The sequence below is a fragment of the Passer montanus genome, unplaced genomic scaffold, assembly GCF_014805655.1.
Source record: "Passer montanus isolate IOZ18808 unplaced genomic scaffold, ASM1480565v1 scaffold32, whole genome shotgun sequence".
In the NCBI taxonomy this organism is placed as follows: domain Eukaryota; kingdom Metazoa; phylum Chordata; class Aves; order Passeriformes; family Passeridae; genus Passer; species Passer montanus.
The window spans coordinates 6,842,400-7,106,681 of record NW_024367930.1 but is presented as its reverse complement, the minus strand read 5'-3'; the positions used below and the strand labels follow the sequence as shown (position 1 = coordinate 7,106,681).

Here is a 264,282-nt window from a genome sequence, read left to right as displayed (position 1 = left end):
TGACATTCTTATTTTGGGACATTAACAAAATCAGTGTGTTTCTCACTTTGAAGTTAGTTACATTTTAGTGCTTACGGTCAATTTTAGTCAAGAAATCTCTAAACAGTATGACATTCTTATTTTGGGACATTAACAAAATCAGTGTGTTTCTCACTTTGTAGTTACATTTTAGTGCTTACACTTCTTGCAAACTCACATCTCTTTTCCCACCACCCTTTACTTCCTAACATCAGTGAAGTCCACTTCCGAACAGTGTTTGCAGCCTTCACTTGCATTTATTTCAGTAGGAATTGAGCATTTACATACCTGATGTATCTGAGCTACACTTGACCTGTTTATTTTGCCAGCAGTTCTGTCTCAAGAGCAAGGGCAGTGCGAGTCATATGTGAGCAACATACACTAAACTACATGTGGTTGTTCAACAGAGAGACCAGAGTTGCCTCATGTGCAATTGCTGCTGTCCCAAAATACCAGTTGATGAGAGGTGTTGGCATGTCTGTTGTATCACATCCTGCATCTTCTGCATCCTTGGTCACAAACTGATGCTGGAGGCAAACTGCATCATGTTCCCACATGACAGAAAGGCAGGTCACAGGATCATCAGTAGCTTACTCCTTAACTATAAGGAATAAAGATTTCAAAAGATCACCCAACGCAAATAGACAGAGATCCCTGACTATGAAGATCTGGAGATTACAGTCTTTCCAGGAGGCTGCATGTATGGCATGGACTCAGGCACTCAGAGATTTAGTCTTCACATCTGCACTTTGGCATAGGAACAGATGAAGCAAGCTTGGAAAACTTTTTAAACGATCCTGAGCAGTTACTGCTTTATAAGGGGAGAGGGAAAAAACTTATGTTCCAATCAGTAGCCCCAGAAAACTGTCAGAAATGTAGAACAAGATGCTGCTCTGAAGATGGTAGTGGAAATTTGCAAACTGCTTTGATTCAACATACTCCAGGGTAAAGATCCATGTCGTTTGGTATGGCTATTTCAGCACAGAGCCCAAAACTGCATCCTGAATGAAGTGATGCACATAGTTGCAGTATGATATTTTGTTTGAAACAAAGACAAATAGACCAGTACTATGCATTTTGCAGGCCTGAGTGCATGACTAATGACCTGCATGTCTCTCTACAAGAATGTGTGTGCCTTTAAAAGAGTGCTGCCTGCTGCCTTTGAAGACTGAAGAATTAATCTTCTCACCACTACATCTGTAGAAATCTACTTCAGACTCCTTTCTTTCCCACCCTGGAAGGTGGGAATGGTAGTTCTGCTTTCCACCTGCTCTTGCCTTCCTGATTGTGGTAGCTCTGAGCCAACATCACTGCCTCCACCACTGGGGCCCTCAGAGGCCTGGAGCCTTTGGGGCAGTAGCACCAATGTCATGGAGGGTTCCCAGCCCCTGCCTTACCACGTGGACCAAAATTACGTGTGTGTGTTACCCGTCTGGGCTTACCCTTTGTGCCCTGCACGCTCACTCCATGCACGGGGGTGTTGCTCACGCCCTCAGCGCCCGGCCGTCACCATTAATTGGGCTCAGCTCAGGCTTCCATGACGCCAGGCAAAGGGGCTCATGAGCAAAAGGGAAGGAGCAGAAATGAAAGGAAAACCTGCTGGGCTCACCCTGCTCCCCGCCAAGGTTTTTCCCACGCTTGCCCAGGCCTGATAAACAGCTTTGACGTTCCTGAAACAGCAGCAGCTGAGTTGCCAGCTCTACGTCACAGCCCATGTCACGCTGAAGGAGAGGGTTGGGTTTCACCCTCTGCACTAAAATTATCCTTCAGGCTGGGCCAGTGACTCAGTTTTGTTTTCCATGGAAAATGCATGCCCGCTCCCATCACCTCTGCCACTGCCATGGCAGCCTGTCTGGCAGGACTCCTGCCCCAGTCCAGCAGTCTATGACAGCCCCTGTGTGGCCAGACAGTGCCCTTCAACCTGTCCCCACTGTCCCATCTTCATTCTTCAGATCTGTCAGGGACCTCGCTGTCCCCACACACGGGCCAGGCAGGTCTTCTCCACTTTCCTACAGGGCTTTTAAAGTTTTGGGAAAAGTCCTTCCTATCTTTCCATTGCTGTGCCATTTTGAAATTAATTTTTTGTGTGGTTTCTTATTCTTCTCCTTTTTTTTGTGTGTATGAGCTGCTTCTGTTAATTTGATATGCCGATTTTTCATAAATTAATTTTTTGTGTGGTTTCTTATTCTTCTCCTTTTTTTTTTTTTTTTGTGTATGAGCTGTTTCTGTTAATTTGATATGCCAATTTTTCATTTGAATGTTGTGTTTGGGGTTTTTTTACCACAGACTTGTGCCATATAACAACCTTTGTTTATTGCTGCAATACCTGTAATCAGTGACTTGTGTAAAGAAGGACATTCTTGGTGTTGGCAGCAGTTTGCACTGGCAAGAGCACAGGAGGTGGAAATGCTGACAGTAATGACAAGTGACAGCAGGGATACCCTTACTGGTGGCCCAAGTGACTGACTACCAACTATGATGACTGTTAAAACTTTTGGCTCTGCAGAGTCTGTAGACACTTAACCCCAGGAAATACACCAGATCTCTCCAAAGGAGATGGGGAACTATGCTGGGCAGCCCACATTGCTTTTGCCTTATTAAAGTAAGATGCTGTACTAAATGCTGTATGCATGACCATAATTCATTGTTGAGAAGTTGCTTATAGAGAGACAGAAAACAAGATGTTTTCTCCTAGCATCTTTCTACAGAAATGATGTAAAAGTTATTTTCAGAAAATGTTGACTTTTGAATTAAAGAAATAGTAGAAAGCTCCAAAAACTTGTCATGGAACAAACACTATATCTATAAAGCAATATACATATTTTAGCCTTAGAACTTCTACTTTAAATAAATAACACAGCTTGTCAGAAGGACTAAACTCTGAATCATCCCTCTCAGCTGGCTTTCAGCTTTGAAAGAAGCTGCTTCTGTTGTAGGCTTGAAGAGGAGCTCTTTCCTAAGGCTGGCTACTTTAGCAATCATACAAATTCAGCTAAAGACATTGCCTCTTCCTGCAGACCCAGTCCTGTCAAAGGAATCGGGTTTCTTTACTTGTGTGTTGTCTCAGTACTCTGCAGATTTCCAAAGAAATATGATGTTTTATGCCAGCACAGGACCTGTTCTGAATCTTTTGTCAAATTTTCTTGCTTGAACACAAGGGAGACTATGAGCAACAGGCAGTGTCCCTTACCATGAGAGAAAGCTTACCCAAACTGAAGACATTTTTCCCTGTTTCCAGCCTGGTGGGACATCCTAGATGGGGAATCTTGTTCAGAAGTCTGTAAAGTTCATGTTTCATGTAGGTGAGAAGGGAAGAAAAATAGCAATAATAAAAGCAGGTGAAAAAAGAAATTATAAAAATTAAAGTATACCAAGAGAGTGGTAGCCCAAAAAAACTAGTCAACCGCACCCCTAAGAAAAGGGGTTGTGGGGGGAGAGGGGGAAGAAAGGAAGATGGAGAACCATGTTTGGCTGCTCCTTCTCAGCCTGTTTTATGAATTTATAGAAAGTATGTTAATTATGGGGGACCACATCTGTATTCAAAGGTTTGTAAACATCAGCATTTCTTTTTGAGTAATACAGATCCCTGATAGACCTCACCAATCTAACAGGGCACTTTTGGGTGCCCTGCAAAAGGAAGGAGGCCTTGGATGGATTTAACCTTTCACACTTGCTTCAGGGAAGTACCAAACATTTGCAGCTCCCACTGAAGTGAATAGATTAGGCGTGAAATAATCTCTAGCCGGTGGAAATAAACAGTCGGCACTTATGATTCTGTTCTTTCAATTCCAAGAAAAGTTTTCTTAACAGAGCTGCTGAATTTGGACATTGAAAGTGCCCAACTCCCTTCCATTTAATTTCCACCTTGTGCTAGCTCACACTGCCAAAATGATATTGCCCTTATTTGTTCCAACAGTCTCACTCTTACAGATGTGGATGAAAAGCTCTGATGATCCCCATGGGAAACATTAGGAGTAATAATCAGAGGATGAAGTGATGTGGGACAAATTCCCATACACCTGCTGCCCCTTCCATCACTGAGCCACCTGAGCTGGATTCGTGAAACAGGCAATGGCAAAAGCTAAGCCACAGGAAGCAAAGCATTACTGTGCTTCAAAGGCTGGGGCTCAATGTTGCCTATGTTAGAGCAGCTCTAGCATGATGTCAGATGTGTCGCTCACTAACAAAATCTCTCCCTCCAGAAGATCTTTTTAAACAGCAGAAGAAAACGCTGGATATTGCCTCAACAGGGAAACATGTCCCTGCCAGCCAAAAGCACCAGGCAAGGGCAGCCAAGCACAATACATCATTAAAACTTCCTCCTTTATTTCTACAGCAGCTGCCCGAAACATGGCTGGCAAAGGGCTGTAGAGGAGGGAGACATAAGTGGTGTGTGTTTGGTCAGGTGCCTTGAGCACTGCAGTGAACTTTGGGCACCTGAACCCAAGGGTGTGAGCAGAATCACGGCACTCCAGTGCTGTAAACAGCTTTGTACTGAAAACCCTCACACTAACATGCTCTGCTATGTAACAGCAGCCCACAGGAAAATGTTTGGGATGAGACACAAGCCTCACATCAGGCCAGCAATGGCCATAGTTAAAAAATAAAGTAAAAGAAAAAAGCCAAGTCTCACTTGCACTTCCAAAAAAAATTCCACCTACAGCAGCCAAAGATGTGACTATTTTTGTACTTTGGTGTGGCACTCAGTGCCAATTATATAGGAAGTTGTTACTTCCAGTCTGGATTATTGCTAGATGCAGCACAGGATGGCAAGGCAATTAGTACAGCCAGAGCTAGTTGGGTCAGGATGTGCTTCTTCAGCATCCATTTGAGTGTGGCCACTTTCACAACACCCCGAGACAGCTCCAGGCTGAGGGATAATAGCTTTTACACATCTTCTGGGAGGTGTTGACCAACCTGTGAGATAACAATACAGATCTTAGACAGATACCTGTATGCCTAGAGAATAGCCTGTACTGTTGCTGAGATCAGGAAGGAATTTTCCTGTGGGACAGGTTGGCACAGTTTTCCATGGCTTTTTGGCCTTCCTCTGCAGCATCAAGCATGACCATCGGTCAGGGCTTTTAGGGTCCCTCTTGGCCAGGTTGCTGCCTGCTGCTCATGCCCCACAAAGGTGACCCTCTTGCCCCACATCTGGGGAAAAGCAACTTTCTAGGATCTGAGGGTGTCTCCCGGGGGTTGCTTCTTGTCCTGTGTGTAATTGAGCAAAGCCCCTTGTCAGGGCTCCTCTGCACCTTTCCAGCTCTGTTCCTGCCTGCTGCACTTGTGCTTCCAAGGCACCACACGTGCCCTGGCTCTCTCTTGCCCATTGTAAACCTGGAGCGGGAGTGAGCTCTGCTCTTCCCTTGGCTCCATTTCTCCAGGGGTTCTTGCTTGTGCAGAGCAGCCTGTGCTTGGAAGAGTGCCAGGCTTGCAGCCCCATGAGGAGCTGCCACTTTTCAGCACTCCGTGTGGGCAACACAAGCACCAGGCAGGCACAGGAGTGCTTTGCAGGAATCACTACTCAACAACCACAGCAGAGAAAGTTTTGAAAGGCAAAAAGTGTGGCTCATGTGTTATCAAGATGTGTCATAATTTGGAAAATACCAAGTATTACTCCTTTTCTGTGTGACTGTAACCAATCCTTATTCTCCCTGTTCAGGAAAAAGGGACTGCTTGACCTGTATTCATAAACCCAAATTGTTTCAATTTTTACATCCAAAGTAATACATGACACTGTTATTGTTCTTCCTCCTCAAAGGCTAAAAATCAAAATAATTTTAAAACAGAGAAAAAAATAAAGTAGGAATGCTTGGGGGTTGGATTTTTCAAATGCCAAAGTACAAATTGATACAGAAAAAACACCTTACCAAACAGAAAATTACATTCTTAAAACTTCTGAGGTTTTTGGTTTTTTTCCCTAGAAAGAGTCTTCTTTGTGCATCAGTCAGTTATCTACTTTCCTGTGTTTGGTAAAGGTTCATACTTTTTAGATAATTTTCAGCAGGTTTTTTTCAATATCAATTACACATTTTCAAGACTGTTGTGTTATCTGTGGCTTGACCCAGTGTCTGGGTCTCTGACTTGAAGGAAACTGCGTTCACCTGGCACCACTTCTTTTGGCTCCAGGCAGTTCTATTGTTTGGGTTATTCTATATGGCAGGCTCCAGGAAGGATGTGTGGTCAAATGAAATATGTCCCGTGACGGAAATATGCCCTGTGATGTTTATGACCATCTTGTTCACTCTCTCCAGAGAGAGCCTGGGTGAAGGACACTCACCAGGAAGATAAACAGCCCATAATTCCGAATATTCCAAGAAACTCTATGGGTAAACTTGCCTGGAGAGGTGGAGCTCATAGCAACTGTGTTGGATACAAATTGTGCCATTAACTCCTTGCCACAAAGGGTGCATGGGTGAGAGACAAATCTGTTTTCCTCACACAGTGCCACCAGCAAATGGCTGTCCACAAGATGTAGGGGATTTGCAAAATTCTGTCTTTGACTTTGCCAGACTTCAAGTGATGGTTTTCAAGCTAAACTGAGGATTGCATTAACTTGCTCCTGGCTACACCTGCACATTGAGGTAATGCTTGTGAACATCTGACCTGGAAGAGAGACAGAAACATAAATTAAAAATTCTGTTTCCAGTTATATCCTTTCTGTTGGAAGCAGCTTTTTAGCCATTCCCACACATAACCTTCACATCCTTGTTAATTTTGGGACACACAATAGTCAAGATGACCCTGCACCAGTGCTGAATACAGCAGGGCAATCACCCCTTTTGACCAGCTGGTGCGTGTGTATTTGGTGCATCCTGAGATGGGTTTACCACTGCTGACTTGTACTGAGCCTGCTGTTAGCCTGCAGCCCCAGACCCTTTCCTGTGGGGCTGCTCTCCAGCCCAATTCATACTTGTGGAAAGTATTTCTTTATGCCAGCATTTGTTCTTGTTGTTTCGTGCCACTGACGATGGCTCAGTGCTCCAGTCTATCCAGATCCCGCTGCAAGGCCTCTTATCCCTTAAGAGTCAACAGCACATTCCAGTTTAGCATCATCAGCAAACTTCCAACTTCTGTCTACAGATAACTGGTAAATATATTTAACAGAACTGTCCCTAGAACTGAGCCCTGAGGAACAATGCTAGTGACTGACCTCCAGCAGGATTACCTACAACCTTTTGAGCCCTGCTCTTTACTCAGTTCTTCACCCACTGAACCACGTACCTGCTCACTTTGCAGTCAGATGGCTTGTCTAGAAAAATGTTGTGAGGGACAGAATCAAAAGCCTTAATAAAATTAAATCCAGAAAATCTTCCTCCACTGCCTTTCTTCATCCTATAGGTGGGTGACCTTATGCTAGAAAAATATTTAATAAGTTATACAGGACTTTCCTTTGTGAACCCATGTTATCTGTGCCTGATGATTGCCTTGGCCTCTAAAGGCCTATCAGTAGCACGCAGTATTATGTTCTCTGCAATTTTCCCAGGCGCTGAGGCTGGGCTAACAGGTCTGTAGCATCCAAGGTTTCCCTCATGCCCTTGTAAACTGGAATAACACTGTCTTCCTTCCAGTCAGCATGAACCTCTACTGCATAAAACCACCAGGTTCCAGCAACATACTTGATGAAGTGGCATAAGTAGCCAACTGCACTACAAAAAGGGTGCTTGAGAATGCTTAAAAATTGTTGTTCAGTTGTTGTAATGGCACTATCCTTGTAATACAGCCTTCTGTGAAGAACATCAGGACAACTGCATCATCTAATCTTTTAGAAAGCTGAAAGCTTAAACTTTTGAAAGTTTAAGCAAGTATGGTGTCAAGGTCAGTGGGAGATATACTCAGAGAGTCCACTTTTTATTTTGCTGACAGACAGTGAAAGATTAGTCTCGCCCTTTGCACAGCGTCAGATAACAGAAATAAGGTATTCAGCTGCAGATCAGACTTTCAGCCACATTATTCTAGCAAGTATGACAGGAAAGCAGACATCCCAGTAAACAATTCAAGGTTGATATTGCAATGTTCAGTAGCAGGGGCTTTAACAGCTCTGTAATCTGCATGAAGGAGCATTGTGACAGAGTCTATCAATTATCTCTGGTTCCAGGTCCAGTATGACAATTATTTGGGCTCCATATTTGTTTATTGTTCATTGCATTTTTTTAATATCTCTTGTGAAACTTCTTAATGAAAGTCTGGAAAACTCTAAGAAGGAAAATTAGTGTCTGTAATTTTTTCATCTCTTGGAAGAACACAGGCCAGTTCACTCTATTGCTCCTAGTATTTTATTTCAAGTTATCTGCAGTAGCTGCAGGGCTCAGCTGCCACTTATTGAAGTTTAAGCTTATACTTTTCTGCCAAAAGTCTTTCCTCCTCTATCCGCCCTATGGCTGGCCTCTGCTGAAAGGTCTCTCACACCACTTTGTTTTTCCAGTTACTCCTCCATCCTGATGCTTCCATTTTTTGAACTTACTGACATTGTAAATATTTCCTCTTTGGTACTAAGATACTTGATCCCTTTTCAGATGGCAATTGAGAACACTTCAACCCTCAATCTTAATGGCATATTATATTCAGTTGTATGTCATGCATTTATGTATAATAGAAGGATAACATATATAATTGCCAAGTCATAAAAACACTGGTTACTATTGCTGTGATTATTTACTCTTAATTTTACATGCAATGGTTAGAACACCATCTTTGAAAGTCTCCATCGCTTCTATAATCATTATATTAAGCTTTTTCAGTCTTATTCATCTTCTCCTGTTCCTATACCTCAAACTCTTTGTTTCAGTCTAACATTGGAAAGGGTTGATGTCTGCTCATGAAAGTCATTGCTATTTTGATGTTCCTTTGTGGCAAACCCTGACAAGGTTATCTGAGAGTGTGATGCTCTTTACATTGTATAAACCCTTAAAATACATTTATTACAAAAAGCTTTTCATTTGAACTCCAGCTATCCTGGTAGGGGTCTTCCTAAGTTAAACATGGCCTCTCCAAGAAAGAAGCTTTTCCAGATGGTGTGAGCTCATTTTTGTTCTGCATTTAGCTTTAGTGTTGTTTCCACAGGATCTAAAGATGGGCTGAAGTTAAAAAGCAAGTGGAAGGCTAAATCTCCAGGGAGATGGAAAAGAGTGTTTTCATGAGCTCTATAAATCTTCTCGATGTATTCTAAAATTACAGATAGCTGCCTTGGCCAGATTTGATGCTAGCAGTCAAGAAACTAAGCATTAATTTTACATTTTTAAACTGTCTTAGAATGGGTTTACATTTCAGTTGGAATCTAGGTGACTCATAGCAACCAGGAGGCTCAAAAGAACTTGCTTCAGATCTTTGTGCAGTGCAAAACTGTGTCAGTCCACAGCATCCAGCGTAGCTACTCTGGCTGGGATCGAGCAAGTCACTGACTCTTGCATACTGCTTTCTGTCTCTGAAATCCAGGAAAGCAGCCCTCCTGGAGCTAGGCAGCTCCAAGGGCCGTATCAGAGAGCTCCATGGCTCTGCCTGGCTCAGTCTTGTCTCCATTTCCACTGACCTCAGCAGCAGAGTGATGGTGAACTGCCTCTGAAACAAAACGTGAATCTGTCAGCTTTGCTGGTCTGTCTGTGCAAGTACCCCAGGAGACATGTGACATGATATGGGGGAGGTGACCTCACAGTTCTGAGCGCTGACACTCTCTGGCATGATGAAGGCAGGATATCTTCACGTAAGCGAGGAACGAGCACGCCCTTGAATTTACTGTCATTTCCTTGTCACCCTGCAAGGCGCAGCCGACGCCAGGGCTGTCTGCAGTTGCATAAACACACACCGTCAAAGACCTGGAAGTCACACGCTGGCACAGCGCACAGGCAGCGCTCCTGCTCTTGTAATTAATGAACTCCTGGCAGGAGGCTGCTGGGATCTCAGCAGCCCCCAAAGAGCACATGCCAGACTGCTCAGGAGTGGCACTCACTGAGATTAAAGACTTGGCTGCAGCAAAAAAGAAAGCGGAAGCAAACAGCAGCCTTCTGCCAGTAAGTGCATTTCTTAAGGCCAAGGCTCTGTGTTGGTGCTCAGCACAAATTGGATTTTCTTTATTCATGCTCTGCTCAGTGCTTTTCAGCATCACTCATGGGCTCTGTGATGTTGCCTGGGTGTCCCGTTTGGGGCACAGGGCCCATGGCCAAACCTCAGTGCACCTGGAGCACCACAAAAGGTCATCCTGACATGATGAACAGAAAAGCTTTGGCCTCCCAAGCTGTACTGTATGTACAGGCATGTATGCAACTCCAAGAGGTCCCTGTTGCTTGAGGTTTCCATACAGTGTAGGTGGTGGCATCCTCTGCTAACAATGTGGATAGCCAGTTCCATTTGGATGAAATTCCTTGAGAGGACTCGAATTCAGGCCACACAGAGTTTTGCAAGGATCCCAAGAGGGAAATGTGAACACGGCTGCGCAAAACTGAGATAATCTACTCCAAAATATGGAGTGTAATGCTGTGCTAACTCTAGGACATTATGACACCAAGTTCCTCATCTGTTCAAGGCAAATGAACTCAAAACAAGACCCAAACCCTCACTGGAGGACTGCAAAAGGGCATTTTCAAAGTCAAGCCCAAAGGTCTACCCAAGGCCATCAAGGTAACTCCTTATCAAGTTTTACCTTTCCAGGCAACGACTGTCCATTTTTTTGCCATTGTAGCACCCAGCATCCAGCATCTCAGTCTGACATGCTCAGCACCAGACTGCATGGGGTGAGCAGGAAAATGTCCCACTGTGATGCCTTGCCTTTGTGAAAGCTGCTGGAACACAGACAAGGTACAGTGGATTTTGTGGAATGTTTTGTTCAAATGAGAATTTCTTTGGCATAAACTCAATGAGTCTTGCTCCTAACCCTTACTTCTTCAGAGCCAGCACAGCTTTGGCCTGCTTTATGCCCCAATTTCTAACATGTAAGTTCTGGTTAATACTCATTACCCCTAATAATCTTCAATTTTACAGCACTGGAGATTCCTTACTACTCACTTTAAAGTCACAGTAAACATTAAGAAACCAAATCACCTTGCTATTTATGCTTGAATGGATTTATAGTGTTAGAAGTTATGGTTAATCTCTTATTTTCTGACCTTTTCTTACATTTTGAATTTAGGAAGAAACTTTGGACAGTAGTGAATCCTATTTTGAAGTGAAAAATTGACATATGAAAGAGGGCAAAGTGGCACTAGATAATGAACATATATAACCAAGTAGAATTTTTTTAAATTTAATTTTGAAAGTAACGCACACATTGAAAAATAACCTATAGCCCAATAACATTTTGTTCTGCCTTTTGGAGATAACATACGCAAGCAAACAGGCATTTAGGTCAAAGACTTAGTGACTCATTTCATATCTCTCTAATGGAAATAAACAAAATATTTCATCTTATCAGGAATTTTTATGCTCAGTATCTGTAAAACAAAAAAAAACCCTGAAGTCATAGATTCAGGGGTTTTTTTGTTATTATTGCAAGTATGTTGTTATACTTGTTGTTATTGCAAGTATGATTGCCTTATACTGCAAATTTTAACAAAAGTTGCTATGAATTTTCCTGTAGATAGAAATGTCCTGAAGTGATTAATTTCCTAGATTTTTTTTTTATCCTCCTTTATCACATAACTGATTTCTTGGAGTATTATTATTGTTATCAACTGATCTGAAATTCAGACCTGTAGGTCTGTAGCCATGCTTTTCATTTACTTAAATATAGATCAAATACTCCTACAGCAGATGATAAAATGGAACATCTATTACTTTGATGAGAAAACAAATATTTCCTCTTCTACCAAAATCTGAGGAAGCAAATAACATGTTTTGCTAATCTCTGCAGTGTATTGTCTTTAAATAAGAGCGGAAAAATATTTCTGTTTGTTCAAACCACTTTATGAAATTGAATCTTGTCAATGTACAAGTATGGATCTTAATTTACAGGAAACAATTCTTTTTAAAAACTGTTAATGAAACAAATTCAGCTTTCACAATTCAGTTTCTTAAATTCACTTTTAAGCACTTTAAAGAGATTATCAAAGACTGGTTTATTAAATGTTCAATCCCAGAAAAAAACCCCAAAAAATTCATATTTAAATTGCCTGTAAATTCTCTTGAAACATAACTTCTGGCATTCACTTTCAAAAATTAGAGTCAAGACTTTGATAACATTAATCAAAGGAAATAAAGTGCTTTCTACAGACAATCTGGGGAGATCCAGCTTCAATGCTATGTATGCATTTTGTATGTGAAATTACTTTAGAGTATGTTTTGGACCCTTTAAACTTCAGTTTTGTTATTCTTCAGAAATGTATACAGATAATACTGAGAAAAAAATCTGTGAGTTCTAATTGCAGATATAAACAATTACAAAATCATGTTAAATGATACACTTACTAAACTTATTAATAGAATCAGAGAATTGTTTAGGCTGGAAAAACCTTTCAGATTATTTCATCCAGCCATTAGCATACCAGTCAGTGGTTCTGTCTTCTATAATACACAAATTTTTATTGTGTCTTATAAATCTTTATTTCACACTACAGTGCTGTATATTTTAATTTACAAGATGCTGTAAAGAGCTGCAAAGCTAAAAAAAATGGAGAAAGATCAAATTAGATTTGCCTTAAAACAAAGAAACTCAACTTGGAGTTCTTGTTCTGTACACTGAGCATTGCCTCACTGAAGTGAAGACTGTAGGATAAATCAAAGAAAGGGGAAGCTGAAGCTAAGGAAATGAGGAGCAAAAAAAGAAAAAGAAGAAAACGGGCTTCTGAAATCAACAGCTTATGCACTGCAGATTCCAGTTTATATCTCCTTGAAATGTTCATTTCCAAAAGCACGTTATCTCCCAGTGTTGTTAGAGAGTTAGCAAGCGATGTTTTGACTCCCAAATACAAGTTATGTCTCTTTCACACTGAAACTTTCTGCTAGTTAAAGGTGATGGAAGGTTTATCTGCCTAAATAATGATCCCCATTTGTTCTACTGCAGCTAGGGTATGTGCTGAAACCTAATGAAAGCATTGGAAAGGTTCCCATTGATTTTGAGAGATTTGGATCTGGTCCTGAAGTGCTAAAGAGAAAAAAGCTATTCCTCCTCTCCTTTCCCAATTCTAAAATAAATTGTGATTGCATGGTCATGCTGGAACACAGATATTGTGGTTACAGAATAACAGATAACAGGCATCTTTATGCATCAGTGCTTTTGGAGTGTGTATCATACCCTAACAAACACAGACACCGAGCACAGTTCTTGCTCACTTGAATGATTTAATTATTCCTGTGTCTCTCATAGCTGACTCATGGTCCTCCTGAATTAGGGTAAAGGTAGATTTAGATCACATATTAGGAAGAAATTCTTTACGGTAAGGGTGGTGGGACACTGGAACCTGTTGCCAGAGAACCTGAGTGTTCAAGGCCAGGTTGGATGGGACTTTGAGTGCCCTGGTCTAATGGAAGGTGTTCCTGCCCAAGGTAGGGGGGTTGGAATGAGATGATCTTTAATGTCCCGTCCAACCTGAAATTGTTCTATGATTCTGTGATTGCTTGGCATCAGCATCCTACTGCATCTCTCTCTGAGAGTTTGATCTCCTGAGGGTGGCCTGTGGGGTGAAGAGAGTCTGTGGCAGCCCTGTTTAACAACATCCCACTGACAACATGGCAGAAATAGTCTTTACCACAGATGGATCTGTGTTGCTGTTTGCAATTTGCCTGAAACAAATGACTTCATAGAGGTAAAACTCTTGAACCTCTTTTCCATCCCCTGGTCAGTGCAGGTCACAGACTGGGTTACACGCACACTGCACAGAGACAAAGGAAAATTTTGTCTGGGTGCTCAGAACCTTTTTTAATCTCACCCACACTATAATAACTTGTCCCTGTCAGACAGCAGTGCAGGGGCTGGACAGGCTTCCTGCATTGTGCTCCCAATGTCTCCTGGCTCGGGAAGTGACAACATCTTGAACTAATTTTTTTAAAATTTTTTTTAAGCAACATATTTTCCAAACTTTTTTTTAAGTGTAAGTCTAATTTTTTTTTTCTTTTTTCCCTTTTTTTTTTTTTGTAACTACTTGGCAGGGAAAGGAATTCCATGCAGGACCTTGAATGAGGGACACTCAGGGCAGCCAAAGACATCAGCAACTTCTGCCAGCCACCTCTGGAAGGCAGGAGCATCGCAAAAGGCTGGATGTAGGCTCCTCCATCAGCGAGCCCTCAGCCGCAGACAGGGTCAGTAACCACAACCCAATCTGCTGCTCTTTCCGCAGCAGACAGTTGTCCTTTTCCACATGGCCAGGTGCGACACTTCTGGGACAAATTTGGAGGTATTCATCACCAGCGGTGAGGGCGTGGGAGACAAGTTTCATCCAAATAAAGGACCACCATGTGTTGGGGCTTCAGTAGAAAGGTCTTGTGTTTACTGTCCTGCACATGCAGGGAGAGATTTTCACTGTATTTTCTCCTCCTGGATGTTAAGAGTCATTTGAAATTATGTGAAATAATGGGTAGCCAAAGTTTCATCTCCCCCCACTGCCTTCTCACCTTTGAGTCTCCGCTTGTGGAGCTTCCTTGGCACATCATGAATCTGCACAACAGGGAAGAGGACTTGGCCTGCCCCAGCTGCTTCAGGCTTGTTGGCTTACCTTGCGTGGAAAATCCAGGAAGTGCCAAATATCATCCACTGAGGCTGTTTCACCAGCCCCAAACATCCAAATGTCAAGAAAAATACTCCCAAATATAATAAGAGTGGGTTAAAGTCCCTAAAATTACAGTGCTTTAGATTGTCAGTGAATGTACAATTGTTTCCTTGCAACTCATGTTCAAACACTCCTGCATGCCAAAGAAGACAAGTTTCCCAAAGGGATTTTCCTTTCCTTAGGCTTGCCTAGGGAAGTGGGATGGTGAAGGTCCTCCAAGACACCCCATGGTCCACACCAGTGGGACAAGACAAAGTCCCATGATAGCTCTGGGCTATCACCTACTGCAGCGTTTGCGAGGGTGATCCCAGATTCTTCACAAAGGTTCAAGTTATCACTTTGTGAAATTTTCCACCTCCTTCACAGACAGGGTTCTCTGGCTTTAGGCTGCTTTCCATGAGGCTGGATAGGAAAGCTTCACAGCAGCAGGACATTTTATTGTTGCCTTTTGTATTTTGCCCAGACAGCATTCCTCTGACTGTGTGCCCACTGTCAATGAGTGTAGATTTCTCTTTGGTGCTTTCGGTGCTTTTATCTTCCTGAAAAGCCAGCTCTTAAGAGTATGACTGGCAGGTAGCTAATATTTAATCCAGGACTCGGTGCCAAGGACTGATCTCTACACAGAGAGATCAGATCTGGATCTTGCCCTGCAGCAGAAGAGCCTTCGCCACGTGGCTCCCTTGAGCAAAGTGAGCAGCTGGGCGTAGGTCCTGACACCCAGCCTAATCTCTCTGGCTGTCTTCCTCAAGCAATGGGGAGCTTTTAACCTAGATTTGGTGTTTTGTCCAAGAAGTAGGAAACTCATAAGAGGTATAGCCCAGAGAGCATCTTGACTGTGGCCAGCTTTCTAGTTCCAGTAAAGTTACAGCCCCACTTTTCCACATTAGTCTTGTGTCTGTCTCATGTCTTGACCTCTTACAATGGGTAAAACTAGGCTGTAGTTAGTTTTAGCACCTCCACCTCTCTAACAGCTAAGCTAGAAAATGGTTGTTTTAAGCAACATAAATTTAGTTTCAGGCTGTAAATTACGTATTTTTCATCATATAGGTTGCTTTACAACTGAGAGTTTTCATGCAGGTCTGCACAAAATAATTAGTCTGTAAAGGTCTGGGCTTTTTAGGAGTGGGTAAATTAGGAAACTAGGGAAGGGAAGGTTACCATAAACATCCTTTCATTGCAGCTGAGGTCCCAGGCTCAGGTTTCCTACAGTAAAATGTTAACTATGATAACAAAACAATAAACCTTAGATTGAGCTAAGAATTGTATTTAATGTTTAGAGATCATGCATAATAATTAAGTGGTACTATACCAAAATTTTGTCTGAGGGACCCTTGTGCCATTGCATCCCAACCCTTGGTTTAAACTTCAGAACAAAGTGGACAAAAGAGGCAAACCAGAAATTTTGTATTAAGAAAGAGAGAAGAAGTTTTTCGGAGGGGCCAAGAAGCAGCTAGTTCAGCAGCAGGTGGCAGAGCCTTGCTGCATGAGTGTTTCTTATGAAAGAAGCAGGATCAGGAATGTGTTGCAGTGCCTTAGCTGGTCATTTCACAGCAGAGGTTTTAAAAAAATCATTGAACTACATTAGACCATCTATTACCAAGGCTGCCACTGAATTTGATCAAAATCCCCAGAATTCTCATTGTTACAGAAGCAGACAGGAGCACAGTCTTAAACTTGCAATTTTGCCATTAGGAAAATCCATTAAAGGATTCAGATGCCTGGCATGGGGTCTGGTAGCCTCCAGTACTGCAAAAATATTTAACAATTTAATGCACTTTTCAACATTATGAAGTTGTAGTGATTAGCAAATACATAAGTTTTGGCAGGACTTGATTCTTCACCAAGTTCTGACCCTGCCACACAAAGTACCCTCAACCCTGCTCCACAGTGATGTAAGATGCTATGGAAATGCAAAGTGCTGACCAGGAGGTGAAGGCTGCAATGGCTGGGCTGTGAATGGAGAGGACACGTCCCAAGAGCAATAAACCCCACTCTTGCCTGTCTTTCCTGCTCCCAGCAGCAGCACTTGGCTTTATGCTTTGGGATTTTGCCTGTGAAAAATTGATCTGTGTTGATGCAAAAAGAAAATAATTGAAAATCTAGCTCATAGTCATATGACACCGGTACCTACAAGACAGTAAAGCATCAAAAAAATCTCAATTTCAGGTAGCCTTTTGACTTCAAAGCACATTGCAAATGGCTGGATGAGATGGAGCTAAGACTGTTATCCTCTATGGCAAGATGCTGGACTATACTCTAATGACTTGGAAATATTTGGATCAGGCTTAGCAGTGTAAATATGCCAAGCAAAGAGGTGAAACTCAGCACACAGATACCTAGAGGTACCAGTAAGGGAAAGTTAACCCTGGGTGCATCGCAGGTATCTCCTACAGATGTGTTAATTGTGGGAGTGAGGGGGCTGCTGGGGGCTTGAGGCAGACCCAGGGAAGGACTTTGCCCTTGCAAATGATGACCCAATGCCGCTGTAAGGTCTCCAGCCTCAAAGGGTGGACTGTGCATAGGGCAGCAGAGGTGGCTGTCCATGCTTGTCTGGAGATTTTGTGAACTTTAGTTTGCCAGAGCCCTGAAATGGAATATTTACCACGTGTCACTACTGCCTCTCAAACACAACACTCAGAAGCTTTTATCCAATTCTTAGTTTCCCCTGTGTTTGCATATCCTGCATGGGAGTAGAAGGTGATTATAAAGGCAAAAGTGTTTACATAATGTTTCTCTTCCAAGGCCCAAAGTGAATTCACTTGAAAGATTCTAGTTAACTTCAACAAGCTTTGGACCAGTATCTCAAGGAAAAGATGCAAACTTTGATTTGCAATCTCCTGTACCATACAATTGATTTAGTTTGGAAAGCTAACTTGTAATTTAGCACTTAAAACATTTTAACCACTGTTTCTGAGGAATTTTAAACCTAAGCAGTATTAAAAATCATTACTCATGGACACTTTCATAGAGTCAAGTTTTTGCTTTTAAGTCATGATTTTACCAAACATTGTCTTTCTTACTAGGTGGGACTTTAAATTCAGAAAACTGATAATTTATGTTTCCATATCTAGCAGAGGACTAGAAAGCTTTCACTGATGTTCATAAAGCCTAGCCTTATGTTAGATTTGAAGACTATGGCAGCTTTGTTTATACTATAGTTTGGGAGAGGATTGCCAGTCTTTTAAAAATATTTTCAGGCTTAAAATGTTAATCACTGGACTCAAAAATAGATTTATGTCTTCCTATTTCACTACAATGACTTTTATTTTTTTCTCTGTGAGAAAACATGCAAAGTAAAAGTAACGACAAACCTACTTTTGGAAAAAATTTTCTTAGGAAAAAAAGGTAGTACATTTTTGAGGATTTAAAAAAAAAAGGCACTCATTTAAACTTATTATAGTATCATTGTTACAGACACAGTGAATGTTTTTTAACAAGAGCTTTCTCTTAAGTGAAAATGAAACCCACAATATAATAATGAACTGGAAGAGGATTACCTTCCAGAATATCCAACAGTTTTCAGCTGCACAGTACTAACTATTGTCAGTGTGCTGCTGACTTAAGGATTTTAACTAAATCCTTTCAGAAGATAACTGATTTTTCATTGTATGTTGCTGAAAGTGCATCCTTGAGAGAACTTTGCAGACTGTTTTATATAACTGGAGTATCTGAACAAGATTTCTATTCTAAACCCTTCTTCTGAAGCCATTTCTCTTCTTTCACCTTATCTCTCTGAAGCGTGAGAATGTTTTTTTCCATCTTTGCATATCTACCCAGCCTGGGTGCCTTACGTGAAAGTGATTTTCCCATGGGATAGCTGAGGCTAGAAGTGACTGGTGGTGGCCCCCACATCAAGCTTTGCTCAGTTTGGGGCTAACTCCAAAAGGAATTTCAAGTTGCTCAGGGCATGTCCAGCTGTGTCTTGAGCTTCTCCAAACAATGCATCTCCAAGGATGAAGCTATCTCTCTCCCAGGGCTGCGCCACTCACACAGTGGATCATTTCCCCCCTTACGTCCAGCATCTGCCTTGCTGCAAATCTCAGCTGATGCTTTCTGACTTTTCCCTGATCACTTTGGAGATCCTGGCTGAATCTAACCTATAACCAGACTTCAGGGAGTGAAGGACAGCAACCATTGTTCTTTGCCTGCTGTATGTGTCAGCTCAGACAGGATGTCACCACTTTGGTGGGTCAGTGATGCCAGCTGCCCACACAGGTACTTCTCAGACACTCAGACACTCAAGACACTGTCTCAGACACTCAAGGAGACTGCTGGTTCTGGTATGCACCAAAAGCTCCCACAGCTCAAAATCCTGGGAAGCACCTTCCTCTTCCTGACTCCAAGGGTATTTGGGTGTAGAAATGTTAGTCTCTGCCACCCTTGCTGTCTCACCTGCAGATGTTTACAAAGTCTGGGCTATTGACTCCTACACCTTAGTGCCTTTCTAAGTATCCCTCAAGTGTGTTCAAAGAGGTAGTAAAAAGAATGGACAATATGGCAAATTATTTACCAAATAACCTGAAGGTTTGAAGACTTTTTCCTATTTTCATCAATATTTTACAACATTTGCCATTTTCCCTTTGAAACAAAGCTGTCTAATTTTCGAGCAAATTTGGGAATGAAATGTTGATCTATTGCAGAAGGGAACCTTATTTTGTCACATAAGAGTATGAAGAGGCATCTGCAATAGATGAAGTCCCCAGACATAGTGTGGTAAACCAGTAGACAGACTTTGTAAAATGAGGAGTAGTTTATGGTCTCTTATTGGAGGATCTTTATGAATAATACTATCCTGGAAACAACTTAAACAGCACCAGCTACATTTTTAGAAACATTGGTAAAAAAAGTCAGGTCTTCTAAACTCTAATGACATTTTCAAAACATCACAAAACACAAATGCAGTCATCAGAGTTACCACCTTCAGAAAACAGAGGAAATAATTTCAATTTACTTCACTTGTTTTCACTGTCATTTAGGCTGAGCAACACCCTCTGGAACTGAATTTTCAAATTTCTGCAGCAAATACTCCAATTCTGGATGCAGTAAGGCAGAAAAGATTATGGTTTAGACTGGGGAAATCCTTTTACTTCTATAGTGAGAGACACAGAAACACAACACCAGGGTTGATATACAGGTGTGAACGGCTTCACTTCTCAATGTCTCTACAGATTTTCCTCAATCACCTGAGAGCACTGGCTAAATCAAAGCAGTAAAAGCTACAATTAGTTTTTTTTTTTAAATATTCAAAATTGATGGATAACTTTAAAAAGAAAAAAAACCCATGGTATAAGTCTTGGGAGTATAGAGAACAGAGACTTGGAAAAATCAGGCAAATTTTAGTTTTAAACCTAAAGCTTTTAAACCTAAAGTTTTAAATCTTGGTTTTGGCTTCTCCAAACATAACCTCAGTGACTGATTTAAATTCACATTCTGAATTCATAACCAGAAATTTAATATGGAAATATTTTCCTCTAGCTGAAGTAAAGCATTCACTTACCTCAGAACTAAATAAAGCACCAGGATATATAATTAGGGAAATCAAGAATTCTCTTTAGATTTAATTTTCACTTCCTCCAACAACCTAAGAAGTTTCCATGTGCAAGTTGCCATACTGTACAGTACAAGGCAATAAACTCTAGCCCTAACCTTTCTGGCCAGGGTAGATCAATTATCCTCAGGCAGGCAAGAAACCAAGAGCAACTTTATTCTCATGTTTGTAAATTCTTTTTCCTGTGTACAAAACAGACATTTTCTAACCCACATTTCTAACATTTTCTTTTTAAACTCTTCAGTGCAGCAACAATATTTTTGCAGCTTTGTGCTAGGGTTGCAGATAGCAATAAAAGAATTGCAATGAAGCCTTTGGGTATTTATCATCCCAGATTCAGAAAGCCTATATCAGATGGGAAGAATGATACAGGTCCTTGCAGGAAGTGTCTCCAGTGTCAGCACCACCACTAATACACCTTTAAAATAAAATGGAAGTGCTGAGCATCCCTGACAACAGGCACTTTCTAGTGACCCTGTGAAGGGCTGCTTTTTTCTCTCCTTTGATGGTCTGTAACCTGGCCACAAAGGGCTGGCAATGACATGCATATCCCCAGGCCGCTGGGGATGCCTTCAAGGACTGCACCTGTCAGCAGGATTATAACGAGATTTGTGGACTGATAAAATACTGAATTAGAAGTTCTTTTAATGGCCCACTTGGATGGAAAAATAGTTGCAGGTCAGCTGACAGCAAAAGTTAGATATAGCTGAATGTCTTTTCTTAAAATCCATTTCCTTCTGCATTAAAAAGAGATCATTTGTTGCAATATTATTGTTGCCCCAGAAGGAACCCTAGATGAGACTGCATCTGAAGGAATAATTGGACAAGAACTAAAAGAACTTATTATTTACCAAAGGGCCTCTAACCTAAACCACGACAGAGACAAAGCCACTACATTTCACAAGACCAGTCTGAAAGGAAATTCTTGTGCGTCATTTAAAAAGCCATTTATTTTTATAATATACAACCCTCTAAAGAAATAAGTGTTTCACCTTCATCACTCTTATTTAATTTTTGTCATATTAAAATATTGCCTTCCTTCACGAAGGCTTATGATCATTCTTAAGAATTACAAGAGAGAAAATCCAACAGGACAGTCCAAGGGGATGGCTAATTAGAGGGTATCTTTGTTTGTACTGAAAAGACTCTGCTAAGAAAGTTAGAGAATAAGAACTTTAAATATTGACCTTGCCATCAGCTTCTAAATGTATTTTTTTTGGCAGGAGTATTTTTAAATTCCTCTCAAATAACCTTTTGATAATATTTAAACTTTATTTTTACATGCTCTTTGAAAACAAGCCAGTTTGTTGAATCTTTTTGTTCTGCAAATTTAGCAATCATATGAGATCTCCTGCTTTAACAAAACCAATATTTTAACACTGAGATATCCAACATTTCCTGCAAATTAATTATCACATAGTAAAACCTGAGAGAACAGCAATTACAATGTTTACAAAGTTACCTTAAAGGTTAAAATAACTTTTCCCAAAGTTATAGCTTGTTATGCTCCAATCTTTTTCTCTCAAAGCTCTAGAAGAGTAGAGAAATGAGAGGGTGGGCTTGAAGAAATACAAGAATCCCAGACTGCAGTACAGGAATTTTTTTTTTTCATTTGACCTCATTTTTTCTTGTAAGACCATGCTTTGGTAAAGATTTAACATTTTACAGTTAGAATTCCAGGAGATTATAAAGAGAATTTAACGTAAGAATGTTAAATCTACAGGTAGTGAGCAAACAACACGGAATTCATTCTTATACCTATTTTTTAAATAACAAGACACTGTTTTTGTTCAATCAATAAGAAATCCAAAAAACAGCAGCTAAAGCATTTCTGTATAGCCTGAAGTCAGATGCAACAGTTACTCTGTACCTTCATGAAAGCCAGAAAGCCAAATGCCAGTGGATTTTTTCCCTGCCTCCACAAGAAAACTGTATCCTCTATCAGTGAACAGGAACGCAGTTCTGACCATGACTGTAAAACGTGTGCCACAGGAAGAGCCAGAGACCAAGATAAATAATTACAACCCTGCTGCAGGCTTCACAAACAAAACCCAATAGGACAAAACTGTACAGAACTTTCAGCAGATGAGTGTTTTGGTTCCAGCAGATGGGCCTGATGTGATGGAAAGATGTTGCCTTCCATGCCCAGCTATGACCTGAATCCTGTGCTGTCTTCCACTTCAGGAAAGGCATCAGGTGGAGATGAAGTGCATCATGGTAAATCAGTCCAAAGTAAACAGCTGAGAAACAAAACCATTCTTCTGCACTAGAAACTTGTTATCACCAACAGCAGTGGTTTTATGTGATTGACATGGATGTTAACTAATCCCTTAGTCATTGCTTTTCCAGGTGATATGACTGCCAGGTAGTGCTTACTCAGACCAAATGGCATGGAAAACTACTCACAAGATTTTGCAAAGTGAAAACTTTAGCAGATAATCTTTCCTCTGAAGAGTTTTGCTGAGCTCTTTAAGCATCTGCCAAATGTCTCCTAAACACCTTACTCTGTATTTCCCAAAGCTGATCTTACTTTAAGTGTCAACTTCTTACAATCAATACCTACAGACAAGCACTACAGACATGAGGATTTATTTGAAAACTTTCTTATCTGGACTATTCATTAACACTGTCCATCAGTTCACATTAAATTTAGTACTTTGAAGTGAAATCTGGAAGATGAATCCATGCTTGCTTTCTCATAAAAACCACATCCTCTGTTCCAGATCTGTTGCTGACTTGCTGTTCCTATTGGCAAATCTTGCTTGTACATATATTGAATTATTTGGTAATATTGTTGTCTAACATCTCTCTTCCAAGAAGAAAACCATGTGCCATATATAAAAACTTTTGATTGTAGGTGGTGGCTGCTACTTAAACCTGGAGAAAAATGGCTCTGAATTTTATTTTTTTAATTATTTTTTTTGCAGAGCAGCTACCAGTACATTCTCTGCAGTACAGATAAGACTGGTAAGATAGGTAATAGGTTCATTGACAGCTCTGTCTCACCACCAAAAAAACCCCAAAATTAACAAGCAGCTATGTGTAGGTATACAACTGAAGGGAGTCACGAGAACTGCTGTAAAATATTCCAATTCTGTATAAATGTAGCCAGCACAACAATCCAATGTACTTCCAAGTATTCCCATTACCGTTTGCTCATGACATTTTTTGGAAAATGGCTCCAGAAGATAGATGCCTGTCCATTAGCCAAAAATTTAAATGTGGTAACAGTTGTCTAAGGAGTTGTAGGCCAAGTCCAGATACCAAGCTGAAGCAGCTCAGAGATTGAGCAATCTTGGAACCAAACAAGACAGAAACATATAAGATGTGGTTGTAACATGGTATCATAATGGAAGTGCTCCCTTTCTACTTTGAGCTCTATTTTCTACTTTGTCAAATCTCCAAATTACATCATATAATTTTAGAAGCAGAATAGTTTTTTAAACTTAAGCACAGAGCACATGAATAATTAAGGAAAATAAAGGAGCCTCCAAGCATGGCACACAAAACCTTCACATGGCATGACTGCTAGTTATGATAGCTGTCCTTTTTTCAGCTATGTTGACCACTCCAGATGTTCATCTTCAACATTGTGCCCCAACATCCCTATGGGAACATCTGTTATCTTGGCTACAGAGGAATGATAAACAGTATTGAGGTCCTGGACATAGACAGTAAAGTATAGACTAGTACAGCTGTAGTGCAGCTGATCATGGGATGTAGTAATAGATCCCTTCTCTTGGTGGAGGCTGGTGGTATTTGATAGTGGGTAGGAAAAACTGACACAGGCAGTGCTGGGAGCCAGTTTCCAGCCTTGGGTAAAGATCCTACTGCAACAGTCTCAAAACAGGGCAGGCAAAGCACATCCCAAAGAGCCTCCGCTGACTCATAGGTGTTAGTGGTGTCAAACTTAACTGGGATCAAGGAACAGTTGCAGACATGCGGTGAATCATTCTTCCAGTTTTATTCTAGGCAAAAACTCCCCACTCCCCCAGCCATATTATTAAAGCATAAAACGTTTTCAAAAACTGCTTCAGACCAGCTTTAAGACAAAAAAATATTTCCTCCTGCACCCTTTGCTTCCCAGCTGCTTAGAGAAGTTTGTCTCTTTCTGTCGTTCTGTTCGTTGTGTCTGTTTCCATCCATTACAAGGAAGGGCTTCACCTTCTGATTCCAATTCCGATTGAGAAATGTAGCATATCCAAGCATTAAAACTCTCCCTCAGAGGTCTATTTATTTTTAAAATTCCATTTGCATTTGTTAGGAGCACGGGATTATTTTAACTGAAATTGCGACAAAGGATTTATTGTCTGATAGTGTTGCCGCTATCCAAAAAATTACTAGCATGTTATCTGTAGATGGGTTTATGTGCTAATATAAAAATATGGGCTTATAGTTCTTCTAATATCTGCAACACAAGTTTTAAACAGTCTGGAGGTTTTACCAATAAAACGAAGAAAAAATATTTAGGCAGCTAAACTCCTTTTGAGCTCAGCATGACTTTAGGAAAATAAATGCAATTTGGGACCTCAGAGACCTGGCTGACTCAGACTCTTTTCTGGCTTCCCAAATCTACAGTGGCAGATTACGTGAATGATTGCTGGTTTAGCATCCCATTTGTAAACCAGACAACACTCTCTGCAAATTTTTTATTGTTATTATTCCAAAATAAAAGAAAAGAAAGAGAAAATAATCCTTTCGTACATAAGGAGCTCCCCAAAGGAACTGCATTGCAGCAAGTTCAAAAAGTTACATGAAATAGAAGTGTGCCAGATGTGCCTGGAAGACCATGCACTTCTGATCATCACTTTTCCAGTTTTTGTTGGTCTGAAACTCAGACTAATGACTGTCAGGTTTCAAGCTGATGAAACAATTTTCATCATGCCTTGATGTTTGGAGAATAAAGTCAACAGAAATTGTCATATAATACATGAAAATGTTCTCAAGTTCCAGACATTGAGTGAGGGCAGTCAAGGGATTATTACTGTTAGCAGCAATGTAAAGTGGCATAAATGCCCAAGTAAAATGACTCACATCACCTCAAACTTCTTCTTACAGAACCCTGTGAAATAAGGTTTATTTCCATTAATAGCTTTAACTCGGTGCTGACATGACAGTGAACATTATTTTATGGTTTCACTGTTCTGAAAGATTTGAGGGAAAAAGAGGCCACCATGCAGATGCTTAGGAGACAGAGTGCATTATGGAGCTGAAAGACAGATTTATCAGCCTCATTCTGTTAATCATCAAAGAAATGGAAAATTTCAACACTCAAATATAGAGTGCTATTCATTAAAGAAACTTGTTTAGAAAACAAAAAAACTTGCTTGATTTTGCTAGTGCAAGAAGTGAATGGGTTTTTTCCATCATCAATAAACTTCTTTAAACTGAAAATTAAATACTGCCTCAAACAGACTTCTGAATTTCTTCCCACAGAGGCTTACTGAACATCCAGATGTTACCACCTCGATGGCTGATATTTGACCTCTTTCTCTTAATGGTTTCACACTTGATATTTCCCGTCTTGTGTACCATCTGGTTGCAATGAAAGCATTCCAGGGATTTGCACATCTCAGTCTAGAAATCTTATGTAAAAACCTGCTTATGCAGCTCTGTAAATCTGTTAGATCTCTAATATCTTGACCACTTCAGCAGTACCTTCCCCTGCGGGATGTAATTTGATGGTTTTGCTGACACTGAAGCTAATACCACTCAGGAAATCTCTTTCATCTGTGTTGTAGCAGCCTGCTCTGGTATAATGGATGAGGAAGACCACAAGGCTATGTAATTCTGTGATTAACCAAATCCTTCCATGTTGCTGTATCTTTGTGCAACTTTTGTTGTTTTGTTGTTTTGTTGCTCCTTGTAAAACCTTAATGAGTAAATATTCATCATAAATTTTCAACAAAGGCACAATTCCAGTCCTCAGAAAAACATCTACTGTGTAAAACCATCTAAATAGAATAAAAGAATAGTGGGTATATGTAGCATCAGAGTATTTTTAACCAAAAGCTATGGATGTGTTATTTTTCACAACTCCCCACAGATTTTTGACACTGTTTCTTGTCCCAAGTCATTACCAAAAGCTATTTGATAGAAAGAACTTGCAGTTACATCATTGTGCACATTTGTTCTTTTGGGACACTGTTTCCCTACATGTCACATATAATTTTTCACATAAACACAGGCCAAAAGATGTGTTTCTGTGACATGAAAACACCGCCCTCTTGGTCCTTTCACAATATGACAGAGCCCTGTCTAACAAAACCTTTGGGAACAGTAGCTCACAAAGAGTTGTTGTGAGCAGCTCTAACTTTGATTACCTGGCTCAGTGGACCACAGGATTTTGATCCTGAACCTTTTTTCCCTGTAACCCCCAAAGTCTTGCAATTTTTATGTGAAACCGGAATGGTACCTGAAAGGAACTCAAGCATACTGAACATACCCAAAGTGGTGGTAATACTTGATGGCAGCCTCTGAAGTTACTTAAGAAGCATATTTCTGTGCAGTTCAGTGTTCTTTTTTTGCATATGTACCTTAATTTGCATGTACTTTACAATGTATACCAATCCAATGTAAATCCATATCTCTTTTTCACTGCTTCTCTTTATCTTAAGGTGAAATACTGCAAGTTAAGACTTGTGAAATTAATGCTGTCCTGGTGATGTTGCAATGGTGAGAAGAGAGTGACTAAACCAGACAATAAAACTTTTTATTGCCAAGAATTAAAACATGTTTTCTGTCAATTGCTCTCAAGTGGCATCATACAGCCCATCTCCCCAGAGTATAACTGCCCAGAATTTCCAGGCAGCCATGAAAAAGAGCTGTGAAGCTGTAGTTTCTTTGAAGTGGCATGAGCTCATTTTTAAAATAGCTTTGAGCTATAACCCATGTTTCCAACTGTTGTTTTACCAGGTCAGTGATTTCCACCTCAGCGAGCTGTTTAACTCATCTCTGCTGTCCCATGACTGGGTCAGCTCTAGCTGCATCATTCCTGATCAGCATTTAACCAGACTGCTCCTAGAAGTCTCCAAAATATTTTTCCTCTGGCCATTTACCTCATTCTTTGCTTCCCTTGCTCCTAGAAGTGTCCTACCTGATGTTCAACCCATAGACATTGTTCTTACACTATGAGTATGAAAAATAATTGTTCTCGTCACCTTATCAGCAGTTTTTCTTGGTATGGAAACCTGTGATCCTCCTGATTAGCCATTCCTTCTTCAGGAAAAACACAACTAAACCCAATCTTTCTTCCAAAACTATTTTCTAGGCTCATGCTCTTTGTCATTACTCTTCTCTCTACTCTTTCCAAGTCCTTATGTCCTTCTTAGTGTGCAAGCCTCCCAGCTAGACACAGTTTCAGCTGTGGTTGTGCTGTAGCACAATGCTTGGGCTTTTCCATCCATGTGTCTTATTGGCCCTCCTCAATGGAGGCCAGTTTTTGTTTTTCTTGCAGCTTTACAGTTCTGTTTACTCATGTTCAGCTTGTAGGCCATTTCCTTTTGGTGTGCTGCCTGGTTTCCACTCAGTGTCTGCACCCCCCACAATTATCCCTGTTAAAAAATGCTTTGTTTCATTTTGTTTCCATTATGTGTTTCCAATATGGCAAGATTTCTTTGAAGTCTAACCTTGTACTTCTCCCCAGCCTGGTGTTATTTGCACATTTAGTACAATACCTTATTCTATCTTTGGGTCAGACCTGGAAATACTGCATTGTATCAGACTCAGATTAAATCCCTGTGAAACTCTGCTCACTGCATCCCTTTGACTCCACAGATTATGTGGTTTTCTTGAAGCTTTTCCCCGCTCCAGAATCCTCAGTTTGTCTTGACCACGCTTCTCCAACTTATTTATGAGTGTTATATTTAAGATGTATGACACCGACTGCTTTTGCTTTGCCCACAAAATCTACAACTACGGGAAATTAAATTTCAGAGAAAGATCATTAATAGCTGTGGTGAACAGCAGCCAGTTAGACCTTCTGTAAAAAGACCATCTTGACTGGTATTTCATATTGGAAATTAACTGAATTTCCAAAAATGCAACATGACAATAAGTAGCATATCACCAATTTTCAGCCCAGCAGCTGCAGACCACCCTCAGGAGAAGGTCCACCAGACATGAAAGCAGTTTGGTTGGACACTCACACAGAAATGTGGTTGTTGCCACCCTTCTTAAATAAGGCTGGGGCTGGCAATATAAGAGACAAGGGTAAATGCTCTGGCAGTCACATTTTTAACATTTGTGGATTTTAAATGTGTGAATGAGCCAAACTGAAACCTCATGACATGTCTTAGACACTGGTAGCAGATCACGAAATCACAAACCCCCTAATCCACAACTTGTTTACTCAGTAGCAGATAAGTGTAACACATCTGCTTTTGAAAGGTTTTGTTGATGAGATTTTTTGTAAAAAACAAAGAGCCAAGAAACATGACACTTCTCATCAAACATGTGGTTATAAAGGATGCCTAATTAGGCAAAAAAATATTCCCAAGGCTTCACTAAACACAAGTCGAATTTTAAAAATTGAGCAGTTGCATTCCTTGTTTTGGAGGAGTACTCCACATTTGAAGCTACCAGTGTTTCGTCACTCACTCATATTACATGAATCCATTATAATCATCTACAAAATAAAGGGAAAATAATTTGTTTTTCTCTGTATGAATAAGCAGCTTTCTTAAATTCACCTTTCCTACCAATCAAGAGAGCACTAGGATTTCTTGGACCACAATCCCTTTCACAAGAAGAGGGTTGCTCCATCTTAAAAATAATCATGTTGTTTTGCCTCCTGCTGCTCCTATGAATAGGGTGTTGCAAGATCCCCTTACTCTAACAGTTAGACAGCTCCTATTTTCCAGCTTGAATTTATTCATGCCTAGTTTATAAATTTTTTCTGTTACTTTATCAAGGAGCACAAGCTCAGTTGTGGGGGTCCATATTACTTGCATCTGATGGTGCAAGCCTCTCTTCTGTTTCCATTTCAGCCCTACCAGGAATGGAGATTCAGTGAAGAAAACCAGTGGGGAAAGCCACAAGGGTTGTGCTGGAATCTTGCAAGTACTGAATGTAACATTAACTGAGCAATGTCTGAGTCAGTGAAGCAAAGCATTCACCCTAGCATTGATTATCTTTCCCATCACTGTCAGCCACTTCAGCTCTCTCACAGAAATCCATTCAGCTTGGTTAAAATTTCTGGGAAGGGAAGGTTTCCTCTGTTGTCTGTCCAATTCCACAGCTCTAAGAGTGGAAAACAAGGACGAGTCACTTCTAGCAAATGGCTAATGGAACTTGCCTTTATTTCTAGCTCCTTGAAATCTTTTCTTCTCACACACAGGGTTCACATGTGCTGTGCTACTATTATGATCCTGATGTGAGAGCACTCCCCAGAGACATTCCAATCTTAAATATAATTCTCTAGGTAAACAGGAAGACTCCATAGATCTCTGCTAGCCCTCCCTGAGATGCCCTTCCCCAGGGCATTGAGTACTAACAATGATATGAGACATGGGGAAGGCATGACCCAAAAGGAGAGGAAGTCTTTGCATGTCTGTGTTGTAAAGCTGCCTGAGCATTCAGCTGTACAGCACTGCTCAGCCAGGCTCCTCAGGCCAAAACAACCTGGCAGGGTGATCTGGGGTGAGACCTCAGTGTAGCATCTTGGGGTGCAGGAGGATGATACCAAGAGGGCATTGCCCTGGTGGCTTTCAAGGCCCAAAAGGACACAGGCTTGTGCAATGTGGTCTGAACTAATTTCTGACCCTTCTTTGAGCAGAGACTTCCTGGGATCCCTCCCTGCCTGAGAGACTCTGGGAGCCTGTGCACACAGAAGATGCAGATGGGTAATCTAATCCATGACCAGCTCATGGCCAACGTCCTTCACACATATAAATTCCCAAGTGTCAGCCACTAACAAGATCTTCAATTGACAGCTGGAAATGAAGAAAGGTAAATATTCCAACACTGCAAATTCAGAAACAGTAATGTTCAAGATGAAACAATCATGGTTACTTCAGATACTGGGTATTGGAAAACTGAATCATGCTGAAGAACTGTGTAAAATCAGTTTGCCTCTGCTTTCAGTTAGAGAGACTTCATTGCCTCACACTGAGATTCTGGCAAGCATATTTCCTGGATATCTGTTGGAAAAGGATTGATTCCTCTTTGACACAGCATCAGATCATCTTTGGAATTTAAGTTTCCTTATGTTTGGCAAGAAATTTGAGTTATTAAGAAATGGAAACATCAGAATACAAGTGTTGAGTAATAAACTTTTTGCCTACATTGTCTAAGTGACAGACCTGTGCAATATCACCTGTTTAATGATGGCTATTTTTAAGCCTAGAAAAGCATTTTATTTCCATGCATACTATTGTTTTCTGTCAAATTGCCCAACAGAATGTTTCTAGATTTTACAACTTCTCCAGAAAGTTCTTTGCACCCATAATATTGCAGGCAGGAGAATTACTAAAACCAGTGTTGTCATTGCTGACCCCACTCGTTATATGGTCAGTTCAGAAGCTGATAAATTCTTTAACCATTTCGACATGATGGCAATTAAAATAAATTTATTCAGAATTATTCCTTCATTGTATTCAGTCTTGCAGTCAGAAAGCAAAACCTAAGAGTTTGTGAAAATTTTCCATTGCTTAAATACACAGCTAGTAAAATGACAAAGCATGTTGCTGCAGCACAGTACATTTGCCACACTCCTTCTGTTTGTTCCAGAACTCTCATGCCAATGCCTGTTCCAAGCAGAATGGATGATCCCATCTTTTGTATTGGTTTCATACAATTCTCTTGAGTAAATTCACAAGGCATAAATGTTTAATGTAACTAGACTATTTCTCCCAAACAAAACCTAAGTTAAAAAGTACAAAAGAACCAAAAAATGTGTTCCCTTCTCAAATTAAATGTCATACCATTGCATGCCTTGTCTGCCTCCAATAAAGGCCGTACACTATAATATTACAGCACTTTTAAGCCTTTCACATTCCTATGAATGCATAAAGATTGCATATCCGTTTCTGACTGCAATGGTACCTCAATTTATTGCATAGCCTGTATTGAAATATTCAGTACAAATTTCATGTTTTGAGGGAAACTTTTTTTATATTTCAATGCTCTTTCTGTTTTCATTTAATAAGCCTCAGTTCCTGCTCTTCCACTTTCAAACACCATTTGCATCCCTCTGTTCTGCTCAGTTGCTCCAAGTTGCCATGCTAAAGCATCATGCATCACACAGGGGATGAGGAGTCTATTGTATGTGGGATCTGGGACCACATGGTTGCAGACATGGAAGGATATTTTTTGGGTTGAGTTATTGCTTAAGAAGGCCCAATATTGGCAGCCCTTTCCTGGGTATCCATGACGCACTAAACACCTCAAGGCTGTTACTAGCTCAGACTCAGCTTTCACACATTATTGTGTACTGGTGGGGAAAGGATTGAGCATGAAAACCAAAGGCAGGGCACAACTGGTGGCATTGTGGGTCTTTTGCAAGCCTTGCTGAAGCTTTTTGAGTGTTCCATCTGGGAAAATGTAAACGCTAAAAAAGGTGTTATCCTGTGACAAGCAATGGTTTTGTTGCAGTTTCCTTCACCAGCCTTTAGTCCTTAAACTCGCTTTGTTGCCAATCTGTTGCAAATCAGGCTTCTTCAACCATTACTCCATCAAAAACCTGCCAGAACTATCCCTATTCTTCTTACTGAGGCCAAACACTTTATTTCCTCAGTCTCAATTTCATCAGCCGCTGCTGAACTTTACCCCAGGCCTTTTCCAGGGTAAGTCCCAAGCCCCACTCCCGGGCCAGCACTTGGAGACCTCTCAAAATGTCTGAGTTGTTTCCCACAAGCAACATTCTGGCTTCACTGGATGCTGGAGTGGACACCTCTGTCTCAGAGCAAGCTTCTGCTGCCTCAGCCTCACAGAGCCACCATTGCAGAGAGGACATGGAGATACTCAAGCACAAAGGGTAAATCCTGGGACAATTTGGTTCTGCCACAGCTCAGTTCAGCTCAGTTGACTTCTCTGATGTACACATACCACAGTGTCTGAGCAAACTTCTGGTGCCAATAGCAACAGATGTTTCTGGAGCCTAATTTAGGAAGGCACCTATTGACCCTGGTTGTATCTTCTTTGGGTACACTGCTCAGTTCTGATCTGTAGCAAGCCAATGGTAATTGGCTCTTTGCCCAATTGCACTTGCCATGTGGCCATTGCCATCACGTTCTTTTCACTCCATCTGGGTTCATATTTTGAAAGCTATGCTTTTCATTCTTCAGGAATTTATCATACAATCAAATTAATCTCTGGTACCTCGTTTTTATCTACAAAAGTCATGTCTACAAATTTTAGAAGTATAATTGGAAATGGAGTGCATTTTCCCACTGGGGAAATTCCCACAAGGGTTTACTTATATACCCAAAGTAGCTTCAGAGATTTTTAGAGAACTTTATTATATTGGTAGAAAATTCATCCAAAACTTGGCACGACATGTATCTAAATGAAATGAAAAGTTTCAAGGGGGATGACAGTGCCGCTGTGTATTGGCTGTTTTCACCTACAGAATGAAGAAAGATTCACCCACAAATAACTTCCAGGCTATGTGTTCTAGTAGAAATATTACCATTTTTTCAAGTAAAACCAGATTCAATGTAAAAATCATACCTTATAATTTATTTAGACAATCTGATTTATAGGCACTGCTGTACTAGCTGCTAGTCATTCTGACCGCAACCTTGTACTTCTCTGTGTCTTCCTAACACTATCTCACTTTGTGCCAATAAAATCTTGTGTGTAGCATGTTTATTGGGCTTTCCCTGATTTTTTGGATAGAAGTTGATTATAGCTAGTCACTCAAAACCACATCCTCTACTTAACAGAAATTTGTTTAAATAAATTAGCCATTAATTTTGACAGTACAGCACATATACCTTTCATTTTTCCATATCTGCTTGATGAGAAATATATCAAATAGCAACAGAATTGGTATCATTTTGTCATCATCCTTTTATGTTGGGTAAAAACTTTCAGGGGTGATACAATGTCAGATACACTGACACAGAAAGGCTTGATCCTGTCTCAGTATGAGATTTTATGTACAGTACTGTCATCATCCTTTTATGTTGGGTAAAAACTTTCAGGGGTGATACAATGTTAGATACACTGATACAGAAAGGCTGTATCTCAGTATGAGATTTTATGTACAGTATGTCTTGCCAGACTATATAAGTATATAAATATATGTAGTATAAAAGTGTACAGAATACCAGACTGTAATCAATTTATGGAAATATTATTTTTTCCCATCTCTTTTTCCAAGAAGATACAGTACCCCTCTGTACACAACAAGAATTTCCACTGAGTTGTATTTCCAGTAGTCTGTCATTCTTGTCATGTGCTGCTGAAGAAATTATCATGTATTTAGTTTGTTTGGGAAGGCAAAGGCTACTAAGCACAGGGCCTGGAAGAGATAGGATGTTTTGGAATTTCTGGAAAAGGATAGTGGTTTGATTTGCATAGTTTTGCTGCAGACTGGTGGCATGAAATTCGGACAGCATCTGTTTTATTGCATCACCATTACTGGACATCACGTGATATGATAAGACTGACCCACCCTGGAATGACTAACCGAGTGGGATGCTTTAAAAGGTTTTTTTCTTTTTTACAACCCTCAATTACAGAAACCACATTTTCCAGGGTAAAAAACAGTAACTTTTAAGCATGTGTGAATGTGTATGTGTGTTGTGCTTTTTGCCTTTTGGATTTTTTTTCTGTTTCTAACAAAAAAGGCTCTCCTGCCCACTAAAGAATTTGGTCAGAGAGCCTTTTTGTTTTTATACCTGTAGTGAATCAACATGAATCATCTAATTTTAGCCATCATCTTTATAGTTTGAAGCAGAAAGTAAGACTTACTCCCTAGGCAAGGCAAAAATTTATTTCCTGGCTTATGCAGCTTGTCGCCCCATTTGTTTGAGATACACAGCCACGTTACTTTTCCCGCTTTCAGCTATGCCTATTGGAACTGCAGCTACACCATTTCCCAAGAATATGCTTGGTGCGTCAGCTAACCTTTAAATATTAAAAATGGAGAGTGGCTTTGCAAACTTATGCCAAAATGGAAAGGTGTAAGGAAACCGCAGTCTGGAACAAGGGAACTTGACGTTCCTAATGCTGAGGCCTCTCTGCATCTTTCAGCACTGAGGCCATGGGTGGTTTCTAGAAATAATATTGTGTTTGTAGCTGTGCACTGCTAGAAAATGGTTTTCAGGCGTACCTGTTTATAACAAAGCCCCAGGCAATAAGCAACCGTCTTTTTTCTCTTTTCCTGCTGAAATCGGCATGCTTAACCCCTCAGCGAGGCCTAGGTCCCATCCCTGCAGGATGCAGGTTCTACTGACCTTGGCAGGACTTAACTTTAGCACGCAGCAGCAGACTGAGCATGGGACAGCCACCATTTATTTAAGATATTCGGGTCCATCTAGATCTCTTCAGTAGTTTTGTAAGAGCTTGAGAGTGAAAGTTGACGTTTGGCACAACTGAGGTCCTCTATGTGAATTTATCACGGGGCAGATTGAAAAGACTTCCTACTAGACACCACAGGACAATAATAACTATCCTTCCAGCCTGGTTGTTTAGGCTAAGTAGAGCAGGCAAACAGCTGCTGAGCCAGGTTTTGGAGTGCTGAATTTGGAGATTACTGCCTAACAGGCAGCCTATGGAAAACCCCCAATCTTCACAGCGTGAGAGGCCAGACATCAGATGTGGCAGGATCCATGATGTCTGACCATACCCGTAAATAAGTTTGGGGCTTTACAGACCATCTTCATATGTGACGCATATGGTTGGGGTTTTTGGTTACTGTTTCTTTGTCTTCAATAAGGTTTGAATCTACTCAAAACTGGGGAATGAGAAGAGGGATTTCTTTGTTTACAGCATCTGTCCAAGGACATATCTCCACAGCAGTTATCCGCCTCTTCTAGGAGCTTCAAGACTTTTCCTGCTTGTTTTGGAAAAGTAAGATTTTGGCAGTGGTGTGGTGATGAACTCTGTGTTAGCAACCTGATCCCTCTTTCTCTGCCTGAAGGTACAGATGACAGAACGGACATTGGGGTCTAATTTTACATAGAAAAAAGTGAAGAAATGTCCTTCTTCCACCTCAGTTTTATATAAAATTCCTTCTAGCCATACTTTTTGAGAAGTGCTTTTGGATATGAAAACAGGACCCTCATAGACAGCTTTAGGGATGAGGCATCCTTTCTGTGATTTCCTAACCTGGTTCATGCACACTTTGTTGACAGTTGTAGAGAGGGACAACATATTTTCTGCAGACCGCTTATGCTACCAAGTTACTTTAAACAATTACAAAAGACCTCCCACCCCTCTGAAAACCTCACCCTTTAAGTATCCCCATGGGGGAAGTCTGCAGCTGGAGCTCTAGGGATGCCAAAATACAAGCAAACTCCTTCAGGAAAATCCTGGGTAAATAAAAAGCCAGTGAAATGCTAGAGAACAGTTGGAAAAGCACAGCTAGACCCTCCAGGGCTTATATTGCTGTCAGGTATGTGCTCTAAAACAGTGGAGAGGGGTTGTGGTTTGCAGCTTGTAGTCAGCTGGTGGATTTGAGCTGCCTTCAGGGCCTCCACAGGCTGTAAAAAGAAAACAAATGGTGGCTGCTGTGGCTGCAGCCCAGGGAATCCCTTGAGCCACTGGTCACAGTCTTCACACCCCAAGCTTCAAACTCACAGTAACAAAACAACTTCCAGTTCAAAGAGCTGAAGGGAGACAGGTCCTATAAAAGCATCCTAATATGTTATGGGAAGGATCCCAGCCTGCCGTAAAGGTAACAGTCTGTCCACAAAAACCACTGGTATTTTAGGGAGTTTTCCTTCTCACTACAACAACTCCTTTGGATCCATAAAGACAGGGCTGACAGGGAGCAGAGCAAATGCCGGACAACCTTCACCACCTCCCACTCTTGCTGCACCATTTTCCCAAGGGACATCTGAAACAACAGAGCCCTCATCAAGTTGGGAATCTCAAGAAAAGTTATAAATATGTCCCAAGCCTTGCCTGATTTGTTGGAAAGGACTGTTCTCTAGGCAAATGGCCAATGACTACCCCTAAAATAAGCTGCAGACAAAGCCCAGGATATGTAGCAAAATCTACGCACTCTCTTCTTCTGTTTCTTCCTTAGAAACCATCATGTAGCTGAGAGTATATCTGGAAAGTTATCAAGAAGCAGTATGTAGCCCTTCTTCTTGCTGCCTAATCCTGCAAGATAGACTGACTTCAGAAATTTTGGAGGATTAGTCAAGTTTTCAGGACAACACAAAATACTGGGCCATGCCTTAGCACTCTGCGTTGATGGGCTGAGCAGGTGAGCTCCTGCTTCCAGGGCTGCCTCCAGGACATGCATCTGCTGCCCTCTCCTTCTGCTCCTGGTGAAGTATCCTGGGACACTGTTGCTCTTCAAGTCTCAGCAGGGGTTGAAGAAGGTGCCCCTGGCTTCACTTTCAGGGACCATTTGGTCCCTATTAGCAGCTCTGACAGCAGAGTCTGCCCCATCTCCTCTTAGGGCAGGACAATAGGGATTGCATGTTAAGGACTGCTCACAGACTTATCAGCCACAGCTTTTGAGCTTCTTATTCTTTAGGACAGCAAATTGTATTGGGGAAAAAAAGGATTTTGAAAAATGAGTTATTTATGGTTTTGTAAAAATCCAACACACATTTGGAGATAGTGATGTTGTTTTTGTGCTGGCTTTTCAGTTTGTGCTTTACCACAAATTTCCTATGGCTGTAAAGGCAAATACAAGCATGTAATTAGCATGGTTTTCATCATCCAGTGGCATTAACTGGCTGGTTATGGTGGCTTTTGTACTCCAGTTCCTAGCCAAATTCTAACATTCACTCATAAGTTTGGTCCCTGAGTCAGATCCATAGTTCATGTCTTATCATGGCAGAGTAATGTTTCCTTTAGCTCTTCTGTACCTTGCCAACCCTGTGTCTGCTTGCAGTTACTGTATACATACCGCCCCCAAAAAATACTCTAAAGCACAACTTAGGGTAAGCACAGAGAAAACTCAGAATGACTACTGGTGAATGATTGATTTAGAAGAAATATGTTCTTTGATTAAGACTGTTATTAGATGAGCTTTTAAGGTGTTGGGTAGAGTACAACCAAGCAACCATTTTGCAGGGAAATCACAGGAGGTTAAGTGGAGAGATTGTTAAATATCCACATTCACTGACTGGGAGGGAGTCCAACAGACAATGACCTGGGGTTGCTGGTCAATGACTGAACATGAATCAGGTTTTTCCCATCTGGTCAAGAAGGCCAGCAACATCCTGACCTGTATAAAAAACAGTGTGGCCAGTGGGACCAGGGCAGTGATTGTCCCACTGTGCTTGGGACTGGTGAGGCAGTGCCTCAAACTCTGTGTTCAGTTCTGGGTCCCTCACTACAAGATATTGAGGTGCTGGAGCATGTCCAGAGAAGGGCAAAAAGACTTGGGAAGGGTCTAGAGAGTAAGTCTCATCAGGAGAAGAGGAGGCTCAGGAGAGACCTTATCACTCTACAACTGCCTGAAAGGGGGTTGTGGCACAATGAGGATCAGCCTCTTCTCCCAGGCAACCAGTGAAAGGATAAAGGGACAGCCTGAAGTCTCATCAGGGCAAGTTCAGGTTGGACATCAGAAGGAATTCACAGAAAGGATGGTCAAGCATTGGAACAGGTTACTCAGGGCGATGGTGGAGTCATTACCCTTGGAAGTGTTCAAGAAATGACTGGACATGGCTAAATGCTTTGGTTTAGCTGGAGTGGTGGTGTTCAGGTTAGGCTCAATTATCTTGGAAGTCTTGTCCAAGCTTAATAATTCTATGATTTTTTTCCTAGCAGAAATGGTCTGGCCATGGAGATAGTAGTGGAGCTCCATAGCTGTGCCTCTTCTCTGGGAATAGAAGATAGTGACACACAAAGAGGAAAGCAAAACCTTCCTTGCACTCTTAAGCACTTACACATAAATCTGTGCTTTACTACATTCAAAGGAGATAGAGATTGGGTCACTTTTTCTATCATTCATTTGATATAATCACCATTGTCATTTAAGGAGTAATGACTTGAGATTTTTTATGGGGATAATTAAGTTTTGATCAATGGACCATCTCATGGTAAAAAAACATTTTAAATCATTCACCAACCCATACACAAATGAAATATTAATTTTTATTTCTTAAATAATACTTACTAAAAATTATTAAATTAGTAATAGTTTTTAAATGAGCTAATAAAATCAGTGGAGCACGATTTAAAATGCCCCTTGAAAAGACCTGAGCTCTTCCAGCTGTAGGTGTAAAACGTGAAAGGAACTTTATATCAGAGCAAGCAAATCTAGCATAGTTGAACCAACCATAATAAAAGTCTTGCTGTCTTTTCATTTGGAGCATAATGGAAGACTGTAAGTGCATGAATCTTGACACAATGCTTTAACTGTGTGAGTCACAGGCTTTTAAGAGTGCCAGACAGCAGCAGACCCTTTTTTGGGGGTTTGGGAAGTTTTACTGTGATCTAGATGGGGAAGGAAGGTTCAGCAACTGAAAGCAGAAAGTTTCTCTCATCTTCATAAATGGCTCCTGCTTAGAAAGTCTGTGGATCCAAATTATCTATAATATAGAAAGACAATGCAGCTGAAGAGATGAGTTTTTGTTAATATATCATTATCTGCAAGAGATAACTTTTCTACAGTGCCCTGACACACTAAGTGAGCTGAGTAACGCAACTGGCTCTGTCACACTGCCCACTTTCCTTCCTGAACTGAAATCTGCTCCTTGAGCAAGTCTGGAAGCCAGAATTTTACAGACTAAAACATGAAGCACTGTCTGGCTTGATCAAAAGAAACATGAACCAGTAGCTTAGCATAAAGGTCTTCACATATTCCGGGGTAAGACAGAAGCAGACTTATCCTCCAGACTTTGACGTAGTACTACAGGATGATTCACACTAAACAGAATAAAAATGCCAGGTAATTTATGACTACTGGGTGAGTGATCTTTCCTCTTTCCTTCCCATCCTTGCCTTTCTTCCTTCCCAGGTGCTAGAGGTTGGCTGATTTAGGGACCTGTAGCATCAATTATATAATTTCTACTACTGCTGCAATATGTTTAAAAGGTTTTCCAGTAAACAGTGTAAGCAAGCAATTACAGTTCAGTTTCTCAGGATCATTATTTGCAGTGAATTCTAACTCAACACCAAGGTCACATGGCTCCTTTTGTCCATAAACCTGTTTAAACAGATATTGGGAGCCTTGTTCCCCACCTGAATGTCTTTTAATTATTTGTTTTTAATATGAGAAGGTAATGTCTCTGAGGTTCAGTGTGAGTAGTCTTGGAATATTAGTAAAAAACAGAATTACAAAGGTTATGGCAAGTACCCAATGCACATGTGAACAGTCCCAGTTATTTTTAAACTCTGCTTTCTGCCCAAGCACTATACAACACTAGAAAGCTGTATAGTCTAACTTTGACTCAGGTCTGGCAGGTGGAACAGTTATTAAAAGAAAGCCTGCAGTGCCTGGAGGTTTCATTTCCTTGTACAAACATGAGGGTACATTGGAGCATGTGGTGTTGATGATACTGTGGGGACAAAGCACAAACTACTCAGCCCATTAAAAAGCCACATCCCAGACTACGCCACATGGCAGCACAGAAGAAAACCCAAGCATTTCTTGCTAACACAAACCAGTTAAATTATTTTTAGCTTCTACAAAAACAAAAAACACAGCAAAAAAGCAGCCACACTGGTCACTAAGACAATAAGCATTTCTAAGATTAGTCTTGAAATTCTCTAAATACATGCACCCCTCCCCCCCTCCCAAAAGGAAAATCATAGTAACTATTAGGATATCTGCATTTATGACTAAAGATCATAACACAAAGGTTTAGATTTAAGGTTGAAGGGTTTACTTTTCCTTCTACTGTGCAGAAGGAATGGTTTTGCTCTTCCTTACTCCCAATACAATGACCTATGTGGCCATTTTCTGTGAGTGCATATTTAGCAGGGTGAGATAAAGCATCTCTGATATGTTTTATTTCTTGAGAAACAAGTTAATGTGTGTGTGTGTCTCCATACAGATATGCATTTATATGTAAATATGAGCGCATATGTGTTTGTAGATGTGTATCTAAGAATCTCATGCATGGACGTCAGGGCCAAAATGTAAGAACAGGGGATTAGGAAAACTTTCTTTCATAACCTGTGAGTATGCTTAAAAGGAGCCCTGAGATTCTGGGGAAAATTTCAAAGTACAGTGCAAGTTCCTGCAGTGAAAATATCCACTGAACGTGTCATGACAATACTCATTAAAGAAAGACAACTTGTGAAAGACTATGGTTGGCTATCATATGGCTCCTAGAAACAGCAGACCAAAAAACAGCTGCACTTCAGATAACATGGGTTAGTGTGCTTTGAAAATTTCCCCTAACATTATAAAAGGTGAAATTCCTGTTCCATTAATGCATGAGCTGTTACCTCTACAACCTGAAATTTAGCTTGGTGATGGCTGTTGTAAGTTTTGAACAAATAAAGACATAATTATATATTTTTAAACTCCTTGCAACCATCACCAGCACGTAGTTCTCAGCTCAAGCAATCACCCTTTGCCATGCAGAGGTCTGACTGATGGCCTGGGGCAAGAGCAGCTCCCCTCTGCGAGTTCAGGGTGTCTGGATGCTGTCTCCATCTGAGCCTGGATGGCTCACAGAGGAATCCTTGGAGAGCTGGTGCACATGGACCAGTGGGTAGTCCTATATAGACCTAATTTGTATCCCTAGATACTGTATTTTGGGATATTTCACTTGAAAATCATTGGGTTCCTAAAGGTAGAGAAACTCGGGTGTTTACTGCCCTGTGGGGAAAACCATAGGCAAATCCACTGTGCACAACATGTCCAGAGTCAATGGCCACCCTAATTAGAGGCTAAAGCTATGGATTAGCAAAACATTGGGCAAAGAGGGTTTTTTAAGAAAGGAAAAGACTCCTTTCAGGAAATCTTGGCTTTTTATGTGGCAAGGACTCTGTGTGGATCCCACATGCCACTGCACCCTCTTTAAGGAAATCACTGACTGACATAGACTGCTATGAGACCCACTCCACCCACCATGACTAAAGGAAATCACTAGCAATAAGAGATCAAGCAAGCCAGACAGCTGCAAGGATGCTCAACAGAGGAAATAGGCATGTTGTGAAAAGCACAACCAGTGGGGAACCTTGGTGCAGTAAAACTCAACAACAGCATGTCTCTATGGCCTGTGACAAACTTCTTTTCCCACCACAGTACCCAAGAGGTAAAAACCAAAATTTCACAGCCATATGTCCTTCACAACCAGTCTTCACTGTGTGGGATGACATATGGTGCAGGATGCATTTTTCTGGAGAACAGTGACTGGGTAGGTTAATTGTCACCAAGGGAGGTAAGCATGTGCAACAAAGCATTATTGTTGGGACATTTATTGACTTTTCTCTGGTGGCTTTGGAAGGGTTTGTGCTCTTCTCCTCATGGTCCTTTCCGTGGTTTATGTTGCTTGCCATTAACACAGTCTTGTGTCTTCATGGCAAGGCTTGGCTCAGCAACATCTGCTTCTCCAGCTCTATTTGAGCACCAAGGAAAAGGAACACTGCCCTCCTCTCTGCCAGCTCCCCTCATTTCCCGCTCCTAGCACAGCATCACTGCCTGGCACAGTCCATCACCTTCAGTGATCTCCATCTGTGCAGGCTGGATAAGACTTGCACACTCAGTTGATACATCTCAGTAATATTTTCTCTCCATTTTCTGTACCAAGAGCTTGATATGGGCCATACCTGTGATGATCATAAGGAAACCATATCCATGTCCATCCATACATTGTGCTGTTTGGTCTTTAAACTTCTCATGGTTACATGCTATGAATCATCTGAATTTGTCTGTTCTTTCAACCTCTTGGTTGTTAGTACCTTTCCTAACAGTGGTAGTATTCTTCAAATCTGAATTTCTTTCTTCCTTGTTATCCCTGATTCTTTGCAGTAATAGTACTTATTTTCTCAAATTATAAGGGTTTTGTTATTATGAGAACACTTTGAATAAAAGTGCCTTCCAGGAGCAAAGAAAACACAGCAAGTTCAGTGCATAAAATAAACACTGTGTATCATGCCACTGATTACAAGACTATGCAAGCAAGGTCCTGAACGCGCTTTTCAAATATTTTGTTAGAAAAGTAGTTTTGTTAGACCACTGGCTTTGACATCTAATTTCATGGAATCTGTCTGAGCAATCACTTCCTTAGTAAAGGCTGATCAAGGATGTCAACACTCAATAGCCAGTCCATAGAATGTACCTCATAAAGATATTAAATACAGATCTTTTAAAAATAATTATAATTAATCAGCAATATTAATGCTTTAATTTTTTTTGGATTTTAATTTCACTTGAGTAAGTTTCAAGTCTCCCTTTAGTTTATGCCAAAATATGGTCTAAAATCCTGGCCTGACAACTCATGTTGCTGACTCCAGGGAAAATGGAGCTGCTTATTCTAATTAAAACAAATTATTCTCTAGTCTAGGTTAACAATTATTTTTGAAGACCAGCAATTTCACATATTTTATCTGCCTTTTGCTTCAAATTTAGTGATGACTCTGCTGTCTGTCTTCCGACCTCATCCTTGAACACCCTGCTCTCCCAGTGAGTCATTTCAGAAAATTCCCCAGCAATTGTCTGGTGTACGATTTATGTCTAACTAGGGCAGCAGCTGCCTGGGCTGCTGCTGTCTGTCAAACATGGCATTTATTTTAACAAGTCAATTGAACAGGTATCATCTATGAATCCATTTAATACTTTTCTTATTTATGCATACAATTATATTAAAATTTCTGTTGTAAAAAGGTTTAATGAAATATCAGGATAATTCTTACTGGTTTTGTAATGTTAAATAACCCTTTTATATTTCCCCATAATATTGTATTTCATTTCTGGTGTAGATTTTTTGTAGAACAAAGGTACTAAAATTCATTATATTTCGTTTAACAAGAAAAATGGCTTCAAAATCCTCAGTTACATTTAATTTTAAAATTTTATTAAACTGAAAAATATTAATGCATTTTAAGCATGAGAATTTGTAATAAGCTTAGGGAAAGCTTCTGTTGCCCACTGTGCTGTATTCACAGGCCATACCAGCCATATGAGTACATAGTCTCTCTTTGTGACCAAAAGTCCTCTCAGAAATATTTTTTGACCACAGCCAATATAAAGTTTCCAACCCCACTTTGACCACTGGAAAACAAATAGATTTATTTTGTGCCTGTCTAATGGTTGTAACAAGACCCTGTGTCCACATTGTGATATTTTGTTCTAGTTTCCTCCATATCAAATGATTGGATGAAGCACGGTTAATCTAGAAAGGGTTAAAGTTTACAGATGAGGTGGCTGGTTAATTACACTTCATGGAAGTTACAAGCATTGTCCAGATACATAATGCCAAAACCCTTGTTCAAAATCCAGAGGTGAAACTGTTGCTCTTAGTCTAACATTTCCCATATTTATAGTCCCTGACTTTATCAGATATTTACATAAATTTTTGCATTACATTTTTCTGAATGAAAGGATTTGAAGTTCTGTAGCATATGCCTTTTTAAAAAAGACAAGGAACAAATTTGCATTTAAAATAGTTTCATATACAAAACTGATTATATCATTTTAGGCTAGGAGAAATCTCAATTATGTTCCATCAAACTTCAGGTGTGACAGCAGTACTTACCCCAAGGGTTTCTTCAGCAAAGAGAAAAACTCAGTTTCCTTGCCCCAACCAGAAAGATGTAAGACATTCAAGAAAGAACAGGAATTGTGGAGGCAGTGGACAACTTCAGCACCTTTGGCCTGGAAGGGCATAGAAAGCAACATCTGTAGAACTGGCTTAAAACCTTCACCAGCTGGGCAGGATTTAGTGACAAAAGTGAAACTCCACATCAGAATTCAGATCTCTCATACCTGCATTCTGCCAAAAATTATTTAGGCTTATGAATGAAGTACAGGATATGCTGGGGAAAAAAAATACATGGTTTGATCAACTTTTATCAAATAAGCACCAGGAGAACTTCCTAAATACAGCCATGCCACAAAAATACTGGCAAATCTGAATAGAGGTGTTTCTAAGGTCTTGTCACTAGTGGCTGACAGAGATAAGCAATTCAGATTCTTTAGCATCAGAGATGTAACAAGAAAAATACTTGGAAGGATTTAATTCCTCAGTACTCATCATAGGCACTCTTTAATTGAGTTGCTTAGGAACAAACATTCTCAGATTGGACCTTAAGGGTCAAAATGAACTCACTGAGCCTAAAACTAGCCATAGGTTTTCTTCAATCAATCACTGGAGGGCCTCTGAAACTATCTCAATAATACAACATTGTCCTCATTCAAGGACAACTGATGCTACTGACCCTGACTGCTGAAATATAGATGCTGATATCCTTGATCTCCTTTTAGACTCCTAAACCTTGCTCTTTCCCTTAATCCTTTCACACAGGGGTTGCCAGACCTCAGACAGATCTGGAAGATCTCAGGACTTGGGGAAGCACAAAATTGTTCTTGCAGGTCTGTCCTCTTGCTATGTGACTGAAGAACCTGCCCAGAGATAGAGAGAGAGCATAGCCATGGAGCATAGCTGTCTGCTCCACAAATGGCATGGTCAGCCCCACAGTGTCTTAACCATGTTTGTGAACACAAAACCACTCCAGACTGACTAGACCTTCCCCAGATTCACTGATCTGTACATAAAATATCCATCAGGACTTCAATACATCAGCCAAAACTTTGGAAGCGAGAAATAGCAAATAGTCTGACAAGTATCTCTTTGGTTAATTTAATCATTTATCATGATTCTATCCAAGCCAAATACAGCAGCAGACCCTGCCAAATATGCTTGCCCAGTGCTCATGATACAAAATCAAAGCAAGTACTACATTCAGTGTTACCCTAATCAGTTGGAGTACATCTAAAGTGGAATATGCACTGGTTTGTGCTTTTTTGTCTGGTTGGTTCAGCTGTGTGTGTCAGTAGATCTTCCAGGATGGAAAAAAACCCAAACACCTTGCTTTTTGAGTGTTGTTGCAATAATGGTATTAATCTTTGCTTCAGGGTTCTTCAAGACATTAGTTTGTGACCGTGGAGATCATGTCATGGTGGAAGGCAAACTGAAACAAATTTGAACAGCCTAGTTGACTTCCCCAAATGTCACTTTTTTTTTTTTTTTTTTTTTTTAAGTGGGGCCATGCCAGTTGCCTCACTAGTTACGCTGCATTTACTTCTAGAATAGAACACAACAATGCTGCAGGATGCAAGTGTCCATAGATTGTTAAAGGATGCTCTTCTGGTCATTTCAATTGTGTGCATCAAAACTGATCAGTATTTTTCTTCCTACTAACTGAATTCACAGATTATATCACAAATTGTATTTCCTTGTGTTTCTCCATGCACATTTCTCTTCTGAGGCCCAACTGAATAAATCAGACAGTAAAGTGCCGGCAAAGATGTGGGCAAGGAGAACCTCAGAGCTAAATTTTTGGTGTAGTGAGAGGGGTTAGCAAGGTAGAGAACAAAAATCTTTTTCAAATCATTATCAAAACAAGTTCTGCTGTTACAACAGGGACTTTTTTACCTCTGCACCTCTCTAATAATTACTGCTAAAAACAGTGGTGCCCACCAAACCCTCATGTGACTGCAATACCCGCTGCCTTCTCAGCCTGTCACTGACCATGTAGACATGGCCACTGTCCCATTGTTACCCAGTACTCCACCACCACCTGGTCACCAACTTATTCATCTGCAGATTCACATTCTTTGTTTGTCCCCCCTCTCATCCAGACTTAGACTGGAGCACAATTCCATTTTTGGCAACAGGCAAAACTAAGAACTGTCAGTGCTTGCTAGAGTTTTGTAAATAAAGTTTGTTTTCATGCCTTCTGTTCAAGACATTTCTCTTTTAGCAGTCACAGACACAGCAAGAAACATCTGTTTCAACCCCTTCAGCACCCACAGATATCTCCATGTCCCTAAATTCTAACAACCACCCTGATGCATGTGACAGAAGGACAAATAAATGATGGTTGGGAAATGCGTTGGGAAATGCATTTGGAAATGCCAGTGGTAAGTTCCAGGCTGGCACAAAAAGATGAAAGGCCTTATTGCGATTGCTACATTCTTCAGTAAGGGCAGTTTTATCACCATCAGTTTCAGCAATAACCAGTTCAAACCAGCAGGAATTTATTAACAACACTAAGCACTTCATTTCTTCAGAGAGACTTGTAACAGCAGTGTCTAGTTCTCATCTGTCCCATGAGGCATCTCTTACAGAGAAAGACGTCTACTTTTCCTAACAGGCCACACATGAGCAAATAAAGCTCTTCATTCCCTCCCCTCCATGTCTGCTATTTATTCACCATGCAGTGGGGTGGAGTGAACTCATCAGGGCCTGGGTGCTCCTCCTGGAGAAGAGATGTCACCCTCCACTCTCAACTCTGCCCTCCACTCTATGCACTAAATGTTGCGATAAGCATGACTGGCTAAAGATGATAGTTACTGGCATTTATTTGGAAAATAGTGTATTGATAACCATTTGCTTCTCTGTGCTGATAGTCCAACAACCTGCAGTTGGGCTTAATCTTACTTTCCAGTTTTATCTTTTTTTAAAGTTTTGTAGTGTGTGCTGAGGCTTGTATGAGTATAACATAAATGGAGGTGGAAGCACATCTGCCCTTTGGACTCGGCACTTACTCTTCCCAGAAAGTCTCTCTTATTATTTCTGTTCAAGAATACATGAAGTTGGCTGCATGCCTGGGTCTGCATCTGGTGTCTAAAAAGAAAAATAACAATTTGCTTCTACACTATATTTGGAGATGACAGAGTACAAGAAGAAGCTGAGGCTGAGCAAGTTTGTCATGGAACTGAGCGGCTAAACACCATAGCTTGAAGATGATGGTCCTGGGCCTAAGAGCTGGAGCCAGGGAATACAACACTTTCCTTGCATATATATACTTGTAAAAACAAACCTAGTTTGGCTAGACAAACCTAATAGACTAGAATGTGTTAGGTTTTTTTCAAGATCCCACCCATTACTTTTTTTTTTGGACACTTTGCTTTTAGAAGTCCTCCAGACAGGTGGAGTAAAGTTCATTCTCCATGACTAAGGAAGATTTGTGCCAACCTGTCACTTCTACTCTGGACATTTCTTGAGGGTGTGGAGGTAGTCGCTTGACACCCCACCCTCTACCCTGAAAAGAAGCTTAAGGAAAGGTCTGGTATCCCTGATCTCTTGGGTAATCAAGTCAGCATGAGGAAAACATGTACTTAACTAATCCACAGCCATACTTAACTAATCTCACTTACTGTAGTGAGAGTGTTTTGCATAGTGTCAGCATCTTGGCTGGCTAATAACTACCTGTAATAACTATCCTGTTCTTACCACAGGATGTGCAGTCTCCTAATTTTTGCGGGATAGATGATCAGTTTTCGCAAAATGGGTATTTCCGTGGATGGGATCCTGTTTTGCTCAAGTATGTCTCTGCAAAGAAAAACTCAGTCCTTTCCCAGGCTTGAGATCTGCATTGAAATGGAAGACAATGTTCAGCCTTCTGTAACTATTGACCAAGTGAATGTTTCTTTCCTCAGACTATTATTTAGCCAGGATTATCCTTGTGATTCTTCAGTCACTCTGAGTCCTGGCGTTATTTTGGATGCCTGTTTAGGGAAATCAATGTTCCTGTGACTTTAAACACAGTGTTATAGTAAAAATGCCTATTCCAAATATTAACTCTGTATTGTGGCCATGGTATAATGTGGATGTAGTTCTCTAAATTTACTCTAAAATAACTCAGAGAAAGAACAGATGGAAAAGATTTTTAAAGTCTTCATAACAAATCCCAAGCAATTTCCAGAAACTATGTCAGTCAGTATAACAAGCAATTGCACTCACAGTTCTTCCTTTTTGAAAGACTTGATATTGTATGTATGGACTTCTTAATCCTGTATTGCATTTCTACAGCTTTTGAAGTCTTGTTTAAACTTTGGAAAGCGAAGTTATTGGAAACTTGGCTATTCTTTTTTATTTGATGGCCAAGCAAAATACTGGATATGTCTTGTCAGATGTAAATGATAGGATGGTATGTTGTGATGTGTGTATTTTAGCAACCAAATCCTTGTTTGTAGAGGTTTTATGTTGACATGGGAATCATGCACCACTTCATCAGTAATTTCACTCTCAAACCAAGGTAATTATAATAAAACACAATAGAGTAGAACCAAGCCACAGCTGAAACATTAGCTTTCTATCCTGTCCCATCACTTGTGAATGAGATGTGAAAAGTTCAGGCTTACGGTAACTCTTTCCTAGTGCCCAATACACAGGATTTCAAATAATAAAACCAAATATTTTCAAGTTCTTACTGTTTTGGGGTTTTATTCCTCAAGCAGAAGAGCCTACAAAAACACTGCCATAATTCAATATAACCTCATTTTATGGCTTGCCCATCTCTTTCAAAACTTTCTTCCCCGATTATCTTTCTCTATGGTGGCAGTCTGCTGAAACACTCTCAGCTGAAATCCTCTTTACTAAGGTACCTACTAAATAGAAAAGTTGTTCATACATTTCCAATTACCCATACAATCATTTTTTTCTCTACTGTTTTGTTGCTTTATTATTTGTATTTCTGGCAGCTTTGCCATCCTTAAACACTATCTCAGCTGCATCTGTTAGCCTTGTGAATTTAGGGCACAGATAACAAATTTACTGCACTGCTGTGATGCTTTCATTCTTAGATCAGAATAATTGACACACCTGAGGCAGTCTGGTTCCCCTTCAAAAAGCAACAGCACTGCCATGTCCATTCCAAGTAAGCTGTTCTCACTGATTTTCAGAATTAACTAACATAATTAAAAATACAAGGGAATTGGTTCATACTTCACCATTACTTCAAGAAATAAATATATTTCTTTAATTAAGCCTAAATAAGTTAAGTCTTCAAATAAGAAGAGGAAAGGCTTAGGTTACATTTATGGCTTAGGTTGAAGGAATATTAAGTAAGCTTACTTTGGCCCTGATACATTCACCTTGTAGTGTTTGTTACTGTTCAATTAATCTGAAATCTCTTTCGAAGGACAAACAGCAGTTTCAACCAGAGCAGAGCTGCACCCATTCCCTGTATCATACCAAGAAAAAAGAAAAAAAAATTTAAAAAATCATCTAGGCTTAGATCCCAAGGGCTGAGAAGAAAATAAACAAATCAGCTCTAGTTCTTCTACGTAGAGAGTGAGGCAGATAATACTTTCAAAACAAACTTTGTCTGAGAATTTCTCCTTTGGAAGCTGATATCTCTTTGAAGGCTGTAACATGGTACTCAGAACATGATCTACTGCTTCTGGCTGCAGATTTGAGCTCTTTACCACCTCCTGATGGGAATAGATCAATGGATATTTACAAGAGCATTTACCAGAGGAAACGTATGCACATTTCTGCAGCTCTCCATTCATAGACCCTTACCTAGTCTTGCTACAAAAAGCAGTAAGATACTTAAAGATTCTTAAAAACTAAGTACAGATGAATGGAACTTCTGTGTAAAAGGGAATAAAAGACAGTATCTAAGTATTACTTATTTACTATGCATATATGGAGCTGTAGTCATTTGTCTAAATACCTTTTTGCATTAATCACCTTGAACTGCCTTTCTGCCCCTGCTTCTCAGTCTCTGTCCCAGAGCTGCATAAAGTGCGACCTATTAACTTTTCAGTCTTCATATGCAGCTTTCAAATTTATTCTTTTATTTGGTACAAGAGACTGCTAAGTAGTCTTCTCTTCAACTAATGCCTCACCTGTTAAATTATCGTTCGAAGAAAAATCCACCCTAGAGAGTCCCTATTCCAGCCCGCCTAAACTCTAGCTACCACCCTCAAATACAAGTAACTGTCTTCATCTTAAGCAGCTCAGCATAGTGGCTTTTAAATCCTGTATCTTTGAAGAAGGTCCTAGGAATGTTTTCTGCCAACACAGTGATTTAAAAAAAAAGGAGAGAGTATGTTTTCCAAAGCTCCCCAGGACCTGAAATGAGCCAAGGATGGATGACCTTCTGTACCTCTTCACCAGCTAGTGCATCTGCAGGACACTTTAGCCTTGGTAGCAATGCACCCAGGTGCCCACCACCCTTACAGGCAACAGCTGCTGCCACGTGTGGTCAGACCCCAGCTTTTGACAGAGCTGCCGCCTGGTGTGGGAAAAGTTTAAGTTGTCAAAGCCATTGTGCAGTGGCAGGTGCCGGCTTGCAGCTGAATAACCACCCATTAATTGCCTGCCCATTTATTCTCCTCAAGGACAATCACAGAAAGAAAACAAGACAGTAATTCCCAGAAATGAAGTCAATGTGATCACACTTGAGAAATGCATAATTACAGCATGCTCCTAATGTAAACACAAGGAAAGATGTTATGAACCCAGAATGAAGAGATCTTTTCCATCGTTTGAAAAGCCCTTGCTCTGTGAGTGCTGTGCCCATCACATCTTCCCTGGCCTACAGGTGCGCAGCAGGATTCAACCCTGCCCGAGGCAGGTGCGTTTCAAGAGAAGTTTGATGAGGTTTTGCTTCCTGAGCGAAAGAGGCTGTTGTGAATGAAGTCACAACCCCAGCAACTGCTCCAATTATTAATAAGGTACAAGCGCAAAATCAAAGCCTGTCCCCCCAAAAGAGATGCAGTTTGTGGGCTCAGCACTGTGAGATGACAATTCAAGGGTTTCTCCTGTGAGCTACAAAGGGAATCAGCTGTGTTTCCTGAATTAACTAGCAGCACACTTCAAACCTCAAATCCAGCTCCCAAAATCAATGACCAAGGTTGCAGCCCACAGCAGCCTACGCTGCTCTATGCTCTTTACCTAATGGATGGGATTTTCCACTATAATGAGGACAGTTTTAGGTTTCCATAACAGACTGAAAAAAACAAGCATTTCCTTTCCTATTTCTGTAGTACAGGGCAGAGTTCAATACAGCGGAGAAGAGCAGCCTCTCTTCCTTTTTAAGTACCAAGCATATGACTTTGCAACTGAAATAATTAGCTTTAACATAAGGCACCTCAGGCTGTCAGTACTTTATGTTTACAGTCTCTTTAAAGTGAAAGTAGTTTCTTCTAGGAATTTCATTAATCAGGTTAAAGAATTCTTTGCTAAAAATTATTATCAAGATTTTCTAAAGTTATAGAAAAGCTTCATTATGTAAAGCTAAGGTTAGATTTTAGAAACTAATGGTTTTGTTACCTCTTTCATTTGCATTCTTTTATCTATGTAGTGGCTACATAAATAGTGTTCTCTCACTTGTGTTACTATCAATATGTGCCAGTAAAAGATTATACAATATACATCACTATGAGAATCACTATGATTTTAAAATGGCAGAACCATTAATTACAAATAAAATACAGTGGAATGTGACCTTAACATAAAAGGGAATAAAATGTGGTCTCTACTATTACACACAAAGCATCTTTCTCTAATATGTATGTGAAGAAAGATTATGCTCTCAATTACTGTTTAGTTAATTTTTTTAATCCAAATTATTCTACATGGGTACAAATTATTGTGAAATTCAATATGTTTTCACTAACTTAAGAATTTTTTAATATCTGTAATGCATGTGAATTTGACCTATTCCACAGAATCCTCTTTTCTGAAAATTGCAGTCCACTGTGACACAAATGATGAAAATGCCTCCTCTAACAAAAAGATGGCTGCATAACACTAGAAGTTTCCCTTGCAGTGTGTTATTTCCTGGAAACACTCCTGGACAAAAACCTGAAAATAATATTTCCTGTTCTTTCTTTAAAGCCTCTACAAGAAGTTTTTGCTCAAATACAGCTGTTGTGGGTCAATCTTTTTTAAATTTTCGTCAGTTTATTTTTCCTTCTCTTTATAGCTCAATGTGTTGGGATTGCTAGACTGAACTCTAAGAGCAAGAATGGCACAGTGTTTCATCTGGGATGACAACCAAACAAACACTGAGAAGATATTTCACACATCTGGAGGCCTTTTGTCTGCATGTGCTGTTCTTACACGTCGTCATCTCGCCTCCAGCATCCAGCTTCTGCATAAATGCATTTCTGACTTTCATCCTTTCCAGGATACCTTTTGCTTGCTTTATATGTGCTTATACATAGCTTGGTTTTGGCTGGAATTGAGTTCATTTTCATCTTAGTAACTGGTACATGTTAGTAACTATAGCTGCGTGTCTCCGCAGACGGCGAGGATGTTCCGGGGCAGCGCCGGCTTCGCCGACGGCCGGAATCCACGCCTGCCTCCCGGGATGCGGCGGCGGGAGCAGGAGCTGCAGCACGCCGGGCTGCCCAGGAGAGGGGGCTGGCTGCCCGAGCCTTCCCGAGCCTTTCCCGGGAGAGGCGGAGCGCCGGGCAGCCGCAGCTGCGCCCCAGCGGCCGCGGCTCCCAGGCTCCCGGGCGTGACGTTGTGTGCTCTGGAATGTCCCTTTGGCCAGCTCGGGTCCGCCGTCCTGGCCGTGCTCCCTCCCAGCTCCTCCCTCGTGCACCTGCTCGCTGGCACAGCCGAGAAGTCCTTGGCTCAGAGCAAGCTCCGCTCAGCAGCACCCAAAACATCAGTGTGCTATCGACATTGCTGTCACGCGGAATCCAAACCGCAGCGCTGTGCCAGTTACTAAGAAAATTAACTCTATCCCAGCCAAAACCAGTTTATATGCTTTATATCCTCCTCAAGCCAGAAGGGGCTTTGCAAGGAGATAATCTGAAGAAAAAGGTGCTATGCAAGGTCCTCCAATGGTAGCTCCAATGGTAGCTCCAAAAGCAGCATCTCATTTTGGAGTGGCTCACATAACAAGATGCAGCTGATGCATCTGATATATCAATGAAGTCTATGTATATTATTTTAGAAAACAAACTTAAACTGCAAGGGATTTGCACAAGAAAATGCCATTGTAGGAACAATAAAGGAGGTGGAAGGCTACATGATGTCTTTCAGATATGAGTGAGTTTAAAGAACAGGATACACAACCTTCCACAAATTTGATTACAGAAAAACAAAAGGTGGATTCTACAGTTTATTCTGATAGTTTTGTGCATATTGTTTTGGCAGAAAGTAATGTAGATGTTTTAAAATCTGATACCAATCTATGTGACCATGTGCTAAAGCAGGGAAAAAACCTAAAAATAAAAGACATTATTTAGTCATTTCAAATTTTCAGTTTTCTTGCCACTTGCATAATTCTCTTAATCTCATTTTTTATTTGCATTACTTAGTATATTTTTAATCCACTCACTCAGAATTCCCCATCCACGTTTTTTTTCAGAAAAAGATTTGTCATTCAGACAGAAGCAATGCATTTTATAGTAGTGGTGTCCCTGTTAGATCATCTTTAAAGCAAAACAGTGAGGAATAGGAAGAGGGGAGAGGAAACAAGGGCTGCTCGTTCTAAAGCAATTTAAGATGAAAAGACTGGATGGCAGATACTTCAGCACCACTTTAAATGATTTTGAATACCTATAGCCAACACACCCTTAAAAATCATACTTTTGGTAGAAGCAACCAAATGTCAGCATCTTCAGCCTTTCTATACCTGATCCTGCTTGACACCTTATTTTCTTCCTTCAGTATGTTTATGTTCAGAAAATGTTTTTGGACATAACTGGAGGCTCATAAACTTGCACATATGCAATTTATCCATTAAACAGTTGGGGTTTTGTTAGTACTGCATCATTAACCACATAAATCTAAAATCTGAGAGGCATTGACTCTCTGCTGAGATGATGATAGTTGTACTGGTAATACCATAACTGCAAATCTGTTTATTGAAGGTTACAATGATACTTTGTTACAATGATACTCTGTTGGTTGCAGAATGAGCATTATAAATACTCCCTGGGTAAAGTCCAATTTGGTGAAAATGTTGTCTTGCTTACAGTGCAGTTCTGTTCAATAATCTAAGCATGTTACTTCTTCTAGCAGAATAAAATGTAACAAAGGGTCACACTTAAAATCTCTAGTCAAAAGTGGTAGGGTTTGTTTTTTTTTTTCTTTTCCTACTTTTTACTTCTCATTTTTCAATTAAACATTTTAGTTTCAATAGATCCTGTCACATGAATGGCAAAAATCATGTCTCCCTTTTAAAGCTTAATGAAACTGCCAGATGTTTATTTGGTCTTACAAACATATAAACATATTTCTAAGGTTACCATTTAATCCCTGCATCATTAAATTTGTTTAGGTGGAAACCATGGACAGTTAAACACAGAAACACATAAAAACAGATGAAAGGAAATAAAGCATATAAAGTAGTTTATACACAAAAATATAGCTAAAAATGGGGTAATTATTGATGCATATGAGGATTGCAAGTACAGGTTTTTCAGGAAAGACAGTTTTAGCTACATGTAGAGGGTTTATCACTACTTTCTAGCAAAAATAAACTGTAAAAAATGTAATTGAATGTTAGAAATTCCTTATTTTTTATTTTCATTAAACTCACAATCTGTAACTGAGTGAAAGCACTTTTCCTGAGAGAGAGAAACTTGTCATGAAACAAAAAAAAAGCACAATCTGAAAAGGCAAATTTTTTTTATGTCAAACAGGTCATCTGTAGATGGAACAGAGAGAAATTGATGAGAGGAAATTAATCAAAAATAATAATATTCATTAGAAAGATAATGCAGTAGATGTGGAAAAGAGAGAGAGTTTGCAGAGAGATAAATGTGAGTGTGAATGGCCAAAAAGTAAGAAATTGGCTCATAAATGGCCCAGAAGCACTCTGTGTGCTCAAAGCACTTTCCAAAAGCCAACAGAAATTCAAAATGATCTTTTGTTTAAAAGTAAAGTACAATAATTTCTTTCTTCTTCCCAAGTGAATAAGATCTTATCTTTAAGATACAATTTGTCTTGTGCTGATGACAGGCAAGACCTCAGAGAAGAATATTTTTGTCACTGAGCTGACTAATGAACTGCTGTGGGTTACAGTCTAATAAAGTTCCCATTAACATCAGAGACAGCAGGATTTTTGGAATGTTTCTTTTCCAGGGAAGGAGAAATTTTCTTTATAGCATAGGATCATAAAATAATGATTCATGTGCATGTTAGAAATTTGGAGACTTTTATCATTTGATAAAACACATGTAGGAGGGAGTTAGCTAATTTCATGGAACAAAAATAATGCCTTCAAAAGCAGCATGTCAGCCTGTTAATATGGTTACTATGGTTGTTATGAAATATGCTGAACAGAGCTGTTCAGCTTCTGCAATGAATATTAAACAGCAATTACTGCTTGCACTAACACCATTACATTATCTTGAAAAAAAAAACAACCCTCTAATAAATAATGTGGTTTATTTCTATACCTTTCAAATGTTTGGAATTTGGCTGTTGATTTTACTTTGTCATTTTCTTGCTGCGGGGTGAGCTTAAATTTCCTGCACTGGGGGTTCATTTGCTTAAACTGAACCATATAATGGAAGAAAGAATTACCAACAGCTTTAACACTGGAGTGGTGTAGCTAAGCCAAGTGACAATCCTAATTGTATACTTGCCTTGTAATTTCTTAGTCAAGTGATTTCTTTTCTTCCTGTCCTATTGTTGAAATACTTAATCACATCCTATCCATATTATCTATTTGGGAAGCAATCAGATCACCTGCAGCACAACCTACTTCACTCTTCTTGAAGGAGAGATAGACATTAAGAGCTGAGGAACTAGAGAACCTGAGGTATTAGCTCAGCTAGCCAGGGATGTCTTTGGCTGTGGGTTTGCAGCTTGAGGTTCGAGAACCACTCATACACAGGAATATGAACCTCCATCACATCCTGACATGTATTTAAGCAGTTCCTTTGATTTCAAAGGGGATCTGGGGGTGTAATGACTTTGCACATCTTAGTGTCTATCTTTAGGCACTGGATGTAACTACTGGATGTGTGTGTATATTCTGTTGCAGGAACCAACACACTCATTTCCACTGTTTACCACAGCATGAAAGGACAGGAAGAAACACTTGAGACACTTGTGCCGGAAAGTGGCTCACCTTACATCCAGCTCCTTGATGCAATGCGTCATGCTAGAGATAACTGTTGCAGTGCCCACACTTCACCTTAGAGCAGCAGCTGCTGTGAGAACAATTAGGTGATATCCTATAGCCAGTATGAACACCAGAGACCTGTGACCTGCCTCGAGTGAGACGCTCTGCCTTTAGACCTCCTCGCTGCCCAGGTAAGGGATCACACTGAAGCAACCACCTGCATTTCAGTGCTAGCACAGTTTAGGAAGCTCTGTATCACAACCCATCTGCTGGACAAGCCAAGTGACAGGAAAGCCTCCTTGCTTCTTCCCAAACTCTCCTCCACAGGTATTGCACATGGACACATCCTCTTTCCAAAAACAGCAATAATAAGCTCTCAGCCACATCTGCCTCCATTTGACATCTCTCTTGACCTACTCCTGCCACAGTAGGAGGCTGAGGAGTCATTAGAAAGTAGTATATCATGTAGCTTTATAAGATTTTACTTATTATCTATCAATAGCATTTTTTAATAAGAAATTACATTTCCTTCAGCTTCAAAGAATTACCCATCTTCAAAATGAACCCTGATGGTCTTTCTCCAGAAAGAAAGAATATAAACTTGAGAATAAACATATTCAAAACAACACTGAAATATTAACCTGTACTGGTTGCTAGCTACTTATTCTGACAAAGAACCTATTATTGACACACATTTTTACAGAGGCAGCAGAGCTAAAGACTGAAAAATACTAACTTAAATATAAGCAGAGGAAAACCAAACGATGATGGCTTTAGGATGTAAATTATGAGTACTATTACTGTACTTCTCTTTCCATTTTTCTTGCTCCAGAAGATTACAGGCAGTCTTTCCTTAATGCCCTGTAATAGGCACACGTGGACAGAGTCCAAGGTAACAATTTAAGTGGAATGCTGTCCGAAACCTAGGCACAACCTGCTCCACTCCTTTAGAAGGTGGAGCAGGCACTCCATTACCTGCACATGAAACTCAGCTGCTCACATTCAAACTTCAGCATCAGGACAGAGAGACATGCCTCTGTTAGGAAAACAGTTGTGTTGGTTTTGGCTGGAATAGCGTTATTTTTGTTCTTAGCAGCTGTGGTTTGGATTCAGTATGAGAATGTTGACAACAGACTGATGTTTCGGTTGTTGCCAAGCAGTGCTCACCCTGAGTCAAGGACTTCTCATTATCTCAGGTGCACAAGAAGCTAATGGGGAAGCCTGGCCAGAACAGATCTGAACTGGCCAAAGGGATATACCATACTATAGAACATCATGGTCAATATTTAAACTCAGGGGAGTTGGCTGGGAGCTGCCGATTGCTGCTTGATGATGGGTTGGGCATTGGTCAGCAGGTGGTGAACAATTGAATTGAGCATCAGTTTTTTCTCTAATTTTTTTATTTATCCTTTTCCTTTTTCCTATTATTAAACTGTCCTTGTCTCAGCCCATGGGTTTTAGATTTTTCCAGTTCTCCCCTCCATCCCACTGGTTTGGATGGTCTAGTGAAGAAGCAGCTGCATGGTACATAGTTGCCAACTGGAGCTAAACCACGACTGCAGTACTGCAAAGTCCTTCCTTACATGACCTAACCTTGTCTGTCCTTCCCTGTGTTCAGATCCACTGACAGTTAGGGAAATACCTCTACATAATCTGGAAAAGATAGTCCATTAGTCCATGCTTAGCTCATTTTTTTCAAGTCTGCACTGCTAAACATCCTCTCTTTGGACAACTTTACAAACACAGGATTACCTGTGCAAATTTCTTCAGAAGGACTTTCAAAGCAAACTTCTACGTAATTTAATCTGTTTGAAGTCATGTCCTAAGTGTTACTAAATGTAAATCCCCAAATGTCTCCATTCCCTATCCAAAAGCAGAAGATTATCAGCTCCCAAAATTAAGTTGTTGTTTAGGTCACTAATTTGGTCTGAAATTAGGGTGCCTAGCAATAATACTCTGTGTGATACACAATGATATATTTTGACTCTCAAAGTTCTCAGTAGATTAGAAAACATAGCCTTAGTATACTGTGCTAAGCACTTTAATTACTGACTGGGTTTAGTACAGCTTAATGAAGCCTTCTCAGCAAACCCTGCTTGAGTTCCTCGATTTATGCAAGATATGATGCTGCTGCAGAAGGAACTGAAACAGTTCTTCACCCATCAGGATCCCCTCCATACACCCTGTAGAACAGGAAAAGCAGAACAAAAACTTTTTTTCTCCCCAGTGAGATTCTGTAAGATAGTATTTAGACAAAACTAGCAGAGGAGAGGAGATAGGCCACCCAGAAAGAGGCAGAGATTCAAACATTAATCTGACAGATTTCTGACAGAATCATTCTTTGTCTGAAGACAGATATTTCTCATCTCTGCTAGATTTGACCCGGAATCCCTTTTCCCCCTCCCTTCCATTGTTTTGTCATGTCTTTCCCTTAAAGCTGATGGTTCCTTTTCCAGAGTGGACAGCCTCTAAATTGTGGCATATGAACTGTAACAACACTACTACAACATGGACTACAAAACTGGCTGAAATCCCCACTGAAACCAACCTAAGGGGATGTAAAAATGATCACCTAGCAATCACTTGGTAAAAAAAATGAAGGGTGACAATACAACAGCCCCTAATATGGCTGCTGCTCCAGACTGTCACATGATGGATAGGGAGATTACATTGTGAGGGTGTATTTGCCCAGGGATTTCTTTTTCCATGGTCACTCTTATCAGGCACTTGGCTGGAGCTAATCAGGTATCATAACTGATTGGTGCCAATAAACCTATCTAATGGAGATGAGACCCCAGTGTGAAAAATTTCTTTAACACCTAGGTTTTAAGGAAATTAGGTTTGGGGATTTTTTACTCTTCTTCTAATCCTGTGTTTATTGTAGCATAACTCCAAAATGGAAGAGCTACAATCTAATTGCCTTTTCTTGCAGTCAGATCTCTCTTTCCCCACTAACCAGCCAGCTGGCTGATTCTGTGAGCATGTATGGCTATCAGATCTGATTGAGGTCTGAGCCTCAGCTAGTTATAACCATCAAATATATAATATATTTAAAATTGGATTATAACGAATCATTCAGTCAGGAATAAGAAGGAATACTGAGGGTTTTGCTTTCCTCATGATATTAATGGTTACACACAACCTGCACAGGCTCTAGTTATCTGAAATCTAGCCTCCATTTATTGGCTATATTTTCAAGACATTACACTCATCTTTTCATACAATTTCAGAACTACAGATGAGGCCTGAATAACAGTGGCTGTTCACATGTTATCATAAATAAAGCTCCTCATCTGTTCAGCTAAATTTCAACCACATTTTATTCCAAGCTGTTTATTTCAAAACATGCCATGGCAGAGGATTGCTGCCTTTGGTTTGCAATGTGTTAAACATCTTGTATCAAACCTATTTGGTAACAGGTAATTCAAACACAGACTGCCAACTGAGATCCAAGTCCTTCTCTTTGTACTTGCATGAAAAACAACAGTAATAAGTAAAATCAATTACCTCACTGAAAATCTGAGGTGATCTTTAGTACAATAACTGCAAAAAGCACAACATAACAAACCAAACAGACATAATCAAACTAAACAAACGAGTAAAAATAATAAAATTGCATAAAGTGATTGTATTTACAAAGTTAGATTAAGAAAAGATTATTAGACCAAAAAAAAAAAAAACACCCAGATCTTGCATCTTGCAAGGCCTCATACCTACAGAAATTCCTCTTCCTTCCCATAATAAGAGGTAATACTGAAGAGGACATTTTATTGTGAGTTCTGGGTTCGTGGAACAAAGATTAAGCAATTCACCTCAGCTATCATTTACCATAATGTCTTTTTAAATAATAAATTCTTAGAGTACTTGTTTCCGCTTGTGTTCTAATTCTGGGTTGAACACCCCAGCATCACCTTGCTGCAGCTACTCTGCACGGACGTCCCTGAAGATACAGGGCTCTAGTGGAGTGAGCAAGGCAGGGTGGAGCAAGTGACCTTTATCTTGATATTTCCTGGACCTATATTTTCACCTTTCTTCCTCTGTTTCCCTGCTTCACCTATTTCTTGTTAAAAAAGGTGGATCTAGCCTGCAGCACTGAACTGCAGAAAAACCTTATGACATATGTAAGCATTTGACAAGCTCTGGGCTTCAATAAGGTTGGAGACCATGCTTCCCAAAGGAATGGATGGTTTCCAACAGTGGCTGGTTGATTGATTTTCTGTTGTATTTTCACAGTGACAGCAATCATGCCCAGATCGCTTCTCTGTGGTGACCAGTGGCAAGACCCAAAGGAATGACCTGAAGATGTCAGAGAAATTTTAGGCTGGATAGAAGAATAAGGTTCTTTGTCCAGAGTTGGGATTTGGGCACTGGAACAGGCTCTCCAGGGAAGTGGTCACAGCACCAAGCCTGACAAGGTTCAAGAAGCATTTGGACAATGCTCTTGGGCACATTGGGTCACACATGGTGTGACTCTTGGGCTGTCCTGTGCAGGAGATTGGGAGTTGGGACTCGATGGTCCTTGAGGGTCCCTTCCAACTCTGCAATTCTGTGATTTTCTGGTGCTAATCCCTGCAAAGATAAGGACTGCGCTATGACAAGACACAAGTGGAATCCGGGCGAACGACAGCTAACCAGTCCCTCTGCTCGTTCCGACGGCTGCACTACAACTTGGGGTGTTGACACTCAAAGACGACGCCTTATCTACGGGCCGCTCCCGCTGCCTCCGCCGGGGCTCTGCCCCGGTGCGGCGGGGCCGTCTCTGCGGGCCGGAGCGGCGCGCCGGGTGAGCTCGCTGCCCCCTCACCCGGAGCGGGGGGCCAGGGGAACGCGGCGGGGAATAGGCCGGGAGGGATACGGGGCGTGTTGCTGGCAGAGGGGCCGCGGGAAAGACGACGCCTTATCTACGGGCCTCCGCCGGGGCTCTGCCCCCATTGCCGCCCGCTGCCCGAGCCCTCGCACCGTGTGGCGGTGCCGCCGCACGCCGCGCTCCGTGAGGGAGCGGGAGGCCGGGCCGGGCCCGCCCCTGCCGCTTCCTTCCTTCCTTTCCCTTCTCTCCCTTTGCCCACTTCCTCCGGTGCCGGAGCCGCCGCTTTCTCCGGGGAGGGCGCGGGTTTGTCCCCCTCGGCAGCAGCTGGCTGCCCTGCTGGGGCGGGAGGGGGGGCAGGGAGAGGAAGAGGAAGGAGGAGGAAGGCGATCACGTGCCGGGAGGCGGGCTGAGCAGGGCGGGGGTCGGTTTCTGGGAAGGGGATCCCTGTCCGGGAAGGGGATCCCTGTCCGGGAAGGGGGTGCGTGCGGCGCTCGGGGGATGCTCTGCGGGCAGGGCCGCCTCTCCCGCACGCCCAGCGCCTCTCCTGCTCGCGGACCTGGAGCAGGTTGGCTTTTCCTCCCTCCCTGCGATTCCAGCCCAGCAATTCCATCCTCACGGAGGTACGGCGACCTGTCTGTCCTGCTGGTAACGCTGTGGGCGAGCCGGGCCCTGCGACCCCCCGGGGAAATGTTGTGCTAAGGGTTAATTTTGGCGTCGGGCTGAATTTAGGCAGCTTCGGAGAGGCAGCGCCTGCGTTCAGCACCCGAATTTAAAGTGGGTCATACAGTGCTGAAGTGCAGCGTTTTTAATCCGTGTTGAGGGTGACGCTGGAGCGTCTGCAGAGAGAGCTGGTTAAAGCCGCAGCCTTCGCTCTCCGGCAGCAGTTCGTGTTACTCATTGATGGAGCGCCAGCGCTCAGCAGTTCCCTGTGCACTGTGGTCAGGTGTCAGTAGGCACAGTGGTCGACTTCAACCTGCAAAATATTCACCACAAATACTAAACTGGTCTGAAGAGGTTGTTTGTTTGCTTTTAAATTGTGTTAGTGTGCTTAAAGGCATAAGACCATCACTGTGTTTTTGCACAACGTTGTCAATACTTTTTACTGTGCAAATTTGTCATCTTGGTTTATATAGCATCTGCATATTATAATATATTGTGTTGAATATTAATTGCTATGAAAGTTGTCATTTTGTGCTGGGAATCGTATTGTTTTGTGGTATTCTTAGTGAATTCAACATTGTGAGAAGACTCATTTCTATTTATAAGTCCGTAGTGGCGCTACTATTTTTAGTAGATGTTTTTCATCAGCTTTGCAGTTTTAAGTAGGCCAGATGCAGAATGATTTGGGTTTTGTTTGTTTGTTTGTCAATGGTGTTCAGGGCCAGTTACTTTGTATAAAATGCGCCAGTGATCCTCTTATTGTGGCACAAATCCATAATTTTAAGTATTTTTTTGTTATTCATGTGTTAGATTTTTTCAGGATGAATGTTGCTTTCTGTAGACTTGGTGTATTGAGAAAGATACTTATAACCTTTGAACAACGCTGGAATTGATGAAATACTAAACTCAGTTCAGATGGATTAGGCGTTTGTTTTGGTGCATTTGGGTTTGAGTGTGGTTGTCTTGATGCAAAGTGGTCTAATTTTCATAAATTCTCAAGTGTTTAGCCATGAGTTTTTCAAAATTAGTCTAGCAAAATTGTTCTAGGCCTTCAGTCGTGAGAAAGAATGTATTTAGACTTTACCATTTTAAACTTTGTCAGAGCATCCTAGCTAAGCATACAGTTATTAAAATGTATAGGGCCAAACTAGGGCCAAACCTAGTTTCTAGTAAGCACGACTACTGGATTTCACTCAGTGAATTAAGTCAACACAAACAATATTTCCAGTGATTTTACAGAAGGTATTGATGACATGATAATGGTAAATCACTCTTGTGATCAAAATCACAGCAGGGACTGTGATTTCTCATGGTTAGGCAGCAGCATCCAGCAACTCAGATGAGTAATTTTGAAGGATCACAGATTTGTTGCTTGTTAAACATTCTCTAATTTAACTGTATGTGCTAAACATCTGTTCTTAATTTGGAATCGTTAGCAACTGTGTTAAAAGACAACTTGTACATTACCTCTCTGCCTTGCTGTCTTAAATTCAGCTAGGAGTAGAATTAAAAATGAAAAGTTGAAAAAAGTAGTCTTAGAACCAACTGAATATCTTCTAATGACGTTATGCTCTGCATATTAAGTTCACCTGCTCAGTTAACAGCCTAAAATAGCATCACTTCAGACATCAGGAGTTAATTTCCATCTTGCACTGACAGAAAAATTAGATAAATTATATGGAGGTGTGTTAAAAAAAGTATTTTCTCCTTAAGGTTCAGATGTAGGTCTTTGCTAGAATTTATTGTTGCTGGGACTAGATAATTGTTTCCTTACAATGTCCTTTAAGAAGAAAAGTAGAGCTAAGATGTAAAACCTGAAACTTTCTTTGGTTTTGAAGCACCTTCAAGAGCTGAAAAGAGGACTTAAGAGTGAAAAAATCTTACAAAAGTTTATCCCATTCTGAAATGTATGTCAGTTTCTTGAAGTGCTGGTTTTTTAAGAGCTCTTAAGAATTTTCAGGGATTGTTTGCCTGGAATAAACTTTCGCACCATTTTGTGGAATAGTTCTTGAGGGAGTGACAGAATCCTGAGTGTTTCTCACTAATACATAAAATGCCTGAGCTATTTCAGGAACAGTCCCACAATTCTGTGCTAGCAAAAGAATAGCTTTTCTTGTCCAAGTAGTATCTGGCTAGCAGCCTTGAGGCATATTTTTGTTGTTGATTTGAGAAAAAACCAAACAAACATGTAGGAGTAGTCAGTGTTCTAAACCAGTGCCATGCTTGTTGTTTGAGGCAATCAGTGAGGTGTTTGGCATCTTTAAAAAATTGTGTTTTGTACTTAGAGAAATGCAGATGTGATAAAATAGATGTGCTTTTGATATCTAAATGGTTTCTTTGGCCCGCAGTTAACTCTGAGAAACTGAATGGATATTTAGTCCTTATTGCCTGTCTAGTGTTTAATGGAGAAAGTTTGCCCTGAAGTCTTCATTTCTGTGAGCTGGTGTTGGGTAGGCTACAAAATGAGCTTTGGAGAGCACATAACAGATGTGAAGGAAAGTTAGTATCAGATTTGTTGGAGGTTTTTTAACTGTCTTTCCCTTATTTTTGTATCAGTTCCTCTTTATGCCCACCTCTCCCTCCCTGCTCTTGCAAGAAATAATTAGCTTTTTCCCCCTTTTCTTTATACTTTTTATTGCATGCAGATACTTCTTGTGACTGGAATGTGTATGTGTACCTACAGCATACAAAAATACTGTATACACGTGTTCATACAGCTGTGGGGAGCTGACTGTATTAAACCTTAAAATCCTGATGTAGTTTCAGATCTTTGGCAAGATTAGTCCAGCCCAAAATAAAGGGTTATGTTATTTTTAAGAAATCTACAGTTTTGGTGTGATAATTAATTAAGAGTTGGAACTGGATGATCTTCAAGGTCCATTCCAATCCATAGCATTTGCTGATTCAATGAGGTGAATACTGTCAGTTGGAATGTATAGGTTGTAAATGGGATGATATGGTACCAGTTCAATACCTGGGATACTTTCTCTCTTTGTGTTCTAAGGACCTAACAGTGACAGCGTTCACAGGATTCAGTTTTGTAGTTTGCAATGCTTAAGTATTTTCAGTGCAGCTGAGATCTGAGGGAGACCTTTGGAACATGTTACGGTGCATCCTTTTTGTTAGTTTTTAGTATTTTCTTAAAGTAGGATGTAGTTGCATATTATCTCAGTTGCTTAGAGCACAGTTCTAATAATGCCAGGGTTTGAGCCCTGTATGGGCTATTAATTCTGGTTTGAGCTCATTTTAAAAGTAAAAGTCTGGGATATGCTGCTGAGAAGGAGTCCAGAGGGAAAGAGGCTATGGAGATGAAAGGGAAGAAAAGAACAATGATGATGCCAAATTTACAGGCTGTTTATGCTGCCATTTTTCTCAGCTCTTGTAGAATAAAAAATGAAGTGTTTGGATAAGGACAATAGTGTTTTGCAGGACATGGCTCAGTAACAGGGATTCTTCTGCTGCAGGGAAAACTAGTCCAAGGTTGGAGCACTTTAATTTGACTTTCTGAATCTAGGAGTTTCACTCTTGGGATTGAGAAAGGTGACACTGCTGTTTCCTCAGATGCTCTAGTAAGACTTTCTGAATCTAGGAGTTTCACTCTTGGGATTGAGAAAGGTGACACTGCTCTTTCCTCAGATGCTCTACTAACCTAAAAATTTATTTCTTCTTTTTTTTTTTTTTTTTCTCTTTTTCACCTTATATCAATGGTCTGAGAAGAATATTATTCACTACAATTGCCCTGTTAAATTTGCTAGGTCACCATTGGAGCATAGGAACTTGGGGAAACATTTTTCTCAAGGAAATTGGTGGTTTGTTGTTTTGTTTTTGTTTTTACAGAGACAAGTTACCTATGGTAAGAGCTGCTATTTCAGGGTAAAGCAGAGCTACTCGAGTTCTGAACACTCAGATAAAGGCAAACTCTTTGTAAGGAGCCCTCTCCTGTATGCTGGTAAATCTTGCCCTGCTCCTCCAGTGGGAAACCTTCCCAGTCTTTAAATGTGTTACATATTTGTAACTTGTAATTCCTGCTGCGTTGCCTAATTGAAAAGCTAGAGTATTGCCAAAGCACTCTACAGTATCTTCTGCTTATGTTCGGGGAATTTTGTGGGTGTGCATCAGTTTGAATTTTTCAGTCTGACTTTAGTCAAAGTGTCTGGCCCAGGTTTGGGTTTTTTTTTATTGGTGGTGTTTTGTTTTTGGTGTTATGTTTTGGTTTTTTTTTTTTAATCTCTTCGTGTTCACTAAGGAACATTTGTTTTGAACAGAACAGTGCTTTAAGTGGTCTTTTTAAAGGCATTGAAACATTAAAATATTTCTGAGGCAATGGTGTGTTACAGGTAGAGACAGAAGGAGTGCAGCTTGGAAGGGATTTAAGTGCTCTTCAGGAACACGAGCAGTGGCTATCAGGAGGTCACTGGTAATGTATCCGCTGCAAGGAAAATCCGGATTTCAGGAAAATTAGTTCTTGCAGTTATATAAACAGAAGAGGGACAGCATATGTCAGCAGAGTGGGTTTCATTCATTTATAGTAGAAAACTGTAGAAAATATGCCCAGGTAGACTTTGGAGACAATCTCCAGCTCTTGGGGATTTTTTCCTCCCCCTGATTTATAGTCTGTGCATTGCTTCATAGGTATTGGTTTTATCTGTGCTGGCTCTTAATCAGGGTGTGTGCTGATACTGTCAGAAAACACACTGGGAGTATTCTGCTCATACTCCTGCAGGTTAATACAGCTTCATACCAGAAGTTTATTTGACTTCCCATATGAAGTCTTTACAGATAATTGTATATTCTGTTCATAGTGTTGGCTAGAGCAATTTGTGTCTATGCCTACATAAAGAATGAAGTTGAGCTTCATAATGGTGCCAGAGCAAACAATGGTTTGAGGCCATTTTCTTTTAGGTATGTTAAAATTGTCTGAAACTGTCTTTAAGTATAATTTAAATATTTGAATGTTAGTGTTACAATACCAATTACTGTATTAAGCTCTATTCTTGTGAGAAATTTTGAGTTTGTCTGTGCCTTGTAGTGTGCTCCTACAGAATAGCAGGTAATGTAAGCAGCAATGTCAGCCCTTTGATCAGAAAACATTTCAGTCCTTTGGTAAAGAACTGGTATGTTTTATTTGTCTCCCTGTGAGGAAAGTTTTCAGCAAGGAAATGCTTTTTTGTTTTGTTGGGATTTTTTGGGTTTTTTTGGTTTTTTTTTTTTGTTACTAAGTGAAAAATGCTGCTCTTTTGGTGTCAGCTTTTCAGTAGAAATTTTTGGGGGGGTTTTTTGGGGGTTTTTTTTTTGGGTTTTTTTTTTTGTTACTAAGTGAAAATTGCTGCTCTTTCGGTGTCAGCTTTTCAGTAGAATACTACCCTGTAGTTTTCACAGTACTTGAGCATCTTGGCTGCTATATTGGCCATGTCATCCTATTTCACTCATTGGAAAGAAGAAATATTTTCAGATCATTTTTTGAACATTCACAGAAAAGCTGTTTATGGTGGGAATGTTTGGGCTGTATTTAGTGTTGCCCAGACACATATAAGTATTCTAGGTGTTCTTATGTTTCAACAGCATTTGTGACACACTGTTACATTGTGTGCCTAGTTACTTTATGCAAACGTGACTTCTCCAATATTTTAACATAAATTAGCATTGCGTTTTCCAAATTGCTGCCATGTGGCACTTTAAGTTTTGATTTTGCTGAGCTGCTGATAGCCTTTGAATAATCCTTTTTTTAATTATTTTTAATCACATCTTTTATCCCTTCTCGGTTAAATTCTGCTGTGTGGTTGTTTTTTTTTTCCTTTTGAAAGAAAAATGTATAGTGCTGTTGCTCAGGTATGCTGCAGTATTATAGTAAAAAAAAAAATTAACCAAGGACAATGAACTGGAAAAATAGGGGTAGAATAATATGCTGCAGTAATATAGGAAAAAAAAAAAAACCAAGGACAATAAACTGGAAAAATAGGGGTAGAATAACGGTAGAAAATAGAAGCAGCATTCTGATGTTGCATCTCTAAGATATGTGTAAAATTGACACATGCAGTGTGTACCATCTGCTTCTGTCAATATGAATGAAAATAATGATGTTAATTGTAAATGTAGCTTGAAATCATGGGCAAACTCTCACCATGTATTGCTGAAGTCTTTAGTAGATTTTGAGGGCAAGGAAGGACTGCAGTCCCAAGCTTGATAAATTTGATTCCTTTACTTTTCAGTTATTATACTAGTTAAACCCATTAATTAGTATAAAATCTGTATTTCACTAGAAAGTTTGAGAATTTAATTCTCTGTTTGGAAGCTTGAGTTCAGACATAATGATTAAGTGTTTAAAAAAAGGGCAAAACACACCTTTAATTTAAATAGATACAAACTTTGGAGGCTTTCTTTCCAAAAATATGCTGCTGTTGTCTATGACGTTGAATAGGTTAGCATAGAAACCTACTTAGCTAAGTATTTTACTGGTAGTTCAGTGAATATATGCAGTTATGAAGAAAACAAAAAAGCCTCATTAAAATCTTACATTTTTTGAAATCAGGGGACATAAGAGGAATGCATATCACAAATATACTAATATGGATTCCTATTTCAGAAGTTTTATTTCCCTCTTAAATGTTTTTACTCTTCAGTAAGCTTGTAGATTCTGTCATTTCACCTGCCTAGTAGATGAAGGAAGGGTGGTGAATATAGTTTTCCTGGGTTTCATTAAGGTGTTTGATGCTGTGCCTCCCAGCATCCTTCTGGACAAGTCTGACTGTGAAGTGAACAGGTAGATGCTTGCTGAAAGAGCTGGCTGAAGGACAGGGCTCAAAGGGTTGTAGAGAGTGGGGCTACACCTGGCTGGAGATGTCACCAGTGCTGTTCCTCAGGGCTTGCTCCCAAGGCCAGTTCTGTTCAAAGTTTTTATCAGTGATCTGGAGTCAAGTGCACTGTCAGCAGTTTTCTGATGATGCTAAAGTGGGAGTTGCTGTTGACACTCTTAAGGGACAGGAGGCCTTGCAGAGGGATGTGGATGGATTGGAGTGCTGAATAATCATCAGCAGCATGAAACTGAACAGGAACAAATGCCAGACTGCACCTGGGATAGAACATACCCTCCACAAGTACAAATTCCAAGAGTGGTTGGGGAGCAGCACCAGAGAAATTATCTGGGGGTGCTGGCTGACAGAAAGCAGGCTCAAAGTCAGCAGTAGCAAACTTTCAAATAGAGCACAACCAGCTGGTCAAAAGGAGTGATCATCCCACTCTATTTAGCACTGCTGCAACTTCATTTTGAGTACTTTGTGCATTTCTGGGCCCCAGAATTTAAAAGGGATGTGAAGGTCCTTAAATGTGTGCAAAAGGAGGACATTAAAATGGGTTGAAGAGCTAGGAGTAGTGTCCTGTGAGAAGCAGGTGAAGACACAGGGTTAATCTAGTTTGGAGAGAGGAGGCTGAGGGGTGACCACATGGTTCTTTGCAGCTTTCTGAGGTGGTGAAGTGGAGAGAGAAGTTGCTGATCTCTTCTCAGTGGAACCCAGTAGCAGGGCATGGGGAATGGCTGAAAGCTGCATCCATCAGGGAGGTTCAGACTTGACAGGAGGAAACATTTCTTTACCAAGAGTGTTGTTGAACCATGGAAGAGTTTTCTTTGAGAAGGGGTTGATCCTCCAAGCCAGACAGTGTTTAAGAGGCATTTGGGCATTGCCCCTAATGCCGTACTTAAACTTTTGGTCAGCCCTGAAGTGCTCAGGCAGATGGTTAATGTGACTGTTATCTGTCCCTTTCAACTGAATATTCTATTCTGCACTCATGATGAGTCAAATAGCAACCAGACTGTTATTTGCCTGAAGCGCCAGGGATTTTTTAGCTTTGAAAACACTTTCAAAAACATGTAACACAGGAGATATACTGGAAACAGGATTTTATTTTCTGACTCTTTCAGAACAGATGTTCACAAGCATTATTACAATGTGCAGGTGTAGTCAGGAGCAGGTTAATGCAATATCCAGTTTAGCTTGAAAACCATCACTGGAAGTCTGGCAAAGGAAAATCAGACAGCTACAGAACATTGCAAATCCCCTACATCTTGTGGACAGCCATTTGCTGATGGGACTCTGTGAGAACAAGAGATTTCTGTCTCACTCACATGTCTCTTGTGGCGAGGAGTTAATGGCACGATTTTTATCCAACACAGTTGCTATGATCTTCACCTCTCCAGGCAAGTTTGCCCATAGATTTTCTTGGAATATTCTGAATTATGGGCTGCTTATCTTCCTGATGAGTGTCTTGCTCCCAGGATCTGCAGAAAATGAACATGCTGGTCTCTAAACATCACTTCTTCATAGGATGTGTTTGTTTTGACCACACATCCTTCCTGAAAATATAATAAATCAACCTTCTGAAACATGGAGTCAAGATTGTCATCTCTTCCCTCGTCCTAGGATCCTCAAACACAACCATAGACTGGTAATGTCATTCAGGTACAAAGGAACTTTTTATTTCAATTAATGAGAGAAACTATGGGAAACAGTCTTTAGCGCATACTTGGTGATTAATCAATTTGCAGAGCTGTTGCAATGAGTGCAAAAAGCTGCCAAGCTATGTCTGTTCAGTTAAAGAATCACAACATTTTGATGCCAGCTTAGTGTGGTGAGAGAGGCCCTGCCATGTGTCCAGGCGTGGATCTGCTGCGTCAGCAGGCAGAGCAAGACTAGGGACAAATTCCCTTTCTGTGAGTATCCCCTGTCTAGAGGGCTTTGAGGCAAAATGTCTGGCAGTAGTGAGGATTTCAGAGTACATGGGATTTATAAGCTGAATCTGATGTTTTGAGTCCTGCTTGAAAACAAACTGGCAATGCATTTGAAAACCATGCTTTTCTCTTTCCAGAGGGCCTCACAAGGCAATTGGATGCTGCACTAGCACATTCTGAAACACTTCACTCTGGCTGTACTAATTGCATTGCCATCCTGTGCTGTATCTAGCAATAATCCAGACTGGAAGTAACAACTTCCTATATAATTGGCACTGAGTGCCACATCAAAATAAAAGAAATATTTTCGCAAATATAGATGGAATTGGTTTTGGAGGTTCAGGTGTTACTTATCTTTTTATTTTCTTTTTATTTTGAAATATAACCATTGATGGCCTGATGTGAGGTTTAGATCTCATCCCAAACATTTTCCTGTGGGCTGCTGTTACATAGCAGAGCATGTTAGTGTGAGGGTTTTCAGTACAAAGCTGTTTACAGCACTGGAGTGCCGTGATTCTGCTCACACCCTTGGGTTCAGGTGCCCAAAGTTCACTGCAGTGCTCAAGGCACCTGACCAAACACACACCACTTATGTCTCCCTCCTCTACAGCCCTTTGCCAGCCATGTTTCAGGCAGCTGCTGTGGAAACAAAGGAGGAAGATACAAAGGTGCATTGTGCTTGTCCACCCTTGCCCGGTGCTTTGAATTCCCTAAAGGCGGTTCTGTGTGACTTGACCTAGACCTTGACCCTCCCTGGCTGGCCTTTGTCTTCCTCAGCTGTGATGTGTGTGCTCTGGCAGCTCCCCACACCACCTTTATCTGTGTCCTTGTATCCTCCCTTGTGTTTGCTTAGTGGTGTGTTACAGATGCCCTGTTGAGCTTTGACCGACTGTGTTCTTGCAGCTTTGGAGTTGAAATGCTGTTGAAAGACAGGAGTGGGAAGAATTTCTCTATCTCTTGCCATTTACTGAAAGATAATCCACCCAGGAGGAGGCAAAGTTTTGTTCTTGAATTTCAAAAAGCTATTCCCCCAGTGTTACAAAATCTTGTCTGATGTGGTTTGTACTGCAGGATGTATAGCTTAATCATCTGAGCATTTTGCATAAAATTAAATTTTCTGTGTGTTTCCATGAAACTTTTGTGACCTTCTGGGTCCGCCCTTTCTAGAAGTCTTAATTGGACAAATGTTCTCATGGAGGATTTAAGTGAATTGTGCATCAAACTGCTCTAGTTTTGTAGGAAATTCAGCCTGAAAATTCTTTGGAAAGCCTTGTAGTCAGAAGAGACTTAGGGTAATTCTGTTACCTTTAAGCACTCATTACACACACTTTTTTAATGGAGAAACTATCTGGAAATGTAAGTTGTTATAGCAGCTGAATTTACAGAGCAAACAGCAGTGTATATGCTTTATAGAATGATTACTACACTATTCAGGGATTTTAATGGACTTTTCATCTTTTGTTTGTGTCAGCTCTAGATGTGCTACTAACACACACTGCTATTTTTAAGGAATTGTATGTGGAAATTCCTTTAAGTTATCTTTGTATTTATTGAGAGCATTTAAGTCAGTATTGAAAATGTTAAAGGATGCATAGCATCATGTATTTTATTCATTCTATTCAATGATCTCATTCTAACAGCATGGAGAAATGACCCTTTAAATATAGACAGTGCTCTCTTATTTCATACGGCCTAATTGAACATTAATTCTCTTGCTTCACAAATCCTCTGAGAGCTGAAGAGGCGCTTGATACTGTATTAGAAACAATTTCTAGGGCCTACTTACCTAATTCTCTTAGTCATCAGTTTAGCAAAAAGAGAACTGACACTGTAAGATGAAAATACATCTTGGAATTATGGGTGTTTGTTGACTAATATGATTTGGTTTTGTTTGTTTGTTTAGAAATCCTTCCTGTATGGATCAGCCTTCTAGTGATGGTGAATCTGGGAGAAGACCACTCTAAGCAAACACAGGATGATTCGGGTCCCAGCTGATGCAGAAAATGCTCACAGTAGCAGTGTGGAATCTTGCCCTTCCTTGCGGGATGTCCCCTCCATCAACCCAACGCAGCTGATGGCCAGGATTGAGTCATATGAAGGCAGGGAGAAGAAAGGCATATCAGATGTCAGAAGGACTTTCTGTTTGTTTGTTACATTTGATCTCTTATTCATAACCTTACTGTGGATAATAGAATTAAATGTGAGTTGTCCTTTCAGTACCTACCCTTAGACAGTATATTAAGGTTTTATTCACTTCAGAGATGGTTAATAAGTTGCTCCTTTCTATCCAAAGTTATGTTATTTGTATCTATTTAAGCAGCTTATTTAGGCTTCCATGAACACAGTACTCAGCTGCATTTACTTTTATTTGTTAAGATATGTGTTTATCTTCTTATTATGAAACTTTTAGATGTTCCTGTAGTCTGTGAACCATGCTGAAAAAAAAAATTGGAAATCCAGTGTAGTCTTCCAGCATCAAAACCAAAAATGTTACTGTACATCTTTGAATTTAGCAAGTGTGAATTTTAACCAGATTCAAGACTCTGCCTTCTGAGTAACTTCAAGCCAATGATATTTCACTGAGGTGTTAGTCCCTGAAAAGATTTCTAATGGCTAAAACTTTTCTTTTGTTGTGTTTTCTTTGATGTAAACTTGGTCTGTGGTACATTATGGATGGCAGCGTGCATTTAAGCAACATAAACTCTCACAGTTGCCATCTTTTAACTCCAGCACTTGTAATCTGGAAAATGAGGCTGTTCTAACATTTCCAGAAAGCAACAGGATAGCTCATTTGTTGTTATTTCGTAAGTAGCATCCTAGTTATTGAGCTGGGCTTTAAGCTGTAATCTAGTTTGCATTTAAAAAAGGACACACTAGGGAGCAATCCCTTTTCTAGAAAGAAAGATCTGGAGTAAATATTTTTATCAGCATTTCTTTACTAGATGAATAGCCTTGGTTATTAATTTACATTATGAAGCTTCAGGAGCTGACTGTTCAATAGTTCATTCATAAAGTGAAAAATACTTGTTCTGATTTAATTTGAGGGAGCAGATTTTGCTTGCCTAAATAATGTAATTTTGAGACTAGACTCTGTTTTCACTCTAGGTGGAAAGATGCTTGTAGCGTAGTGTTCTGATGCAGTTCTTTTTTTAGGCCAGTTTCTCAACAGCTTGTACGACTAAGAGGAACAGAGTGGGTTTATATATCTTGTTAAGGTTTCAGAGTACAGATTTTCGTGAGTGCTCTCAGAATATTAAAGACTGAATAGAAAATGCTACCAACTCATGATATCATGGTGTTTCATTTTGAATGCGACAGTATCAAGGGACCTCAAGATCACAGAAGTTTTCTTTGTAAAAAGCTGTATTTTCAGGACCACATATTATGAACTGGTGTCCTATACTGCCACATGTCAGCAAGAATAAAAACCAGGTTTTTGTCAGAGAAGTTAATGATATTAGAAGCTAAAATTTGATATCTGGGACCTGACATGTGCTTAGGGTTTTTTTTTTCTGTTTTTCTTGGAATTGCTTTGTTTGCTGAGAAGTCAAATAGCATTGTGTTAGGACTGTATGTTATTGGTGCATTAATGGTCAAAATTGGTTTGTTTGCTGAGAAGTCAAATAGCATTGTGTTAGGACTGTATGTTATTGGTGCATAAGTAATGGTCAAAATTGCTGTGAGACTTCCTGTAAACATTGTTTTCACTTTGTTGCTGTTATCCAGTTTCCTTAGGTGTAGTGTGGCTTATTGTTAAATGCTTCGGGGAGTAGCTCCATGAAATTTTGAGCAAAAATCAAGGCTTCCAAGGTTCTCTGTTTATCCTTATTTTAACATAGTGCTCACACAGCCACATAGTGGTGAACAGCTTGGAGTGGGGGAAGTTGATCTTCCTTATTTGTGCTGGAAACAGATAATCACACTTCATGCAGTAGAGCAACAAAGAGAAAACTGCATTTTGAAAATGGCTATTTGTTAGGTAGCCATAGAGGGGAGGGAGAGGAGAAGAAATGGAAGAAATTCAGAGTTGGAGTGACTAGTCTCAGGAAAACACTGTCCAGCAGTGTAGTTGGAAAAGTGTGGAAGTGTGCAGACTGCATTATTTTGAAATAGTGAGCATATGTTGTTGGTGTGCTTTGGTAACTCCTTTCCTTAAAAAGATGACAGTAGTCGAACTCAATATTAAAGCCTTCTGTTGGTGTTGTTCCACATAACTATTTCATGTAGTGCTTGACTACAGAATTTCATATTAAAAACAGTAGGAGATGGACACTGAGGTTTTTCCTTTTCAACTAAGATAGATACTCCTTCGCATTCTCTGAGCCAATACACCTTATTTTCTTACAAGGCCAGTTTGAACAGTAGAATCCTTCCACTGGAAAGAAACATGGTGGCTAAGGAAGATGTAATTTTGAATCTTGTCAGCAGATGGAAGAATTAAACTTGAATGTTAGTTATTTCTGTGAGATTATTCCAATAGTTGCAGCTTCTGCTTTTTTTTACTGTGGATCTTTTGGCTCAGCTCTCTTAACAAATTGTGTGAAGGCTGGAAAGGAAGAGATCTGAAGTATGAATTCAGTTTCTGTTCTGTTTCCTATTTGCTAACATGTGACTAACTAGAACTGGGTTATGGTTGGCTTTTTGATCAGCTGTTTTGATGCTCCTTATAAGAGGTGAAACATTTTGTGAGTTTGTGTAACTGTCCTTAACATTTAATCATTTATTCCTCCCTCAGTAACTTGTTTGCTTTTATTTTGGAACAGCCTGAAATGTTGCTTTCCTAGGCCAGATCATAATCTTAAATGTTTTCACTTTGAAAAGTCTAGGTAATCTTGAAAAACAGAAAACAACAGTAGTCTTGACCGTGTTCTTGGCAGACAGCTCTTCTGTATTTAGTTTAATGATCTTTTTGTATATCAGCAGGGAATTACTAGTTTTACTCTCCATATTTGTGTGTATTTTGTTTTCTGAAGCTGTGTGTGTTGTCGTTCCTTTGTAGGTAAAAGGAGGCATTGAGACTACCTTAGAGAAAGAAGTCCTACATTATGACTACTCTTCTTCATATTTTGATATATTTGTAAGTGTTCTTAAAAAAAGAAGCAGCAAAAGTATAGTTTTCCCATTCTTCCTTCCACAGATGTTTCCTAATTTGAGTCTTGTGAAAGGGTTGACCTTTTCTTGATAATTTAAGCCAGAAGGGCCAAGTGTCACCCATCTAGAGGTTGCCCAATCCTGCTCTGGCAGCAGGCTCGTGGAGCCTGTGGATAGAAATGCTTAGGGCCGATCTATTTGCATCTTTAGCTTTGGGGTGTGTGGAAAAGCAGATGGAAACCTGCAAAAAATAATGTGACATAAGGTAATTCATTAAGAGGGCAAGACCCATAGCCCTCCACTCTAAAATAATTTTGCTTAAACCGATGTTGTTGTCCTTCATTGGGCATAAGGTGGCTGTAATGAAGAGAGATTTGTGCCCAGGCCTGGTGGCCTGCACAGGGCAGGTTTTTCAGAGTTCTGTGTTTTAACTCAAACAGTAAAAAAGGCACATAAGAGGAACTCAATTGCATTCGGAAATTTCTTTCTTTAAGCAAAGCTGTAGCTCTTTAGCTGCAATGCATTTTGCACTGCACAGCCCAAGTAAAAACTTTTTCTTTACAGTTCTTCTGAAGGGCCAGACTGTTAATTCTACCAGATCTTCTTTGCCTTGCAGAGATGACTTTGTTTGGTATTAGTCATTTTATACTGATGACCATATCCAGAATCTCTCCTTGAAACTGGTGTAAAAACCCATCCTTACTTCTGCATTGGACATTTGCTGTGTCAAATGAACTTACATACTGAATTCAAAAATTTTATAAGCTAGCAAACTATGCTCCTTCTCCCTCTACATTGTTTTGCTGGCAGGGTCTCCATGATATACTATGCTGCAGAAGGCAAAAAAATGTTATCTGTAAATATTGATGCTCTGGAAATTACTTCATCCTGTAGGTGAACCAAGGGTTAAGAACGTGTAATGCAAAATAATAGACTTTTATTCCCTGGGAAGGGACTAAAACTTTAAATTTTGCAAAATTGTTTGTGGGTTTTTACAGGATTTCTTCTGTTTCTACTACACATTTGCATAAGATTAAATGGGTTTATCAGACCCCTGGCCATGGCTGTGTTTGTTTTCTCTTCAGTTTTAAGCATTTATTTCACACTTCATCTCCAACTTGTTTTAAAAGATGTATTCAGAATCGAAAATCTACTGTCAAAAAATAAACAGGGAAATTTAAGCTCGGGGTCCCTGATTCAAAGGTATCATATCCCTGGCCATGGCTGTGTTTGATTTCTCTTCAGTTTTAAGCATTTGTTTCACACTTCATCTCCAACTTGTTTTAAAAGTTGTATTCAGAATTGAAAATCTACTGTCAAAAAGTAGGGAAATTTAAGCTTGGGGTCCCTGATTCAAAGATCTTGTCTGTCTGCTATTGATTTAATTTTCTGGCCTGCAAATACCATAACTTTCCTTTCTCTACTGCCAAATAGAATGACTTGCTATTGTGGGCAGCTACATAAAGAATAATTGATTGTTGCAATGTTAATATTTCACGAAATACAAGAAGTATAGTAGCACACACTGCTAAGATCAGTGAGATGCACAGTGATATGCAAGGTATTTGCTGGATTAACTGCATCCAGCTGTTAATCTGGATTAACATAACTGTTTAGATTCCAGTCAGGTAAAGTGATCATGAAGACACTTTATATATCTTTCTTATGTTTCTAACTTATTAGTGGAATGGCACATGCTTGCATATTTGAGCCTGTCTAGGCAGGTGGACATTGCCACTTGCTTTACAAATGGGAAATTACCTTCTATTTCTGTTTTATAAGGACACATTCAAATTTGGTTTTTGGTAACAGAACTTAGACTATCCTAAGTTTCTTTGTAAGTAGTTAGTATTTTCAGTGAATTGAGACTATTGTGGTTCTTCTGTGTTCTGAATTAACCAACCAATATTTTTTCCTCTCTCTATAGCTACTGGCAGTCTTTCGGTTTAAGGTGTTAATACTTGCATATGCAATGTGCAGACTGCGCCATTGGTGGGCAATAGCTGTGAGTAGTGGCCAAGCATAATGGAGTTTTTCCTAGAATGGGTCAAGCAGATAAAATTTTAGATGCCGTTTAACACTTGTATGTTAAGAATCATCTTGATGGTGTATATATAAACATTTGTTGTACAGTAACAAATTAAAAACTTGCTTTCTGGAAGATTTTCAGCCTAAAGGCAAGAATTTAATAGCACAGTGTGTGTCATTCTTATTAGGTATCATGTTAATACAAATTGAAGGTTTGTTTTTAATCCAGTATGGATGGCTAGTCATAACTGCTTGTTACCTCTGAGACTTGTTAATCAATGTTGGGAATATATTTGCATTTGTAATAGTGAACCTTCTTCAAAAACAAGAATTGGCATTATTGTGCCAGAGATCCAGGTGTCCATTAAGTCACACATTCTTATTTTAAAAAGTTTTAGGTGCCACCTGTTGAACACTAGCGCCTGTATTGCTTCATGCTCCAATACAAAAGGTTGACTATGCATCCCTTCTTAAAAAGGAAGTTCTGAAGAACTGTAGGCAACCACAGTGGATTGGAGCCAATATATTTAATGCAGCTGTATGGTGTGGATGACAAAGAATGCAAAATCTGGTGAAAAAGTCATGCTTCCACCAGTCAGTACTATAGGTTGTAGTACAATAGGTGTATTGCTGGCTTACTGCTTTGTAAATCAGACTTTTTTTTTTTCCTTACACTGTGGTAGGTGCATGTAGAACATGTTCATGTGTAACTTTCTTCAAGTGAGTAGCATGCAGTTTGCTTAGTGCTCTGAGACTACATGCCATGATTTTTACAGATTGTGTTACTAGCATGGCACAAACACATACATAGTGGCAGCCACTGCTCTGATTGTGCTTATATTTAAATGCATGCCTCTTCTTGCTCTTAGTTGTGTAGCTTTAGAGTATTTCTTAATCCTCCAACTTGACGCCTTTGTTTGTGAGGTGGTGAGAGCAAACCCATCATGGTAGCTAGTAATTAGATACATAAAGCTTCACTGAAGGTTTTACCAAAGCCTTGAATCTTAACATCCTACCCATGACTGACAGAAGTTGGTTCTGTTGTTTTTTAAAGGATTGCTGGACCCAAATGCACTAGAAGATATAGAGGCCTTGCTTATGTTAACCGTACTTGTTCACTGCTTTTTCAGATTTTGGGGTTTTTTAAGATATTTTATCCATCATGCTGACTTTTTAAAATATATAGAGAGTATCAAGTCTTAAAAAAAATTTTGACGCCTTTGTTTGTGAGGTGGTGAGAGTGAACCCATCATGGTAGCAAGTAATTAGATACATAAAGCTTCAATGAAGGTTTTGCCAAAGCCTTGAATCTAACATCCTACCCATGACTGACAGAAGTTGGTTCTGTTGTTTTTTAAAGGATTGCTGGACCCAAATGCACTAGAAGATAGAGAGGCCTTGCTTATGTTAACAGTACCTGTTCACTGCTTTTTCAGATTTTGGGGGTTTTTAAGATATTTTATCCAGCATGCTGACTTTTTAAAATATATAGGGAGTATCAAGTCTTCAAAAAAATTAATTTTTCAAAATACCACTTCATGAATTAAAATATTTATTACAATTTATTCCCACAGAGAAGTTTTGTTGTTTCAAATGGATATTTTTATTTGAATAGGAAGGTATTAGCTGACTTTTTAAAATATATAGGGAGTATCAAGTCTTCAAAAAAATTAATTTTTCAAAATACCACTTCATGAATTAAAATATTTATTACAATTTATTCCCACAGAAAAGTTTTGTTGTTTCAAATGGATATTTTGATTTGGAAGGTATTGAAAAGCATTTGGAACAACTGCTAACATCCTACCCATGACTGACAGAAGTTGGTTCTGTTGTTTTTTAAAGGATTGCTGGACCCAAATGCACTAGAAGATAGAGAGGCCTTGCTTATGTTAACAGTACCTGTTCACTGCTTTTTCAGATTTTGGGGGTTTTTAAGATATTTTATCCAGCATGCTGACTTTTTAAAATATATAGGGAGTATCAAGTCTTCAAAAAAATTAATTTTTCAAAATACCACTTCATGAATTAAAATATTTATTACAATTTATTCCCACAGAAAAGTTTTGTTGTTTCAAATGGATATTTTGATTTGGAAGGTATTGAAAAGCATTTGGAACAACTGCTGTTTGCTTTTTTCCCAAATACACAAATAGTTGGGGTTTTTTTAAGGGACCTGATGAATAATCTACACTATCTTCATTATACAGTAAGATCACAATTTACATAACTTAGGCAGTTTAGATTCTACAAAATGCTATGTTGAAATCAATGTTTGGAGGTATTTGGAGGTATTTTTGTATTAAAAGTTATCTTTTATAAGGTTATTTTAATAACACTTTAAGTTAATGGTATCATGCTTGTTACATTTTATTAATCTATGTGATCTTGCTGTTGTCAGTAAATATTTAAAGTTGCAACTAGTAGATAATTGCAGAAACAAGCTAAATTCATTCATTAGTTTGTCTCTTCTGTCTCTTTCAGTTTACAACAGCAGTGACCAGTGCCTTTTTATTAGCAAAAGTAATTATTTCACAGGTATATATTCTAATCAAATGTTTGTTTTACTTTGTTTTCTTAAAAGCAAGATTCTTTAGAGTAATTTTTGTAATATTTTCTTTCTTTCTAGCTGTTCTCACAGGGTGCTTTTGGCTATGTGCTGCCCATCATATCATTCATACTTGCCTGGATTGAAACTTGGTTCCTGGACTTTAAAGTGTTACCACAAGAAGCTGAAGAAGAAAATAGTAAGCTTGTGTTATTTCCCTTCAATCACTGCAGTTGGCAACACTTGATCCCATGTTAACTGGCAGAAGAATGCTTCTTTCAGCTTCTCAAAATCTGAAGAGCTGTGGAAAAAATTAAATCAAATGGCATGATGTTTTCCTCTTTGGGAGAGGGGAACATATGCCTTCAAAGAAGTGAGGTGTTAATTAATTTAGGGAGGCAAATTTAAAGGTCAGAAGGGCCAGATGAGCAGTTTGTCAGGCACTTGGGAATGTGTTTAATTTTGTATGCCTGAGGTATGAAAATTTAACTAAGTTGGGCTTGTAAAACTTTATTTTCTGGATAATGCATAAAGTGTCTGGCTCCTCTTTTAGGAAGAGTAGACACAATAACTAATTCAATGTCACTAACTCTTCTTTTGAAGTGGAAAGGGGAAAGCAAAGAAGTGTTGTGGAGAGTCTGTTTCATGCCAGGCAGAATGAGACCAGAACAAGTACGAATTTCAACCTCTGAGATGAGGCACCAGGTCATCTGACAGTCAATATATTCAACTAAATGGAGGAAATCCACTGTTTCAGTTGAAAGAGAATACTGCTTGAGTGGTGAGGGAAAGAAGGCTTACACATGCTTGTGAGTTTCAATAGCAGAAGAATAATTATACAGCCAACCTGTTATTCATGCATCATTACCTGAAATACAGTCTGAAACTCTGTTGGAAAGGCATGTTTATCTGTTGGGTAAATCAAAAAACTGTATGTGGGCATGGATGCCTCCATTTTTTTGTGTGCTCTGAATGCAGTCTTTCTATTTTGATCCCTTCCCTCTTCTTTTTCACTGTTCTGAGAAAGAAGTTGGTTGAATGAGAACAGTAGGGTTTACCTGGAGAAAAAGAAACTTAGAGTAACTTTTTTATCTTAAAAGGGGATGAGGAAATACAGCTGCATCACAGTGTTATCTAAGTAAGATAAGAAATCTAACCAGTTTGGAGATTTTTGTGTTTTTTCGTATTGAATAGTCACAAAATATTCCATACATAAACACGCAAATAGTTAATGAAGGTTGCAGAAACTGAATATGTTGAGACAGATAGGTAAAAGCAAGCCATTAGTGAAGGGTCGTAGTGGCAAAGAGAGAAAATAATTTATTTGGTTTTGCATGGCACCTCACTGATCATTAAAACTATATTTTGGAAGTTTTAGTTAGCCAGTGAATATTGATGAATTTACAGATGGCAACCTAATCATGTAATCACACATAGTAGAAGGAAAAATTCCTTAATTCATGCAATATCTCTGTTTTTCTAGTGTGTGTCATCTCAGCTGCCAGCATTTAAATAGAAAACATAAGTGTTAAATTAATTGTTGATGCTTTTAAAAAAGATATTTATTTAAAGAAGTAACTAGTTACGAGTGTTAATATAATACATCAGTCCTCAAGATTCTTCATCAGTATTTGATCTTTATGATTTTATGTGTTAGCATTTAGAAATTATTTTCTGCTATTTTTTTTCTTTTAGGATTTTTGATAGCACAGGATGCTTCAGAACGAGCAGCTCTTCTTCACCCTGGAGTCCTCTCTGATGGGCAGTTCTATTCTCCCCCTGAGTCTGTAGCAGGTAGTTACATTGGCTTAGTGACAGATTTTTCATATTCACTTTACACTCCTGCATATTTCATGCCCTTCAAGAGGGGAAGAGGAAAATACATTTTTGTTTTTAAATGAAAACTGTATTTATAATTCTAAAATGCAAGATTCTTTTTTGTTCAGTAATTCAGTTTAGCTACTGTCTAGCAGATTAGTTAAAATACATGTGATTAGTGTATTTTAAGTCATGTTCTGCCTAAAACCAAGGAAGTCTGAAATAAAATGGCACCACAACTGAAAGGAGGCAGTTATGGTTTGCTTCTGCCATCAGTGATCCTTTTGGGTCCCTTCCTGAGATGTTCTGAGTCTTTGTGGTATCTTACCTGCCAGCAATACCATCTATGCAGCAATGCACAATTTGATCCAGTCTAAATTTGGAGCTTTATACTGTCTAAGGATAGACAACAACCTGAAACTGCTATAAGGCAAACTGAATATTCAATCAGAGCTTCTTTTCTTTTCTCACTGCAAAAAGAAAAAGCCTTCTCTCTATAAAAAGGTTCACCTGTCTGGGTAGATCAGTGGGTAATGTTAAGTACATCTTAACTCTGCATATCATTTGCTTTGTCTAGTTGAGATATGAGTTGATTAAATCAAAACTAAATATAAATACTGCAAGATTCAAGAATGTGTCTCAAGCATTTCAAGGAGAAAAGTAATTTCTTAATGGATCAAATCAATTTGAGTTACCTGAGAATGCCATGGGGACCCCCAACTCCTGTCTTTTGCCCCTAAAATGTAAACCTTCTCTGCAAAGCTGTGCTGTATAATGCAACATAATTAAAATAATATTTGCTAGTTGCTACAGGTAAGTTTGCCTCTCTTGCAGTATAGAGTTATACATGTTGGTGATGTTTTTCATTTTAATGTCTGTTTCTGCTTTCTCGCTGCTGAGCATCTTGGTTTACTGGATGACTTCGAGCTCCATCTAGGGGTCACTGAGCATTAGTGTTGAGTATAACCAGTGATTCAAAGTGAAAAGGGATTTTAGCTAAAACTATGGGTCTGCTTTGAGGAATAATGGAAGTATTGTACTGGACTCAGCTGTTCAGCCTGGGTTTTGTGGTTGTTTGGTTTTTTTTTAACAACAGGATACACAGTGTGAGAGGAAGTGTAAGTGAAGCTAGCATATTTTTCTAGACATTGTGGCTGGGTCAGTGTTGCTTGTGCAGTGAGGTGGGGTGTCCCAGCATGCATGTATTGACTGTAGGTGTGCCATTACTTTCAGCTTGTCCAGTAGGATTCAGTAACAGCTTGGGTGCTTTCTGCAGGTCTGCCCTGACTGCCAAGTATATTTTAAGCACCCTTTATGGGTATGAGATGCAAAAGAAACAGATTAATGTATTTGAACTAACACACACTGGTAGTCACAAAGTGGAATTGTCAGTGTTGCTTGTGCAGTGAGGTGGGGTGTCCCAGCATGCATGTATTGACTGTAGGTGTGCCATTACTTTCAGCTTGTCCAGTAGGATTCAGTAACAGCTTGGGTGCTTTCTGCAGGTCTGCCCTGACTGCCAAGTATATTTTAAGCACCCTTTATGGGTATGAGATGGAAAAGAAACAGTCAGATTAATATATTTGAACTAACAGACACTGGTAGTCACAAAGTGGAATTTCTGGATAATGTAGAGTAAAAATAGCTCATAATTAAAATTTTTCTTCAAAAATCTGCATTTCTTTCTGAGAAGACAAACTATGGATTGTTCTAAGAGAGCAATTTTTGGTTACAGTGCCATACAGATTGAATTGACAAATACTTAAACTATCTCCTGTGATTGTGCAGCAGGGAATAAACCTCTCTGCTATGATATACCTCTCTGATGTGGCAATACTTTTTAAAATAAATCCTTGCGTTTAGGAGGTGACCTATAAAATGAGCTCTGTTGGAATTTGCAGCATATCTGTCTCTTTTTGTCTTTCTTAAAGTTACACATGTCCAGGGACATGCCCTGGAGCCACTGCTTTATATGGGGTGACCCTTCATCTTTGACATTGGTTACTTTGTAACCAAGTGTATTCTGGGGGTTGCAAGTGGAAAATCAGCCTGGAAAGAGTAAATTTATTCAGTTTCTGTACAATTTGAGCTTCAAAATGCAGCTGATATGCTGTTCCAAGAAATGAAAGACATTACTTTGTAACCAAGTGTATTCTGGGGGTTGCAAGTGGAAAATCAGCCTGGAAAGAGTAAATTTATTCAGTTTCTGTACAATTTGAGCTTCAAAACGCAGCTGATATGCTGTTCCAAGAAATTAAAGACATTCAGACTAATTTGTCAAAAAAAAAAAAGCTTAACACTTCTATGTCTTTTAACTTCTTTCAACTGATCTACAGCATTCTTGTCTTCCTTTTCAGGTTCTGATGAAGATTCTGAAGAAAAACAAGACAGTGAAAAACCAATTGTATAGCAAATAAGAAAAAGCAGGTAAGTTCCTTTGCATAGAACCTGAATATTGCTAAAGATATGCTTTTTCTTCCTAGTTCCTTTCCAAACAAGTTAAATGGTGTGTTATCTCTGAAGAATTCATAATTTTTGAACTCAGTTTGTATCTCATAGCAGCCTTCAAGAAGGAAGTCCTGCAAAGCTCTTGAGAGCCTAGAGTCAGGCACCTTTGCATTTATTTTTTGGCTCTCCTGGAAAGGACAGTAGTGGACCAGATGTGTAAAAGCTCCTTTTTTTGGCAGCAAAGAGATAGACTTCTTTGGAGATGAAAGCACAAGAATGCTGGGAAGAGATTTTGTTTGGTTTAAATCTAGGACAGGTATGCCTGAAGATTTCATGGGCAAACCTGATTTGCTATTTCCCCTCCTGTTTACAAATGGGTTACACTGGAGCAGCCTCATCTTAACATTTTTGTAGTGTACTTTGTTTAAATATGAGACTACTTCCTTCTTTTGGAAATTACTTAATTTACTTCTGGAATTATCGTGCCTCATGCTTTCACTTCACCACTCCCAGCAAAGCTTAAGCTGGGGGAGGTAATAAATGTTCTTGAGAAGCTGAAACTTCTGATTTGAAGCCTTCTAGTGCTCATCTGGAAGAGTGGATGACCTTTTCTTTTCAGCCTACCTGTTTACAGTATCTGTTTGCCTCATGCTTTCACTTCACCACTCCCAGCAAAGCTTAAGCTGGGGGAGGTATTAAATGTTGTTGAGAAGCTGAAATTCTGATTTGAATCCTTCTAGTGCTCACCTTTTCTTTTTAGCCTACCTGTTTACAGTATCTGTTCTCTTTACTCCCATCTTCATTCATCCTGACTTGTGTGATCTGTTGCAGAAAGAAAATCTCTGCAGGAAGTTGTTGGGGTTTGGAAACTGGCAACAGAGTCTGTGGCTGACTTGCTGGCAGAGCTGCTGACAGGAGAGTTTACTTGTTAGAAAGTAAAGGGAACGGTTCCCATGTACTGTAATACCTCATGAAGATGTACCTTGTTGACATATGTATATTAGGTTGCCTCCCAGGTGGTATGAAAGTATTTGTCCACAGTGTATTTTATTATTCAGTGATTCCTGAAGTTGATCTTCTAACGACTAGGTAATTACTGGAAAGTGTTGTCTTGTGTACCTAATCAAGAGACTGGTAATATAATGAAGTAAAACTTCTCTGTGGTGGAAGTATATTTAATAATTGTTGGGTCTCACTAGATCAAATTATTTTATGTTATTGCTGTTTGTCGTTAGTTTATGTTTACTTTTTTTTTAACTCCATGCATTTTCTTTTTTTTTAATGGATATGTTCACTTTCTAAAATAAAAACGTTAAAACATGATTAATGCATTATGATATTTCATTGCTTTGTCATTGGAAAAAGAGCAATGACTGTAGCCTAAAACCAGAAGTGTCACCTCAACAGGAAGAATTTGTTTGTATTGAGGTTGGCAGAGCACTGACCAGCTGCCCAGGGAGTTCATGAGTCTCTCTGCTTGGAGACATTCCAACCCTATCTGGACGCGCTCTTGTGTCACCTGCTCTAGGTGACACTGCCTTGGCAGGGGGGTTGGACCAGATGATCTCCAGATGTTCAACCCTAACGATTCTGTGATTAAATTCAGTCAAAAAACACATCTGGGATAGGAGGTCAAAGGTTCCATTAAACTGCTAGGTGACACTGCCTTGGCAGGGGGGTTGGACCAGATGATCTCCAAATGTCCAATCCAACCCTAATGATTCTGTGATTAAATTCAGTGAGAAAAACACATCTGGGATAGAAGGTCAAAGGTTCCATTAAACTATGAACTTCATCTAGGTGCATAACCCATGACTTTACTTGAACATCTTCATTCTGCAATGTTAAATTCCTCTGCATGTCGAAGAAATTCAACCTATTCTCAGTGCCTGCTTCCTCCTGCAGTTCAGTACTTGGAAAAAAGGGAATTAATACAAAAACTGCAAAGCAGAACAAGCCATATGCACTAGTGACAGAAAATTCTTGGGGTGGGGGGTATTTTGTTACACCAAACATGAATTGTTATATTTGGCAGATATCAGGTAAAGATTTTGCAAGCCTCTCCTAAATAAGGACCTTTCTCCCTGAGTGTATGGCTTGGATGCCCTGCACAGTAAGTTAACTGAGATGCCATGTTTTCATACACGGGTTGTTTGCCAAGGAAGTTACTCCCTTTGGTGTATCTCCAAACAATTCTGATTGCTGCCATGAGAAACAGTGTCTCCTGTAAATCTAAAATGCATGTTATAGTATAGAAAGGAGTTAAAACACTCAGTCTGGAATAATTTTGCCCACTCCTCTCAAACCTACCTGTAAAAACTGCAAAGTTGACACAAAAACTATTGTTCAATCCTGCCCTCCCTGGGGATGTTTGCTCTCCTTGGGTAGCCCCAGCTACATCTCCAGAACTTTCCACCTGTCTTTTCTTAAAAAAGCTGTTGCTTTTGATTCCAGTACAGGTGAGGCGATTGTTCATGTGAAGGCCTGTGGTAATGGGCTGAATTGCTTGGCATGACTGTGACAGCAATGTGGCTTTGTGCTCTTTGTAATGTGTTGGGTTTTCTTTTTGTTGGATTTGAAAATGAGATTTAAGAAGTTTTGTTTCAAGAAGCAGGTTTGAATCAAGGATTTAAAAGGAAAAATAACCCAAGCAAGCTGTTAACCAAAGTAATACCATTACCTGCTTGTCATGTATCTGTGACAGGAATGTTTTGATTGATGGTTTATTGCAGTCTTAACTTCAAAATATACTTTGCAAGAAAGACTTCCTGCATTTTTTATGCAAAGGAAGTCAGTTAAGCTGTATCAGATTGCTTAAAGCTCTGAAATATATATAGATTATTAGAAGGAAAAAACCCACCTATTTGAGCTTTATTATGAGTATTTTTCGTTTTGTGAAAGAAACTATGTAATCAGCTTTCTGTTAAATACCAAACGAAGAAAAAACACCAAAGCCAGAAAATACTTATGATTTTGGGGGTTGTTAGTTTTGCGGGGGTTCAGGAACCCACACAGCAGTGTGATGAGGAGCTGGCATTTGTTATGGCATGAGAGTACACACCAGACTGCTACCACACTTGACATATAAGGTAAGCATGCTTGTGGTAATCTAGAGACATTTCTCACATGTACATGTCAGAGTCCAGGTTCTTTTAGATGTTCCACAGATGGAGCTTTTCATGTTCCATATCAAATTTACTTGATATATTGGGCATTACATGTGAAGTGATACAGCAGCATGCTGAAATGACAAGACAAGCACAATAGCAAGGGCAAGATACAATGGAATTACAAGACAAATACAATTTCCATTAGTAGTTCCTGTATTTTCCACAATTTCCATGCCCCCTCATTGCCAGAAGTAATATGTGGGCTGAGGCCAGCTGAAGCCAGCTGCTCACTTTAGATTTCATTTGCTGAGCTGGCTGGCTCAGGAAGACATGATTCTCCAGTAGTTATCTCATTGCCAGGATTGTCATCAAAGAAGGGGAGCAAAAGGAAGTAAATGCTTTCTGGAACTATGTGGTTTTGTACTGTTGAGAACTCCCACTCTTTTCAAGCTGGCACATCACAGGCGAGAAATTCAGCATCTGCACTTGGCACCCCTGAAATAAATAAAGTTACACAGCCTCTGTGTAATACTTTACTTGAGGCCAGCAGATGCCCATCTGAGACTTGTCTTTTTGGAGTATCAAACTGCTGCCTTTCATGAGTATTTCTCAATGTAAGGCAGGGTTTGGGACCTCAGCAACCCAAGAGGATTAATGCTTCTACTTGTACCAGTTGCTTTCAAATGGAACGGAAATCTTTACAGTGCGAAAATGAAGCTTGCTTTCCTTTCCAGTTTGGATGCTAGATGCCTTTTGGACTTAGAAAAATGTTTTCCCTGTTGGGATATAGCCTTGGAAGTAGCAGATTTCCCAAGGCCTACTCATTAAATTGGAGACAATGAATATTATGTGTGTATGCTCATTTACTATCTGCCAGAACACTCCCATTTCTATTCTCTGACTCCTTGATTAAAAGGGATTTGCCTTATTTCTGCAAGGACCTGGAATATTGCAAGACTAACTCCTGCAGTAACAGATGATTTTAAGTGCTTTGCATGTACACTCATATTGCAGGTACTGTGAGACAATCCTCATGCTTAAAACAAAGGAATGCATGTAACCTAGTTTGATTTCCAGTGGCAAGTGAAGTTAAAGCATTCACATTTTAACTAAATTAAGCTACATCTTCTTCCACAATCACTTAACCCAGTAAATTTTCTACAGCAGAAGTGTATTCTGTTAGCAGATTGGTTAACAGGGAAACTCAGTTTAAATGGAGATTTTATTTCAGGTTTTTTCATTGGGTTTAGACACAGCAAAAAAATTTTTTTTTATACTTTGATCAACAGAAGGAAAATAGATGATTTACTGACATGTTTGCAGTTTAGTAGGGTGCTAAATCCTTTCTTTCTTTCCTCCATCAAGATTCCAGCATTTTCTTCTGCTAAGTGAAAGTAACAGTAACATGAATGGTGTCTATCTATAAAAATTGTCTTTAATAACTACTTGCTCAACATCTTTCAAAAACTTTATACAGGTCAGGCAGGTTAGCAAGCTGCAAAATGTTGCCATCTTCTGCAAAGTGTTTTGGGGGTAAAAGATGAGTCCTAAAAGCTTTGTAAAGCACATGTTCCACAGTCCACTTCCATGGTGTTGAACCAGATTCAGATTCTTCACTCTGAAATACAGGAAAACAAGGACAAACAGAGGTTCTGTTTAACGAGAGGAGAGCATGTCAGACTATGGCAATTGTAAAATTCTGCTGGTATTAGAAAAGCTCATTCTATACAGTCAACTCTAAGCTCTCTAAAGTCACTTGCAGAATGGGTGAGCTTAATTGATCAATTAGGCAGATACTTAGACACAATCAGGTTGTACTTGTAATCTATATACATCCTTCTATAGAAATAGCGCATAGAAAATACATTCCCAACTCAGAGGCCAAGGAGGCTTGTAATAATATTAAGTACTCTGCAATGCCAAAAGTTAAAAGGTTCCCTCAACATCTATAATACTTCAGAAAATTTAAGCCACATTCTTTAGAATCTTGCCACACTTCTACTTGATTCAGTTTGCTGAAAGAGCTGGGATTAGAAGTCTACATCTAAAAGAGCAGAAGTTTCCTGTATGTTGTTAGCTCTCTGCTCACAGAACTAGTTACAGTATTCTAGTACCTGAGAGTTTGTTGGGTTGGATTCCTCTATTATATACTGCTTTCTGATGGAGTAGAACATGGCTAGTTCTTTACTCAGGCTTTCAAAACACTCCTTTTCTTCATCCCAGTTTACCTGTTACAATTTAAAAAAAAAAAAACAAAACAATTTTGTAGAATCTGGGTATCAGTCAGAGACTTAATATGGAAAATTACATAATATAGAGATTCTTAATATGGAAAATTTATATTAATGTGTTGGCCATTTCTGTCCTGCTAAGGTAAAGGTATGGTTGAAAAAGGTTTGAGCTGAAAAAAGAGGGTAGGAATGCAGGCTTTTAAATCAAAATAGAGGCTCAGTCAGTCAGTAGTTATGAATACAAAGGCAAAGCATAACTAAACAGTAACCAGAGAACAGCATCTGGAACATGTAACAGTACATGTAAGCTGCACCAGGAACTGAAAAGGCAGGCTGGAATTGCCTAAAGTAAAAAAAGTAATTGCGAATTAATAAAATCCTTGAGAGATATACCTCTGTGGCCAAGCGCAGGATAAACATAGGCAGTCCTTCCAATGGTGGGACATAGTTGTCTATCAGAAGTGGTAACCCAGTAAGATTTCCTTCCTGCAAGGCAATACTGCTCGTTCAGTTAACAAAAAAGAAAAAGAAGTTCTTTTTTTGTGGTAAATGCACCAAAATTCTTATGTATTTTAAGACTGATTCTTACCAAACTCAGTGAGCCTTATACGTTTTTAAAGCCCTGTCAGCCAGGCAGACATTGCATGAAGAAAGTTATTGGTGTTGTTTAATTTCACAAGGCATGAATTAAGCTCAGGGAGTGGCTGAATTCAACCTTCTCCTCTAGCTCCAGGTTACACAGATACCACTTCCCAGGCAAATATCCAAATGAAGTGCCTGGGCTTGATGAAGCTGTTCACTTTTGTATAAAGTAAGGGATGCCTTAAGCCACGCAAAAAAGGCACATTGAGAACCCAGTGGTGCTGCAGCCCTGTCTGACTTGAGAGCTGGCTAAGATGCACACCTTGGTTGGTTAAGAGATCTGCATGCTAGTTATACAAGCAATGACTAAATTATGGATTTCCTAGAGAGGCTGTGGAGTCTTCCTAAGTGGAGATATCTGGAAGCATCTGGACACAATCCCATGCCATGTGCTCCAGGCATGGGATTGTGTCCAGACAAGAACCATCTGGACACAATCCTATGCCATGTACTCCAGGATGACCCTGCCTCAGCAAGGACCCACTATGGCTGCCACTTGGAAACTAAATAGAAACTTTGTGCAGCACCCTCCTTCAAGGCAGCATAAGTCCTGAGCATTGTAAATTAAAGGGTTATGCCACTTAAATCTTACTGGAACTAATTCTTAGTGATGGTAAGCACTGTAAGCAAACTACTGCAGATATCTGTCACCAAAATGTAAAATTATGGAATCGTTTAGGTTGGAAAAGACCTTTAAGATCTAATCTAACCATAAACCTAATGATGTCAAGTCCACCATTCATTTACTATCAGAGGTAATAGCTGCAGTCACCTCATCAATTTCAAGAGAGAAATAATCTTTCAACATTTCAGTCTTCTTTTTCAAAAACTCCACAATGTACTCAGCAAGCCCTTCTTTTGGGCCATCTTCTTCTGTCCAGCCACTTTCGGGATCCTCTAAAGCAAGCATTGAAAGCTCATATAAAGGAGCTGGCTCCTGGAAATGAAGAAGGTAAAACTTTGGTTAATGATCAGCACACTCTATTGGAAAGCTGTAACTTCTTCCTTCACATACTAATTGATTGTAATGCACTATTTCTAGCCTGCAGAACTGAGAGTTCTGTTTATCATAACCAGGCTAAAAAGGTATGAATTTCTTTCTTCTTTCTCTGCAGTCCACAATCCCACTGAGCACTCTGATATTTTACAGGACAAACACTGGCAATCAACACTGTATTCCTGCAGATTGTATATTCAAATTAATTATTTGTCCCAATGTAATGAGCAACAGCAAAACTTGGTCAATAACTACAACTGACACTATGACAAGCAGCCAGAATGACAATTTAACAGTAGCAGCTACAAAATTACTAAGTTTTCTACATTCTGTTCTTACTGAGAAACAAAACAACATTACTGTAGTGGACAAAAGCCAACCTGACTGTGCAACCGAAACTATGCATTTGTCTGAAAGGACAGACATATTGCAAATACATTAAAAAAATTCTATAGGATATAATGTAAAATTATACTTACAGACAACCTTAAGACTCCAAAGTTTGCGAAGTCATAAATAAGTATCTGGTAGAAGAGTTCTTGGCTAAATTGAAGCACAAAAATTAATTATATGGACAGGAGTGCCATATCTCCACATTACCATAATTAAGAGGGGAAAGTAAGGATCATCCTGGAAACATCAGATAACCATATCTAGTCCTATTAATATAGATCTTACTTTAACTGAAGAGTTTAGGGGTTCACCTGCATTATCTAGATATTTACAATTAAATCTATTTCTTGGTTTCTGACATCATCAGCCACGCCGGTGCAGAAAGGTTACATACTCAAGTATGCAATCGCTATGAATTTATTTCCTGATAATTTATATTTCAACTTCTTTACTCCTTTACTGCACTGTAAGAAATCCAAATGAACTGGGAAATTAATAGACAGGTCCATCTCAAGTTTATTCTCTGACTTGTTAAAAAAATTTATTTAGCTGGGCCTGTAAGGCTGAACAGGCAAAATCACAAATTAAGTGTTACAATCATGTCCTGCAGATACTCTTAACCCAACTGGATGCAATGTTTTCCAGGATGTTTCTGAAACCTCTGCTTTAGACAATGTGCTGTAGATGATCATGCAACAAATCATGATGATGATCATAGATTACGTAGATCATCATGAAGCAAGAAGAAGTCTTTGCCTTCCCACTGTCTGTGAGCACACGATACAGTAGTTGGTATTTTAATTATACCAATTCCCTGTAACTTTTCCCAAGTATGCCAGACTTGTTTCCACTGTTCTGAATGGACTGCTTAATCTTTAGCCTCGTGACTTTTCATACAGGCAGCAAGAGAACAATATTATTTTCCCTGTCATTTCCTTCCTTCTTCTAATTAGCTTCACAAGTGGTACTTATTTCAGCTGCCAACAGGTCTAACAACTCTTTTACCTGAGTTTGGTCGTGTTGAGAAGATACAGTTTTGTCTGGTACTGGGCCAGAGCCCACTGAGGACTGACACAACCAACAAATGAGTGCTCATGTAGCATTTCCTGGAGTTCTGAAACAACAGAGAGGTGGGGAAGAAACAAAAGAATGTCATTTCATAGGTCCAACCCTGTCCTCATTTATTTAGTTGAGTGGTTTGTGTCTGTTTACCATGAAAGTCTCAGATCACTGTTCAGTCACTCTTACACCCCTGCTTCTTCTTATATCCTTATATGACCAATTATTGACAAGTTTTGAAATAGTAATAATTTTTATGCATACCTATAATATTAAAGTGTAAGGAAGAAGAGTTATTTAAACTACAAATGCAAATCAGAAGAAATAAAATTAAAGTTCCTGTGTTTGAAGAAAAGAATGTCATTTCATAGGTCCAACCCTGTCCTCATTTATTTAGTTGAGTGGTTTGTGTCTGTTTACCATGAAAGTCTCAGATCACTGTTCAGTCACTCCTACACCCCTGCTTCTTCTTATATCCTTAGATGACCAATTATTGACAAGGTTTGAAACATTAATTTTTTTATGCATATTTATAATATTAAAGTGTAAGGGAGAAGAGTTATTTAACATTTAAACTACAAATGCAAATCAGAAAAAAATAAAATTAAAGTTCCTGTGTTTGAATAGCCTTCCAAACTTAATTTCCAGCCACAGGAGACTGGTGAGGAGCCAGTCAAAAACTGCAGGTCTGCAGGTGTAAACCAGCTTTGCAACACAATCTAGGTATTATCAAACTAAATTATAGAGGTGTGATAGAATAGGTCTATAATATTTAGTTTCAAAATTTCTTTTTTTTTCTCTCATAAAGTAACTTTTTTAAAAAAAATATATGTATGAGTGAGAAGTCTCACCCATGTGGGAAAGGTATAAGAAGTCAGATTTCATAAAAGAGTTAATTTTAGACATTCCACAAAAAAATTCACTAGTAGCCATCCTTGGGAGAAGCTTTATTGCAGATGTTTGGCACTGCAGTCACAGCATGTACAAAGCACTACACTTTTCACTAATTCCACTGCTACAATTTCTAAAGAAATTTAACAGACTGAGATAAGATTTCTCTCTTTCCAAAGTCTCTTTTTTTAGGTATTTCTTACAGCTAAGAAGATGAGACACAACTTCAAGCAACTTCACAAGTTTTATCATGAATTTTGAGACATTTTCGGATATTTGAAATTTCCAGGACAAGTCTTTGATTTCAATATTTAAACAGTGTCAGTCAGATAGGGAATTATTGGGTCAGAATTACCAATCTTCTGCAAAATGTTTACTGAAGCACAAGTAAAGTAAAAAGTTCATGCTTTCTAAACTTTAAGATTCTTATCAATTTACAGAATTATAAACTTTTAAGAAAAGTTACTTATTACAGATGTCTGTGTGGAGCATTGTCAAGTCTTACAACCAGAAAAATCAAATCCAACAAAACCCCCAGGATGTAAGATTCCTAACATTTAGACATATGAATAATAAGGGTATGAGTCAGTTTAAGTTGCCTTCAGAGGCAACTGAGTTAAGAGGGAAACACCCTAGAAAGATTCACAAACCTTTTATCTTTGTCTAAAACATCTCTTAACAAAAAAGAGTATTTCATAAGTCTCACCATTTCATATAAGTGGGACAGATACAAATAAAAATGAAAAGCAGCAGCTTTTGTTAAAAACTTGCTCAGCAGCACAGTAAGCTCACTGGGCCTCCTTTTAAATACCTTTTCCCTCTTCAAAGAGTCATATTTAGTGGTAGAATAACAGTAATTTTGAGAAACAAGTCATGCTTACTTGCATGTGCCTGGTTACTAATTTCCTCCTGGAGAGTCAACACACTGGTCAAGTTGATAATTCTTCTTCTAGGGGTGCAGGCAGCAGTCATGTCCTTTCTGGTGTCATCTTTCTCCAATTCTACGTCCATGTCTTCCCGTGGTCTCTTCCTACAATACCAAAACAAAACAAATTATGTTCAATTCTCCTATCACTTAGGCCAAACACAGCAACAGATGAGATGCTCAATTCACATACTGTATGTTAACACAGGAAATGCAGACAGTTTCCCAGAAAGACAATTATATTTTGCTTCTGAGGAATAATTTATTAGGAAAGGGTAGTTCAGAATTTTAAGAGAATTTGTGACACTAATACCAATCACGTTAGGTAGCTCCTGGTTAAACACCAAGCAAATTTGGCTCTAAAGGACACATCAAAAATGTTCATATTTCTAACAATTTTCTTTTGCATATCCATTTTTCTGTAATACTGGGGAGAGGGAATGAGATTCCCTCAGAAGACTTTGGCCTCTTGTAACAGCTCCTGCAGGAGCTATAAAAAATTTATAGCACTTTAGCCTTTACTAGGGAAATGCCTGTCAAAATTCAGTGATACAGTTTCTATCACTCACAAAAGGGAGGCTTCCAGAAAGAGACAGACCAGTATGACCTCCCTAAACTAATGCCATTATTTACACTGCTTCCTGCCTTTCAGTATGCACAGAAATGCTATTCCAGTCACAAAATTTATCACAAGTTATGTAATTTACAGTTCAAAGATTATGTTTAATTTCTCAATAAAACACCATGAAAAGTTGTTCTTGATAAATTTTCACTTCTGGAAAAGCAGAAGCCCAAAGAGATCAGAAAAATCTACAGTTTCAGGGCTATGCCATGAAATAATAGGTAGCCTTGCCCCAGTTCAGGAAAGGTGGGACTTACCGAGAAGGCACAGTCTGAGGAGACAAGTGTCCACTCTTACTCGGCCCCCCAGGCCTCTTGTAACAGCTCCTGCAGGAGCTATAAAAAATTTATAGCACTTTAGCCTTTACTAGGGAAATGCCTGTCAAAATTCAGTGATACAGTTTCTATCACTCACAAAAGGGAGGCTTCCAGAAAGAGACAGACCACTATGACCTCCCTAAACTAATGCCATTATTTACACTGCTTCCTGCCTTTCAGTATGCACAGAAATGCTATTCCAGTCACAAAATTTATCACAAGTTACATAATTTACAGTACACAGATTAGGTTTAATTTCTCAATAAAACATCATGAAAAGTTTTCTTGATAATTTTCATCTTCTGGAAAAGCAGAAGCCCGAAGAGATCAGAAAAATCTATAATTTCAGGGCTATGCCATGAAATAATAGGTAGCCTTGCCCCAGTTCAGGAAAGGTGGGACTTACCGAGAAGGCACAGTCTGAGGAGACAAGTGTCCACTCTTACTCGGCCCCCCAGGCTTCACTATATCCTCCTGAACATCAACCATTTCAACCAGGTCACTGACTTCTTCCATTTCAGCATCCTGGGGCCTGTCTGCACCCTCTGGAGGTCCTGCATTAGACTCTGTTGTCACTTCAGTGGTGCCTGCACTCAGGGGATTGTTCACTGGCTGAAGAAAAGCATCCAATTTCTGCTCTCGGGAATCTGTGCGGACCATCTGATGCGCATAAACTTTATCACTGCTTCCCTTGGTAACCACAGAAGAGTTTGCTGCTGATTTTACAACCTCATTGGAAGAGCAGTCAGCCCCTGGAAGCAATGTCTTCATTCAGACATGAGGAAGCAAAGAGAAGAGATTGAACAACAAGAAAAGAAGAACCAGGAAGATTAGTCACACTTCTCACAGTATCTTACTGCTCAGAGGCAATTTTGAAACCCCAAGCAACACGCTGTCAACTGCTTAAAAGGCCACCACCTTTGCACTTGCTATCCACATAAAGTGAATGTTGTCATCTTGGCAGTTAAAATCAATAGTTACCATTCCTTTGTCTCAAAATAAAAAATCTTTAAGGTAAAAAAATCATAAGGAAATTAGTTTGTATAAAAAATTATAGCAATTCTTATGCTATGCTTTACATAAAGACAGAGTAGAGTATCTCCCTGACTTTTTTTTCTGGTAAGATTAAATCCAAAGTGTTATCAAATACAGAGAACAGCTTCCTCAATCACAACAATTTACCACATGCGAAGGCTAACATAAAATTACGACAACTAATCAGGTACTTGACAGAAATGTACTTAAAATATTCTCATATGTTTTTCTCTCTCTTTTAACATATTGTTAACACTGGTATATTAAAGTAACTTGAAACAGAGCAAAGATCTAAAGGTACCAGTACAACACTGATAAGTGCCATATCTGCAAAGATTTTACTGTTGAACAGAGTAAATTATCCCTGATCATTAAAATAATGCAGAACTGCATAGAACACCATAGATGTTCTCACCTGAGTGAAGTACATCCTTGAGGAATTAGAACCCAATAACTTGCTCTCTACATGTTGTTGCACACGCTCCAGAATACTGTCTTCATGAAGAAAATGGACCTCGTGTTTTGTAGGATGCACATTCACATCTACATTCTGGGGGGCTATTTCCAGGCTGGAAAATGTTTTAAAATAAGTTAACCTAAAATATCCCATGGACGGCAGAGAAATCAAAAATTGGTTCAAATTTGACAAAATTTGTGAGGCTTGGGGATGTCATTCTGTACAAAGCAGTCAAAATTATCCTGAAACCTGCTGAAGTTATATTACACTCAGACTTGTTTAGAAAATTAAAACATAATCCAAAATCACTCACCCAAATGAGCTTACATAGGTAACCTTAAATCAACCTCTCCATTGTACAACTACAAAAACCCACTTTTAGAAATATCTTTTACTTGCAGCGCCTCATGAATTAATAGCAAAGGACTTCAGCTGAAATTATAGATACTCACTATTTCTAAAAATAAGATCTGTCTTCTTAAGATTTCCTTAATGTTATTTAATTATCCCCTGCCGTGCGATTAATTACCTCAGTGCAATACTTAACACTATCATGAAGAACAGAAAATGTCCTTCTAAACCTCCTCACCCTAGTTTTATCCTACAAGACACTATTAAAAGGCTACTTCCTATTACTTTACCTTAAGTATAGGAATGGGTGCGTGCTTTTTGGCAAATAAGCAGCGTACACAGTTTCTATGGCTTTGCGCAAAGCGGCTGACTCTACCAACCGATCTGAAACACAGAACACAGCGCTGTTTCCAAAGAGCTACAACACCCTGCACAGGGCCCAGCTCCTCCTTCACACATCTTCACTCTTTGTGCCTTCAAAGGGAATCTGTTATAACCATTTTCCCCCAAGACCTATTTATTCTTCATATAAACCCAGGAATAGACGGTATTTTTCTCAGCATGTTTTACACTTAGAGGTATTTTTTCCCAGAAATACTGAAATAACCAGGCTACCTTTCATTATTTCATACAGTTAAGCCATGTCAGTGTTGCTACAGAAGAGAGATCAATCTGTGTAAGCTGGCAGGACACAGCCTTAACCTCAATACACCAAAGTTTCTTTAGGTCCAGTCTTAGCCGTTTTCCACTAAATACAGTGCCAAGTGTGAAGCACATTACAAATCAAAAATCACTTTAAGATTTACAATTAACTGTAATATTTATTCTTAAAAATGTTTTTAAGAATGCCTGTGCACTTTGTAGGTCTTCAGAAAGTTTTGTTCTTCTGATTATGTAAGCAGCATATGACTGTACAAAATGCTGCCTTTTTTTTAAACTTACGGTTTATGAAGAGTAAAAATATACATTTCTTCACAGAGTAGTTTGCATTCGTGATGTAACCTTTCATTTTAAAGGCCAGATTTGCATCTTCACAGCCCACTTCTATGAGTTCCCTATTAAGTTTGACAGAAACACGAACAAAAAATTAATTCTTCCGTTGATGCAAATTTTGAACAGTACTCACAAGAAATTATATTCTGTTTTGCCAGTTGGCAGGGTCAGCACAAAAGACACAGACACCAGCTTTAAGGGATGAGTGTCATTAACTCCAGTTCAAAACAGCAAAGATTTACAAAAGGATAATATAAGTAATGCACCTAATCACTACTACAGAAGATTGCCTACAATGATTAAGAAGATACATCACCAGTTACCCTAACACTTAACCATCATCCAGATTGACGCATCAGCTGAGGAGCCCCGGTCACAGCAGAGGACTGGAGAACCACTCCTGGTAACTGGGAAATCCTACACAGTGTGTCCACATATAGATGAAGACTACACCTTTGCTGGGAAAGGGTCCAGCTTTTATACTGCTGAATAAAAAAGCTCACATAATTCTAATGCAGAAACATCTGGTTTCATTCTCCTCTTAGGTTCCACCCAAAGCCTGGCCAGGGCTCAAGGAGGAACCAAGGGAGTTGGCTTTGACCATACACCTCCAAACAAGGTCAGATGTCTGATTTCATGGCCCTGTCCAACCTCTAAATATGGAAAGATAAATATGTTCTTATCACACTACATACTTTGCTAATGATCATGTGCATTTTGCTAATGAGCAGATACAAATATCATATAACATATGGTTGGAAGGTTCATCTAAAGGTCAACTTTGGCTATTACTCAAGGGGCCTATTACTCAATTCTCACTACTCCATATACTGATACATCTTCTAACACAGTTATTGAAAACATTAGAATTATTTGAAAGCTCAAACACTGATTGCTGGGACATGGTAATTATTTAATCTAAACTGCATCATTTCCTCTTCTTAAGTGTAAACTGGTAATGTTATGTGGTTGGAATCTGTAAAATTATCTCCATTATCTTTTTAATACTGTAACATATCACAGTATCCACAGCATTATAATCTATTGATAATTCTAATATGCATTTCATTGTTTAAGTCATGACAGTGATTGACAAGAACACTTCAAAATTGTCTGCAGGCAAGGAAGACAATTTTGGACTACTTTGTCCACTGTTATCAGCCTAATATGTCTTGGTGGTCTGTTAAGAAGTCATTAAAATGTAAAAACTTCTCTCTTGTTCATGCACATAGATCCTAACGTTAACTGTTTTCACAGCAGTTTCAATAATTTTCATAATTCATTAGTCAAGGAAAATCCACTTCAGTACTTTGCGAGCACAGCTCTCTAGGAAGGCATTATGCCAACTTCTAAAATTAACACAGAACAGACTTAAGGGCTATTCAACCTCAAGATATATATCAAGTGCCTTTTTATTTGTGTTCAGTTTTTAACACAATCTTGAACTGGGTAAATTATTGTTTGAGAAGAAATTATCAAAACATTTACTTCAAAATCGACAATTTATCCTGAACCATACCATGGAAAAATTTATCAAATGAGCTACCATCCGTAGTACAAATAAACAAATGCACAACAAAGAAATACATGTAATTCTGCAAACCTCATTACATTGCAGCCTCTATTTTGCTGTGCTTCCTAAAGTGTTTTCATGAATTAGAAGTTACATCTATTAAATATGAAGCTTGACTTCAGTCAGTAACAAAACAGAATCAAAGTGACACCCAGCTATTAATGGGACAAATACTACAATGGATTCGTCACAGCTGAAAGTCTCATAGAGAATTTTTCCTAAAATGGCAGATAAATCTTCAAAAGATGACCTTTTGGTTTTTAAATTTTTCTGTCTGATTTACACAGCTTCAACTAATGTAGCTTTTGTCAAGATAAGAAACCATATTTCAGAAACAACCAGTATGAGTAGCTTCAAAATTTATCAGGTAGCAGATAGTAAGAAGAGGTAAGATTTTCATGGTAAAGGAAGAGGCCAGGAACTTGCAGAGAACACAGGTTCAGCTTGCTGTTTTTACATGAGCACACAGAAAGTTACAAGCAGATGGTTCCTTTTCAGTGCATTAAAGGAAACTTTGTAACTTTCGTCTTCCCTTTGGTACACAAAAAAAAGTCACACATTCTGCAAAGAAGGAAGAGCTCTCTAATTGTAGCACTCCCTCCTCTCTGAAATTAACCATGAAGGAAGCAAGGAAGATTACCATAGCCCATGGTCTTTAAAGAGAACAGGGAGGGTGATTCACTGGAAAGCTTCATATCAAAAGGAAACGTGACATCAATGTACCTGCTAACAGCATTTCCAAAGATGGCCCTGATGTTGTCCACTGTTGAGGCATTGGATAAGGTTCTAACATCTGACACGGTATCACCTTGCTAAAGAGAGCAGGAATGAGTATCAATCAATTCACCTTTGTGGAAGAAGTTTTAGAAATACTTTAAACAATAACACATCTAAAAAAAACCACAGGGAACGACATAACATCATTATATTGTCTTGTATTATTTACTTATTTATGTTCAAAAAAGCAATGGATGGTAAATGGCACGTGTTTGCAAGATCAGCTAGAGCACATCAGACCCACTGAGGCTAGTAGCTCCATCCTGGAAAGTGAGGAACACTTTATTTGCTGAACTCAGTTTGGTAAATAATTATCCAGAATGGCACAGAACAAAGATAATCTACCTCAGCCTCTTTCATACAGCACTTAGTAACCAGGCTCTCCAGAGAAGCTGGCACAACACATACAGCTAAACCAAACACACTACTGACCATACAGAATCCTCCAAACTCCTGACAAATATATTTCTGTCTTGTTTACACCTAACTGATGTGCTTTCTATCTGAATTGCACCAACATACCCTTCAACATTTCAGTATAAGGGAAGGCTCTCTGTGCTGATCCTGTTGCAAAAGATGCAGTGCAAATTTTCTGGCATTTTCAGATATACACATTATGTATATATATACAGGCACATACAGACACACAGTGAAGCTACAAAAACTTTATCTACACACCTTTTTAACTGAAAAGCTGATGCCTGAATTATGGATGGCATACCTGAAAAAGAGATAAATATAAGTCTGCAGTATGTGGAACAAAAGGTAATTGTTTCCCTTGATTGGTGAAAAGCAGCCAGTAATGGGGGCAAGCAATTCCACTTCCTGTTAGAGAGTAATGCAATTTGAGCCAAGCTGAGCTCCTGCAGACTGAACAGCTTAAAAAAAAAAAAAGTGTGTTCTATTTGGAACTCAACTGTAACTATAGGAAATTCAAGATCAGCTTCTACAAATCAGTTTTTTCAGTTTCACTGTACAGGTTTAACTAAAAAATCTATCAAAACATCCTCAGTACAACATAATCTAGTCTCAACTACTATGGAAAAGCATCTGAATAATGGCTCGCCCACCCTTCTAACTTCCCCTACCCAGACAGTTCAGCTATCTGTGATCCCACGCCTGAGATCTGATACACTGCAGCTGCATAATCTTGGCTCAAAATTCTAGGGAAATTACTGCATTGTGAGAAAAAACATACCATAGAACCTTGAAAGATGAGAAACGTGAAAATGCAGACAAAGATTAGACTGCTGTGACTGTGAACTCAATAATTCAAGAGGAAAAAAACCATCCCAGAATTAAGCAATAGGAAAATCCTAATGAAAAAGAACAACCAATGAGCTGGAGGGCTGTAACTCAGAAAGACTTCACATCATCCTGTTTGACAGAGCAGCAGGATCTGACCCTCCACCTCCTGGCTGAAGTCTACCTGACCCAGCAGAGACTCTTGAATAGTTCATTTAGGGAACAGGCTAAACCTTGGTATACAGTCTTGCTTCTCTTTGCTACCTTTTGTGTCTTCTGAAAGCATAAAGCAGCTCTTTTGCTTAAATTGTACAGATCCTGCTGGCAAGACCTCTGCACACTACGGAAGACTACAGCAGAGGCAGAAGAGGCAACCAAGGGGCCCAGGAAGCGAACATCCAATAGCTAAAATGATATTACTCCTTTTTGGGGATGTGAAGTCACCATTCAGCTTTTCTGTATTCAGCCAAATCTCAATGCTCCTGAGCAGTTTTTACATTAATTCTATTCAGCCCAGGTACATTTAAAGTTCACTCATTCAAGTCCATCACAATTTCTTTGCTAGAATTCTTAAAAATAATTAATAGATATAGACAGAATACACTACTTCCTGTCTGGATTTTTCACATCAAATTGGACAGGCTGTTATCTGACACTGCACACTAACAAATAGTCTAAAACTATATAACAAATTAAATCACCACCACCAACAACAAAAAGACACCAAACACACAGTTGCCAGTCCCTCTGAAGAACGCCAGTACTCCCCTATAAAATAGTTTATATACTGCCACTCCAGTGGCGGTATATAAATTATTTTAGTTTACCTGCTAACAACTTCTAGTATTTTTGCATATTCTTCATTTGGATTCTTTAAAGCCTTCCTCCTTGTATTTACATTGTAAAAAAGATCTTCAACCTACAGAGAAAAATTCACAATTAAAAACAGTTTTTAAAATTCTCTCTGACTATAGAATTAATCTAAATCTATCCTGTTAATTTTTATTTTATATATAAATTTTCTGAAAATACTTTGGTTTATGAAAAATCAACATCCAGTTTATTCCTTAACTCCCTAGGTTCACGTAACAAACTGCAACTTCAGAGATGATACTGTTATGTACCTCACAATGTAACTGGTGTAAGGGGAACAGAAAAGGAACAAGAGAGAACAAAAAGGACACAAAAAACCTACCGTGATCTGAGTTCCTTGGTTTCCAGCACAGGGCTTCGGAGGGGCTTTGATTTTTCCATCACTGTAAGTAGCCCTAGGAAGAAAATAAAAAGTTGTCAGTCATCCAGATTTACAGGAGGGCAGACATGGAAAGATGAAAACAAAGGATGAAAACCAAAGAAATCGCATCATTGTCACACTCCTCCCAGCAAAAAAATTTATGACACTGACAATCAGCTTCCTCCACCTTTCTGCTAGAGTACAACTGTCTTCATTGATGGTAAGAACCAGAGGGGAAGTGGGGGAAAGGGAATAACAGCAGAGGAAAGGAGGCAGATCATGGCATATGCATTTTGAAATTGTATTACTGAGATTTCTCCTCTAAAGGCAGGATTACTGCATTTTTTCCTTTCTTTAATAGCTAGATACAGCCTAATAACAATTCTCCCACTAGACTTTACTTCAATTATGCTAACAAGAAATTCTTGACTTCAGTCTAAGAATCTGTTTCCTTTGACACTAACAGGATTTTGAGCATAAGAGATTTGTGACCCACATGAGTCTTTCAGCTAAGAAAGTTATAGAGATGCATAAATTCAAAGGATAGACTTTTTCTATCCCTCTAACATACCCTGTATGTTTAATGCAAGAAAGATCACAGTCACACAATCTTTTGAAAAACCAAGATTTGGAACATCTCTTGCTTCCCACTCCCTTTTCTTAAAAGTACTTAAGAAATTAATGGAAAAGTTTATAATTTAGATTAAGTTTTCAAAAGAATATCCAAAATTCTTTTTGAATAGGATAAAGCACCTATTGTATCATAAAGATATGAAAACAAACTAAGCTGTAAGTTCCTGTGCTGAGACTTGTGAAATTTACTAGACATGATGCCCATAATATATATGCAACTTTTTATTCTGAAATGGAGAAAAAGACAAATGTTTAACCTATATTACCTACTGAAACAGAAGTTCTTTCAAGATTTCCTGCCTCCCCGCCCCATCTCCACCAATTTTAAAATACATTATTAAGCTAAAGCTTACCTTTACAATTTGAAAAAATACATTTTCTCACATTCCAAGTCTTTTTGATACCTGCCCTTACCACACCCTCCTCCGTAACAGGAGCTCTGAAATTGATACATGTGTTTGTTATTGCATGCAGCAGAAGTCACCTGGATAACAGGCAGCATACCTGAAGGCACACTTGGCATCAGCTGTTTTAGTTGTCACAGTAACATGGGCAACATGACTGATGCTAGCCAAAGCCTAGAAAAAGAGAAAGCATCTTTGTAAACCTTGCTCTGGATAACACTAAGGCATGTCCACACTTTAAACACCATCACTAAATTTCAACATACCACTAGCAAGTAATAAATAAAAATCCTTACAAGGAAATTGCAGGTCAGTAAAGCTTAAACAAATTTTAGTATCTATAATACTAAACTTCCAGTCATTTTATCCAGGAGATTGTTCTGGCTTCCCTAACATTATATTATCTCTGATGATGCAAGTGGTTAACCATGTAGCATAAGTAAAAGAAATCTGCAAAATTATTACAGTTGTGCCTTTTTCTTTTTTGTGTTAACTAGAAGGCAGCTGGAAGATTTTAGCTGCTACTCTCTCACTCCTGCCCAAGTTCTTCTCTTGACTTTAAGTAATATTACAATGTTAGGTGACAACAGTTTTCCTGGCAAACTCAATGGACATGTCTACACAGATAAAACCAGCCTCAGGATCAGACTCCACTGGCTGTGGAGATGATTATGATGAAAATGTGTGAGGAGAGGACCCAAGCAGTCTCCTCTCTGGAGCATGTGAGCATCTATGTATCTGAGTACAGGACAGACACTCATATATCTTGTTCATCCAGAGGGAAAAGCTAAACTCATCCTTGACTGTTCTTCCAGAGTTTGGATACAATCTATGAGAGTGTGAAGAACCAGTATATCTGAGGGGTCAGAGATACTAACCTTTCTAACAGCAAAAACAAAGGAAGACCACTGTACATTTTGCACATTTAGTTTTAAGTGTGGTATTTAGACAAATGTCTGACTTTGAAGATTCACCTCCCACTCAAATCTTCCACTGTCTTTTACCTGTAGGTTCATGAACCATCATTTGAGAAGACAGGCTGTTTCAATTTTAAAAAAATCTTATTCCAGAAGGCAAAAAGAATATATACCTACCTACAGGCATTCACCCAATCTTGAAAGACACTGAAATGTATTTTGAACTATATTCACATAGCAGACTCTCTCAGAAAACAGAAGCTTCTGTAAAGTGTACTGGGAATGTGATACTAAGTACAACCCAGAACACTACAGCAGAACAACAACAATGAACAGTTTCAATGAATCTTGATGAAGAGCTTACCTCGCCCCTAAAACCATATGTAGAAATACTAGCCAAGTCTTCAAATTTTTGCAGTTTACTCGTAGTAAATCTCTCACATACAATGTCGAGATCTTCCTTCTATGTGAAAGGGACAAGCAACAGTCACTTTCTGAGTTTTTTCAAGATCGGAAACATTTATAAATTGGAATAATTTTAAAAGGTAGTATCAAACAGCAGCATACATGTACCAACTTTGTTTACTTACTCTGATACCACAGCCGTTGTCTTGAACCTGGATGAACTTCAGACCACCTTCTTTAACTACTACCTGGATACTCGTAGATTTAGCATCCAAACTGCAGAAACCAAGAAACCAGGAAAGCAATTTCAATCCCAGAGTTCTGTTTAACATCTTTATCCATGACCTGGATGAGGGGATTGAGTGTGGTCTTATTCAGTTTGTGGATGACACCAAGTTGGGCAGAACCATTGATCTGCTGGAGGATAGGATAGGATAGGATAGGATAGGATAGGATAGGATAGGATAGGATAGGATAGGATAGGATAGGATAGGATAGGATAGGAAGGCTCTGCAGAGGGATCTGGACAGGCCAGATTGACAGGCTGAGGCCAATGGTATGACTGTCAACAAGATGAAGTGCCAGATCCTACCCTTGGGTGACAACAACACCACACAGTGCCACAGGCTGAGGGAAGAGTGGCTGGAAAGCTGCCAAGTGGAACAGGACCTGGGGCTGCTGCTCTAACTGCTGTCTGAACATGAGCCAGCGTTTGTGCAAGCAGCCAAAAAGGCCAGTGGCATCCTGACCTGTATCAACAACAGTGAGGCCAGCAGGACCAGGGCAGTGATTGTCCCCTTGTACTCGCACTGGTGAGGCCACACCTCAAATCCAGTGCTCAGTTTTGGACACCTCTCTAAAAGAGAGACATTGAGGAGCTGGAGAATCTCCAGAGAAGGGCGATGGAGCTGGGGAAGGGTCTGGAGCACAAGGCTGATGAGGAGAGGCTGAGGAAGCTGGGGATGTTTAGCCTGGAGAAAAGGAGGCTCAGGGGGGACCTCACTGCTCTAACCTCCCTGAAAGGACGGTGTACCGAGGTGGGGGATGGCCTCTGCTTCCATGGAACAAGTGATGGGTAAAGAGGAAATGGCCTCAACTTGTGCCAGGAGAGGTTTTGATTGGATATTTGGATACATATCTTCACAGAAAGCATAGAAAGAGCTGTCCAAGGAAGTGTTTGAGTCGCTGGCGGTATTTAAAATACCTGAAGATGCCGTGCTTAGGGCTTAGCAGTAGATTTGGAGTGGTGGGTTAATGGTTGGACTTGGCGACTTGGGAGATCTTTTCCAACCTAAATGATTCTATGAATTGTTATCCTGGCACCGAACGCAAACACTTCACAAGCTTCTCAAACAACAACAAAACAAGCCGGAACAGACGCGCAGCCAGGAACGCGGCTTTCCCAGCGGAGCTGCCTCCGGCAGGAGCACCCGCAGGTCCGGCCCCTGCTCGGCACCGGGCTCCCGCTCGCCACCCGGGGCCGGGGCGCGGGGCCAGCCCGGCAGAGCCCCCCCGCCCCAGGCAGCGCGGCCGTTACCAGTTCTCGATCATCTCCTTGATGGCGTTGGCCGGCCTCTGGATGACCTCGCCGGCGGCGATGCGGTTCACCACGGCCTCATCCAGCCGCCGGATGACGCCGGCCATCGGCGCCGCCGGGAGCGGGGCCGCGCTCGCGCCGCGGCCGGGCGGGAGCGAGCCGGGCCGTGCCTGAGCCAGCAGTCGAGGGAGGTGACCCTGCCCCTCTGCTCAGCCCTGGCGAGGCCACATCGGGAGTGCTGTGTGCAGTTCTGGGCTCTTGTGTACAAGGGAGCAGGTCCAGCACAGGGCAGCAAGGTTACTGGGCGACTGGAGCATCTCTCTTACGAGGACAGGCTGAGGAAGCTGAGCCTGTTCAGCCTTGAGATTAAATGACTGAGACTGGACCTCATCAATGTGTATAAATACCTAAAGGACGGGTGCCAAGGAGATGGAGCCAGGTCCTTCTTGGTGGAGCCACGCAGTAGGATGAGAAAGGCAATGGGCAGAAACTGATGGACAGGAAGTGATGCACACCTGAATATGAGGAAGAACTTTACTGTGTGGGTGACCAGGCACTGGAACAGATTGCCCACAGAGGCTGTGGAAATCTCCCTTGCTGGAGATGTTCAGGAACCATCTGGATGCAATCCTGTGCCATGTGCTCCAGGGTGACCATGCCTGAGCAGGGAGGTTGCATCAGATGACCCAGGGTGGTCCCTTCCAACCTAACCCACTCTGTGATTCTGGGAACTGCTGTGTGAACTGTGGCATCCATCAAGGCTGAGCTGTGTGCCTATGACAGCAGGACTGCACTGGCTGTGTGACTGCCACTATATGTCTCCAATCCAGGAGATTGGATGATCTCCAGCATGCTTTCCAGGGTGTCCCAGTATCCATTGTGATATATCTCTCTGCAATTGCAGTACATGTTGTTACTCAGTAATTACTCAAAAATATAAAGCAGATCCTTAACTTGTGCAACAGCTAAAACTTGGCAGCAACTTCCAAGCTTTGGGGTCTCTTGAGGTTTGGAGACATTTGTTGAGCAGAGCTCTTGCTTTCTCTGCCAGTGCAAATAGAAAGGGTGGTTAAATATTGGAATGGATTGCCCAGGGAGATGGTGGAGCCAACATTCCTGGTGATATTCAAGAAACTACTTGTTGTGGCACTTGGTGCCATGGTCTAGTTGACAAGGTGGTGGTCAGTCGAAGGCTGAACTAGATGACCTCAAAGGTCTTTTCAGCCCTGAATGATTCTGTGATTCTGTACAACCTCATGCATTGTTCTGGGACTCATGGTTGGAGTATGATCAGTGTGTGGGAGACTGGAAGCTGTTCCCTTCCTTCCTGCAGAGGAAGAGACCACAGCCACAATGCAATGAAACCTGTTGGTCTCACAGTGCTCCTCACCAGCAGGATTGCAAACAAAGGAGTCAGTGGAACACACATGAATTAAACTGCTGCACATCCAGCATGGCTTTGTGCCTGTGTTGTGCTGCACAAACTCCTTCCTCCCACAGAAGAACCTCAGCCTTATTGTAAAGGAGGAAGCTGCTGGCAGCTCCCCCTCCATACCAGCAGTTACACCACCAGTGAGGCCTTTCCCTTATCTACAAATGCAGCAAGGAATTCTCATGTGAACATCCTTTCTGTTTGACAGCACAAATGATGAATGGATTTTCTTTCATGCAAGAAAATCTTACAACAGTTTCAATGACCAAAATGAGGTAACCCTTTCAGCAGACAGGGTCTGCATGGTGCAGTACACTTGCACTGAAGGCCCATTCAAGGCTTCACAGCTTAAGGCTCCCAGTATCAAAAGGGATGTAAGATTGTCTGTACTATTGTCTCCTCCTTTATTTTTCCATCTCGAATAAGAGATGGTACTGGGATGGTGCAAAACAGCTCTTCACTGCATTTCCCTAAGCACAGTAACCACTGCTGCTTTCAGGCAAGCTGTAAATGGGGCTTCAGAGAAGCAAAAGCTTCTCCAGGATGGCAGTATCACTGCAGTGCCTTGTCAGGGTGATGTAGCAAGTGTATTGCTGTGTAAGACACCAGAGTGTATTCATGGTTTTTATGTCTTGCTTGTAGCTGCAGCACCAAGAAATGGACATCATTCCACTTGAATATGCTCTACAACTGGCATTTCTTAATCCAGTGTAATGTAACTTCATCTTCTTCTCATCCTCTTCATATCCACCTGTCTTCATCTTTGAAATTGTACATTAATTGTAAAATGCTGACAGCAATAAACAAAACAGTTTTCACTTTGCAGAAGGGGAAAAGAAAAAAAAATCTGTAGTGAGAAATATCCCTTCACAGGTGTCACTTTAAACAGGATGATCCTGGCCAAGGGCATGAAGAAGATGCAGTCCCTCTGAGGAACATGTAGAGCAAGAAGCAGAACCACTTCTATGAGTGTTAAGGACTAAGCATGTGAAACCTGGACTGGTGGTACCTTGCTATAAGATGCTTTGCTTTCCAAGGACATTTTGTCCTCAGCACTGTCTGGCATGGTTGCTACCAAGTTTCACTCTGACTAATTCCTGTCCATATGCACAGGTGCCTGCAGTGCCCCCAAGCATGACAGATCTCCACAAAAGCCCCTTTTCAGGCTGACTTCAGGTTACCCAGTTTTTGACCTTGGCAGAAATACCTGGGTGTCCTGCCCCACCACCTCCCTGCCTGTGCCTTCCTGAACCTCCAGGTTGCAGTGACAACTATCTTGGCCATGGTGCACTTTTGTTTTGACTTGCAGGAAAATATTCAGGAGCTGTTAAGATGAGTGGGGCAGGGGGCAAAGGGTTAATAGGGACAAAGAGAGGGTGACCTGCTGTACACTCACCTTGACTGTGTACTGACCTGGGAAGCGCCAGGAGAGTGGGGAGCACTGAACTTCAAATCCGATGAATCTGGCTCTGCTCCAGGATCTGAACTTAGAGGAGGAATCTGTTTTCAGTGGCCTTGGACAGCCACAAGCGTCACCCAGAGCAGCTGGAAATGGGAGTAGGAATCTGCTGGATCTCAGCATTTGATCTGGGACAGAAGATATTTTCTCCAACTCTCCCTTGTCCATGATGTTGCTGACAGCTGTTTGCGCTGTCAGTATCTGCCCTGGACCAACCTGTAGGAAAGTCTTCACATTTGTTCCTTATACCTGTGTTAAAGTTTGTACCACTGAGATGCAGCTCATTTTACTGGATGTCACTTTGATGAAGTTTTAAAATATTTGTATTGTTTGTGCAAAAACCCTAATTTCTGTGCAGAAGCAGGTGTGAAAAAGTCTGTTTCTCTAGCTGAAAGCAGTCATTAAAAGATTTCTTCGTATTTACATTGCAACTGCTCCAACTGGAGGTCAGCCCTGCATGCTCATATCTTGCAAGCTTTGCTCTCAACCATTCCATTTTAGATTGTTTTCTGTGACAGTGTGTTAAAAAAGGAATTCATTTTTATTAAAGCAAATCAAACCCAAAGTATCTAGATTTCATTTAAAATAATTTAGGAAGATATAACCAGTGTATTTTGCTGCCAGAGCACAGAAGTGGTGTTAGAGCAAAAGAAGTGGTGAAGAATTAATGAAAAGAGCCTGTTGGAATCTTAATGCTTTTTAAGATCCCAGAGGTGAAAGTTGATTTATTTAGCAATCAATGCTATGAAATTTCAGAAGGCAAGAATTAGTTTCCTAGAAAGACATGAAACTGAAACAGTCCCACAGTCATCAGAGAAGTGTAGTGAGGTTTTTTTCCCTTAAGATATAAAGGACCATTAAAAAAATACAATAGAAGAGCTGCAATTTTACAAAATCTTACTTGTGCTGGGAAAAGGTGGCCTAAGTAAGGTGGTCAGTAAACAATATGGATTTTAAACACTTTGGTTTTTACTAGAAAATCTATTTTCTTAAATGCAATGATCTATCTAGTTTGGGGTCTGATAATATTAATCTAATATATTCTTTTAGACACAAGAAAGAAGTTTTTATAATGAGGGTGGTAAAACAATGGGACAGGTTGTGCAGGGAGGTAGTGGCAGCCCGATCCCTGTAAACATTCAAGAACACGTTGGATGGGGCTCTGAGGAACCTGGTCTAGTTGAAGATGTCTCTGCTCATTTTGGGGGGGGTGGGGGGGTTGGGCTGAATGATTTTTAAAGGTACTTTCCAATCCAAACTGTTTGGATTCTATGATACTTTATAGCATTTTGAAGTCCTAGCCACTCATTACCTGCAGCATGTACTTACTATTCCAACTCAAATATATTAGGAACCCCATAAAACATATTTGAAACTTATCTGTAAGCAGTTATTGACCCCTTCAAAGTCAACATTGCTGTATTTGCCTTGAGCGGTTAAAAGAGAGTATTAAGAAATTGTCAATAAGGTTTAAGAAAGAATTGGAGCACGGAATTGTAGCACAGGGGAAGCAAATAACGCCTGGCTGGTTAGGCATCAGGCACCACACTGTCTTCTGTGTGAAACTAGAACCCAAGACTACCTTCTGAAACATGAGATGTGGCTGAAAAAAGAGCAGAGATCTGCTACACTGAAGAAAGGACTGAAGATTGATGAAATCAATTTGAAAGTTTAGGATTATTTGGGTTTTAGACTGGATTAAGCAGAATAGAAGGCTAAAAGGTGAGGATTGCTTGAACAAAAAAAAAAAAAGCCTGATTTTCTGTTTGTTTTTAAAGAGAAGCAAGTTGAGCAGCATTCCAGTACACTACCACTTTAATAGAATTCCTTGTAAAAAACAGCTGTTTGTTTTTTTTTTTTTTTTAGGTGACATGCCTGTATCTGGAAATGTCTTCTTATTTGTCCTTGAATAAGTTCCCATGATGTGCGTGTTAGTGGAAAATGGCATCTTTCACCCTTCTTACAGTTTTTAATGCCAAACTGCAGCATAGTTTATGACAGTTTCTCAAAAATGTCTCCAGTTGCCAAGGAAGAGATAAGTGAAAGAATGCAAACAAATAACCTTGATTCACAGACCTCTGCTTCTTTTCAGCTTGTCTTGACAGGCACCCAGAGTGTCCAGGCAGTTCTTTTAACCCTTATCATTGCAGAATACAGACCCACTCTTCATGCACAGAATTTCTTGCATGTACATGTACAATAAAGCATTAACACAAAATTTGTGCGACAAAGGTTGGCTGTATATCAACAGCAGAAGAAATAGTACTGGCAGTACTGATGTGTTACTAAAGCTATTTACAGAGAAGGAGCTGCTTTGAGTTGATGCAGTGTCTACCTAACCTCCCCTCCCACAACCCCCCCATCTCATGACAGAAAAAAAGGTCTCAGACTCACGTTCCACTGAAATCAGATTATCCCATATATAATTCAGGACAGTACCTGACACAGGATCACTTGTTTAGCCACAGTAGATTTATTCTGAGTTGGTCACTCATGATCCAGTGTTTGGTAAAAACGTGCTTCTATGAGTAGAACAGCTGCTCCAGACTACATGTCAAATCCCATTATACAAAGCCTCAGCATTTGCATGAGGCAAAAGGAGTTTCTGCTGGACAATACTGCCCCAATACATTTTTTTTCACCGTAGTTTATAGTGCATTTTTATAAGTTCTGAAGGAAAGTATGTTCTGGAAGCTCATGATGAGAAAATAACTTTGAAATATTTACATCCCCTCATCACACCCTGTGTATGCAGTCCTGTCAGGTAAGGAGTTATTATTAAGTCCACTCAGGATGGCCCTGGAGCACTCAGATGAACAGCATGATTCGTGCAAGATCCAATTGGACATGCCTGATAGAATTTGGAATAATTTTTTTGTCAGTATGTTAACCATACTATCACTTCTCTACCTAGAATATGGGCATTTATTTCTATGGAAGTTAAAACACTCATAGTTGCATTTCGTATGATACCTTGGGGTTTAGCTTTCTATTTTTTTCTTTTTTTCATTTTGTGGGTCTGGGTTTCATATAAGGGGATAGTAAGGTGTGGGTTTTCATATACAGGGATAGTAAGCTCTCTTCACAGAGTAGGTAGACACAACAATTCCTTCTCTAGCTGGGGACCTAAGGACAGCGAATCCGGATCTCAGGCCCAAAAGTGTAAACAACGTGGACTGAAGAGAGAAAAAACCAAGAAGGATGGGACTTTATGGGCTGGGGCTATAATTGGACAATTAGCTCCAATATGCTAATAGACCAAAACTTATAAAAGTGAGATCTTGTGACCAAGCCCTCTTTTGCTTCCATCTTGGAGCCATCTGGGCAGAGCCAAAGCTGTGGCTCTGGTACTGCCAGGGTGGGGCCTTTGAAGGCCCTTCAATCAATATCCTTTTATTCCCCTTAACTCTGTCTAGCCTCTGTCCCAGCTGTTTAAGGCAGCATGTAGGGAAAAAGAAATATTGTGTTGTACAAGCTGAAGTTTTGTTACACTCCAAATCTTACTGGAAAAAATGGTGAGCACTAAATACGTGGAGTTCCTTAATGTACTGTATGTATGGGAACTTGCTCTCCATTGGTTCTCAACTGTCCAAATTTCTATTCCTTCTTTTATATCTGAACTGGTTTAAGAAGAGTCTCTTCCACTGTGGAAGAGTCACATGACCACTGTGGTTTGTCCTCACAGCCTGGGACCGCTGGTACCATCCCATTTTTGGTTCTTTTACCTTTAGTTTTGTTCTAGGATAATACATAACACAGTCAACAGAGAATAACTTCCTGTTGTTACAATCCCTAAAGGGAGCCTAAACCCAACCTGACCACTGGGTGGTTGCCATCACTTCAAAAATCAACCAGAATCAGCTTGGGCTAACATAACTCAGACAAGTGCTGAGACCCCGCCCTGTAAACCCTTCAGACTTTAATTTGACTTTAATTTGTGGTAGCAGAAATGGTCTCTACTTGACTGCAGATGAAGCCCTGATTCTTAGAGAGGACATTGCTGTAGGCAAGGCAGCTTGTATTTGTCTTTGCAACTGTACCAGAACATTACTAGGTATCTCTTTGTCTGGCATTAAAAACTGTCACAGGCAGAATGCTTGTGCAAATTAATCATGTCATTAAGAAGGCAGCATTTTCCATGGTCCTAAAATGGTATAAAGATGGAATTTTTGACACCAAATTTATGCCAGCTTTTCCACCCATTACAGTAACAGCATCGTTCCACAGTGTTTAGATTTTTCTGAGCTACTGTTCATGATGATGGTAGTTTTTTTGATATCCTATTTTCCTTTAAAACAAAACATCTTCTGGACCAATCAGGAAGAGTGAAACAAAACGACTGGTTTATTCCTTTGGTTTTGTAACTTACTTCCTGTGTGACTGTGTATTCTTTAGCATGTAAGAGTTATTTTTATGAAGTATTTTGTGAGGTCCTGATGGTGTAATACTTCTGCATAATGTTGTATGTATTCTGTTACTGGTTTTTTCCTCAGGGATTTTGTATATTCTGAAAGCTCAGTTATTTTAGTATGGTGTCAGAGGAGGTTAATATGGACTTAAAAGTACTATACTAACTATATAGAATTATATATCGTTGGGAAAAAATTAGAGAAAAAAAATTAAATTATATACAGGTGTCTTCATCTTGAGACATAAGAAAGAAATTTTTTACAGTCAGAACAATCAATTAATCAGTGGAAAAATCTCCTCAAGCTTACAGAGGACCCCTCATCACTGGTCCAAGGTGCAACTGGACACAGTGCAAGATAATGTCATCAAGGCTCCCTTTCCCACCAAAAATTGGACCAGGTGAACTTTGGAGGCCCCTTCCAACTTGAGCTCTTCTGTGGTTCTGTGTTTATTGCATGACTGGACTTCAGGAAAAAAAAACCCATTTGTTTTCTAATATTTTCATTGCCAGTAAACACTGGCAGTGTTTTAACCTATTTTTTATTGTTATTTAAGTCCCATTTTGATTTTGCTCTTTAACTTCAAGAGCAACTTCAACTTCATTCTTCTTTCATTGCCAGTAAACACTGGCAGTGTTTTAACCTATTTTTTATTGTTGTTTCTCATTCTTTTTAACAAGAATGGACAAAATATATGTGCTGAAGTTTCAATATCTTGGCCTTTCTCATAATAGATGAACTAGCTTTTGAGGGACATCTGAGTCTTGGGCTAAGAAATCTCTAAAGACTTCAATTTTACTGAACTTCTGAGGTAAAATAAATGAAAAAGAAAAAAAAAAAAGCTTTATTTCCAGAAAGAAGTGCAGTGGGGTATAAGCCATACTCTTCCACAGCCAGTCAGTTATCTGCATGCTCTAAAACATACAAGTCACATTTTAGGACATAAGTGATTCAGATACTGGGCAAGGTCTGGAAAAATTTTACCACCACTCTTCTCAGGGTATTTAATGTCTTTTCAATGGACATCAAGAGTAGCAAAAGCACCATGAACTTCAGTCAGCTCTGCTAAATTTTCACTTTTGTGTTTCTCTTGTATGGAGACACCATGCTCCAATAACAAGAAAGCCTAAAGCAAATAGCTACAAGCTCAAACAGAGGGAAATCCCTTACTGCAATATGGGCTATATTCCATAACTGTAAGAACACCATTACCTACAGATAAAATTTGTGTCATATTCTGCGGAAATTTCTGGGGATTTTAGATAATATTATCTGCAGCATGTAATTCAGAATTGGTTGCCTGCTTGTGCTCTAATGAAAAATATAATGAAAACGTTTTTTAAGCCTGTAGGAGTTAACAGATCTGTGGAAATTTTTCTGAGACCTTTGAATAAGTAGTATTCCGATGCTAAATTAAAGAGATCCATGCTATTTTTGAAGGTAATCAGAGTATATCACAGCTATATTGTCTTCCTCTAGTGGTATGACAGTAACTGTGTAAAACAGATGTGCCTTTTTTCAGACAAGGATATTTTTTTTACAAACTGGAATGGACACATAAGCCATGTTTTTCAGCACTTCCTATGTGAATGAGAGGGTTGGGTGTAGTGCTTGGTAAAAAATACATAATTCAGGAAGAGTAAATCCTGTAAGCATCTCCAGAACAAGACAAAAGTCTAGATGCAGACCAAACAAGCAGTTCTACAGCTGGAGGAAATATCCTGCACAGATGCTCAGTTGTACAGGAATGGCCATGTCAGCCCTGCTGTACCCTGGGGAGTGGAGGGGATCACACTGGCTGCATTGGAAGGTCCTGGAGGATGGGTGGCAGGTGGTGTCCTTTTTAGTAGTCTCTGTCACGGGTTGGTTTTGAGAGCTTGAATCACAAAAGGGGATGAGAAATTTGTAAAACCTCTTTGCACTTCTGAACCCATGGCGGTGCCCACTGTGGTCACTAAAAACAAATACTTAAAATTAACAAATTGGCATGAACTCATTACAAAAACAAACACAGAAAATCCTGCCAATCTTTCTTGGTGTGCTGCCAGAAGTAGGCTAGTGCTGAGATTTGGATTGGAACATATTTGAATTAGTTGTCCTGGTAAACTTGCACAGATTCTTGACTTCTTTCCTGATACATAAACATCTCCTGACCTTTGGGCATCTCTTCCTAGGAGTCATCACCTTCTTTTGTGTCACCAAGACTGTCACCTCTGTTTCTCATGAAGTAAAGCTCGATGCCACTCTCGCTAAAATCCTGTCCAGTCCTTGGTGTTGTAGATGGCATGTTCTTTGCTGGTTAAAACTTGGTCTTCACACTCCAAAACACCTGATAACCCTCTGCTACTGTTATTTTCACAATTGGCTTCATACAGTCTTAGTGATATCAGGGAGGTGGCATTCACATATTACACCATTGTTAGAGACTGAACTGTTACGGGATAATGACTCAAAGCATTCCCCCATTTGTGGAGAAGCCAGGGTGCTTTGCTGAAATGGAGCAGGTGAGCTTTTGGGTGTGTAATGGCTGATCTCTGATCTGATAAGACAGAGGGTGAATGATGGGCTATGAGTTAGTTAGGAGATAATCCTTGGAGACTGGATGGTGCCTCTTGGCATGCTATATTGTCCTCCCTTGCACAAGCCACTGGGTTGTAGGGCTCCTGCTTCTCCTCAGATTTCCCTGGGGATTTTTCCCCACCATTACTTTGGGACTTCCACCCTCACCCAATGGATCTGGTCTGCAACCACCAATTCAAATAACCACACATAGGTGTCTGCACCCCATTAGAACATACAGGGATGGAAGCAACAAGGACACAAGTCTGTAGCTACTGACCCAAAAATTACTTGAACAAGAACTGGGGAAATTTTATGTATCTAATTCAAAACAAAAGAGTACTAACTTTTGTTTGATTATTATTTCAGGTTTTTTCCAGGATGACTCATCTCTGACCACAAGCCTCATGTTTTTGTTTGTTCTGCTGCTGCCAGCTGTTGGTTGCCCATTCTCCAGATTCCTTCAGGCACCACTACTAAGGAGACTTGCCAGTCCCAGCTCTCAACAAAGAGCCTCAAGAAGTGCATTTCCTTAAACCTTCACCATCCCCTCTCATCTCCACTTTTCTCTTTCTTCTTTTGCCTCCACTCCTCCTTGCTCAGCTCTTTTGCCTTCAAAACAAATAGGTTGAGGTGACAGGTACAGAAGGAGAATGTTTCTTTGCCTTGGTCACACGTACTGCTCTCCTTGCCCATTCTTCGTCCCTTGCTTGGCTCTGTAAGATTACTCAAACTGCTCCCACAGGAGTGACTACACTTCCTATAAGCAGTCTTGAACTGGCTGGATTATTCCAAATTGTTTAGCAGCCACAAATAAAAATAGCAAAGAAAGGTAACTATTTTTGTGATACTAAGTGACTTTTATTCTTTTGCATTTTTAATGCTATTATCAATAGCTGGGTTAAAGCCTAGATAAGAGATATTGCTAGAGCAGTCTTTCCATGCACAACAGATTATATTGCTTTCCTAAGAGTGTTTGCTGTCACAGGACTTCAGTCCCCACTCAGGACATACTGTGCCACAACTGTTTTAAGTGTGTAAAGAATCACTCTGGAGAATGACTGTGTTGGTAGCAGACACTAGAGGAACAAAAAGCTTTGTCTTGGAAAGAGCACCAGAGATTGTGTGTGCATCACTGACAACTGTAAAATCATACAGACTTCTTCATGGGGGACAAGTAGTCCTTCAGGTGGTTTATGAGTGTACTGGCCTACATGATGCTGGGGCAGACATGCTTAAGCAGTCAGGCTTTACAGAAAAGTAGCAACAGAAAAGTATAATATGCAAAAAGCATTAGATAGGAGGGATGTAAAGGGATTTTTTAGCATTGTGGCAACTAGCAGCAAAATAACAAATTAGGCACGTATTTACTGTTGGTCGCACTGTCCTTAACTTATTATGTGTTAATTAAAAGTTCTTTTAAAGCTAGTATTATCCTGAAGCACCTGATTTCTCTGGAACCTGTTTCTTGGCTCAGAAATAAAGCAGGGCAAACAGAAGTCCATCACCAGTATTACTAGATCAGTTGAAGACAGGCTTTTAAAGTCAATTAAATATCCTGAAATAATCACGCTGATGGAAGCTGCAGCTTTCCACAAAATCACACCTACACCACAAACTTTTGCCCTCATAGCTGTAACAGGTGGAGTTATTGTTTATGGCCAGCATACTTTTGTTGCCTAGCTGTCTTGTGTGGGGCAGTTATACCAGCAAATACATGTTTTTTCTGTATATGGTATCAAGGAACAGCAGAGGCCAGTTCCTTTCCAAGAGTTGGGGACATGTGGAGATTCCTGGGAGACAGGCCAAGCAGAGGCTTCCCCAGGCAGGGTCCATTCTGCTGCCTTCAGTGAGGGAGCTGGCAGGATGGGAGGAAGACAAGTACAGCCCCCAGGTCAGGGCATCGGACAGCCCCAAGTGGATGGGGATGGGCTGAGGCCAGGCTGGGATGTGTGCTTGCTGGCATGGATCAGAAATAAGCTTGGAGAGGGGAACTAAGGTCAGATTCAGCCCTGTGATTGCCAGGCCCATGTGTTACCTAATCTCCTAAAACAAGAATAATACTCCTTAGCACCAATTTTTCTGTGTTAAAGAGACCATAATTTACTTAAGTGCCTGGAAGACATTCGAGATCACTCCTCCTAACATCCCCCTGATTTTTACAAGTGAGTTGCTGATATACAGTCACTACATGCACATGTTTTTTTACATAAAAAACCCTATTACCTATTACCATAAAAACCCTCCCCATATCCCCCAGGTTCCCATAGTTAGTCCTTGTTTTGGCTATAGTTGTATTCCTCAGCCAGATGTCCCCTCTTTATCTTCTAACGTCCTTGCATGGGGAATAATTTCTGCATGCCTTGCTTCTCTGCTAAAGGCCTGCAGACACGGTGTCTTCTCTGCTAATAGTTCACAGTCACAGTGTCTTTCAGCTCACAGTTACAACAGAAATTGAATTAACCTTTTTGGAATCACAGGGGCTGAAGGGTGCCCCAGGTGAGGTTGGTTAAGGCTCTTGAGGATGGTGGGTGTCCCCAAGCCCCGATGTATGGTGTAGTTTGTCCTCAGGGGAGAGGGAATGATGTTTGTTCCCTATTTCCACTTGTGCTGGTGTCAGGCACATGTTGCCACTGCAATAGATGCACTGCCTTCAGGGCTGAGTCTGCCTGGCAGCAGGTGATGTGATAAGATGCAGCAATATCTGACACAGACTTGGCACTGTACTCTCAGGGGCCAGGAGATGGTGACTGCAGAGGAGAGTGAGAGCTGTTGGTGGAGTAGCTCTCTCAAGCTCAACCTGACCCAAGGCCTGTGACATGCACTGTAATTCTCTTTCCTGGATGTATTATGAAGGCTGTTCTTCCTCTCAAAGTGAGGTTTTCCCATCATTGAAAAAGAAGCAGAGATAAAAAGAAGGCTTGCTAGCACTATGCCAAGGCCCATCTTTCCGTGCAATGAAAGTACCTGCATCACAAGCTCAACACAGGTACATGTGTTGAGTGACAAGGAATTTGAGGGCTCTATTACTCAATCTGCCTTGCAAAAGAAATGCTTTCCCTTGGAAATGTACCCACACAGACACCTCTACTCTACAGTCACAACGGAAGGAATTTAGGAGCTATGTATAAATGCCTTTATACATAATTTTCTGCTGCCTTACTGGGCTTTATGAGCACCTCCTCCCAGTGCTCTTTGTCCTTTATGAGCACCCCATATCAGCCAGTACACATAACTCCTTACTGCTTACACACAGTACTGCCTCTCTGAGTGGGTCCACCCTTTCCAGTTTCTGGTGCTTTTCCACTCATACAGATCAGGAAATGCAATAATTTGCAGACTCAGTAATTCACTGGCAATGCATGTGACATGCTGCATGAGAAGGAAACGCCCTGCTGCATACCAGAGAGAGGCTTGCAAGCTGCCAAGTTTCATTTTCACAGCTGAGTTATTAAAAGGAAAAAAAAATTAGTTTTGTTTTCTGTCTCATGACTGTTTTGACAAACACACCCATAGCATGCCAACAGAAGTAGCAAAGATTGTTGTGCCAATGACGTGGGTCAGAGTCCCTTCTGAGTCAAAAAGCAGTGAGTTCCACTTTCTGCATCGGTATGTGGAAAACCAAAGTGGGTTGGTCCTTGGTTTCTCTGTGCTGCACCGAAACATCCCTAAATAACAATGATGGTGAATTTGGACATGTCAGAGACTGCAAAGATTGATATCTCAAGACATTTTGGGGTGCATGTGTATGGGGGAAGGGGCAGGTCAGGCCTTGTCCTGGTGAGGTGGTACACTGCCCAGTGTACTCCCCCTGCCTTAGGGCTGTATCCCAGCCTGGAAGTGGCTGCCAATCCCTGGCACACCAGGGGCAATGCTCTACACCCACCTCTGGAGACCCTAACCCAGCTGCTGAGTGGCCAAATGACCAAAAGTCCTCTATGGGGGAATGGACCGGGAAGGCCAAGGTGTATTTAAGGCTGAACATGAGGCAAGCATATGTCTTGACCCTATCTCCTCTTGGAACTTTTACCTGAATACTGCTGGTGTTAGCATTCAGGAACACGATATAATCATGGAATGATTATATGCAAGTGCTTTTATTGAAGAGCTCTGGGTGTCAGGGGTACAGACCCAAATCTGACTCCACCATGGGTTCGGGAGGAACACATTTTTATACCCTTATCATTATATAACAACATATTAATTATTAAACTTATATTGTTCTATTGTATACATTGATCTCATCCAAGCATGGATTCTTGCAATCTCCATCTAACTCCCCCAAACATAGTTTCTCATGATTCCTGTTATGATTAAACAATAATCATATCCAATTACTAAACAATCATCACATTTAACAATCCTATCATTTATCATATAACAATCATATCATTTATCATAGTCATTAAATGATTATACAGGTGCAGTTTCACATGATCCAGTAAAGCCCAACATTTTCCCAGGGCCTGCCAGGCCCAACCTTTCCTTCCAACTCCCAAGATTTTAGATATCTGAATATATCTGAATATCCCATGATTTTAGAAACATTTTATCCCTATACTATCACTGGAACCCAGAAGTGTGTAGCTGTATGTGTTCTTTTCTACATCTTTTCTGTCTTTCTCTCTTTTTCATTCTTCTAATTTCCTTTTCTTGGAATTTTTGAGTAACTTAAAGCTGAATGGATGTAGAGTTTGCTAAGTTAAATGGACCAAGTTAATACTTTGGGAAGTGTTTCATGTTGGTTGAATGTTGCTCTAAACATAGCTGATTTCTGATTCTCTGAAGTTCTCTGATTTTCTAAAGATGCTGATAAAGTATTTTTTGTTGTTTTGACCTTTTGAGCATATCTTGTCAGTATTTCTCTCATTCTCCTAACTCAAGAGTACATGAACAACCGTAAGCCCTTCTAAAAGTCTCATAAAGCAAGTGTTTTGGGGGCCTTATGGGAGGTCACATGAAATTCCAGATATATTAGTATCCATCAGCCACTCATTCCTCTTTATATCACGTTGATTCACTCAGGCACTTTTGCCTGAATAAGAACTTCGAAATCTCACCCATGTACTTTGATATCTTCAAGTGACTCAGGAAGCAAGATTACACTGTATTTCCCCACCTCGTGTGCATGCAGCTACAAAACAATTGTGGCTATATTTTGACTGCTTTCTTTAAAAGCAGCTTTGTCTGTTATTTTGATGCCCTCCATTAGGAGCCAAGTGATATAAAACCATACGTGCCAAGGTTAGTATTACTTTGTTTTTCTAGTCCCTAAATGGGTAGCAGGATAATTTATGTGAAAACTCAGCACAGAAGACGAATGCTTAGCAGAAGTCCATTTTTTTTTGAGAATGGGATGGGTTGACACCACGTGACCAGCAAAGCCATGCTATCAGTCCTCAGCAAGAATGGAGGGGAGGGATAAAGTCAGAAAAAACCCTCATGGGTCCAGACAAAGGCAGTTTAATAAAGCAAAAACAAAGGCTGAGTGCAGAAGCAAAGGAAAACAAAATATTTGTTTTCTATATTCAAGCAGGCAATACCCAGACACTTCCTGGGAAGTAGGGTTTTACCATGCATAGTGGTTGCTTTGCCTCCAATACAGACAATTCTTGGCACCCCTCTGTCACTGAAAATGTCCAAATGTGTTCTGTGCCTCTGCAGCCTGATGGTTCCAGAGTACACTGTACACCATAGATTTTTACTTCTGTGGGTCTGATGCACCAGGCAATTGAATCTACATGGTCCAGTAAGCCTGGCCATTCCTTTTCTCCTCCTGGTCGTACAGAAAAAAACCCCAAAGTGTGCCATGCAGCACATGCCTGGGGCTCCCTTTCCCTCCGACCAGGGCAGGAGAAGACTAATTTCCTGTGACACGTCCAACTGCCAAGGCACTGACCCATAAGGATGAAGATGTACAGAGATGGTCTTCAAAGTTTTGGAAAAGACTCCAAAATGGAGGTGTTGTTATCTGGGCAATACTTTACTGCCAAACTGTTAGAATATGAAGCTGGAGCCCTTCCTCCACATGGCCTGTGTGCACAGGACATCCTTTGTCTTTGGAGACCTCATAATTGTTTAGATCAGTGATCAGTGTAGATGATTTTCATCACCACTAATTCTCTCCTTTGTCTGTGGTAGGTACACATTCCTGGCAAGTTCACAAGTTCGTCCTTGCGTGGGTACCTTGCTTTCACACTTGAGAGGAACCATCTCCAGTGACTGTAAATTGCTGACTTTATTCCACTCTCTCAGCTCTCCAGTTTCTAGCGAAGGATCCCAGCTGTTGGATTTCCTTACTCTCCAGCTGCTGACTGCTGCCCTATTATCCCAGCACGGGAGCAGCCAGGCAGAAATCCGCACACTTGTCTGGTGGCTATGATCTTCCCACGTATCTTGAAATTCTGATGAAGTCAGGGACTGGGTAGTTTCTGTTTCCTGTATGAATTCTCTGACTCCTTTCTCCAATTTGTGTGCAGAAAAGGCACACTGTGAAAAGCCAGTGTCCACAAAGGAAACAGAGGAGCCTTGCAATTTCAGTTGAATAAAGGGAAAGTGTCCACCAGGTCAACTCCCTGGGCTCTCTCTTGAGGTATTGAAGGTGCAGCCTCCCCTAATCAATCCTAAACTTCCAACCACATGATGCCCTCTTCTTTTACCATTGGCTGAAGTACAGGCCTCCTGAACTGCCTATTCCCCCTCTACATATTCCCCCCCTCGAACTTGTCATTTTCCCTTTAAGTTTGGAGGTTCAGGTTGTTTGGGTTCTGCAGACCCATCAGAAGCTCAAACTGTCTGGGATCTGCAATAGACTTGTTGCAGACCCATCTCTTCTATTACCCTGAAGTTTAGAAGTTCAAGCTGGATCAAGCAGCCTGGGTTCTGTAACAAATTTGCAAAGATCCTCATAGCTGTTTTTCCAACACCTGATTGGTTTTTTCAGACCTAGGCGTTAGTGAAGACATTAAGACCCATGTCTCCTACTATTAGTGAAGAGCCCAAACCCCATATTCCAGATCAAGCCATTTGTGAAGACATTAGTGCCCATTTTTTTATCATTTGTCAAAGAATCAGCTTCTTGCTCAGACCTTTCCCCTTCTTATTCCTCCTCCTTTATTAATTGACAATATGGATCCATTGTTTTCTTCATCCACTGTTCTTTTCTCAGTACTGGGAGAATTATTGTAGTTGTTGTTTGGGTTTCTGTCTTCACCACGTTCCTCTGAGAGTACTGAACTGTGGCTCCATAGGCACAGGCCAGGACCCAGTACAGTACTAGAAGCTGCTGGTTTTCACCAGGATAGGCAAGTGGCATGTCAGTTTGCCAGGGTAACTTGCCTATTCAGGTGTGAATTTCCAGGATTTGGTAGATGGGCTCCTGCCCCAGGAACCTGCCCAAATCCTTCCACACACCTTATCACCCCAGGACCAGCTGTTCCAGGGCACATTTCAGTATCACCTCATCTAAAAATTGTCTTCTCCTAGATCAGGATGACACTGGATTCCACAAGCCCCATAATATGCTAACAGTGTTAACAAGTAGTATTAAACAGTTCATGTAAGGATGAACAAGGATCTCTGAGGCCTGCATAAAACTGTCTGCATTATTCCCAGGTATGGAGAGGGATATGTGTTTCCTCATGCTCACCATAAGATACTTCCTCCAGACGAGCAAGGCCAGAAATCCCAGGGCAAAGGACAGAGCCATTGCTTTTACTGACATGTTCTTAAGGTCATCTAAATAAAGAGATAAGGAGTGCAGCCAACAATCTCTGTGACCTGCATAGGAGCTTGATGCCGAATAGCCACTGTAGCTATAGAACACTTCATACAAAACTCTTGTTATCTCGTGCCCCATACTGGGCATCAAAAGGACTATGGTGGGTTCACCTTGTCTGGAAATCAAGAGGCTATCAAGATGCTCTGTCACTCCCCTCCTCAGCAGGATAGAGGGGGAAGGAACTAAGATGGAAAAAACCCTCATGAGTCAACATAAAGGCAGGCATAATAAAATGGAAGCTCAAGCAACAGTAAGAAACTCCAAAAGCTTGCTCTGTACCTCCCATCAGCAAGCAACATCCGGCCATAACCTGGGAAGCAGCAGGGCTTCAGCATGTGTAGTGATTGCTCTGGAAGGCAAATGTAAATAATAAATGCCGCACCTTCCTACTCCTTTCTATTAGCTTTTATATTTGAATAGGCGTCACATGTTCTGGTATATCCTTTTGGGCAGTTTAGGCCAGCTGTCCTGGCTGTGTCCTCTCCCAAGATCTTGCCCACCTCCAGCCTACTGGTGAAGGAGGAATGTTGGTTTTTACTCCCAAAGCAAAGCACAGCACAGCACAGCACAGCACAGCACAGCTGTAGGGGTTGCTGGCAGTGAAATGACTCCATCCCAGACAGCCTGGATACAGAGGAAGAGGTGAAAGCGGTAATACTCAATGCCAGAGAAAAACCTGATTGGAAACGTGGTTACAGAGGGCTGAATTATTGAACGATCTCCTGTGAAGTATTCATCTTTGACTCATTGACCCACTTTTTATGGTGTGAAAAGACCACAGGAAACGATAAATTAGCAAACAATTGTATCGGAGGAGGAAAAAGCCTTCACTCCCCAGGTGATCATTGCACATGAAGTCCAAAGGAGGCACAGTTTCCCTGGAGCGGGGGCTGCCGTGCGAAGCCAGAGGGACAGCGCGGCGCCTCGGGACGCGGGGGTGCCCCTGGCGCGCACGAACGCCGCTTTTCCAAGTATCCCGGAGGCACCGCTACGTCATTTTAAAGAATGGCACTCCATACGCTTCCCGCTGCGGAGGGAGCCCGGAGCCACATCCCGAACGTTCCTGTGGGGACACGGACGCCCGCTACCTCCCGCCCCGCCACGCTTCCCGCTGCGGGCCGGGACGGGGGGGACACATCCCCCACGGGCGGGGCTGTCTCGTTTCGATTCCCGGAGCGCCGTGGATTTGTTTCGATTGCCCCACTCCCACTCGCAGGGTGACGCGGCGGCGGGGGCGGGACGCGGGGCGGAGAGTTTAAGGGCGACAAGCGGAGCGCGCCCCGGCGGCGGCGGGGGACGGGCGGGCAGGTAGGTAGGTACGTACACACACATGCGCTTTCCTCGGGCACCCCGTGCACCCCCTCACCCTCCCCGGTCAGGGGAGCCGGCAGGCGGCCGCCCGCCGCTCCGTGCGGGATGCCGGGGGGCGGGCTGAGCTGCCCGCGCCCCCCGCGCTGCTCCAGCGGGGCTTCGTGCAGCCGCGGCCTCCTGGGGGTGCCTTCCCATCCCGGTGGGGATGTTGGGAGCTTCCTGCGTGTTGGAGCAGCTCCGGAGAGGGGACTTGCTGCCCCGACGGGGAGCGTGGGTGCGGGATTTGGCGTGTGGGCAGCGGGGGTGGCTGTGCTGCTTGGGAAGCCTGCCAGGGAATGTGTGGGGTGGTTGAAGGAACAGGAGAAGTGTGCATTCTTCCTCCGACCAGGCATCTGGGAGTGTGTGTTGGCCTGGTATGGTTTGCGCGGAGGAGCTGGGGGAGATGCGATGCCGTGTCCGTGCTTGGAAAGAAGAGGGAGAACTCCTTTAGCATAGCCCGGAGCGAAGCATTGTTTTCAGTGGTTTTGGATCCTTTCCCCGAGAAGGAAAACTCTTGTACAAGGTCGTGGAGTGGTCACTTAACAAAACAGACTTTTTCAACTGGAAAGGAGTTTGAGCGCTGTGCACTGCAGAAGAATAAATGCAGAAGGATCTCTCACCAGATTTTGGGGTTTTTTTAGTGATTTATAGAGAATTAACTTCAGATTTATTGCAAATGGGAAGAGGCTTTGCTTTCCCATGAAAACATGCCAGAGGGAGTATTCCCTATCAGTGTTTTTTTACCAACATGCAATTAAGTTTGTCAAGCATTGGCTGTGAACTGCACAAGCTTGAAACCCTTGATGTTAGGGCAGTCTTGGTGTTTTGGTGTTGGGGTGATTTTTGTTTGTTTTTTCCTCATTCCAGAGTCAATACCCTCTGGAATGAATCTATACAAAGGAAATATGCAGCCTGTTTGTTGCTGTTTCTCTTACCCACTTGTAGAATCATAGGAAATGCTGAGTTGGAAGAAAGTTATCAGGATCATTGAGTCCAAGTCCCGGCCCCACGCGGGACACCCCCCCTAATCACACCATGTGCCTGAGAGTGTTGTCCAAATGCTTAACTCAGACTGGTGATGTGACCACTTCCCTGGGGAGCTTCTTTCTGATATCCAGTGTAAGCCTTCCCTGACTCAGCCTCAGTCCATTCTGTTGAGTCCTGTCACTGTCACGAGAGTGAAGAGATCAGTGCCTGCCCCTCCTTTTTCCCTCATGGGGAAGTCTCAGAGAGCAAACAGATCTTCCTTCGGTCTCCTTCAGGCTGAATAAACCAAGTGACCTCAGCTGCTCCACATAGAGGTTCCTCTTCAGACTCTTCACCGTCCTTGTGGTTTCCTTTGGATGCTCTCTAACAGCTTAATGTATATTTTATTTTGTGGTGCCCAAAACTGCACATAGTATTCAAGGTGAGGCCACACCAGTGCAAAGAGGAGCAGGACAATGATGACAGGAACATTGCCAGGCTGAGCAAACAACTGCAGCAGTGTAAACAACTCCCTCTTGGACTGAGTTAGGTCTTGTATGGCTGAGCTAGATTAGAGATTTCAAGACTGTTGTTATTTCAGAGAGAAACAGAAAGATTAGCTTCTCCTGCTGTTGTGAGGTTTTGGTGGTTTTTTATGTTGACACAATAATGACACTGTGCAAACAGAATACTAAACATGCTTTTGTATAATTTTTTTTGTATATAAAATGGCAAATGCAAGCCTTTTCTTAATTTACTGGAAATCATAGGTATTTGTATGTATAAACAGATGTGTTTCTTGAAAAAGCAACTCCAGATATGGCTCACCCGTACGTTTCCTAGGTATGACTTGTTACTGGCAGGTTACAAAGAGGGAAGAATCATTTGAAGCTGAAGGCAAAGAAGCCTGTTTTGTTTCCCTTAACAAAACAGGATGTGCTGTGGAGCAAGGCCAGACCTGTTGCTGCTGCAAGCTGTGAAATAGTCTTCAGGGAAAGCTAGTCAAATGTGCTTGGCCTGAGTTCAGCTTTTAAGGAAAGGATGTTCTGAGGTGTCATCTGGTTTTGGCTGGGATAGAGTTAATTTTCTTCCCAGTAGCTGGTACGGTGCTGTGCTTTGGATTTAGGATGAGAATAATGTTGACAAAACAGTGATGTTTTTGCTGTTGCTAAGCAGTGCTTATCCTAAGTAAAGTGTTTTTCAGCTTGTCCCACCAGTGGGGAGACTGGGTGAGGGCACAGAAAGCTGGGAGGGGATGCAGTTGGGACAGCTAACCCAAACTGTCCAAAGGGATATTCCATACCATGAAATGTCACTTTGGTCTGTCAGGTTTCTGTTGCCTTGTCCATGGCTGTGAAACTCTTGTTTCCCAGGGTCTAAAGTAGGTACAGAGCTGGTGTGTGCACCCATCTCTTTTTTTGTGAAAGGTGGTGTCTTATTCCTGGTGCTGTGCTTCTGATGTTCATTTCCTTGCTGTGTCACTTCCTTGCCTAATACATTTCCTGTGTGCAAGTGAACCACAAATCTCTGCTCTAAAGATTAGTAATGTTTCAGTGTCCACTTCTTGAGGTTTTGCATGGATTTCGGCTTGTTAGCAGGGCTGGCTTAAGTCCTGGCTGGGTTTGGGTCCCGTTTCTGTCCTTTTTGGTGGTCATGCATCTGAAGAAGAACTGAGCTGCCAAGCTGTTTCAGCTGTGAGTTTGGTTGCAGACATCAGGTGGAGGGGCTTTGTTACTAATAATTCCTTTCTGAAAGTTTCCACAAACAGAAAGCAACATGCAGTGGTAATCTGAAAAAGGAGGACCTTGGGAAGTCGTTCAGGCCAGCTCTGCCCAGGACAGGGCCCTAGCCCAGAGTCTTGTGTGTATTCTGCTTATTCCACTTGTTTCATTCAGACTTTGCACAAATCTTCCCTGTCTGGTTTGTATGTGGTATTTGTGCTGTTAACAGGCCTTTGAGACATCTGTGCTAATTGCATCTGGGCTGTATTTGCTAAATGTTGATAAGGATGTTTGTCTTGTTTCTGACAATGTCTGTGCCCTACAATCATCAGTTTACTTCAGAGCACATTTCCAAGGAAAAGCTTGGTATGAAATGAAGAGCTGCCTGGGATGTTCTGTCTCACTCTGTGCTCTCTCACCCCGGCCATTTAACGTCTTTTGAAAGCACAGCCAGAGCTTAGAAGTCTCACAGCTGACTTCCAAAATACAGAAATAGTGCTCACAGGTCAGGTGAGAGTTCCTTCTCAACAGTGAGAGATCCTTTGTGCTGTCAAGGTGTGCTGAATCAGTGTGGTGCTGCATAGTTGAAGCTACAGAACAGTAGCCTGAATTCCCCTAGTAGTGCTTCTGCCTGAACACTTAGGAGGGAAGAGTATCCAGAGAAGAAAAATTCTGCAAGTGGTGTTGAGGGTTGCTTGTGTCCAGTGATGGAGGTTGTGTACAGGTCTCCAGTTCAGACTGAAACAAAATGTTCTCTCTATTCACTTACCTGGGAAATGATTTTGTCTTTTTAGAGTCACACAGCTCCAGAGATTCCTGCTGTCTTTATCTTTGGAGCTCTGTGATGTATGGGATGCTGACTGGCTGTAGAGCCCAGAAGCAGTAAAGAAACTTCATTTGGTCCAATTTGTGCTGAGTTCAGGACGACATTCTGATAAGAAGCTATCACTATGCTACTCTGCTTGCCCTAATCTAATCCAAATCTGCTCTAGAATCTCATTCATTATTTTCCAAGTGGTGCTGGCTTTTACTGGGAGCTAAGGGTTTCTGGAATTTCCAAGGTCTGGTACAAATCTAGCAAGGTGACTTCTAACAAATTTTTTTTCTTGTTTTGTAGGACTGAGTGAGAATCTATCTATAGATAAGACTATCTCTATCTATCTGACTATGTTCCTAATGATAGGAATGTCTGATGACTAGCTATCTAAATTAGAGGCTCTTCATTTGAGTTGACCAGTTTCTCCAACATGAACTGACATTTTACAAGGGCTGAATATGAGATCTTCATGTTCATTGTCATCTTCTTCAATATCTCTCTTCATGAGATACTGTCTGAACATTCAATTAAAATATTGTTCAGATAGTTGCAAATGCCACTATGACCTTTTTCAGACTAAACAGATCCATAAGGATGTCCATGTCTAAATCTCAGCTTCTTTCCTCTCTTCCTCGTGAGATTTCCAAATGTGTCTGCTTGTAGCTTTGTCAGTTATAAGCTCTTCATTTTTGTCTCTGCTGTTTCTTCAGGGCATCCTCTGAAAGTGCAGTTGATTTCCAGATTTCTCATTTGACTTTTCAACATGCAGTGGAAAACTGAGAGAAGTAAATTTTTCCCTGCTTTTCACTATCAAGGTTAGGCTTATACACGTTGAAAGGAGACTGTGTTCTGTAAATATATCTTTGGTAGCTGTTGTTGTGAGGAGAACAGGTAAAACTGCCTCGCAGGCAGAGCACTGCCATAGTTGCAGCCACTTACAGCCTTCTTGGCCTGTGTTTTTCCTTCTTCTGCTTGGTATGACCTGACATTCACATATGTCTATATCAGGTCATGAGGAAAGTGTCATTTGGAAGACCTGAATGCAGTGTCCTGTTGCTGGGTGACTGCAGGGCTGCCTGCACACATCATGCCAGTGGTGGGCGTGTGGCTGCAGGGGTCCCTCTGGTGTAGCAGGAGGGGTGACATGACAGTCCTTTCTTGGCATCATGCTCTTGGAGCCAGAATGCTTTTGTTGAAGGAGAGCTAATGGAGCCCTGAGGTTTCCTGTTGAAAAAACATGAATTATTTGAATGCTGATGAAATGTATTTAGTTGTAACTCAGCCACAGTGTAGATGCAATGTTGGGCTTTTTCTTTTCCAGCCTATTGCCAGTTTGTCTGCCTCTTGAGTTAATGAGGAAGAAGGAATGATTTGGCTGCTTAATAGGACTGAGAAAAGCACAGTCTTTAGAAGTCAGATTTCCTGAAAATAGGAGGATTCTTATTTGTCACCGTTCTTTTAATTCAGATGCAGAGCTCCTAAGAGTGCTGTACTTCATTTGTTCCTTGCATTATGGAAATCTACTGTGCTTGGAGAATAAGAACATTATCCTACCACTGAGTAATGCCATAGGGATGGATCCTTAAGGCTTAACTTTCAGGACTGAAAATAATTAAAAGCATGGCTGTGAAGGCCTTCTGTTTGTTTTCTGTGAATTAAACAGTGTCATGCAGTTTCTCTTTTTAAAATATGTAAAGCAGATGCAGACAGAAAAACCAAAGGGTTGGGTTCACTCTCAGATTTCTAAAGTTTTTAGCACTGCCAGCTTCAGATGTTCAGAAAGCACAAGCTGGCCTCTTGAGACCCGTGGCTGGCATAAAGAACACAACATTTTTCAATAGTGACAAATGGTTTTCTGGCAGTCTCCATTTGTGTTTTCAAAATTATCTTCTGAAGCAAGAGAAGTCAAAACTTAGCACTGTAACCACTCTAAAGCTCCCTGCTTCTGACAGCAGTCTGACTGAAGCAGTTCAGTGGGACACTGACCAGCGCAGTAACACAAGAGTTGATGACAGGTAAAGTAAATGGGAATTTTGACCACTAGCTGCAGTAGGGTTTGGAGTAGATTGTTTCTGACTTAACTGTATAATCTTTTGATTTAATTCTGTGAGTAAAAATTAATGTGCTTCATTGTGTTGTCACGTTCGTGCTGGTGATCTCAGGAATCATAAAAAAAGTAAACAGAGTAGATCATGTTGTCTGTTTGATTTTTTTTGTTTGTTTTGTTTCTGTTTTATTTCTGTGAATGATAAGGTCTCAACAATGCACTGGGAAGGGTCTCCCAGACCTTAGGGTATCCCCACACCTTTATGTGTTTCATAGACTCCATGGCTTAGGAGAAATCCCTGCTTTCATGAGGGGAACTTGTCTGGCTGCGATGGAGTTAATTTTCTGCATAGTATGTGTTATGATGCTTTAAATTTGTGAGCAAAACAATGCTGGTAGCACAGTAATGTTTCAGCTGTTGCTGAGAAGTGGTTGCACAGTGTTGAGGCCTTCTCTGTTCCTCACTTGGCCTCCCATGAGTAGATTAGGGGTGCATAGGAGGTTGGGGGGACACAGCTGGGCCGATGACCCAAACTGACTGAAGGGATAGTCTGTGTCATGTGGCATCATGCTCAGCAATGGTAATGGAGAGGAGGGGACTTAGGGGGATTCTGTCTTGGGAACATGGGCATTATTCCATGTCAGGGGGGTGGTTAAGTGATGCCTTTGCATCACTTTCATGATCTTTCTTTCTTCTTCCAGGTCCCTCTTGGTTACTGAGCAATTTTTATCTTGACCTACAAATTTTTTTGGTTTTACTTCTTCCTTTTCTCTTTCCCCATCCCACTGTGGGTGCAAGCACTTAGCTGCCCACTGGGGTTAACCCACAGCACTCACCCCCAAAAAATCTTTCTCTAGTTATATCCAGATACAGCTGTGTCTTTTACCTGTGCCAGTTCAGGCAGACTAATAGACAATAGTTTTGTTTAATGATCCTCATGCTTGATAGACTTTACATAATAGGCCCTCAGTTAGTCCATTGGTTTTGAGTTAAAATTGTTTATGCTGCAGGAAGATGTTGAGCAATAACAAGACATGCTGTGCTAGTGTGCACAGCAGTTCTTTTGGATCATTAACTTAGATGTCAGATCTGCATGCCCAGTGTATCTCTCCGGTCTGCAAACTTGGGTATAGAAGCTAAAGCCCACAGCAGACACCCCAGTTGTTTGTATGATCTACATCTGGAGGTTTTGGCTGGGAAACTCCAGTCTGGAAAAGGATGAGAACTTGAGTTCTGGTGAAAATCCCTGCTGCCTGGAAAGGGGAGTGTCTGATCTGAAACAGGGAGTTCACTTCCAAAATTTATCAGCACAGGACACGTTGGAAAGTCCTTTTAAAATGCTCGCTGCTGCTTCTGCTGTACTGTGGAAAAAAAATCTTTTAAATATCTTGCAAATACCTTTTATTTGTACTTGTACTTTCAGTATGTTCTAAAGAAAAGTAAGACAAAAATATAATTCTGGGGAAAAATATTACACTGAGTAGGAGCATAGCTTTCTTTAAAAAAAGAAAAAAAACCTGAAATTAAGCTATAATTTGGAAAACCACCAGTTCATGTGTATTCCTACTTGAAAAAATTCTTGTGTAGCTGACCTATTTTGGCATTATTCTTGAGAAAATAATTTATCAAACTTTCTAATGATAAAGAATTGAAATCTGAAAGAATTACACGAAAGATGAGGTAGAACCATCTTTTTGCACTTGTTTTTTTCCTTTGTTCTGTTGCTCTATTATTTTCCTTTTTTCACCTTAATAATGCTTATACCATGCAGTGTAAAAGAAGCCGTGAATATCTTATGAGTATGCTTGATTTGCTGTCTGGAAAAGTAGTATTTTTAAAGTATATACTGTATGTACATTGCTCAATAAAGTGATTATTTCATTTGCCTGGGATAAATGTAAAAATTACCCCTCTAGCATGCATGGTTGTCGTGCCTCCCCTAGGTAGCTGGGACTTCTTTCTCTTGAGTTTAGTTTTTATCCAGGATTTCATCTGTTCTTGGTGCTTCCCTGGAATTAGCAAGGTGATGGTTCAATTACAGACATCATCACAGTGTTTATTTGTTTAATTAAGATGTAACTTCTGACTGGTCATTTCCCAGTCAGTCTGAAGCAGTGCAGATCTGAGCTTTATGGTTTCACCTGATTTTTCTGCTGTTGCCTTCTCAGAGTTGTGGGCTGCTGCTCTCCCATCTGCTTAGTGCACTTGTGAGCCTGACAAGTGCTTTTTGTGCTTGGATAAATGCAAAGGCACAGTGCCGTCTGTAGTGTGCTTCATCATACCTCTGTGCTCACAAGACAGCACTGATTCTTGCAGTTTCAGCCTCATCCTGTGGAATACTACAGAGAAAACACATCAGTAATGGTTCTTGCTGTGTCTGTAAATTCATACACTTAAAAATGTCTAGTTTGCTCTGTAGTCAAGAGATCTTGCACATATTTTAGTTCTGCTTTCAGCTGGGATAATTTTCTACTCAGTGGCTGGTGCAGTGCTGTGTGTTGGATTTAGTGTGAGGATAATGTTGATAACACCATGATGTTTTAGTAGTTGCTGAGCTGTGCTTGCCCTAAGTCAAGGATTCCTCTGCTTCTGATGCTTCCCTGTCAACTGCAGGGGAGCACAGGAAACTGGGAGGGGACACAGCCAGGACAGCTGACCTGAACTGGCCGAATGGATGTTCTCTACCACAGAATGTCATGTGTATGGGTTAGGAGGGAAAACTGGCCAGGGGCCGCTCCTCAGGAACTGGCTGGGCATTGGTCACTGGGTCGTGAGCAATTGCACTGTGCATTAATTGTTTTGCATATTCTACATACATTATTAGTAGCATCAGCATTAGTATTTTCCCTTCTTTTTCTGCGATGTTAAACTGTCTTTATGTCAATACACAAATTGTACTTTTTTTCCCTAATTCTGAGCTGACGTTTGTGTGGTGTTTAGCTGCCTGCCAGACTAAACTTTGACATTATGTTAGCAGGTAGCAAAGGTTGCAGATTTTATGGGTTTTGTTACAGGCTTGTTAATAGCAGGGTAATAAGTAAATCTCTGCATTCCTACTTGGTGAATTAATCTTACTTAATTGCACTGAGATTTGTGAGATTCATACAGGTTTTTACAGGTGATGGAAACAGCTTCAATCTGTGAAGAATGATTCTACACAGCAGTTTAGCATTGGATATTTCTCGTCTGTTTCTTGTGTGCTGTTTCTCATACGTGTACCTGGTTTTCCTCTTGCTTTTGTTTCTTTCATCTAGCTGCTTGACCATGTGATTAGTTTTCTTTAATGACACTCATTTTAAATTTTAATGATTAAATAGTTTTTCAGTAAATTACAGTTGGTGCTAGTTTCAACCTTTGTTTTCTCTGGCCACTTCCTGTATTCATTTTAATAACTGTCTTAAGTCTGATTCAAGGTCCTCAAGCACTATTACCATGCTGTGTTCTAATATTTTCTTGCAGTAATTTAATTTCTAAGCAGTTCCGTATGCGTTGGATTGTTGAGTATCTAGACAGAGGACCTAGATAAAACACTGATAAATAAAAAGCAAGTAAATGAGTTTTGTGTTTAATTAATTGAAATGTATAGCTTCATGTATTTCTTAAGCATATAAATGCTGTGTTTTCTCAGATATTTCCTCCTGCTTTGAGTATGTGCTCACACACTGAAATAATTTGGAATCCTAATATAAAAGATACAGTCTAGGACCCGAGGATAAAAATTGAAACAAAAATTGCATATAAGTGGTAGATCTGGTTAGCTGAAGTTTATTAAAAAGTAGATGAAAAGTTGAGGAGGCATCAACAGCAAAGATGAGGCTGTCACCAGAGCTCTATTTTACTAGTCCAACTGCAGGAAGCAAAGAAGATGTGCTCTTTTGTCCTCCTTTTCAAATATGCAAAAACTAAGATGAAAATTTAAGTCAATTTTAGGGAAAGAAATGTCTCATAAGTCAGTGCTTTTATTTGATTAATTTTTTCTTTCTTGTTTTGCTTTCCTTAGCATGGATCCCATGACATATGCACAGTTGAAGAGGCAAGCTGGGAACCAGGATTTTAAAAATGGGAATTATTCTTTGGCCATCAAAAACTATGATGAAGCTCTACAAACACTTGGTTATTTAATGCAATGGGTCCCGTAAGTATTCTTGAATTATGAGATGTAAACCATAAGAGAAGCCTAAAGTATGTAAATATGTACAGTCGCACAGTTAATTCAAAACTGTTTTTTGACCTAACACTTGATTTCCTTGTATTTTTTCAGACTCTTTAGTGTACCAGTTTTATAGTTATTCTGTTCCTTACATTTATGTGAAAGATAAATTAGTGACTTAAATCTGAATATTTTTACATAAATATCAATTATAAATTAGTGCAACTAAAGCTCAAATGCTGTGATTTTGCCATATCCTGGCTTGTTGTTACATGTTACAGGTCATTACCTCTGATTATCTGTAAAATGATTAATGCAGGTTACTTTGTTCTTGTTATTGGGTCATTCTCAGTGTTCTGCAACTTGGTAAAAATAGTATTTCAGCAGAAGATTCCTTTGGGTATTTCTTTTCAGATGCACTTTGAAATGCTTTTCATCAGTTAATGTAAGTTGGTAATGTTATTAATGATTAAATAGTTGAGTATTATGTTAACTATTAAATATTCATTACTACTGTATATTAACACCACTGTTAACCTAATTTAACACCAGCCACTAATTTATTTTAAATGTGGATTTTTCTGTTGACTTCACCAAGTGGTGATACACTAAAATGCATTGAGGTTGTTTATTTGGTGACCAAAATGTGTTCAGTACTCTTTCCATCCCACAGCTTCTGTTCATGGGTCTGTTTTCCCCCATTCCTGGCTGCTGGTTTTCACTGAGCCATATGTAGGTGTATTGAGGTGGTCTGAACTCTTGCTAAATCCTCATACTTCATTATTCCAGTGGCTTGGCTTTCTGCTTCAGAAGACACCAGGTTATCACTATGGGTATCGTTAAGGTGTCATTAGGATGTCTCTAAGACAATTTGTAGCCAATATTCAGATTTTTTATCTACAACTACATTTTTACCTCTGATTTTGTCAGGTGGGTGATACATGTCAGTTTTTAAATTTATTCATGTCACTAACTATAAAGTATAATCCTTTTTCAAGTGAATGAACAGTAATGCTAAAACCGTATCTTTAGGTGTTCCCGGGACATAGCTGTGGTGTTGTGCAACAAATCAACTGCCTTGTACTGCCTGGGCAAATGGAAGGATTCAATGGTTTTAGCCCACCAAAGCTTACAGTGGGATCGAGAGTATGTCAAGGTATTCAGATGCTTAAGCTGGCAGTTTTTGCATGCATTCCTTGCTTTTTTTTTTAAATTTTATTTTTTAAATTTAATAATGGTGTCATGATCTTCTTTTTATTGTGTTTTTGCTTTGGGGCATGATGAGTAAATATAGCATAAAATTCCAGAATCAGTGTTTGATTATATACATAACCATGAGATTCATGGCTGTAATAGCATTTTTTATGAAATGAAGCAGCTCCCTTTTGCACCAGGAGATGCTAGTTCTCTCTGGGTCCCAATGAGAGAGGTACTAATGCTTTCAAGAAATGTAACTATCAATATCCCAAACAAGGGTTACACGTTAATAATTCTCCAGTTGCTGGGAGTGGTACTTGGTGACCGAGGTCATATTGTATTGTTCAGTCCACTGGAAATACATTACACTTGGCTTGTGATTAAATACACATTGATTAAGTACACCTTGACTCAAGTAGCTAGGAATAAGTAGGAGTTGTACAGTATTTATGATAGCGAGTCTACTCTTGCTTCAGCTTTTACTGCAATAAACAGTTTTGTGGTCTAACCACTAAGGACTCCTGGAGCTTTTAGTAGAACATTTTTTACTTAGATAGGGTGAAATTGCATCCGAATGCCCATTTAACCTGTGCCGTGTTGCAACATGCCAGTTACCTGATTTGAACGAGTTAACTCCACTGTGACTCTGAGCTGCTACAGTCTAATTCAGGGGGAATATAAACACATTCAGGTGTTGACTGAAGAGTATATGCATTGTGGGAAGTACTGCAAAATGCAGCGGTGTGGAAACATAAATATGTATTCTGGACCTTGTGACACAAAAAAATGCCAGTATTCTGCAGAGGAGGTTAACATACAGCTGTTTAAAGTATGTCTTCCATCCTGTAGTTATTTTCCAAGCTTTGAATTTCAGAATTGCACTTTTAGTATCTGCGATAATATCAATAACATATTGTGAATTCCAAGGAATTAGAATAAAATAGTTTTTTCACTTTTTTTTAATCTATGTATAAGAAGCTGTGGATATCAATAACATATTGTGAATTCCAAGGAATTAGAATAAAATAGTTTTTTTCACTTTTTTTTAAATCTGTGTATAAGAAGCTGTGTAAATAATACTACATGTAATTTTTATAACATAACGTGATAATTTAAAAAACATGAACCAATTTTTTTTGGCAGTAAATATCTTGGAATATTTTCCCAACATCTTCTTTTCTCCTTTTTTTTCAGGCTTATTATAGAGCTGGCCACTCATTCATCATGTTATCAAAGTCCAATGAGGCAGTTTCTATGTTCCACAGAGGTCTGGTTCTACTGAATTCTTCTGCAGATCAAACTCAAATTGCTGAGTTTATAGCAGGAATCTTCATAAGTGTCAATGGTAAACTCAAATTAAGACCTTAATTTTTCTGAGAGCCGTTCAGTGTGATGAGAACACTTAGAAGCACGTCCTTTGTGAGATTATTCCTTTGCTCCTTCAGTGTGTCAGGCCTGTTTGAGGATTGCAAATATACTGAGGATGTGGTGAAGTTGGTCCAGTTTGCATACAGCAGACACCAACAATCTCAGAACAGTGCAGGGATGTCTCACAGGAACATGTGAATTATGGAATAGTTAGAAAAGGTCAAAATTTACAATCAGGAAGACAAGATTAGAGATTTGGAGCTCCAGATCCCAGAGGCTTTAAGTGGGTTTTGTCCAGACCACCCCGTTTTTCTTTTAGCCAGGTAGATTTGAAAATTATTAGAAGATAGGCAGTTTAAACTTTGTTACAATGCAGTGTATTTCAGTGTGGAGGACTTTCCTGCACCTACTGATGGACAGCAATGAAAAGAGGAAATGTGGCCTTCCCATGGCATTGTATGGGTGTTTTTCAGCAATGTCCATCGTCTGTCTCCCTGCTGTCTCTCCTCAGTCTCTCCTCCTCTACTTGCTTTTTATTCTTTTTAACATGCTTTGTCTGATGGGCCTACAGGCATGCCAGAAGATTTCAGGTTGTGCCTCTGCTGCCTTTTCTTGAGCCTGTAGCCCCACACTAAGGTCCTTGACTCATGGTTGCAGAGTCAGTAGCTGACTGACCCGTAAGTGGAAAAATTGCCATGAGCTTCACAATGCCTGGGTACTTTGAGCGGTTTCTTGAGAGCAGGGATTAATTTTTTGCCCCTTGTTTAATGAATCTGGCCACTGTTAAACAGGGTGCTGAATCAGTTGGGTGACCAGCATTTCTTAAGCCCTCACTGGGCAATCCCCTGGGTATTAACTGGGTGTTAATTAGTGCTAAAATGATCACTGTGCTATGAAATTGGACACTCTGACCTTTGAAGTGCTGTGTGTAACAAATATTCTTCTATATTGCTTATTCTTGCAGACGAACAAATCTTGCCAGCAACTTTCTACCCTGCATATGATTATATCTTCAGGACACGTTTCAATGCACAGATTTGGCAAGCAGTGATAGAAAGGCTGGCCCAGAAAGGGAAGTGGCGGGTAAGTGTGTCACCGTGTCACCTTGTCACCTCCCACTGCACGTTGGGCACTCACGTCTTACCACTTCAGCATAAGTTAGTGTTACCTTTAAAAGCCAAAACTGTGGATATACATTGCTGCCTGGTTCAAATGTCTTGATTTTTAGGACTTGGAAAAATTCTTTTAGTGATACATAATTTCTTAAACTCATTTCTGAAAGGGATATGATGGACTTGAAATCCTGATTGTCTCTTGTTGCTATCTGTTGTCTCTCTTATAGTACCATCTGGAGTCACTAATCAATTCAATAATATTCAAATTAGAGGGGAAAAAATACAAATTTATTTGTGATCCCTTTTCCTTCCTATGACAAGCTGGAGTTTTGAAACCGTCTGTGAAAAATCCACAAGAAGCATCTCAGTGGAAGTACATGGTTGTTGAGCAAAACCAGATAATTTAGAAAAACCAGAAGGTGGATCATCTGAAATTATTTTAGTCCTCTCTCAACTGTGGAAAAAATTGATCATTGTCACAGTTACACGTGTATGGGATGTTATTGGTGAGGGGCTGGCAGTAGGGCCAGCAGGGCACCTGTGAGGAGTGGCCAGAGCTGCGTCACTTCCAGCTGGCTCCAATGGCCCTGTTTTAGGGCATGGCTCAGCCAAGGTGGTGGTGCCTCAGAGAAAGTGTGTTTTAAAAAGGGCCAAGCCCTGCCTGGGAGAGTGAGGGGGAAAGAGTGAGAGAAACAGCCCTGCGAGCCCCAGGGGTAGAGAAGGAGGAGGTGCTGCAGGCCCAGAGCAAGGGGCTCCTTTGCAGCCTGTCACAGGCAAAATGAGAGCTTCAGTTGAGGTTTGTCAGGGAAACCCTCCTCTTGAGTCATAAGGTTCACACAGGACCCACTTGCTTTCTAAACTCCTCATGGGGGTGCCTAGATGCTGTTGGATCCAATCCTGCTCCCAGACTTGGTGAATGGTTTATGTTTAAAGGATAATGTACGTGTAATTGAGCCTTTATATGACTTTGTCCCACAGGATTAAGGATGGCAAACCAAATATATATATATTAATAAAATTAATGACTTATTTAAATTTATGGTAATGATCAGACTAAAATACTTTAATCAGAATTATTTACTACATGGTACATATATAACTATACAGATAGTTATAACAGTTAATAAATATTATATAATAATATATACACTATAGATAATAGTGTACTATTTATCGAAGCAATAGTAAAGCAGTGGTATTAAAGATAGCAAAATTGTTACTAAGTAGAGATTGATGTTACTCACCCATGCCAGTGGCCGTGAGCTCTTTTGCTCAGCCTCCAGCAGTAACCTTGAGGGGAATCTCCACTGGAGGGAGGAATCTCTGCACACATACGGGAAGGGATATGTTAGAAGACCCAGCTTTTAAAAAGTGTGACTGTGCTTTTGTCATATAAAGTGACTGTCAGTCATGTATTTCTAGGCTGGCTGTGTCAGCTTAGCAGCTTTAGATAAGTTGACCTGTTGGTTCCTTTATCAGGAATTTTAAACCTTGAGGGGAATCTCCACTAGAGGGAGGAATGTCTGCACACATACAGGAAGGGATATGTTAGAAGACCCAGCTTTTAAAAAGTGTGACTGTGCTTTTGACATATAAAGTGACTGTCAGTCATGTATTTCTAGGCTGGCTGTGTCAGCTTAGCAGCTTTAGATAAGTTGTCAGTCGTATCACCTGTTGGTTCCTTTATCAGGAATTTTGTTGCGTTGTCACTGGTACCAGTTTCTGTCAGGAAACACTGTTTTTTACATCCTCAGAATGTGTAACTCTGTGATTGATGAGTCAGGCTGGTCTCAGCATTCCATAAGCAGTGTGACCTTCCCTTCTCTATCCATCACTGATAACTTTTACAAATAAGGTAAAGTTCAAGCTGTTTTACCACCACTTTACCACCGCTCTGCTTAGGCAGAGTAGCTTGTGGAGAGACCATGAAGGAACAGGTTTCTGACTAACCACAGCCTGTGGAGGACTCACACTGGAGCTATGCACTCACTGGAGCCCCACGTGCCCTGTCCAAGCCCCTACTCTGGGCAGGGACATCTTTCATTAGATCAGATGGCTGAAAGGCCGGCCGAACCTAACCTTCAACACTCTTAAGGATGGGGCATTCAGAGCTTCACTGGGCAGCCTGTTCCAGTGCCTCACCACCTGTATCATAAAATATTTTGTCCTTATGTCTAATGAGAACAAACTCTCTTTCAGGTTAAAACTGTAGTCTCTTGTTCTGTCACAAAGGTCTTGTTAAAAAGTCTTTTTTTAAAGCCCCCTTTTTTATATTGATATTATTGCAGTAAGTTTTCCCTGAAACCTTCTCCAGGCTGAATAACCCCAACTTTCTCAGCCTTTCATCACAGGAGAGTTGCTCTGATGCAATCCCCCCATCTAAGTGGGGATGGAGAGTTGCTCCATTTTGTGGCCCTCGTCTGGACTCATTCCAACAGGTCCATGTCTTTTCTGTACTGGGGACCCCAGAGCTGGATGTAACATTCCAGGTTGGTCTCAGCAGAGTGGAGAGGTACAGTCACCTTCCTTGACCTGCTGACCATGTTACTTTCCATGCAGCTCAGGATCCCGTTTGTTTTCTGGGCTGCGAGTGCACATTGCTGGCTTTTATCCTATTTTTCATCCACCATTATCCCACAGGTCCTTCTTCCTCAATCTGTATTGATACTGGGGATTGCCCTGGCCCAAGTGAAGGACCTTGTGCTTGGCCTTGTTGAACTTCCTGGGGTTCCCATGGGCCTGCTCCTCAATCCTGTTGGGAGTCCCACTGCATGTCATCCCTTTCATTAAGCATTATCAACTGCATCACTCAGCTTGGTGCCATCTGCAAACTCACTGAGTGATTGAAGGCACCTCACAATCCCACTGGAAATATGATTAATAAAGACCGTGAATGTACTGGTCCCACTACAGGCACTGGAGGGACACCACTCACTACTGGTTTCCACTTGGACACTAATTTATTGACTACAGCTCTTTGGTTGCAGCCATTCTGCCAATTCCTTATCCATCCAGCAGTCCATCATTAAACTGATATCACCTCAATTTAGAGCTAAGACTGTTATGGGGCACTGTATTGAAGGCCTTACAGAAGTCCAGGTAGATGGCATCCACAGTCCTTCCCTTGTCTTCTGGTGAAGCTAGGTGGGTTTCCAAGGAGCAAGGCCAAGGTTTTTAGATTTACTGAGAAAATGGAAAAAAGCAGAAGAAGATACAGTATTAATTTCTTGCTTTCTGCTTGGGATGTTGGTGTTAGCTGGACAGTCTTGTCCCCAGTGTAAAGATCCATTCCTAAAGCAAAGGGTTACTTCCAAGCACTGGAAGTATGCCAAGTATTGGCGAATGTTTTAGGGCCTAACTTCTTCTAACATGGTTTTTATTTCTGAGGAAACTTTCATCACTTCTAACTTCTTACACTCCACTGTGTATTACATTAATTCAGTTGAAAATTAGAAACTGAAATCCAGTTGTGATATTACGAAAAGATCTGAAATATTGTTAGCCTGTGTTGGCTTTCTGACAAGATCTGATGAGGCAGTGGAAAACAAAGTTTTAAGTGTGCTTTTAAACGCATTAATATTTGGGGTTTTTTTCAGTCTTGTCTGTTGCTGTTGTCTGAGAAGCAAGAGTTGCCCCGTGATCTCAGAGTTAACCAGGTATCTCTGAAGAATCTCTTTGAGGTAAGTTCATGTTTTCTATTTCTTTTCTTCCTAATAACTTTGGTGAGAGATTTTTCTTGAATCAAGAAAAATAAAATGAAAAATAATACATGGATGGTATATGATTATACTTTGTCATCTATTTGTGTGAAAACTTAACTTCATGTAATGTAATATTTCTGAATGAAACTTAATATTTCCAAGGTGTATTAGTATTACAAAGGTGTAGTTGGAGGCTGTGAGCCAGGAGCTGCTGGGAGTTCACCAGCTCTGCAGCTCAGGAGCAGCCAGTTTCCATAGCAGTGACATACCAGCTTTCTAAAGGCACCTCAGAGTTTGTGAGAAATTGAGATGTTCAGTTGGGCTTTACCATAGACTCTTGGAATGATTTGGGTTGGAAGGGATGTTAAAGACTGTCTAGTTCCACCCCCCTGTCACAGGCAGGGACACCTTCCACTAGACCAGGTTGCTCAATGACCCATCCAACCTGGCTTTGAACACTGCCAGGAATGGGCACTCACAGCTTCTCTGGGCTACCTGTTACAGTGCCTTACCACCCTCACAGTAAAGAATTTCTATATTTCTTAAAGTTTCTTAAAGTTTCTTTCCTGACAGGAACTTTAGAAGGCATTAGCTGTAGTATCTCTGCTTGCCATTAACTGTCTGGCAGGTTAAGGTTTGGTGACGTATGAATGCGACACTCACAAGCTGAGAGCAAAATGAATCTGTTTATTGCAGAGTTAAGACAGTATTTATACACTTAATGTGAGCACCTTTGTTCAGTCCTTCTCACGCAGCCCAGCTGCAGGCCTGTAATGAATCTGTCAGCCTGACAGTTTGTTAGTTTCCTCAGGGTTTGCAGGCTTTGAAGAAACAGGACGCCTTTCCTGTTCTCAGATAGTGTGTACTTTCTCTCGTGCTTCCCAGGAATTTTCTCAGTATCAGGCTTTGCTGTTTCTCACAAAGGTTTATGCCGCCACAGGCCCCCAGCCAGGTAGTAATTAGCATTGACTCCATGATTCTCAGAAGGCTGATCAATCACTTTATTATTCTATACTCATTAAGAAACCCACCGCTTATAGACAGTTGTGATACAGGTGGACCCAGTTGGTCCTTCCATCCAAACACCATCATATTGGCCAATTAAGAAACCACCCTTTGGTAAACAAATATTCATAACACATTCCTCATCTTCACAACAACAGGTGCAGCAAGTGAAGATAAGAAAGAATTGTTTATCATTCTTTTCTCTGGTCTTCTCACAGCCTTTCCCAGGACAATGCCTGGAAAAGTCATGCCGGTTGCTCTCTGTGGCCAGGGAGCTGCTGCCACAGGTTTAAGTCATATTGGTGGAATATATTAGAATTTACCATTTGGCTGTTATAGTCTTTCTGGTACTTTGGTCATAATAATTTAAAACTGGTGCTTTGACCTTAATCGTATTTCAGTTAGGTGCCTGACAGAGTGAGCAGGACTAATTCTGAGGGTAATGCAAGGGAAATAAATGCATATCTCCTCACAGGCTTGTTTTTAGAGATAGTGGAAGAATTAGTGAATGGATATCTGTAAGTATGTCTTGGTTGGGTATCATTAGGCAGATGTGCTGTGCCAATGCTAACACTATCTCCATACTGGCAATGAAGCCTGGAAACACAGCAGAAGACCCATGCAGAGTGTCTTAGCAAAGTGTCTTCCAGCAAAGCAAAATGCCTCATTGAGACAGGAAAAATGGGCAGGCTTTACAAAATAGTACGGCCCTTTTTTGAATTGGCTCAATCAATCTTACCTGTTTTAGGGGGTTTGTTGTACACATGGAAGGCTGAAAGAATCAAGATGAAAAATCCCTAGGTACCAATCCTCCTTTGCAGAAATTAGAAAATGTGGCTTTCTGACAACTCGAACTTCCCCTGCTGCTGCTATATTCTCCCTATAATCTGTTGTATTTTGGTTTGATAACTGTGTTCAAAGAGTAATTCTTGCCAGTCAAAATTTGGCATGAAGTATTAGAAAAAAAATTTATTTGTAAATGTTGAAAGCATGTGTGAAGGCTGCTATTTAAAAAGATGACTGGCACAAATGGAGAAGTTTTGTCTGAACACTGTTTCCGACCACCTCCTCATGTCCTGATCCTTCTGGCATATTGTCTCAATTTCCATCTTAGCTTCTGCTACACACCTCCAGAGTATCCTATATTGCTACACCCCTTGTAGACTGTGCTTCGTGTTCATTAAGTCCTTGCTGGAACATACTTTTTAAGTTCAGCTGGTTTCTGCTCGGGCTGTGTAGTTTCTCAGAATACCAGAATCATCGAGGTTGGAAGAGACCTTCACAATCAACACAGCAGCACTGTAATCATCCCTAAACTCCAGTTGTCACATCCAGGTGCCTCTTGAATACTCCCTGAGCTGGTGACTCCATCACCTCTCTGGGCAACTTATTCAAGTGCCTAACCACTCTTTCAGTCAAATGTTTTTCCTAATATCAGATCTGAACCTCTGCTGCCCCAACTCAAAGCCATTTCTCCTCCTTCTTTCACCTGGAAGGTGGTGAAAGAGACCAACCCCCGGCTGGCTGCAACTTCCTTTCAGGAAGCTGTAGAGAACAGCGAGGTTTCTCCTTAGCCTCCTTTTCTCCAGGCTAAACAATCCCAGTTCCTTCAGCTTCTCTTGATCAGACTTGTGCTCCAGGACCTTTCACCAGCTCCATTGCCTTTTTCTGGACATGCTCCAGCAATGTAATGTTTTTCCTGTAGTGAGTGGCTCAGAACAAAACACAGGACTTGTGGTGTGGCCTCATCAGTGCCAAGTGCAGAGGGACCATTGCCACCCTGGTCCTGAAGGCCACACTATTCCTGACATCAGTTTGTTGGGACTGAGGCCCCCGAGGAGGCCACCATGTGAATGGAGCACCTCTCCTGTGAGGAAAGGCTGAGAGAATTGCAATTGTTCAGCCTGGTAAAGAGAAGGTTTTGTGGTGACCTAATTGTGGCCTTATGGTACCTGAAGGGAGTCCACAAGAAAGATGGTGAGAGACTTTTTGCAAGAGTATGTGGTGACAGGATGAGGGAGAATGGATTCAGACTGAAATACAGTAGGTTTAGATTAGATATCAAGAAGAAATTATTTACTCGGAGGGTGCTGAAGCACTGGAACAGGCTGCCCAGAGAAGTTGTGAATGCCCCATCCCTGGAAGTGTTTGAGGTTGAATGGAGTTCTGAGCAGCCTGGTGTAGTGAATGGTGTCCCTGCCTGCAGCAGGGGGTTGAAACTAGTTATTTATGGTCCCTTCCAACCCAGGCTATTCTGTGCAAGTCTATGAAATAAATAGTTCCTTTTTACAGTGGCTATGGCCTGGTTGTTGTTCTACTGATTCATGTCATGAAAATATAGAAAATATTGAAAAAGAAACGCGTTTTGTGTATGTAAAAATAATGTGTTGTAATTGTTTTCTTTGCTACCAGACTTCGGAGTTGTATGGTCACGGTGAGAAGCTGCTGGAAGTAGCAGAGTTAGTCAAGTGGCTGATTTCCATTGGGGCCAAGGCTGAGTCCATCGGACTGTATCCACTGCATGCTGTTATCAGACTGTGTATCAAAGCAAGTGAGTGACATCTGCAGCTAGAATAAAACAGTGCTGCCTTTTATCTGAGGACTGACAGCTGGACCTTTTTTAAATTTAAAAAAAAAAATATCCCAACAGTTCACGTCAGGTCATATAGGTATAACCTTACACATGGCAATAAAGCACTCTTTTAGAAATGTTGTGAACACTCTCCTTGATCACCCATGTCTGATAGTGGTGGAAACCTAATATAATTGTTCTTTTCTGTGTTTTGATGCAAAAGTGTGATTGATATGGGTCTTTTGTAACCTGAGTTTGTCAGCTTTAAAAAAGGTACAGTGTTTCTTTCCCCCATCTCAGTGTGGGGTAGCAGTTTCCTTGTGTGTAATAGTAGAGTCATGAGTCAACCTTAGATTTGCATCTTGCCGCTCCAGAGGGGAAAAACCTCTAGGATCTGTATCTTTAAGTGTTTTTTTTTTAAAAAATCTTTTCAGCAAATAACCATCTCTTCAGATGGTTACTGACTTGGAGGCCAGAGCTGAAGGATAGGATCAACCAGAAAGACAGAGATGGACAGACCCTGCTGCATATTGTGGCCTCTTCCAGTGAATATTCACAGAAACGCAGTAAATACATTTTTTTGTGTGTGTGTATTGTTTTGTTTTCATATGGAAAAATCTATCATGGAAGAATGTTTCAGACCCTAGTGTTAACTATTTCATGCTAAGGAAAATTAGAAAGTACCTGAATGCAGACTTGTAGTGGCAACTGATATTTAAACATTCCAAGAATTCATTTTTAAATTTGTATGCCTGATGTGTGACCATTTTCTTTGCTCTTTGGTTTGTCTGGTTAGGGTTTTCTCGCAAGTATGCTGCAGTTTTTAGAATCCTAGAAGTTACCTTTTAAATTTTGATATGCCCTTAAAATCACATTAGACCATCTGGAGGCCTGAAATAAAGAGTTTGAAATCTAACAGCAAAAAGCTGTGAGAGGAACATTCCTAGTAACAATTTTGAGTCAAATTGGGAACATATTGGGAATTCATTTGCCATAGACATGTTCAAAGAAACAAGAATTTTCTGTCATTTATATACACTATAGCATCCAACTTTTTTTTTACAGACACTCCCAAAAGATCGCCCAATTTATTGAATTATGGTATAGGTGTTTTGTTCCTCTTAATTACCACCAGAACATCTCATCTATCTTTTTTTTTCTTTTATGAATAATCCCAGTTTTATCCAGCTAAAACAGTGCTTTATTATTTTTGCTGTCCTGGTTAGACGATTACTGCTGATTAAGTTTTCTGGGCTGTATAAGTCCATGAAGTGGCTCCCTTACTGCACCTGCAATGTATTAATCAAGTTTTTGGGGGTATGTATAGGCCTTTGACTCCTTAACTCTCTCAAGATCTCTTTCTTGTTCAATGGCATTTAATTAATCTCTAGTTATATGACTGCATTAAACAATCCTTTATTGAATTTTGTTCTTCAGCTATTGATTAAGTTCTCTGAGGGGTATGGACCCATTGAGTTCCTTTCTGCAGGTTGGTGAGGTAATTTCTCAGGGTCTTCTACTGACACTCAGCCGGCACAGATCTCAATTAAAACCAGCTAAAGTAACACAGTCAAACATTCCTGAGCTAAGTGAACATAGTTCATTACAAAATTTTTAAAGGCCCACAAAATTCCTGGCTAACTAAGATATAAATTGCTGTCAGGCCTCTCCTGTTCCTTTAAATAGGTGAAAATTGAAGGCCTAGATAGCAGTGTTCCTTGTCAGATGAGGAAAACTAAATGCTTTCCTTCAGTTTCTGTGGGATTTAATTTTGTTACCCTGGCTTTTTTCCGTGTATTTCTTCCTCTGCCCACGAGGTGGCAACAGGAAGCAAACATCAAAGCCAAGGTAACTCCAGGCTTTTGGATTCTTAAAGTTTACTTGGTAATATTCATATGGTATTTATTAAGTAGGCAGCACATATTTTTAATCTGTATTTATTTACTAACGTTTATGTCTTTATGTATTATATATTATATTAGAAAGCATGCATTTTTATATGTATCAAAGTTTATTTCTTTATAGCTATATATAATAAATAGTATAAATCATAAAATCACAGAATCATTAAGTTTGGAAAAGGCCTCTGAGATCTTCAAGCCTAACCTTTGACTTCCACCCTGTCAACTTATGACACTGGGAAGAATTAAGATTTTTTTTTTTTAAAGTTAAAATTATGCTAGAAATTGTGCCAAGAAATTAAAAATAAAAAAGAAAACAGAACAGGAATCCTGAAAAATGTGAATTATTCTTCCTCTATTTTTTTCATGTATTGCTTTAGGACAAACAGAAGATGTGATCATGCTCCTGAATTCTGGGGTTGATCCCACTGTTCCAGATGCACGGTCAAGATATGTCATAGATATCTTGAAAAAGAACAAAAACTTTGATGCTGTAAAAGAAGTCAACAAGCAGATTGAGAAAATCACTTCTTCTGGGAAACAGACAGGTATTACATGCAGTGTGTGCTTTTCCTGTTTTAAAATTATAACCTTTAGGTACAAAATAGTTTTATTTCAAATAAGTAATTGTGGGTGTGTTTTATGTAACTTTCCCTGTGAGTTGTCACTGTGATCTCCTGCTAGTCAATAGTGAACATTTTGTCCTTGCTTGAAACTAACTGCTGTCCAAGTGTTGTTTAGATCAAGCTTGGCATAAAGCAAAGTTTTTAGGCTACATCTCAGTTTTCATGTGTGTATTGCTTATAAGTTTATTGGAAAACCCTGGATTTCATTGTGCTTGCATCTTACGGCTCCTAGCAAAGGAGGTTTTTTTCTTTTACCTTGGAGATGTCTGCTCTGGAGAAGGTTTTAGCACAGTGGCTCTCCATTAGGAAGTTAACACCAAAACCTCTGTGGTAATAATAGCCTTGGTTGGCATTTTGGGTTGCACTGTCTTTTGTGGCCAGGGTTGGGTTTTTGTGGGGTTTTTTTGGTTTTTTTTGTTTGTTTGTTTGGTTTATTTTTTGTTTGTTTTTTGGTTTGTTTGTTTGTTTGTTTGTTTTGGTGTTAGTTGGTTTTGTTGGGTTTTTTTTTTTTTTTTTTTTGGGGTTGGTTGGTTTTGGTTTTTTTTGGTTTTTTTTTTTTTGCAATGCACAGCCTGCAACAGTTTCCTAAGCTTTGTGAAAATGAGAGGCTGGAGGATAAGCCTCAGCTTTACAAGCAGCAATCTCAGGTTACTCCTTCTTTCTAAAAAGATGACCAACCTTGTCTCTCTCATTGTCCTAAGAGATAAAGCTGTTGTTTGGTTTGGTCTTTCAGGTATCTGAATTCCTTGAAGCATTTAGGAAATCCTAGCCAAGTTTTTTGGTGTTTGTTTAAGGGCATTTATTGGAACATTGTTTAAAATCTGCTATTTCCCATTACATTAATCTCTTAAAACTTGTAGATAATATTTTGGTTTGGTGTATATTTTTGGCTTTGTTTTTTAATTTTAAGAGGAGAAATTCTTCTATAGCTGTATTTTTAAAATTGCACTGGGGAATAAGACAAGCTCATTAAAAGTGTGTACTGCAAACATTACTGGGTTTAGTCATCTACTCTAAAAATTCTGAACAATTATATAATTGCAGCATTTTCCTGCCTGCTTACAGAAGCTTTTACAGTTTTCAGCCTAGTGAATTATGTTAAATGGAGTCATGGTTTGACCTCAGCTGCCAACTAAGTACCAAGCAACAACTCACTCACTTCCCCTTCCCTCCTATGGTGGGTTGAGATAAGAACAGTCTAAAAATTGAAATAAAGTAAATTACTACCACTCCTATTATTATTATTGTTATAGCCATGAAAAGGAGCAAGAGAGAGGAATAAACCTCAAGAAACACATGTGATGTGCAGTAAATTGCTCACACTCCACTATCTGATGCCCAACCCATCCCCAAGCAGCAATGGTCCCTTCATGGCCAATTCCCCATAGTTTATATAATGAACATGACATTCTTTGGTGTGGAATATCCTTTGGCCAGTTCAGATTAGCTGTCCTGGCTGTGCTTCCTCCCAGCTTATTGTGCACTTGCTCACTGGCAGAGCATGGGACATGGAGAAGTGCTTGTCTCAGGATGAGCACTGCTCAGCAGCAACCAAAACATCACTGTGCTATCAACAGTATCCTTGTCCTACATCCAAGGCATGGCACTGTACCCTTTGCCAAATAACTATCCCAGGCAAAACCAGAACAAGTGTGTATTTGATGAAAGTATCAAATTTTCTTTGGGGTCAGAAATCCATCACAGGACTGGCATTGGCAATAAGAGTTTCAGCCATCTGTTTTTAATCTGTCACTACACATTTCTTAGAGCCTTGGGATGTAATGCATTACAGTCTTGCCCTGAAAACATGCTGGCAAGGAAGGGGATTTTCAATTTCTGCAATGTTTTGCAGGGGAGAATGAAAGTGCCACAGCTGATACAGATTCTCTCCAGGATGTTCTGGAACAGTTTGTCCAGTTCTACAGGTGTGAAAATGGAGCACATAATAAAAATGTATTGAAGGAAGATGCAGTTAAGCGATTTCTGAAATGGCTGTCTTCTGTGAAAGGTGCAGTGAGTTCCCAGTTCTTCCTTTCACAAAAATTAATTGCCGTGAAAAATGTGTTTGGTGCTAACATAAACTTACTGCCCTTTTACCCTTCCTTCTGTTATGTGTTTCTGTAACTTTTATGATGGGAACAATGTACTTTTAATTATATTTAATGTTGTGTTTTGCACTTAGAACCAATGGAATATGCACAGAAATTCATGACGCATCAAAATGTTCAAACTGACTTGGCTGACAGCATAAGGAGGGAAAGATATATTTTGCTGTTCCTTACTTTCAATTTAACGAGTTAATTATTCTGAAATTAGTTCACAATGAGGTGGATTTCATTATGTGTCTTTGAGTGAGTTATGTTGTCTTGACTGTCTTGCAGAAATCCCTGAAGAAATCTCATGCAACATCTCCGATGCCTGTGCTAACAGCTTCATAAAACAGTTGCTGGGGAAGCAAATGTGGCATAAAGTTTTGCTGCTCCTAACAGGGAAAGCCAGTGGGGAAAATCCATCAGGTGGAGGACTCTTCAAAACCTGCAGTCTTTCAGATGTTGACATTGGCAACATTATCCAGCAGTGTGAAAAATTGGACACACAAGTGCACCTCATAAGATGCTTGCTCGAACGAGGAGGTGAAAAACTGTGGTATTAATGCTATAAGAGATGCAGTATGTTATTTGACATGTTGGGAGCAAGATGGTCCCAGAAATACCAACACGTGGGGTTTTTGTGGCTCTGTGTAAGTGCAGCAGCTTGTTGGAGTGCAATGCATTGGCTGCATCTGCTGTGTGGGACATGGTGTAGCTAGTAAGGCTGCATGGGTGGAAGATGTTTATCAAATGAAGTTTATCTGCTAGGATTAGTAAAAGGCCAAGGACTATCATTTCTCCTGCACCTGTAGTTTCTTTTGGGCCTCAATTTCTCTGTCTTCAGCCACAATATTGTCCTGGTAGAAAATGTAAGACAATCTTTGAGTTCAGTGTGCTGTTATGCTACAAGTAAGGACTACTTCATTGATTTCAAAGGCATGACCAGATGTCTTTCTTTTTTTAACTAGAGTAGACATCATCGTACTTTGTGTTTTGCATGAGCTTATTCCTAGGATCCCTCTGGCATATTTCATTTAATCTTATAGATTGATCTTAGCTATAAGTTATGGACACATGGTCCTGTTGAAGCCTTTTGAAAGCCAGAGGAGCAAGGAGGCCTCTTGTTTCAGTCAATGACTGACTGACTGACTTGGAGATGATAAATTCTGGCCTTTATGTCGTCCTATCACAACAGAAGGACTGGTTGTTCAGTTTAATGAGAGACAAGGGGAAATGAAGATTTACTTAGTTAAAAAGTGTTTTAACAGATACATGTAAAAAGCTGGCAAAAAAAAAATACCCCCATCACCTGCCTGGCAATCAGCATCTGACTGCATCTGTTCAGAGCTTTCTGCATTTAGCAGATTGGTGTATTAGTTTTAAACCCTCATATTTTCCTGTCCTTCACACCAGCTCTGCCTGATGGTTTTGGAACCAACTCTGAAATCCCACTGAAAATATGCCTCAGAAAGAATTACTTTGAGCTGGCATATTTGCTGCTTACCAAAGGTGCAGACCCTCAAAACCTCTCTGTTTCACAAGGAGATACTCCTTTGCATGCTGCAGTTTTCATCTGTTTAAATAAAAAAGGTAAGGCTTTTGCTGTTGAAAACATTCCCCATTCCTTACCTGCCCGTTCTGCTGTTGCAGGGACAGTGGATCAGGATGTCTGACTGTGTCTCACTCAGCCCCCAAAGTCTGCAGGCCAAAGGATACACAGCTGTTAAGCTGATGTGTTCTGCTTTGTGGCTGTGCTGGCTGAGACTGTGAGGAAAGGTAAAGGCAGCTCAGGTGACATGAGGGAATCAAGGAAAGCTCCTCCTCTCTGAAACCCTGTAAAATGAGTGCTAGGTGGGTTGGAAGAAAGAAAGGTAAAGTTAGTGCAATGGCAGCAGACTTTGAAGGAAATCCTGCAGTAGCATCTGTTTATCAGTTTTTGTTCAGTCGTAAATCAAGTAGAGTTTTGTTCAGGGGAGAAGTGAGTGAAAGAACTGTAGGACTTATGTAAAAACATTAAAAGCTAGGCTAAACTGTGAAATTGATCCCCTAAATCAGGTTTGATTTAAAGTTAAGAAAAAAGTGCGGTTTTGAGTTGAAGGATTAAAATTATTTAAAATATTGAATTTATTAATTTTTAAAGCACAAACATTTCATTGAATGGCTTTAGAGAGATTAAAAGCATCAATAATGCCAGTTGTCATTTTAAAATCAAAAGCTTAAGAAGTCCCTTGACAGTATGTTCTCTGAAGTATTTTTCACTGTGCAGAGTTTTTGATGTGTGATTTCTTTACAGTGATTTTTGCATGTCACTATTTTACAGCTAGAATATAAATGTTTCACATATATTGTCTCATTTAAATCACATCTATTATCTGGATGAAATCTAGAACGCTGTAGAATATATATGGGGTTTTTTTTCCCCCCAGGGAGGTAACTAATCTTATTTTGTAGGAAGTTGCTCCAGGGACCTCAAATATGAGGAAATAATTGGGATTTCCTGCAGGTTATTTTAGTAAAGCAAAGTTATCTGCAGCAGTTTACTTCTGGGTGCCTTATTAAAGTGAACCAAATGACCCGAGAGCACTATCTCGAGCTGCTGCTTGTCTGGATGACAGGGCACCAGTGTCCCTTGGGAAGCAGTCATGGCTGATGTTGGAAAATGAAGAAATCTGTCTGTACCCAGAGGTTAAAAAAGGAATGAATTTGACTGATGCTATGGGAATAATTGCAGCACTAGGAATTTCTAAAGCTTTACTGCCTTTGTATTGTTTTTCCTGAAACTTGGGAAAGCTCCGTTTTGAGCTGTTTCAGGTGAACATGTTTTATAAACATGAAATGTAGATTTTGTTTTTCTTTTTAAAAGCAACTGATTTTCATTTACTAGCAGCAGAAAAAAAAGTATTGAAATTCTTGACATATAATGCAGACTTGTAAAGCAAGTTAGTTTATTTTCTCTTTGTTTTCCTGCTTTCAGATGGCACTGGTTTAAACATTCTAAATTATCTACTTGACCTCTTTGCTTCAAGACCATCTGACTTTCCGTATCTTAATCCAAACATACAAGATGACAATGGAAATACAGTGATGCATATTGTTTTCCAGAGAGGATTTTCAAAGCAGACTAAGAGAATAGTGGAGTTATTGGCAAAATTTGACATTAACTTCAACATAAAAAACAAATCAGGAAAAGATGTGATGCATAGAATTAAGAAGAGAGATCCACTGCTAGAAGCCTGGAATAATGCCACACAGGAGAAGAAGAGGCACCGCCAAGACAGAGCAGGGCAGTTGGTTAAAACATCTAAACCCATTCCAGCCTCTGAGATTTCACAGTCAAAGAGCACGGGGAGTTCTTCATCTGGGTTCTCATTAAAGGCACCATCTGGCAACGCAGTGCATAATGATTTAAAAACCCCATGTTCCATGAAAACAAAAAAGGGTCAGTTGGCAAAGCAGGAAACAGAAGGAATAAACAGCCCCTTAACACTGCAGGAAAGTCTAGTGCAAGCAATCACAGCTTTAATTCAGCAATTGAAAGTGAGCGACACCCTGAAAAAGGATCATCCTCTGATGCAAAAGCCATCTTCAGCCCAGACTAATTCAGAAGAGGGAGGGAGTTCCTTGCAACATGGTGGAAGCATAGCTCCTCGTGAAAGAAAAGGAGATGACTGGGAGAAAAAGAAGGGAGCAGGGGAATTTAGTATGGCCCTGCCTAATGGAGAGAAGGAAGAACTTCTAGAGGAAGAAGAGGGGAAGAGTCTGGATATTGAGGCGTATGTTCAGGAGTTTGATAACATGACTTGGGAAATAGAGTGCACTCCTGAAATGCTAAAGACTTTGAGCAGTAAAGCTGTGCCTCATTATCTGAAAGCTAAAACCATAATGACAATTAAGCGCCTTGGTGATGGGGAATGGTCTAGGGGCCTCCAGAAGCCACTGAAGCACTTGAAAGCTGATATCCAGCTGTATGAAGCCAAACTGGGCAAAGGTGCAAGAATGCTATGGGAACTTGCCATTGACTTTTCTCCTCGTTGCAGTGAGAGTCCAGAAAAGATCATGGAGACAGAACAGACAAAAAGTCGTCTAGAAAAATCAGGCAGAGTTTACACAGAAATAATTAGAATTTGGGCCATTGTTCTTGACCACTGCAAGCTGAACCGTGCCTTAGAAAATATATGCATTTCCTACAACCGTGGATTATCCTGCATTTTGAGGAAAAAGCTTAAGGGTATAAACAAAGGACATCAGAACCACAGTGTGACAACACAGAAGCGTGTTCCACGTTGTTATGTTGAAGACATGGAGGCAGAAAAATCAAAAGAACGTACCATGCCTGAGTATTTCCCTCCAGCTAGTGCAGCAGAGCTGGAATACAATATCATGAAATTTCACAGCTTCAGTACTAACATGGCACTTAACATTATAAATGATGTGCAGTCTTCTGTTGATTACCCTTTCCGTGTTGGGGAGTTGGAGTACGCAGTGATTGATCTCAATCCAAGGCCTATGGAACCAATCATTTTAATTGGGCGAAGTGGGACAGGGAAGACAACTTGCTGCTTGTATAGACTCTGGAGGAAATTCTATTCATACTGGGAAAAATCCACCTTGGCAGGTGGACCTCTGTTGGAGAGGCAGACATGGCAGCAGAGACAGTGCAGTGAGGTTGAAAAAGCAAGTTCAGGGAAGGAAGAGAGTGAACTAAAATATGAGAGTGATAATTCAAGTGAGGAGCAGGTGAGTGATGAGCAAAACCAGGACAGCGAGGGTGAAAATGTTCTCGTGGGCACAGCTGGTGCAGAAATGAGTTCATGTGGTGACCATGAAGAAGACCAAACATGCAGTGCAGAAACATCAAATGGGTTGGAGCACCTGCACCAGATCTTTGTGACAAAAAATCCTGTCTTGTGCCGAGAAGTTCAGAAGAATTTCATTGAACTTAGCAAGTCTTCCAAGGTGACCAGTCACTTCAAACCTCTGGACCCAAGTATTCACAGGCTACAAGACATTAAAGATGAAAATTTTCCACTGTTTGTCACCTCCAAGCAGTTGTTGCTGTTACTAGATGCATCCATGCCTGACCCATTTTTTCCAAGAAATGAAGATGGAAGTCTTAAAAGAGTAATTGTTGGTTGGAGTCCTCAGGAAGACTTGGTTGTACCAAATTGGCAGGATGAGGATGAAGAAGGTAATCTTGAAGCAGAACATGGTGATGATGGAGGAGCTGCAGATGGGTGCTCTAAGGAAAGTGATCCTTGGACTTTTGTGACTTACAATGTATTTGCAAATGAAATATGGCCAAAAATGATAAAAGGTAAAAGCTTGTACAATCCAGCACTGGTTTGGAAAGAAATCAAATCATTTCTGAAAGGCTCTTTTGAGGCACTGAGTTGCACTGGGGGCAAGCTTACTGAGGAGCAGTACAAAAAGCTAGGCCGAAAGAGATCGCCAAACTTCACGGAAGACAGGAGTGAGATCTATTGCCTCTTCTGTCTTTATCAGCAGATACGATCACAGAAAGGTTACTTTGATGAAGAAGATTTGCTGTATAATTTATCTCAAAGACTTTCGAAGCTCAGGGAGCTGCCATGGTCCATCCATGAGTTTTATGGCGATGAGATACAGGATTTCACACAAGCTGAGCTGGCCCTGTTAATGAAATGCATCAATGACCCTAATGCCATGTTTCTAACCGGTGACACTGCCCAAAGCATAATGAAAGGAGTTGCATTTCGTTTCAGTGACCTGAGGTCGCTGTTTCATTACGCAAGCAAGAGCTCTGTGAACAAGAAGCAGCGTGTTAGGAAACCAAAAAGGATTTATCAGTTGTACCAGAACTACAGGTCCCATTCAGGTAGAGTAACAAATTTATTTATGATCAGAGCCTGTCTCTTCAGATGTCACTTATAATTGAAGTTTTCTGCTGGGCAGTTGAAAGCCAGTCTCTGTGTGACCTGTTTTTCAAAAAGATCAGATGAACAGCTTTTTCTGATATGTCAATTCTGTTTTTTGACAGCGCAGCTGGAAAACCAAAAATGAATGTTTTTAAAGTTGTAATTTTTTGAACTCTCATGTTTACTGGATGCTTTGGCTGTGTTTGAGGGGAAGTTTAAGAAATTATCATTCCCGTTTCTGTTGTCCTATCCCCCAAAGCACTAAATTTTGCAGCATTGGTGTGCTGCTTCTGCTTTTCTTACTTGTTTCCCATTTGTGATCTTTATTTTGTGAGAATGCTGCCACGCCACTGTAGCATGTTTTCTGATCTTTAGAGTCCCAAGAATGACATCCACTCAAATTGGCAGAAACATAAATTGAAGCTTACAGCTTCAGCCTTCCCTGATTAGTGTTTTTGTTATTATATTTCTTGGATCCAAATTTCTAGCAGAACCTTTTGAAAGTGTGTTTGCAAGGACTTCAGGCTGAAGTTTAAAACCTGTATTCTGCTTTTTGCAGGTATTCTCCGTTTAGCATCTGGAGTGGTTGATTTGCTCCAGCATTATTTTCCAGAATCTTTTGATCGCCTTCCTCAGGACCGTGGTCTCTTTGATGGGCCAAAACCTATGGTCTTGGAGTCCTGCAGTGTTAGTGACCTAGCAATTCTGCTGAGGGGCAACAAAAGGAAAACACAACCCATAGAATTTGGAGCACATCAGGTTTGCTTTTCTTAGGCTTTTTGCAGATTCTGCCAGCTCTGTTGCTAAATAATAGTCTTGTATGAACTGCCCACAACTTTCTTTTTTAAGCCCTTGTCTCACTGATAAATTAGGCATTTCAAGCTTAGAAACCTTTGTTGTGTTGGTTTCTGTTTCTTCTTAATACGTCTGGTTCTTTCTGTTCTTTTTTTGGTGTGAGGTATTGTGTGAGGTATTGTCTGACCTGTTCCTTTCTAATTCCAAATTTTCTTACACCAGATCTAAAACTGTCTGCACATACCACGCATTTGTCAGTCTTCTAGTGGCAGCTTTGTGACCCTTTTTGTGGAGTGTGCTGAAATGTCTTTGTGAAATGTTGCCTAGTTTTTAGAAGGCTCTTGTATTATCATCATGTTTGTCTTTCTCTATGTAACTGTTGCCTTTTTTTTTCCTTTTTTGCTTTCTAATTTTTTAATGTATTTTATGGCAGGTGATATTAGTGGCAAATGAAACTGCAAAGGAGAAGATACCTGAGGAACTTAGTTTGGCACTTGTACTGACAATTTATGAAGCAAAGGGCTTGGAATTTGATGATGTCCTCCTTTACAACTTTTTCACAGATTCAGAGGTATTTAATTCTTATCCTTTTTCTTCATTTTTTCTGAAGTCTGTCTTTCTTGTGGTCTAATTGGTGGTTCAGCTGGGAAAGGATTCCCTCTTTTCTCTGAAGATAAGCAGAAAACAGTAGAAAACAGAGAGGTCATAGATTTATTAATTGAGAACGTGTTTCCTTAAGTGCTGCATTTTCCTTCAGGTTTACTGTTAAAATTTAAGGGCAAGCCTTGGGGTACACACCACATTGCGCACAACCACACACACAACCACACACACAAGCACAGTCTTGCTGCACATCAAGACTGCTCTTCTGACCCCAGCCAGGCAAGCATTCCAAATATTCCTTCCTGAATATGCCTGCAGACACTCCATGTACTCATGACTGAGTTACTCTGTGATTAAACATTCAGTGTATGAACAGCCTTGTTGCAGATGTCCTCTGCCTCTACCCCTCAAAACAGTGTCTCATGTGGTTTTCAGCAGATGAAAACCACAAGAAAACTGAGGACAGCTTACTGGTGGCTCTTCACAGAGGTTAGTGAATGTTATGTGATGAGGGCAGAAGGAAGGAGCTTGAGGTAAATACTGGCTGTCATGGTAGATTTCTCAAAGTTGATTTGTTTCTGGTGATGCAAGTTGTGATCACGAAAACAACAAGTCATTTGTCAGGATTTAGAAGAATCAGTTTAGCAGAGTTGAGTTGTTTAGAGCATTTTAGCTTAGACTAATGTAAGTCAGGCCTGGAGAATCATTTTTATACAAGTCTTCCATGTTTCTGTGAGTCATGAGTAATTGAGTTGATTTGAGCAGCTAAACAAGCAGGCAAGGAAGCAGCTCACCCTGAGGTTTTCCAATTTAGAAAAGCTGAATCTCTGAACTGTTGTAAACACAGCAGTGTGGCCATGTGCACTTTGTAAAGTGATGGGTTTTCTTTATATTTGTCTTGAAAATGAGTTTTAAGAAGAGTCTTGTTTCAGGAAGCAGATGTGAATGAAAAAAATCTAGAAGGCAAAAAAGCCAAGCCCCCAAAAAACAGCAAGCTCTTGACCAAACTGATACCTTTATCTGGTTATCGTGTTACAATCTATGACAGGCTTAGGAATATCTTCATTGATGATTTTTTTAAATCTTTACTTCAAAATACATTTTGCAGGAAAGGTTTCCTGTTTTTTCTGCCCATGGGAAGACAGTTAACATGTTTTGTGTTGCTGAAAGCTGAGAAATATATAGATTGTAAAAATGTTATTTCAGCCTTATTATGAGTATTTTTCATTTCGTGCCAGAAACTTGTCAGTATTTAATCACATTTCAATTAAATGGAATTTTCAGTACCAAAAGGAAAAAAAGAACATCACTTGGAATATAGTCACGATTTTAAGGTTATTAGTTTTGCAGGGGCTCAGGAGCCTGCAGAGCAGTGTGATCAGGGGCTGGCATTTCCTACATGGCATGAGAGTGCACAGCACTGATCTGCTGCCATACTTAACTTACAGTTAGGAGTGCCTGTGCATATTTATAGACATCTTTCACATGTCTCTGTGTTGGAATCCAATATTTTCTGACCACGCTTTTTTAGACTTTTCCCCATGAGTGGGTTTTTTTTGCTCACCTCTGAGTGTTCTTACAAGAGGAGGTGTTGGCAGGTGCCATTCCACCCCCTGGCTGAGACCAGCACTAGCAGTTACTGGTGTTCAACATGAAGCTTAATACATTCATCACATGAATGACCAGCCAGATCTTTTCTGGGAACCCTGAGGATAAGAATATATGCCAGCATGGGTGGGTCCAGCTCACTGAGCTTGTCAGTCTTGTAGAAGTGGCTGCCTTTCCTAACCTGCAGGTCTAGATCTCTCCAACATGTTTTAAATAGTAGATTTTAGTATGACAAATTGCAGCTTGTGAGTGTTATCCCACCACCATTTACCTTTCATTCTGCCCCAAGCTTGCAGGGAGCTGCTTGCCCCGGCAATCAGCACACCCCACTTAGTGAGTTTGCCTGTTGTGGTATTGGGGGTTTGTAGGAGAATCCTCATCCCTAGGACTAAAACCTGACCCTCCTCCATGGTGAAAGTAACCTGACTTCCTCCACAGAGGAGGAACATCCTTACACATTGTAAGGGTGTTTAGCTGAAAATGTATAGTCCACCCAAGGAGGTTTTCATGTTTAATATCAAATTACTTACTTTATATATTGATCATTGCATATGATTTGGATCTAGAAGAGTGATACAGCAGTATCCTGAAATCCCAAGGCAAGCATAATATAACAATGGCAATATACACTGGAATCACAATATAGATGTGTCTCCCATTAGTGCTCCTCCCTGTGTATACATACACATATGTATGTATGTATTCCCATTGGCTTCTCCATCATGATGCTGGCCATCCCCAGTCCCTGAAAAGTAAAATGCAGCTTGTAGCCAGCTCAAGCCAGTTGCACTCTGAAAGGTTTGTTTTCTTTGCTCCTCAGATTTTCCACAGTCTGTTGTGCTGTACTAGCTGTTTTAGGGAAGGTTGTTTATATGCCTTTATGACCATCTGGTACAGACAAGTGTCTCAAGCAAAGGTTGTGTTGAGATGAAGTTCAGCTTTCTCATTGAAAATTGCTGATTATTCTTTACATTCTTCCCTGAGATTATTTTCTCCCCCGGTCTTCTCCTCTGAGCCTTCTTTCCTTGTAGGGATGAATAGGTCACACCATACAACCTTATCTTGTGCATATGTAGGCAGTAGAAGTTAGTACATACAAGTAAACCTTATTCTCTTGATATTTCAGGCTAGCAAAGAATGGAAGATAATTTCTTCTTATAGTCCTGATCCGGATGTGCAAGTGGGAAGCAACTTGCTAATTGAAGTGCCATTAGAGGATGCCACTGGTATGCAGGAAAGGACTCCATTTAATGTAGAAATGTACAAGGTGAGTTTTTTGTAACATCAGGAGTAGGAAGGACAAATTAAATTCTTAAATCTTTAAAGTAGGGAAATTTCTTAAAGCCTTTCATCCTGTTAGTTCCATGTTTATCAAGGTTGCTTTACCTTCTGTAGTTGTTCACATTTGTATACTATCATAGAAATGTAATATAATACTGATTTTAAAATGTAAGAGATTGTTTGCAAATGTAATTTGATTAGAGAACAAAACCTGTGTGTCATAGACTTTACAGAACAACTGTGGTTAAAGCAAATAGCAATTCAACTTGTCAATATTCATCATTCTTATACTCTGGTTTCTAATTGGTGTCACTACCTTGAAATTAAGGAAGTTGCTTAGAATCTGGTGAGTCAGATAGTTTCAGGATTGTATGGTAAATTAATAGTTAGGTGCCAGTGATTAGAAGGAAAATAGCCTGTCATACCTGCAGCTGATTTGTAGTACTAGATGCTTGTAAGTTAGATGGATAATGGCTTATGTAATTGATGTCCCATGTTTAATATTTAGACTTGCTCACTTAAAAGCACTTTCTTACTTGTTATTTATTCTGTATAAATTCTCTGGTTTTTTTATAACTGCAAAGTATGTTTCTTTCTAACAATTTAGCTCATCTAGCATTTCATTTATTTAATTCAATTTTTTTTTGTTTTGCTTCAGATGCTGAATGGAGAACTCAAGCAGTTGTATACTGCAATTACAAGAGCCAGAGTGAATCTTTGGATCTTTGATGAAGACCGTGATAAACGGGCTCCAGCTTTTAAGTATTTCATCAAAAGAAAATTTGTTAAGGTTGTCAAAACAGATGAAAAGAAAGGTAAAGTTGTCCTAAAACTGTCAAACAGTCAAAACTCATGTTTTTTTGCATTTAGGCTGTGTAATAATGGAGGTTAAATGCCTTGGTCCTTCTAATAGTATGCATTGATAACTGCCCTTGCAAATTTCCACTTATTTCAGTGGGTCTTAGTTATTTTGTGTCTAAAGATGAGTTGAATATGCTAAAGTATAACTTTATTGCTAATTCACTAGTTTTAAGTTTTCTTGCTGTCACAGGTGGAGTCAGTGATCCCTCAGACAGATTTGATCTTGTAATTAGTTTATTGAGTTCCAACCAGTAAATTCAGATATGTAAAATATTCAGTAAGTATGGATGTATTGGTGGTCAATACTCTACTTTTTACATAAGCTTTCTGTACTTATCTTAAATATTACACACATGCAGAAATGTCATTTACCAGCCCATTGATGTCTGGTGTTGAGTAAGGGATCCCTCAGCCACGAGGGGTGACCTTAAGAGGTGTTCCTGCATAAAGACAGATCAGGTCATTGCCGCTCAGCCAGTTACTATGGAGAGAGCTCAATGGACCCTGATGGCTGCAGATTTTTATAGCTTTAAGTGGTCAATTTGTAGTCAGATTTTCTGCTGTGTTAGTGCAGTTTCAGCCACTTACCAGCACAGTCTCCAGCCAGGCTCTGGGGCTTTTTGTATTCTCACTGGTAGCTTCACACAACGGTATTGCCACACTTGACTCCTAGTTAGCATTACTGGTGTGAGCACTAACATAGAGCTTGGAATATTGTGAGATAATGCTTAGTTTTGGTACATGATAAGTGGTTTCTGTGGTTTATTCGTTCTAACATAAAATGGTCACCCCTGCCCTTGTAGACTTAGATGACAGCATGTTTGCTAAAACTTCAACTCCAGAAGAATGGATTGCACAGGGAGACTACTATGCCAAACACCAGTTCTGGGAGGTAGGAACATATGTTTATCTGAAATAAGGATTCTTGCTTGTTCTGAAACCTTTTCTTTTCTCTGTATCTATAAAACCATCTGTAAACCTTCAGTTGCTCTGAAGCAGTCTGCCTTAGTTTGTGGTTTTTAGCTGTGTGTCTACTTGTAAATGACTTACAAGAAGTGAGCAGGGAGAGCAAGTCTTTTTTTGTAATCTTAAATTCACTGCCCAGAAATTTGCAGTCTCATGAGGGAAATACATTTTAATGCACACAAATGAAAGACAGTTGGAAAAACAATTATTAGCATCCATCAGAATTGACTGATATGCGTGAATCTAAACCATGTTCTTGACAGTATCCTTGCATGTACTGTAGAAAAATGAAAACATTTTCATGGAAGTGTATTAATTTGGGTAGGAAAATGATGATTTCATTCCCTTGGTGTTTAAAGAACATAGAGATTTTACAGTCTTTTGTTTCCTAGCTTCCTAGTTAATACAGTTAATGGCATTGAAGCAAAACTCAGCCAGGATGACAACATCAATGAAATATTCTACAGGGAGATAAGGGATGTATCTAGATCAAATGCTTTTGTCCTTATGGGTGATTTTAACTTCCCACACATTAACAGAAAATCATACAGTGGACACAAACAGGTCCAGGAAATTTCTCGAGCATGTTGAAGCTAACTTCTGGGTGCAGGTACTAGGGGAGCTGACCTCCTAGTAAACAGGGAGGCATTTGTGAGTAAAGTGGGGGATTCGTGTCTTGGTCACAGTGACCACAAAGTAACTGAGTTTCAAGTTGTTGACTGTAGAAGTCCTGCAAACCTTTGACCCTGGATATGGAGAGACCAGACTAGGGCTGCAGAAGGAGCTAATTAGTAAGGTTCCTTGGGAATTCATTAATGACAGGCACTTTTTAAGGGCTATCTCTGAAGCATGCAGAAGCAGGAAATTCCAAAGGGTCAGCAAGTCAAGCAAGTGGGGCAGAGTCTGGCTTGGCTGAACAGGCATCTTCTTATTGAACTTAGGGGAAAAGGGAAAGTGTGTGGACATTGGAACACTTTCCAAGTGGAGGTGACAGAGGAGGACAGCAGAGATGCTGTTTGTCACTGTAAGGAGAAAATTTATGTGGCCAAAGCTCAAGTAGAGTTCAAGCTATCCAGCACTGTGAAGGACAACAAAAAGTCATTTTAAAACATATTAATAGCAAAAGAAGGATTGGACATAACATCGGTCCATTACTTGATAGGGTCATTTACCTTACAAATAAGGACATAGGCAAGGCAGAGACATTTAATGCCTTCTTCACCTCTGTCTTTAACACTGATGATGTGCTGCAAGACTGTGACTTGGGGGATGATAGACTTGCAGCTGACTCTGCACTACTTTGAGACTTGCTTCTGCAACTGGATGCACATAAATCTATTTGGCTTGATGGGATTAATTCCAGTACTGAATGAGTTGGCCCATTTTATTGTGGGGTCTCTTTCCATTATTTGTCGAAGGTCTTGGGAGTCTGGAGAGGTCCCAATCAATTGGAAGCTGGCAAACGTACCAGTTTTCAAGAAGGGTAAAAAGGAAGACCCTGGTAATTACAGGCCTTTCGGTCTCTCTTTGGTGCCTGGTATAATAATGGAGAAGATTATTCTGGGAGTTACTGAAAATAACATTTGAGTGACAATGCAGTCATTAGTCATAGGCAGCATGGGTTCACTATGGGAAAATCCTATTTAACCAACTTAATTTCCTTTTATGACAAGGATACTCATCTAGTTGACCAGGAGAAGTCAGTAGACGTGGTGTATTTTGGTATTTGTGAAGATTTTAATAGTTTCTCTCACAGTCTCTTTATTCTGGATGGAATTTCAGCATACAGCTAGACAAGTCCATAATACATTAGGTGAGAAACTGGTTGTCAAGTCAGGCTTCAAGGAGTAAACGGGGTTATATCGGGCTGGTGGCCCGCCACTGGTTGGATTCCCCAGTGCTCAATTTACAGGCAAGTGCTCTTTAATGCTTTTATAAATAATTTGGACATTGGAAAGGAGGGTACATTCAAGATGTACCCTCAATATGTGCAATAATACTAAACTAGGAGGACACTAAATTGGGAGGAGCTGTTGATTCCCTCGAGGTCCTGTAGAGAGACCTTGATATCCCAGTGGGCTGTCACCAAGCTTATGAGATTTTACAAGGACAAGTGCCAGATTCAGCACCAAGGATGGAGTACTCCTGGTTATACATGCAAAATAGGGAATGAGAGACTGGAGAGCAGCCCCCTGAAAAGGGATGTGGGAGTTCAGGTTGGTGGCAAGTTGAAGATGAGCCACTAATTGTGCCTCAATGACCAAAAATGCAGATGGTGTCCTGGGTGCATCAAATACAGCATTGTGAGCCAGTCAAAGGAGGTGATTGTCCTGCTTTGCTCTGTGCTGGTGCAGACTCACCTGGAGTAGTTCTGGACTACTCACCTCTGTGCAGTTTTGGGCACCACAATATAAGAATGGCAACAGACTATTAGAGTGTGTCCAGAAGAAGGTGACCAAGACAATGAAAAGTCATGGAACCATAGAATGATCTGGTTTTGAGGAGACCTCCAGGCTCATTCAGTCCTAACCCACCTGCCATTGCCACGGGCAGCTCTAGAGGACACGTCTTAAGAAGAGCAAGCCACTTGTCTTGTTCAGCTTGGAGAAGAGATGGCTGAGGGGTGACGTCATCACAGTCTACAAATTCCTCAAAGGAGGTCCTCTCTCTGGTTACCAGTGATAGGCCATGGGGAAATGGAATGAAGATGGATCTAAAGAAGATCAGACTGGACATAGAAAAGGGCTCTTCACTGAGAAAGTGGTCTGCCACAGGCAAGCACTGTAAGCAGTCATGGCATTAAGCCATGAATTCAGAGTTCAAGAAGCATCTGGATGTGGGTTTGTTTTAGGTAGTCCTGCAGGGAGCAGTAAGTTTGCCTCTATTATCCTTATAAGTTTCTTTAAATTTGAGATGTTCTGTGATTCTATGAAATAAAATTTTAGATACCTTTTTGATCATGGCAGAGGGGAAGCTTCTGTGTGTTGCAGGTAACAGCATAAAATTATTTGAAGGGAAGGTTAATATTTATAACAAAGCAAAAAACCAAAGTAATCAGTTGCCACTATATAGATAGTCTTTATCTCCCCTTGAAAATAAAAGGCAGTTTTCTAAATGGACAGAAAAGAGTTGAGATAACAAACCCACACAGCTAAAAAAAAAAATCATCTTGAAATCTGAAATGTGTTAGCTATATTATCTGCAAACCTGTTTTCTTTATAACGCTGATCTTTGCTAATCAATGCTACCTTAAGATGACATTATCTGGTGACTTTGGCAGTTCCAAGAGTGGATTGCCCAAATAGAAGCAACACTAAGTTAATGGCTAGAATAAAGAAATCATGGTGTTACAGAATAAGCAGGGTGATAATGAAGAAAGCCTTGCTAGGAGCATGGTAACTCCCAGTGTTTCTGTTTAGTTTTCACAGAAAGAGCCTGGTATGATAAAGGCATTGAGTAAATGTTCCTTGCTTTTCGATTTCACTTTCACACATTGGTCTTCCTCACTTTTAGTAATATGTTGTAGATGCCTGGTGATTTACCAGTTAATGGTTTAGGCTGTCATTCAGATTGTGTATACTATTTGTTCTATCAGCTTACCAGGAATTCTGCTTTTACTACTTCCATGTAATATTGTAATTAATATTCTAATTTTGATAGTTGCATGTGGACTGATTTTAAAGCTTTTCTTTTTGTCCTCAAAATACATCACAATGTTTTACCTTTTCCTTTTTCCAGGCACCCTGCCAATCTTTCTGCTTTCCATTCCAGTGACTGTAAAATTAAGTATTGCTTTTATGTGATAAGCCATGGGCTGGATGCACATCTGTGAATGCTGTGTGTGATTTCACCCCAGGTGGCTGCCAAATGTTACCAAAAGGGAGGAGCAGCTGAGAAGTCAAAACTGGCCTTGACACACGATGCTGTTCTTAAAGTGCATGCAAAGAAAAGCAGCCCAAGGTAAGGTGTCAGTGCAGCAGATTGAGTGTCACTTTGTGGTGCAGAGGGTGAGATTCACACCACAGCTGTGGGACCGGACCGGAGATGCTGGAGAACAGTGCAGGAGGGGTGTCTTTATGTGTTTGTGGTTAGCAAAAGAGATTTAAGAAATTGGAAGGTTTAGCACTATAGGATCAGGGGCACTGCTCCCTCTAGGGAGTAGTGGAAGGGCTGTCCAAATGAAATTGGCCCTTGCAAGGACTTACTGGCTCTGTGAGAGAAAAGCAACAGGATTTTCATTACATCAAGAGGCTTTACAGCCATAGATATAGATAGGAGAACATATGCCATCAGCAGTGCTGATGGGAACTCAATTTGTTGAGTGAATATGCTAATCCCCACTGCATATTCACTCAGCAAAGGAGAGGGAATGGTGGTGTGCATTGGGGAAGAAAAGCTGCTAGGAAAAAGTGAGTTTTGGAGTAAAATTAATGTTACAGTCATTTTAAACTAAACAAGCAGGACCAGATCTGAACCAAAAGACAGTTTTAAAGGAACAGATTTTGAGATGAATCATATAGTTCATGATTTCGGCTGAGTAAAATAGCTCAAGAGTTTGACAGGGGAGAGAGTTTGCAGTTTCCTGAAGAGGCTTGGAAACTCTTTGGGACTCATCTCAAATAAGACAGGAAAAAACTTAATGGAGAAAGATCTAAACCTCAGTGAATCAGTTCCTGTTCATGCTGGGGAGACCAGAAACTAGCAATGATAGCAGAATGGGAAGGGAATGACTAGATGAGAGGAAGCTGGCACACAAGGGAGAAGAGGGAAGATCTGAAGAAATGCTATTACTGGAGTTAGTTGAGATCTTATCCTTTTTAATTACCTCCTTGATATTAGTGGCCTTGGTTAGAAGTATAAGGATGCTCACAAAATTTCATGATTATAGAGAAACTGTTGATGGGACTGATAAAACTTTTTCTCAGTTCACTGTGCTTATCAAAAGCTTGCATAAAATTTGAGGAGAAGGAATTTGGTGTATTAGGATGTCTTGACAGAACATATGTAACAATGAAACTGCCAAAGTTGAAGTTTTTTTTTTTTTAAATAGCGGTATTAATGCTGGTATATAAAGCTTAAGTAAGATTTTCATGTGTTCTATATGAAATGCTGTGTACAGTTCTGATTCTCCAGAGTTGAGAATCATGAATTCAATCTAGATCATGCTGCAGTGATACCTGTAAGGTTGGGATTGTTTGGTCAGACAAAACAAAGGCTGAGAACACATTTGCTTTTGTCTCTAATGACATTGGTGCTAAAGAGCAGAAAGGAGAGAACAAGCTAAGGAAAGAGAAGCAGTACAGAATCACAGTAATACAGTACAGTATATTACAGTAGAGTAATATATTAGTTAAAAAAAAACTAAAAAGAATCTTTTGACTGTCAGAGCTATCATATTTTGGAACAGACTTGTGGACAGAGCAGTGTCAATACAAAATATAATTAATTGTAAGATCATAATTCATCGGGTAATGTATTAAGAATAATGTGTCATGTCAGTGTTGGTTGGATTCAGTGACAGCTCACATGATTCTGAACTTAATTTGGATGTTAGTGGTAATTTTCTCTTACTTCTTACTTTCTACAGGGAGAAACAGATGGAATATATGACATTGGCTAAAACTTACTTGGAATGTGGAGAACCAAAGCTGTCACTAAAATGTCTGATTCAATCAAAGGAGTTCCGTCTTTGTGCAGAATTGTGTAAAAAATTAGGAAAGGTATTAAATCCTCACTATATCACTTTCCTTTTCCTACAGATTTTTTCCTCTCATATTACTCAGAAAGTAATAGTATCTTTTTTTGTCATGGTAATAGCAAAAGTAAACAAGCTCTTTAAGCTGGGCTGTTCAAAAGGAGTAATTTGTCAGAGAACAGACAGAAGAGAAATGAAGTGAAGCATGATGCAATTATGCAGGCTGGTTTTATTTCTTTGACTTTCCTCAAATGTCATTATCAGTCATTTACAGTCAAAAATTAGTGAATGACTGATGTATTGAAACTTAAGCTGTTGCTTCATTCGGTACTCTGATGATACTGAAACTTCATTGATAACAGCCATTTAAATGGAACCTTAAAACTTGGAAGGGTTAAAGTAGTGTGCCAACAATATGTAATATTTTTATTTGCAGTATGTTTCCACTAGAAGAATGTAAAGTGGTTGTTCCCAAATATTTGAAATATGAGATATAACGCTAGTGTTCTCTTTCTGCATCCATAACTGCTTTAATTTAATACTATTCATTCTGAGAAATCTGTAAATTAGCAGAAGCATATGTAGTGTTTTCTAACAGCAGGCAGAGCTGGGTGGATAAAATTATTTTGAAAACCTTATATAATACCTTTCATTTTATACTCTAGTTTTTCAGACACAAATATTTTGACAGTTTTTTAAACAATCTCTTCAGTTTTAGTGATGGTTACTTTAATATGTATTTGATTTTATTCATATATTATAATTAAATTTTATTAAAGTGTACTTCTTTATGAGACACATGATGAAATTACAAGATTTATTCCATGCATGTAGTTTTGACTGTTTACTTCAGTTTCATTATTGACTTCTGCGTTGCAGATGAAAGATGCTGCAGTTTACTATCAGAAAAGCCAGTGCTACAGAGAAGCATCTGAATGTTATGAACTAATTGAGGAGTTTGATCTGGCCATTAAAATGTATTGTCAGGAAGAACTCTATGAAGAAGCAGCAAAGGCAGTTGAAAGGTATGTCTTGCAAGATGGTATTGGAATATAATTCTTTTTTGCATTTCCAAATTCCATATAATGCAGATGGTTTACTGAAAAATTTTCAGAAGGGTTTTGTCTACTGAGTTTGTTTACATTACCTTTAGTAATGGTAACTGCTTTTTTGAATGATTAAAGCTGCTTTAATATGTAGAGATTGTTCAATCCAAACATGCAAGAATTAAAGTCACTTTACCAACAAACAAGTTTTTAAATCATTCTCCCAAAACATTCATGGAATTTTATTAGCATAGACACAAAAAATCTGCACTATTTCTCCCATTTATAATGAGAAAGATGATTACAAAAAGTTGATGATAATTTACTCATCCAACAGGAAAAAGTTACTCATTCTCAGCATGCAGGAGAGAATATTTCACAGAAGTGGCTTAGGGGATATATCAATAATTTTACATCAGCCATTAATAATTAATTACTGAATATTCTAAAGTGCATGTTATGAAAGATGCAACCAGGTGCTTTGCTCAGACACTCAATAAGCTACAAAGTATATGCAGATACATACAGCAGGCTTGAAAGAATTTTCTCTAAACTGACAAGTTTATGTAAATTTTACAGAATATTGTATATATGGACCCTTGGAGGGTTCACTGAAATTCATATTTTTTTATAAACAGAAGATTAACGCTGATAAAATGTGTTAAAATTATTTGTACATTGATTTGACAGTGTGGAGAATGCTTCACTAATGCTGTAAACCTTGTGATCTTGTTTGTACCAAAAGTTTTAATACTCTTGATTCTGACAGCCTTATGTTGTAATTAATTTCTTTCTGTAGATCTTTTAAGATGATGTGATCCTCTTTCACCTGACAGGCACATCACATGAAACAGTTGGCCTTTTTGTAGGAATGGTTTCTAGGGGAAGCAATTTGTTTAATAGTTTTGGGTTTTTTTATATTGCAGTGTTTTTCTTTGTCTAGATTTGTAATCTGTGGCAGTAAATTGATGTGTCTGTTATTTCAGATATGAAGATATGTTGAATGCAAAAGGTCAAATGTCTTCCAAACTCTCCTGTACAGCAAATCAGCTGTATTTGGAAGCAGCTGCAAAATACCTGAGTATGAACAGGACTGAGGAAATGATGCAAGTCCTCTCAAAACTTGATATAGAGGATCAGCTTGAGTTTCTGAAGTCTCGTGGATGTTTGCACCAAACAGCAGACTTACTGAAAAGTAAGGATCGCCAGGAGGAGGCTGCAAAGTTAATGAAGCAGCACGGGTTTGCTCTGGAAGCAGCCAACCTCACGGCTATAAAAGAGTTCCGCGCATCATGTTTGCTTGCTGAAGCACGTGCCAGGCTGAGTTGTGGTTCAGAATTACACCTGGGGAACGTGGAGAGCATCCTAAGAGAAGCCCTTGAACTTTGCGAACAAACTGGGCACAAGTCTGGCATTGCTGAGGCTGTGTTTTTGCAGGGAGCTCTGAAAGGAGACTTCAAGAAGCTGAACGATGCATACTGTCAGTTCCTATCTCTGAATCATTCTGCTGGTGCAGTTGAAGCTCTCTTTGCGTTATGTCGCTGCAGCGCTCCTAGCCAGAACGTTCTCTTCTTGGCAACACGTGGCTTAATGGCTCTTCTGAGTCTTGTTAGCGGTCTGAAGAAAGCAGCCACCAATGCAGAGAAAGATATGGTGAAGTTATGCTTTGCCTATTTTGGGATTGTCCCAACAGGTGACAGTTGCCAGGTGTCTCAAAATGAAGCTGAACCCATTATCAAGTTTTTGTTAGACAAGCAGAGTCTAAAAGAGAGGAAGGCAAAATGTGATTTCTCAGTAAGCACAGAGAAAGTAAAATCAGCTTTGAAGCAGCATTTGTTAAGCAGGTTGTGCTTTATCACCCGCGAGTTACTGAGCAAGAAGTACCCTGATATTTGTATGAAGTTCATTGCTGGATTGAACTGTGAAGATAAAACTTGTTACCATAGACCCTTGCTGCGTCATGAAGCTAGGACAATATTTCAGTGTAAAATGCATCTGGTGGCAATAAATGGACTGTTGTTGGAAGCCACATGCATTTTCCCTAAAGAGTTACTGAATCAGTGCAAAAGCTTTGAGGACATTTTGACTCCTGACAAATATGCATCATGTAAAGCCCTCCTAGGAATTTTTTTTCCTAATCATTTTCATTTGAGAATACTGTCTGAGAACCCAAAGGCATGCAAAGAAATACTGCAATTCAGTAGTGTTATTTCTAAACCTTGTAGAGAGATGTTGAGGAAGTACATCACATATAAGTTTAATAATGAGGACATTGCAGCCAGAAGAGAATCAACTGACTTGTGGCTAAGTGCCATGAAGGTCCTTATCTTATCTTCAGGATATCCTGAAGAATTTGAGAAACTTCTTTTTAGAGAAGAGGATAATTATAACAAAGAGCTGATGTTTGCTTTGGCAAAGGCAAAAAGTTCCCCAAGGAGTAAAGGCCAGGAAGAAAAGACCAAAGGGATAGAGGGCAGACATGGTATGTTGCTACCTGACAAGAATGCCGAAAATGCAGGAAGAACACACTTGTGCTTCATTCGGCTTCTTGAAAATTCACTTGAGCAATTCTATGTTCATAAGAACCCGGAAAACTGTAAAAGATTTTTTTTCCGTTTCATGAATGTCCTGATCAAGAAATACACGAGGTACCTGATTCCGAGCATAGGAAATACGGTGATGTTGCTGGAATTCCAGTATATTCTGTGTTGTGCTGTCCTGATGCGTCTCGCCAAGAACATTACTCTCTGCCTTCCAAAGAGTTACATTGCTCTCCTTCATTACTGGGAGTTTTTGTTCAGACACAAGGACCATTACAAAGAACGTAAAGACACATTTTCTATTATACAGGAGTATAGACCGCAGAACACAAATGCAGCTATATACTATTTCAGATCTCATCTCTGCTATCTGGCAGAAGTCTTGTGTGGTGTTCATGGGAGGTTCAATGTCCTCCTGGATGCGTTCAGGGATCCCAACTGCATAACTTCAGGGGAGGCTGAGCGGACAGTAGTGCTGTGTTTGGTGATGTTACTGAATGCCGACCAGGTGCAGAGTTCTAAAGATAGATCCCTCTTACGCCACCTCTTTCCTGAAATGAAGGCCAGGCTGGAATTGATGAGAAAAGACACTCCCTCTAAAGTACCTAATAGATTGCTGAGGGTCGTGGAACAAGTGGGTGATGCTACACATGTAAGAGGAGTTGCTGCAAGCCTACAAGAGCTGCTGACAGAGCGAGATGAAGAGCACTTGGTTGACTGCCGCTGGAAGTGGGACACTGCCCACAGTCAGGGGCATCCACCCATACGGGGCATCCAGTATGAACGTGTAAACCTTGACAGATTTGTAACCTCTTTGGATGAAACAGAATATGCTGATGAGCTGGCAGAGGAATTTGAAGTGGTGCATTGCTTAGAGGACCAAAAGGATCCCCTGGAAGTCATTGCACTCAGCAAACAACAGAAGCAAGAGCAGAAAGCATCTGCTCAACGCCAGCTGTATCGTGTATTCCATTTCATTTCCCTGTATGTGAAGTGGAAGAGGAAGGCCCGTTCCAGAGTTCATCCTGTTGCAGTGAAAGAAGAGGAATTTTTATCAGAGATATTCAAAAGAGCAGATATTGACCAAACCCAGTGTGACCTCTGTGGAGTCAGATTCATCCAAAGCTCTGAGAACTATTTCAGCCGGTCAGAGAGCATGGAGGCAGACACTTCTGAACCTCTGACACCAACTGAGAGCAGTGGGGAAGAAAAGTTGCATGCAGAAGGAAATGCAATTTCTGTGGCCAGTGAGGCCTATATGGAGCACAGAAACACAGAAGAACACACAAATAACCATGCTGCCTACAGACACTATGCTGAGTTTTTCAGAAGAAACATAGATCCAATAATACATGATGGACTGGAAGTAGTGGAGGCCATTACGGGAAGGGATTACACCCGAGACCATTTAGCATATAAAGAAGGTTCCAACTTACGCCAGAGGAAAATCAAAGAGAATATTAAAAAAATTTCAGATGCAGTAGAGGAAATCTATGAGAAAAAAGCCTGGGCGAGAGGTAGGACCTTTCCAGTTTTCTTTAAACAACTTAATATGTCATTTTTTGGCCAAACTGCTAGACCTGGCAAAGCTCTATTTGAAAATCTTAATGTGGTTAAGAGAAAGATATTTCACGTAGCTGATGAAAAGAAGAACTGAGAGAGTTGGAAATATTCAAAATATATTCTAAACTCTTCCACCTTAATGAATTATATAGTAGAGGAAAAGTGAACAGTAGCAAATTTTTATAGATAGTAAAGTGAATTTTACATGGTCATGATGTACTATGTTCTCTGAACCTACACAGTTTTACAGCAACTTTGCAGTTTTACTGGCAGGTCATCTTTACTATTTTTTTAATTGTTCCTGTTTCCTTTTTACTTCTGCTAGCCATAGTAATTTGGATATGCAGGGGGAGCCTGGTAGGAGTACTTGGAGTATTTGACTAAGGATATCTCTGATTACTATGCCCTTGAACTGTTAATTTTGCTAGCGCTGAGCAAAAGTGGATACTTAACCAAAAATCTGTGCTGTGTCAGGTACTCAAAGGCAACATTGGTATTAAAAAATTTAGTAAATTATGGTGCTTGAGATACATGTTTTGATATTAGATTCCACCACCCTCCTGCTTATATGCTTAAAGCACTATTCTCTGCTGATTTTTGCAAGCAAAATTGAATTAGTGAATGAGTGGCCTAGAAGCAAAATTGTTTAGTATACTTGCTTCAGGAAAGTGACAGCTTAAATCTTAACATTGTTACTGGCTTCACTGGTGGAAATCCACCAATCCTGTCAAGCTGTCATTTTGCCTTTGATGTCTGACAGTAGTGAAAAACTGTAGTACTCGATATGTTCATCAGCTCTGATCAGTGAAATATGTTAAGTTTGTAACTGAATGTCAGGTTGTGCTCTTCACGTGTAAGCTTTATCTTTACTCCTAGTGGAAAGTTTCACATATGGATTAAGTCCATGAAGTTTAGCTTATTGTTTACTTGACTTCCTGCTCAGTGAAGCATGATAGTGATGAATAGGGTGGATATAGTAGGCTTAATTAGGTAATAGTGGATTTTGTTATGACAATTGCTTGATGAATGTTACCTTGTTATTCTATTCAGTGAAAATATATAGAGAGAAATTATTTTTTTCTGAGACTACTTTCCCCTCTCTTTATAACAGTCATTCTTCAGGCTCTTAGTGGTGCAGTTCAGCAAAGACTGCACCATTTTAGGTCCATGTTTGACTTTGATTCAGAGAGATAATGAAAGTCAGGAACTTTATAACTCAAAAATAAAGTAGAATGTTTTCAGGATTCAGATGTAACTCAAAAGGGGGAGCACAAGGATGTAGAACTTCTGTTCTGATAGTGCTAGTAATGTTGATTAGAATGGGGAGTAACACATACATCATCTTCATCCACATTATTGAATTATCCCTCACATGAGATCACTGGTGATCATGACTTCTGGGTTTGCAGCATTGTCATCCCACAAGGCTCTGTGTAACTTCATTTTGTGCTTGACTTTTAGCTGCTGTCCATTTCTCAGCTAAGTGTTCTCACAGAATGTTAACTGTGCTCCATTTCAGCTGAAGAAGTGATAACCAGTCATGCCAGCAAATTGGTTGACACCATTGATGATGCTCGTAAGTGGCTGAAGCAAATGGACTCTCACAGGATAACAGAAGAAGGTATGTTTTAAAATTGCACAGCTTTCTGTGCCCACTGCTGTTCAGTAGTGGTCTCTAGGCATCACTTCAGTATCCCACTCAGCAACTTGGTGGATATTCACTGACCTTTGAGAGGCACTTCCACAGGAGCACTCTGGAAAACATGAGATAACCACTAGCTCTTCAAAGCAGAGCAGCTGGATGCAGGGTGGCCAGAGTGGAGCAAGACTTCTCCCTGGCCTTCAGTGGATCCCATCCTGATCAAGGATGCTTGTATTTGTTTCTTTTATTTTCACTTCCATTTCTCTTGGTTTCATACAAAAAGTAGCATGTGTTGATGCAGTCTATTACATCACAGATCTCTGAGGGCAAGTTTAAGACGTCATTGTGCCTCCCTGAATTTTCATGTTCAAACATATATTTAGGTGGTGGGATTGCAACAGTTGGCAGCAATGAAATGGTTAGACTTACAAAATGGACTGTATGTAAAGCATTAAAGTAGCTCAATTTTAGAAAAAATTGGTTGTGATAAAGCCTAGAGTTGCCTCTTCCTATTCCAGCAGATAGAGTTAATAGGAGAGGGTGTGCCCTTGTAGTCTCAAAAGGAACCTTATAGTCTGCCTTGGAAATCAGCAAGGAAATGTAGTGTCTGCTGAAACTGAATCTTGAGACAAACTTCTTAGAAAAGTGAAAGGAAATAACAATAGAAACAGATTTTCAGTGTGAAAATTAATTACTAGTGCAGCAAGTGGCTTAGCATTGTTTCATTGCAGAGCTCTTAAGCACATTGTCATATTAAGCTAAATACTTCTTAAACATGATTATGCACATATGAAGGTATATTGCTGACATATAAAATAGCAGTGACATAGCTTGTCATGCTGTTAAGAGAAAAAGGTGTTGGGGTTTTCCATTCTGCATTAATATATTGTTTTTAATATAGGCTTGGTGCATGATAAAGACCTGGAAAATGAAGTGGAAGATGAAATTATGGCTTTTGAAGAACTTGTCCATAAAAAACTCTCAAGGAAAAAAGGAAGACATGCGAAACTATAATTTGAAAAATTATTCCAGATGGCTATTTTATCCTCTTAATAATCTATGTTCAGAATGAAAAATTTTTTAAAAAATAGAGGGATGGGATCAGAAATCAGAAGAGTCTGAAGAAAACAAGCAACTTATGGTGTGTTTTATTTTGGAGGTTTTTTTATTGTTTGTATTGTGTCAGAATAATTACCTATGTTATGATAATGTAATTGTTAAAACCTATGACTGGACCAATTTCCTTTCAAACCTATGTGATAGCTTAAAAGCAACAAAAGCCAAAGAAACAAGCAAGTAGAAAAAATATTAATGTTCTGATTTATCTCAGGGGTGTTTTTGCACTCAGCCTTTTTTTTTTCTTCTTTGCATCATCATTCTTCTGAGCTGGAATCCTCAGAAAAATAGATTGATAATTTCTCTGATTTTTAAGAGTCTTAGAACTTTCTGAGTCTTCAGGTGAGAAATTCACAGTATCCCTCTTTTCTATTTTTATAGACAAGAAATCTGTAAACACATTCATATTTCTGACAGTGTATATTCTTCTGATTAGGTAGGTATGAAAGCTAGGAGTTCTCTTTTATTTGATAAAGTTTTGATATAAACTTCTACCTGTACCTATTGAAAAAATGGATAATCCTAATTTTAAAGAATGTTACACATTTTAAGTGCTTTTAAACGTTTAATTATAAGGGGGGTTGTTTTGATACATTTTTGTAATGTATAATGTTTTTATAAATTGTGTAAAATTTTAAAAATCACTTCATCTTGTCTTATTTTTTGAATGCTTTCTGAAAGCCATATGTGCCTGCGTGAGTGAGATTTGTAAATTGGGTCCAGAGTGTCACTTCATTCTGATGGAATCTGTGTGTGTCCAGGATACTGTAGTGTCCTGGTTTTGGCTGGGATAGAGTTAATTTTCTTCTTGATAGGTGGTACAGTGCTGTGTATTTGAATTTAGGATGAGAATAATGTTGAGAGCACACTGATGTTTTGGTTGTTGCTGAGCAGTGCTTACCCTAGGTCAAGGGCTTTTCGGTTTCCCAGGCTCTGCTAGAGAGCAGGTGCACAAGAAGCTGAGAGGGAGCATGGCCAGGACAGCTGACCCCAGCTGGCCAAAGGACATTCCATAGCCTAAACCATCTTCTCAGCACATAATCTGGGAGGAGGTGGACAGGAGGAGCCGATCCCTGCTGGGTAGGGGCTGAGCATCGGAGGGGGAGTGAGCAGTTGTGCTGTGCATCGCTGTTTTTCTTGGGTTTTATGCCACCCTCTCTTTCTTACCTCCTTTTTCATTGAAATTATTATTGTTGTCATTATTACTGCATTTGACTTAATTTCAGTTATTAAACTGTTCTTATCTCAACCCACAGGTTTTACCTTTTCTTCTAATTCTCCTCCCCATCCCACAGGGAAGGTTGGAGGGTGAGTGAGCAGCTGTGTGGTAATTAGTTGCTGGCTGGGGTTAAACCACAACATATAGTCTCCTTTAGTAACCTTTTTAATTGAAACACTTGTGTGTTAAACATAATTAGAGTATTGTTTAGTTGTTGAAATATTTTGCCTTTAAAAGGGTTTGTCTTTGTATACATAACAAATTGCTTCAATAATTACCTTTAAAAAAAAAACTTAATCACTTATTATTATGCTCAGTGTTGTAGAAATGGGACATTTTACATGGGTAAAAAATGAAATGGTGCTGTAGAATTGAGCTATGTGGGTAGCAGTAATAATTTTCTATTGCATTGTAAAAGTCTCTTTCCAGGTGTTTCTTCTTAAAGAAGTCTTATTCATTAAGCATGGATTTAGAAGATAGTTTGGAAAAATACACTGATGAAATATAATGCAAGTCACTTGCACTGTGTAGAAGTCAAGAAATAAGAAAGGTGGATCATTAATGTAAATTATTTGGCTTTGTTTTCTGTAATGATGTGTATTTTGCAGAAACTTTCCTGATTAACTGTTTACATTTGTGGCAGTAAACACTACCTAAACTTTTTAAGGACAGTTACAATTTCAGAATCCTTGCTGGCTACATTTTAAAGATTGAATTACTATACTTTTTCTTTCTCTTTATGAAAAAAAAAAACAACTTAAACATTATCACAAAATGCAACGGGGACACAAAGAAAAAGAAATAACAGAAGTTACCAAGACCTTAATCTCAGTTTACAATTTCAGAATCCTTGCTGGCTACATTTTAAAGATTGAATTACTATACTTTTCCTTTCTATTTATGAAAAAAAAAAACCAACTTAAACATTATCACAAAATGCAAAGGGGAAACAAAAAAAAAAAAGAAATAACAACAGAAGTTACCAAGACCTTAATCTCAGGGACCTGTGATTCTTGATGTGGTTCCATGCAACACATTGTTTTTTCTCTGACTTTGAATCAGCACTCCCAGATGGAACTTATTTCAATAGCATATGAAATACTGACTGCTAGACAAAAATAATGGCAATTCAGATTTCAGAGTTTACAGTTTCAGGGATAGATCAGGTCAAGATTTCAGTTATGTTCAAGCAGAGATGGGAAATCTACTTGGATCTCCAGACCAATGTCACTGCTTTAAGGGCTTTTCCCCCTATGCTGGTCTCCATAAATAAACATGAATCTTCCTTTTCCATGGCAGTCTCTTCAGATAATTGCAATCTCTGTGCATTATTCCCATTTACATATTACATTAGCAAAATTAGTTAGTCCAGATATACCCTTGGGTTGTGGGATTTTTTTTTGGTTCTGTTTTTTCCTTATTTTTAAAAAAATCTTTCTCACCTCTGGTGGAAACCCCAGTATTCTGGCACCAGCTATCGCCTATGACTCAAAGGGCTTTAGACCCACGACAGGTGCCTTGGTATGTGTGAGATGTATATTGCACTGAAACCTTGGAACTAAGCAGTGGATGCAGGCTGTCGAGCTAATCCACCCACTTCTGCCTGTCTAAGCCATGTTGAAAAGAATTTTGAAAAGGCTTCAAAAGCTCAGAAACTGGTGATTTAAAATCTCTCTCCCTGGTGATACAAAAATTACACCTAAGTGAAAAAGAAGAACAAACTATTTGCTGCAGTTGGAAGATGGGATGTGTGGTCATAAACATGACAAGTGTCCAAATTTCAGATTCCCCAATGAAAAAAATCTCTTGCTTCCTTGAACATCATATTAAGACAAAGAACTGTGTGGTAAATGATGTGTACTTTTCACCTTTTCCCTCTATTTCTCTTAAAAACATTTTTTCATTACACTGCCCACAGTTTTATTCCAAACCACTTGCCTAAAAGTCAGCTGTTAGAAACTCTGACTCAGCAAATAATTTAAACACTTGACATTTTTTAAGCATTTTCTGTCATTCCTAAAGGGAAGCCTTTTACCTCTGTACTTACTGAAACATGGGAAGAAAGAAATTGTCTTATCTCTGTAAATAAATCAAAAGGTTTTCATGCCAGAAACCCCTGTGACAGTATTTGCTGAAAATAAATTAGGAAGCACCCTTCCTTGCATGAAAGGGACCACAGCTGTTGCTACTAAGCTGCAACCTTTTTTTTTGGAGCATTTAGAAAGTTAAATACAGAAAAGAAGAGCTAAAAAAATATAACCAGCAATACCAAAGTGGTAACAAAAATATGATAGACAGGGACACGCTACTGTATGTGTATGTGACTCTATCTATGGGTCTCTGAAATGTCTCTGAAATGGTTATTGTTGATCAACACAAGAAGGGTGTAGACCTGCCAGAATGAGTCCAGAGAAGTGACATGAAGATGATGGGAGGATTAGAGCATCTCCCATGTGAAAACAAGTGTGAGAGAGTTGCGGTTGTTCAGCATGGACAACAAGAGAAGGCTCTGGAGACTCCTTAGAATATCTTCTACTACCTAAAGGTGTCCTACAAGAGAGCTGGAGAGGGACTTTTTACAAGGACATGTATAGGACAAGTGGGAAATGCTTTTAACTGAGTAGGTAGGTTTAGATTAAAGATTAAGAAGAAATTCTTTGCTGTGAGGGTAATAAGGCACTGGAACAGTTTGCCCAGAGAAGCTGCAGATGCTCCATCCCTGGTAGTGTTGAAGGCTAGGTTAGATGGGACTGTGAGCAAGCTGGTCTAATGTAAGATATCCCTGTCTATGGCAGGGGGGTTGGAGCTACATTATCTTTGAGGTCCCTTCCAATCCATACTATTCTATAATTCAGTTTTCATTAAAACCTTCACATGTACATTTCCACAGCAAGGCCCAAACACACCTTGGTATTAGATTTATGGCATGATTTTGTGTTAGCTCGTAACTCAGAAATGTATTAGCAAAGTACCAGGCAACACCCCTGCTCTTTATCTTGGTGTGGCAGATGGCAGAAATTTTGAGTGTCTTCCCTAACACTCTCTCTAAGAGCTGGTGTGGTGGGGAATGGAAGAATTTGCATACTTTGTTCTGTAATTTTCATAACTACATTTGTACACCAGGGTTTCTGACTGTACACATACATAGCATCAGTGTGAAATACTTAAAGAGCAAGACACCTAAACACCAAAGCAGTTGAATTCTTGGGTTATTAACCATTACAAATAAGTATTCTGAGAATTAGAGCATTTATTTCAGTTTTCTGATGTGGACTTCTGTAACTGTTTTCAGCCTGTCATCTGAGCAAGGTATATGCATGTGCACAGGTAGTGTGTGGCCATACGCTTTGCTGTGCTCATCCTGCCTTGTTGCAAGAGAGTGGGTTACAGTGTCTTGGAAGCCTGTGTGGTCATTCTGTGCTGCTTGATCTATGGAAATACTTCCAATTTCTTTGGAAAGAGATTGGTAGGAGATTTTTATCTTCCTACAGCCCATCTTCTGCTTAGGCCACACACAGAGTTTCATGGTTTAAAGGTGTAGTTACTAGTGCTTTAAATAATTGTTTTATCTAGACATTTAGAAGTTACTTTCAATGGTCTTCTGATCAACTGGTTTGTAAACTGTCCTATGTAAACGAGTGCTGAAGCTTTGGGAAACAATTGACAGAATTAGGGTGCCTCTTCAACATTGTGTAAATGTCAAAATCCTCAAATAAATAATACTGATACCCTAAAGTAGTTTTCATTAGGTCTCGTGGAAGTAAATATTTGCAATTCTCTTTTGTGAAGGGGTGAGTAGATCTTCACTGAAGCTACATTACATGAGTTCAGTGCTATATATCTGTACTATTCATTGTAGGATTAGCTGGTCTTATACTACATTAATAGTAGTTATGGACAGGCTCTGGAAATCTAGAAGAGCCCTTGAACACAGAGCAGCTTGACAAGATGCTGAAGCAGAATAATTCAGGTGCCTGATTTCTATGGAGAAAGTTGGTTACCTCATGGTTTACAGAGCAAAAGATCACTGAGCTGAAAGGTGCTGGTGATCTAAAATGATGTTTCAGATGTCAGAAGACATGCAGAAAGGAAACTGCTGAATATGGGTGAGTTACACATCCTGTCACTGGAGCTTTGACTGGGGAAGTCTGGGTGAAGGAATGTCTGAAGTGTGGAGCATGGAAACCTTCAGGTATCTCCCTGTCAAAAGAATAGGTCAGTGTTCTTCACTTTCACCAGGAGACAGAAAATTTTGCTTGGAGGAATATGTGATGATGGGTACTTATGTAACAGCTAAGTGGCTGGAATACTTCTTTAGGCTGCTGAGACAGCCAGGTTTCAAACTCAGCCCTCCCAGGAGGATGCTCTGAGCCATCGGATGCCAAATTGCGTAGAAAACATTCACTGCAGCTGCTGCTGAAGGTGTCTAATTCAGGATATTTTGGAGCTGGAGAGAGGGTGGAAGTGGAACCCATTCAGGAAGGGAATGCATGCATTTGAGTTGCAGGTGTCAACACAGTAGTCCTACACGTGAAAGAGATCCACCAGGTCTTGGAAGGGGACCTGCACCTCCATTACTGGTGGTGCTTGATTTCCAGGGCAGGGTTGAGTACCCTTTCTTTGATAAATGACTGCCGAATTCATTGTGCAGTGAAACAGTTTCAGTAGGAGAGGTGGGATTTCCAGCAGCCCCCCAGCCAGGCTCATCACTGTTAAGTGATAGGTGAACGTGGAGTTAAGTCTGGATCTCCTGTTCCCTGGGAGAACACTTATTCAGGAGCTAGTTAACAGCAGCTGTTTTATGAAGATGCCCATGGTATGCAAGAACCTTAGGGAGTGCTTTAATGACTGAAGAAGATGATGAGAAAGTGTTGCCGATATTCTGGATCCAGGTTGGACTTGGGGGGTAGGTGACATGCTGAGCTACTGTGTCTGTCAAAATATGGCAGTCCTGGGCATATAATAGAGGTACAGGGTCAAACCAAGCGTGGTGCAGACCAATGTCTTGGGTTTGATACTGGCCAGTTGCTAATCCCACACATTTTTTTCTGAAACCCTTTCCTTCCCCCAGTCAGTCTGCTGCTATGTAGGGTGAAGGTCAAACTGACATTGCCTTCAAGGTAAGGAATGCTACCTCATTCCCATACTGATGGCCATCCCCATAATGATGAGGCTGCTCCTACCCTTGTGTCCCTTAAATGCAGATACTAACATTGCTCACATAACTCCATCAGTTTTGGAATTGGGAGATCTTAGTGCAACTGGTGCTTTGCAATCTTGTATGATAGCCTTTTGTTGAAGAAAGTTAGCAGTGCTACTGAATGTATTTGAACCATGATTATTAGGCAGATATAAAGCACTTGAATACTTAGTTTTAACAAATAATGCACAACTATGTTTTCTACAGTTGCTAGATAGAACATGGTCAAGTTTCCCTGAAAGATGCACTTTGAGCAGTTAACAAGGAACTCTTGGCTCAAGACCTGTATAAAGAACAGAAAGATCAAGCTGAAATAAATAAGTAAGTGCCACAAACCAGTTTCCAAGTTGCTCTGCTTGTCTCTGTAAATAACATGCCTGGATAACTCTCACTTTTACTTGACCTTATTATTACTTTGTGTAGGGTGAAGGCCAAACTGACATTGCCTTCAAGGTAAGGAATGCTACCTCATTCCCATACTGATGGCCATCCCCATAATGATGAGGCTGCTCCTACCCTTGTGTCCCTTAAATGCAGATACTAACATTGCTCACATAACTCCATCAGTTTTGGAATTGGGAGATCTTAGTGCAACTGGTGCTTTGCAATCTTGTATGATAGCCTTTTGTTGAAGAAAGTTAGCAATGCTACTGAATGTATTTGAACCATGATTATTAGGCAGATATAAAGCACTTGAATACTTAGTTTTAACAAATAATGCACAACTATGTTTTCTACAGTTGCTAGATAGAACATGGTCAAGTTTCCCTGAAAGATGCACTTTGAGCAGTTAACAAGGAACTCTTGGCTCAAGACCTGTATAAAGAACAGAAAGATCAAGCTGAAATAAATAAGTAAGTGCCACAAACCAGTTTCCAAGTTGCTCTGCTTGTCTCTGTAAATAACATGCCTGGATAACTCACTTTTGCTTGACCTTATTATTACTTTCAATGTCTCTGCTGTTCAAGCCAGTGTTAGTCAGACAAGACTGTTAAACACCAGGTAATAGGAAGGAATTTCCTGATGTTACATTCACATTTTGTCACCATTCTTTACTTTTGCTGGAGGAGTCTGATGTTTAAAAAAGGAATAAACTTGTAGTACAATGAACTGTACCTGTGAGCTGGGGTATTTATAGCTCTGTGCAGCAGTCTGGTTGCAGGGGCGAAGAAAAGGTTTTGGTTGTTGTGTGGAGTACGTTTTGCATTGTGAATTAAAATTAGCTTACTGTTTTTTACAGATCAGTGAATATTGATAAGGAGAGGAGATTTTTTTCCTATTTCCACCACCTGCCTTGAGTGAGACATGAGTCCTTTATGGCCTCACCTTGCCCACTTTGTGTTGCCTAGTTCATAAACTGCTAACTCCATCTGTTTTTTGCTGGAGGATCTTTCTGAAGTTCTTGTGGCTTATGAATAGGCAAGAAAAACATGCTGAACTTCTCCCTTTTGATTTCCCCTAGACTAGACAATCCCCTTTGTCTGGCAGGAGCTATAACTCTTGAGCAGCTGTCAGGATTGATTGAATCTGGTCCAAGGCTGGGATCGTCACTGGGCACTAGTCACCATTCCCCAAATGAAACACATTTTCTTCTAGGTGTAATGAGTTGTTAACAGGAACTGTAATGACCTAGTAATTTAGCCTGGGCCTCTAATTGGAAACAGTGATGCATCTGCTTGTCTGACTGAAGCCTTTTGATTGAAATTGCTAGAGGACAATCTGAAGAAGTTGTGTCCTTATGGAAAAAGGGACACAATTTTTACAGGTTCAAAGTTGTAGTATGGACCTTCATCCCCATATTCCTTCTAACCAAACTGGGGTGAGAAAGACAAGAAAATGCCATGTCTTGTCTGATGCTTATCTTCCAAATGATGTCCCAAAATATTGTTCTTTAACCCAGCATGCATGATGTCATTCCACATGCAGAGTTGAGGTATTTATTTATAGTTCTGCACAAAAACGGGTGCTGGGTGGCAAATCCACAAAGCCATCACAATGGCTATCAAAACTTTTCATTATTTATACATTTTAGCAAACAAAGGCATTAATGTTCACTTGCACAGTTCTCTTATTAATTAGTATTCTGTCTTCTATTGGTAGAGTCCTTCACTTCTTATGCTGATTAGTCCATGTGCTCAATTTTTCTCTTCAGTCAGTGGGTTTCTTGAGTCAGTGGTCATGAACTCCCCCTGCCAGAATTACCTTTTCCCTCTCAGAGCTGATTTCATCAAAGTTGATTGAGTTGGCTTGTTCGTTTTTTCCTTATAGTGGGAGTTTTTCCAAATGTCCTTGTGGCCTGTAAAATCTGCATTCTTTTAGTCTGTTATAGTAGTCTTCTCCTCTTAAGTCTGAGATCATTGAAATGTTCAAGCCCCAAATCTTAACAAGGCAATTCCACCAAAAAGTAAATTGCCTTTCTAATAACTGGACATCACAGCCATCCCCATTTTGCAACTCGTTCTGCACAGATTACTAAAAAAATTACCTGAAAATGTGGAATAAAATTATTTGTCTACCTTGAAGTGGCAGGGGACTTTTATACCCAGGGGGATAGGGACAGAGGAAGAGGTCCACAGCCAATGGGATACCAGTGAGGAGTGGCGAGGGGAGGGTCTCGTCACCTAGGAAGATGCCAGCAGGGGGTACTGGGATGGGTGAGGGAAAGGCCATGTGATGGGGGAAAGGGATAACAAACCACATGATATAACATAAGGTATACAGTGCAATATAAAAACTATTCTGTGCAAATTCCCAATCACCCAGTGCAAGAGAACAACTAAATAAATTAGTGCACCACAACACTACCTAGTTTCATTGATAGATAGACCACTATAGGTACTTGGGGGAAAAAATAGTTCCTTTAGCCATGAAAACTGAAAAAAGTCTGAAACCGTACAAACCTTTCTCTTTATGAAAGCCACAATATCCAGGGTAAGAATGAAATGGGGAGGTTTTTGAAGTTAAGAGGTTTCACCTCAGTGATAAATTAGACAATGTCTCTCTTTTTTGTCTAATTTATCTTGTGTTTTCTCTTTCAGCAGCATCTCAAGTTCAGACCTTGAGATCTGGAATAAAATACTCTCTGAAAACAGATTTTGATATTCTGCTTCATTACACATGGTGGACAATTTTGTATTCCATGACCACGAACTTCCCCCCACTCCTCATACTGCCAGATCCACAATTTAGAATTGTTGCACAGTTGTGGGCTTAAAGCCATAGAATTGCATTGTTTGTTTATTGAAATTTGATTTTTTTTCTTATATACCTTTATTTCCTGAGTCTTTTTGACTGTCTTCAGCCAAATGTAGTTTTCCTCCTTATCCAGGAATTCTTGACTTACTGCTTTCTTCAAAAGAAACAGAAAATCTGAAGTGAACACTTCCTTCCAGGAGCTAGGTATTAAAGATAAATACAAATTTGCCATAAGACTCAGGATTAAACTTCAAAATTTGGAAATAATGAGGCATAAGACTGAATTGGACTGTTTGTGACAGGGAAAAGAGGAAGAAAAATAGTCTTTATTGTTGGATATCCTCTGTTTCTTTCTGTTCCTAATAAGTAGGGTGGAGCTGATCAGCAGTGAACACCATGTGGGATTCTACAGCAGCTTTTTAGTCATCACCTAATAAAATGGGCTGTAGAAGCCTCTTCTTACACAGGGGATTAGCTAAGAAGCAATGTCATATTTCAAAATGAAGCACTTGGGCAGTGGGTGTGTGTGGAGGAGAGAGTGGGATCATGCTGTAAAAAGTGCTCACATTTTTAGCCAGACAGCAGTTCTGCAGCAAATAAAATCTCTCTCTCCAACAGATGGAGGAGAGGTGAGTGGGAGGGAAGTTTGGAAGCGCACTTTGTCATTTCTGTGCTCTCACTGCTTCGTCTGCAAGGGAGAATGCATGAAATACCAGTTGACAAAAGGGTGGATTAAAAAGTGTAGCAGCATCAAGGAGGTAGAGGCGACTCTCCATGGAGCAGCTTCCATCTGGGACTGTCAAAATGCTTTACAAACACTGGGCAGCTGAGCTTTGTGATATCCCAGTGGACAAGTATTGATCATTCCTGTCTAGAGATGAAGACATTCAGGAATTGAGAGTGCTGACAAGATTTAATTGGTTTGTAGGGCTGGACTTCATGCTACTGTCATCTCCTGCTTCCAGTGCAGGACCTCACACCCTGTATGCTGTTCAGACTTTGACTAGCTGCCTGGATTAGCATGAGCAATTCTGCCTGACCCAGCCTCCCCCTGGAATACACTGCCATTTGCTTTCCATGATCAGGCTCAATTTACCTGTCATTTTCATTAGAACTTATGACTTTAAAAGTCTCCTGGAAAGCAAATGTTCTCATCTGAAAATGGCAGGGAGAGAATCACGAAGCGAGAGTATCTGTACTGTTTCCACCTGCAAAATTTTACTTATTCCTCCCTCAACATTTGTTTTAAGTAGGGGGGAGGGGTAGAGAAAGATCATCTCTGAAAATTTGTTGCAATATAAATTAATTAGCTTTCCACATTTCCTTAAAAAAGGGCTGCTGTTATAAAACAAGGTCAAAACTGCGGTTACATGAAGATATATGTATTTGGGTGAAATGTTTAAACATGAGCTCAGAGAGAGCTGTAGGTTCTGCTGCCCCTGCACTGGAAGGAACTTTATTTGCACCCAGCATAAATGCTTCCAAACACATCTCTAATCTTATTTATACTTAGGGAGAAGTGGAGTAAACCTGGTAAAAATCAGATTACTTTAATTGCCATAAGAGAAAACAAAAAAAACCAGAGTCAGATTCTTCAGGTGCAAGGGCAGTCAGGTCTCAATGTACAAGCTGAAGTGTACTTTCTGAACTACTCTGACTTTCTGACCTGTTCATCTAGTCAGAAATCAAAACAGGGATGTTCTCTTGCCAATTGGACTGGACGTCAATACTATTGAATAGAAGGCTGCAGGACAATGAGCCTCTTGTTTGCTTTCTCAGGTTCTAGAAAGTGTTTATTGCTGTGGCTGGAAGAGTGTGTCTCTGTACTTAGGAGAATTTCCTAAGCTGATGTTCTCAAATGTAAAGACTGACTGCTGTTTTTCAGCCTTTGTGAGGTGATTCTGCCTGCGTTGCACAAGGGCCTGGTGTTCTGGCTGATTGATTAGGTAACCAAAACATGCATTCATCCTCTGGGTTTGTGCTTTTCTGCTGTGGCATCTCAGATCAATCAGTCCTGTTTGTTCCTGCCTTGCTAAACCAAGGTATCAAAATATATTCTGCCAATGTCTGATATTCATCATCTCACTAAATTTGTTATTGCAAACTATTTATATAATTGCAAACTATTTATATCTTCAATGCTGACTCATAAAGCAAGGTATTTCACTGAGGCTGAAAGGGAAATGACCCTGCATCTTTTCCAGCTTAATTGTCATTTCATTTTTTTGTCCCTCTTTGGGGATCTCTGTCCTACTTTCTGTCACACATATTAGCCTCAGCTGATTGATATGACAAGATAAAGAGCCTTGAGCAAAATGAGCCTTATAAACATTGATATAGAATTATTTTGCTTCATGAATCAGAAAAATATCTTACGCAGAATGAAAGAGCATTAACTGACCCATTTCCAGACCAAGTTATGAGTAGGTTAACAAAGAAACTAAAATGTATGTTTGCTGGTTTCTTTTCCTGCCTTGGTATGAAAAGACAGAGTAAAACAACAGTGGCTTCAAAAAAAGGCACGCAACTGGGCCCACTGTCACGAATATTTTCTACTAAAATGTGTTTACTGCTTATGCCCTGAATATTGCCATGAAAATGTATATTGTAGATTAGAGTTATTTACAAAATCCTTGTAAATCACACCGAGGACAATGTCTGTATTTGCTGTCAGTCACAGAAGTCCAGTCAGTGTAATAGGTGAAATCACCTCCCATGATCTAGTGCGTGGGATTTGAAGGAATAAATTATATGCTTTTTTCTGTGTGAAAAGCTTAATACAATACAAGGACCATTAGAACTTGACACGTTGATTTGGTCTTGAAACCTGGGTTGAAGAGAATTTACAACCTAATGACAAACCTTGAAGGGGAGGAGTTAATCTCCTCTGATTCTAGGTGTCTTGAAGGACATATGACTACAAAGAAGTCCTTATTCAAATAGTTTTGACTTCAAAATATAATTCAATAAATGTGGTTATTATTCAAAGTATTCCACGTAATTGTAATTTTTTTAATAATTATTTTCTTAAAGTAATCAAGTTTTTGCATATTATATTTGATTGATATTTCCATCCAAATTAGCTTTACCCAAATCATGAATAGAAAGGAATCCCCTTAGAAACAAAAAGAATTATCTGCCTTTTTCTAATAGAGTACAGTCTAGCAGTTATGTTACCTAATTGTCCTCGGGTGACTTTATGATGCCTGTATCCCCAGTCATCTGTTCTGCACCAGCTTAAGACAGGTTCTGAGAACAAAACAGGGGAAAGAAGCGCAGTTTGTTATCAGAAGCTGCACTTGCTTCCCAGTATCCTGCTCCTGGACTGTGTTGTTTGCAGCATGGACAGTGGGACAGAGCTCTCCTTTGCTTTTCAGTTAGTTTTCTTTTAGCTAGCTGAGGCAGTGAAATTCCCTGGACAATTTTCTTTTTCTTGGAACTGATTTGCCCTGCTTTACACTGAAAATCCAGGAAAACAACAGGAGCTCCCACCCATGGCCCATGGGGCCTGGGATGTGGCATTTTCCAGTGTAGGAGGGGATGATAAGAGCCTGAGTGAGCCAAGCTACACCCCACAACAAGGACTTCCTGTATTTGCCAGGAAGTCTTCAGATCAGTGAGAGGTTTTATTTTTTAATATTCTTCTTATATTTTTATGCTTGTAAATACTATTCTTGTTAAATAAACAGGTTTTTTTCCACTTTTCTTGAAGGAGATTTTTGTCTCCCAGACTGATGTGTTGTTTGCAGCATGGACAGTGGGACAGAGCTCTCCTTTGCTTTTCAGTTAGTTTTCTTTTAGCTAGCTGAGGCAGTGAAATTCCCTGGACAATTTTCTTTTTCTTGGAACTGATTTGCCCTGCTTTACACTGAAAATCCAGAAAAACACCAGGAGCTCCCACCCATGGCCCATGGGGCCTGGGATGTGGCATTTTCCAGTGTAGGAGGGGATGATAAGAGACTGAGTGAGCCAAGCTACACCCCACAACAAGGACTTCCTGAATTTGCCATCTCTTCAGAACAGTGAGAGGTTTTATTTTTTAATATTCTTCTTATATTTTTATGCTTGTAAATACTTTTCTTGTTAAATAAACAGGTTTTTTCCACTTTTCTTGAAGGATATTTTTATCTCCCAGACTGGGTGGGGGAGGGGCCACTTGAATTTGCTTTCTCGAGGGACCCCTTCAGAAATTTCCTTCCTAAATTTGCCCTAAATCAGACCACTAATATACTTACTTCTAGTTACCAAAGAAAAGGTATCAAATTTAGCAAAAAACGCCTCACTTACTTGCAAAATAGTATGCCTTAATAATTGCTAAAAGTGAGAATCAATCTTCAGAAAAATAACTAAGTATAACCAATGTGAGATAAGAATAAAACCACATTTTAAATCAGGATGTGTTCTTTGCTGAACTAAATCATGTTAAAATTAGCTTTTCCAGCCTTACCCATATGTTACCTTTCTCTTTGAGCTCTTGTAGGATTTCTGTGCATTTGATGATAGCTGCATTTGTGAGGGTTTTTTTTTTAATTTAGGTTTTCTTTTTTGGTATCAATTGACAACAAGGACTTCCTGAATTTGCCATCTCTTCAGAACAGTGAGAGGTTTTATTTTTTAATATTCTTCTTATATTTTTATGCTTGTAAATACTTTTCTTGTTAAATAAACAGGTTTTTTCCACTTTTCTTGAAGGATATTTTTATCTCCCAGACTGGGTGGGGGAGGGGCCACTTGAATTTGCTTTCTCGAGGGACCCCTTCAGAAATTTCCTTCCTAAATTTGCCCTAAATCAGACCACTAATATACTTACTTCTAGTTACCAAAGAAAAGGTATCAAATTTAGCAAAAAACGCCTCACTTACTTGCAAAATAGTATGCCTTAATAATTGCTATAAGGGAGAATCAATCTTCAGAAAAATAACTAAGTATAACCAATGTGAGATAAGAATAAAACCACATTTTAAATCAGGATGTGTTCTTTGCTGAACTAAATCATGTTAAAATTAGCTTTTCCAGCCTTACCCATATGTTACCTTTCTCTTTGAGCTCTTGTAGGATTTCTGTGCATTTGATGATAGCTGCATTTGTGAGGTTTTTTTTTAATTTAGGTTTTCTTTTTGGTATCAATTGAGTAATGAACAATTAATAGATGACCTCAAATGATGTGCAGATCTCAAATGTACATCTTTCTTTTCTGTTTAGTGAAAGCACATTAAGGCAAATGTGTTCAGTGAATGTGTTAGGCACTCAAATGCCTGGTGCTTGGCTGCACAATGAAATCCAAAATCTTCTGTTCAGAAATGTATACAATTCATATAGAAGATAAAACACTTCAGGATGCACTTCAAGTGCAGGTATTACACTTATTTTATGAGATCAGCTAAAATGTACAGCTGCCTCAAGCTAGGCATGTGGAAATAATAGAGAGGAGAATGAATCTCTACCTCATGGTGCTCTGGTGTCTACATGGAATCCATATCCCTGAGACACTTCCTAGAGGTCCATCTTGAAGACAACAGCAAAATGGTGGGAGTATTTGTACACAAAATGGTAGCACAGAGAGCCTTTTCTCACCCAGAATATTCAGACCATCACTATCTGCCACTCTGAGATGATAACACAAAGCCAAACTGGAGACAAGGTTTCCTCTTATGCCTGGTCCTTCCATGTAAACAATCATTAAGAGACTTCGTAGGTGAGAAAGTCAGAGGGTCCAGGGACCAAGATCTTGTTGCCCAGTGCTGGGGTGGTAAAGCCTGATCACCTCTCTGTGGTTCTGAATTCTGCACTAAACACCACCTGGATAAAAAAAAAGTGCTGACAGAACATAGGCATGGGAGGGGATGCCTAAGAGTGTGATTTTGGTTTGGCGAACTTAAGTCTCATTCCTGTGACTTTCTGCTCTTTCTTAAATCTACTCTTTGGTCACTCTGAGCATTTAGAAGCAAAAGAACCAGCTCCGCTTTGTTTCTCAGCACATGAATACTAATTGTTTCCCTTTGGATTTATGCCATGTCATCTAATATTCAGTGAATAAACAAAGCTGCAAGTCATGTGCAATCATCCCCAACCTACTGGAATTATTAACAGCACCCACTCATGGGCTTTTTAAAAGAGATTCAGCTTTCCTTTAAATTCTCTCTTGGAAAAGTGGCCATAAAACATCCCAGGCTCAGACAGACTCTATTCTGAAAGAATTCTTATTGAAAACTTTCAGTATTTACCACAGCATGATTCTCTCTAAATTGTCCTCCTTTGGAATGCTTGCTGAACCTTCAAAAACTAATAAGCTGATAATATTGCCTGCAGAAATTTTCTATGCCCTTGCAATATAGTTGCTTGTATAACTGTAACACAGATATGGGATTGGAACCTTAATTTTTTGTTCTGTCTAAATTAAATGAATTCAAATAAATGCCTAAACCCCCCAAATTTAAAATATAAAGCAAAAATTTGTTGACATTGTGCTGCTCTTTCCCTTATCAGCTTACTGGGGAGGTAATTTTTTGCAACAATCTTGGTTTTCAAGTGCAGTTCACACTCACCACAGGACATGAAACACTGAGTAAAAAGAAATAACAATAAAAAGGTGTATCTTCCTTAAATCTTCCAGCTGAATGGGCAGGGGAACAGCCAGTCTGCACTCTTTTCAAAACATAATATTAAAAATTGTTCTGCACAGACTGATTCAGTTATCTCCAAGTCTTGGGAGTTTGTCACGCATTGGACAGTATTGATGTATAACCAATGTGTGCATTGGTGCATGTATTATCTATGTATGTAGATCTGTATTTAAAAACACCTGAAACTCCAGATATTCTCAACCAGTTACTTGAAGTAGGTGAAATTTATACATGGAACACCCATTTTCTCTTTAGACACTAGAGTCTCTGCATTTGTCCCTAAAATAAGGAAAATTATCCATGAAAGATTATCTTCTGTGTGGTTTAAGCAGAGAGACTGGGAGTTTTTGCATCTTTAGTTAAGGCTGACTCTCTCTTTTGTTCATATTTGTCGGAAAATTCAGTAGATAATTCTAATTACTCAGATACAAAGATGGAATATTGATCTACATCTGCAGCTTCACACAAGTGTCTCATGTATGCCACATTTCAGCACCAGTAAAGGAAATACATCCTTAGAGTGTGTTTCACAGTCCTTCAGCACAGGCATGGGAGGATAAAGCCTGGCTAACAACTCTGATCAAGTTTTCATTGTAAACTTCACTCCTTTCTCTACAAAACCCGTAAGACAGATGCTGTATTTGTATCTTGTTAAGTAAATAAAAGACATAGCTGGTGAGATGTAGGATTTCTCATTCAGAGTAGCTGGCACGTTCTATCCTCAGGGCTTTACTGGTGATGTGAAGAAGTTGCCTGGGTAGCAGAATATTGTCCCCAGGCTCCCAGGCTGGGAGCAAGTACAACACTGCAGGCCTATTTCTGAGAGAGGTTAGAAAGTGATTGCTTACTTTGAACTGCTTCACTTCTGCTTCCTTGCTTGAGAGAGATTTATGGATCATTTAAGGGAGGGAAAACATATTTGCAGGGGATAATTTAGAAGTGAACTTAAAATTTTGGGGACTTTGCATGTTGTTTTAGACAAACTACTGCTTAACTAGATGAAGTGATGCAGACAACAGGTTCTCACTGCATTACTGTGCCTTTGCTTGGAGCAAGGTGCCACATGGGCTTTTGGAAAGTGATCTGCAGTGGATCTAAGATGGCTTTAGAGAGACTGAATTTTCTCAGATGGAAATTGCAGCCTGTTTTTCTTTTCTCACCTTTTCACCATTAAAATGTCAAGTCAAATTTTCCTTGGTTTAGACAGAGAGTGTCAGGAACACTGGAAAATGAGAAAAGTATAAATTAAAGGTTGTAGCCATCTGTAACCATAACAATAAATATCTTTGTCTGTACAGTTAGTGCTTCATCCACGTCTGCTGCCTGAGAAGACTGAAAAAGCATTCATGTCAATGCACTATTCCTCATTATTCTGCATGTACAGAAGAATTTAATCCATTTTAACACAAGGAAGATTGTCCAATCTCAGATCTTTGAGTTCAAAGCAGTTTAAAATATTGGCATCACTGTTTAGGAATGAAATTTGAGAGATGATCTGGTAAAAGGATGGTTTTCATCTCTTGCAAAATGGCTAAATTTACATTGTAACAGGTCATTTCTGCAATGGTGCACCTATATGAACTGCTTCAGTTTGAATCTCCTGTCAAAGCAGGACATCAAAAATAGCATTGGGTAGAGCAGCAGAGAAGGGGCTGGAACCACAAATCTGTGCCAGGGAAGGAGGGACAGAAAATTTTAGCAGAACATCTTACGCCAAGTTCTGTTCCAACAAATGTCTCTAAGATATGGGCAACTCTGATCTGCCTGATCTGGGAGGTGGAATGAAGGACTGTGCCCACACCATTTGATGTGTGAGCTCATTAATGTGTCTGAAGGACACATGGCAGAGGAAAGGCAGAGTCCTCTTATCTGAGTAAGCATGGTTTAGGATGTCCCTCAAATTTTTCTCCACTTAACCACATCATGAGGAGAGGGACAAAACCAGAAAAAAAAAAATCTTTCTGCCATGTGGCTGTGTGCTAAAGCATCATATCCATCAAAAATCCTAATAACCCATTTAACTGCCTGTTCTTGCCTTTTACATCTCCTTTACTTGGGTATGAGTACAGAGGCAGCTGTACAGAAGCACTTTTAATACTTTTGCTTTCTCTGAGGTTCATTAAAGCCAATGGAAAACCACACACTTTCTCATGAATTTTCACCTTGTCCACATAACTGGACAAGGTGAAAATTTGCGCTCTTGTGCTCTTGTTTTGAAGGCTAAGTCAGGAAAGCAGTGAAATTATTACATAAAGAGCTCAAAAGCTTATAAATAATGTATTATATCATAGTGGCCTAGGAAGCAAAAAAAGTGCTATCAAAAAAAGGCGACAAGGCTTTTAAGATGCTTTTCTGATGAGTCAAAATTAATGCCATGTGCTCATTTTACTTGTCCTAAGACTGATAGTGTGTCTATGGTCCCTATGCAAAAGCCAGTGAGATTTAAGTGAGTTTTTCTGTGATTAGGGTGAGTAATCAATCCTGGTTTCCTACGAATTGTTCTTTGCCTCCAGTCTGTTATCTCTTCCTCTATGCTTTCCTCAAATTTAAATAATGTCAGCCCTCCACTATGTGCTGCTAATGCAGCAGCTGTCAATGGTATCCCAGAAAATCAGGGCCAGGGCTAATGTGAGGCTGCCCATGGATGGTTACACATGTTCTACTGACAGTTGGTTGTCAGCAGTTGCATATGTGAAGAGCAGCTACATCCTGGTTTGCTTTGGTCTTGTGAGGGAAAATAATTTGGCTCCCTGTGTGCTAGCCAGCTTAAAGATTTCACAAAATGTATACAAGGCAGTTGTATTTCAAATGTCTACTCTCTTGTCAGTTTTCGTAGAAATCAGTCAGTGCTGTCAAAATTATTGGGCAAAGAGAGGGAAAGAGACAAATGAGAAATTGAAGAGAAAATCACAGCCTCAAAATTCTTTCATTCCTGGGAATTCAGGCCTGAAACAGTTAATGCCAGTGTTGCACATTTCTCTGCTGCTTCTTTAACTGCAATGCTGTTATTTCCGAGATACTCTCTCTCAATCAGGAGGGTCAAGCATTTTTTTTATGGCAATGCAAATTCTCATATAACTGCTGCTGAGGCTTCATAAAAACCAGTTGCTAGATTGTGAGATTAATGAAATACGAAAAGTAACCCAACAACTTCTCCTGTTCTGGTTCTCCAGCGGATTTCATATCTTGTTCATCAAAGTCCAGAATAAATAGCTAATTCTAACTGGGCGCCCAAAACTTATGGCACCAGTGGCACCAGTTGTCCTAAGCATGCAGAGAAGGAACAGCTGGTGACTGTTTTTACACACAGTCTTCCTCTAAATATTAAGAGGGTGCTTTGCAATGTGATATTTTTATTTATACCTCAGTAATACCAAGATGTCCTAGCTGAAAGTGGAGCCTGAAGGTACAATTTTTTGGATGTACAATGCTGTAGGAGACAGTCCTGTCCTCAGTTTCCCTCTATCCCTTTCCTCCAAAATACCACAGCTAATTAGGAAGTGGAAAGGCAGGCACCACGAAATGAGGTTCCTTGTGCCAGGCTCCAGAGCAGGCTCATGTTGTGTGTGCTGAAAATAAGCTCAGTCTCCTGCTGTCCAGTGGGAATCTCTTCCCTGGATTCCCCGGCTGCATCTCAAGGTCTCAACTAAAGCATTGCATTTCTAACACGGTGTTACAAAACTCAAAAGTTTTGAGGAAACACTATAAAAACTTCATAAATATAAGCAACTCTTCAAAACACTTGAAATACTCTGGGGACAGCTGAGCAGTATTCATTCACTTGAATGCAAGGTTGTTAAAATCTTTGTTGAGACAAGGGGGTTGGGAAAGTGATTTGTTTTCAAGGATTCTGCTTCATTGTGTGCTTTTTAGACACCCATGATTTGTCATTCAGCTGTGACTTCTCATGAAAATTACATTCCTAATAAATACATTTGTGTTTACATTGTCATTAGCATAAATGTGTGAACACTCTGAGCATTTACCATGCACAGGCTTGTCTTGTCTCTTGGCCTTGTCAAAGTGACAAGTTTTTTTTCCCCAACACATTCTGTTCTTTAATATACTTTTCTTTTTTGTAGAAGGCTTCTTTCTTTGTTACGGACTTGGATCACAAATAGTCTTTATTTCCCTATTCTTCTGAACTAAATAGCTAAATGCAGGTTTCTGTAGATGTGAAAGGGGTTATGGATCATATAAACAAAAATATGTTAACTTCTTGTGCATGCTGTAATCCATTAGAAACATTCTTATTCCATGTGGCTTAACCTTGTACTTTCTTCCTATTGTATGTGACAATCATCAATTAATTGAAGGGTAAATTTGGACCCAGCTCATCAGACTGTGTGTTGCAAAGCATTAATTTAATTCCATGTGCAACTTTACATTGTCACCTTTTAATATCACTGTACTATGACAATAATGGGTTGAATAACTGGGATTGCAATGCAGTCTTTTGGGGGTTAGTGTAATAAAAAGGAAGGTAAGCTACATGCTCTTAACTTCTCCTCCCTGTTGAGTACAAAGTCTTTTTGCAGGGACTTTATATTTCCATATAAAGAGAGAGATCTGGCTCTCTTCAGTCTGGTCCTATCTTTCCAGATGGTTTGACCTGCCTGATGTGATTGCTTAGATGTCCCACTGAGGTCTCTGTCCATGAGATTATCACCTGTGTAGGCTTTCTCCATGAATTCTCCTTGGGGAGAAGTTTCAAAATGCTGAATCCCTGTGTCCCTGGATTCCCTCCATGTCATGTGTGCTTTTTTTGGTGAGATGGAGAAGGCCATCAAGAACGCTGTTGTGGCTGACTCTGCAAAAACATGGGCAAGAAACAAGTTCTGTCCTGGGTAAGAAATGCAAAAGTTTTGCTGCAAGCAAGCAGAAAGTAGAGGTGATAGTGCCCTATTTGCTGTCTGAAATTTTAATTACAGTGGAATGTATTCAAGAGTGATAAAGAAAATATGGATCCTTTATCCATTTTTCCTAAGAATCATAAACATTATTAATCAGACTGGAGCTTGAACAAAAGACAGTTTTTAAGTATTCTTAAGGAAAGTATAGAAGATGATTTTTTCTATAACAGTTCTAAAGCCCACATTTTGTGTTATTTGGGAAGTTTCTCAGATAAAATATACTGTTTTCTAATTATTTCTTTTCCCACCAACCACAGGCATTGTTTGTGTGAGAAGTCCTTATTTCAAAAGAGAAGTGAGCAAGAATTTAAGGAAGATCTACAGCTATATTACACAGAAGACTGACTGCAGGATCTTGGCCCTTCCCTTTTGCATGTATGAGCACAACAGGTTGTGGCCACATTTCCCTAAGATGTAGCAGAGGCTGGGTACCTTGAGTCCTGCTCACCCACTCCTGAAAACAGAAACACATTCCTTTTTAACAGAACAGCCTTTTCATTCAGTGCAGAAGTGAGGAACTGAATTTATTCATTAAGCCCAGCTGCTGAACATGGGGAGAGAAACTTATATTGCCCCTCAGTTTACCTGAAGAGGTACCCTGAAAATCAGTGATGCCTCTCTTGCCTTTCCCAGTACAGCCCCTTTGCTCTTGTGTCACTCACAAGTCTAGCCTGTTCATCAGTACTGACCAGTGTTAGATTAAACGACCTTGGGATAAAAGATTGTGTCAGATTGGTATTGCTCTTTCTGGTTTACTGGTCTGTTTTTCCCATCCATCTCTATTTTTCTGGTAGTGTTCCATTTCTACAGTAACAATACAGACATAATTAGTAAGTATGAACTGCCTGCTTCCAAACACTGTGAATTGTGTCATTTAAAAAATGTATCTGTACAAACACTGTCTCACACTGTTTGCAGATAAATTTTCTGTTGCCTGAGCCATTGGCGGCAGTGAAAACCAGTGTCTCCAAGAAGCTAAGGTTCCTCTTCACTTTACATGAGGCATGAAATAAGCTGATATAGCAAATAGAAGTATTCACAGAAGGAACCGTGTTCAAAACTTCAAAGCAAGGAAGGGAGAGTAACTTCTAAGAAAGGAGAGGAGTGTATTTTTAAAGCTATACTGTCAGCCAGGGGATATAGCTTCTAAAAAATCCACAGAGAGCTTATGTAGGTGCATAAATACCTAGGATATTTTCAAAAAAACCCCACATCCAGCATCTAATATTGTAATAACAATGGCAAATATTGAGGCACTCAAAGTCAGGCAGGTTTGGATTCTATTTCTGTGACTTGCTATATGACCCTCATTCAATGTCTCCATTTGAAACTTCTTACTTTTAATATTCATTTAAGGTATCTAAATACAGTTTATGTGCCTTCACTATTTTTCTCCAGCTCTAGGTTTTGATCAGGTCATCTATTAACAAAGTTCCTGCTTTATTTGTGCATTGTGCAGGTTTCACTGAATGTTGAGGACCTTTGCAATACCTGAATGAAAGACATTAGTAAATGTAAAATATAAATAAATTATAAAATGTCTCCTTAGAGAAGTGTCCTGATGATAAGCATGCCATTCTGTGAGTCTTACTAGAAGTCGTATTTCTGTATCTATTGCTTAGCACAGGTAAAGCTGAAATCTGGAGTGTCAAGGGATATCAGGTGGTCACAATTTCTACTCATTTGATACCAATGAGTGTCTCTTTAATACACGAACTCTTTCTAAAACAAGTCATGGAGAATTATCCCACATCATCAAAACATTGCCATTTATAATACACCTATTATCAATGCCCTTTTCCATCGCAGTTTCTAATTATCTGAATTTGACACTGATTAAGTATTTTCATGACTTAGAAGCTGAAATAAGGCAGTATGTTAGAGGAAGATAACAGACCTTACTTTGGTAAAAATACAATGCTCTTTTCTAAATATGCCCTTTAAATAAAAAGTTAATTCTGGAAAGAAGTAGTCAATTATGTTCATTATCTTCTTTCTTCGTTAGGTAATAAGTTGCCAAAGTCTGGTTTTCACTTTGGATATTTGCTGGCCCGCTGAATGTGGCTGAGGAAGCTTTGGATCCTGAGTTTTTTATTTGATCGTGTGAATTTGTTCAGTGCTCTTGTTATGTAAATGTCCTCAATATCACTGTTGTGGCAAAATTATACATTGTCTTGATTCCACTCTGCTATTAGAATTTGGTTTCTATTGGGAACTCTCTCCTTCATGACATTTAAGGAGCACGGATATAAACTGATTTTTTTTTTTTAAGATTTATTTTAGAGGGTGGAGGGTAAATCCTGTGTTGTTCACATATAGCTTGGCATTTGTTTTTTGTGATTTGAATAATGCATGTCATTTTTGGTATTTTACTGATGGCTTTTGATTTCTTATTGAAGAGGTCTGAAATATTAGCTTATGGAGCTCTAACAGCAGCAGACTGTGAGCTACCATCACCTTCATTTAGATTAATTCCTTCATCTTTTGCCCCTTGTATTTCATATACTCAAGCCATAGAAGATGCAATAGAAATGTGGTTTAGAGAGAACTCAGTATTATTTTTAGTCCTCTGTAAAGGTCAGGGGTTTTTTTTGTCTTTCGTTCTTATATTAAATGCACTGGGGTTCAGTTTTTCTTTAAAAGGAGCCATATTAACTGCTTAACTGTCTTATTTACAATATAGATATTTTTTGCAAATATGAAATAATCCCTGATAGTTCTGCCAGAAGCAGCAGTGTCAGGTTGCCTGTCACAGCATTTCAGCCTCTGTATTTCAGCCTTAGTGTCAGTGGAAGCTGCTTTACACCACATGATGTGACAAAGTTTAATGTGCCCTCAGCAACCATTGGCTCCTGGGTGTTTGGAATATCCCAGCAACATGGGATATTCATATTCATCTGAAAATGATACACACACTTTTCTTTCTAGACTATGGAAAAATTACATTATAGCACTGGGCTCCGAGACTTCAAGCCTAATTTGCCACCTCAGGGACTATTAGCAAGTTAGAAAACCACTGTGTATGAATGACTTTCACATAAAAATGATAGACTAACATTTTTGTTATTGAAACCACATTATGAAACTGATATTTCTATGCCAATTTATTCAATATCCTAGATTAGATTTCTGGATATTTGGAAGGCAGTTCTTATCAGACTTTGCAAATAAACTGATTTAGTTTAAAGTAGCTGATTTTTTCTTGTCACAAAGCAATTGTAATTTCTTTTAAATTATGCAAAACAGTGGCAAATAAATATATATAGTAGCTCTTGCTACTTCTTCCTCACTTGGTATGGTGTGTATATGTGATTTATCACTTTCAAAGCAATGTATTGTGATAGCAGAAGAGAAGATCGTATCTGGGGTATAACCAGATTATTCTATCTGGTTAATAGGTCCACCTTGAAAAAATGTGGATTTATTTTTAGTGATATGTTTTTAAGAATACAACAAGAAACAAACAAAATGCAATTTCTGAGCATGATCATCTAGAGAGAATAATTCCTCAAGAAAATCAGGTGGAAATTTTGTTTTACATATCTCCTTTAATTTAAGTGCAGACCTTGAAAGAGAGCAGGTGGCAGCAGAATCCTTGGTCTCAAGGGAGGAAAAACGGGAGACAAAGAGGTGGTTTCTAAGGCAGAACAAAATTGCTGATTTCAGGACAAGGCCAAAAGAAAGCAGGATTTCTTACTAAAAGAGACTGAACATCCCATTTCCAAGGATGTACTAACATATCTGTTGTCAGTCATAGCCATCTGTAGATACTATGTATGAGTTGGTGTGCAAAACACAGAGACGTGTATTTGGCAACTTCCTGCTGATCTTTCTGTGAAATTCAGCTTTCTTACAGGTTAAAAAGGTATCATTGAGAAGCAAATCTCGCGGTTCTTGTTTGTACTTATTAAACAATGGTAAGGAAGTAGCAGATAGTTTAACAGAGGAATGGAGTGGTTGAGGTCACTGGCTGGTTAAAAAGTGGATTAAAGGAAAAACCACTTCAGTGACTGATGAAGGCAGAGGTGACAATTTTCCAGAGGCAGTAGAAATGAGGTGTCTTCAGAAGTCTGCATTCACTCCTCATCTGCTTTTCATTTTAGCATAAGAAATAAGGGATCTAGTGTTTATTTTTGGGTCATGTTGCATTCTTATTTTGGAAGCCAACTGCAGATAACTAAGAGTGATACTTAGCTGTTCTAAGGATTTTGCATCTATCAACAGCAAATTCCTGTAACTGATGTTATTGACATTTCACATTGAAAAGGTCACACACAGAAAAGTGGAATGACCTGGTGGAAGAGTCCCAGAGACAGGAACTGAACAGTCCCTGATTTCATAAGACAGGGTTAATAATTGAGATGCCAACAACTGCAGAAATCAGTTGAAACACTGCTTAAAGGACCGGGTGAAAGACGGGGAACAGCAGAAGACACCTGCCATTGCGTTTATTGAAGCTAAGATTTCACAGGGCCATGGGGTGTGTCAGAAGAGGTGACCTGACTCAACACAAACCGCACGTGTGAAAATGACTGAAATGCAACACTTTAGTTATGCTCCTCCAGGCAGCTCTAATCCTGAAGATCTTTTGTTCAAAACTAAGTTTGACACACAGGGCAAAAAGATAATGATGATTGCGAGACTGTAGCAAGCAACAAGCTCTAGATAAAGGAGTAAGGCAAAAATAAGAAAATAAATATGGAATTTGAAAGTTTCTGAGATTTTAAACATATATGAAGATTTCAAAAGATGGTGAAGTTATGCTACCTTTTTGGTATTATAATGTGTTGCAGGGTTTTGACAAACTGAATTTTGACTTGTTTATAAGACAGCTTTTGTCTATGCTTTTATTTTACATAGTTTCACTCACCACATAGTCTAGCCAAATACTAATTCTCCATGTCAAAGAGTGAGTAAAGATATTTCAGTTTTATACCCATTTCTTTATAAGCACAGTGAAATACATTTCAGGGAAAATATTGTTCAAGATCTACTTTTACAAAGGTGTTTGTGTTAGACTCTTTTGCACCTAAAATGATGAAATACCCTGGAAGTAAAATCATACAAGACAAGCTATTAAACAGGGCAGCTTGATAATACTTTTAGTAAATGGCAAACGAGAGTATAAGATAAAATGTTTAGCATGTTGTTCTTTGTCCTGTTCATATAATTTGAGGCCAGAATGATGTAACACTACATCTTTTAGTCTGACCTACTGCATATCTTGGGCCACTAGATTTTGCATATAAGTTCAACTTCTTTGTTGGGATACTGTATTTGCCAGTTATTCATACAGTATTTACATATTATTTTCCACAGAGACATTTTGTGTTATTAAGAGATTTCCAAAGAATAAAATACAGCTTCCCTCCACAATTTGTGTCAGTGATTATTCACTCCCATCAATAACATTTCTTATTTGAATTTACCCACCTTCAACTTCCAATGACTTTGGAAGTCCATTGACTTCCATAAGACATTGACTTTCTTATCCTTTTCAACTACAAAGTTGAAGGGCCTTTTAGTTTGTGGTATTTTTACCTGTAAAGGTATGTATGTGCTTTTATCAAGTTGCATCTCCTTTTGTAGCATGGTATGGGGACCAATCTCTATTTATACAACCCTTAAATCAGCTTTGTGGCTCATCACTTCACTTGCATAGTTTTCAGGTGTGCTGGCCATGAAGCCAGCATCCCATGGGCAGTCTGGATGAAATAAACTCCTTCTTTTATTTTACACAGATGTTGGGCAACCAGGTTTTCATGCATACAGCGTGCACTTTATTTATGTTGCTTAGTGCTTGTCTTTTTTAATCCAAGCAAAATTGAAGTTGTGTCAGGGGAGGTTTAGGTTGGGTATCAGGAAAAGGTTCTTCCCCCAGAGGGTGGTTGGGCACTGAACAGACTCCCAGGGAAGTGGACACAGCATCAGCCTGACAGAGCTCAAGAGCATTTGGGCAACGCTGTCAGGCACGCGGTGTGACCCTTGGGGATGGTGATGTGCAGGGCCTGGAGTTGGACTCGATGATACTTGAGGATCCCTTCCAACTCAGCATATTCTGTGATTCTGTGAATGACTGACCAAGTCTACTTGGCATCTACAGGGCGACAATAAAAGCGTTTTCACTCATGAGCGGGCTGGGAGCAGTGCCCCACATCCCGCCACCTGGGGACACCCGCGGGAACGCATGGAGCCCCCGGGCACGTAACAAGCACCCGAGCCCGGCCGGCGGGCGCTCGGCTGGGGGGCAAACGAGGACATGCCGGCGGCTGGGGCCGAGCCGGGCGCTGGGGAAAGGCGGGAGGCGGGCGAGCAGCGGCGCTGAGGCGGCGGGGCGGTGCCGCCGGCGGGGCAGCCCGGGAAGGGCTGTGGGGGTGTGATCGCCGGTGTGCGGCGCCGCCTCCCCGCCGGGTCCCCTCCCTCCCTCCCTCCCGCTCCCTGGCTGCCCTCGCAGGCGTGAGGCGGCGCGGAGGGAGCGTGCGGTGCTGTGCGGGCAGCCCCTGGCCGGAGTCCAGCCGAGCCCCCGCACCATGCCGGCCGCCGCGCCGCCCCCGCTCCACTCCGCGGCGGGCGCCTGCTGCCACTGCCAGGGTGAGTGCCCCTTCCCCTTCCCTCAGCCCCTTCGCCGCGGGCAGCCCTCGCGCCGCCCCAGCTGGACGCTGCTCCGACAGGTCGCCATCTGTGCGCTCGTTTCGGGAGGAGGGGGCAGCTGGCGGCGCCCCGGCTGAGGGGGACGTGGGGCGGCGGCGGCGAAAGTTCCTGCCCAGGTCCTTGAGGGGAGCGGGGGAAGCTTTCGGGGCCGTTTGGGCTGGAAAGTGGGGCTGGAGACTGACGGAGGAAGAAAGGTACGATGCCTCTCGGCCGTGGGATTGAGGCGAGGGCTCTGGGAGGGGAGAGGGGTCCCCGAAGGTCCGGAGTTGGGGTGGTTATTTCACCGTGCTCCTTTAGCTGCCTGTATTGTGGGTTCGCTGGGGAGTGGGTTGCTTTGGAAGCAGAGCAGGGGCAGCCGCAGCAGGGGGAGGCGGTGGCTGGCGCGGGTCGCGCCGCCCGTGCCCCTTGCCGAGGCTGAGCGGCACCGCGGCAGTTCCGCGGCGAGCTTCGCAGGCTGAGGGTCAAGGCAGCGCTTGCCGCTCGGAAAGCAGGCACGGTGTCATCTGTGCGGCCATAAAAACTGAAGATTTGAAGTAACTTGCACTCTTAATAGTCAGCATGAGAGTGCTTCACTGGGAGCGAATGCTTGTGGGCTGCTCAGAGAGCACTGATGCTCTGCAAAAGAAAGTAAATAGAATGCAGTGTAAGGGTTTTAAACCATTGCACAACTGTGTGTTAAAACACACTTGAGGCTGATGAATCTTCCCGCAGCTGGGAAATCGGTACGGCTGGAGGTACACGGGTTACAGGCAGGGGGACAGAGTGGGGAGGGCTCTTGAGTCAGATGGAGATGCTGCGATGTGTGATAGCCAGACCTCTCTCGGGAAGAATGCTGGCTTTGCCCTTGCATCCATCCCCTGGCTTCTGTAGTTATATCAGTTGTGTTTGCTTCTGTTTAATAACTGAGCTGATATTTATAGGAGAACTACTCCATAACTTTTCCCTGTGCAGCATTATTTTCTGCCTTCCTCAGGGTACATTCAGTATGCAATGTCAGCAGGACTGGACGGGCCACTGGTTTGAGCTAGTGGAGCAGTTTGCAGGTTGTGAGACACAGTATTTGAGAGCAACTCCATAAACTGAAACTCTCGCTGCACTGAGTACTGAAAGGTTTCCTTTTTCAAAAAAGAACAAACCTAAAACCAACAAAAATTCCCTTGCAATAGGGTAAAAAGTTTCTTCTTTTTAAAAGAAACTAAAAAAAAAATCTAAAAAGCTCTTTCCTCTGAGCATTTAGATTGAAACCCATCCTGTGTGAGGGTATAAACTGAGAGTTTATCCTTGAATCTGATAATTTGTTGTGCATGTGTTTGATAGTAACTTTATAGAGACATGAAGATGTGCATATATGCAAGTTTGCATGCAGTTTTGTCTTCCCACTTCCTTGTTTCCTTTTCTTCTAGCCCCCTTTTTTCTCTTGGTGCTCCTTCTTGATTTTTTTTTCTATCATCTGAATGCGGTTTTGACACTTTGAAATGTTGAGAACTCAGCAGACTCCCAAAACAGTCAGCAAGTGAAATGAAGCTTACAAAACATATTACAGCTGCTTTATGTAGTAGAAGTGTAGTTATTATAGCAACTCATGCTCTTCTCAAGAGATAACTGAATTTTATATCTCAGGAAACCACCCTTCAACTTTCCAGATGAAACTGATCCTGCTGAGTTAGTCCCTTTCTTGTCATGTAATAGGTATGGATCTTCTGAAATAGCATAACCTTTTCCATGAAAATTTTTGTAGGATGTTCAGGCACATCAGCTGAGAGTTAGCTTCTGATAAATCTCCATCTGTGGCTTATTAACCTGAATTGGCTAATTGGATTTAAACTGTCAGCAAAGATAAGATAACTTGATTTAATTCAAGTTAGTGGCAGCTGTTCAAACCTCTGAAATTGAGTGGTGTTTAAGTTACCTTGTCTAGATTGGTTTTTTTTTTTTTTAATACTCAAGTTAATTACCTTGGGAATGCTAGCCTGACTTTTGAATGTATCTTTATCTGGTAGTGTCACTACAAGCTTTGTATCTGTTTTCACTGCTGCTTTTTCTGGTCATGTTCCGCAAAGCGTCACGATTTTGGCACCAGCTGGACTTACAGCGCGTGGTGACTAAGGGAAGTTGTGTGGGATTCATTTCCCCATTTCCAGGATTACCTAGCTGGGTTTGTTTTCTGCAGAAACATCTCTAGTTTTGTAAAAAAATGGGAAGTTCATGGTCTTTCCTTCTTATTGAGCAGCTCTAGGGCAGATGGAGTTGGTTTCTGTCACTGATTTTCTCATTTCCTTTAAGTTAATGATTCCTTGACATTTAACAACATTTGAAATTAGTGTTACATAGATTTTCTTGTAAATAAAATTAGAATCTTTCTTGTAAATATAATTAGAATAAGAACAGTATGGTGATTTTAGCTGCCTCAGATCTCACTGAAGCTAATGTGAAACTTTAATTAGCTTCAGTGCAACTTGAATCGGAGCTGAAAATGTGGTAGTTGAAGAGGTGAATGTGACATTTCTTTTCATAACAGTATACTGTTTTCCATATTTTTCTCAATTTCAGGATATGGGCTCTGTCCTTTTGGAGTGTTCACTAGATTCTGGAAACAATGAGGAAAGAGTGGGAGCTACTGCCTTGATTGATTCTAATGTAAATTTGGAGTTGTGGTAATGCTTGCACATTGTCCATCTTGCCTAGCAGTAGTTGGCTTTCACTGTAGATGAAAGTCAGGCATGTTTACCATCTTCTCTCTGTTGCTAGCATTGTTTACGCAGTCTAATTATTGTAAGAATGCAAAACAATTATGCCACATATTCGTGGAGGAAGCTCTCAGCAGACATTCTGAAAACACTGTCTCCCACTCCATCAATAGTGCTAGCCTGTACGTATTCTCCAGGTTTTAGTTTTCTCATCAGTCCAAATAATGTAGTTAATGGAAATGCTGGGAAATGTCTGGTGATGTGAAAATCATGATCTGCTTGTCATCATGCTTTTGAGTCTAATTAGTGCTGGCTTACAGTTTTCCCTGAGAAACTCATCTTCCTTTATAAGTCCTGTGAAACAATTTGTTTTGGAATGTTGACTTCAGTATATGAATATCTTCTGAAAAAGTGTTTCTGTAAAAATGGGGTTGGGAATTCTGCTTTTGTATGTGAGTTAACGTCTCTTAAATGTGCTGTATTTACAAAGAAAACTTCTGTGTGATTTCCCCTTTTGCAAACCAGATGGAGAATCAGACTCTGGCGGGTCTTTCCTTTAGTTATGCAACGAGGTTATTGGTAGTAAAGGAACTGGAAGCTTAATTAAACTCTCAGTGACACCTCTGCAGGCTCTTTTATTTTCACTGGGTTTGCTCAGTTGCAACCGATTAGTCATCAAGTTGAGATTTAGGAAGCAATGCAAATAATGTCTCCCACAAGAAGAAACAGAATCCTGCTTCTTTGACTGAGGTATTGTTGGCTAACAGGACTAAAAAGCAGCTGAAAGCTTACTTTGTAATGAAACGTGAATAATTAATTTAAAATATATGGTACTTCAGGAGTCAAGAGCATCAACAATCAAGAGCTCCCTGTACAGTGAGCCTGGAGAAGCACATGGAGGGCTTTGCCAGATGGATTCTGGCAAAAGCCACAGTTGTGTAAGATGTTTTTGTTTCCCTCTGTCAGTTCTATCCCTCTCCTGAAAGATCCTTGATGGAAAGTCCTGGACTGCAGAGCTGACTTCCCTGGTTACTGGGGCAGACCCTAAAGCAGGAAAAGTGCAGTAAGCAGCCATGGCTGTTCCCAATAAAATACACAGCCTGTCATCTTTGAAAGAAATTAAATAAATGAGCAGTTTCATAATATTCTTTTTTTGGTTTTACGCAGCTTAAACCAAGCCTCACACCTCCAAAGGCACTGATTCATTTCACGTGCAGTCTTAGATTTCACATAGTTCTTTACAGAGTATGCATCTGTATACTTCTCTACAGTAGAAGCATAAAGAAAGACTTTTCTTTATGCTCGCTTTTTAATTTGCTACCCTTAAAATGTCAGAAAGAAGATAATGAAAGTGGGGTTCTGCTCCAAAAAAAAGTAAAAATTATGGCACTTGTGAGTCATTACCAGTCTCCATGAAATCTTTACCTTCATCTGCTTCTCTGGGTGTGATTCAGCTCAGTTTAACACTAACACATGGCAGTAACCATCTGTGTTTGCTGTAAATATTTTATTTTTTAATTACAAATGGCTTGATTTAGAAAACCTGCAGCGGTACAGTGGGGTGGTTGTGGGCCTGCAGGGGAAGAAGATAAGCACCTGGGAAGGTAATTTTTGCCCAAGCACTGTTGCAGGGTTGGAAGGGGGAGTGTTACACAGAGAGTGACCCAGGCTGCCCTGCAGCAGTCCAGTCCCTGCTGCTCCCTTGTTGGAAGAGCTGGACTGGAGAACATCAGCACAGACTGCAAAGGGCCTCTGAGCATTTAGTGAAGGAGAAGGGGGTGGGGGAATAAGGCAAAGAAAACTCTAAGTTTATCTTGAGGAGAAATAAGGAAAGGTGGTTGCTAAATGTCACTTATCCATCGTGATTCTCATACAGTAAATATGGTCACATGTCGTGGCATGCTGAGCCTCCTACAAGCGTTTTGCTGTGGGATGACACTCACACTGGGGCTGAGGGTGTCACAGAGGAACCAGCCATACTCAGAATGGAAAAGTCCAGAGATCCCTTAGCCACAAGGGAGGGTTTTCCAATATGGGCATCCCTCAGGCTCCTTCCTTCTGCTGAAGTCCAGCCAGCTGCAAAGATTTTCCATCAGACTGTCATTCTAGACAGTCCTTCTCATCTTCGGATCTTCTTTTCTGCAACATCTGCCTGATTTTACCTGCTCAGGTGTTCTTTGTTCTCTAGGGTCTCCCATTAACTCTGAGGTCGATGTCTAGAAAAGGGAGTGAAATAAATGCCTCGGGGAAGAGAGTAGACTCACTCATTTTCTTTCCAGTGTGAAAAACTGGGGAACAATGAGAATGGACACTTATGAGACTGAAAGATTTGGGGATCTCTGGTTTGCAGTTTGCATAACACAATGTATGTTTGTTCTAAAAATAAAAAGCAGATGTGCTGAAGATAAGGTGTACAATGCAAAGTTTTGAAGTCTTCTTGCTTGCCCTCATGAGGTCAGAGAGTGGGTCCAGAGGTGCACGTCTCCCATGTCCTGCAGTCCAGGTGTAGCTGTTAAGAACATTTTCTTTCCTTGCAGCTGACACTTTGCAAACTCACCTAATGGGACCAGACACATTTGGCCGGGAGAAACTTTAGTTCTGTTAGTGACGTGTGGGACAGAAGGAACCCAACTTGACACATAGCTGAGTTTGCAGGGCTGACAGTTAAAGGAAAAATAATATTGCATGCGAATTTAAGCATGCTTGATGTGAAATTGTGAAAGATAAAGAACTTGGAATCCCATCATACTAATTTTATATGATCTTTTAGGGCTAAGACTGTGTATTTATGAGATAGAGATATTATTCTGATTTTTTTTTCTTTTTGTATGTGAGCCCAAATTAGTTTTTCTTCAGTGAACTTAGAACACTGTCTGAACTGCTGAGTGATTTTCATTTTCTACAAATTGGGTTAGACTGGGTCAGTGATTGATCTCCCCTGCACTGGTGCATATCAGACATGGAAGTGCTGGCATGACTATGACTGGAAATGCCCATTAGTGTAGCAGAAGGGATATTATAGAAATTAAACTGATAACTGATGCCCCCCCTCCCCGCTCTTTTTTTTTTTCATTATTACAGTATTAAAACTGTTTTTGAAAGAATCCAGCTGATAAATGATATTGAGCATGATTTTGTTTTCCTTCTGCTCCAGTAGCTAATGCAGATAAGAATTCATGCAAATATCATGATGCATTTTGTTTTGTTTTGAAATTAAGTTAATATAATTGAATAAAATACACTTTGGTCATCTAAAAAGACCATGCTTCTTTTATTTGGTTTTGTAAACCATGGTTATAATACCATATGCTTTACAATAATATTTTATTGCATAGTATAGTTTGTAACTGCCTTACCATCAAATGTATTCTGAACAGGTAAGGCTTATTTGATGTATTTCTTCAATGTATTAAAAAAAATCTATTTCTGCGAGGCTGGGTAGTTAAAATCTAATATTATTCAGGTTACAAAGTCAAGCTTTTATGACTATTGATTAGAACTGCTGTTCCCCCAACCCATGTTTCTGTGCATTAAGGTATATGCATTATTGTATTATCAGATGCTGGTTTTTTTATCCCAAGGGACTCTGCTTCCATCAGTGTATGAGATGGACAAAGCTTTCCTAATGAGCTTCTACTCTACTATTTACCCTGGCTCTTCATGCCTCCTGCTGTGTGTGTTTTTTGAACCCTGCTGTTCATACAGGCTTGTTAGCTTCTGGGCTTTCCTGTCATGGTTATTTCTATAGTAACAAATATGAATTAGCCTATCTGTGACACCTCCAAAGAGAGGGCTTGTACTGCATTCAGTGGCAGCCAAGGTGCAGAAAATAAAGTCAAAAGTACTTTAATTAAGTCAAGCTTTTATGACTATTCAGTAGAACTGCTGTTCGCCCAACCCATGTTTCTTTGCAGTAGGGTATATGCATTATTGTATTATCAGATGCTGTTTTTTTTTTATCCCAAGGGATTCTGCCTCCATCAGTGTATGTGATGGACAAAGCTTTCCTAATGAGCCTCTACTCTACTATTTACCCTGGCTCTTCATGCCTCCTGCTGTGTGTGTTTTTTGAACCCTGCTGTTCATACAGGCTTGTTAGCTTCTGGGCTTTCCTGTCATGGTTATTTCTATAGTAACAAATATGAATTAGCCTATCTGTGACACCTCCAAAGAGAGGGCTTGTACTGCATTCAGTGGCAGCCAAGGTGCAGAAAATAAAGTCAAAAGTACTTTAATTTGGGCAAGAAAGCAACTTGAGATGCCCAGGTCCTGAATTTTGGGATGATTTAACATTATCTATGTGTTGTGTTATATAATCTTGTGGTCTGAAGTACCTCTTCCAGTATATGTCCTTGCAGCTGTGAGCACTGGAGCACTGAGCAGTTTTGTGGGTCGGGTTGTTTTGGCTACCAGACTCTGATCCTCTCTGGAAAGCATAGATTAAGTCGAGTGCTTTGAAACTCAATGGACTTAGTTGAGATAAAATCCAGTTCTTCAGGGCTGCAGTGCCTTAAGCAGAGAAACTGATCTTCCTCTATTTTTTCACACACTTTTCAGCTCTTCTAGTTCCATATACAACACAGTCCTTAATCAAGTTTACCTGAAAAAGAGGGTCCAATGTGCCCTGGGGTGGACACAAGAAAAATTGTGTATATATCTAAACTGTCTTGTATGCAAGGAGGAAGTGAATTCACAAAAGAAATTATTTGGAAGTCACCCCAAAGATCATCTAGCCCTCTGCTACAGGCAGGGAAACCTTATATTGCCCCCAGCTTACTCAGAGCCTCATCTTGAACACTGCTAGTGATGGGGCATCCAGAGCTTCTCTGACAACCTGTATCACCACCCTCACAGTAAAAATTTCTTCCTCATATCTAATCTAAGACTCTCCTCTTTCAGTTGAAGGCCATTCCCCGTCATCCTATCACTTCATGCCCTTGTAAAAATCTATCCACAGTGCTCTCGTAGGTCCCTTTAGGTACTAAAAGGCCATTCTAAGGTATTCCCAGAGCTGCTGTCTTCTCCAGGCTGAACATCCTCAACTGTGTCTTCATAGGAGGGCTACTCCAGCCCTTTGATCACAGTCATGTCCTCCACTGGAGTTGCTCCAAGAGGTCCACATCCTTCGTGTGTCAAGGGCCCCAGAGCTGGGTGCAGCACTCCAGGTCTCATGAGAATGGAAAAGTAGGGAAGAACTACCTCCCTTCACTTGCCAGCCATGCTGCTTTTGATGCAGTGCAGGATGTGAGTGACAACTCTAATTTTCTCCTGTTTCACTGAGGATCTTGCTAATGTTCTCTAAATGTATTCCTCTCCTTCTGTGTATGTAGTTCTTCCTGTTATTTAAAAAAAAAAATCAATGTAAGCTAATATGGCAAGTGACAACAAAAGCAGGTAGATGTTCTTTATTGAGAACTGCAAAGGAGCAGACCGTGTGAGGATAGTTCTGTTGCTGACTTCCAGTCCCATCTCTCTAAGTTTGGCATTCTACCTGACTTCTTGATCCACTCATTCTCGTGTTTTACTGCTTCTCTTTTAGAGTCTCCATCTGCTTCAAATGTGTCAGTAGAGGCTAGGGGAATTGCTATCAGCAGGTATAAAAGTTTGTAGGAACTGCTGTGTTTAAGCAGTTTTACCTGACTATAGCACTACTGGCTTCCTTCTCTGCAGTCTTTGCAATTCTTCTTTGCTCTTATCCTCACAGTCCAGTTCTTCACTAGGTTTCCTTTTCCATTTTCAATTCCACACCTCTGAGCTGAGTGAGCATTTGGAGCTTGCTCAGGCTGGAGCTAACAGCAACTGTCCAACTTACAGCAACAGTAACAAGACATTTGACACTGTCTTGATCCAACCCTTGTGAAATTTGACTTTCTTTTTCTGCTCAGGATTTTATCTGCTCAAAACTGATGCAGTGTGTCTGCCTGCAGTGTTGTTGCTGAAATAACCATCAGTCCTGACTCAAAAAAAATCTCTGCCCTAAAATGATGTAAAACGTGGCAGGGGAGGAAAGAGAGGGTATGACTGCTCATATCCAGAGAAAAGTTCACCAGTAGTGTTTCCAACAGTGGGGCTGTAGATAATGTAAAATTTACTTGCTGTAAAAGGATGCCTGTGATCATGTTTTGTTTCTGTGCATCTGATCTAGTGAACTAAGACTTGCCATGTTACTGCTTCAGTCTTGAGCACTAACAGTGTGCACTAGCCCTGGAAGTTGAAACTTTAAATAATTTACAGCAAGGAGAGGAGATCAAGATGGCACATTTCTAGAGGACTTGGATTGCATCTTGGACCCGACTGCTGATGCACACTGCTAACCTGTGTGAGCTACCTACTTGGCTGCTCTGAGTTCAGTGCCAGTGGCATTCTTCATACTCAAGTACTTGAAGATACTTGTTAGTACTGTGAAATGAATCAAATGTTTTCTGTTCCAAGTAAGAACATTATTTTCCCCCCCCACTATGGTCTTTGTTTTACATGCCCTCAGCAGGAATTTTCTTAAGGAAAAAACACACATTTGTACTGCTGTCCTTTCTCTGTCCACTTAAACTGTGTTTTGTTTATCCCACATTGGGACCAGTTTATCAAAACAGCTCTCAGATACATGGTTTCTGTCACGTGCAAGTTTAGTTGCTGCTAATGTTTTGGGGCATTTTCATAATTGCTTTTGTAAGTGGAAGCCTTCTAAAAAAATTGGAGGGCTCAGATAACGCCATCTTATTCACAGCAATACCATGCCTAGATCCTATTTCACTGCTGCCTTCTGTTTTGTGTTGTAAAACTCCTTGTAAAAATTTAATTCCCCTTCAACCTGTGACTTTTTAGCAGAATGGTGAACCATTCACTTAATTACTGAAACTGTGAACTCCAGCGGGAGAGCCAAGAAGAATGCAAGCTGAGTAGCAATATTTTAATTAATGAACAAAAGCTTATGGACTGGCCAAGGGAAAGGATGAGTTTTGAAAGACAAATGGCAGCAATGCATTTTTAGTTGCAGTGGGTGACCTCTGGCAAACCCTGTTACTTTGCTGTTTTAGCTGGTGTAGCCAGACAATTCCTTAAGATATAGATTTTGATGTTCTGTATACACAAGTTATTCAGAGCTTAAGTCTTCAGAATTAATTTAGTTTTACTCCGTGTCCAGAATATGATCCAAAACACTCCAAGGAAATGTCTTCTAGAGGAATTTTTGTGATTTCTCCCCGTGTTTTCCCACCCTCCCCACCCCCACAGTGGGATGGACTGTGATGATCACAAAAGACTTGTAAATTTTAAAAATGAGTCACAGAAGCTGTGCTCCCTGCAGGGGGGTACATTTTCTCTGTAGGGAGCATCTGTGCTTTGGTCATAGGTGCTATATTTCTTATTTCTACTACATGTTTGAGCCCCCAAATCCCAGTTTGTTCCTTCCTCCATGCTTCTCTAGAGAGTTGGTGTTAGTGTTTTCCCTACAAGACCATCATGTCTTCATCATGTGGAGCTCTGTATTGCTCCATGGGTTCTAGTTTTTGTTTCCCTGTGCCCAAGTGCACAGTTTAGGTGGTGTGCAGGGTGCCCTTGAGCAGCTGTGCTGCCTCGCCCCTGCCCATCCACAGCAGCAGCCTCGGCATCCTCCTGGGCCATGCTGCACCATCGATAATCCATAATACACTAGAAAATATGGATAGATGTGTATACAGATAAAGCCAGACACACTCATCGATCCATCTTAACATTTATAAAGAATATTTATATTTAATAATCATTGGCTCTCAGGAGGACAGCAAAAGAAAAAGCACATTTTATTCACGGAGGTATAATTTGCCAGTGCTTGAACTCATTGAAGTGTGTTTCTCACACCACCTCCCTCTTCCTCCTTCTCCCACTTGTATATAAATATGGAAACAAGATTTTGAAGCAATATAAATTGTAGCTATAGGATTTGGGTATGTGTGTGACCTTTGAAGGCTTTCTAGAAATGCTTGTTACCGCTTTAAGCATATGCACTTTCCTGACAGATTGAGGCTTGCTTCTTGTGTATCAGTTAAATATAGCATAACTGGAAAATAACAGAAATTATGACTGAAATAGTTGTAACAGGCAACTGAAGTGAATTTTTAATTATATGTAACATATAGTCATTGTGACCACCACTTTGAAAAAAATTGACATTTCCCTTTTTCTTGGAAAATATTAGAAGATGCTTTCATACAATGATTTAAGCAGTTATTTCCTTTCTTATCATAGAAGAATATGCAATTCTACTCTTATAATGAACATTGTTATATATCAACTTGTGGTTTTTGTCAAAGTGTTTTTGGCTAGGAATCAGGTTAGTTTAGAAAGAACAAAGCATTCCTGTATTGTTCTTAATAATGACATAGAACTGCTCTTATTCCATTAGTTACAGAATTAAAAAATAAGTTTGTCTTCTCCTTAAGGCTTAGCCAATTTAGTGAAGAAAGGAAACATAATTGATGCCTGGGTAATTGAAACAATCAGCAGTACAACCAAGCACTTAAAATCAATGGTTTATAGAAAGATATGATAATAGCAGCATAACCGGGAGGAACATAATCTGTGGGAAAAGTCATTATTAGTGCACCACTGTTTTTATGTTGTGCCAAGATTATAAGCAGTAAAAATGTCACTCACAGTTCCCATAAGCAAGATAAAGCTTTGATGACAATGGGTACGCAAGAACCTGGAAATGTTGATTAAATTCAGAGCTTCCTCAGTTCCTGGTAACTAACATGTTGTGGAGTTGATTTAGGTTTCAGAGAACTGTTATTACAGCTGATTTTTTCCCCCTCCATTCACAGCAAGCTTTATTTTGGGTGGAATGTAAATACGTGAATGTTGAGAAATCACTAGTACGTATGTAGTCATCTTTTGATAACAAGAGATCATCCTTTAAAAAGCAGAATGGAGACAGAAATAACTTGTACAACCACCAAGCATTAGTCACACGTAGCTCTTATATAATGCTTACGTCTTCAATCAGCATGCTGGCAGCTGAGCTTCTTTGTAATATTTGTTTGGAGAAGAAGCATCTATTTCTTTTGGCAGGGGAAGAAAATGAAGCCAAGAGTTAAGGGACATGCTGGGGGGCACACAGTGTTTAGCTAGTGAGAGTATTACAACCAAGAAGCGTCCATCATCCTGCATCAAGCAGAGGCAACAGCAGAGTGGATTCTATAGCGGTGTCTCCTCCTGTGCTTTCCACACTCAGGCCCTGGCCTATGGGGTATTATTTGAGCCAGAGCAAGTGAATGCTCTGCTGCAGCACTTCTGCAGTTTTCCCTTTTGTTTGTTGTTCTAGGAAAGGAGGTGTATTTCATCCTCACTCTATTATGCCTTGATGGAAGGGACAAATAAAAATATGTAGTGTGAAATACCGAAAATGGCTTCTCACACTTGAAACCCAAAATGTAGTAGGCATGAGCCTAACACCAAGAGAAATGCTGATATGGTCAGATTTTCCTTTGAGCATTTGGCCACTGCACTGTGACTATGGAATAACAGTAATTATGAAAATGGACCTGATTTTCTGGGGGATAAGCCATTGGTGTACAGAAATTTCCTTGTAATGATCCGTTAACCATTCTGGCTGTTTTTCCTTTTGTCCTGGTCCTGTTAGTTCATATATACTGAATGCTTGTTCCCAACTGAGGAGCAAGGCTATTAAATAGAGGTGGAAACACTCTTGATCTCATTCTGAATGTACATTTCTTGAGGCTGAAAATAAATGCATTGTAAGCAGGTTTTATCCTAGCAAGTACAACAGCTCAGAATATTTTTGGGAGATGTTTTTGTTCTGAGCTTATTGTTGATAGAGAGGGAATTATGTTATAGCTTGGTTTGTCCATAACCATATGTTATGTTTTCAGTTCTTCTGTTTCACAATTATGCATAACAAATGGTGCCATTTTCTTTGATGATGTTCTAAGATGAAATGTCAATGTCCCCAGAGAATACTCAGAACTTTGTGTGACTTCACATAATTTTTAGAATAAAAAAGTCAACCCAAAATATGGAAAACCATGACCCCAGTTATCAAACAAAATAAGATGACCTTTCTTTAAGGCAAAATATTAAATTGCATTGCTATTATATGGCCTATAAAATTACAGTAAAAATTATAGCAAAAGTAATGTTTTTTAAAAAGAGTTTATTTAACTTGTTATAGAAAGTCCAGGGAAAATGAAGAGGAAATAATTATTTATAAAAATGTAAGGTTACATACAGAGTGCCATCTGGTAGTAATTTTAAAACACAAGTAATTAGTTTATCTTACTTCATGTAGTGTAATTGTGCAACTTGTCGCCACAGAATTTACAGAGGCCAGAATTGCAACTGGGTTCAGAAAGGAATTGAGTGAGTTTATGTGAGATGTATTAATAAGATAATACTAAACAATCTGGATGCAATCCTGCTATTCTTTGAGGATTTCTGAAAGATGTGATGATTTAGAAGAAATATCTACTTCTCTTCAATAGTATTACTTTTTTAATGACATTCCTGTCACAAAATTAATTTAGATTTTCTCACAAACTTGACAATGATGCAGTTGCAACTGTGTGGAGATACTCCTTAGTGGTATTTAAAAGTTCTTTATAAACCTTGAAGTCACCTACCCTTACTCTCTGAAATTACATGCACTGACACATAGAAAACTATTGCTGCAAGAGGTCTGATGATGCAAAATGATAAATATTCCTGCTTTTTGTTTGCCTTAGGACGCCAAGGCTTGTTGGACCATTCGCCACGCAACACAGGCTCAAAAGTAAAAGAGAGGAAACTGCATGGGACTTGTCCTCCTGTTGGCCGTGGAAACTATGAAAAACCATGTTTGAGTGAAAGCAGCCACAGGTCCTCATTTTTCAGTCCCCACAATGGTTTTCACACAATACATTCAGAGCACAGTCCTGTGAAGCCAAGGATAATTACAGTGGTGAAACCTGGGGGACGCACGCTCAGGAGGATAACCTTGCTTCTCAACAGGAGATCAGTCCAGACCTTTGAGCAGCTGATGGCTGACATTTCAGAAGCTCTGGGATTTCCTCGTTGGAAGAATGACCGTGTGAGAAAGCTGTACAATCTGAGAGGCAGAGAAATCCGAAGTGTTTCTGAGTTCTTCCGGGAAGGTGATGCGTTCATAGCTATGGGAAAGGAGCCCCTCACTTTGAAGGACCTGGAGGTGGTATTACAGGAACTTTATCCTGAAAATCCTTATGCTGCCAGTGCTGCCATTCAGACAAATGAGGAGCAGTCCCAAAAACTGAAGGGCAGGCTGTATGACAAAGCCTCGAAAGTAGACAGTGGCTTTGATGAGACAGAAATGACCAAGAACTGCAGTGATGGCTTGTCTTCCCAGCTGTTAGCTGGACATGAAGGAAAAAGCCAAGCCAAGACAAAGCAAGAGGAAAAAGTGAGAACCAAAAAAAAGTGGACTAGAGAGAGCTGGGGTGGTGAGCATGGAGTAAAGCCTTCTAGAAAAACACAAGAAAGTGAAAGGTACCTTAACCATGAGAGGAGTTCTGAGGAAGGCCTAGAAGAGAGTTCTGAGGAGGTGCTGAGGTGTGAGAAATGCGAACAGGAAAGGCAGGCCAGAGAAAAGTTACGGAGGGAAAGGCAGGCTGAGGCCTCGTTTGAGAACAGAGACTTGAACACAGGCATGTGTCAGAGGTACCATGTAGAAAGAAACACAAAAGCCAGGAGCTGCCGAAAGTCCCCTGAAACCTGTCTGGAGGGTGAGGAAGTTGACTGGAAAGATAATGGTGGTAGGAGGATGTGGAAGCCACTACATAGGGTTGTTAATGAAGGGCTGGAGAAGCAAAAAAGGAACATTGAGAAAGAAAGGGATATGGAGAAGCATGAAAACCATGGGAAGGAAGTAGTAAAAATCAGGAAGAATGCTGTAGAAGGGCTCCAGCTGTCTCATGAAGTGAAGGAAGATAATGGAAGTAGCTGTGTAATGAACCAAAGTGGCTGGCTAAAGAAAGACACTCTAAGGGATGCTGAGAAAATATCTAAAACACATAGAGAGGGCAGAGAGGGACAAAGGGCTAAAGAGGAAGCTGCCAGAAGAGAAGGGAATGGCACATGTAGAGAGAGTGACATGACTCGACGAGAAAAAACAGGGGAGCGCCGAGTGAGTAAAGAAGACAACAAAACTCAGGGATTGGGAAGCACAAGCCGGAGGCATGCCATTAAAAGCAGAACTGATGTGGAAAAACACTATGAGATTGGCAGAACTATTGGGGATGGGAACTTTGCAGTGGTGAAGGAATGTCGCCACTGTGATTCCAATCAGATCTATGCAATGAAAATTGTTGATAAATCCAAGCTGAAGGGGAAGGAGGACATGATGGAAAGTGAAATCCTCATTATTCGGAGTCTCTCTCATCCCAATATAGTAAGCTTAATTGAGGTGTATGAGACAGAAGCTGAGATCTACTTAATCTTAGAGTATGTCCCAGGAGGGGACTTATTTGATGCAATCATAGAAAGTGTGAAGTTCACAGAGCATGATGCTGCTGTCATGATCACTGACCTGTGTGAAGCACTGGTTTATATTCACAGCAAGAACATTGTCCACAGGGACCTCAAACCAGAGAATCTCTTGGTAAGTATCATCAAACATTTGCATTTGTGCAGGAATTGAATTTATTTTCCTTCCAATTATGGTTCATTGAATTGTTTTAAGCAAATCCCATATAGAAATAATGTGCTGTGGCAGGACACTTTGAAAAAATGGAAAAAATTTTGGAGTAAAATTACAATTGCAGTTTGCTTTACATAGATCTGCTGTGAATTGCAGATAGCAGTGATTGCAGAAAGGAACTCAAGTAAAAATTATCAGATGTTCAGGGGTAGTGAGCATTTGTATTTTGCAGATATCAAACTTGTTACTTAGCATCTGACTTTTAGGTGTCCAAGGATGAATCATAAAGTATCTTCCTTGCAAACTAAAGGTTATTAAAATTGCTAAATTATTTATTTGTTGGACTTTTGTCCACTGCATTTGTATATCTTGCAAACCAGTGTGCAAGTCCTCTAATATATATTGATTTCTATCTTGTGACAATTTCGTTGCTTAGAAGCAGAAGTACTATGCAGTTGATTTAAATAATCTGACAGTAAAGTGTTTTGGTGAATACAGCATGAAAGTCAGTTCAAATAGTAACTTCATGCCAAAGAGAAAAATTCTTGTTTCCATCACATTTCTGAGGCTGCATTCTTTGCATCCAGCACTGAAGTCAATAGAGCTATTGACATGTGTGGCTATGCATAGAAATGTTTGTAGTATTTACACTTCCCACTTATAGAACTTCACATTGTGGACTGTAACAGTAAACAGCTCTCCCTTTCTAAGTGTGTGTTACACTTTTGTATTAGGGTTCCAAATTTCCTAATAAACAGATAAATAGTAAGTATTTGCCAGTCTCTAACAAATTGGATTTTATCAGCTTTTTGGAAATTCAAGGTTAGCCAAACAAAAAAAGTAATAGATTATTTAGTCCTGTGGACCATTCAGTGCTTTTCAGGGAATTAATTTTGCACAGAGATCAGTTTGAATTTCTGGAGAAATGCAGAGGCTGTACAAGGCTTTGCTGAAACACTTTGCTCCCAAACTTTTAAACTAAGCAATAGCTTCTTTATTAGGTTCTGCTATGAATCCTGCTTAGTTTAATGAAAATCTTTGGTGTGTGATCTCTGTGGAAATAAAAGAATGAATACAACTCTGAATGCAGTGAATGCAAGTGGCTGGTTTGCAGGAAGAAGTGGGCTTGTAGGCCCTGCCTTTGTGTTTCATTTGCACAAAGTTTGAACAAAACTTCACATAGTACTGCATGGCTTTTTCCAGAAGCTGATTTTCCATTATGAGCCAGGTCCTGCTCTTTCCTATTTGCTCAAAATAAGCTAGTGCTTAGTGAAACACCTGAGATCTGATGCTTCATTTCCCTCTATAATACATAATCACCACAGTGATGTAGATAAGCAAGGAAGGGTAAGATAAAGGTCTGTTCCGGTTGTTTTCACATTTAGTTCACAGAACTGCAAAACAGACAATGCTGAGCAGTGGCAGCATTGTGTAGCTCTGAAATAATCATGTTGCCCATTCTGAAAGTCAGAATACATTTTTCAAGGACAGAGCAGCTCCCAGACTGTAGGTATTTTGTTGTGCAAGAACAGTGTCACCTAAACACTGCAGGAAATAAAATTTTACCTGTTCTAGTTTCAAATTGCTGTTAATTTTCTGTGCACACCAGTATTAGATACCATGTACACAAAGTATACTTTTGAAAAGCAAGTCTATTCAATGAGTTTATAAGGTCCTGATAGTATTGACTAGGTCACTTGCTATCTAGTAAGTATTCCTATAAAGACAGGCCATTTGAGCAAGATTCTAGGGTTTCTGTTTTTTTAGTGCGCTGCCGCTGTCTCTTTAGAGTGGCTGGGCAGCAAAGTAGGAAGGAGAGCTGCCACTAGTCTTACCATCAGCCAGTGCTGAACAGTAACAAACAGCATTGAAGCAAATTTCATGGGTTCATTGGCTGTTGGTGGAGCAGGAGCATCAGGAGATGAAGCAAAGTGCTTCAAGATCCAACATCAGGCAGAGACGTCTCTGTTTGTGGGATACTTCTTTTTACACTGAGGATGTTTAAATCTGAATTAGTCTACCTAGACTTTGTACACAAAGGTCAAAATATAAGTATGTACTTTTAGGCTGTTGACTTTTTTGTCCTACTTTGGGTCTTCTTTTGGTCAGGTGATCTTGTAATCTTTGTCTACTGTTTTTCCCCTTTGAGAAAATGGGAAATGGAAGAATAAGGATCCTTGGTCTATTTTACTAAGGAAATGTGTCTATTCTGAACCTGCTTTGCGTGAGAATCTAACACTGTTCCTAATAACTTTTAAACATATTGGCTAATTGTCATAAGAGATGACAAAGAAGCAGCAATCTTGGAAAAAATATTTCCCAAAGTTTCATGAAAATAAGCGACTAGGGAAAGAAGGAAGACAGTTTCTGTCCCCACAGAAGAAAAGATAGAAATATACTTTGATGTCTAGTTAATTGTAAAATTATTGGCACAAGAGAAAGGTGGAAACCTGGTGTAGCTATTAGTTCACTGCTCTTCAGTTCTCTTCTGGAACTGTCCTCTAGTTACAAACTTCTGTACCAGGCCACCATCATCCTTTCTGCTTTTTCCCCTCCCTCTTTCGCGGCTGTGTCTGCCCACATTGATCAGGCTCCTTGCAGCATAGCTGTGAGGCAGAAGGGTGATGACTTGCGCTACAAAAACAAAATCTGTTTGACAGCTGGTGTGAAGACAGCTGCTACGACTCCCTCCCATCTGCTAACAGCATCACCTCATCTAGGACTAGGTGTTCAGCAAGAAAACCTTTGCTGCCAAGGATGGGCAGTGTGGTGTGTTTGGTCTCACAGATGAAGCCAGTCACTTCTTTCATGCTACCTCATGGAGCAAGATTTGCTGGCAAGGTGTGGTGTGTTTGGTCTCACAGATGAAGCCAGTCACTTCTTTCATGCTTCTTTCATGGAGCAAGATTTGCTGGCAAGGCTTTTTGGTAAGGGAGTGTTTAATTCTACAGCTGCTGTCATTTCTTCACTTGTGAGTGAGAAATTAATGCCCAAAATGTGATGGTTTTTTTCCATGTTGTAGCTGTAAAAGACAAAGTCACCCCTTTTTAGGGGGAAGGGAGAGGGCTGTATTTGCGATTGTGTACTCATCTCCTTGTACATTTCCCTCATTCTGATAATTCTTCAACACTCAGCTGCATAAATGTTACAGCTTTTTGTGCATTTGAGATTGTCCCCCTGCCCCTTTTTGTCTCGCTCAAGTTTTCACGTATGTGTGAGAGCTTCAAGTATAGCTTTTCTGCCCTTGAATTTTGTGACACGATTTACATATATACAAAGGACTGTCCATTTTCCAGCACTATTTACATATATACAAAGCACTGCCAGTTTCCTGAGTGCATGTGAGTCAAACTCCTGTTTAACCACTTACGTGTCATAACTTCCAGAATTTTCTGTAAGATTTTTCATAGAGATTCTTCTAGCTAGCAGCAAGGAATGTCTGAAACTGAAATGTGTAAGCAGTAATCTTTCTTAAGCTCTATCTGTTTCCCATATACAAAATGTCACATGGGCTAACTGGCTTTCATGATGTCCATAAGAAGACTCTGTGTTACCATATACATGTGCATACAGAGAACTATTAATGTCTTAAATCATTATGAAATTAAACATACTGATTAATTTCACAGGGTAGATGTGAAGTCAAGAGCATTAAGTACTGTGAGTCATCCACAGACAGGACAGAAGGAGAAAAAAATTCTTTTTCTTTTTTTTCCTTTTGAAGATGAATTTGCCTTTATATTACAATCTTCTGGTTGTATAGCTGGCATAGCTAGAAATTCTCAGGCAATATTCTAATATTCTGACATGTCATCTCTGAGGAAGTAGTGTGCAGTTGACTTGACCTCTTCTGGTTGTATAGCTGGCATAGCTAGAAATTCTCAGGCAATATTCTAATATTCTGACATGTCATCTCTGTTTGAGGAAGTAGTGTGCAGTTCACTTGACTGCCTTTAGTCCAAGGCCACCAGATGCTGTATTTGTATGGCCTAAGTTGGCTGTCTGTAGAAAGTGTATGAAGTGTACTGGTCTTTCTTACCTCAATTAAGTCTACAGGCAGGCAGCACTATTTTTGCTTTGTTCTCACCATTGCATGGAATACATACTGTGGATGTCAGAGGTTCTATTTGTCTTGAGCAGGTTGTGCATTCCTGTAATACCGCTGTGAGGCAGTAGTCTGGCCTTGGGAATGATTAAAAAGAATCTGAGAAGCTTTTGTTTCTACAGTGAAGCATACTTGCATGCTCAAGGTGATGCCAGCTGATGGAAAGGTAGACTGGACAGTAGGAAGTTGGGGATGAAGGGCATTCTCTGAGCTGACTGAGTTGTTCTGATCACAGTGTTAGTGAAGCTGCTGAGTTCTGGAGTTAGGTTTTCAGGCTTGCAGACAGGTTACATGCTGTCTCTGAAGTGATTGTCACAAAGTTGTGAAAATATGCCTGCTGTTCCTACCTGCTCCCTTGTTAAGTAAAGTGGAAGCTCAGTGGTTTTGTCCTGAAAGAACAGGTGGTGCTGTGTTGCCACCTTGTGCTGTAATGGGAGATTAGGAGTCTGGCATCCTGAGAAAAGAAAAAGTGCAACGCTGCATTTTACAAAGCAAGAAATCTCCTGAAGATTTTGAGATTAAGACCATTGTGTTTTCTACCCTTCCCACCACCCTGCTGTTTTCTAAAAATGTATATAAACATTTCAGTATTGCTTGTATTAGTACAGTAGCATGCAGGGTAGTTGAAATTCCATGTGACATGCTTTTCTTATATAATTTAAAAAAATATATAGAATTATATATTCTATATGTATAGGATAGGAAAATACATTCATGCTCATATTTTTGTATTGCATATGAAATTGAGCATTTCAGTTATGAATTTTTGTAACCTCTTAACACTATTACCTCTATTGGTAGAATATAAATTCTATAGATAGATGTTGTTCTACAAAGCGTTACTTTTTTTTTTTTTTTCAGTTTGTGTCCACAGTGCATGATGGCAAAAGATTTTCACATATGTATTGCATATGAAATTGAGCATTTCAGTTATGAATTTTTGTAACCTCTTAACACTATTACCTCTATTGGTAGAATATAAATTCTATAGATAGATGTTGTTCTACAAAGCGTTACTTTTATTTTTTTTTGTCAGTTTGTGTCCACAGCACATGATGGCAAAAGATTTTCACATTGTTGCCTAATGTAATAGAGAAAATGGCTGTTGCATTTTAGCTTCTTCTTGCAGAAGTTTTGACGGCATGGTCGTAGTAAACTTTATTTTCAGTTTCATACTGAAAAATATTGTTTCATGGAAGAGCAGCAAAAAAAACCACCAAGTATTTTGCTTAATTAAAACTAGAAGAGTGCACAAGGGCACTGCTGGTTCATGGAGAACTTCTTGTCCCCTGGGACCACCAGCTCCTCCTCTGCAGGGCTATGTTCCAGCTGGTCAGCCCCCAGCCTGTACTGATGCATGGGTTATTCCTGCCCAAGTTTTGTAGCCTGCACTTTTCTTTGTTAAATTTCAAAAGGTTTTTCCCTGCCTGTCTCTCAGGTCTGTTGAGATCCTTCTACATAGCACTCTGTGGCATCAGTCACTCCTCCCAGTTTTGTGCATTTGAAAAAAAAAAAAGGTTAAAAAGGATTAGTAGTCTTTACTGTATTATTTTGTAATGCAATACTTTTTTTGACTCTTAGAAAAAAACCCCACCGAGAAGTCCGAACCCATTTTGTACTGTATTATTTTGTAATGCAATACTTTTTTTGACTCTTAAAAAGAAAAAAAACCCACCAAGGAGTCTGAACCCATTTTGCTTAATCAAAATTGGATGTGTGCCTACAGTTTCCATAAAGATGATTAATGGGGATTAGTCAACTCTAATGTATAAGAGCAAATTTTGTCACATCTGTGCCTTTAGTTACTTGGTAATAGAGACCATCCTGATTTTTTTGCTTTCTTAAGCCACATGGTGAAATATGAGGTGTTAAAGCACGGAGTATACCTGTCACATTATAGTCCAGTTTGTCCATTCAAAACTAAGTCCAGGTTTACTTGGCTTTTTTGTAGACATTTTAGCTGCTGATCTGTTCCCCATAGTTCCAGGGACAAACAGTTTTTCATTTCAAGGAAATTAATGACTTTTTTTACCTCAGAGGATATTTGAGTGTCAGTCACTACTATTAAGCATACTGATTTATATAATTATACTGCTTCATTGTTTACGACTTTGCCTTTGAATATGGAATCTTAGAATGGTTTAAGTTGGAAGAGACCTTTAAAGGTCACTTGGCCCCAGCCCTTATAATAAGAAGGGACATTTCAACTAGACCAGGTTGCTCGGAGACCTGTCCAGCCTGACTTGGAATGTTCCCAGGCATAGAATATCTACTACCTCTGTGGGCATCCTGTTCTGGTGTTTTGCTACCCTCTTCATAAAACATTTATTTTTAGTATCTAGTCCAAATCTACTCTCCTTCAGTTTAAAATTACTGCCCCTTGTGTTGTTGCTGCAGGCCCTGCTAAAAAACCTGTCCCCATCTTACTTTTAAGCCCCCTTTAATTATTGAAAGGCCACAGTAAGGTCTGTCTGGAACCTTTTCTTCAGGCTGGACAACCACAACTCTTGCAGCTTTCCTCACAGGAGGGATGCTCCCTCCCTCTTTCCTGGCCTCCCCCTGGATTTGCTCCAACAGTTCCAAGTCTTTCCTGTGCTGGGACCCCAGAGCTGGATGCAGCACTGCAGGTGGGGTCTCACCAGAGCAGAGGGACAGAATCCCTCCCCTTTCCCTGCTTTGGATGCAGCCCAGGATATGGTTGGCTTTCTGGACTGTAACTGCACATTGCCAGCTCATTCCAGTTTTTCATCCACCAGCTACCCCAAATTGCAATTCTCAGGGCTGCTCTCAATCCATAACCCAGTCTGTATTGATACCAGGGATTGCCCCAGGTCATATGTAGGACCCTGCACTTGGCCTTGTTGAACCTCACGAGGCTCAGCCTTCTTGAGCTTGTTCAGGTGCCTCTGGATGATATCCCATGCTCCAGACATGTCAAACTCATCACTCAGCCTGGTGTTGCTTGCCAGCTTGCTGAGGGTGTGCTCAGTCCCACTGTCTATGTCATTAACATTTCATTTCTCAAAATAATCCTTCATTAACTGCAATATGAAGTAATGCTAAAGACCAATGCATACAAAATTAGAGTTGGAGAAGGTGTTTTGACTACTTGCCAGGTGGATGTAGGAGAGAAGAACTGCTGAAAAGGCCCAATTAGAAGGTCATTCTGTATGACCCTATTTCTATAACTCTTGCTATATTAATAACCATTAATAACCTAGTTTCAGGGCAGCAGGTAGAGTATCAGAGTAATTTGGAAAGAACATAAAACTTTTGTTGGTTTGTATTTTGTTGTTAGACCAGCATGATGGAGATACGCTTTCCATGTGTCTTGGTTTTAGCTGGTGCAGAACTGTACTTTGGATTTAGTATGAGGATGACATTGGTAACACACCAATGTTTTGGTTGGTGCTCAGCACTGCTTATCCTAAGTCAAGGAATTCTCAGTGTCCCATGCTCTGCCAGGTAGCAGGTGTACCAAAAGTTGGGAGGGAGCATGGCCAGGGCAGCTGACTCAAAAGCATATTCTATGCCATGGAACATTATGCTCAGTGAATAAACTGAGGAGAGTTGGCCAGGAGTGGCTGGGCTGGGTGGCAGTGGGCAGTGAGCAATTGTATTGTGCAGCCCTTGTTTCTCTTGGGTTTTATTCCTTTCTCTTGCTCTCGCTCTCTCTCCCTCTCCCTGTCCATCTTCTCATTATAGTTGTTACCATTCCTACTGTTATTATTAATATTATTATACTTTAATAATTTATTATTTTTGTACTTTAATAATTTCAATTATTAAATTGTTCTTCTCTCAAGCCACTGTTTTTTGGGTTCTCCTTCCCATCCCACTGCGGGCAGATGGAGAATGAGTGACTGAGCAGTTGTGTGGTACTTAGTTGCTGTCTGGGGCTAAAAACCAAAAGCAGTACATGGGCTCATTGCATTTAAGTCCACAGCATTCTTCCTCGCTTTCCTAGGGGAAAAGAACAGTTTATTTTCTCAAGAAGAAATAATATTATTTAATTGATTCTTGGTTATTTTTGTGTTCCTTCTTTTAATTTCTTGGAAACTGCAGTGTGCCAGAGTTTGTAGAACAAAGTTTTCTTTTTTCCGTAATTGCTTATCCTCTTAAGTAAATGCACTTTCTTAGTGTATAGGGGGAAAGGAGCCATGTTCTGAAGACTGTTTCCATTATTAGTACTATTCTTAGAACTCCCTCCTGTTTAATTTTCTTCTTCCTGTACATTTTGCTGTTTTAAAATACATCTGGACTAAACATATATATATATATATTTTGTTTGGATATAGGTTCAGCACAATGCAGATAAAACTACTACACTGAAACTGGCAGATTTCGGCCTTGCTAAGCAGGTTACAAAACCCATATTTACTGTCTGTGGAACACCAACGTATGTTGCTCCTGAAATACTTGCTGAGAAGGGTGAGTGTATATATTTTTAATTTGTCATAAATCTTTCAATTATGCTGAACTTTCTAGTAATGGAAATAGTCCAGAATGTTTCAACCTACTGAAATATCTTTTCAGGGTAGGAGGTTGGCTAGCAGTGTAATTTAGGAAAGGAAACCTCTTAGTTTTTAACAAATACAAGCATGACATCAGTTATATTTGCATTATTAGTGTCTGTGCTAATACATCACTGACTTCCAAGCAGATAAGCCATAAAATATCATAGATAGTAATAGCTAAAGAGGGGAAAATGATCAAAAGTTCATGTTTCAGCCCATTTCGTCAATGTAATCCAAACAACTTTCCAAAGCCCCTGATGATACAAAGTTATTGTGAACGTATATGTTAAATTTCTGTAACAATTCAAAACATGTTTTGCATCACAAGGAATTTTGAAGATTTCATCTCCAAAAAGATTCAGTCCTGGAAAGAAGTCAGTGTTGTTGGTGACTCAAACAAATCTATTTCTGGTTTTTGTTCTGTGGAGCTGGGTTGCACATCTCCAGTTATATCCAATTTCAATGGAAACTTGGCACTCTTAGTTCTTTTTTGAAGGCAATCTGATGATGACTATTTTAGAAATACGTGCTCTGTTTTCTCAATTAGTCTCCAGTTGACTCTGGCCTTGTGAGACAGTGTTTGTGAAACATGTTGTGGAAAAGAGAGACTCTGTGAGAGCTGTAGCTAATAATGGGCAGCTTGTAAGTGTGGTGTACCAGCCACTCATTCTTTCATTCTTTTGCTCACCTCATCTTTTTAAGGAACTGAGCAGAGATTCTGTGTTTCTTTCTCATTCTATTTCCAAGAAGCAGTTGCCTTGCAGTTGTGAGTTTTCTTTCTAAAACAAGACTTATGGTTTGTCCCTTCTTCCTCAGGCTATGGCCTCGAAGTAGACATGTGGGCAGCTGGTGTGATCCTTTACATCCTGCTCTGTGGTTTTCCCCCTTTCCGCAGTCAGGACCGTGATCAAGAGGAGCTGTTTCAGATCATACAGCTGGGTCACTACGAGTTCCTGTCCCCTTACTGGGACAATATTTCTGCAGGTAAGATTCTGCACTTACAGCACATCTGAGAAGCGGCAGTCTTCCCTGAAGTGGGAGAAACTCTTTTTTTCAGGGCATTGATCAACTTGGGGTGTTTTATGGGTCTCTCTTGTGCGAATCTGTGCTTTAAATGTGAATTTAGTGCTCTGGTACTATCGACAGCTGCGTTTCTGCATATTTGTTCAGAATACTTTAATGGAGTCCTCAATTCCTCCCTTTCTAAGCAAAAACAAGGTTTTTCCTCATCTTGTTTGTGTGTCTCTGCAGAAAAAGGTGTCAAAATAATCTCAAGGACTCTGTTAGATTTTAAAGATGTTATAAAAAAATCTCAAAAGCAGAGAATGAAATCTTTGCCCTGCAGAACACTGTTGATTTCCTGTTGACAGTGGGGTCAGCAGGTAGTAGTTTTTTCTTTCTCACAGGGTAGTACAGTTTCTTTTGTGGGCTCTTCAAAATCAGAAACCCTAGAACTCCTTTAATCCTTGTCTTTTAAAGGACTTGTTCCACAGCATTTTACAACATTTATGCCTCTTAAGGGATGAGATATCCAGTGCTCATTCCTGTGAATGTGAACACTTAGCCCGATGCCTTCAGCACACTTTTGAGATTAAATTCCCTTCACTTTCTCCTCTGTTTCTGAAGGGGAGAATGTCACCAGTCATGGTGATTTAATATTTTCTGTCACTAACTCTAACTGCAGTTGTTAGAATAACTCCTGGGGATAGTTACAAAAGGTAAAACTAATGGTAAAAACTAATAAAAAAAAGTACGAAGGACATTTTGTGTGGGTATAACTGTCACCATCACAGAATGGCTAAGGTTGGAAGTGACCATGGTGGGTGATGTGTTTCAACACCCTGCTCGAGCAGGGTCATGCTAGAGCACATTGCACAAGATTGCACATCCTAGAGCATGTTGCACACCACTGTGCTTCACCCCTCTCCCCTTTGCTTTCTTCCATAATAGCAGCAAAAGACCTCATCACCAGGCTGTTGATAGTGGATCCCCAGAAGCGCTACACAGCACGTCAAGTACTTCAGCACCCCTGGATCAGAACAGCTGGGAAAACTAACAGCAGGAATTTGCAGAGGGAAGTGACAATAAACATCGAGCGCCATTTCCGGGCCCAGCGCCGAAAGGAAGTTGTTGATGAGAATACATGAAATCTTTCAAGCTCATTTTGTCTTCTTTTTATTGATTAACAAATCATTTATGTTTTCTTTTCTAAATGAATTGGGAATTTAATGTGTAGCTGTTGGTGGCTATTGCCATACCTTTTTTTTTTGATTCTGAGATTCTGAAGGACAGAGATCAAATTCACCTCCTCTGATGTTAATTGGCAGTCTCGCTGTTGGAAGCAGTGGGGACTAGATAAATTTGGGCTTTTACATCTTTTACACATGTTTGCATCTGTGACTCACACTAGTGGTGACTCTTCTCTCATCCTTTTTGTATGATATCCTCCAGGATTTTCGTGTTTGTAATGTTTTCGAAATAGCTGTCTGCATACACGTGTTGCACTAATTCTTTAAACAATCTTTTCACTAATTCCTTCTAGCCACAGAGAAGGAAGAATAAAAAGTAAAAATATTCTTTAGTGTAGGATGTATTAAATAAACAGCCAGATACTGCATTTATTAGGTTGTGAGGGAATACAAACCTTTATTGACTAAATCTTATGTTTTATGTTATCTCCCTTGGCAATGTCTTTCATTGATTTTTCAGGGTAATAGATGGTTCAGTGTTCCTGGTACAAGAAAGTGGTGCTGTGTACTATGTAGGTCTCATTTGTTTTCAGAAGGTGGAAGATATGGTGGAAGATATAATACCTTTTCAAGGTTCAAATAATAACAAGTTTCAAATAGGTTTTCTTTCTACTCTGGGCAATAGGAAGTTAAGCAGTTCTAAGGGCACTTTGCTTTTTCTCCCAAAATCATAATTATGGAGTGGTGACTCAGTAATTTTTCCTTATTGAGTTTTTTCCCTCTTGGAGACATCCATGTGCATCTGTGACTTTTCCATGCTGATGGAGAAGAAAAAGCTGGGAAATTGTGACTAAAGTTAACCCTTGCCTTCACAGTTTTCCTTTTATCAACACACCTTTTCACTGTAGTTTAGAATTGTTTTGTTTGTTTGGTTGGATTTTTCCATCTCTTGCCCTCACTGTGACCTTTTTCTCCTTGCTTCCATGAGAATAGGCAATGGGATGAAATTAACTGAAAATCCAACCTGAGGAAAAACAACTTGTTGGCTGTGGAAAGGTCTCCTGGGGGAAGCATCAGATGCTCTATTGCATGTGGTTTTTAATATTTTTATTGGATGCAGTTTTAAAGAAATCCTGTGGGGGGAAAATTACAGCCCAGAGAGGGGCCATAACCTAGACCAGCTTTTGAATCTCAGAACTTTTGATTAAGTAAATTAAAAAAACACTTGGGTTTTCCATTTTATAATTCTTTGTCCTCAAGTTCCATGTGCTAGCAAATAATATTGATGTTAAAATATCAGTTGTGTTTGCACTGAATACACAGCCTGTAGAAATGAAGAAGGGTGTTTTACACTTGGAGAGCTGCTGCTCTGCCTGTGTATTTCATAGTGAGAAATGTCAGAAGCATTTCAGAATCAGTAAAACATTTTCACAACTATGTGAACCAGAATATTATTTTTTGGTGAGTGCTAATATTTTGTGTGAACTTGCTGAATAACCAAAAAGTGTAGGGTGCTGTCATCATGTTTCTGTTTCATCGTGTGACTGTTTTTCTGCAAGAATTATGTATAAAAGTAGAGATCATTTGACTCTTAAAGGAGAATTGCACTTTAAATTGAATTAGCTTATTTCTAATACTTACTGGAATAAGACTTGCTGTGGAGTTCAAGACTTGGTGAAACAAACCAGTCAAATCTCTGCTGTATGCCCAAGTAGTAGCTATATAATATGTCATACTTCTGCTTTGGAGTCTCTGAGTCAGGAAGACTTTTTCTTTTCCTGAAAACAAGAATGGATTTAAGTGTTTCCCTGAGTTAAGGGAACCTAATGTAACCTAATGTTATAAAAGCATTGCATCGTATTTGAGTACTAGTAATAATGTATCATCTGTTAATTTAATCTATTTTGGATAGGAAACTGTGGAAAAAGAGCTTCTGATGTGCAATACTATATTTTGTAATTATCTTATTTTTAAAATAGTTGTTTAGGAGTAAAGTCTGAAGTGACAAAAATATTTAATCAACAATGAATATGAAAGTTTGGAGATTGTGTTACAAGTTGCCTTTTTCATCTTTAAGAACCTGTCTGCAGCCTTATTCATAGTGCAGAAGATGGAGAATTTGCTTGTAATGATTATAAAAGTAATTTTTTTTCAATAATTTTGTTTTTCTTTCATGTTCTTTGTGTTCCAGACAGGCTAAACATGGACTGTGCCAGGTGGTCACTGCATGGCACCTGTAAGTACAGATGCTGCTGTGGCAGTGCTGTGGCACAGGTTTGTCAGTGTTGCTAGTAGATGTGTGGCATTAGGCCCTCCTCCTTCAGGTTGGAGGCTGAAAAAGCTTCCAGGTGCTTCTCAGGGTTTTTACTTCTTTCTTTCTTCCTCTCCTACTTCATTATTCCTTCTTTTCTCTTGTTGCTTCCAGTGTTCTTGCTCTATCTCTGTGCTGTCCAAGGGAGTCCAGGTCCCCAGACATTATGGTTTAATTTACTTATAGCAATGAAAACCCATATGATTTTGGAGAGCTCAGCCTCAAGCTTTGCTTGCAGATGTTGAAAGTAATATTAAGCAGGACTAAGACAAAAAGAGGTGAAAATCCCCTCTCATCTCCTACTGCCATTTCTCAGGCTTTTCTTTTCCCTCTGTGTGACATTCCAATGCAGACCTGATCTTCATGCTCTGTAAGAGGGTTTGTAATATATGAACCATGTTCACACTCCGTGATTGAGGATTATCACTGTTCTTCCTTTCCTGAAGTTTTTCTAATGTATTTTGTCTCCTTGTGTCCTGGAGTCATCTTCCCCTTAATAGTTTTATTTCTTGATTTGTTCCTTTCTCTACAGTATGTCTGAGGAAGCTCAAAGCTGGGGGAGATTGTAGACTCAGAGCAAATTCCTGCTGATTTGTTCAGAAAAAGAAATATCCCTTCTTGCACTTCCTTAAGTCTTTGTGGGTTAGATTCTCGTATGGCTTTATATTCCACTGAAAATAAAACAAGTGGAACAAGTGTCCTCATCCCTTTAAATACTGACAGTGAAGAGAGTCTGAATATATCACCAAGAAAAACAACCAAGAGCTAAGTGCAAAATATTAATTAATATTGCAGACCTCAACAGGAAAGTTCCACTTCCGATTTGCTGGGTCTAAGGCAATAGAAGGCAAGAACCTCTTTGCTGTAAGCTTTAGCAAATCAGCTGAGTAGGAATCCTTTCATGCCTCTTAAAAGGTGGTGTTTGATTCCTAACTCATAATGCAGATCCTGATTAAGTTCTAGTTATTCCAGGATTATTTTTGTACTATCTGGTATTGACTATTCAAAAAATATTCTCCTTTTAGAAACCAGTGGCTCTCCATCATCTTTAACCATTGACTTGGCTCTTCTTTAGTTGGTTGCAGCTTTTAAGCCTGATTGCATATTTTCATGCCCTAACTGTAATATTTCTCAGACTTGAAGCAAGCAAAAACATCCAGGCATGTAGAATTGAATCAATGTTTCATTTGGTAGTAAAACACATGCCTAAGAGAAAGAGCTGGTGAAATCTTCACATGCTAATAATGTTACTAATGGTGAAATCTTCACATGTTAATATGTTTTTCTTCAGGAAATTCTGGCCTTAGAAATGGGAATGAGCAAAAATTTTGAAAGTATTTAGGCATGTGAAACTGAGAAAAAGACTGGTGCTTCACACTGCATGGTGCATAACTGCCTGAAAATTAACAATGGGAATTTGGTCATTGCTCTTATATTTGGTCTCCTAATATTTTCAAATGTGTGCCCAGGAGACCTGTGATTGAAGCTTGTCATGACAGCAGAGACTGTTTCCTCTGAAACACAGATTTTTATTCAGGGACCTTCTTAATCTAAGATTGTTCAGCAGCCATGTGGAATAGCTGGACTCAAACACCATCAAATTGGCCACCTTGCTTCTGACTGGAATTATTGGTGGATTTCCTGTATCTCTGTTACTGCAGTTTTTGGCTATAGGGTGATGGAGGGATAGTGGGATGTTATCCCCTGAGCTTAGGCTCTTGGGGTTTGTTCCTCTTGTTAAAGTGAACTTTGAGGAGTCGACTGCTTGCTTTTTGGCAAGTACCCAGATTTGGGGAAGTATTCAGTCTGCTTGAAATTATAGTAAATTTGCTGTGCTTATAAAGTGATCTTCCCAAAGACACATAAGTTTCACTCTTAACTATTTTTCCTATAATTTCTTCTATCGCCTGGATTTCTTTTAATTTAAGCAATGTAAAGCAAATGCTTTTTATGTTTCTGGGCATGCATTTTTCTGTCTTTCCTAAGTCCACGAGTAATATTTCACTGTTGACATTCTTGTTCCTGAAAGGAATTATGGGCACTTTAACTGGGCTGACAGTGTATATTGGCACTGTTTGTTCTTCAATATGGTTTATTTGTAACTTGGCTGAAGGTGTAATTTTCTAAATTAAAATACATTGTAGACTTCAGCAGAAAAGTTGTTATTCCTTCACCTGTACCTCCAATAAAGGTAAATTATACAGTAAATGTTATGTTTCAGTTCTTTCCAATAAATTGGGAAACAAATGTGTGGCCAAGCATTTTGAGTTGTTTGTTTTGTTTTGTTTCTTTCTTCTGGCAATGTATCTATTTGGAAATGCTTGTTTTAAAAGGTTTGCAATTTCAGTAAGTATTGTGTATATTCATATACTTCATTTACGAGTAGAAGAACCTGTTCTAATGCTGCAGTCCTTTGAATACTTATAGCTGTGTTTTTCTTTGCTGCTGCATGTAATCCAATTAAAACCAACACAAATCTTTGCAGAACTGGAGCTGAGATTTATTCTACCACCATTTTTTGCCCCGTATTGTCTTATTCATGTATGTTTTGTTTTTAGAGCCATCATGATAATCAGACTTAGCTTCACTTATGCTTAATGCGTACAGGATTGATTTCTCCCATCATTAAACTTTTTCTGTAAAATTCAAGTTTGTTTAGAAAAAGGTTTGCTTTCTTTGTGGAAACAGGCATTCTCTTTGAAATTGAGTTGCTTGCAAAAAGTGGCTTTTTCAAAGGAGACTGTTTCTTAGTAGCTTGTGTATATTTCAGTTCTGTTATTAAAAATGGTGTTTTCCTGCATGCCTGCATATCTCCTGAAGCAGTGGAAATGAAACCGTGTCTGGGATATTGATGGTGTTTTTGAAGAAGCTACCTTCTCTGCATGTGAGCTTGTGTGACAAAGTGGCTGCCAGTGAGAAAAGTTTATTGCATATTGGTCCTTAAAGACATCACAGCCTCCTCATTACTCTAAGAATAACTGTAAACACTTTGGAATGACTGACTTTTATGATAATCACACAAATTTATTGCACTTCATTTTAACAATTTTTATAGGCAGCTAATTAAATCTGATTTAATGCTTTGCTGTTAGGAGTGGGATTCAGATGTGTTTTCTGTGTCAGAAGTAGTTGAAGGCAGAGTCCAGCAGTGCAATAAATTCGTGTGATTATCATAAAAATCAGATGCTGTATTCTTGCAGATTTTTTTTTCTTTTTAAATTAGAACTGTTTTGACAAAGTGGCAATTGGAAAATCAGAAAAAGCGAAGCTAATAACCTTAAACTGTCATTGGAAATATATTTTGTTTTCCAAATTACGAAACTGATATGAAGAGCTGGAAGCATATTAAAAACCAGAGAAATGCAGGAATTACTCCCAGAGTGTTTCAGCAATTAAAGCAATAAGAATATTTGGTGCAGTGAGAACATGAAGTACCTTGGTAGGGCTGAGCTGGTGCTGCAACTGGAGCTGTGAGAGATTGCTAGATTGGATAAGGAGTGTAGGTCTAAAAAAGGGGTGCTCCTTATAGCCACTGGAAAAAATGTATTGAATTATATAAAAGATTAATCCTGCATTGTCATTGCTGTCTTTATAAAGCTTTCTAAATTTCAGTGACAACCATTGTACTGTAAGAAGGCATTTACCATGAGGAATTGCAACATAAAACATTTTAGATAGTGTTTAACATAAAGCATTTCAGCAATGAAGATAATTTGCCTAGAATATGGAATTGTGTGATTGTTAACTGCTATGGTAAATTGTCAAGAAAACCTTATTGCTGGATTTTAAAGAAGAGTTAAATTTTGTGAACCTAAGCATTTGCAACTACCCAGCTTGCAATGTTGAGAGTTTCAATGACATTGCACAGTTACAGCATAAAAATGTATTATTTAACAGCTCAGAAGGAACTTTTGTGTCTAGTATGAGGCTGGAACTAAATGGGTCCAAAATATCATTCACATGGTGAGCGATGGATGAAAAATGTATTATTGACCAGTGTTTCCAATGGAAGCATAAAATTGTTCTTGAAAATGGGAGTATGTTGGCTGTTTGGCTAAAAGCCAGCATGTGTCCTGTTAAGGTATTATTTCTTCAAAAAAAGAAAGAGGGAGAGACACCATATTAAATAGCCCCTCGTGATTTGAAACAAACAAGATTCTGAAAGAAAGAAGTGGGAAATAAAACAGGAGGAAAAGCTGAAGGTAAGTATAACTTTTTTCTAAAATGTTTTCTTTTCTGAAGTAAATCAGTGCTGTAGACAAATCCAACAGAGCTTCATGAGTGGAATAAAAAATGTCTTTACCTTTGCTGGTGTGTGACATTCCTGTGGTGGTTCCCCAGTTACTTTTGTGTGTCTGGGAATAGCTGATTCCAAGCAGATACTATGGCAACCACTGGATTATCTCACCTGGATCATAATTTTCTAATGACAGGATAGGAGAAGAATCCCTTAAAAGAAATAAGAGCAAAACTCCTCCACCATGTAAGTAACTTTGAGCAATTATTCATCCACAGGAGAATTTTATGGAAGTTTCTTTTTACATGCTTTCATAACTCACACAGTTAATATTCAGGGGACAGAAGTTAGAGGTGGATGTTAGAATGTGACAGTAATAAACTCCTCCTAATAGCTGAAGCCTTACATAAATTATTGGCTAATAACCGGTAAGTTTATAAAATCAGAATATTCCAAAACCTGTGTTTAGGTATAGACTTACCTGGGGAAAGGCAGCAGGATGTGTCAGGTAAACTGGAACAAGGATATGCAGATAGATCCCTTAATGACCAGAAAAGAATTTGTTCTCTAAACTCCAGAAGAAACCACTGAGTGTGGTGATCACTGAAAATAAACCTGTATTTCTTTTATGATAGAATGTTTCTTTTAGTATTTTTTTAAGCTTTGATTGTGGGAATCATCATAATTGATGATTATTAAAGAAAATCTAAAACCCATATTTGTGTCTTTGATTATCAATCAAAGACACAAATATGGGTTTTAGATTTTCTGTTCCCGTGAAACACTGGTACAATTTATGCTTTTGCCTTGAAGATCCCACCGTTGTTTAGAATATTTTCTGCTGCTTGTTAATCTAGGTTTTAAGGAAAACAAACATTTAGTGTTGTATTTCTGTGACACTAAACTTAGTTCCTGTGTACTTGCCAGTAGCAGATTCCTTCATGAGCATCTTCAGAAATGTATGTTTTGAAATTAAAAGATCTGCTGGTGTTTCTGAGGGCATTTCTCTGTTTAAATTTGTTAGTGCTGGTGATGGAGACTTTTTTCCTTAGTTGGAAATAACTATTGCTTGAGGCTTTTCAGGTTTACAGCTTGTGTGTGTGCACACAGGTTTTAATGGTATAAGTGCTGAATTCTGTGCATGCCCTCTGTTGTGTTGGTTGTTGAGGCTATCTGCCAGCATTACTACTTCTCACAGCAGAAAAAAATCCTCAACATTACATTCTGTGCATGCCCTCTGTTGTGTTGGTTGTTGAGGCTATCTGCCAGCAGATAGCCTTCTCTACTTCTCACAGCAGAAGAAAAATCCTCAACATTATTCAAAATGTGCTGGCAAAAATAGTCTCTTCAGGTCATTGTTTTAATGATCAGTGGTGGGACTGCTATGAATTGTACCAAAACCTACACAGCCTTGATCAGGAGGGTACTTTGGATGAACATTTGGGCAGATCCTGTACAAGGGATTCTGGGAGGAGAACAGACAAAGAATTCAGCAGCTTCATTCTGGCGAGGTAAACACCAGGACTGACTGTTGTTCAATATGTTTTCAATGTCAAATGGACTGACAGAGGAAGAGTAAGGACAGCTTTGTTTTTTAGTTGGAAACCTCCTTGCTGGCATGCTACAATGGTTGGATTATGAGGATTTTTTAATGCCAGTCCAAACTATATTTTGTGAGTCCCAAACTTAAAAGTTTTTCAGTTCATATGTGTGTGCAATTTGAGTAAGACAGTTCTGTGTGGGCTGAAAAAAACTACTTATTGTCATTTGCATATTAGTTAATATACTTAGTTATTTTACTGATTTTCAGGTGTAGTGTTTTTTTGGTGAAGCATACACCTTGCAAAACTTAATCTGTATTTAACCCTATATAACCAGAGAAATTTAGGTTTTCAGGTGAAGATTTCTGTATGCTTCTTTGAAAAGAGATTTTTTGTATCACTGAGGTGTGTGGAGATTTTCCAAATGTTAATGTGAAGATTTCCTAGGTGTCTGTTAGCTGGTAATAAATACCAGTGCTGCTTTTGGGCAGCCTCAAAGGCCTCTGCAAACTTGAGCTCTTGTTTATTTATTAGGAGTGATTGTCTTGATGGCAGTGAATGCCACTTCTTTAAAAGCAGAGACAGCCTGAATTCCCTCCTGGGAAGAATGCTGGAGAACAGGATGCAGAACAATTTGGATCCAGAATTCACTTATGCCCTGCCTGCTGATCTGATGCTGCTTCCAGTGTGAGGGAAAGTCCTGATGCGAGGTAGAGGTTAGGAGCTCCTGCCATCCTGCAGAGAACTGAGAGAGGCTTCATGAGCACAGAGCAGCAGAGATGTTTAGTTAGAGCAAAGCTCTGCCAGACATCACTGTCCTCTCCTGCAGCTGTGGTCCCCAGTGGCATTGGGTCAAGGTCCCTGTCTGCCATCCTTGTTTTTGCCACATCCATATTTGAAGCCTCCATTACTAGGAACAGAGAGAATATCAGAGCAGGTACAGCACTTCATGCGTTCAAAGCTCTTTACAAACATTAACTAATTAAGCCTCAGCAATCCTTATATGAGGCAGGTATTTCTTGCAGCTGAGTGTTTGTGTCTGCAATCAAGAATATGCTAGACTTAATCCTCCTGTCAATCAGCATAATTGATTTAAATGTCTAATTGGGTAGATTCCCTCAAGTAAGTTCTGCTAAGAAAGGTTAGCCTGGGGAAGAGAATTATGCAGGGAGAAAAACATTGCAAGGGGAAATCCTCAGCCAAGGAAAGGCAAGGACAACTGTCAGTGGTGGTTTTAAAAGCAGCTGGGAAGACAGGAGCTATTTTTTCATTGCTGCAAAGTATCTTCAAAGAAGCTCGAATAACCTAGAATTAAACAGTCAGTCTTTGTAAATGGGTTGTTTTCAGAAGGAGAAATTTAAAGAGAAAATCCCTAGTAGTAGCAATGAGTAGTAGTATCAAAGAGAGCAGTGAGGTACTGAGGGACGCTACTCTGTGCATGAGTTCCCACTCTTATCTGCACATTGTCTAGAGAATGACAGCTGCCCTCTGCGTCTTGCAGGAGGCTGACGTTTTGAAACAACATGATTTTTAGAGGTCCCTTCTCACCCAAACCATTCTATGATTCTAACAACACTTTTTACTGGGTTGTTGAATGGTAGTTAGAGTCTAAATGCGCGGCAGGCCCATGTTGCCATGGGGGTGTGGAGAAGAGGAAAAAGTTACAAATGGGAGACCAAGACCTGAGCTGACCTGAGCCTGAGCTGTTGCAAAGGGAAACCCCCATGCTCAGAGAGGTGGTGTACTGTGATATTTTGTGCTATGGTCTCCTCCAGACATTTTCTGTGACACTTCAGGGCACTAGAAAGTGTTTTAGGAAGTCACACCTCTATCTTCTTCCAAGGTAAGATTCCTGTGGCGTTCCTTATGGCCACTGGCAAGCCTGACCTTCAAAGGCTTAAGGAAAAGGATCCTGTTCCTCTTCTCAGTCATCGACAATGGCTTGTGTTGATCAAGGCTGCAGTGGGACTGCTGTCTATGCTGAAATTCATGTTTCATCCTCCTTCACTGTCTGTGCCTCATTGCAGAGCTGTGTCTAAGCTGCAAACACTTTCCAGATTGGGTCTTTCCTCCTCCTATTTCGCAGCAGTCTCGTTCCTTTCTGTGTGGCTTCAGCACAAGCAAACCTTTATAGCTTGGGATATTGCTGCTGGAGAAATACTTCTGAGAACTGAGTTTTAGTAGTACTTTATATGACTATTTTAACTACTTAGGTGTGTGCTATAAGGTTTAAGAAGAAGGAGGTGTACAGAGACTGTTTAAAATACCTTCTGTGGAGCAGACCTTCTGTGGTAGGGGATATATAAGTAGAATCTATGTGTCTAAGCTGCAAACACTTTCCAGATTGGGTCTTTCCTCCTCCTATTTCGCAGCAGTCTCGTTCCTTTCTGTGTGGCTTCAGCACAAGCAAACCTTTATAGCTTGGGATATTGCTGCTGGAGAAATACTTCTGAGAACTGAGTTTTAGTAGTACTTTATATGACTATTTTAACTACTTAGGTGTGTGCTATAAGGTTTAAGAAGAAGGAGGTGTACAGAGACTGTTTAAAATACCTTCTGTGGAGCAGCATCCAGAGACATTCTTTGTTGTGGTAGGGGATATATAAGTAGAATCTGAAGAGCAGCTTAGAAACAATTTAAAAAAAATAATTCAATGCTATTCTTCAAAATTTCACTACTGAAAGCAATCCTTGTAGAAATCCACAGTAAAAGTAAACAGCAGGTAATTTTCTTGCAAGTGCTGCAGAGAAACCATCTTCTTGCCTGCATCCCTTTCTACAATCTGCAAACAGCTTTGAAAAAGAGGTATGGCTGTAGTTTCAAGCTGACAAGGATTGCAATATGAAATTAATTTCAGATGAAAAAAAAATTTGAAAAAGGAAGTCTACAATAGGACGTGACCCATGAAGCTGTATTAATCAGTAAAAAATGCTGCTTTGCACATTGCAATATCAAGAATCTTTGTGTCAAAATAAAATCCAACAATGTTACTATGTTTTAAACACAGATGTTCCTTTTGTATTCACCCATTTTTTATGAACAAAGGAAGGGTGGTTTAAAATAAAAATAACTGAACACATTTCCAAAGAGCTTTAAGTATAAGACAGATAATTTAGATTATGTTCACCAAATATCTGGTAAACCTGGAAAAAAGTATGTACACAGGTAATATCACTCTAGGTTTCTAATTAGTGTGGGCTTCAATTTCCAGTGTCTCTCAATAAAATTGGGCCCTTGCAATTTTAGGAAATGAAAGTGACACTACATTTTGTTACACAACATCTTCATGCACATGTACTTATCTCATTTTTTCCAGTGATGCTGTCTTGTCTCAGAAACTATACTGCTCACAGTACAAAACAATTGAGAAGATTTTTCTATTAAGATGATAAAGGTTTACAGTGCTGTGGTGTCTTGAAGTGTCTCTGGAAGTGAAGAGTCTTTTCTGTAATTCTGTCTTTACTAAAGCAGCTTTGATATTTTAGCAAGAAAACACCTCTCATGGTGCAGCTGTACTTAGACGAAGTGACATCCAGAAGATAAGCAGGACAAGTATATGCTGGATGCATTCATCCCACATTTGGAGTATTTGTCATAACTATGGCTGCATGACCTGCCAGCTGGTCTGTCTGCAGAGGAGACAAAGTGCTCTTCCTAAACTCGTGAGGAAAATGAAAGTGGAAAGGACAGGAAAGCAACAAGAAATGACAGCAGGAAGAGAGGTGAAAGACTGTCTCAGCTGACAGGCAGCTTTTGATCTTTGAGCTAAAGGTGCATTGGGTGACCCAATCCTACACATCAGGCTGTGCTGCCAGGCTGGGCCCATGGGCTTTTGGTGCAGGCTGCTCACTCCCAAATTAGCCATTTCTGACCCTTGCCTCTTTCCTGGTCATGTTGTTGTGAGCTCTTTTTATTTGTTAATACTTCATGTAGCTCACTTGCTCAGGTGAGTTCACTTGCCTGCTTCATAAGGTCTCTAGTGCCAGGGAGAACATGACTTTCTTCAACACTATTTAATTTTCCCTCTGACCCATTCAGCTCTTATATAAAACCTTCAGAACAGAGTACTAAAAGCAAGGGTCCTTTCTCATCCTTTGCACATGGGCCTTGAGGCATAGCCACTGGGAATTATTTGTTATATGGACATGCTCCTTTTTCATCTAAATAGAAGTGTACATTTTCTTTTTCTTCCCAAAGATTTCCATTAACAGCCAATAACCCTTGTATAAATTGTTTCCCACAGGGCTGTCTTCCTTGCCAGAACTGAATTATTTAATGGATTCCTGCTCCCGGCGGCAGGAGGATGCACACAGAAATCCCACAGTGCCTTCTCTGGTGAGCATGCCCCAGGGAACCCAATGAGTGCACAACTGCAGCCAAAGCCTGTGAGCAGTATATGGAAAATTACTCATGAACACATGTTCAGTCCTCACTTTTAGGCCTCACGATCATCAAGGCTTCAGAAAAACTTGAAGTGACCCTGTTAAACACACTGGGTAGAAGTAAATTGATAGTGAAGGGAGGGTAGAAAAGGGGAGCAGGTGGTGCATCACTGCCCAGGTCAGCAGTACCAGAGCTGTCTTGGCTTGCTGAGGGTGCAGGGAGCAGGGACAGCTGCTGTGCAATGCAGCAGTTTTGGGGTGCTGGTACTTGCCCCATGAGCAGCAGAGCTGCTGTCCTGGGAGGCGAGGTGCTGGAGGAAGAGGAGGTAAGTGCCAGCATAGCAGGACCATGGCTTGCTCTCTCAAAGCCTCTGCAGCCCTGCATATCCACCTGGTCCCATCAACACCCACCCTGTGACTCTTTCCTCTTCTTCAAGACACCTGTAATGCAGGATTTTTTAATTTGCTGTTAATTTGTTTTTTAATTTGCTGCTGGGTGGGTTTCAGTCAATAAGCACACAGGGTTTATTACCCAGCCTATCCATACAGCTCTGTGCACAGTTATAGGCTTCTGATTTTTCCTTCCCCTTCAAATGTTTTGGTTTTATCACGGTTTGCGAGGGAGAATGGCCGGGGAGGCCACCGGGTGGTGCTCTTGGCACAGAAATGGGGACTCTTGGGACGCTGCTCTCCACTCGGCACTGAGCTCCGTGTAAAGGTTTGGGCTTGGCTGCAGCAAAAATTTACAAATGAACTTCGACACCAACAGCTGTTCCTCTCCAGGATGCACAAAAGTTTCCCGATTTTGAAATTAGTCCAGGAAAAACACTTTAAATATAGACATATTCTTACAATGTCTCCCAAAGGGGAAAAATCCACCAGTTTTGAAAGGGGAATTTTCTTGATATTCCCTCAGCATGGTCCAGAAGATGGCTCTGATGATGCCTTGACTTATGCACAAGAGAGTTCTGGGAGATCAGTTTTTCTTTCGTATACCATAGCTGCCATGGGCAGTGGGTGTGGAAATTTGGTGGGTTTGTTTTAAATCTCCCCAGGAGAAAAATGCAAAGATGTCTTCCTTCTGCCTGCTTCCCTGGGAAAGCTGTCTATTGTTCTGGTCCCAAGGGTCTGTCCCAGGGGAGCTCCCAGCAGGGATAGCCCAGCTGTCCCAGCAGCCGGTGCCAGTGCTCAGTTACAGCCCTTGGCTGCCTTTGTGGCAGCTGGGCTGGCACCTTGAATGAAGGTAGTCTTTTCTCCTTTTCCTACTAAGAATCCTTTAGGTCTTTCCTGCTGGAAAACTCTACAGCCCTTTTTTCCCTTGGAATGGTTTCCCTTTGCAAACCATGCCTGTAGCAGTCACCTTTTGGCAGCAAATGGCACCCTGTGTTTTTCACAAATTGAAGACTTGGCTGTTTTGGCTACTGTTTTGCTCTCACCTCCCATTCAGCTTGTCTGTTTTAGAAATGAAATCCAAGATTCGTGCCTATTGCTGAGATGAGTAGAAGTGTTGTCACTGATGTGCCATCTGACACCATCAGATACAAAGAAGGATCCTAGGAGAGATGAACAGGGGACAGTCTTGTAAGTCATGTCCCTGAGTGATAAATAGATTGAGGGTGGATGGAGATGCTGGAGATAAAATGTGTTATTTTGTTCTCTGTCTTACTGAGCAGTGTGGGCTATTTGCTTTCCTCTGAGTCAGAGCTGAGGAGCTTTGTTCCTGTATTACTAAAGCTGACCTGTGCTGGAGCTTGGACACTGGTCCTGGACCAGCCATTCCCTAGCAGCTGAAGTTGCTGGGATAGGCAGGAGTCAGCTGAAATGGGGGCTTGTTGCTAGGCAGAGTGTCAGAGCATGACTTGGGACCTCAGCAACTTCCCTTTCCTGAGTTTTTTGTTTGTTTGGTTTTTTTTGTTGTTTTTTTTTTGGGGGGTTTTTTTTTCTTCTTTCTGACATTTTACTTCTGCTAGGGGGAAATACTGGATTTTTATAGGACTTTGCTTCTTCAAGTTCCTCTCAAGTTACTCAGCTTCTTCTCATGGCCTCCAGCACCCTCATGCGAAGGTGAGGCACCTGGCAGAGCAAAGCCTTTTGAAGTGCTGGTGAGCAATTCTCGTCCTTCTGGCAGCCCAGTATGTGACCACTACCTTTAATTTTGGGCATAGCACAGGTTCTGCAACAGCACTGGCCTCTCCAAATTACTGCAGGAAGCAGCTGCCCCTGTATTAAAAAAAAGCAGAAACAAAACCAAAAAACCAAACCAAAAAAACCAAACCAACCATCAATCACTGGTGTTACTGTTGTAACAGGTGACACTAACAAATACACCAGCATGAAACACTAGATTGTGTGCAGCCATCCTTTAATGGCTCATCGCTGCTCTTAACTGATGAACAGCCAGAGTCTGACAACAAATGTATTTCTTTATTTCCAGAGTGTATTTGGGGAGCCTCAGGTATGTATATTTCCCTTGCAATGTCCAGTAAAACAGCTACAGCTTTTTTTACCTCCGGTACCCGATTATTTGGACCATGTCAGGAATTGTGCTGTGTTATTTTAACCCAAGTTTTGGGACCTGATCACCCAAGTAATGGATTCCAGCAGTTCCACTTCTGCTGCAGGGCAGAACTGAGGGACAGACTGCAGGTCCCTGTCCCACATTGAGTGCAGGACTTGTGCTCTTGAATCCAGTGTTTGAGCCTGTGTCAGAAGTGGCCTCACTGGGCTTGGCAGGGTACACTTTGCAAATGTACTTGGGTCTGATTTCAAGTCTGTAGAAATAAATCTAAATTTTTATGATGGATGAAAATTCATTCTCCTTCTTGAGTTAAACTGACCTTCCTCTAGGGATGTTCTAACAAATGGGCAGGACAGGGAGAAGCAGGAGGTGGTTTCTCTCTGTTATTTGAGGACCAAACTGTGGTGGGTTGTTCACTTGCAGGGTTGTTCACTTGAAGAGCCCATTAGCAAGGAAAGAAGGAAAAGACAAGGAAGTTGTCTTTTGTAGTACATCCTTCTTTCACAAGAGGTCTCTCTGTCTTCTTCCAAAGCTCAAGAGAGATGAATTTGCTAATAAAAAGTTCAGCTGTGAGGGAACCCCTCTGCAGATAATAATAATAAAATAATAATAATAATAATAATAATAATAATAATAATAATAATAATAATAGTAATAGTAATAGTAATAATAGTAATAATATGCTTTGGATACATAAAATGGTGCCAGACTGGGACAGGGAAAACATGCACACTACTCTGATTTTTTTTTTTTTCTTTTCATAGGCCATCTATTTTAGCAACATATACAGTTAGAATTGTTGGATTTCAAAATCAAGTGGAATTGAAGTGATCATGCTTGGAAAGGAAATAAGTTATGGGGGTCTGCTAGACCTTCTCCTTCTTATAGGAGAAGAACTTTTTCCAGTTCTTGGGGTTAAGTGTACTGTTCTGTTGCAACAACAACAACACAACAACAGAAACAACAAAAAAAAGTCCTTATTCCCAGAAACTTGAACTACCAAAATGACAGTGTTGCTGGCTATGCAGCAGCTGGAATTTCTTGGGCTGTAAGCAGTTTCAAATACACTGCTTGCTCTTTCAGCGCCTCTCTGCCTTGTGCTTTGCTGCTAGTTGTAGCATGTGCCAAAAGGCAGAACCCAAGACCCTGAACTATCAGCATTTCTGGTGGAAGCCCTGCACCAGAAGGGGGTCTGATGTAGGAGTGAAGAAGTCAGAGGCAGGGATTTGTGACCTGAGGTGGACTATGGGCTGTAAGGCTCTTTATGGGTACTTCTTTTGCTTGTGAGCATGTTTGTCTCAAAAATAAGGGGTAAGCAAGGGGAGACAAAGTTCTATGAAGGCACCAAGTAAAATGGAAATTAATTTTCTTTATGTTTTCTCTGCTCACCTGTAGGTGGAAGTTGGAGCCCTTGTGCTGGCAGCATCTGAAGGACGGAGCCCTGTGGGCCCTGTCTGGCACTGGGAAGTGCTCCTGCCCCAGTTCCTGGGGTGACCTGCTTCCCCTGCCAGAGGTGGTCTCTGAGCTGGCAAGGAGCTTTGCTCTGGGCTAGCATTGCTTTCTCTTCCCTGGTGTGAGTTCTGCAGCATTTCCTCTGTTTCCTTTGCACTGTTGGCTGTTTCTTAGTAAAAGGCACAAGATCTTGGGATTTCTAAATGGGGTGTTGTCTGAGAAATCCTGTGGTGGACATTAATAGCTATGGATGTGGGAGACTGTGTGTGCACAAGTGAGGGATTACACCAGTGGAGTAGTGGCAAAAGTCACTTGGGTACTGAAAAGGATCATATTTTCTCTAATTTGGTGTCCTAGACACTAAATGGCCTCACTTGAATTGTTGGTAAGTAGTTAGTTTTAAAATAGATTTCCTGTCTAAAAAATACTTTTAACAAGAAATTATGCTCTGAAGATGCTCTTTCGAGAGTTGCAGAAGTTGTTCACATGTGTAGCTTGAGGGACAAAAGCTACACATGAAATGTAATATTCTTTGCACATGTCAAGGAAAAGAAATGGCCAGAACTCCATGAAGCCATAAAAAAAAAAGTGTTTGTTCTATAAGTGGTGACTAACTGGTCTGAATGTTCAGACCAGGAGAATAAGAGTGAATTTTCTAGATCTGCTGTGCAGATTTTGTCCAAAATGGGGTCATTGTGGCCCCTGAACGTTTGTTAGTAGGTGTCAGGCATAAGACTGTGTAGGTAGAGGGTTTGGCAATGCTTTGAGCATTTGTGTGCATACATGATCTCTGAGCAAGGAGGGGGTCTGTTCCTTTTGTTCACCACTGAAAGGTGGGTTTGATATCCAGATTTATAGACCATGCATAGTATTCAGTTGTGTACAAGGAAGACATTTTGGAGGGAAACCTTTTGGAAAGGCACTTTATTTTTTTTTTCTTTAATGGAAGTGCATCCAAGACTGTAGAGCTTTAGGCCTTAGCTTAAGAAAGAATTGTGGGAACAAACAAATTTTGTAGCAGTCCATTACCTGGGGCCTGGTTACATTCTTGAAGGACACAGAGAAGCTTCAGAAGACAAACCAGAGACTTCTGTGCTTTCCCAATGGTTATCTCTGCCCCTGTGTTGCAGACATTGCTTTGAGCCACGTTTCTCCTGCAGTTTGTTTCCAGCGTAAAAAAACCCTGCAGATATTACTGGCTCCCATCACATTTCAAATCTGGGTAGATACTTAGTGGATACACTGCCTTATGTGTACAAATTTCTCTCTTCCTTCTTTTTTTTTTTATTTTTAATGTTAGTTTTATAAATCCCCTGGAAAGAAAACCAAACCAAAACACCCTAACAAAATCAAAAAATCTCCACCCAAAACATTGAGAGTAAGAAACTAACTGAAGGAAAAGAATCTCAACACCCAGTTATGAGGCTTGAGATCAGCCATACTCACAAGTTCACAAGAACAAAATCTCGGGATTTAACACACATTTATGTGTGTTAAAAAAGGCTGCCAAGTAGTTTCTGTTAGAGAAACAACTGATTGCAAAGTCCAGAAAATGTCTGAATGGGATCAATCTGTATTATCCAGGCCTATTTGGGTTTGAGGCTGCATCTGTCTTGCCATGAATGGAGCAAAAATGGCAATATGGTTCTACTTGAAGCTCCAGAAACCCCTAACATTTAGGTAGGTTTTAAAATTTACCTCTGAATTTATCTGCTCTCATTTGAAAAGACATCTCAGTTTACATATCTACTCTGTAGATCACATTCTTTCAGCTCTTAAAAAAATAATAAAATAAATTAGTTTGAAAGAGAATGAAATATAACATTTAACAAAAAACCCTTCTGGCTTGTTTCTGGTTTTGCTGTATCCTATTTTCTAGATAAGCACTTAGATTCTGATTGGGTTGACTCATAAGGTAAAATTGTAATATATTATCCTGCATACCACTCTGATTATCCTTTATGAGATGGAATGTCACACCTGCTAAAGTGTTAAACATAAAATATTTTTATATGGCATTTTTTATCTCAAAGCACTCCATGAAGCAGTGAAATGGTGCTCTAAACTTCCAGATGATGGGGACAATTACTGCTGGGTGAGTCATGTTTTCAGAAATGATTAAGGATTTGGGATTTGGACCCAGAAGCCTGTTCTTCCTCTTATGTTGTTCCCTGCAGTCAGGAAAGTTTCTGGTGTGTTGTAGGGAACAACTGCTTGGCTCACATGGTTTAAATCAAATCAGGATCAAAGCACTTTTGGTTATCTAGTAAACCAACAATTGGTGAACATTAGTATCAGCAGCACAACACGTAAACCATGGGACTAGATACTTTCAAAATGCTAATTACAGCCTAAAAGTGCCCAAACTCCCTCTTATAACTAACCCTTGTAACTTTCTGGCGATGCTGAACTGAGGTTTACCTGCTGCTATTACCATTCTCTCCCCAGTCCTGTGAATTTTCATACATCTTTCACAGTTGATTCCAAGCTGATGCCTTTCCTCAAGTCTCTACAGAATTCCCTGTCCATTTCTATTTGAGCCATCTGATGGTTGGCTTGGGCAAACTCTGTGAACTCTTGTTAATTTTTTCCCAGCAATGTGAATTTTGAGGCAGTCACTATCTCAGCACAGGGTTCTCAGGACTTTATTTGCAAGCACTGTTACTCCTGCATCCCTTTCACATCATCCCTTGTTATCCAGGGGCAGGTACCCCTATGCTGCTGTAATTTCTGCTTCTTCCTAAACTTGGAAGTAAACAAAGGTCTCTTGATGGAGAATTTTAAAGCACTTAAGTGGCCTAGACACACCAAATCATGTCACTTTGTGAAACTGGGACTCAACATCCCAAGATGCTGTTGAGATAGCTGCTGACAGTGATTTTTTCTAAGGGCTCTTTCAGCAAAGAGCACCTGGAGTGAAAAATGCAGTGAGCTCTTCAGCATGCATGACAAGTGTGCAGCTTCAGGTCTTGTAAGCCCAGCTGTGGGCCCATCAGCTGGATCCTAGAGCATTTGACACAGGAATGTAAAGAGGTTGCCCTCAGAAGACAAGAAGCTCAGCCTGGCCAGAGCTGTGCATTGTCCTCTGATGGAGCTGGGGAAGGAGCTTCCTCACTGCAAACAGTGATTCATGGGAAGCACTGGTGGCTCATGGAAACCACTGTTTCAGGTGGCAGAATGACCCTTGGCCCATGTTCCAGCAGGGATGAATTCCTCATGCTAGTGCCAGTTACTGGGTTCAGTGTCCTTGCAATCTTCCTCAGGGCAGCAATGAACTGTGAGTGAGATGGCTTCCTTACAAAACCACCCAGCTCAAGCACAGAGTGTTACTGAAGCCTGAGGAACAATCAGGTCCCCAGGCAGCAGCACAGTTCTTACTATTGCTGTCTCCTGATGTATTTTTGAGAGATAAGTTAGTTTTTGCAGATTGTGCAGGTGTTCTTGTCTGCATTTTCCTTTCTAGACTGCATGATTTCTAGACTACACTCTCCCTGCTCTGGGCCTGAGTTTGCCCTGCCAGGAAAAGCACTCAGCTTTGCAACTTCTTGGGAATACAAAAACAAACAAAATGAGGGCATAAAAAATTAATTTCCTTTGAAATTCAAGTGTCAGGGAAATAAGCACATCTGATATGTGTCAACTTGACAAGCAGAATTGTTTTCTGAACAGGATCCATGGATCCTTGCCTGGAAATTTAATCATAAAAGATATCCATTAAATACACCCAGTATTGATAAAGCTATTTAGACACTAGTTCAATAAATATTAGGTCACTCTTTTGGGAGAATATATTCCACTAATTAATATGCCTCAAACTCTTAAGTTCTTGTGGTTCAGGTCAGGTCTTCTAAGTTTTCTGTTTTCCTTGAAGCTACTTAGAATTTTGTTTGTGCTTGAGTGAATCTTTCATTGAATTCAATGCCTGAGATGACAACAAGAGTTTTTAATATCTTTACAAAGAAATTATACTTATAATCATCCAGTTACTGTGGTTCAGAGAGCCAAGGCTATATTTATCCTACAATAAACTACTCAGGGGCTATGTAGTTGTGATAAGGCCCTTCCTTGATGGATTTTCCTAATGTCTGTTCTGAGCCTGGGGTGAAGCTGCAGGGGATGAGGCACCTCCCTGGTGTATTCATTTCAACATCCTGCCTTGGACATGTGGCCTCTCTCATGGTGGGAGCTACTCATTTGTTGTCTTCCACCAATTTTTCTAATTGCACAGGGAAAATCACAGCTTTGCTTCTTTCTTGGAAAAAAGGAAATTGAGATCCTGGAGAATGGCAAAGCGGCTATTTTCCTCCAGGCTTAGCAGCACAGCTGTGCAAAGTTCTCCATGTCCAACTCTTTCCTCTACGTCTTGCTTTTTCTGTGGGGTTTGTGGCATATGACCTGCTTGTGCAGCCTTCTGGGGCACACTGTAATCACAGGCTGCAGGCAGGGGTGTCACACACTGTTGATGCTGCTTCTTGGGAAATGCAAACAACTCACTGGCTTACTCTCTTGTACAGCAAAACTCCAGGAAAACTGTACATGGATGTGTACCTGGAGAAGGAATGCTGATTTGTGAGATACACAACAGAGCCAGAAAGCAGACAACCTGTTTTCCCTAGGTTAAGTAGGTGATAACCTGTATGTTTGCCCCAAACTTGAGCTGAGCCTAAACATGAAGGGCCAGAGTAGTTCAAGTATTTGCCAGCCTTTTTGCTGCTAAGCTGCTTTGCTATGTTGCTTTGCAATCCCCAGCCAAAGTTAATAATAATTAAGGGCCTAATCTAGAAGCTGATGGAAATCAGCTGATGGAAATGAACACTTTCTGTGGTTAACAGAGAGGTCCTCTCAGAAGACTCTATCTACTTTTTCTCACCAGGAGCCCAGCAGAAGTAGAGTGTGTGCTTGCATTGGATAGAGACATTACCTCTGGGATGCTGGTATCATCCTCACCCAGGCAAAAGCCATCTCTGCCTATCTTTCTGCTTTCAGGACCTAACCAAACTGGCCTTGTGACTTTGTCCCTTTAATACAGACTGGGGCATTTTATAGAGCAATGACAATGTGCTTTCCCTGAGGCTGAAGCTGGTATGTGCTTTCAGCACTGTATCATCCTGGGGCTGCTAAAAGATTTTAAGCAGATCAGACTAGAAAAAAACCCAAAACCAAATGGTCCCATTATATCTATGCTATAGGGTGAAAATTAGGTCTGAGGACTGGTTGGAATAGATTGGTTGCTGGCTATATCTCCAGCTCAAAACATGCACTCTGTCAGGAGGAAGAGCCAGACCTGGAGTTTGGCTACTCCTGTACCTGGTAAGGTTTAGTCACTTGGACCAATTTTCCCCCTCACTGGGACTGTTTCACAGGTTGGTGAAAGCAGTACAATCCCCTTGTCTCACCAGGACAGAGGTGAACAGAGCCAAAAATCCTCAGTAAAGGGAGCGGCAGAGTTGGAGATAAAACCCAGGAGTCAGACTTGCAGGATCAGAGAAGCAAGCCTGCAGATGGAGGCTTCCATAAATCTGCCATATCTCTGTTTCTTAGGATGTTCAGCCATCACTAACACATTGTGAGGGCTTCTGTCTGCAGAGAAGCCAGTGTTCTGTCCATTGACAGAGCAATTTAACTGAGGGAAATTAGGGAAATCTCTATTTGATGGGTAGCTTAGTTGATCTGTTACAATGAATACTTGCAGTACATACAATGACTTGAATTTTGACCTTGATATAAATGACAACTTATTACAATGTGTGTCATGCTGGAGAGTATATCTGAGCTGTGAAGGGTGCACTCCTTCACAATCACTTCTCCTGGGATATAGGGATTTTCAACATATTACTTTCATGGCAGTCGATACCCTATTAAGGTGATAGCAAACCTTAGTGACTGTAATTTAGCATCAAGTCTGAAGTGAGGTAACCAATTTGCTTACCTAATGATATAATCAATAGGCACAGAAATGGTGCAAGGGCAAGTCTGTGTTTTTCTGCTTGCTGCTGGCAAGACAAGCAGCAACGTAACTTAATGAATTACATGAACTGCCTGTTGTGTGACTTGAGAGTCATTAAAGATTTTTAAAAAAAGAAAATCACACCTCTCTTGGGAAAGCTACCAAAGTGCTTTGAAGGGCAGAGTAATATCTCAAATCAATTACCATTGGCAGACTACTATGTTGAATTTCTCATGATATTTTTGTTAAGACAGATATACGTGAGTGTGTGTGTACATATATATATGTATATATATATATGTCTATGCACACATATTTTTTCTTGTCTATGCACACATATTTTTTCCCCAACCTACCAGTTCTGTTGTCAGTGAGAAACCTGCAGGAAGGTCTCATCTGGCTTTCTCGATGTTGAGAATCTTCCCTGTAGTAGCTAAGTCAAGGCTTCTACTTTACTCCCATCATTTTATCACCCATTTTATCAATTGTATTTGCCAGTCCTGCCAATTGATTAGTGCCTCCACTTTCCATTGGTGCCACTTCTATGTCCAGGGGAGTGGGTGAGCTCACAATTCCCACAATATCCCATCACAATAGCTGCAGTGCCTCTAACCCATGCGGAGGAAAATCCAGTCTGCTGCATTTGTCCGTGTCAAAATTAAATCAGTGGAGAGGCAGAAGAGATCTTGAGAATGCCAGGAAAAGCCCAGACCTTTGACACTGAGTTGCCCTGTCCTCCCACAAATGACTCTCAATGAGATTGGTTCTGATGTGTTGGTACAAAGCCAGGCTGATTTGACTGTACCAGGTACTTGCACTGTTTTGAAATATCTGCTGAGCAAACATAAATTAAAACAGCTTAAGCAGGTGCAGCTGTTTATCCTGGGAGTTACAGCAGTGCATTTAGCCTGATCTGAGCTGGATTTGGGTACCTTGCAAACTCTGCAGTGGTCCATGCCTAAGTTTCACTCTCTTTTGTTTCTGTTCAAAGCAGAAATGTGCTGGTGAAACATTGCCATCACCTATCTTCTCCAGGGGCACCCTAAGACTTCAATTAATATTTTAAAGTTACAATTGCCTTTACCCCACCAGAATGGAAGGTTGGCTGTAGCATCAATTGTGCTGGTGGTCCTGTTCTCCAAAAGCCAACAGGCATCTGACCAGCTGATCCTCCTGAGATACTGACTACTGAATTGGACTGTGACTGTCTGAAACTAACAGCAGGGAAAGAATAATGTCAAAAACGTGTGGGTATTAGCAAGAAGAAGTAATATTGCTTCAGTGTCACAAAAGATCTTCATAAAAGATACTGCTTCTGTATTAGATCTTCACAAAAGAGGTGGTGAAAATAGTTGGAAGAGTCCACGTTCTGTTCCTTCCAGACTGAGTTGGGGGTTTAGCACTGAATGGGGGGCTTAAAAATGAATGGAGAAAATATTTGTCTGGGGTGCAGGCAATCACCTGCAGTCTGCTTTGCACATCTTCCTAATCTCCTTTGTGGTTCCCTGTTAGCTATTGTGTTAGCCTTCACTGCTGTCTGAATAAACTGGATCGAGCCTGCAGCTATTTTTAGAACACTGCCTCGAGGTAGCCAGTTGGAAGCTGCCTGTTTGCCTCGTGTTAATGGAAGTCAGGCCCAATTATGTGCATGTGGGGGATAAGTTGTTTCCTCTTGCTCGTAATGAATTCTGACCTTTCCCAGGATCTGTCTTGTCTGTTTATTCAATAACACACTACCCATCACACTAAGGAGAGAAGTGGAAAAATCCCCAGCCCAGCACAATGGCAACCATCTGCCTTCTGTTTAAGCAGCTAATGATGAAAAAGCACAGGTATGAAGCAAGAAAACGTGACGGTGTAAGTGGGCAGCTTTGACCCTTTGGCAGAAGGATCATTTCAGCTGCAGCACTGGATTGAAATTCTCTCACATTCAGCCTGGAGAAGCAGCTGTGGGCATGGAGTGCTTTTGTGCTGGTCACAGTGGTCTTTCTCTGTGGAGAGCAGTCTCTGAGAAGATCCCATGTCCTGAGCCAGTGTAGTGTGGTTGTGGGTGGGGATGTCCCTGTATCCTTTCTGCCTTGGGGCTGCAGTGCCAACAGGGGAACTGGATTTCTGCATGATAATTTTGCAAGAAAAGCATCATGGAAATGCAAAAGTATTTCACTTGGGGAGGATGTGTGTGTGGAAACCACACAGAGTCTTCTGAAATTTTACCCCCTAGCCTTTGTCCATGGTACCTCTAAGCCTATTTTTTTCCTTGTTGTTTTAATCCCTGTGTGTGTGTGTGCATGAAGATGAGGCAGCTGCCAGCTGCTAAATTACTGGAACAAAGGCAAGTTTTCTAAAGCATTTTATATAACATTTGTTCCCTTCCTTTTGATGAATGATTCATTAATGTCTCTGTTTGAGATAATTATTACAACGGCTGTAACCTTTTAAATTATTTGAATGAACACAAAATATTTAAAAGAAAAATTCTGGAAGGACCTAATTCATGACCATCAAAAGAGGTGTGGTTCTCAGCAAGCTATGTGTGCATCAAACAGCAATATCATATTTGCCACAAGGGCTGCAGAGCAACCCAAAATCTCCCTAAATGTTTGTTTAAGAAGCTGATGCATTTTTATTGATGTTTAGGAAAATCCTCCTTTGTTTTCCTTGGCTGCTCCTCGATCTGCCAGGTACAACTGCAGTTCAGCCACCAGGGAAGCTCTGAGGCCTCTTCAAATCCTCCTTTGTTTTCCTTGGCTGCTCCTCGATCTGCCAGGTACAACTCTGCAGTTCAGCCACCAGGGAGGCTCTGAGGCCTCTTTCAGTGTGTGACCACCAGAGGCTGTGTTTAGTTTCCCCCTTTCTTGCTCTTCAACTCCAGGAGGAAGTTTGCCCTGTGGAAGGCAGTGATGATATGATATCCCCCAAAAAAACCTGTGAGTGGGAAGGGGCTGGCACAGCCCTGCAGTCTGTAGTAGGGAGTGAAAAGGGACTGACAAGACACAAAAAAAAGGAAAGAAGGGGGAAAAAATGGATCAAGAAGGAAGACAAAAATAGCTTTGGTACTCAAGACTGTGCTGCAGCCTTCTTCCACTGCCCTGGGCAAAGCATGGTGCATGCAAAGTTCCTGAGGTGCAAGATTGGTCCAGTGATGCCACCCATGCCCAAAAAGGCCCTCTAAAGGAGGATGATTTGCTCTATTTGTAATATCTGCAGTCAATCAGATATTGTGAAGAATAATACAAGAATAACATATAAGAATAATATATAAGAATATCACCTCTGCTCTGTTAAATCTGGGCTGGGCCACTTTATTATTTTTCTTTCTTTTGTGTAATGGCTTTTCTGCCCTCACAGGAATCTCAGGGAGAACACAGCAACTTGCTTTAAACACAGTTTTCGCTACAGTGTCCTAGATATTTCCTGACAGTTCAGTTTTAATTTTGCTGTAGATCTTAATGGTTAGAAATGTTTTGAAACACTCATGCACTAGCCAGTTAGAAAAATGTGAGATGGTGGCATTGCTGTTCAAAACCTTATTTGAAGATCATGCTTTCTAAACTGCTGCAAATTTTTGCTCATTTGAAGTATTTCCTCTTCCTTTCCAACAAGTTTCTCAGTTAGCATCAGCTCTCATTAACATATTGGAAGGATAGAAAGGCCATTGAATTACCTAAAATAAGCCAAATTTCAATTTAATATTCTTTGAATTAATTATTTTTAAATACTGAAGCCTGAGAATGACAACATCATTTTTCTAAAACCAGAATTTCAAGAATTCTCACAGATAAACCTTGTGTCCATCAGGTGTTTTTATCATTTCATAGAAAATGCTGTTACTAAAGTGTCAGTAACTAATAGTTTAATAAGAGTTTGGCATGAGAGCTAGTAATTTGATGGATTGCTTGTAAACTTGCCTCATAACTGTGCAGTAATAACAGATAGACGTGTCACTGGTACAGCATCCCTCTAGGAGATCAGTAGGTGAGTTTAACAATGTGTGGAGGGCAGGGTGGTGGCACTGCCTGTCCAGCTGCAATGCAAGAGCACTGTCACCCATCAACAGACTGGGTAAAACTTCACAGGCAGGATTAGTGTTCCCAGGGATTAGCCAAGGGAGCACTGGGTGCTTGCTCAGGCAGTAGCTCTGAAGGGATCAGGCTCAGGAAAGCATCTTCCTCTTCTGCCTTCTTAAGTCTGATAGTTGTGTCGCTCTAACTGAGAGCTCTTGAAGTTTCCTGATGCAGCAGGGTGCAGTGGGGCGGGGTAGGAAGGGCACAAGCCATTTTGTGAAAAGGTTCTGTAAAGTCCTAGCTTGCCATCCCCTTTTTCTTTTTATTTCTTTTTTTTTCTTTTTATTTCTTTTTATCTATTTTTATTTCTTTTTATTTCTTTTTATTTTTTTTCCTGGAAACTACATTGTTAGAAAATAGTGATTTGTTGCACATTTTTGTCCCTGCTGGATTGAAACCTTCCATGTATGCCTTTCAGCACCTTTTATTTACTCAAAAAATGGGAGCAACTGAAAGTTAAACTCAAGCATGTGTATTACTTGTTTCCAAACCCAGATGTTTCAGCCTAATCTCAAAGCATTTCTGGAACACCACTCTTCCCTACCTTACAGCCATCATAGCTCCAAACCCTTCTCCAGTGCCACAGTTATCCTCTGGCTCTCAAAGCTGCTGTGCAATTGCTAATCACTTCAAGTCCCTTCAGAGCAGCAAGAGATACTGTACCCTGGGATCTGTGGCTTGATCCAGCCAGCACAGGCTCTGGTAAAAAGAAAAAGGGTGCAAAACATCCAAAACACACTTTCTCCTAGGCATCACTTGGTATTTCACTTGGTTTAAACAAATACAAAAGCACTTTTAAAAATTTTTTTATTTGGTTCATTTGAGGTTTGATTTTTTTTTTCAGCTAGTGGCTTTGTTAATTTATCTCATCTCCATGAGTGTTGTTTTATATAGACGTACTTGTGGAAAATGACCTTAATTAATACATAAAAATATACATGTACAACTCTGCATGTGCCAAAGGATGACAAAAATACTGGGGGGAAATGGGCAATGATTATCTTCCACCTTGACTCAATATAACCCTCCTCTGATGACGGCTTCAGGAAGCTCTACAGGAGGAAGAGCAAAACTGGGGAAATATAACAAATATCTTGGATGTAGAGAGATTTTTGGTTCCATTTTTGTCTGAACATGGTTAAGTCTGAGAAGCTGGAACTATTTCTTAGAGGTAAGACAGAGCAATTTCTATCCTTACTTCATCTCTTCATGTTAGATGGACAAGAAGAAACAAAGGAATCTTCCACCCTGCTCCTCACATGCAGAGGAGGATTACTTTTGATCTTGTGTAATATAGAGGGGTTGACCCTATATCAAACTCTTGTTCAAAAATATTTCCATGTGGCCCAAGGAAGGGATTGAGAACTGGGATAGTCCAGATTTCTCTAGCTCTTTCAGAAGGGGAAATCAGACAAACTAATTTGAAGTTTTCATGTCTCTGCAAAATGGGAAAAGATACATTATTTTGAATGAATAAAGAAAATTTGTCAATATATGAAAGGAGTTTAGTTCTCTACATGCCAAATGTGGTAGGAAATGTAAGAAAAGTAGAAAAAGAAAGACTATTGTGCTTCAGTCAAATCTTTCTTTTACCCCTTCAATCAGCTTACTTTGCTCTAAAATGCCAGTGCTTTAAGCCTGAGTGAAATCTCTAAGTGGGCTAAGTCACCCTTGCAAATTGACCTGTGTTCTTCGGAACAGAATGGCCAGAGACAGACAGTGATGTGTGGTATGGGGTAATATGGGGTGGTTGGTGCCCCTGGGGAAAGGAAAGTTTCTTAGAATAGCCAAAAAGTTTTCTGGCTCATGGTTTCTCAGCTGGAAAGAATGGAAGTGAAACATTAGTGACAGGACTAACACAGTACATCCCTGAACACATTCCTGCTTCCTAGCTTTATTCCTGGTCAGTTTTCACAGGCTTGGCTAAATATGAAAATTCCTGAGGAAAAAAGGGAAATGAATAAAAGTCTCACTTCTCTCCCATGCTCACTGCAGATGCTGTGTGTCTCTGTGCTTGCAGAAGGGTGACAGGTACAGCTCTCTCCTAACAGCTCTGCATGGACAAGTGCAGTGTGTCTGCTAGGATACTCACTGTCCAGTGCTCTGTAAATCATCCATGGGAGCATCACAGGGGCTGTGAACTGGCTTGCTGCTACTGGAGGAAACAAGTTGAAACAGCACATAGACAGTGCCCTGATTTACAAACATTTCCTGTCTAGGCCAAGGACACATCTGCCTCTCCCTCTACAAGGAGCTGATTTCTCTTCTGTCTACTCTCTCTTGCCTGTACAAGTTCCAGTCATTAGTAGTTCTCATTGTTCAGCTCCTGAGATTTGTTGCCATCGCTGTGATGCTGCGGACCTTTTCTACATATTCATGTCCTGAGCAAAGACAGAATGCACTGACACTTCCAGCTCAAGTTGTTTCTGCATCTGTACATGCTCACAGTGTTTTCTGTGACTCGTCACTCACATCTGTTCCAAAGCTAACAGGAATCACTGTGAAGTTATTCTTTAGTGAAGGGAAAGGTGGACTCAGATTTCTCAATCTTGTCTTACACAGCAGTGCAAGAAATAGAGCCCCAAACCTGCAAAATGATGGTATTAAAGGCACATCCCTACTATGGGTGGCAGCTCCAGTGCAGGCAGGAAGTTCAAAACAACAGGTTATTCCTGATGGCACAAACGTCTCTCCTCTGCATCTTATGGCTTACCTTTTTTTCTTCATTTTCTCTAATGTGAGCCCACCTGACACACTGACATAGAGTGAACATCTTTGCTTTTGAGTACATTTGCTCTCAGCCAAGGTCCAATGCAGGATAGTTGCACTTTTGAGTGTTCTCCATCAGGAATATTATTATGTGGTTATATGGTGTATATGGAAGTCATGATACAGCCCTGTAGTCTGGTATATAGGGAGTCTTTTTAATCTTTGCTTTGTGTCAGAAATGTGGATGAATGAAGCCATCTTCCATAAAAAAAAGACTTTTGGAAAAATCCTCACACCATTTAAGTCTACCTGAATGTGCAAATGCACTGATGATCTGGTGCACACTGCCTGTATAGACAAGAAATTGTACTGTTGATGAATTAGATATACAGAGAATCTGCACATGCTCTGAGTAAAATGTCACTGATTTAATTCTGGTGAAATAAAGGATACATAGGTTGTACTGAGGATGAAATGATGGTAGATGATGGCTAGATAAATCAGTGAAATATCAAACTATGTGATACTGTTTTTTTTAAAATATGGGAGCCTGACCATCTCCTGGGGGAATTGTTGGATTCAGGATATTGTGTTAGTTAGACTTTTGGTCTGACCCACTATCTTCACTCTTCTATCTGTGTTTAATAGCTTCAGCATAATTGTTTACACTTCTTGTTTGAAGAAGACTTGCAGAGTATGAGCAGTCTCAGGCAAACAAAATGTGTCTGTTGCTCAAGAGCACAGTTGCATTTTTATGTTAAATCATCTCAAACAGGGTGGGTGAATTTTTTTCCTTCCCAAAGGTAAAAGAGAGGCACTTTTGAAGAACACTCTGGCAGAAATACATGGAAAAGAGTGGCATGAATTGCATTTTGGAGATGATTCTTTGTCAGCTATGGAGGGCACAACCAGACAGCTGCCTAAACATAACTGTTTAAATTGTAAATCATAAAACTTAGGAGAGATGATTTTTTTTTTTTTTTTTTTTTTTTTTTTTTTTTTTTTTGTAGTGACATTTGTCAGCTACTCTGTTTTAATGGCAGGGAAAGATCCAGCACAGGTCCAAGATCTAAGCTGTACCATGCTATAGATACAAGATGAAGAGTATGCCACTCAAATCATGCTTTTCCTGAGTGTATCTGGGAAGTATTTCTGGCTAGTTCTTGCTTTATGTCAAGTGTTGCCCTTGCCCCAATGTTGAAATTTGCTGAACTGAAGTCAAGTGTCCTTGGATATATCTCATCTGTAATGCCATCCAGTGAACACCAGTGAGAGGCTGATGGTTGTTTATTACCCCCTGGGAAATTGCTCTGGCTAATTTATGTAGGGAGCTCTGCTAGATGTAAGAATGCAATCCCATCAGTCTCAGTGTAGAGGGGGAGGATTAAAAGACAGCCTCATCTGCCACGAGAAAACTTCTCTGACATCTGGGCCATTAAAGCAAATGACAGGTTTTACTGCAGTGTCCATCTCTTGGAGGGACATTGACAATTTGCTGCTTAAAACCCAAGTCACAGCAGAGCACTTAGGTGACAACTGAGACCTTGGCATCAACAGCCAATATTGATAATATACAGCACAAACTCAACAGGAAAGGTGGAAAATGGCACAAAGACATGCCTTGTTGGAGTAGGTCAACAAATAATGCTTCCTGTCTGTTGTGCTCCAGGGAGAGAACCTTTTTGCTCTGTGTGTGCTAAAGACAAGGAGGTACCAGCCGTTATTCTGTTTTTTTATTTATTTCTGACAAACAAGATTTATGAATTAGAACACTTGCTTCATTACTGAAAGGATCTATCTGCTCAGTGCCCTGACACAATGATTTCCTTCTAAGATTTTGTGCCTATGCATTTCCTAGCCCCATTTGTACACTGTCTTGTCAGTCTAATAAATCATTACAGATAAGTAAATCCTTCTCTTAACCTTCTGGGTTGATAGCATTGCTAACATTTCTGAACATATTAGTCCCAGCCTTTCTAAAAGGAAAGACATGTTGCTTTGTTGTGCAGCACAATAAATACAAAAGCATACTTGTTCCTCTTTCAGGTCAAATTGGTAGTTTTTAACCCTTTGCATTGCTTGCACACAAAGTCTTTTAAGTGCTCCATCAAAGCTTTGAAACTACTTCTGAAGTGCATGTGTGCATCATCATATTTGAGTATTTTATCACTGAATACAGATATTGAACAATACATTAAGCTTCTTAGCAATGTCACAAACTGTAAAAAAAAAAAAAAAGAAAAAGGAGTCTGTATTTTTAAAGCCTTTGTACTCCTCTCTCTACTAGCAGAGTAATTTAGTAAACAGAAATATGGTATTCAGATTGCTTTAGTTTTATCATACTTCTTTTGCCAAACAGCTACAGGTCTGCAACATGATTAAATTAATTTGACTTAGAATATGAAAATACAGCCTGGAGGTTAATGGAGATTCATATGGAATGAAAATGGAAGTCAAACTGCACTGCAGAAAAATTGCAGCAGAGACAAAAACATTCTGTTTGGGGGAAAAAAAAAACCAAAACCAAGAAACATAACATTGCCTAAATAAACTTTTCAATATTTCTCAAAGAAAAATTATATTTTGGGGTTTCACAGGACTTTTTTTTCTTCCATAATGCTCGAGTGCTCAAACAGTGATGGGATTCTATTTTTCTAGCTCACAGAAAGGTAGCCACAACTTTTCTCTTCTGTCCAGAGACAAGATAACTTGTTTTAATTTCTTTACTATGACCTTTTAACAAATATGCAAGACAAATCTCTCTTGCCCACCTTTCACAGAGATGTCTCAACCCCCCCTTCAAAGTTTCATGTCTCCTTTGATGTCTGTGAGTAGCCAGCTAACCAAGCTGTGACATGAATCTGTGACATGAATTTATTCATGGAGACAGGAACAAGTCAGGAATACAGACATTCCCTTAAGCATTAGCTCTTTATCAGAAAGCCAACCATGAGTTTATCCCTGACAGTAAGTTGAAGTGAGGCCTTAGGTATGTTGATTACCTCTTCCTTTTTGTTAGGGATTCTTTTGCAGCTTCCTAGGCTTAGATGGCCCACACAGAGATGAACTGCTGCAGCAGTTTGCCTTTACAGCCGTAAGTCCTTTCTGCTGGAAATTTGAGGGGACAGGATGGCTGCATAGCTAACCAGGGGTCAGATTCTGATATGCTTTGAAGGCAGGAGGACTTAGGCTGGGGTGATTTAATTAATTTCCCTGGCTTGCTCCAGTAACAAGGTACCACACACTGTGAGCACAGGTCACCCATAACGAGAGCAGTTGCTATAATTAGCTGTCATCATTCTGAAATACAAACACTAAAAAAAGGTCTCCAGGCAGGATTTTTTCCCCCATCTTTTCTCCTTTTTTTGGCCTCACCCTTTCAGATGAATAGGTCTTCCCTGAAATACATCAAAAGACTGTCAAGTCATGTTCCACAAGGTTTCTGATCATACTGGACTTTCCCAGCAGTGAATCTTTCAACCCAGTGCATTTCTTAAGGCTGAGACACATCTCCTTATCTTTCCTCTTTCAAGGTATCCCATGCATATTTAATGTTTCCTGGGACTTCATCTATATCCAATTTCCTCTGCATGTCTTGGTCTAAATAGTTGTTAGGTAGCTGCCATTCACAGGACTTTTATTCTATTTTCTGGATTTTCCAGTGTTGGGTGTGCCAATGCTTCCACTTTAGGAGCAAAACTTATTCAATGGTGTCCACAGAGGTTCTGGAAATGATGTTTGATATACTCCATCTCTATTAATCTAATTGGCTAGTGATGAGTGATGAACATAAAATATGCAACGTTCACATCTTAGAGATAATTTGAAATGGAGGATGAGTATGCTTCCAAAAAAAACAAAGTGAAAGGTAGATGTCTGGTGCCCCACTGCACAGGCATCAACATGTTCCAGAGCTTGTTGAACTTTGGGCAAGGAGACTTTACAAGTGAAAGCTGTTCAGACTGTGGTGTTACTCTTGCCTGTGATCTGTCTACAGGGAGGAAATAAGCATTGGGTGTTTGAGGTATGTGAGAAGTGTAAGTCTCCATGGGATGCTGTGGCTCCTGATTGTCAGACCGCTAGAGCAAAGAAGG

The 264,282-nt window shown here is 40.1% G+C and overlaps 4 protein-coding genes across 8 annotated transcripts; 3 read left to right on the top strand and 1 right to left on the bottom strand.

The window, feature by feature from the left end:
- Nucleotides 1-61,067: 61,067 nt before the first annotated feature.
- STARD3NL (STARD3 N-terminal like) lies at nt 61,068-85,785 on the top strand. 3 transcript variants are annotated; one of them, XM_039715124.1, is made up of 9 exons: nt 61,068-61,123; nt 72,433-72,729; nt 75,529-75,606; nt 77,548-77,625; nt 80,133-80,186; nt 80,278-80,395; nt 81,892-81,990; nt 84,372-84,441; nt 85,294-85,785. In XM_039715124.1, the coding sequence occupies exons 2-8, from the start codon at nt 72,505-72,507 to the stop codon at nt 84,422-84,424; spliced, it is 705 nt and encodes a 234-aa protein (XP_039571058.1). In that variant the 5' UTR covers nt 61,068-61,123; nt 72,433-72,504; the 3' UTR covers nt 84,425-84,441; nt 85,294-85,785. The 3 variants fall into 3 exon arrangements, with proteins under 3 accessions (XP_039571058.1, XP_039571060.1, XP_039571059.1); XM_039715125.1 differs by lacking the exon at nt 61,068-61,123 and adding an exon at nt 61,550-61,767; XM_039715126.1 differs by lacking the exon at nt 77,548-77,625.
- A 2,991-nt stretch (nt 85,786-88,776) lies between these two features.
- Nucleotides 88,777-107,361, bottom strand: MLH1 (mutL homolog 1). 2 transcript variants are annotated; one of them, XM_039715194.1, is made up of 19 exons: nt 107,211-107,361; nt 105,859-105,949; nt 105,633-105,731; nt 104,452-104,525; nt 103,276-103,348; nt 102,908-102,999; nt 101,514-101,556; nt 100,782-100,870; nt 98,435-98,547; nt 97,783-97,876; nt 97,100-97,253; nt 96,056-96,414; nt 94,667-94,815; nt 92,841-92,949; nt 91,922-91,985; nt 91,218-91,382; nt 90,197-90,289; nt 89,687-89,800; nt 88,777-89,190 (listed from the first exon to the last, which is right to left on the bottom strand). In XM_039715194.1, exons 1-19 carry the CDS (start codon nt 107,315-107,317, stop codon nt 89,023-89,025), a joined length of 2,250 nt encoding a protein of 749 aa, XP_039571128.1. In that variant the 5' UTR covers nt 107,318-107,361; the 3' UTR covers nt 88,777-89,022. The 2 variants fall into 2 exon arrangements, with proteins under 2 accessions (XP_039571128.1, XP_039571129.1); XM_039715195.1 differs by lacking the exons at nt 97,783-97,876; nt 101,514-101,556; nt 102,908-102,999; ... (3 more) ...; nt 105,859-105,949; nt 107,211-107,361.
- Nucleotides 107,362-126,108: 18,747 nt separating this feature from the next.
- TRANK1 (tetratricopeptide repeat and ankyrin repeat containing 1) lies at nt 126,109-178,911 on the top strand. 2 transcript variants are annotated; one of them, XM_039715141.1, is made up of 24 exons: nt 126,109-126,161; nt 135,751-135,885; nt 136,933-137,056; nt 138,292-138,442; nt 139,430-139,548; nt 143,177-143,260; nt 146,699-146,837; nt 147,293-147,424; nt 149,140-149,307; nt 151,238-151,393; nt 151,767-152,018; nt 152,889-153,065; nt 154,450-157,329; nt 157,929-158,128; nt 158,598-158,735; nt 161,502-161,642; nt 162,315-162,471; nt 163,321-163,409; nt 167,340-167,443; nt 169,071-169,203; nt 170,058-170,203; nt 171,211-174,281; nt 175,847-175,948; nt 176,871-178,911. In XM_039715141.1, exons 2-24 carry the CDS (start codon nt 135,752-135,754, stop codon nt 176,981-176,983), a joined length of 8,910 nt encoding a protein of 2,969 aa, XP_039571075.1. In that variant the 5' UTR covers nt 126,109-126,161; nt 135,751; the 3' UTR covers nt 176,984-178,911. The 2 variants fall into 2 exon arrangements, with proteins under 2 accessions (XP_039571075.1, XP_039571076.1); XM_039715142.1 differs by having other exon boundaries at nt 126,125-126,157.
- Nucleotides 178,912-204,665: 25,754 nt separating this feature from the next.
- Nucleotides 204,666-235,589, top strand: DCLK3 (doublecortin like kinase 3). Its single transcript, XM_039715216.1, has 5 exons — nt 204,666-204,826; nt 218,289-220,177; nt 228,620-228,752; nt 229,655-229,822; nt 230,789-235,589. The coding sequence occupies exons 1-5, from the start codon at nt 204,766-204,768 to the stop codon at nt 230,983-230,985; spliced, it is 2,448 nt and encodes an 815-aa protein (XP_039571150.1). The 5' UTR covers nt 204,666-204,765; the 3' UTR covers nt 230,986-235,589.
- Nucleotides 235,590-264,282: the final 28,693 nt, after the last annotated feature.

Excerpts from the sequence above, each read along its gene's own strand:
- STARD3NL (XM_039715124.1), top strand. The coding sequence starts at position 72,505 with ATGATTCGGGTCCCAGCTGATGCAGAAAATGCTCACAGTAGCAGTGTG. Across the intron at positions 75,607-77,547 it reads CTTCATATTTTGATATATTT|CTACTGGCAGTCTTTCGGTT; the intron begins GTAAGTGTTCTT and ends CTCTCTCTATAG. Across the intron at positions 80,396-81,891 it reads AGAAGCTGAAGAAGAAAATA|GATTTTTGATAGCACAGGAT; the intron begins GTAAGCTTGTGT and ends TTTTTCTTTTAG.
- MLH1 (XM_039715194.1), bottom strand. The coding sequence starts at position 107,317 with ATGGCCGGCGTCATCCGGCGGCTGGATGAGGCCGTGGTGAACCGCATC. Across the intron at positions 94,816-96,055 it reads CCTCAGACTGTGCCTTCTCG|GAAGAGACCACGGGAAGACA; the intron begins GTAAGTCCCACC and ends TTGGTATTGTAG. Across the intron at positions 91,986-92,840 it reads CTCAACACGACCAAACTCAG|CCAAGAACTCTTCTACCAGA; the intron begins GTAAAAGAGTTG and ends GCTTCAATTTAG.
- TRANK1 (XM_039715141.1), top strand. The coding sequence starts at position 135,752 with ATGGATCCCATGACATATGCACAGTTGAAGAGGCAAGCTGGGAACCAG. Across the intron at positions 152,019-152,888 it reads ATGCTTGCTCGAACGAGGAG|CTCTGCCTGATGGTTTTGGA; the intron begins GTGAAAAACTGT and ends CCTTCACACCAG. Across the intron at positions 174,282-175,846 it reads GAAAAAAGCCTGGGCGAGAG|CTGAAGAAGTGATAACCAGT; the intron begins GTAGGACCTTTC and ends GCTCCATTTCAG.
- DCLK3 (XM_039715216.1), top strand. The coding sequence starts at position 204,766 with ATGCCGGCCGCCGCGCCGCCCCCGCTCCACTCCGCGGCGGGCGCCTGC. Across the intron at positions 204,827-218,288 it reads CGCCTGCTGCCACTGCCAGG|GACGCCAAGGCTTGTTGGAC; the intron begins GTGAGTGCCCCT and ends TGTTTGCCTTAG. Across the intron at positions 228,753-229,654 it reads TGAAATACTTGCTGAGAAGG|GCTATGGCCTCGAAGTAGAC; the intron begins GTGAGTGTATAT and ends CTTCTTCCTCAG.